This window comes from Rhipicephalus microplus, chromosome 4 (genome assembly GCF_043290135.1).
Source record: "Rhipicephalus microplus isolate Deutch F79 chromosome 4, USDA_Rmic, whole genome shotgun sequence".
NCBI classification, from domain to species: Eukaryota; Metazoa; Arthropoda; class Arachnida; order Ixodida; family Ixodidae; genus Rhipicephalus; species Rhipicephalus microplus.
In genome coordinates this window covers 109399841-109688198 of record NC_134703.1, presented here as the reverse complement: position 1 = coordinate 109688198, position 288358 = coordinate 109399841, and the positions used below count along the sequence as shown (strand labels likewise).

At 45.8% G+C, this 288358-nt stretch overlaps 4 protein-coding genes across 4 annotated transcripts; 2 read left to right on the top strand and 2 right to left on the bottom strand.

The window, feature by feature from the left end:
* The first annotated feature begins 70396 nt into the window (after window positions 1–70396).
* Window positions 70397–136929, top strand: LOC119184081 (disintegrin and metalloproteinase domain-containing protein 10). The gene is made up of 13 exons (XM_075893150.1): window positions 70397–70616; window positions 109421–109628; window positions 115135–115256; window positions 119940–120196; window positions 122915–123313; window positions 125060–125246; window positions 125648–125835; window positions 126636–126825; window positions 129811–129967; window positions 131709–131807; window positions 132365–132558; window positions 135264–135469; window positions 136879–136929. Exons 1-13 carry the CDS (start codon window positions 70397–70399, stop codon window positions 136927–136929), a joined length of 2478 nt encoding a protein of 825 aa, XP_075749265.1.
* Window positions 136930–153356: 16427 nt separating this feature from the next.
* On the bottom strand, window positions 153357–164139 carry LOC142813978 (disintegrin and metalloproteinase domain-containing protein 10 homolog). The gene is made up of 4 exons (XM_075891943.1): window positions 163958–164139; window positions 162441–162643; window positions 154484–154615; window positions 153357–153491 (listed from the first exon to the last, which is right to left on the bottom strand). The coding sequence occupies exons 1-4, from the start codon at window positions 164028–164030 to the stop codon at window positions 153474–153476; spliced, it is 426 nt and encodes a 141-aa protein (XP_075748058.1). The 5' UTR covers window positions 164031–164139; the 3' UTR covers window positions 153357–153473.
* A 9358-nt stretch (window positions 164140–173497) lies between these two features.
* LOC119172818 (disintegrin and metalloproteinase domain-containing protein 10) lies at window positions 173498–231347 on the bottom strand. The gene is made up of 10 exons (XM_075893149.1): window positions 231218–231347; window positions 187979–188129; window positions 184873–184994; window positions 183610–183791; window positions 180973–181305; window positions 179582–179762; window positions 177572–177759; window positions 175479–175668; window positions 174580–174736; window positions 173498–173531 (listed from the first exon to the last, which is right to left on the bottom strand). The coding sequence occupies exons 1-10, from the start codon at window positions 231345–231347 to the stop codon at window positions 173498–173500; spliced, it is 1668 nt and encodes a 555-aa protein (XP_075749264.1).
* Window positions 231348–232951: 1604 nt separating this feature from the next.
* Window positions 232952–286630, top strand: LOC142814405 (disintegrin and metalloproteinase domain-containing protein 10-like). The gene is made up of 9 exons (XM_075893148.1): window positions 232952–233096; window positions 269990–270152; window positions 273107–273228; window positions 276656–276912; window positions 282583–282981; window positions 284716–284902; window positions 285305–285492; window positions 286287–286476; window positions 286572–286630. The coding sequence occupies exons 1-9, from the start codon at window positions 232952–232954 to the stop codon at window positions 286628–286630; spliced, it is 1710 nt and encodes a 569-aa protein (XP_075749263.1).
* The last annotated feature ends 1728 nt before the right edge of the window (window positions 286631–288358 follow it).

The window sequence follows — 288358 nt, the reverse complement described above, 5'->3', positions numbered from 1 at the left end:
TTTTTTCAGACAACTACTGACTTTTTCAATTTTACTTAGTAGTGAAATTTATTCAAATTTTGTTGGATTTACGACGAGGATAGTTTTCTGGTAGACAACAAAGCACATATATATGTACACGTTTTTTGCTGGTGGCGGTAAAATTTTATTAGAAAAAAAATTGATCTTGTAGAACGTTTAGATGCAGTGGGCATCTGCCACGTCGGGTAAGAGAGCTCGAAGCTTTCCGCCACCTCGCGGGCCTCCTGGCCAGCACGAAGTTGGTCTAGTCAAGAACGTCTTAGCATTTTGGCCCACTGTTCTTTCAGCCTTATGCGTACAAATCAATTACGTCTACCTGAAGCAGCTTCGCTATTCAAAAACATACACTAATACTGCTTTCATTTTCGTGCAGCACCGATGCGAAGTTTTTTAACTCGCGTGATATGTGCATCATTTTTATTTATAGTGTGCGCACAGTTGTAACACTAATTTTTGTATGAAGTAAGAGCGCATGGTATTCACAAATTGAACATCCCAGCCCTTATGAACTTGACATATGTTTCTACGTATGTCCTGCTCTGTGTATCTCTAAATATCACTGAATTTTGTATACGATTACATATACTTTTTCGAATAGCCTCCTATACTTCTTGCACCTGGGCTTACAGCTACATTCTGAAGTGGTCCCTTAGACTCTATGCTTACAATTTGTATTTTAGCCCAAGCAGCTGACATTACAGCGATTGTTTTTTTTTCATTTTGAAAGCCTTGAAGCGCAATCAAATATAGCGTTGTTTTTTGTTTTTTCTTTTATTTTTGTGATAATATTCTATTCTCCTTACAATTATTTGGCACACGATATAGACATCCTAGTGTAGTGGCACTGAACGAAATTGGCGGCAAACTAACGCCAGGGAAAATGTGACAATTCTCTCACAAACTTTGCACTGTTCATGGTTGGCACAATCTGGAAGCGGCAGCAAGGGGAAAGATTGAGGGGGCTAATATACTCCCGGAAATTTTTTACGCGAAGAGCTAGTCTTGCAGAAAGTTTGCAATCGGTGTCGGCGTCAGCGTCGGCACCGAGGCCAGGCGTCAAAAGATGTGAATGGAGCAATGAGGGGGTGTTTTAAAGGTCCCCCCATAAGAAAGCGCACAACAATATTTATTCCACCACGGTATTAGCCCCTACCAGGAGAAAGGACGAAGTCTTGACGTACCTTAGGCTAACGGGCGGTACTTGTTTGTCTACAGCGCGACGCGTTCAAGAAGTCGTTCCACGGTGAAGGTGTGCATACTTAGAACAGCTGTTTTGGCAGCGGCATACTTATTAGCAGTCTCCAGGGCTACAATCCTCGTGACGATCACTGCTTTATGTATGCTCATCAATTCTGGTGTTGCCAATATTTATGTTGCCATTGGCATCGTTGCTAAAGTGCAAACAACAGTTTATACAAACTTGTGCGACTACTTAAAATATGTCTATGCGTGCAACATTTGTACATATACTTAGCGTGATTTCATGACGTGTCGCTCAGTAAGACATTATAACCTGGTCACCTTTCTTCCGCATGCTTCGGTAACGTCGATTCCCAAGGTACGTGGGATCTACCGAGTTTTTTCATTATAATTAAGGTTGGCATTACAGCTGTTCATACACTAGCCATATAATAGGATGTTCAGTATTTATTTTATGTTTTATATCTACACTATTTTCATTTTGTTTTCTCTTTCTGCATCTTAACAGTCCATTGCTCTTTGGACAAATAACAAGACCTTATTGGGTGGGTGACAATGATGAAAAGATACAAATTGTAGTCAACGTTATTTTATAATTATTCTAACATAATGCCGATGTGTATTTCGTCTTGGTTCATGTTCTCTCACAAAAGTGGGAGGCTGATGAACCAGGCGGTACCATTTTTACAAGGTGTTCCTCACCATGTAAAATATTGGCTCTAAACGACTTCAGCAGGTCAATAGAAGACATCTTTATGGTGTTTGAAAGGTATGGCGATATGCTCCTGTTTTCTTTTTTCAGCCGTACATAAAGACACCCAGGAGTCACTAAGTCACTAAGTCACACCCAGGAGTCACTTGACTCACTAAGTCACACAATAAACGGAAACTGTGCTCTGCGAGAAGAGCGCCACAAAGTGTTACTGACGGCCATGTTCACCTTAGGGCACCTTAGGTAGTAAAAGGCAATCACGTTTCTGGCTTTCTGCACAAAATATTTGGCATTTTCATAAAAAAATATTTTACATTAATTTTGCGATGTTGAAAGATTCAGTGTTCTTACCTGCTTATAATTGGCACCTACAATGCGCTTTTTAAAGCCTAATACACTTCCTCCAGAAATAAACACTTATTATTCAGGTAACTCTATATTTATATATTTACACGTCTGTCTAGGTATTTACTTATTTATTAAGTGTAACGGTAGAGTACCTATGCTGTACTTCACAAATTTTTAATTCTATCGTGATTCCTTTCCTTCATCTTTTGACAATGCAGCTCCCGTGACCACATTTTCGATAGAGGCAGGCATGAAGTCGATTACCTCTATGGAGACAAAAATGCTTTAGGCCTATGTCATTCGATTTAGGCGCAGGTTAAAAAATCTCAGGTGCTCGTCATTTCAGAAGCTCGTATATATACGGCGCCTCTTATATTCGTTTCGAGATTTAAGATTGTTATCCAACAAGAATTGTATTCCAATTACAATATTAGCCATCGACCCTTGCTTCAGTAGTAGCAGTCAGTCAGGGAGTTTTTCAATGGAATAGAATGGAATAAAAAACTTTATTTCCTTTTTTTATAGGCAGGTGTAGTTTCTTCGGGAATCATCTTTACCTTCAGGATTAACGCCGTCATCGTCGTCGTTGGAGTCCTTCATCATCGAGTGGCGCAGCACTTTCGCATCTTGATTTTTTTTAGTGCTCGCGGTTCACGAGGGCAGATAACCCGCCCTCACGAGGACTGCCAGGAGCCATCGGGAGCGAGCCATTTTTCCCAATCGAGGATCTCGAAACCGTCGGTTAAAAACGCCCCTTCGACAAGATCGGCGGTGATGCCGCATTCCACAACCGCTGTTTGGCGTTCGCTAAACACCAAGAGTGGATGGCCGCCCCACTTGGGACTTCGCCGGGAAGATTTGTACGCTCCGCAAGCAATGTCCACGGTCGGGGCCTTCTGCCGTGACTTCCTGGGACAGCAGTCCTGCAGCCTTCAAAGAACCTGCTCGAGCACCACTGCTGCCAAGGCCAGTACTTTCTTTCGGTCCCTGCTGCCTTCCGAACAATGACTGATTTTCTTCTTGACAACAATGAGATGGCTTCGGAGTTCTCAGCGTGCCGCAACAACACCGAGCACGAGGCAACTTCGGAAGAGCCGCTCGCAGCGCTCGCCATCTTACCACTGTGCCCACTGCTACTGCGGCCCGGTGAAAGCGCGGCGTCCTGGCGTCCGTTTCCATGAGCTGCGCGACACATGATGTCCGTATGTCTGCGTGCTGCGTGACCCGGTTCGAGGTGTTGCACGCCGCGGAAAATGCTTACGTGGCAAGATCATGTGCCGGCAACACGACAGATACGGCACGCCAACGTGGTCTCTGCGGTTGAAGCAAGCGGCACCACACTTCGCCGGCATTAAACGGCAGATAATTGCGGGCGTAGAACGCTGATATATACGGATTCTCGTATAGCCCACAAAGCTTATTATGAATAAACGCCATTCAGCGTCACCCTCTGGTTCTCATTTTCCTAAACAAACGAGTCATGCGATTAGGTACATTATGATCGAATGAGCACTTTCGTCGAGTGCATGTTAGACGACTAGTCGAAATATTGTTCATGTCGTTTTATGCTTGCGTTGTACCTTTCGCCGCCAATTGCTCTTTCGCACTTTTGGTTCTAGTTGAACTATATGCAGTCGGACGAGAGATGGTGTATGGGCCATCTGTTGCATCCGGGTCGTCTTCTCACCGCGTTCTTGTTTTGTCGCCTAGGAGATCTTGGCTCATACCCACAAGGGGGATCGGCTACACCACGTTCGCTTTACTGTAACTTGTTTGGCTAACTGTTGCTTTTTTTCACTTTTAGTGGACAAGCCATGTGTAGGGAGTATTCTGTCTGGCTCATGTTCGTTTAATGCTATAATAGTCTTTCGGCAGGCTGCGCTGACCTCAAGCACATTTTCTGATATCCTGCTAAAATTACCACTACCTTAACCAGCTTCTTTGTTAAAAGATACACTCAGGATATTTTCACCCTTGGCTTTCTTGCTTTACATTATAATGCAACAGAGAGCCCAAGTAACGTACACGCGCGATTTGGCCGTGTTTCGCTTTCAATCTACGCGCACACATTATAGCGCAGATTTTTCAAATAAGAGTGCATGATAGTCATAAATTTAGCCGAAAATTCCTTATGACCTTTCCACACGTTTGCACGAACGCCAAATTTTGGTTATCGCGAAAGGTCACTGAACTTTGAACATGATTTTGCATGCTTTTTCAAACAGCTTCTTTGACTTGCTGCATCACGGATTCTAGGTACATTAGTGATTGTTCCTGGTGTACCCTCAAATTCAGAGCGCCTACGTTCTTCCAAGAATCTGACCTTATTGCAAGCGTACTCCTGTGTTCAGTGCTCAAATAAAGGTAAAATTTGCTCCTTGATATTTTGTTCTTCTTTTGCGAGGTCTTTTAATCCCGGCTGCCAATTACTCTGTTCCACCCCTGACTGCAGAAATCGCTGCTCTACTTGCCTCACTACCACGTGCCTTTTTGGATAATTTGCACAGCTTCGCAATAATGAGCCTCCAAGCCACCTTTCCCAATACGAAGAACGAGGTGCTTTTTTGTCTTCGAAACACAATTTGTGACACCAGCAGTTTGTTCACCCTACATCAGGATGTAATTATAATAAGTTGAGACCGGGTGTTAAATGCTTATTATCATCGTGCCTTCCTATTGTGCCACTTTGATTTATGACGAGTAATTAGAGGTTGGAAAGGGTTTTTCTAGTGGCTTTGTAGCGCCTAGTTTTGCCTATTTTCATCGTTTGTGCCTACACTACTGGAAGTGCCTAAATAAGCCTATTTTCAAGATTGGTAGCTAACTTAATACTATTCGAGCTCAAATTTTGTTCTCTAGTGTGGCATATAACCGTTATCGACATAACAGGGCAACACTGACATTTCTGAATTCAATAAGGTTCAAACGAAATCCTCTAGTTTCTCCGACGTCCTGTAAACAACACCTATCAGCAGTAAAGTGGGACGCGGCGGCAACCATACCCCATCTCGCTCCCATGGCGCGAGCTTCTCGAGGAGGAGAGAACACGCTCTTTCTGCATCCCTTAATCGGAACACATCTCAGCGTCTGCAGGGTAATGTGGAGACAAGAGCAATGAGTGGTGAAGAAGAGAAAATGGTGTTCATGGCCGAGTACTGATTGACTGTAAAACATTTATTGATAGACTGACGCGGAGGGCGACAAACACTATGCGGGTTCCCTGTTAGAAAAGCCAATTGGCTTCGACCGCGGCCTTTATTTAGATACTGGGTTTGTGCCATTCCTCAAGGAATCATCATGACGATCATCATCAACGCTGTCATCGTAGTCGTTCATCAAGTAGCACGCAGCTTTCTCATCTTTAATTTTTTCTCAACTGTTCACGGTGCACGAGGGCAGGTTACTCGCGCTCACGAGAACTACCACGAGCGATCATAAGCGAGCCGTCGTCCCCAATCGAGGATCTCGAAACCGTCGCTAGAAAACGCTCATTCGACAAGACCAGTGGTGGTACCACATTGCGCAACCAGTCTTTGGCGATCACCAAGAGCCAAGAGCGGATGGCCACCCAACTTGGACCTGCACCGGGTGGAAGCCACGTTCATGATCGGCGCCCTCTGCTGCGTCTTCTTGGGCAAGCGGTACTGCAGCCTTCGATGAACTTCCTGGAGCACCACTGCTGCCAGTGCCAGTACTTCCATTCCATCATAGAACATCTACTGTGTTCATGTGAACGTTTTGCGAGCGAACGCAATTTGCTACGCGAAACGTTGGAGACACTAGACAGTAGACCTCTTTCCGAAGAGAAGATACTTGGCTCATGGCTCTACGCGTCGCTGGCCAGCAAAGCGACGCGGGCACTGCTAAGTTTTCTGAAGACGACCGGACTACGCGACCGCTTATAAGCGTGCAATGGACAAGGTCCCACCAACATACACGTTGCCCTTCACTTCTCTCTCTCTTCTCCTTTAATCCCCTCACCCCTTCCCCCAGTGCAGGGTAGCAAACCGGACGTGCGTCTGGTTGACCTCCCTGCCTTTCATTTCTTCCCTTCCTCCTCCTCCTCCTCCTCCCATCCGAGCTGATCACGGGCAACGATTGACTTTCTTCTTGACAACCATGGCGTGGCTTTTCCCAGCGTGTCGCAAGAACACCGAGCCAGATGTGAGCTCGAACGAGCAGCTGGTTGCACTCGCCACCTAAGAAGCATGACTGCTGCTAGTAATGAGCGCTGGGAGGGTAGGCCCATGATTTCCCTCTGATGTCCGCATGTCTGCGTGCTGCGTGACCCAATTCGAGGGGTTGAACACAGCGAAGAACTCCTGCATGGTGGGGCCACGCAGCCACATCCTCGCTGACATGACACGTTCGCGAGGTTTCAGTGGTTCAAGTGAGCGCCGCTGCACTTCGCGGACATGCCAGTGACAATGAATTGCGGCCATGGAATCACCCGATCAATGGACGCTTGTATAGCCTATACGGGTTATTTCGAATAAACGCCTATCAGTGTCATGCCTTGCATCTCACTTTCCTCACCAAGAGCGCCGTGAGACTGGCAACATTTAGACCATAGAAGTATTTTCGTCATGCATGTTTCACGCATTTGGTCGAAAGCTGCTTTACGCTGGTTTGACGTTTGCGTTATACTTTTTGTTCGAAATAGCTATACGCACTGGCGGACCGAGTTAAAGCCCAGACAACCACCGACACGAGATGTATTTCCAAACGCCAGAACAAGCTCGCGCTGTAACCAATCGCACGCACCCATGATATATATGTACGGACGCGTCGTCGTTGGCGTATAAGCCGTGCATCGTTTCGGGGATTTCGTTTCGCCGCCTTCGCTTCGCACTCATTTGTTTGTTCTTGTTTGTCTAATAACTGTAGGCAACTGTAGGCACACCCACTGTCGGCAACTTATCGTGAGTAGAGGTTTTTTATTAGGCAGTATGAAGGTTTAAAAAAACGGAAGTGATATATGTAAATATCACAGAACAGATAAGAAATTATTTATTTATTTAATTATTTATTTATTTATTTATTTGTTTATTTATTTATTTATTTATTTATTTATTTATTTATTTATTTATTTATTTATTTATTTATTTATTTATTTATTTATTTATTTGAGAAGTGCTGCCAGCCTCACACATGAGGCCTTAGACAGGTGTGGGTGATACAAAAAAATGGCAGCATATCCACGGAGTGGATGATGGAGAGTGGGGCGAAGCATTCGTCCGTCCATGCGTCCGTCTGTGTGACCGTCCATGCGTCTGTTTGTGCGCCCGTCCCTGCGTTCTTTCGTGCATCCGCCCCTGCGTCCGTTCATGCGTCCATCCATGCATCTGTTTGTGTGTCCGTTCGTTAATCTATTCAACACTCCAAGTCCCACCATCTCGCATCTTTTTATCATATATTCCCCATATAGAAGCACCGCCATCCAGCGGACATTCCAAGGACTAAACGAGAGGTGGCACACGCACACTTTCTTACGGCCTGCGCTTTGGGTCCACTTCCCACCTTTAACCACCTCGAGTTCATGGTATAATCTAGTTCACTGTATTCATGGCACTGCGACCAAACGCTCGCTAAACCTTTCGAAAACCAAGGAGGTAACGCCCAGCGAGTATAACGTAGCAACCTTTCCCTGTCAGATAGGGCTCAATTTACATGCCAATGGCTGCTAATGAGAAATGAGAGACAGGAGAATTCGGCTTTTACTTTCTTACGGCTTGCGCTTCGTATCTACTTCTCATTTTTAACCACCTTGAGTTCATTCATGGTATATACAAGTTCATTGTATTCATGGCACTGCGGCTCAACGCTCGCTAAACCTTTCTAAAGCTAAGGAGTTTACACCCAGCGAGTATAATGTAGCATCCCCTTCTTGTCCGATAGTGCTCAATGTACATGCCAATGGCTGCTAATTGGGATCGCAGCGTGCGCGTTGACTAAAAGCCGAATGCTCATGTCTCTCATTCCCCAGTAGCAGCCATTGGCATGTACGTTGAGCACTATTTTTTATAGTTAAACAACGCACAGAAGAAATCTCTCACTGCCACCACCTTGGAGGTCAAGTGTTATACCTATTTCGGGTATGTGCCACTGGTGGTTACATACGAGGGACGCCCAAGCCACGCCATCAGGAGCTTCGCTTCTAAAAAGCGAACAAATATGAAGACACAACAGGAAAGGAAACACGTCACGCAGAGCTACACTATCAAGAATTGGTGCATCAAAGTAAAACGCCAGTACTTACGCAATTGTAGTGGTTTACACGTACACGTACAGAAAAAAAAGAAAAGAAGAAAACATGAAAAAAACTATGCAAATCAATATCTGTTCGTACACAACTAAAAACAAACATCATATAACGGTTAAAAAATCGGTACCATTTCGAATATACAACGCATTGATAAGAAAAAAGTGATAGAATGTGAAACATAAATGGAAGCCTCTTCAGTATGCGCGGTGGAATAATAGAGGACGAAGCGCAAAGAAAGATCAACGTTAAGAGGGTTGAGGGTGTCTAAGTTTCCCCATGAACGACTGAACGGTTTCGCAGTTCACGAGATCGGCAGAAAGAGCATTTCAATTAGTGACAGTGTTCGGAAAAAGTGAGTTTTTAAAGTCTTTTGTTTTACAGGAATATTCCTTCGGTTTTTTTTTTTTGATGTTCAGAATGAGTTGATCAGCGGTAAACAAATCGAATTATAGTATTCAAACTAATTTATACGTCTAATAAAACAAATAGCTCTCAGTATTTTCGGGCTATTTTTTGTCTCCTTGAGTTTTAGTAAACAAGCAGTGAGTAGTGGGGCTTATCGAGTTTTCCTTTTCTGGATATACCCATTTAGGTCGAGGATACTTTTATTGTAGGCCAGAAGGGCACATACCCAGTTTCTGGTAATGTCCACAAATGAGGGAGCTCAAACAGCTTCGCTGCTAAAGAAACATACAGTAGTGCTACTCTCACTCTTTGCCTTCGTGCTCGGCATTGTCGTGGAGAACTGATGTCAGGTATTATACAAACCGAATGTGCTCACCATTTTCCTTCGATGTAGGCACACAGTTATAGCACTTATTCTTTAAAGGAAAAGTTCATACAAAACGAAGAACTCTATCTGATGATCCGTAGATGTACCACCTCTTAGGGTTACACCCTAGGCTGCTTTCACGTGACACAGTTAAACTGACCGCCACATTTTGACTGCCAAATATTTGTTGTAATATGACCGCGTTTGGTGCCGCTTTCACCAATCTCTTTTTTTGTATCTTTCTTTTGCTTTCGTAGCCCAGGAAATCTGGTTCATACACGCGATGGGGATTGGCCACACAACAGTCAATAACGTAAATGCCCGAATGAATGAAAGAGGCAAAACTAAGCACTCAATGACACAAAAAGAAATTTATTGATATGTGGGGTGTAACGTCCCAAAACCATCATATGATTATGAGAGACGCCGTAGTGGAGGGCTCCGGAAATTCCGACAACCTAGGGTTCTTCAACGAGCACCCAAATCTACACAAAAAGAAAGTATGAGTGGTATTGCCAATAAACACTATATAGTTGTTTCAAGTAAAAGAAAAAAATATTCAATCTAATGTTCTCTAAAAGTTTTCTTTTAATTTTTATCTCTTTTAGTGCACTTAAATTCATTAAAAATAGCAGATCGCGCACACAGTGGGAATCAATGATATTCGAAGCACAAATGAGGAATGTTGATTTGTTACTTTAAATTCAGCACAACGTTACAGGGTAGACGTAAATTATGCCGTGCATGACGGCCATGTCTTGCTTATCATGTCTGGACATGTCATTTACCTTCGTCGTCTATTGGCCTCAAGGGACACCCAGATTAGTATATGTGGAGCTAGCAAAACGACCACGAGCACGCTAGGAGCGTAGCATCTAGTCATGTTTTACATAAGACGCATGTCATGATTAATATGTATGGACGTGTCATTACCTTCGTCGTCCGCTTGCGTCATGTAATACCAAATTTGGTATATGCAAATATAGTGAAACGACCGCCACCACACCATAGGCGTGGCGTGTAGTCACGACTTCCATGGCATGCATGTCAAGATTTCCCCGTTAGGGTCCTTCACTTATGTTCGCCATGCAGTTATGTCATAACATACCAGTTTCGCAAGATGTCATGTGCGCAAAGTTACCAGAAAAGTATCAAGACTAAGAAATGTAATATTATGACAGTGGCAAGTCACTGATGCTTCTCATACAGTCATGATATGTGATACTAAATTTGGTTTTGATACCATCATCGAAACGCCCAGGAAAGCTATGTAGATAGATAGATAGATAGATAGATAGATAGATAGATAGATAGATAGATAGATAGATAGATAGATAGATAGATAGATAGATAGATAGATAGATAGATAGATAGATAGATAGATAGATAGATATGCTCAAAATCACCGAAGTTTGCTAAAAATGCTTCGCATATAAAAAGAAAAGATGTCGATGTTATGTCAAAGATTGTTGCCATAATTGTTAAGAAGCATCGCCCGAGTTGGATTTTCGTTGTTTGCTGTTGCTTCTTTTCTGATTTGCTGGTGCCATTTCCCCTTTTTCTTGTCCCGGTAGCACGATAGCATCGCTTGCTTCCAGCAAGCTCACATCGAAGCTTATAAACAAGTGAGCGCGTGTTCGTCAGGTGATGTGCATTCATCGAGCAACTAGAAACGAAGACAGTGGCGCATCGGGAAATATTTTATCTCACGCGCATACAATTACCGAGTATTCGTGTGCAAGTGATGTCATCAGTGGAAGTGGGACTCTAATCGCTATGACTGCCTTGAAAGTGACGCTGGAGACCTGATGATGATGATGATACCTTTCTTTAGTTATAAAAAGGGAAAAAGGAGACCAGAATGTCAAGGGTGGTTTCCCCAATTCCAGGACACCTGTGGCCGCTGCAGCTTGACCGACCTGATCCAGGACCGCTGTGGGTCTTCAGGTCAGGTCGGACGAGGACGGCTTCCCAAAGCTCCCCCAGTAGCGTGAGTATCAGAGGCGACTGAACCTCCATAGGCTTGTTGCAGCCGTCCCATTTGACGTGTTGCAACGTCGCTCGTGACTCGCACCACGGACATTGGTTTAATTATGAATTGGGGTTTATGTGAAGCCACCTTTCCAAATCTGGATAGATGTTAACCTGAATTTGTCTTAGCTGGCGAGCTTCGTCAACTTTAAGCGATTAGTACTGTGGGGCGTACCGCTGTCTAGTATTCCGATGAGGCTCGAGTTTATCACGTGCCATGCATGGTTCATGTTGATTATCGGTGTCATTGCTCACTCGGTTTCTCAGATCACGAGCGGAACTGTGCGCCAGCGCCTTACTCGAGATACCCTCATGGCTTGGGCAACAAATTATAGCATGGCCCTGTATCAGCCTATCACCTAGTATTTTCAAGGCGACTTTCTCTAGTGCTTCACGGAGAAACATTCTGCCGGCTTCCTGGGAATCAGGCATGACTAATCCGGAGGCGTTCTCTGCCTCTTTAGTTCGAATAGCTAGCGCAATCGCTGCCGCCTTCGCCGTCGCTGTACAGGTTTTTTTTAATTGACGCTGCGACAGTTTTAGCGGTATGCGGCATTGGTTGAACTGCTACTATAACTCAGCTCTCGTTTGATTTAGTGGCATCGGTGTATACTACTTTTTCGCTTTCGCCAAACTGTCTTTGAAGCTGGCGAGCTCTATCTAGCTTGTTTTCTCGCCCTATGCTACAACTTACTCAAGTTTTGCGGAATGGGGACGACGGTTATGTGTTGGCGTGTTTCCCTAACCATGGTAGTAATGTTCTCCCGGCAGTATTGTGGTCTAGTAGGGTACCCCAAGCGAGTCAGGGTTTCTCTGCCTATCTTTGTCAGGCATAGTCGTTCCTTCTGCGACACAAGTGTTGCTGCCGCAAGCTCTTCGAAAGTGTTGTACACACCAAGAGCTTCCACTTTGTCATTGATTGTATTAAGGGATATACCTAAGGCAGCTTTGTATGCTCCCCGTATTATCAAGTCAATCTTTTTTTCATTGGTGTGAGCTCCTGATATGGTAGTCCATATGTGACTCCATATGTGACCAAGCGTAGAGTTTCTCCTTTGTTTACCCTTTGCCATTTCTCGTTATTCTGTGAATCACTCGTGCGATGTTTCTCAGTGTACATTTCAGCCTTATGATTGAATAGCTTCCTCTCTTGTTGCTTTGCAGCCATCAACCTAATGTTCTCATCGTTTGTCCCTCCGGCAGCATTTTATCTCCTATGCTTGGTTGTAGGCTGATTTGTTTCTATAATTTCTGCCATGAACACGGATAAATTCTGATTTATGTGGTGCACATGTCACGCCATTATCTTCAGCAAACGCCAGAACGGTGTCGATCGCTTCTTGCAAAGTTCCTCCTTCTTTCCCAGTGAGCCTTTGTTGACCCACAGAGTGATATGATCGGCGTAGAGGGCGAATCGGAGGTTAGGGTTTCGCTCCAGCTGCTTTACTAGTCGATGCATCGGTATATTATAGAGGAGTGGTGAAAGGACTGCGCCTTGCAGTGTGCGTCTATTTGGCATAGGAAATTTTTGGGAGCGTAAGTTCACCATGCCAATGATTGCTGTGTGGTTGGAAAGAAATGATTTTATATAGCAAAATGTTCGATCACCACAATTCAATGATTGAAGTTCTTCCAGTACAAGTCTATGAGAGATTGTGTCAAATGCCTCCCTAAAATCCAGCGCTGCGACTACGTTCTTGCCTCCACTGGTTACATTCTTAATCACTTCATCTTTTATTCGCAGTAACATATCCTGCGTATCAAATGCTGTCCGAATCCATACATGTTGTGAGACAGGTAATTCTCTCTTTCTATATATTCAAAAGCCTGGTGTGCACAACCATCTCAAAAAGCTTGATTAGGCATGATGCCAACAATATAGGCCCAAGGTTGTGGAAAATTTTACCCTTTCCAGGTTTTGAAATAATAAATATGTTGACCTCCTTCCATTGGCTAGGGATATCTCCCCCTGCCCAGACTTTTTCGTAAAGTATTGGGTAAATTTTCTAAGTAGCTTTTCGCTCAAATTTCTCAATATCGAATTAGTTATTCCATCCTCTCCCGGAGCCGAATTCCTTTCACGTGACATTGCAGCTGGGAAGACCTCTTCCTCACTTATCCGGGAATCTAGGTCCTCATTTTCTAAACCCTTGTATTCTAGATCCTGTATAGTTTCCCCAGCACTCCCAGTGTATTTCTCCCGAAGGATTCGCAGCAAAGCCTCATCATCCCATTTCAATTCTCCTGCTAAAATTCGCAATGTTGTAGTTGTAGTCATTTTAGTGTTCATGGGTTCTAGCATACTTTTCAATATTGCCAACGTTTTTGTCGTAGAGTGCGTTCCCCCCAGGGAATCACAGAAGGCGACTCAATTACTAGCCTGAAGCTCTCGGGCATATTCATTAGCTTTTACGTACAAATCTGCGATTCTGGCATTCAGCTTTCTATTAAATCGCTGCTTTTTCCACCTTTGATGACGCTGCGCCGGCCTTCCCACAAGTGCAGGAGGTGGGGGTCCACTGCTGGAGTTTTTTTTTCATTTATTTTGATGAGCTTGGTATGCAAGCTGTATGCCTTCCTCGTATCGTCCACCCAGTCCTCCAGCGTTTTTAGCTGCTGCTGCGTCACTGGATACTGCCTGTAGGCCTCCCAAGTGGTTATTTTAGCCATCCCATACGACCTTTTGAGCTTCGGAGTAGAAGCAGAAAAACTGATTATGAAGTGATCACTCCCCATATTGTCATCAAGAGTTTTCCACGATCCGCTTTCAATATTGTACGTGAATGTTAGATCTAGTTATGTGTCCATACCAATACTATTGCCTAGTCTAGATCCCGCCTCAGGCATGGTCTCTAATTGGAGATCGTATCTCTCTACTGCCTTCAATAAATCTGCGCCTTTCCTGGTGTTTTTCCGATATCCCAACAAGTATGGGGAGCATTGAAGTCGCCTGCGAAGACTAATCTGTCTTTACGTCCCATGTGCCCAAAAGTCCACTCAAGCATTTCGAGAAAGTTAACGTGACGCTCTCTTGGAGGGTTGTGTGTATCAAGAATTAACGTTTTGGATTTACCCCTTTTGGTGGTATGGTGCTCAATCAGTTGGTGCTCGGTTGGGCACTCAGATTGATGGTATACACTGCTCTCAATACCTTTATGCACCAGTGTGGCGATCCTAGAGAATTTTAAATTCTGAATGGTCTAATAATCTCTTAATTTTATTACACCCTTGCCAAGTTTCTGCAAACATATCACGTCAGATTGCGTAATTGCAGCGTCCATATATGAATGCAGTGCCGCCGCACGCTTTTGGAACGATATGGCAGTTCCAATGCCATATTTCAACGGAGTCACTAATGCGAGCTGTATTACTGGCCATGACTAATCACACTCTCGACAACTGTAGAGTCAGACCCTGCCCCATTTTTATTTTACTTGACATAGGAGCATCGGGATCACTGCAAGCTCTTTTACGCGAGCTTTGCTGTTTATTCAGTTGCACATGCACATTAGCCTTGTGGCTCTGAAGCTCCGCGTACAATTGTTTCTGAAAGTTTTGCAGACCGTGCATCTGTTGCACCAGTTCGCTCATCGTCTTTCCCATACTTTCTAACGTGATGGGCTGAGTGGAGGGTTTATCTACGTGATTAGTTTTGACTAATGCACCCATGGAGTTTCGTAGTTGCATCCTGAGAGCTGCTACTTCTAAATTGAGGTCGCCCAACGACTGCTTTAAATATCGGTTCTTGGAGAGTATTCTCTGATACTCAGGGTGCGATGCTGATTGCGTCACTTTCGCGCTGTCCCCGCCGCCCTGCTCACCTGCTAATGGGTCGAGCTCCCGGCCACTCCAGGCGTCCTGGTTGGGGTAGGGGATCGGGATTGAGGACAGGAGGTAGGTTGCGACTTTGGGGCTCGTTGTTCGCGATGTTTCTTCCTTTTCTCCCGTCATCGTGCCTTGTGCCTTTTTCTTTTCGGCTGGGTCCGCCTGGTTTCCAACCTGTGGTCATACTTCGGTATCTTCAGTGTCTTACGCATGCACCCTTAGTTTTGGCGGCGATAGTAAGTCTCCGTTAGTCGCCCTTTTTTCTGTCGTCCGGTCTGGCACCTTAAGATGCTGCTGCCTTACAGGATGCTTGAAGCACTGTTTGCATTCTTTGGTTCCCGTCAAGTGTCCCTCTCCACACGTGGAACATACATGGTTGCAGGAGTGGTCCGGTTGAGGCTCCTTCATACCACAGTTGGGACAAACGACGATGGTGGGTGTAGGGCAAATAAATTTAAGTGTAATGGGGCCAAAAAACGTGATCATTGCTTTCTTTGTCTTTCCAAACATTCTAGCTCTTGGGATCTCGACTCCTTGTGTCCGTTTGAAGCGGCCTGGGACGAGCAGCTGGTAACACTCTGTCTCCAAATCTACTGCGCTTAACTGCTACTGGTCCAGGATCGTCTGGCGGCATCTTGGCGTGCCTTTTGACCTCGCTTCCTCGTGCTGTGTGACCTCGCTCGAGGAGTTGTTCCTTTGCGTAGGTAACATGAACCACGGGGTCATGCAGCAACGTCACCGCTGAAATACGCCATCCTGGGTGGAGCATCAAGGTCGCGGTGCATCTGTGTATTGTTGCGCTTTGTTAATGAACCTGTCATGTACGGTGGCCAGGGAATGGCAACATCCACTCTTTATTACATAATGTGGGATAAATAAACGCTTATTGACGTTATGTGTTGCCTTCCAGTTTCTTTGATGAGTAATAATCGCTGATTCAGTCAAATACCATCAAACACTGGGATCACCTTCCCGATATGTAGTTAAACTTTATACGCCGCAATGATGCGCCAAAACATTCTCTTCGTGAAGGTGTTTAAGTTCGACTACTCATGACCTACGAAACATACGTCTTCAAGGTGTTTAGCGGTTGCTTTTGTCCTTGAATACTACGCCAGCTTTAAGGCTAGTCTCTCTGATTGGTTTCATTGAATATTTATACACCTCTTGAATGTAATGTCCAGATACTACTATATCAATATGAAAGACACCGTAATGAAGGGCTACGAAAATTTCCACAGCCTGAGGGTCTTAACGTGCACCTAAATCTAAGCACGATATATATATATATATATATATATATATATATATATATATATATATATATATATATATATATATATATATATATATATATATATATATATATATATATATATATTGTTACGCACAAGCAGAATAATGTAAGAATAACTATTCATTGGAGCTAACTTGGGCCCGAAAAGTAAAGGAAAATGTAGCAGAGTTGATAACAGGCGAGTCCGCGAAAAAATGAATCTCCGAAAAGACTCCGAAAAGCTGTGCACCACTTCTTTCTCGTCAAAATCTCGTGCTGAGGAGGCGCGCGCCGTCACTTCCTTTTAAAGGCTATATTCTTTATGGGGGACCTTCGCCGGAAAATATTTGGTCAGACCGTCTGTTTATATAATTGTCTGTTTGTCTGTTCGAACCATACCTAACGGCACCTAACGGACAACCCCATCCGCAGTGCCCACCTATATTACTCAAGGTTTAGCGTTCATAGTTGTCATAGTTGTGCGATTGTCAATTGAAAAAGGTAGATCCCACGGACAGTGGGAATAGATGATATGCGAAGCACGAATGAGAAACGCAGATATGTCACTGTAAAATCAGCACAACGTTACGAGGGGGAGTTAAATGATGCCGTACATGACTTCCGTGTCAGGATTATCATGTTAGAATGTGTCGCTTACCTTCGTCATCTGTTCACGTTAAGTGATACAAATTTAGTATATGTGGAGCTAGCGAAATGTTCGCGAGCACACTATAGGCGTGGTATGTTGTCATGTTCTTACATTACATGCGTGTCAGGATTATATGTTTGCACAAGTCATATACTTCGTCATCTATTGACGTCACGTAACACCAAATATGGCATATGTGGAGCTAGCAAAACCGCCGCGAGCGCATCATGAAGGGCCCTTTATACGCCAATGTACTGGTGATGCGCGCCCACGCTAGGCACAGCGACGCTACGTTGCCAAAACGCGAGCACTTATAGTCTGACGCCAGGCGCGACCAGCGCGACCAGCGTCCATCGGCGCGGCCTGACGGCAACAGGCGCAAAATGCGACATGTTGCATTTCGCGCCGATGCGTCACACAGACAACACTGCTTCTCCCTCTTTACGTGACGAATGGACGTGAGACGCGCTGAAACGCGCATGCTTCAAAGCAACGTAGTGTGGTGCGTGCCTGCGAGTATATGGCAGGACCGACGCCTGGCGTGGCAACGCCGGCGTGACGCGATGAAATGAACTCCGGCGAGCACGCGCACCGCGTCACGTCGAAATGTATTGGTGCCTTGACTGTGGCATGTAGTCATGTTCTCACATGATACGTATCTCATGATTATCATGTTTGCACCAGTCAGATACTTTCGCCATCTATTGTCGTCACGTAACACCGGATTTCGTACATGTGAAGCTAGCGATACAGCTGGAATCGTATCATGAGCGTAACAAGTAGTCATGTGGTTACACGACACGCATCTCATGTTTTTCATGTTTGCACCTGTCACATGCCTTCGTAGTCTATTCACGCACCGTAATACCAAATTTGGTATATATGGCGCTAGAGAAACAGCCGCGAACGCGTCATGAGCGTTGCACGTAGTCATGTTGTTACATGATACCCATCTCATGATTATCAAGTTTTGCACCAGTCACATACCTTAGTCATCCATTCACGTACCATAATACTAAATATGGAATATGTGACGCTAGCGAAACGGCCGCGAGCACATCATGAGTGTGGCATGTAATCATGTTATTAAATGACACGCATATCATAATTTGGCATATTAGGGTCTGTGATTGTGTTTGCAATGCAATCATGTCATACCATACCAGTTTTGCAACATGCCATGGGAACGAAACTACCACAATAACTGCAAGACCATGAAAGGTAAATCATGACATTGATGACACACATGTCATGTTTTTCGTGTTATGACTAGTCACACATGTTCTTCATACTGTCATGTTATGCCATACCAAGTTTGGTATCGATACCATTATCGAAACGGCCAGGAGAGCTAAAAGTCGTAGCCGGCTAGATAGATAGTTATATAGATACGCTCAATGTCACCGAAGCTCGCTAAGAAAAGCTTCGCATTTAAAAAGCGAATATTGCGCATACCTGAGGCGCCATAGCAACATATCTATGTTTTGTATTTCTGCCTTTATACTAGAAGAGGTACACGCAAGTACCTCGAAGGACTGTAGCGTTTAACGCGCTGCGCTGACAGTGCAACGCGATGCTGAAAAAGGTGTTTCCAACGCTTTACTACGACGGCACAGTGGTGGCACCTGCGCGTCGCTTTGCATACTACACCTTATCACCTCCGTGACTGGCGCGCATCTTTCTCCACGGCCGTGCATGGCTTCGTTTTCGAAGATAACTGCCAGATGGCACTCGTGCCTAACGTGCCTAGACACGCTTGTTTGCCTCCGTTAGACGCTCCAGGCACTCTAACCCAGTGCCTTCGAATACGATTCAGCAATTTTCTTGCGCAGAACGTTAAATAAATGTTTTGTTCACTCTCTCCACACGCAAGACTATCGTCTTTCAACGACATTCACAGTGTAACATGTAGATTCGGGCCCATTTTTTCTTGTCTCATTATCGGGTTGCTGGTCTTTTGGGAACGCACGATCTAGCGCGCGTAGTTTGAATACTGTGTCTGTCTTGCGTCGTTATCCCTCCTCCATGAACGCATCGTCCCGATGCGTAGAAGCAGTGTTGCCTACTAAATGCGTGGACTCCTAAGGAGAAATAGGTATTCTTTAAGATCGGGTGTGTATGGTTTGATGTTCATTGCCTGTCATAGTATAGCATCATTGTGATCACATGCACGATTTCTGTGCTCCTTCAGCGCCTTGACGAGCTCACTTGTCCTTCCGGTGACACCTCGCAGTTATGGAGCTGACGCGACGAAGGACTTGGTAAGGGCCGAAATAGCGGCACAGAAGCTTTTTGGAGAAGCCAGGCGTCCGCACAAGAGTTCAAATCCAAACTAAGTCGCCTGGTGCGTAGTCGACTCCTCTCCGCCGAAAGTTGTAGCAGTTTGCATCAATGCGTTGTTGCATCCTTGTGATGTCACGCCAACTGCCGTGCATCTTCGGCTCGCTTAATGAACTCGCTGATTTCAGGCTTGTGCTCTGTATTGTCGCTTACAGGCAGTATCGCATCTTATGGTGTGGTAACTATTCGACCATAGACTACCTGGATTGGCATCACTTTAGTAGTCTCCTGCACATAATTATTATAAGTGAAAGTGGCGTACGGCAGTATCTTGTCCCACGTACGACGCTCCAAGTCGACGTAAATGGACAACGTGTCAGTTAGAGTTCTGTTGACTAGCTGGGTTAGCCCATTCGTTTGGCGGGGGGGGGGGGAGCCGTTGTTTTCCTATGACATGTGCGGGTAAGTTTCTTTGGCGATCTCTACATGTCCTCACGTAATGCTGTACAGCATCCATAACTTTGATCAGTAGTGCTTGGTGCGACTGCGAGCCAATGTTCTACTCAATCCGAGGTGTCCTGCTGCTGGGTCATCGTGGCAGACTTCCAGGATTTTGGGTCGCTAGGTCGAAAGAACGACGAGTAGGAATTTCGTCCTGCTGTGCTTGAAGTTTCTCTTGTATAAAAAGTTGTTTCTCATCAGGTACGACGGCACTCTCCGGACGAAAACTCGAAGAACACGCACGGGTCGCCCTTCCTGAAGCAAGCTGAAGCAATTCCGCGTCAGATCGTTGATATTCAGTCATATCTGCGGTGCTGACGGCTCCAAAAAACGCAAAGTCGTCTCCCTCTTCCACAGGTGCAGATTCTACTGGTGCGCGTGACAGGCAATCAGTATGACTGTGCTCGCGACCCGACTTGTATACGACTGTTATGGCGTATTCTTGTAACCTGAGACTCCATCTAGCAATACGCCCAGATGGGTCCTTTTGGACTGCGAGCAAGCAAAATGATGATGGTCGCTCACTGCTCTAAATGGTCTACAATATAAGTACGGTCAGAATTTTCGCAAGGCCCATATTACCGCCAGGCATTCTTTTTCCGTCACCGAATAATTCATTTTAGCTCTCGAAAGAGTGCGACTAGCATATGCGACCACTCGTTCCTTTCCGTCTTGCAGCTGCACGATGACGGCGCCTAGTCCCAAATTGCTTGAGTTCATGTCAATCTCTGTTTCGGCTTCTTCGTGGAAATGTACAAGGACGGGGTGGTTAAGGAATCACTGTCATAGCTCATTGAACGGGCTTCGTGCTCGCTTGTCCAGGTGAAAGGCGTGTCTTCTTTCGTCTGTTGGGTTAGTGGTTCCGTAATCTTTGAAAAATCTTTGATGAATCTTCTGTAATAGGCACAAAGTCTTAAGAATCGCCTCACAGCCCTCCTGTCCGTTGGTCTAGGAAACTTTTCTACAGCTACTGTCTTTTCAGGGTCAGGAAGAATGTCTTCAGAGCTAAACAAATGACCGAGAAAACGCACTTCATGAAAACCAAAATGACACTTTTGGGGCTTTATCGTCATCCCTGCTGAGCTAATCGCTTCGAGCACAGTCCGTAGTCGTTCCACGTCTGATCAAAGTTGGCCAAAAAGATCACGACATCATCGAGATAAACAAGGCAGGACTGCCATTTTAACCCAGCCAGCACAAAGTCCATCATCCGCTGAAATGTTGGGGGTGTGGAACACAGGCCAAATGGGAGTACCTTGAACTCGTATAACCCATCTGGGGTGACGAAAGCAGGAGACAGCCGGAGGAAGTCTATGCTCTGGTGGCAGGAAAATTCCAGCGGCTCACCACGTAGATGACGGCTGGCGCGCTGATTAACTGGCGCGGGCTCGGTTGATTCGACTTGTCGTGGTTCCGGGCTGCTTCCTCGAAATCCATCTGGGTTAGGGATCATTACCCGGCTCCTCCACCAGAATTGTTACGCACAATCCAGATGGTGTTAGAATAACTATTTATTGACGCTAACTTGTGCCCGAAAAGTAAAAATTATGTACCAGCGTTTCTAACAGGCGATCCACAAAAGAAATCAATCTTCGAGAAGACCTCGCACGGTGCACCACTTTGTTCTCATCAAAATGCCGTGCTGATGAGGCGCGCGCCGTCAAGGCCTTTTCTTGTCTCGTCATCGGGCCGTTTGTCTTTTGGGGGGGGGGCGCAGGAACTAGCACAAGTATTTTGAATACTGCGTCTGTCTTGCCTCAATATAGATATAAACATTATATAAGTAAATATTGTGAAGGATCGAGCCATAGGTCAGGCATATAGGTAAGATTTATTACATGGCGTAACTTCTATGACACGTTTTTTTTGTGTGTGTGTGTGTCCTGCTGCATTGTGCAAAGGGGGTGACCTGTACTCATGATGTTTTCGGAGGCGCGCTGAGCTAGCCGTTCTTCCAAGCATCATATCTAGAAGCTGTCTGGAGGAAGGCACTCATAGGGGACGCGCACACCTTGCACGACAACTTAAGCAATCCAGGAGCACCTCAGTGGATTTTAAAAGAATCAAACTGCGCCATATAGTCTCTTCAAGACCTACTCATCCTTCTCCTGAAGCCTAAAGAATGAGCCTGCAACTTCTAGTAAGCATAGGGATGTGCTGTTTGCTCAGGAAGTACGTCCATTCGATTCCTGAAGTATCGCCACCGACGACTGCCGCTTTTCCAGAATACTTGTGCAATGGCTTCGAATTCGTCAGAATGAAGCAGCCCCGCCGCGGTGGTCTAGTGGCTAAGGTACTCGGCTGCTGACCCGCAGGTCGCGGGTTCAAATCCCGGCTGTGGCGGCTGCATTTCCGATGGAGGCGGAAATGTTGTAGGCCCGTGTACTCAGATTTGGGTGCACGTTAAAGAACCCCAGGTGGTCAAAATTACCGGAGCCCTCCACTACGGCGTCTCTCATAATCCTATGGTGGTTTTGGGACATAAACCACACAAATCTAATCAGAATGAAGCAGCAGAAAGCGCTCGCGAGAGACGGCCTAGGAGGGGCGGCGTAGGATTATCTCAGTATCACTTCGCGGTACACCGCTTCTGCTCTCGGCAGGCATGGCGTGGTCGTCTTGGAATGGTATCTGTTGTTTCCTGGCGACATGCCTGGGGCGTCTGCGTGCAGCATGATCCCCCCAACAAACTGTAATGCCCCGAATGTGAGATGGAATGCGGGATCATGCCACACAACTTGTTGGACCTTTTCTTGTTAACTTGTTCTCGGTAAGAGATAATGCTGTAAGCGTAATTAAACGCCTCCAGCAGTGTTCAGGGGAGTCAGTCAGGGGGTAGAAGCTAAGTTCTACAATCTACGGATCATACAATACACTGCCGCATTGAATACACGTGCTTCTGCGCCTTGCGCTAATGCACCCTATTTCTTTCTTTCGTGTCCTTGCTGAAAAAAAAAATTTCATTATAGTGTACACATGTGCATGGCTGTGTCACTACGGGTGCATGTGAACGACATATGAATGTGTATAATTATGTGGATGAGTGTTCCTCGTAGATTACGTGTCATGTTCCCGCCAAAGAACTCGTATGTCAGCTAGCCACATGGCATGCCTGCCTAAGTTTAGCCATGTATAGTGCTACTAGTAAGCTTAGCATCACTGGTGAGAGCTTGGATACGACCGAAACATATATCAACGAAGAACATTAGCTTCGCTTATAGCTCCAAAGCGCCGCTTGTGCGAACTGCGTGTTTTAGCTAAAGAGCTCACTGCCAGGTGAGAATTTGGCTTTTAGCGTTTTCACTAAATTGGTAGGAAGTACCCCTTCTTTCTGGTCTTTTACTAGTAGGACGGTTTGCTTCTGCTGAGTTTTTTTCAGCCATGCCAAAGACACCCAAGAGAGCGTTCATTCGACTGTGCACGTTTCACTCACTAAGCTACACATCCAAGGCAGCAATCGCACTCTGCGAGCCATGTGGGACAAACTACAACTACATAGCTCTGGGCAACTGTTGGTGCCTTTGCGTCATAATAAACAATAGCATTTTCTACGTGAAACAATTTGCATTTCTGAAAAAAATGTATTGTACCTATAATCACGAAGTTCCAGGCCGGAAAAGCTGTTCTGCCTGCCTATATTCAGTGCCTCTTCGCGCTTTCTAAGCCTATATTATACAATGATTATATATATTATTTATATTGCGATATATTGATAATTTGTTATTTGTGAATTTATTTATTTCTTTATTAGCGGAATAATCATTACATTAAAGTGCACACAATTTTATTTGTTTTATTATGTTGACAATTTTCATAAGTTGACAATGCGGCTGCCACAGCTGCATTTTCATTAGAGGCAGCGTTGTTTGAGGCCTCCATTTGCTGCATCATACCAGTGGTCAAAATTTTCGCAGCTCTCTAATAAACGCCGCACTTTAATGTTTTCGCGGTTTTGAGATGTTAATTCATAACAATTACATTACTGTTACAACACCATTTTTTAACAATGCTTGGGTAATAAGTTCAAATACTGCGCTTATTTCGAGAATGGTTTTCTGCAAGTACTCAAGGAATCATCACTGTCGTCGTAAAATTCTCATTATTCATCGCCTGGCACACCGCTGTCAAATTACTGGTTAGTTACACTTATCTGATTACTCGTTTCTTGGGCAATCACCCAGATTAGGTGAGAGTCATGCCTTTCGGTAATTATCACCACATATATCATCATCAAAGCGCTTACTCATATTTCTCTTTTTTTTCTTTTTGAAATGTTCACGGTGCACGAGGGCAGGTAACCCGCGCTCACGAGAACTACCACGAGCGATCGTGAGCGAGCCATCGTCCCCAACCGAGATCTCGAAACGGTCGCTAGAAAACGCTCATTCGACAAGACCAGCGGTGGTAACACGTTACGCATCTGGTCTTTGGCGATGACCAACCACGAAGAACAGATGGCCACCCAAAATGGACCGGCACCGGGTGGAAGCCACGTTCACGATCGGCGCTCTCTGTCGCGGCTTGCTTGGACAGCGCTACTGCAGCCTTCAAGGGACCTCTTGGAGCACCACTTCTGCTAAGGCCAGTACTTCCGTTCGATCCAAGCTGTATTCTGGGAAAGAATTGATTTTCTTCTTGACAACCATGGGGTGGCTCTTCCCAGCGTGTCGCAAGAACACCGAGCGCGAAATCACCTCGGACGAGCAGCTGGCTGCACTCGCCACCTCAGCAGCCTAACTGCTGCAACTAATGAGCACTGGGAAGGCGGTGCCTTGAATCTCTTCTGATGTCCGCAAGTCTGCGTGCTGCGTGACCGGGTTCGAAAAGTTCTACACAGCGAAGAACACCTGTATGGTGAGGCCACGCAGCCACGACTTCACCGACACGACACGCCCGCGAGGTTTCAGTGGTTGAAGCGAGCGTCGCTGCACTTCGCAGACATGCAAGTGACAATTATTCGCGGGCGTGGAACCACCGAATGCACAGACCATAGTATCGCTTATGATGGTTATTTCGAATAAACGCTCATCAGCGTCATGAGTTGCCTCTTATTTTCCTCACTAAACGCACCGTGAGACAATAGGTACATTTGACCATAGAAGCATATTTGTCATGCATGTTTAACGCATTTACTCGACAGCTGTGTTACGCTGATTGACGTTTGCGTAGTAGTTTTTGCTGGAATTAGCTATAACGCACTGGTGGTTCGAGTTAAAGCCCAGAAAGCCACCGACACGACATTTATTCACAAACGCCAGAAACAAGCTCGCGCTGCAACCAAGCGCTCGCACCTATTATATATAATTTAATGCACAGTTCAATGAACACTTTTAATAAACTGACGTAGACAGGGCGAACATGTGCCCGAGAATGACAACACAGCTAGAACGGAATCTCCTAGCAGCCCCGACAATGATGATGATGATGATGATGATGATTCCACAGACATGGCTCGTACCCACTCAGGGGGATCGGCCAAGAATCGATGACTTAATCAAGTAAGATTTTTTTTAATATTGAAACCACCCACCAGAAAAAGAAAGAAAAAAGAAAAGACACCCTAGTCAGAATGAAAGGAGTGCAATAGTTGCTTATTGCTCAGGTCCTTCGTCAGCTAGTCAGCTAGCCCCGACGATTCATTTCTGCTTCTTTTTCCACGTTCTTCTTTTTTTTCTACTCGGGTCGCGCGGAGATGGGCACCCGCAGGCTTGTGCGCCACACACCATCCTGAGGGCATAAGTATCGGCTAGCGCGAGTAACCTGATGTCACATTGTATCAATATGTACGCGTGCTTCGCCGCTGTGTATAAGCCTTCCATTGTTTCGGGGTCTTCGATTCGCCGCCATCGCTTCGCAGGTGTTTGTTGGTTCTCGTTCGCCTATTAATTGTGGCGCACACCCACTGTAGGCGACTTGCCAACAGTTGAGTATTTCTCCATTAGGCAGTGTGAAGGTTTAGAATAACAGAGATCATATATATTGAGTTGACAGAATACATAGGAAATTGGAGTATTTGATCTAATATATACATTTACTACAAACAAATAAAACGAATATATATATCTCTCTTATCGGGCTAACTTTTGTCTCCTTGAGTTTTAGTGAACAAGAAGTGAGTAGTGGAGCTTATGGAGTTTCTTTTTTGCATATACCAATTTAGGTCGAGGATAGTGTTACTGTAGGCCACAGTAGGATGTATCCATCATGTGGATGATCACAAATTAGGGCTAGCTCAAAGAGCTTCACTACTAAAGAAACATATAATAGTGCTACTTGCACTCTTGACTTTGGTGCTCAGTATTAACGTGGAGCAATGATGTCGAGTATTAGGCACCCCGAATGTTCCCGTGATTTTCCTTCGATGTAGGTGATAAAAACTGAACAGTGTGCTGGGAAGGCACAACGCCGTGCTGGCTCGTATACTGCTTGACACTGGCAGCCAAAGGACATTTATAGTACGTGACGTGTCCACGAGACGCGATATACCTTCCGTCGGTACAAAAGAGCTGTCTTTGCTAACGCTTGGCATTTCCAGAAGTTCACGCAATTACCTATACTCAGCCATGCAAATCAAGCTGCAGGGTCGCTACGATGCACACGAAATCATGTTCTGGAGGTGCCAGAAGTATGTAGGGTGAACAGCGAGCAATCGGGCAAGACCTTCTGATCCAGTCGCACGAACGCAAAATGAATGTGTCTGATGAACCACAACTCGGAGATTGAATAACCTAGTTTGGTGCCGTGAAACTCAGGAGAAGACTGACGTCTGGCAGCGAAGATGGACCACGTGCGACGCAGCAGAGACAAAGTGAGTCCTTCTGTTACTATTTTTTTATTTCAGTAAGCATCAATTTCAAGACGAATTTCATTGGTATTCGCCTCTGTAAGTTAGTTCATCAGAGACAACTATCGTTTTATGTGTGAATTACGTGCGTGGGTTTCCTCTTCTATTCAAAATAGTGTGCGCGTGCCGCTCTTCTAGTTTGGCCTTTGTGGCGGCTACATACTACAACGACGACGACTACTACCACATACATCGCGGACGCACGGCGCTCGGCTTAAGGAGCTTCGCCCCTAAAAAAGAAGGAACAGAAGGACGCACTTTGAGCACTATCTGACCATAAAAGTTGCCACGTGAAACTCGCTAGGCGTAACCTTCTTGGTTATAGAAAGGTTTAGCGAGGGTTGAGTCGAAGTGCCATGAACTAGTGGTGGTGAAAAGTGGGAACTAGACAAGAAGCGCAGGCCACAAAAGAGTGCGGCCGTGTCACGTCTTGTTTAGTCCTTGTCTTCCGAGCCATGTGACACCCATATGACCATGTCTTCAACATACAGCAGGTGCTGCGTTCGATTTTCGCCAGATGAGTGGGTACTCTGCGCATTCTCAGATTTATTAGGAGAGGTGAGAGAGCGATGCCCACAGAGTCCTTTTTCTGCCTTATTGGTGAGGGCCATGTTCAGTGTCTTGAACACCAATGTGTTAGTGTGTATCAGTGAGAAATTTCTTAATATATTTTACGGTGTTTTGGCCGCAGTGTACTTGTATAAAGTGTGTAAGAATAAAAACAAAGGTCATGTTCTCAAGGCACTCTTCCGTTTTTAAGCGAGCGCAACTTTTTAATTTTCGGAATGCGCGATCGATTTGAGGATCTGACGATGGAACTAAAGCAAGACATCCTGTGAGGCCTAAATCCGAAGGCGGTGTCTTCATACGTATTTTCGGTATTCAGAAACTCGGATAATCTGTCGTCCACCATTGTCTCCGCTAATTCCCCTCCCCCAAGAAGTAAGATATGCAATTAATTCTCCGATGGAGGCGGAAATGTTGTAGGCCCGTGTGCTCAGATTTGGGTGCACGTTAAGGAACCCCAGGTGGTCAAAATTTCCGGAGCCCTCCACTACGGCGTCTCTCATAAGCATATGGTGGTTTTGGGACGTTAAACCCCACATATCAATCCATCAATCAATTAATTCATCAATTTGTCTATTTATTATTATCCTTATCTCTTTCATCATCATCATCATCATCATCATCATCATCAGCCTGACTACGTCCACTGAAGCACAAAGGCCTCTCACACGTTCCGCCAGTTAACCCGGTCCTGTGCTTGCTGCTTCCAATTTATACCCGCAAACTTCTTAATCTCATCTGCCCACCTAACCTTCTGTCTCCCCCTAACCCGCCTGCCTTCTCTGGGAATCCAGTTAGTTACCCTTAATTACCAGCGGTTATCCTGTCTACGCGCTACATGCTCGGCCCATGTCCATTTCTTCTTCTTGATTTCAGCTATGATATCCTTAACACCCGTTTGTTCCCTAATCCACTCTGCTCTCTTCTTGTCTCTTAAGGTTACACCTGGGGGGGGGTTAGAAAAAGGGGGTAACGATTTAGAGCACAGCGTACTCTACTATGGGAGAGCTTAAAGCCGTCCCGACAGGGGGGGGGGTTAGAAAAAGGGGGCACCTACCATTTTTCTTTCCATTTCTCGCTGCGTCGTCCTCAATTTAAGCTGAACCCTCTTTGTAAGTCTATAGGTTTCTGCTCCGTAACTAAGTACTGGCAAGGTACAGCTGTTATATACCTTCCTCTTGAGGAATAGTGGCAATCTACCTCTCATAATTTGAGAGTGCTTGCCAAATGTGCTCCACTCAATTCTTATTCTTCTTGTTACTTCTGTCTCGTGGTAAGGCTCCACGGTTATTACCTGCCCTAAGTAGACATAATCTTCTACAACTTGAAGTGCACTATCACCTATCTCGAAGCGCTGCTCTTTTCCGAGGTTGTTGTACATTACTTTCGTTCTCTGCAGATTAATTTTAAGACCCACCTTTCTGCTCTCCTTGTCCAACTCCGTAATCATGAGTTGAAGTTCGTCCCCTGAATTACTCAGCAATGCAATGTCATTGGCGACGCGCAGGTTATTTATGTACTTACCATTAACTCTTATCTTTAACTGTTCCCATTCTAGGCTTCTGAAAACCTCCTGTAAGCACGCGGTAGATAGCACTGGAGAAATCGTGTCCCCCTGCCTTACACCCTTCTTGATTGGTGTTCTGTTGCTTTCTTTATGAAGCACTATAGTAGCATATGATCCCCTGTAGATTTCTTCCAGGATGTTTATATATGCTTCATGGACACCCTGATTCCGCAGTGTCTGCATGACGGCTGATATTTCTACTGAATCAAACGCTTCTCGTAATCTATGAAGACTATATATAGTGGTTGGTTATATTCTGAGCATTTCGCTATTACCTGAATGATAGTATGAATGTGGTCGATTGTTGAGTAGCCTGTTCAAAATCCTGCTTGTTCCTTTGGTTGATTGAATTCTAATGTTTTCTTTACTCTGATAGCATTTACCTTTGTAAATAGCTTGTATACCACAGAGACCAAGCTGATCGACCTGTAATTATTCAAGGCCTTGTCATCGCCTTTTTTATGTATTAAGATGATGTTAACGTTCTTCCAAGACTCTGGCACTCTTCCCGTCAGGAGACACCTCGTAAACAGGGTGGCTAGTTTTTCTAACACAATATCTCCTCCATCTTTCAGCAGATCTGATGTTACCTGATCCTCACAAGCAGCTTAGCCCCTTTGCATGCTCTCCAAAGCTTTTCTGACTTCTTCTATCATTACTGGTGGGTTGTCATCTGGGTTACTGCTAGTTCTTATAGTATTAAAGTCGTGGTTGTCCCGGCTACTGTACAGATCTCTGTAGAACTCTTCCGCTATTTTAATTATCTCTTTATTTCATGATTATTTACTGATGACGTACAGGTTATACTGCAGTGTACAGGATTTTAATTGTTAACTGACCCCTTTCCTACACGTTAAAATGCGGCTAGAACCGTCGCGTTTTCGTTAGAGGCCAGAATGGTTGAGGCCCATGTACTTCCATTAGATGCACGTTAAAAACCAGGTGGTGGAAATTTTCGGAGGTTTCCACTGTAGGACGCCTTTCATAATAATTTGGTGGTTTTCAGACGTTTAGCCTCACTATTAAAATCTTAGGTGCAAACATTTGCTTTAGTACTTGCAATCAAATAATGCCTTTATATAAATCAAAGGTTTGGCTAATTTCTTAAGAAATCATCATCACCGTCATCCATCATTCATCATCGCGTATCACGGTGCTTTCATATCTTCATTTTTTTGTCATTTTTCATGGTGCACGAGGGCAGGTAACCCCCGCTCACGAGGACTTCCACGAGCGATCATGAGTGAGGCGTCGTTCCGAATAGAGGTCCTCGGAACCGTCGCTAGAAAGCGTTCATTTGACAAGACCAGTGGTGCTACCACATTGCACGACCGGTCTTTGGCCATCATGAAGCATGAAGAGCGGATGACCACTCAACTTATAAGTGCATGGGGTGGATTTCTATGCTCCACAATCAACGTCCATGATCGTCGACCTCTGCCATGGCTTGCTGGGACAGCGGTACTGCAACCTTCAATGAACCCCTTGGAGCACCACTGTGGCGAGGGTCAGTACTTCCATTTTATTCGTGCTGCATTCCAGGCACGGATTGATTTTCAGCTAGACAACTATGGGGTGGCTTTTCCCAGCGTGTCGCAAGAACACCAAGAACGAAGTCACCTTGGACGAGCAGCTGGCTGCACTCGCTATCACAGCAGAATTCCCGCTGCTACTCATGAGCGCTGAGAAGGCGGTGCCTTGGATGCCTTTTGAAGTCCGCAGGTCTGCGTGCTGCGTGACCCGGTTCAAGGAATTCTACAGTGCGAGGAACGCCTGCATGGCGGGGCCACGTAGGCACAACTTGGTGGACATGAAAGACCCGCGTGGCTTCAGTGGTTTAAGCGAGCTCCACTGCACTTCACCGACATGCAAGTGGCAGTGAGTTGGGAGCGTGCAACTACGAGATGTACGGACGATAGAATAGCCTATAAGAGTTAATTTAAATATACCTGTATGAGCGTCATGCATTACCTCTCATTATTTTTACTGTGCGCGTCGTGGAACTGCATACATAGAAGCGTATTCTTCATACAAGTTTCTTGCGTTTAGTCGGAAGCTCGTCTACGCTGTTTGGCGTTCACGTTGTAATTTTCGCTGGAAATTGCTAGAGCGCACTGGTGGGTCGAGTAAGCCCCGAAAGCCACAGACGCGAGGTGAATGACAAAACAGAGGCAAACTCGAGCGGTAACCAAGAGCTCGCACCCGTGATATGTCTACGGGCATTTTGTCATTGGCGTAAGCCTTTCACCGTGTCGGGGTCTTCGGTTCGCCGCCGTCACTTCGAAGCCATTTGTGGGTTGTCGTTGTTCGCCAATCAACTGCAGTGCAGACACACTGTGGTCGACTTACAAAGAATTGAGCGTTTTCATTAATGTAGAATCAATGTTTAGAGTAATGGAGGTTTTGTATTATAAATTTCACACACGGCGTGAGAAATTACGGTATTCAATCGAATTTATATATCTATTTAAAACCCAAAAAGTTTTCTCTGTCTTTTTTCAGACAACTACTGACTTTTTCAATTTTACTTAGTAGTGAAATTTATTCAAATTTTGTTGGATTTACGACGAGGATAGTTTTCTGGTAGACAACAAAGCACATATATATGTACACGTTTTTTGCTGGTGGCGGTAAAATTTTATTAGAAAAAAAATTGATCTTGTAGAACGTTTAGATGCAGTGGGCATCTGCCACGTCGGGTAAGAGAGCTCGAAGCTTTCCGCCACCTCGCGGGCCTCCTGGCCAGCACGAAGTTGGTCTAGTCAAGAAATTCTTCGCATTTTGGTCCACTGTTTTTTCAGCCTAATGCGTACAAATCAATTACGTCTACCTGAAGCAGCTTCGCTATTCAAAAACATACACTAATACTGCTTTCATTTTCGTGCAGCACCGATGCGAAGTTTTTTAACTCGCCTGATATGTGCATCATTTTTTTTATAGTATGCGCACAGTTGTAACACTAATTTTTGTATGAAGTAAGAGCGCATGGTATTCACAAATTGAACATCGCAGCCCTTATGAACTTGACATACGTTTCTACGTATGTCCTGCTCTGTGTATCTCTAAATATCACTGAATTTTGTATACGATTACAAATACTTTTTCGAATAGCCTCCTAGACTTCTTGCACCTGGGCTTACAGCTACATTCTGAAGTGGTCCCTTAGACTCTATGCTTACAATTTGTATTTTAGCCCAAGCAGCTGACATTACAGCGATTGTTTTTTTTTTCATTTTGAAAGCCTTGAAGCGCAATCAAATATAGCGTTGTTTTTTCTTTTTTCTTTTATTTTTGTGATAATATTCTATTCTCCTTACAATTATTTGGCACACGATATAGACATCCTAGTGTAGTGGCACTGAACGAAATTGGCGGCAAACTAACGCCAGGGAAAATGTGACAATTCTCTCACAAACTTTGCACTGTTCATGGTTGGCACAATCTGGAAGCGGCAGCAAGGGGAAAGATTGAGGGGGCTAATATACTCCCGGAAATTTTTTACGCGAAGAGCTAGTCTTGCAGAAAGTTTGCAATCGGTGTCGGCGTCAGCGTCGGCACCGAGGCCAGGCGTCAAAAGATGTGAATAGAGCAATGAGGGGGTGTTTTAAAGGTCCCCCCATAAGAAAGCGCACAACAATATTTATTCCACCGCGGTATTAGCCCCTACCAAGAGAAAGGACGAAGTCTTGACGTACCTTAGGCTAACGGGCGGTACTTGTTTGTCTACAGCGCGACGCGTTCAAGAAGTCGTTCCACGGTGAAGGTGTGCATACTTAGAACAGCTGTTTTGGCAGCGGCATACTTATTAGCAGTCTCCAGGGCTACAATCCTCGTGACGATCACTGCTTTATGTATGCTCATCAATTCTGGTGTTGCCAATATTTATGTTGCCATTGGCATCGTTGCTAAAGTGCAAACAACAGTTTATACAAACTTGTGCGACTACTTAAAATATGTCTATGCGTGCAACATTTGTACATATACTTAGCGTGATTTCATGACGTGTCGCTCAGTAAGACATTATAACCTGGTCACCTTTCTTCCGCATGCTTCGGTAACGTCGATTCCCAAGGTACGTGGGATCTACCGAGTTTTTTCATTATAATTAAGGTTGGCATTACAGCTGTTCATACACTAGCCATATAATAGGATGTTCAGTATTTATTTTATGTTTTATATCTACACTATTTTCATTTTGTTTTCTCTTTCTGCATCTTAATAGTCCATTGCTCTTTGGACAAATAACAAGACCTTAGTGGGTGGGTGACAATGATGAAAAGATACAAATTGTAGTCAACGTTATTTTATAATTATTCTAACATAATGCCGATGTGTATTTCGTCTTGGTTCATGTTCTCTCACAAAAGTGGGGGCTGATGAACCAGGCGGTACCATTTTTACAAGGTGTTCCTCACCATGTAAAATATTGGCTCTAAACGACTTCAGCAGGCCAATAGAAGACATCTTTCTTTATGGTGTTTGAAAGGTATGGCGATATGCTCCTGTTTTCTTTTTTCAGCCGTACATAAAGACACCCAGGAGACACTAAGTCACTAAGTCACACCCAGGAGTCACTTGACTCACTAAGTCACACAATAAACGGAAACTGTGCTCTGCGAGAAGAGCGCCACAAAGTGTTACTGTCGGCCATGTTCACCTTAAGGCACCTTAGGTAGTAAAATGCAATCACGTTTCTGGCTTTCTGCACAAAATATTTGGCATTTTCATAAAAAAATATTTTACACTAATTTTGCGATGTTGAAAGATTCAGTGTTCTTACCTGCTTATAATTGGCACCTACAATGCGCTTTTTAAAGCCTAATACACTTCCTCCAGAAATAAACACTTATTATTCAGGTAACTCTATATTTATATATTTACACGTCTGTCTAGGTATTTACTTATTCATTAAGTGTAACGGTAGAGTACCTATGCTGTACTTCACAAATTTTTAATTCTATCGTGATTCCTTTCCTTCATCTTTTGACAATGCAGCTCCCGTGGCCACATTTTCGATAGACGCAGGCATGAAGTCGATTACCTCTATGGAGACAAAAATGCTTTAGGCCTATGTCATTCGATTTAGGCGCAGGTTAAAAAATCTCAGGTGCTCGTCATTTCAGAAGCTCGTATATATACGGCGCATCTTATATTCGTTTCGAGATTTAAGATTGGTATCCAACAAGAATTGTATTCCAAATACAATATTAGCCATCGACCCTTGCTTCAGTAGTAGCAATCAGTCAGGGAGTTTTTCAATGGAATAGAATGGAATAAAAAACTTTATTTCCTTTTTTTATAGGCAGGTGTAGTTTCTTCGGGAATCATTTTTACCTTCAGGATTAACGCCGTCATCGTCGTCGTTGGAGTCCTTCATCATCGAGTGGCGCAGCACTTTCGCATCTTGATTTTTTTTAGTGCTCGCGGTTCACGAGGGCAGATAACCCGCCCTCACGAGGACTGCCAGGAGCCATCGGGAGCGAGCCATTTTTCCCAATCGAGGATCTCGAAACCGTCGGTTAAAAACGCCCCTTCGACAAGATCGGCGGTGATACCGCATTCCACAACCGCTGTTTGGCGTTCGCTAAACACCAAGAGTGGATGGCCGCCCCACTTGGGACTTCGCCGGGAAGATTTATACGCTCCGCAAGCAATGTCCACGGTTGGGGCCTTCTGCCGTGACTTCCTGGGACAGCAGTCCTGCAGCCTTCAAAGAACCTGCTCGAGCACCACTGCTGCCAAGGCCAGTACTTTCTTTCGGTCCATGCTGCCTTCCGAACAATGACTGATTTTCTTCTTGACAACAATGAGATGGCTTCGGAGTTCTCAGCGTGCCGCAACAACACCGAGCACGAGGCAACTTCGGAAGAGCCGCTCGCAGCGCTCGCCATCTTACCACTGTGCCTACTGTTACTGCGGCCCGGTGAAAGCGCGGCGTCCTGGCGTCCGTTTCCATGAGCTGCGCGACACATGATGTCCGTATGTCTGCGTGCTGCGTGACCCGGTTCGAGGTGTTGCACGCCGCGGAAAATGCTTACGTGGCAAGATCATGTGCCGGCAACACGACAGATACGGCACGCCAACGTGGTGTCTGCGGTTGAAGCAAGCGGCACCACACTTCGCCGGCATTAAACGGCAGATAATTGCGGGCGTAGAACGCTGATATATACGGATTCTCGTATAGCCCACAAAGCTTATTATGAATAAACGCCATTCAGCGTCACCCTCTGGTTCTCATTTTCCTAAACAAACGAGCCATGCGATTAGGTACATTATGATCGAATGAGCACTTTCGTCGAGTGCATGTTAGACGACTAGTCGAAATATTGTTCATGTCGTTTTATGCTTGCGTTGTACCTTTCGCCGCCAATTGCTCTTTCGCACTTTTGGTTCTAGTTGAACTATATGCAGTCGGACGAGAGATGGTGTATGGGCCATCTGTTGCATCCGGGTCGTCTTCTCACCGCGTTCTTGTTTTGTCGCCTAGGAGATCTTGGCTCATACCCACAAGGGGGATCGGCTACACCACGTTCGCTTTACTGTAACTTGTTTGGCTAACTGTTGCTTTTTTTCACTTTTAGTGGACAAGCCATGTGTAGGGAGTATTCTGTCTGGCTCATGTTCGTTTAATGCTATAATAGTCTTTCGGCAGGCTGCGCTGACCTCAAGCACATTTTCTGATATCCTGCTAAAATTACCACTACCTTAACCAGCTTCTTTGTTAAAAGATACACTCAGGATATTTTCACCCTTGGCTTTCTTGCTTTACATTATAATGCAACAGACAGCCCAAGTAACGTACACGCGCGATTTGGCCGTGTTTCGCTTTCAATCTACGCGCACACATTATAGCGCTGATTTTTCAAATAAGAGTGCATGATAGTCATAAATTTAGCCGAAAATTCCTTATGACCTTTCCACACGTTTGCACGAACGCCAAATTTTGGTTATCGCGAAAGGTCACTGAACTTTGAACATGATTTTGCATGCTTTTTCAAACAGCTTCTTTGACTTGCTGCATCACGGCTTCTAGGTACATTAGTGCTTGTTCCTGGTGTACCCTCAAATTCAGAGCGCCTACGTTCTTCCAAGAATCTGACCTTATTGCAAGCGTACTCCTGTGTTCAGTGCTCAAATAAAGGTGACATTTGCTCCTTGATATTTTGTTCTTCTTTTGCGAGGTCTTTTAATCCCGGCTGCCAATTACTCTGTTCCACTCCTGACTGCAGAAATCGCTGCTCTACTTGCCTCACTATCACGTGCCTTTTTTGATAATTTGCACAGCTTCGCAATAATGAGCCTCCAAGCCACCTTTCCCAATACGAAGAACGAGGTGCTTTTTTTGTCTTCGAAACACAATTTGTGACACCAGCAGTTTGTTCACCCTACATGTAATGTAGTTATAATATGTAATTATAATAAGTTGTAATTATAATAAGTTGAGACCGGGTGTTAAATGCTTATTATCATCGTGCCTTCCTATTGTGCCACTTTGATTTATGACGAGTAATTAGAGGTTGGAAAGGGTTTTTCTAGTGGCTTTGTAGCGCCTAGTTTTGCCTATTTTCATCGTTTGTGCCTACACTACTGGAAGTGCCTAAATAAGCCTATTTTCAAGATTGGTAGCTAACTTAATACTATTCGAGCTCAAATTTTGTTCTCTAGTGTGGCATATAACCGTTATCGGCATAACAGGGCAACACTGACATTTCTGAATTCAATAAGGTTCAAACGAAATCCTCTAGTTTCTCCGACGTCCTGTAAACAACACCTATCAGCAGTAAAGTGGGACGCGGCGGCAACCATACCCCATCTCGCTCCCATGGCGCGAGCTTCTCGAGGAGGAGAGAACACGCTCTTTCTGCATCCCTTAATCGGAACACATCTCAGCGTCTGCAGGGTAATGTGGAGACAAGAGCAATGAGTGGTGAAGAAGAGAAAATGGTGTTCATGGCCGAGTACTGATTGACTGTAAAACATTTATTGATAGACTGACGCGGAGGGCGACAAACACTATGCGGGTTCCCTGTTACAAAAGCCAATTGGCTTCGACCGCGGCCTTTATTTAGATACTGGGTTTGTGCCGTTCTTCAAGGAATCATCATGACGATCATCATCAACGCTGTCATCGTAGTCGTTCATCAAGTAGCACGCAGCTTTCTCATCTTTAATTTTTTTCTCAACTGTTCACGGTGCACGAGGGCAGGTTACTCGCGCTCACGAGAACTACCACGAGCGATCATAAGCGAGCCGTCGTCCCCAATCGAGGATCTCGAAACCGTCGCTAGAAAACGCTCATTCGACAAGACCAGTGGTGGTACCACATTGCGCAACCAGTCTTTGGCGATCACCAACGACCAAGAGTGCATGGCCACCCAACTTGGATCTGCAACGGGTGGAAGCCACGTTCACGATCAGCGCTCTCTGCCCTGGCTTCCTGGGACAGCGGTACTGGAGCCTTCGATGACCTCCTGGAGCACCACTGCTCCCAGGGCCAATACTTCTATTCGATCCGAGCTGCATCCCTGGCAAGAATTGATTTTCTTCTTGACAACCATGGGGTTGCTTTTCCCAGCGTGTCGCAAGAACAGCGAGCCCGATGTGACCTCGGTCGAGCAGCTGGTTGCACTCGCCACCTCAGAAGCATGACTGCCGCTACTAATCAGCGCTGCGAAGATAGTCCCATGATTTCCTTCTGATGTTCGCATGTCTGCGTGCTGCGTGACCCAATTCGAGGGGTTGAACACAGCGAAGAACTCCTGCATGGTGGGGCCACGCAGCCACATCCTCGCTGACATGACACGTCCGCGAGGTTTCAGTGGTTCAAGTGAGCGCCGCTGCACTTCGCGGACATGCCAGTGACAATGAATTGCGGCCATGGAATCACCCGATCAATGGACGCTTGTATAGCCTATACGGGTTATTTCGAATAAACGCCTATCAGTGTCATGCCTTGCATCTCACTTTCCTCACCAAGAGCGCCGTGAGACTGGCAACATTTAGACCATAGAAGTATTTTCGTCATGCTTGTTTCACGCATTTGGTCGAAAGCTGCTTTACGCTGGTTTGACGTTTGCGTTATCCTTTTTGTTCGAAATAGCTATACGCACTGGCGGGTCGAGTTAAAGCCCAGACAGCCACCGACACGAGATGTATTCCCAAACGCCAGGAACAAGTCCGCGGTGTAACCAATCGCACGCACCCATGATATATATGTACGGACGCGTCGTCGTTGGCGTATAAGCCGTGCATCGTTTCGGGGATTTCGTTTCGCCGCCTTCGCTTCGCACTCATTTGTTTGTTCTTGTTTGTCTAATAACTGTAGGCAACTGTAGGCACACCCACTGTCGGCAACTTATCGTGAGTAGAGTTTTTTTATTAGGCAGTATGAAGGTTTAAAATAACGGAAGTGATATATGTAAATATCACAGAACAGATAAGAAATTATTTATTTATTTATTTATTTATTTATTTTTTTTTTTTTGTTTATTTATTTATTTATTTATTTATTTATTTATTTATTTATTTATTTATTTGAGAAGTGCTGCCAGCCTCACACATGAGGCCTTAGACAGGTGTGGGTGATACAAAAAAATGGCAGCATATCCACGGAGTGGATGATGGAGAGTGGGGCGAAGCATTCGTCCGTCCATGCGTCCGTCTGTGTGACCGTCCATGCGTCTGTTTGTGCACCCGTCCCTGCGTTCTTTCGTGCATCCGCCCCTGCGTCCGTTCATGCGTCCATCCATGCATCTGTTTGTGTGTCCGTTCGTTCATCTATTCAACACTCCAAGTCCCACCATCTCGCATCTTTTTATCATATATTCCCCATATAGAAGCACCGCCATCCAGCGGACATTCCAAGGACTAAACGAGAGGTGGCACACGCACACTTTCTTACGGCCTGCGCTTTGGGTCCACTTCCCACCTTTAACCACCTCGAGTTCATGGTATAATCTAGTTCACTGTATTCATGGCACTGCGACCAAACGCTCGCTAAACCTTTCGAAAACCAAGGAGGTTACGCCCAGCGAGTATAACGTAGCAACCTTTCCCTGTCAGATAGGGCTCAATTTACATGCCAATGGCTGCTAATGAGAAATGAGAGACAGGAGAATTCTGCTTTTACTTTCTTACGGCTTGCGCTTCGTATCTACTTCTCATTTTTAACCACCTTGAGTTCATTCATGGTATATACAAGTTCATTGTATTCATGGCACTGCGGCTCAACGCTCGCTAAACCTTTCTAAAGCTAAGGAGTTTACACCCAGCGAGTATAATGTAGCATCCCTTTCTTGTCCGATAGTGCTCAATGTACATGCCAATGGCTGCTAATGGGGATCGCAGCGTGCGCGTTGACTAAAAGCCGAATGCTCATGTCTCTCATTCCCCAGTAGCAGCCATTGGCATGTACATTGAGCACTATTTTTTATAGTTAAACAACGCACAGAAGAAATCTCTCACTGGCACCACCTTGGAGGTCAAGTGTTATACCTATTTCGGGTATGTGCCACTGGTGGTTACATACGAGGGACGCCCAAGCCACGCCATAAGGAGCTTCGCTCCTAAAAAGCGAACAAATATGAAGACACAACAGGAAAGGAAACACGTCACGCAGAGCTACACTATCAAGAATTGGTGCATCAAAGTAAAACGCCAGTACTTACGCAATTGTAGTGATTTACACGTACAGAAAAAAAAGAAAAAAAGAAAACATGAAAAAAACTATGCAAATCAATATCTGTTCGTACACAACTAAAAACAAACATCATATAACGGTTAAAAAATTGGTACCATTTCGAAAATACAAAGCATTGATAAGAAAAAAGTGATAGAATGTGGAACATAAATGGAAGCCTCTTCAATATGCACGGTGGAATAATAGAGGACGAAGCGCAAAGAAAGATCAAAGTTAAGAGGGTTGAGGGTGTCTAAGTTTCCCCATGAACGACTGAACGGTTTCGCAGTTCACGAGATCGGCAGAAAGAGCATTTCAATTAGTGACAGTGTTCGGAAAAAGTGAGTTTTTAAAGTCTTTTGTTTTACAGGAATATTCCTTCGGTTTTTTTTTTTGATGTTCAGAATGAGTTGATCAGCGGTAAACAAATCGAATTATAGTATTCAAACTAATTTATACGTCTAATAAAACAAATAGCTCTCAGTATTTTCGGGCTATTTTTTGTCTCCTTGAGTTTTAGTAAACAAGCAGTGAGTAGTGGGGCTTATCGAGTTTTCCTTTTCTGGATATACCCATTTAGGTCGAGGATACTTTTATTGTAGGCCAGAAGGGCACATACCCAGTTTCTGGTAATGCCCACAAATGAGGGAGCTCAAACAGCTTCGCTGCTAAAGAAACATACAGTAGTGCTACTCTCACTCTTTGCCTTCGTGCTCGGCATTGTCGTGGAGAACTGATGTCAGGTATTATACAAACCGGATGTGCCCACCATTTTCCTTCGATGTAGGCACACAGTTATAGCACTTATTCTTTAAAGGAAAAGTTCATAGAAAACGAAGAACTCTATCTGATGATCCGTAGATGTACCACCTTTTAGGGTTACACCCTAGGCTGCTTTCACGTGACACAGTTAAACTGACCGCCACATTTTGACTGCCAAATATTTGTTGTAATATGACCGCGTTTGGTGCCGCTTTCACCAATCTCTTTTTTTGTATCTTTCTTTTGCTTTCGTAGCCCAGGAAATCTGGTTCATACACGCGATGGGGATTGGCCACACAACAGTCAATAACGTAAATGCCCGAATGAATGAAAGAAGCAAAACTAAGCACCAATGACACAAAAAGAAATTTATTGATATGTGGGGTGTAACGTCCCAAAACCATCATATGATTATGAGAGACGCCGTAGTGGAGGGCTTCGGAAATTCCGACAACCTAGGGTTCTTCAACGAGCACCCAAATCTACACAAAAAGAAAGTATGAGTGGTATTGCCAATCAACACTATATAGTTGTTTGAAGTAAAAGAAAAAAATATTCAATCTAATGTTCTATAAAAGTTTTCTTTTAATTTTTATCTCTTTTAGTGCACTTAAATTCATAAAAAATAGCAGATCGCGCACACAGTGGGAATCAATGATATTCGAAGCACAAATGAGGAATGTTGATTTGTTACATTAAATTCAGCACAACGTTACAGGGTAGACGTAAATTATGCCGTGCATGACGTCCATGTCTTGCTTATCATGTCTGGACATGTCATTTACCTTCGTCGTCTATTGGCCTCAAGGGACACCCAGATTAGTATATGTGGAGATAGCAAAACGACCACGAGCACGCTAGGAGCGTAGCATCTAGTCATGTTTTACATAAGACGCATGTCATGATTAATATGTATGGACGTGTCATTACCTTCGTCGTCCGCTTGCGTCATGTAATACCAAATTTGGTATATGCAAATATAGTGAAACGACCGCCACCACACCATAGGCGTGGCGTGTAGTCACGACTTCCATTGCATGCATGTCAAGATTTCCCCGTTAGGGTCCTTCACTTATGTTCGCCATGCAGCTATGTCATAACATACCAGTTTCGCAAGATGTCATGTGAGCAAAGTAACCACAAAAGTATCAAGACTAAGAAATGTAATATTATGACAGTGACAAGTCACTGATGCTTCTCATACAGTCATGATATGTGATACTAAATTTGGTTTTGATACCATCATCGAAACGGCCAGGAAAGCTATGTAGATTGATAGATAGATAGATAGATAGATAGATAGATAGATAGATAGATAGATAGATAAATAGATAGATAGATAGATAGATAGATAGATAGATAGATAGATAGATAGATAGATAGATAGATAGATAGATAGATAGATAGATAGATAGATAGATAGATATGCTCAAAATCACCGAAGTTTGCTAAAATGCTTTGCATATAAAAAGAAAAGATGTCAATGTTATGTCAAAGATTGTTGCCATAATTGTTAAGAAGCATCGCCCGAGTTGGATTTTCGTTGTTTGCTGTTGCTTCTTTTCTGATTTTCTGGTGCCATTTCCCCTTTTTCTTGTCCCGGTAGCACGATAGCATCGCTTGCTTCCAGCAAGCTCACATCGAAGCTTATAAAGAAGTGAGCGCGTGTTCGTCAGGTGATGTGCATTCATCGAGCAACTAGAAACGAAGACAGTGGCGCTTCGGGAAATATTTTATCTCACGCGCATACAATTACCGAGTATTCGTGTGCAAGTGATGTCATCAGTCGAAGTGGGACTCTAATCGCTATGACTGCCTTGAAAGTGACGCTGGAGACCTGATGATGATGATTATACCTTTCTTTAGTTATAAAAAGGGAAAAAGGAGACCAGAATGTCAAGGGTGGTTTCCCAATTCCAGGACACTAGTGGCCGCTGCAGCTTGACCGACCTGATCCAGGACCGCTTTGGGTCTTCAGGTCAGGTCGGACGAGGACGGCTTCCCAAAGCTCCCCCAGTAGCGTGAGTATCAGAGGCGACTGAACCTCCATAGGCTTGTTGCAGCCGTCCCATTTGACGTGTTGCAACGTCGCTCGTGACTCGCACCACGGACATTGGTTTAATTATGAATTGGGGTTTATGTGAAGCCACCTTTCCAAATCTGGATATATGTTAACCTGAATTTGTCTTAGCTGGCGAGCTTCATCAACTTTAAGCGATTAGTACTGTGGGGCGTACCGCTGTCTTGTATTCCGATGAGGCTCGAGTTTATCACGTGCCGTGCATGGTTCATGTTGATTATCGGTATCATTGCTCACTCGGTTTCTCAGATCACGAGCGGAACTGTGCGCCAGCGCCTTACTCGAGATACCCTCATGGCCTGGGCAACAAATTATAGCATGGCCCTGTATCAGCCTATTACCTAGTATTTTCAAGGCGACGTTCTCTAGTGCTTCACGGAGAAACATTCTGCCGGCTTCCTGGGAATCAGGCATGACTAATCCGGAGGCGTTCTCTGCCTCTTTAGTTCGAATAGCTAGCGCAATCGCTGCCGCCTTCGCCGTCGCTGTACAGGATTTTTTTAATTGACGCTGCGACAGTTTTAGCGGTATGCGGCATTGGTTGAACTGCTACTATAACTCAGCTCTCGTTTGATTTAGTGGCATCGGTGTATACTACTTTTTCGCTTTCGCCAAACTGTCTTTGAAGCTGGCGAGCTCTATCTAGCTCGTTTTCTCACCCTATGCTACAACTTACTCAAGTTTTGCGGAATGGGGACGACGGTTATGTGTTGGCGTGTTTCCCTAACCATGGTAGTAATGTTCTCCCGGCAGTATTGTGGTCTAGTAGGGTACCCCAAGCGAGTCAGGGTTTCTCTACCTATCTTTGTCAGGCATAGTCGTTCCTTCTGCGACACAAGTGTTGCTGCCGCAAGCTCTTCGAAAGTGTTGTACACACCAAGAGCTTCCACTTTGTCATTGATTGTATTAAGGGGTATACCTAAGGCAGCTTTGTATGCTCCCCGTATTATCAAGTCAATCTTTTTTTCATTGGTGTGAGCTCCTGATATGGCAGTCCATATGTGACTCCATATGTGACCAAGCGTAGAGTTTCTCCTTTGTTTACCCTTTGCCATTTCTCGTTATTCTGTGAATCACTCGTGCGATGTTTCTCAGTGTACATTTCAGCCTTATGATTGAATAGCTTCCTCTCTTGTTGCTTTGCAGCCATCAACCTAATGTTCTCATCGTTTGTCCCTCCGGCAGCATTTTATCTCCTATGCTTGGTTGTAGGCTGATTTGTTTCTATAATTTCTGCCATGAACACGGATAAATTCTGATTTATGTGGTGCACATGTCACGCCATTATCTTCAGCAAACGCCAGAACGGTGTCGATCGCTTCTTGCAAAGTTGCTCCTTCTTTCCCAGTGAGCCTTTGTTGACCCACAGAGTGATATGATCGGCGTAGAGCGCGAATCGGAGGTTAGGGTTTCGCTCCAGCTGCTTTACTAGTCGATTCATCGGTATATTATAGAGGAGTGGTGAAAGGACTGCGCCTTGCAGTGTGCCTCTATTTGGCATAGGAAATTTTTGGGAGCGTATGTTCACCATGCCAATGATTGCTGTGTGGTTGGAAAGAAATGATTTTATATAGCAAAATGTTCGATCACCACAATTCCTTGATTGAAGTTCTTCCAGTACAAGTCTATGAGAGATTGTATCAAATGCCTCCCTAAAATCTAGCGCTGCGACTACGTTCTTGCCTCCACTGGTTACATTCTTAATCACTTCATCTTTTATTCGCAGTAACATATCCTGCGTATCAAATGCTGTCCGAATCCATACATGTTGTGAGACAGGTAATTCTCTCTTTCTATATATTCAAAAGCCTGGTGTGCACAACCATCTCAAAAAGCTTGATTAGACATGATGCCAACAATATAGGCCCAAGGTTGTGGAAAATTTTACCCTTTCCAGGTTTTCAAATAATAAATATGTTGACCTCCTTCCATTGGCTAGGGATATCTCCCCCTGCCCAGACTTTTTCGTAAAGTATTGGGTAAATTTTCTAAACAGCTTTTCGCTCAAATTTCTCAATATCGAATTAGTTATTCCATCCTCTCCCGGAGCCGAATTCCTTTCACGTGACATTGCATCTGAGAAGACCTCTTCCTCACTTATCCGGGAATCTAGGTCCTCATTTTCTAAACCCTTGTATTCTAGATCCTGTATAGTTTCCCCAGCACTCCCAGTGTATTTCTCCCGAAGGATTCGCAGCAAAGCCTCATCATCCCATTTCAATTCTCCCGCTAAAATTCGCAATGTTGTAGTTGTAGTCATTTTAGTGTTCATGGGTTCTAGCATACTTTTCAATATTGCCAACTTTTTTGTCGTAGAGTGCGTTCCCCCCAGGGAATCACAGAAGGCGACTCAATTACTAGCCTGAAGCTCTCGGGCATATTCATTAGCTTTTACGTACAAATCTGCGATTCTGGCATTCAGCTTTCTATTAAATCGCTGCTTTTTCCACCTTTGATGACGCTGCGCCGGCCTTCCCACAAGTGCAGGAGGTGGGGGTCCACTGCTGGAGTATTTTTTTTCATTTATTTTGATGAGCTTGGTATGCAAGCTGTATGCCTTCCTCGTATCGTCCACCCAGTCCTCCAGCGTTTTTAGCTGCTGCTGCGTCACTGGATACTGCCTGTAGGCCTCCCAAGTGGTTATTTTAGCCATCCCATACGACCTTTTGAGCTTCGGAGTAGAAGCAGAAAAACTGATTATGAAGTGATCACTCCCCATATTGTCATCAAGAGTTTTCCACGATCCGCTTTTAATATTGTACGTGAATGTTAGATCTAGATATGTGTCCATACCAATACTATTGCCTAGTCTAGATCCCGCCTCAGGCATGGTCTCTAATTGGAGATCGTATCTCTCTACTGCCTTCAATAAATCTGCGCCTTTTCTGGTGTTTTTCCGATATCCCAACAAGTATGGGGAGCATTGAAGTCGCCTGCGAAGACTAATCTGTCTTTACGTCCCATAGGCCCAAAAGTCCACTCAAGCATTTCGAGAAAGTTGACGTGACGCTCTCTTGGAGGGTTGTGTGTATCAAGAATTAACGTTTTGGATTTACCCCTTTTGGTGGTATGGTGCTCAATCAGTTGGTGCTCGGTTGGGCACTCAGATTGATGGTATACACTGCTCTCAATACCTTTATGCACCAGTGTGGCGATCCTAGAGAATTTTAAATTCTGAATGGTCTAATAATCTCTTAATTTTATTACACCCTTGCCAAGTTTCTGCAAACATATCACGTCAGATTGCGTAATTGCAGCGTCCATATATGATTGCAGTGCCGCCGCACGCTTTTGGAACGATATGGCAGTTCCAATGCCATATTTCAACGGAGTCACTAATGCGAGCTGTATTACTGGCCATGACTAATCACACTCTCGACAACTGTAGAGTCAGACCCTGCCCCATTTTTATTTTACTTGACATAGGAGCATCGGGATCACTGCAAGCTCTTTTACGCGAGCTTTGCTGTTTATTCAGTTGCACATGCACATTAGCCTTGTGGCTCTGAAGCTCCGCGTACAATTGTTTCTGAAAGTTTTGCAGACCGTGCATCTGTTGCACCAGTTCGCTCATCGTTTTTCCAATACTTTCTAACGTGATGGGCTGAGTGGAGGGTTTATCTACGTGATTAGTTTTGACTAATGCACCCATGGAGTTTCGTAGTTGCATCCTGAGAGCTGCTACTTCTAAATTGAGGTCGCCCAACGACTGCTTTAAATATCGGTTCTTGGAGAGTATTCTCTGATACTCAGGGTGCGATGCTGATTGCGTCACTTTCGCGCTGTCCCCGCCGCCCTGCTCACCTGCTAATGGGTCGAGCTCCCGGCCACTCCAGGCGTCCTGGTTGGGGTAGGGGATCGGGATTGAGGACAGGAGGTAGGTTGCGACTTTGGGGCTCGTTGTTCGTGATGTTTCTTCCTTTTCTCCCGTCATCGTGCCTTGTGCCTTTTATTTTCGGTTGGGTCCGCCTGGTTTCCAACCTGTGGTCATACTTCGGTATCTTCAGTGTCTTCCGATGCATACCACCTTGGTTTTGGCGGCGATAGTAAGGCTCCGTTAGTCGCCCTTTTGTCTGTCGTCCGGTCAGGCACCTTAAGATGCTGCGGCCTTACTGGATGCTTGAAGCGCTGTTTGCATTCTTTCGTTCCCGTCAAGTGTCCCTCTCCACACGTGGAACATACAGGGTGGCAGGAGTGGTCCGGTCCGGCTCCTTCATATCACAGTTGGGACAAACGGCGATGGTGGGTGTCGGGCAAAGGTCTGTTCTGCGTCCCGTTTCCTTGCAGGCATAGAAGAATTGTATAAAATTCTTGAATGAAAAAACAGGGGACCTCGCCGCGCATACAGTACACAAACCTTGGTGTAATGGGGCTAAAAAACGTGACCACTGCTTTCTTTGTCTTTCCAAGCATTCTGGCTCTAGAGATTTCGACTCCTTGTGTCCGTTTGCGTAGATTTGCCAGGAGAGTTTCTGGGCTTATGTTGGGAGTCAAACCATGAATGACTCCTTTTCGTGTGTCGTTTCCCACTGCTGCATAGGCAGTGACATAATACAATCTTCCGTTGAGAGTGAGGCTTGTGATTTTTCTGGTGATATCAGCCACGTTCTGGTTGGGAGTGGAGATGATGAATATGTTGGATCCTGGCTTCAGCCGGAGCAAAAATTGGCTGCCGCTTTTTGTACCTTGACACACGTTCGCAGCTGCTTCTGCAATTTGTGGTGCCGTTAGTTCTCTTATGGGTAGTACTTGGGATGGTCTTACGATGATGATGCAGTCTTCTTTGGGGAGAGGTGGTAGCTTGCCCTTCTGTGGTCAGCTTTGCGATGTAGGTTGCGAAAGTGACTTGAATGTAGGACTCATGATGTCATAGTCTCCCTCCGTTGTCCTGAGTTTCTTTCCCGCTTTCGCGAGAGCTTTGTTTTTATGAACAGTAAGGACCATCTGCCAGCTTCCATTGTCGTCGCGTTCCTTGCCTCCAGGCGTACCGTCAGTTCCTTCGTTGTCTTGGGGGGTGATGCCATCACCCGCAACGCTCTCCTGGCATTTCATTTCAGCCTGGTCCAAGGCCGACGTATCGGGCTCTGCCTTCTGGTCTGTCTTGGGACCTATTGTCTATTTAGGTGGTGTCTTAGTCGCTTTCAACCGGGCATGAGACGCCGCAGGCGTTCTCATAAGAGCCAACGAAGTTTTCGCCATCAGACGGTACCGCGCCGTCAACGCTTGACGCGTCTCAGGCGTAGGCGTCTCGCCGCGGCATCGTTGCTCGCTCGGTCACAGTGGGCATGTCGTCGACCGAAAATAGATTCGAAAAGGCTGCTCACCGAGAAACTTTTGTCTGCCACGGCTAGCCCTGATGTTCCTGAGCACAGTGTGACAGCACAGACCAGAAAAGACACAACAAAGTGACATAAAATTAGCAAAACCCGTGGGGCTCATGTGAGCGGTGCTTCATTCGTCGGCGCCACCTAGCGGTTTCGCCGGAGAGCTCACAGTCTTCAGCAAAACCAGTTCCTTCGAAGAAAGAGTGCGATTGAAAACTGTACGCAAAACCAGTGACCCTTTTCCGAAATTGCGTTGCATACGTGGTTCATTTTAGGGGCGAAGCTCCTTATAGCGGCACCCGTTCGTCCCCCGTAGTATGTAACAAGTATAACATTTTGACCTTCAAGGTGGTGCCGGTGAGAGACTTCTTCTGTGCGTTGTTAAACAATAAAAAATAGTGCTCAATGTACATGTCAATGGCTGCTAATGGGGAAAGAGAGACAGGAGCATTCGGCTTTTAGTTAACGCGCAGGCTGCGATCACCATTAGCAGCAATTGGCATGTACAATGAGCACTATCTGACAAGTAAAAGTTGCTACGTTATACTCACTGGGTGTAACCTCCTTTGCTTTAGAAAGGTTTAGCGAGCGTTCGGCCGCAGTGCCATGAATACAGTGAACTAGTATATACCATGAACTCGAGGTGGTTAAAGGTGGGAAGTGGACCCCAAGCGCAAGCCGTAAGAAAGTGTGTGTGTGCCACCTCTCGTTTAGTCCTTGGAATGTCCGCTGGATGGCGGTGCTTCTATATGAAGAATATATGATAAGAAGATGCGAGATGGTGGTACTTGGAGTGTTGAATAGATGGACGAACGGACACATAGACAGATGCATGGATGGACGCATGAACGGACGCAGGGGCGGCTGCATGGACGAACACAGGGACGGACTCACGAACAGACGCACGCACGGACGGGCTGATGGACGCCTGGATGGTCACACTGACGGACGCATGGACGCACGGAAGCAAGAACGAATGGACGAACGCATTCTTCGCCCCACTCTCCATCATTCACTCCGTGGATATGCTGCCATTTTGTTATCTGCCTAATATTGTTGATACGATAATTCTGAATATAACGTAGCGTCACACCACTCCCGTGTGTGTCTACAGAGGTAGTCGTTCATTGCAAATTGCCTGCGTAAAAGACGCGTTCGTGTGTATTATTCTGTTGACTGAAAAAAAAACAGCGTTCTTGGGCGAGTAAAGATTGCGTTCCACCAACTTCAACTTACGAACGTCAGACGTCACTCATAACCGACCAGTGTCAAGATTATTGTTTCTCGTCGCTGATTTTGCGTTTTTTAAAAAAAATAACGTGCGACATCAGCACGTACTTGCGTCCCTAAAGGAAGGAAAACAATGATGCGGACTAAGTATGCACAGCAATTCAGGAAAATATTTTTTTCGGCCTTGCGTTGTTGCAATTGCCCAGTACCTGCTCAGGCGTATCTTTCTTTTTTCTGAAATAAATCGCAATGCTCGAAGAAGGTTCTTGTTTTTAACAATTCATTGCATGGTGGTCGTGCGAAAAAGTTCATGTTGGATGCGCTTGCAGATTACTCTGCGTAGTAGTAAAACAGACTACTTGGCATAGTAACATAAGTTCAGAAGCTCCGCCCATGTAGCTTTGGCTGTGCTGCCACAGATATTTGTCACCGGGTATAGTCCACATGAAGCCCCATCATGATAGATCGTCGGAAAACGAGCGAGAGTGCACGTGCACCCTTTCACGTTCTCAAGCATCGGGACGATGCATCTGAGGAGGGTGATAGTGTCGCGACAGGGTGGCAACATTCAAGTAGCCCACCGCGACCATCGTGGCACGAGCACCAGGCCAGGCCCTGCTGGCATGCGCCACGTGCTCCTGCGCTCTGGCTACGAAAAAGTGGAAGACAGTTGGATCTGAAGAATTCGACTACTCGGACTTCAACGACCATAGCCGTTAGACTCGTGGGCACAAGTTTGCTAAAATAAGTACGCTTGTTTTAGTAGACTGTCTGCTTCCACATGGCTACAGTATCTTCAGCAGTCCCTGTTTTCACTCTGCGCTATCTGGTTTTCGGTTTCGTTGTTTTTTTCTTCTACTTTTTGACGTCTAAATTGCCCGAGAGCAGGCGACACGTGTCCACGTGCTCCAGCGCGAGCGAGCTTAGCGAGCCGCCATTCTAATTTGTGAAGCGTTCGCAAAAACAAGTCCCTGAGAGAAGACGTGCTGTGTTCCCGCCTGCCTCGTACAACGTCTCATCAGCGGCGCCCCAGTGCATGGTATGGATGGCCACACAAGACCGAACAGGACCGGGCGTGACTCGACGCTCTACAACTGGTGATCACCACCGAGGCCACGTTGTTGTACCGCCAAAATTACTTCGCACGGCGGGACTGCCACCTCCGGTGGAGACCATGGTGCGCTGCTTCCGCGGCCAGTACTCCCATTCCATCCTTACTGCGCTTGCAACTACAGCTGAGCCTGTTCGGAAACACGACATGATACTTTCAAAGCTACCAAGATTCCGCTACAGCATCGATTGTGAAGCGGCATGGGACGAGCAGCTGGGGACACTGTCTCCCAACCCACTGCGTTTAACTGCTACTGGTCCAGGATCGTCTGGCGGCATCTTGGCGTGCCTTTTGACGTTACTTCCTCGTGCTGTGTCACCTCACTCGAGGAGTTGTTACTTTACGTAGGTAAAATGAACCGGGGGGTCATGCAGCAACGTCACCGCTCAAATACGCCAGCCTGGCTGGAGCAGCAAGGTCCCGGTGCATCTGTGTGTTGTTGCGCTTAGTGAACGAACCTGTCGTGTACGGTGGCCAGGGAATGGCAACATCCACTCTTTATTATTGAACGTATGATAAATAAATTGTTACTGACGTTATGTGCTACCTTCCAGTTTTTTTGATGAGTAATAATCGCCGATTCAGTCAAATACCATTAAACACTGGGATCATCTTCCAGATATCTAGTTGTTGAACTTTATACGCCGCAATGCTGCGCCAACACATTCTCTTCATGAAGGTGTTTAGGTTCGACTACTCATGACCTATGAAACCTACGTCTTCAAAGTGTTTAGTGGTTGCTTTTGTCCTTGAATACTACGCCAGCTTTAAAGCTGGTCTCTTTGATTGGTTTTATTGAAAATTTATATACCTCTTGAATGTAGTGTCTCGATACTACAATTATGAATGTGAAAGACGCCGTAATGAAGGGCTACGAAAATTTCCGCCACCTGGGGGTCTTTACGTGCATATATATATATATATATATATATATATATATATATATATATATATATATATATATATATATATAATGTTACGCGCAATCAGGATGATCTAAGAATAACTATTCATTGGAGCTAACTTGTGCCACTAAAAGTAAAGGAAACTGTAGCAGAGTTCATAACAGGCGATTCCGAAAAAAAAAATGATTCTCCAAGAAGACTTCGAGCGGTGCAACAATTCTTTCTCGTCAAAATCCCGTGCTGAGGAGGAGCGCACAGTCACTTCCTTTTAAAGGCGATAGTCTTTCTTGTGGACCTTCGCCGGAAAAAGTTTGGTCGGTCTGTCTGTTTATACAATTGTCTGTTTGTCTGTTCAAACGATACCTCAAAGGGCACCAATCAGACAACGCCATCCGCAGTATCCACCAATATGGCTCAAGATTTAGCATTCATTGTTTTGCGATTGTCAATTAAATAAGGCAGATCCCACGGACATTGGGAATCGATGATATGCGAAGCACGAATGAGAAAGGTTGATATGTCACATTAAAATCAGCACAACGTTTCGAGGTGGAAATAGATGATGCCGTACATGGCTTCCGTGACAGGATTATCATGTTTGAATGTGTCGCTTACCTTGGTCATCTGTTCACGTTATGTGATACCAAATTTAGTATACGAGGAGCCAGCGAAATGGTTGCGAGCACGCTATAAGCGTGGTATGTTGTCATTATGTTACATTACATGCGTGTCAGGATTATATGTTTGCACAAATCATGTACTTTGTCATCCATTGACGTCACGTAACATCAAATATGGCATATGTGGAGCTAGCAAAACCGCCGCGAACGCATCATGAAGGGCCCATTATACGCCAATGTAGTGTTGACGTGCACCAACGCTGGGCACAGCGACGCTACGTTGGCAAAACGCGAGCACTTATAGCCTGACGCCAGGCGCGACCAGCGCGATCAGCGTCCACCGGTGCGGCCTGACAGCAACCGGCGCGAAATGCGACATGCTGCCTTTCGCGCCGATGCGTCACACAGACAACACTGCTTCTCTCTCTTTACGTGACGAATGGACGTGAGACGCGCTGAAACGCGCATGCTTCAAGGCAACGTAGTGTGGCGCGTGCCTGCGAGTATATGGCAGGACCGACGCCTGGCGTGGCAACGCCGGCGTGACGCGACGTATTGAGCTCCGGCGAGCACGCGCACCGCGTCACGTCGAAATGTATTGGTGCCTTGACTGTGGCATGTAGTCATGTTCTCACATGATACGCACCTCATGATTATCATGTTTGCACCAGTCATGTACTTTTGTCATCCATTGACGTCACGGAATACCGGATTTGGTACATGTGAAGCTAGCGAAACGGCCGGGAGCGCATCATGAGCGTAACATGTAGTCATGTTGTTACACAACACGCATGTCATGTTTATCATGTTTGCACCAGTATCATACCTTTGTCATCCATTCAAAACCCGTAATACCAGATTTGGTACAAGTGAAGCTAGCGATACTGCCGCCAGCGCATCAGGAGCATGGCATGTAAACATGTTGTTACATGACATGCATCTCATGGTTATCATGTTTGCACCTGTCACATGCCTTTGTCATCCATTCACGCACCGTAATACCGAATTTGGTATATGTGGCGCTAGAGAAACGGCCGCGAACGTGTCATGAGCGTGGCACGTAGTCATGTTGTTACATGACACGCATCTCATGACTATCAAGTTTTGCACCAGTCACATACCTTAGTTATTCATTCACGTACCGTAATATTAAATTTGGTATATGTGACATTAGCGAAATGGCCGGGAGCGCATCATGAGCATGGCATGTAATCATGTTGTTACATGACACGCATGTCATAAATTTTTATGTTAGGGCCTGTGATTGTGTTTGATATGCAATCATGTCATACCATACCAGTTTTGCAACATGCCATGTAAACGAAACCACCGCAATAAGTGCAGGACCATGAAATGTAAATCATGACATTTATGACATAAATGTCATGATTTTCATGTTATGACTAGTCACATATGTTCTTCATACAGTCATGATATGCCATACCGAGTTTGGTATTGATACCATTATCGAAACAGCCAGGAGAGCTAGAAGTCGTAGCCGGCTAGATTGATAGATAGATACGCTCAGTCACCGAAGCTCGCTGAAAAATGCTTCGCATTTAAAAAGCAAATATTGCGCATATCTGAGGCGCCATAACAACATATCTATGTTTTGTATGTCTGTCTTTATACTAGAAGAGGCACACACAGGTGCCTCTAAGTACTGTAGCGTTTAAAGCACTGCGCTGACAGTGCAACGCGATGCTGAAGAACGTGTTTCCAACGCTTTACCACGACGGCACGGTGGTGGCACCTGCGCGTCGCTTTGCATACTACACCTTATCAACTCCGTGACTGGCGCGCATCTTTCTCCGTGGGCGTGCCTGGCTTCGTTTTCGAAGATAACTGCCAGATGGCACTCGTGCCTAACGTGCATTAGGGAGCCTACATGAACGGCCGTTTTTAGGGTGATGTTTTAGGGTTTTTAGGGTGTTTGACCCACTACATGCCGCCAATGCACCGCCGCCCACCAAAACACAAAGTTGCCAGACAGCAACGCCGCGCTGTCACCCCATCTTGGTGCCCGCACTGCGTCTACGCCCGGTTGCGTTTAGTTCTCAATAATACGGCGTCGAACGTTGCGGTAGCGTGTTAAACGCTGCTGGTGAAGCCTTAGAATGCCTGGATGCTGCGTACCGCTCTGCACTAACCACAACAGAAAGGGGGTGCGAATGTTCCGCTTCCCAGCGAGCCCTGGCCGACGACAACTATGGCTGGCTCAAGTGAAGCGAGACGGCTGGGAGCCCACCAGTGCGTCTCGTATTTGCTCTGTGAGTACTGCGTATTTCGTTCACTGTTTTTTCCTACGGCACACGTATATGTGTTTCGCGGTGTTCGCGAATGAGTAGATAACCGAAGTTTTCGTTGCTGCGTCCACGCATTGAGAGTAGGAAGCCCACAAACGGGACGCGTCCGCGCGTTCGTACGGAGACGCGCTCGCTAGTCTGAGCTGTTGCCACGCTTGCGTTCGTGTCAGCGTAACCTCAGTATTATGTCGCAAGTGTTTGTGTGTGGGCTGCGAATTTCTTGGTGCGCTCACTTTGAGAACTGGGTCGCTCACATGACCTTGAGAACCGCCACTGTCAAAAGCCCAGGTGTTGTGTGTTGTTACAAGGGCTGGGCACCGACCAAAATGGCGGCGCACAGAAAACTATGCTGAATTTGGTGGAAGCTGGCAACAGCGTGCCCCGTGTCCCGCTGGTTTTGGCTGAGTTTTTTGAAGGCACTTATAAAGATGTCTCCACTCTAAAAACGGCCGTTCATGTAGGCTCCCTGACGTGCCTCGACGCGCTTGTTCGCCTCCGTTAGACGCTTCAGGCACTCTAACGCAGCGCCTTCAGAATACCATTCACCGATTTTCTTGCGCAGAATGTCAAAAAAATGTTTTGTTCACTCTCTCCAGACTCAAGACTATCGTCTTTTGACGACATTTACAGTGTAACATGTAGAATCGGGCCAATATTTTCTTGTCTGATCATCGGGCCGCTGGTCTATTGGAGGGGGGGGGGGCGCACGATCAAGCGCGCGTAGTTTGATTACTGCGTATGTCTTGCTTCATTATCACTCCTCCATGAACGCATCGTCCCGATGCATAAAAGCAAAGTTGCGTACTGAATGCGTGGACTACAATGGAGGAATAGGTATTATTTAGGATTGGGTGTGTATAGTTTGATGTTCATTCCCTGTCATAGTATGGCTTCATTCTGACCACATGCATGAATTTTGGTCCTTCAGCGCCTTGATGAGCTCACTTCTCCTTCCGGTGACATCTCGTAGTTCAAGGAGCTGACGCGACGAAGGACTTGGTAAGGGCCGGAATAGCAGCGCAGAAGCTTTTCGGAGAGGCCAGGCGTCCGCACAGGAGTCCAAATCTAAACTCGGTCGCTTGGAACGTAGTCGACTCCTCTTCGCGGAAGGTTGTAACGGTTTGCATCAATGCGTTGTTGATTTTTCTGATGCCGCGCCCACTGCCAAGCTTCTTCGGCTCGCTGAATCGACTCGCATATGTCAGGCTTGTGTTCTGCATTGTCGCTTACATGCAGCATCGCATCTAATGGTGTGGTAACATTCGAGCATAGACTAGCTGGAATGGCGTCAGTTTAGTAGGCTCCTGCTCAGCAGTACTATAAGCGAAAATGGCGTACGGCAGTATCTTGTCCCACGTACGACCTTCAAGTCAACGTAAACGGACAACTTATCACTTAGAGTTCTGTTGACTAGCTCGGTTAGCCCATTCGCTGGGGGGGGGGAGGGAGCCGTTGTTTTCCTATGACATGTGTCGGTAAGTTTCATAATAGACTGTGTCAGATCGGCTGTGAATGCTGTTCATCGACCCGTGATAACCACTTTTGGGGCACCATGCGATAGTACAATATTAGGGAATAAAAATTCAGCGACTTCTATAGCCGTGCATCTAGTGAGAGAGGCTGTCTCGGCACACCGGGTTAAGTAGTCTGTCGCCACTACTATCCATCGGTTTCCTAATGATGGCTTAGGAAATGAACAGAGTAGATCCATTCCTACTTATTCAAATGGTTATTCAGGGGGTTATCTTGGTTTATAGGTTTTAATGGAGGCGTTTTGCCTCTTTGGCGATCTCCACATGTCTTCACACAATGCTGTACAGCATCCAGTAACTTTGGCCAGCAATGCTTAGTGCGGTTGCTAGCCTATGCTCTACTCACTCCGAGGTGTCCTGCTGCTGGGTCATCGTGGCAGACATCCATGATTTTGGGTCGCTAGGCCGAAGGAACGACGAGTAGAAATTTCTCCCTGCCGTGAAAAAGTTTCTCTTATATAAAAAGTTGTTTCTCATCAGGTACAACGACACTCTCCTGACAAAAATTCGAGGAACACGCACGGGTCGCCCTTCCTGATGCTTGGTCAGTTGAATTAATTCCGCGTCAGATCGTTGATATTCAGTCATGTCTGCGGTTCTGATGGCTCCAAGAAACGGAAAGTCGTCTCCCTCTTCCACAGGTGCAGATTCCACTGGTGCGCGTGGCAGGCAATCAGTATCACTGTGGTCGCGACCCGACTTCTATACGACTGTTATGGCGTATTCTTGCAACCTGAGGCTCCATCTAGCAAGTCGCCCAGACGGGTCCTTTTGGACTGCGAGCCAGCACAGTGAGTGATGGTCGCTCGCTGCTCGAAATGGTCTACCGTATAAGTACGCACAGAATTTTCGTATGGCTCATATTACCGCCAGGCATTCTTTTTCCGTCACCGAATAATTCATTTCAACTCTCGAAATAGTGCCACTAGCATATGCGACCATTCGTTCCTTTCCGTCTTGCAGCTCCACGAGGACGGCGCCTAGTCCCAAATTGCTTGCGTCCGTGTCAATCTCTGTTTCGGCTTCGTGGAAATTTGTGGGGACGGGTTGGTTTAGGAGTCACTATCATAGCTCATGGAATGCGTCTTCGTGCTCGCTTGTCCAGGTGAAAGGCGTGTCTTCTTTCGTCAGTCGGGTTAGTGGTTCCGCTATCTTCAAGAAATATTTGATGAATCTTCAGTAATAGGCAGGAAGTCTTAAGAATCGTCTCACAGCCCTCTTATCCGTTGGTCTAGGAAACTTTTCTACAGCTGCTGTTTTTTCAGGGTCAGGTAGAATTCCTTCAGAGCTGGCCAAATGACCGAGGAAAAGCACTTCATGAAAACCAAAATGACACTTTTGGGCCTTTATCGTCATCCCTGCTGAACTAATTGCTTCGAGCACAGTCCGTCGTCGTTCCACGTCTGATCGAAGTTGGCCACAAAGATCACGACGTCGTCGATATAAACAAGGCAGGACTGCCGTTTAAACCCAGACAGCACAGTGTCCATCATCCGGTGAAATGTGGCGTGTGTAGAACACAGGCCGAAAGGGAGTACCTTGAGCTCGTATAACCCATCTGGGGTGACGAAAGCAGGAGACAGCCGGAGAAACTCTATGCTCTGGTGGCAGGGAAATTCCGGCGGCTCCCCACGTAGACGACGGCTGGTGCGCTGATTAACTGGCGCGGGCTCAGTTGTTTCATGGTTCCGGGCTGCTTCCTCGAAGTCCATCTGGGTTAGGGATCATTATCCGGCTCCCTCACCAGAAATGTTACGCACAATCCAGATGGTGTTAGAATAACTTTTAGATGCGGAGCATCTAATACTCGAGGCTTGTAGTGCGGCGCCGTCCGCAAGCTTCCTCCTCCTTCTTCCACCATCTGTGCATCCCTTCCTCCTCTACACACCGCGCGCGCTTCACTCCTCCACCATCTGTGCACCCTTCCTCCTCTAAACACCGCGTGCGCTTCTCCTCTTCACGAACATTCGCTAGCTGTATATTATAGTGCGCATGCGCCGTCACGCTTCGAGAACATCGGCAGCTGACGCGCGCGCATGCGCCATCGCGCTTCGAGAACATCGGCAGCTGACGCGCGCGCATGCGCCGTTGCGCTTCTATCCCTTCTCGAACATTCGACAGCTGACAGTGCATGCGCCGTCGCGCTGTATATATACTCAAGGTCGGCACTCGCTCGCTCAGTTGCCACTCGTCGGTTGGTTTGTACGGCGCGTCGACGTCCAAGGTCGCGGTGAAATGAATTCCAACGAATCCACAAACACAATGATCGACGTCCCTTCGACCAGCGCCGCCCTTTCGCATACGTGTGTACGTGTTCACTCATTTAACACCCCCTCTTACAACCACGTTAACCAATTTAGCCATCGACCCAAGTAAGTCGCAATTTAAAACCCCATTTCACAACCACGTTAACCAATTTAGTCATCGACCCAAGTAAGTCGCACTTTAACACCCCGTTAACCAATTATATGCTCCGCATCCTCCTCAGTGTTCCCCCGAGGGAAGCTGCGGGCAATTTTTTTATTGGGGCTAACTTGTCGCCGAAAAGTAAAGGAAAATGTAGCAACGTTTCTAAAAGGCGATCCGCAAAAGAAATCAATCTCCGAGAAGACCTTGCGTGGTGCACCACTTCGTTCTCGTCAAAATGCCGTGCTGAAGAGGCACGCGCCGTTACGGCCTTTTCTTGTCTCATCCTCGGGCCGCTGGTCTCTTGGGGGGCGCACGAACTATAGCGCGCGAAGTTTGAATACTGCGTCTGTCTGCCTCAATATATATATAAATATTGTATAATAAAAATTGTGAACGAGCAATAGGTCAGGCATTTAGGTAAGATTTATTACATAGCGTAACTTTCATGTCACCGTTTGTTTTGTGTGTGTGTGTGTCCTTGCTGCATTATGAATGATGATGGACTCATGATGTTTTCGGAGGCGCGCTGAGCTAGCCGTTGTTCCAAGAATCTTATCTCGAAGCTGTCTGGAGGAAGGCATTCGTAGGGGACGCGCACACCTTGCACGACGTCTTAAGCAATCCAGTAGCACCTGAGTGGAATTTAAAAGAATCAAACTGCGCCATAGAGTCTCTTCTTCACCTGCTCATCCTTCTCCTTAAGCCTAAAGAATGGGCCTGCAACTTCTAGTAAGCATAGGGATGTGCTGTTTGCTCAGTAAGTACGTCCATTCTATTACTGCAGTATCGCCGCGAACGACTGCCGCTTTTCCAGAACACATGTGCGATGGCTTCGAATTCGTCAGAATGAAGCAGCAGAAAGCGCGCGAGAGAGACGCCCTAGGAATGGCGGCGTAGAATCATCTCAGTATCACTTCGCGGTGCACCAATTCTGCTCTCGGCAGGCATGGCGTGGTCGCCTTCATATGCTGGTCTTTGTGGCTTCCTGGCGACATGCCGGGGGTGTCAGCGTGCAGCATGATCCCTCCAACAAACTGTAATGCCCCGAACGTGAGCTGGAATGCGGGATCATGCCACACAACTTGCAGAACCTTTTCTTGATGACTTGGTCTTGGTAACAGATAATGCTGTAAGCGTATTTAAACGCCTTCAGCAGTGTTCAGGGGAGTCAGTCAGGGGGTAGAAGCTGCATTCTACAATCTACGGATCATTCAATACACTGCCGCATGAAATACACGTGCTTCTGCGCCTTGCGCTAATGCACCCTATTTCTTTCTTTCGTGTCCTTAGTGAAAAAAATTTCATTATAGTGTACACATGTGCATGGCTGTGTTACTACGGGTGCATGTGAACGACATAAGAATGTGTATAATTATGTGCATGAGTGTTCCACGTAGATTGCGTATCATGTTGCCGCCAAAAAACACGTATGTCTGCTAGCCACATGGCATGCCTGCCTAAGTATAGCCATTTATAGTGCTACTAGTAAGCTTAGCATCACTGGCGAGAGCTTGGATACGACCGAAACATATATCTACGAAGAACATTAGCTCCGCTTATAGCTCCAAAGTGCCGCTAGTGCGAACTGCGTGCTTTTAGATAAACAGCTCACTGCCAGGTGAAAATTCGGCTTTTAGCGATTTCACTAAGCTAGTAGGACGTATACCCCTTCTTTCTGGTCTTTTACTTGTCGGACGATATGCTTCTGCTGAGTTTTTTTAAGCCATGCCAAATACGCCCAAGAGAGCGTTCATTCGACTGTGCACTTTTCACTGACTAAGCTACGCATACAAGGCAGCAATCGCACTCTGCGAACCGTGTGGGACAAAGTACAACTACATAGCTCTGGGCAACTGGTGATGCCTTTGCATCATTACATACAATAGCATTTTCTACGTGAAACAATTTGCATTTATGAAAAAATGTATTGTACCTATAATGACAATGTTGGTGGCCGTAAAAGCTGTCCTGCCTGCCTATAATGAGTGCCTATACGCGCTATGTATGCCTATATTATACAATGGTCATATATGTTAATTTTATTGCGATATGTTAATAATTTGTTATTTGTGAATTTATTTATTTCTTTATTATCGGAGTAATCATTGCATCAAAGTGCACACAAATATATTTGTTTTGTTAGGTTAGGTTAGGTTCTGTGTGTTTTGTTGTGTTAGGTTATCCGTAGATTGCCGGTGCCTCCATCCCTCTCCTTCCTCATTTATTCCTCTTTGTTAGGTTGACAATTTTCATATGTTGACAATGCGGCTGCCACGGCTGCATTTTCATTAGAGGCAGCGTTGCTTGAGGCCTCCATTTGCTGCATCATACCAGTGGTCAAAATTTTCGCAGCTCTCCAAGAAACGCCGCATTTTAGTGTTTTCGCGGTTTTGAGATGTTAATTGATAACAATTACATTACTGTTACAGCACTATTCTTTAACAATGCTTGGGTATTAACTTCCGTTACTGCGCCTATTTTGTGAATGGTTTTGTGCCATTACTCAAGGAATCATCATTGTCGTTGTTAAATTCTCATTTATCATTGACTGGCACACCACTCTCAAATCACTCGTTAGTTACGCTTATCTGATTACTCGTTTCTTGGGCAATCACCCAGAGTAGGTGAGAACCATGCCTTTAGGCCATCATAATCATATACATCATCATCAAAACGCTTACGCATATTTCTCTTTTTTTTAATGATCACGGTGCACGAGGGCAGGTAACCCGCGCTCACGAGAACTACCACGAGCGATCGTGAGTGAGCCGTCGTCCCCAATCGACGATCTCAAAACGGTCGCTAGAAAACGCTCATTGGGCAAGACCAGCGGTGGTACCACATTACGCAGCTTGTCTTTGGCGATCACCAACCACCAAGAACAGATGGCCACCCAACATGGACCTGCACCGGGGGGAAGCCACGTTCACGATCGGCGCTCTCTGTCGCGGCTTGCTTGGACAGCGCAACTGCAGCCTTCGAGGAACCTCTTGGAGCACCACTTCTGCCAAGGTCAGTACTTCCGTTCGATCCAAGCTGTATTCTGGGAAAGAATTGATTTTCTTCTTGACAACCATGGGGTGGCTTTTCCCAGCATGTCGCAAGAACACCGAGCCCGATGTGACCTCGGACGAGCAGCTGGCTGCACTCGCCACCTCAGCAGCCTAACTGCTGCAACTAATGAGCACTGGGAAGGCGGTGCCTTGAATCTCTTCTGATGTCCGCAAGTCTGCGTGCTGTGTGACCCGGTTCGAAAAGTTCTACACAGCGAAGAACACCTGTATCGTGAGGCAACGCAGCCACAACTTCACCGACACGACACGCCCGCGAGGTTTCAGTGGTTGAAGCGAGCGTCCCTGCACTTCGCGGACACGCAAGTGACAATTATTCGCGGGCGTGGAACCACCGAATGTACAGACCATAGCATCGCTTATGATGGTTATTTCGAATAAACGCTCCTCAGCGTCATGCGTTGCCTCTTATTTTCCTCACTAAACGCACCGAGACAATAGGTACATTTGACCATTGAAGCATAATTGTCATGCATGTTTAACGCATTTAGTCGAAAGCTGTGTTATGCTGCTTGAAGTTTGCGTTGTACTTTTTACTAGAATTAGCTATAACGCACTGACGGTCCGAGGTAAAGCCGAGATGGCCACCGACACGAGATGTATTTCTAAACGCCAGGAACAAGCTCGCGCTGCAACCAAGCGCTCACACCTCTTATATATACTTTAACGCACAGTTCAGTGAACACTTTTAATAAACTGACGTAGGCAGGGTGAACATGTGCCCGAGAATAATAACACAGCTAGAACAGACTCTCCTAGCAGCCCCGACGATTAATTTCTGCTTCTTTTTCCACGTTCTTCTTTTTTTTCTACTAAGGTCGCGCGGAGCTGGGCATCCGCAGGCTTGTGCGCCGCACACCACCCTGAGGGCATAAATATCGGCTAGCGCGGGTAACCTGAAGCCTTATTGTAACAATATGTACGGGCGCGTCATCGCTGTCGTGTAAGCCTTCCATCGTTTCGGGGTCTTCGGTTCGCCGCCGTCGCTTCGCAGGTATCTGTTTGTTCTCGTTCGTCTATTAACTGTGGCACACACCCACTGTGGGCGACTTGCCAACAGATGAGAGTTTTTCCAGTAGGCAGTGTGAAGGTTTAGAATAACGGAGATCATATATATAGAGTTGACAGAATACATAAGAAATTGGAGTATTTGATCTAATATATACATTTATTACAAACAAATAACACGAAAATAGATATCTCTCTTATCAGGCTAACTTTTATCTCCTTGAGTTTTAGTGAACAAGTAGTGAGTAGTGGGGCTTATGGAGTTTCTTTTTTGCATATACCAATTTAGGTCGAGGATAGTTTTTCTGTAGGCCACAGTGAGATGTATCCATCATGTGGCAATGAACACAAGTTAGGGCTGGCTCAAAGAGCTTCGCTGCTAAAGAAACACATAATAGTGCTACTTGCACTCTTGGCTTTGGTGCTAAGTATTAACGTGGAGCACTGATGTCGAGTATTAGACACCCCGGATGTTCCCGTATTTTCCTTCAATGTAGGTGATAAAAACTGAACAGTGTGCTGGGAAGGCACAATTCCGTGCTGGCTCGTATACTGCTTGACACTGGCAGCCAAGGGACATTTATACCACGTGACGTGTCCACGAGACTCGATATACCTTCCGTCGGTACAGAAGAGCTGTCTTTGCTAACGTGTGGCATTTCCAAAAGTTCACGCAACTACCTATACTCAGCCATGCCAATCAAGCTGCAGGGTCGGTACGATGCACACAAACTCATGTTCTGGAGGTGCCAGAAGTATGTACGGTATACAGCGTGCAATCAGGCAAGATCTTGTGATGCAGTCGCACGAACGCAAGATGATTGTGTCTGATGAACCACAACTAGGACATTGAATAACCTAGTTTGGTGCCGTGAATCTCAGGAGAAGACTGACGTCTGGCAGCGAAGATGGACCACGTGCGACGCAGCAGAGACAAAGTGAGTCCTTCTGTTACTATATTTTTTTATTTTAGTAAGCATCAAGTTCAAGACAAATTTCATTGGTATTCATCTCTGTAAGTTAGTTTATCAGAGGCAACTATCGTTTTATGTGTGAACAACGTGCGTTTGTTTCCTCCTCTATTCAAAAGAGTGTGCGCGTGCCGCTCTTCTAGTTTGGCCATTGAGGTGGCTACATACTACTACGACGACGGCTACTACGACATACATCGCGGAGGCACGGCACACGGCTTAAGGAGCTTCGCCCCTAAATAAGTAGGAACGGAAGGACGCACTTTGAGCACTATCTGACCATAAAAGTTGCCACGTTAAACTCGCTGGGCGTAATCTTCTTGGTTATAGAAAAGTTTAGCGAGGGTTGGGTTGAAGTGCCGTGAACTAGTGGCGGTGAAAAGTGGGAACTAGACAAGATGCGCAGGCCACAAAAGAGTGCGGCCGTGTCACGTCTCCTTTAGTCCTTGTCTTCCGAGCCGTGTGACACCCATATGACCTTGTCTTCAGCATACGGCAGATGCTGTATGCCTTCCATTTTCGCCAGCTGAGTGGGTACTCTGAGCATTCTCATATTTATTAGGAGAGGTGAGAGAGCGATCCCCACAAAGTCCCTTTTCTGCCAAATTGTTGAGGGCCATGTTCAGTGTTCTGAACAACAATGTATGAGTGTGTATCAGTGAGAAATTTCTTAATATATTTTACGGTGTTTTGGCCGCAATGTACTTGTATAAAGTGTGTAAGAATACAGAAAGGGTCACGTAATCAAGGCACCCTTCCAATTTAGAACGAGCGCAACTTTGTAATTTTTGGAATGCGCGATCGAGTTGAGGATCTCACGATGGAACTAAAGCAAGACATCCAGTGAGGCCTAAACCCAAAGGCGGTGTCTTCATAAGTATTTTCGGTATTCAGAAACTCGGACAATCTGTCGTTCACCATTGTCTCCATTTATTCCCCTCCCCCCAGAAGTAAGATATTGTCACGGGGTCGTGACGTGGCCGAAGACAGGAGACTTCGTGGTGGGATTTAACTGTTTATTTGGGCGACCCTGTGCCCGGTAAACGGAAAGTCCAATTACAGCAGCAGTCTTGCACAGATAGCAGTCTAGGACTGATAGCGGCGCACGGAGCGTCGGCCTTCGATCAAGAACTGACAAGCGGCAAAGCGCGTCGGCATTTACACTCTTGCCGTCGAATGTTCTAGCGTTATCGCTGGCGGTGGCCTAGGTTCCAGAATAATCTCTACCGTTCGCAGAGTGAGCGTGATCTTATCGAAATGATCTACTACAGTCCGGAAGCTTCTCGAAAACTGCAGGTGCGGTTTGCGCTGAGAATCGTGTAGTGTTTTGGGACGATAACAAAACTTGGGAAATGGAACGTGGCATTGCCCCCCACTGAAAAAGGCATCGTCCCGATGCTTTAACTAAAGATGAAGGTACAACAATAATGCAAGAAAGTACAATGAATAATTACGATACAACAATAATACAAAAAACACTGTTTCAGTTTTTTAACGCGCATGAAACGGCTTGAGGCGCGCGACATGGACGACTTCAGGTCGCGATCGGCGTCGTTGAGAGTTCGTGATGCCGTCGGGGACAACCTCCTAATCAATTGGGCCGAGACGTCGAACCACCCCGTAGGGTACGAAGTACCGTCGCAGAAGCTTTTCACTTAGTCTACGTCGGCGTATCGGCGTCCACACCCAAACACGTTCACCGGGCTGGTATTCCACGAAGCGTCGTCGAAGGTTGTAACGGTGGCTGTCGGTCGTCTCTTGATTCTTGATATGGAGACGCGCGAGTTGTCGGGCTTCTTCGGCGCGTTGAAGGTACTCACTAACATCGAGGTCTTCTTCGTCGGTGCCGTTGGGTTATACGGCATCGAGCGTCGTTGCCATGCTCCTTCCGTAGACCAATTTGTATGGAGATATCTGCGTAGTCTCTTGCACCGCCATGTCGTATGCGAAGGTCAAGTACGGAAGAATTGCGTCCCATGTCTTGTGTTCGACATCGACGTACATTGACAGCATGTCGGCGATCGTCTTGTTAACCGGCTCGGTGAGGCCGTTGGTCTGTTGGTGGTACGCTGTCGTCCGGCGGTGGTTTGTCTGGCTGTATGCCAAGATCGCTTGAGTTAAGTCGGCAGTGAATGCCGTTCCTCTGTCGGTGATAAGGACCTCCGGGGCGCCGTGACGTAAGACGATATTTTCGACGAAGAACTTAGCTACCTCGAATGCACTGCCGTTTGGCAGGGCTTTTGTCTCGGCGTAGCGGGTGAGGTAGTCGGTAGCTACCACGATCCACTTGTTTCCGAAAGCCGACGTCGGGAACGACCCCAGTAGGTCCATACCAATCTGCTAGAAAGGTCGGCAAGATTGTTCAATTGGCTGCAGAAGTCCCACTGGCCTTGTCGGCGGTGACTTGCGTCGCTGACAGTCCCGGCATGTCCTCACATAACGAGTGACGTCAGTGGTAAGACGTGGCAAGTAGTACCTTTTTGTATCCTCGCGAGCGTGAGAGAAACACCGAGGTGCCCTGCCGTCCGATCGTCATGCAGGACCTGCAGGAGTTCTGGTCGCAGAGCTGAAGGCACCACAAGGAGGTACTTAGCTCGAAGCGGTGAAATCTTTTTCTTTTGTAGAAGACCGTTTCTTAGAAAGAACGACGCAAGTGCGCGCTTGAATACCTTGGGGACTGCGGCGGTCCTGCCTTCGAGCTATTCTATTAGAGCCTTAAGATCCGGGTCGGCCCGCTGTCGTTCAGCGAAGTCGTCGGTAGTTATCGTTCCCAAGAAGTAGTCGTCATCCGGGTCGTCGGGTTGGTCGACAGGCGCACGAGAGAGACAGTCGGCGTCAGAGTGTTTTTTTTTTTTGCCGGACTTGTAAATGACAGTAATGTGATATTCTTGAAGTTTCAGGCTCCATCGTGCGAGGTGACCTGAAGGGTCCTTCAAGGTGGCTAGCCAACACAAGGCGTGGTGGTCGCTCACAACTTTGAAGGGTCTGCCGAAAAGGTAAGGGCGAAATTTCGACGTAGCCCAGATGATGGCGAGGCACTCCTTTTCTGTTGCGGAATAATTTGCTTCTGCTTTGGATAGTGATCGGCTGGCGTAACTAATAACCCTTTCAATCCGTCAGCCCTCTGCACAAGAACAGCGCCAAGACCTACGCTGCTTGCGTCAGTGTGTATTTCTCTCTCGGCGAATTCGTCGAAATGGGCAAATAACGGAGGCGTCTGGAGGCGATGTTTAAGCTCCTGGAAAGCGTGTTCCTGCGGCGTTTCCCACTTGAACTCCACGTCGGCCTTGGTAAGGTTAGTGAGAGGATCGGCCATGCGGGCGAAGTTTTTCACGACCCGCCTATATTAGGCGCACAGGCCCCGAAATCGGCGCACCGCCTTCTTGTCAGTGGGGGACGGGAAGTCGGCGATGGCGGCTGTTTTCTGTGGATCGGGACGAACTCCATACTTGCTAATAACGTGCCCCAGAAACAAGAGCTCCTCGTACGCGATTCTGCACTTTTCTGGCTTCAGTATGAGTCCGTACGTCTTGATGGCTTCAAGCACAGCTTCAAGGCGTTGAAGATGCTCGTCAAAACTCAAAGAAAACACGACGACGTTCTCCAAGTACACAAGGCAAGTCTGCCACTTCAATCCTGCCAGTACTGTATCGATAACGCGTTGAAAAGTTGCAGGCGCTGAGCAAAAGCCGAAGGGCATCAACCTAAACTCAAAGAGGCCGTCCGGTGTTATAAACGCCGTCTTCTCTTGGTCTCTTTCGTCGACTTCGATTTGCCAATAGCCAGTCTTGAGGTCCGTTGACGAAAAGTACTTGGCGTTATGAAGCCGGTCAAGTGCGTCGTCTATTCATGGGAGAGGATACACGGTCTTTCTTGTGATTTTGTTCAGGCGGCGATAATCGACGCAGAAACGTAGGGTCCCATCCTTTTTCTTCACTAACACCACGGGGGATGCCCATGGACTCTTGGACGCCTAGATAATGTCCTCCCGCAGCATTTCATCAACTTGTCTCTTCATGGCCTCACGTTCTCGCGTCGAAACCCTGTACGTGCTATGACGGAGTGGTCTGGCATTTTATTCGGTTATGATGCGATGTTTCGTGATTGGGGTCTGCCGAATTTTCGATGATGACGAAAAGCAATCTTCGTATTGCAGGAGCAGGGCTTTGGGATTTCTTGCTTATCGTTCGGAAGTCTGGGATTGACGTTGAAAGCTATGGGAGGGGCCTGGTTCCTCTGAGCAGGTTCCGAAGAATCGGCGAGGGCGAAAGCACTGGTGGCTTCGACAATTTCTTCGACGTATGCGACCGTTGTTCCTTTGTTCACATGTTTGTACTCATTGCTGAAATTCGTGAGCATAACCGTTGCTTTGCCTCCCCGCCGCTCTGCAATTCCTCTTGCGACGCAAATATTTCGGGCGACCAACAGATGCAGACTGCCTTCAACGACGCCTTCCAAGTCAGGTGATTTAGGAGCGCCGACTGAAATAATGACGCTTGAGCGAGGCGGAATGATGACTTGTTCTTCCAGCACATTCAAGGCATGGTTTCCTGACGGCGTGCGCAGCGGTAGTGCTGCTTCTGTGCATAACGTTATCGACTTTGTTTTTAGGTTCATGACAGCACCATGGAGGCATAAGAAGTCCATGCCAAGGATGACATCTCTCGAGCAACGCTGTAGGACTACGAAGTCTGTAGGATAAATACGGCCGTTAATGGTGACTCTCGCTGTGCAGACTCCTGCAGGCGTTACGAGATGACCTCCGGCTGTGCGGATTTCAGGGCTTTTCCAAGCTGTCCTAATATTCTTTAACTTCGCGGCGAACGACCCACTGATGACGGAATAGTCGGCTCCAGTATCGACGAGAGCGGTCACACTGTGGCCGTCGATAAGAACGTGGAGGTCGCTAGTTCGCCGTCTCGCATTACAGTTAGGCCAAGCGTCGGGTCACGGCTGCTTCGGCTTGTTCTGCTGCTTCCATGTTGCGTCGTCCGGCCACCTTCCGTAAGTGAGCTTTCGCCATCAGGGCTTTGCCTGGTTGGCGTTGTGTTCGGAAAGCTCCGCCGTGGCGTCGTCGTCGGAGGAGGATCTTCGGTAGTTCGTCGCACAGCAACCGCACCTCCATCGGTTGCTGCCCTTAGTTTGCCGGATACGGGCTAGGAGACCGGCCCCGCGTTGGGCCAGAGTACGGCCGGAGGTGCGGTGACATGTGACGGTTGTGCGACGGTGAACGGGAAGGACTTCGTGGTGTCCATTGAGTTCCTGTCAGGTAGTCGGCGATGTCACGTGGCCGTTCCCCTGGCTGCGGACGTGGTGCATCGACGGCGAAGCCACGCAGTCCCATCTGTCGGTACTGGCAATGGCGGTAAGTGTGCCCGGCTTTGCCGCAGTGGTAGCACAGTGGGCGGTGGTCAGAGGTGCACCAAACGTCAGTTTTCCTCGGTGCACTGCGTTAGCCCGCTGGCGAATGGTAGGTCGTTGGTGGGGGTGGTGGTGGCGGTGGCGTCTGGCGACGGAAGTGTGATGGAGTGGCGTGTTTGCGTGCGCGTGGAGGAGGGGCGTGGCGGCGTGCAGCAGCAGCATAGCTCATGACTTGCAGTTGCGGGTCTTGAGGCTGAGGAACGCCCAGCGGCTGCTGGATCTCCTGGCGTACGACGTCCGCGATGGATTCCACGTGAGGCTGCGCTGAAGGAAGTAATTTTCGCAGCTCCTCTTGCACGATCGCTCGGATCGTGTCACGCAAGTCAGTGGTTCCTAGCGCTTGAATGCCGGCGTAGCTTGTAGACGAGAAGCTATGGTTATATTGCCGCGTGCGCATCTCGAGCGTCTTCTCTATCGTAGATGCTTCTGAAATGAATTCAGTGACCGTCTTAGGCGGGTTTCTGATCAGCCCGCCGAAGAGTTCCTGCTTCACTCCTCGCATAAGTAGACGGTCCTTCTTCTCCTCGCACATGTTGGAGTCAGCGTGGCAGAAGAGTTCAATCATATCTTCCGTGATATCTCTTCAATCATATCTTCTTCGGCCACGTCACGATCCCGTGACATCTGGTGGAGGTGCTGTTTCTTCCATGTACCGGACTCCTCCGTAAAGCCGTGAACCCAGCCCACGCCGTGAAGACACCGACGCCAGCAACGAGCAGCGAGTTAGCCGCAAGCAACAAAATCTGCCACCGGAGTACGGGCTTTTACTGGACAAGGCTCAGAAAACCAAGACGTTGACGTCGACCACGGCGACCATGTCAACGCCGGTTCTACCCAGCACCTCCACCAGATGTCACGGGGTCGTGACGTGGCCGAAGACAGGAGACTTCGTGGTGGAATTAACTGTTTATTTGGGCGAACCTGTGCCTGGTAAACTGAAAGTCCAATTACAGCAGCAGTCTTGCACAAATAGCAGTCTTGGACTGATAGCGGCGAACGGAGCGTCGGCCTTCGATCAACAACTGATAAGCGGCGAAGCGCGTCGGTATTTATACTCTATCCGTCGAATGTTCTAGCGTTATCGCTGGCGGTGGTGTAGGTTCCAGAATAATCTGTACCGTTCGCAGAGCGGGCGTGATCTTATCGAAATGATCTACTACAGTCCAGAAGCTTCTCGAAAACTGCCGGCGCGGTTTGCGCTGAGAACCGTGTCATGTTTTGGGACGATAACAAAACTTGGGAAATGGAACGTGGCAATATGCAATTAATTCATCAATTTGTCTATTTATTACCATTGTTATCTCTCTATTTTATTATTATTTACTGACGAAGTACAGGTTATACTGCAGTGCACATCATTTTATTTGTTTAATGACCCCTTTTCTACATGTTAAAGTGCGGCTACGGCAGTTGCGTTTTCGATAGATGCCAGAATGGTTGAGGTGCACGTTAAACCATTATTTCGGTGCACGTTAAACCCCAAGTGGTGAAAATTTCCGAAGGTTTCCACTGTACGGCGCCTCTCATAATCATTTGGTGGTTTTCAGACGTTAAACCCCAATAATAAAATCTTAGTTGCGAACATTCGTTTTAGTAGTTGCAATCAAATAATGCCTTTTTTAAATCAAAGGTTTGGGTAATTTTTTAATAAATCATCATCACCCTGATCCATCATTCATCATCAAGTGGCTCGGTGCTTTCATATCTTTCTCTTTTTGTCATTTTTCACGATGCACGAGGGCACGTAACCCCCGCTCACGAGGACTTCCACGAGCGATCATGAGGGAGGCGTTGTTGCAAATAGAGGATCTCGGAACCGTCGCTAGAAAGCGTTCATTTGACAAGACCAGCATTGGTACCCCATTGCACGACCGGTCTTTGGCCATCACGAAGCATCAAGAGTGGATTACCATTCAATTTATAACTGCACGGGGTGGATTTCCACGCTCCCCAATCAACGTCCATCATCGGCGACCTCTGCCATGGCTTGCTGGGACAGCGGTGCTGCAGCCTTCAATGCACCTCTTGGAGCACCACTGTGGCCAGGGTCAGTACTTCCATTTCATTCGTGCTGCATTCCAGGCACGGATTGATTTTCGGCTAGACAACCATGGGGTGGCTTTTCCCAGCGTGTCGCAAGAAGACTGAGAACGAAGTCACCTCGGACGAGCAGCTGGCTGCACTCGCCATCACAGCAGAATTTCCACTGCTACTCATGAGCGCTGAGACGCCGGTGCCTTGGACGCCTTTTGAGGTCCGCATGTCTGCGTGGTGCGTGACCCGGTTAAAAAAATTCTACAGTGCGAGGAACGCCTGCATGGCGGGGCCACGTAGGCACAACTTGGCGGACATGAAAGACCCGCGTGGCTTCAGTGGTTTAAGCGAGCTCCGCTGCGCTTCACCGACATGCAAGTGGCAGTGAGTTGGGAGCGTGGAGCTACGAGATGTACGGACGATATAATAGCCCATAATAGTTAATTTTAATAAATCTGTATGAGCGTCATGCATTGCCTCTCATTTTTTTTACAATGCGCGTCATGGAACTGCGTGCACAGTACCATAGAAGCGTATTCTTCATACATGCTTCATGCGTTTAGTCGGAAGCTCGTCTACGCTGTTTGGCGTTCACGTTGTAATTTTCGCTGGAAATTCCTAGAACGCACTGGTGGTTCGAGCAAGCCCCGACAGCCACAGACGCGAGGTGAATGTTAAAACAGGGGCAAACTCGAGCTGTAACAAAGAGCTCGCACCCGTGATATGTCTACGGGCATGTCGTCATTGGCGTAAGTCTTTCACCGTGTCGGGGTCTTCGGTTCGCCGCCGTCACTTCGCAGCCATTTGTGGGTTGTTGTTGTTCGCCAATCAACTGCAGTGCAGACACACTGTAGGCGACTTACAAAAAATTGAGTGTTTTCAATAAGGTAGTATTAATGTTTAGAGTAAGGGAGGTTTTGTATTATAAATTTTACACACGGCGTGAGAAATTATGGTACTCAATCGAATTTATATGTCTATTTAGAACCCAAAAAATGTTCTCAAATTTTGTTGGATTTACAACGAGGATAGTTATCTGGTAGACAACAAAGCACATATATATTTACACAATTTTTGGTGGTGGCGGTGAAATTTTATTAGAAAAAAATAATCTTGTAGAACGTTTAGATGCAGTGGGCATCTGCCACGTCGGGTAAGAGAGCTCGAAGCTTTCCGCCACCTCGCGGGCCTCCTGGCCAGCACGAAGTTGGTCTAGTCAAGAAATTCTTCGCATTTTGGTCCACTGTTTTTTCAGCCTAATGCGTACAAATCAAATACGTCTACCTGAAGCAGCTTCGCTATTAAAAAACATACACTAATGCTGCTTTCATTTTCGTGCAGCACCGATGCCAAGTTTTTAACAACCGTGATATGTGCGTCATTTTATTTATATTGTGCGCACAGTTGTAACACTAATTTTTATATGAAGTAAGAGCGCATGGTATTCACAAATTGAACATCCCACCCCTTAAAAAATTGACATGTTTCTACGTATGTCTTCCTCTGGGTATATCTAAATATCACTGAATTTTGCATACGATTACATATCCTTTTTTGAATAGCCTCCTAGACTTCTTGCACCTGGGCTTACAGCTACATTCTGAAGTGGTCCCGTAGTCTCTATGCTTACAATTTGTATTTTAGCCCAAGAAGCTGACATTACAGCGATTGTTTTTTTTTTCATTTTGAAAGCCTTGAAACGTAATCAAATATAGCGTTGTATTTTTTTTATGTTTGTGATAATATTCTATTCTCCTTACAATAATTTGGCACACGATATAGACATCCTAGTGTAGTGGCACTGAACGAAATTGGCGGGAAACTAACGCCAGCGAAAATGTGACAATTCTCTCACAAACTTTGCACTGTTCATGGTTGGCACAATATGGAAGCGGCAGCAAGGGGAAAGATTGAGGTGGCTAATATACTCCCGGAAATTTTTTACGCGAAGACCTCGTCTTGCAGAAAGTTTGGAATCTGTGTCGGCGTCAGCGTCGGCACCGATACCAAGCGTCAAAAGATGTGAATGGAGCAATGAGTGGGTATTTTAAAGGTCCGCCCCATAAGAAAGCGCACCATTACATTTATTCCACCACGGTATTATCCCCTACCAGGAGAAAGGACGAAGTCTTGGCGTACCTTCGGCTAACGGGCGGTACTTGTTTGTCTACAGCGCGACGCATTCAAGAAGTCACTCCACGGTGAAGGTGTGCATACCTAGAACGGCCGTTTAAGCAGCGGCATACTTATTAGCAGTGTCCAAGGCTACCATCCTCGCGACGATCACTGCTTTATGTATGCTTATCAATTCTGGTGTTGCAAAAGAATTATGTTGCTATTGGCATCGTTGCTAAAGTGCAAACAGCTGTTTATATCAACTTGTGCGACTACTTAATGTATGTCTATGCGTGCAACATTTGTACATATACGTAGCGTGATTTCATAACGTGTCGCTCAGTAAAACATTATAACCTGGTCACCTTTCTTCCGCATGCTTCGGGTAACGTCGATTCCCAAGGTATACGTGGGGTCTGCGAGTTTTTTTATTACAATTCAGGCTGACATTTTAGCTGTTCATACACTAGCCATATAATAGGATGTTCGGTATTTAGTTTACGTTTTATATCTACACTATTTTCGTTTTGTTTTCTCTTTCTGCATCTTAATAGTCCGTTGCTCTTTTGACAAATAACAAGACCTTAATGGGTGGGTGACAATGATGAAAAGATACAAATTGTAGTCAACGTTATTTTATAATTATTTTAACATGATTCCGATGTGTATTTCGTCTTGGTTCATGTTCTCTCACAAACGTGGGAGGTCGATGAACCAGGCGGTACCATTTTTACAAGGTGTTCCTCACCATGTAAAATATTGGCTCTAAACGACTACAGCAGGCCAATAGGAGACATCTTTCCTTATGGTGTTTGAAAGGTATGGTGATATGCTTCTGTTTTCCTTTTTCAGCCGTACATAAAGACACCCAGGAGTCTGTAGCACACTTGACTCACGAAGTCACACAATAAACGGAAAATTTGCTCTGCGAGACGAGCGCCACAAAGTGTTACTGACGGCCATATTCACATGTGGGCACCTTAGGTAGTAACAGGCAATCACGTTTTTGGCTTTCTGCACAAAATATTTGGCAATTTCATAAGAAAAGATTTTACACTTATTTTGCGATGTTGAAAGATTCAGTGTTCTTACCTGCTTATAATTGGCACCTACAATGCGCTTTTTAAAGCCTACTACACTTCCTGCAGAAATAAACATTTATTATTCAGGTAACTCTATATTTATATAGTTACACGTATTTTTAGGAATTTACTTATTTATTAAGTGTAACGGTATAGTACCTATAATGTACTTCACAAATTTTTTATTCTATCGTGATTCCTTTCCTTCATCTTTTGACAATGCAGCTCCCGTAGCCGCATTTTCGATAGAGGCAGGCATGAAGTTAATTAACTCTATGGAGACAAAAATGCTTTAGGCCTATGTCATTCGATTTAGGCGCAGGTTAAAAAATCTCAGGTGCTCGTCATTTCAGAAGCTTGTATATATACGGCGCCTCTTGTATTCGTTTCGAGACTTGAGGTCGTTATACACCAAGAATGCGATTTCAACTACAATATTAGTCATCGATCCTTGCTTCAGTAGTAGCAATCAGTTAAGGAGTTTTAATGGAATGGAATGGAATAAAAAAATTTTGTTCCTTTTTTTAATGGGTAGGTGTAGTTTCTTCGGGAATCATCTTTACCTTCAGGATTAACGTCGTCATCGTCTTCGTTAGAGTCCTTCATCATCGAGTGGCGCAGCGCTCTCGCATCTTGATTTTTTTTAGTGCTCACGGTTCACGAGGGCAGATAACCCGCTCTCACGAGGACTGCCAGGAGCCATCGTGAGCGAGCCATTGTTCCAAATCGAGGATCTCGAAACCGTCGGTAAAAAGCGCCCCTTCGACAAAACCGGCGGTGGTACCGCGTTCCACAACCGCTGTTTGGCGGTCGCTAAACCCCAAGAGTGGATGGCCGCCCCACTAGGGACTTCGCCGGGAAGATTTTTACGCTCCGCAAGCAATGTCCACGGTCGTAGCCTTCTGCTATGGCTTCCTAGGACAGCAGTCCTGCAGCCTTCAAAGAACCTCCTCGAGCACCACTGCTGCCAAGGCCAGTACTTTCTTTCGGTCCATGCTGCCTTTCGAACAATGACTGATTTTCTTCTTGACAACCGTGAGATGGCTTCGCAGTTCTCAGCGTGCCGCAACAACACCGAGCACGAGGCAACCTCGGAAGAGCCGCTCGCAGCGCTCGCCATCTTACCACTGTGCCTACTGTTACTTCGGCCCAGTGAAAACGCGGCGTCCTGGCGTCCGTGTCCATGAGCTGCGTGACACGTGATGGCCGCATGTCTGCGTGCTGCGTGACCCGGTTCGAGGTGTTGCACGCCGCGGAAAATGCTTACGTGGCAAGATCATGTGCCGGCAACACGACCGATATGGCACGCCCACGTGGTCTCTGCGGTTGAAGCAAGAGGTGCCGCACTTCGCCGACATGCAAGTGGCAGAGAATTGCGGGCGTATGGCCCCGATATGTACGGATTTTCGTATAGCCCACAAGGCTTATTTTGAATAAACGCTTCTAAGCGTCATCCCCTGACTCTCATTTTTTCTAACAAGTGAGCTTTGTTAATTATGATAGAAGGAGCATTTTCGTCGAGTTCACTTCAGACGTTTAGTCGAGAGATGGATCATGTCGTTTTGTGTTTGCGTTGTACCTTTCGCTGGCAATTGCGCTTACGCACATGTGGTTGTAGTTGAACCATACACAGTCAGACGAGAGATTGTGTATGAGCCATCTGTCACATCCGGGTCGTCTTCTCACTGCGTTCACTTTTCTGCCACTTGTTTGGCTAACTCTTGTTTTTTTACTGTTAGTGGACAGGTCATGTGTAGTGAGTATTTTGTCTGGCTCATGTACACTTATTACTTTAATAGTCTTTCGGCAGGCCGCACTGACCTCACACACGTTTTCTGATGACCTCTTAAAATTACCACTAGCTGATCCGGCTTCTGTGTTAAAAGATACACATAAGATATTTTCGCCCTTGGCTTTCTTGCTTTACATTATACTGCAACACAGAGCCCAAGTAACGTACACGCGCAATATGGCCGTCTTTCTCTTTCAATCTACGCGCAAGCATTATAGCGCTGATTTTTTAAATAAGAGTGCACGATAGTCATAAATTGAGCCGAAAATTCCTTATGACCTTTCCACACGTTTGCACGAACGCCAAATTCTGGTTATCGCGATAGGTCACTGAACTTTCAACACGATTGTGCATGTAATTTCAAACAGCCTCTTATATTTACTGCCCCACGGCTTCTAGGTACATTCATGATTGTACCTGGTGTACCCTAAAACTTATAGCACGTATTTTCTTCCAAGAAGCTGACCTTATTGCAAGCGTATTGGTGTGTCCAGTGGCTCAAATAGTGGTAGCAATTGCAGTTTGGTTTTTCGTCCTACTTTTGCGAGGACTTTTAATCCCGGCTGCCAATTATTCTGTTCGACCCCTGACTGCAGAATTTGCTGCTCTACTTGCCTCTCTACCACGTGCTTTTTATGATAATTTGCACAGCTTCGCAATAATAGGCCTCTAAGCCACCTTTCCCACTACGAAGAACGCGGTGCTTTTTGTCTTTGAAACACAATTTGTGACACCAGAAGTTTGTTCCCCGAACATCAGGATGTAATTATAAGTCAAGACCGGGTGTTAAATGCTTCTTTTCATTATGCCTTTCTATTGTGCCACTTTAATTTATGAGCTGTAATTAGAGATTGGAAAGAACTTTTCTAGTGTCTTTGTAGCACCTAGTCTTGCCTCTTTTAACCGTTCGTGTCTAAATTACTGTGAGTCCCTAAATAAACCTATATTCAAGATTGTTAGCTAACTGAATACTATTTGAGCTAAAATTTTGTTCTCTAGTGTGGCCTAAAACTGTTATTTACATCACAGTGCAACATTGACATTTCTGACTTCAATGAGGTTCAAACGATGTCCTCGAGTTTCTTTGACGTCCTGTAACACCTATCAGCAGTAAAGTGGGACGCGGCGGCAACCAAACCCCATATCGCACCCATGGCGCGAGCTTCATGAGAAGGAGAGAACACAATCTTTGTGCATCCCTTAATCGGAAGACATCTCAGCGTCAGCAGGGTATTGTGGAGAAAAGAGTAATGATTGGTGAAGAGGAGAAAAATGGCGTTCATTGCCGAGTACCGATTGACTGTAAAACATTTATTGATAGATTGACGTGGAGATGAAAAACACTACGTGGGTTCTCTCTTAAAAAGTAATTGGCTTTGACCGTGGCCTTTATTTAGATACTGGGATTGTGTCATTCCTCAAGGAATCATCATGACAATCATCATCTACGCTGTCATCGTAGTCGCTCATCGAGTGGCACCCCGCTTTCGAATCTTTATTTTTTCTCAACTATTCACGGTGCACGAGGGCAGGTTATCCGCGCTCACGAGAACTACCACGAGCGATTGTGAGCTAGCCGTCGTTCCCGATCGAGGATCTCGAAACCGTCGCTAGAAAACGCTCATTCGACAAGACCAGCGGTGGTACCACATTGCGCAACCAGTCTTTGGCGATCACCAACCAACAAGAGTGGATGGCCACCCAACTTAGACCTGCACCGGGTGGAAGCCACGTTCATGATCGGCGACCTCTGCCACGGCTCGCTGGGCCAGCGGTACTGCAGCCTTCGATGAACCTCCTGGAGCACCACTGCTGCCAGTGCCAGTTCTTTCATTCGATCCGAGCTGCATCCCGAGCAACGATTGACTTTCTTCTTGACAACCATGGGGTGGCTATTTCCAGCATGTCGCAAGAACACCGAACCCGATGTGACCTCGCATGAGCAGCTGGCTGCACGCGCCACCTCAGAAGCATGACTGCTGCTAGTAATGAGCGCTGGGAGGGTAGGCCCAATGTTTCCTTCTGATGTCCGCATGTCTGCGTGCTGCGTGACCCAATTAAAGGGGTTGAACACAGCGAAGAACTCCTGCATGGTGGGGCCATGCAGCCACAACCTCTCTGATATGACACACCCGCGAGGTTTGAGTGGTTGAAGCGAGCGTCGCTGCACTTCGCGGAGAAGCAAGTGACAATTATTCGCGGGCGTGGAACCACCGATTGAAATGACCATAGCATAGCTTATAAAATATATTTCAAGTAAACGCCTATCAGCGTCATGCATTGCCTCTTGTTTTCTTCACTAAACGCACCATGAGACAATAGGTACATTTGACAATAGAAGCATTTTCGTCATGCATGTTTAACGCATTTAGTCGAAAGCTGTGTTATGCTGTTTGAAGTTGGCATAGTACGTTTTGCCGGAATTAGCTATAACGCACTGGCGGTTCGAGTTAAAGCCCAGACAGCCACCGCCACGAGATGTATTCTCAAACGCCAGGAACAAGCTCGCACTGTCACCAAGCGCTCGCACCTAATATTTATATTGTAACGCAAAGTTCAATGAACACTTTTAAGAGACTAACGTAGGCAGGGCGAAATTGTGCCCGAGAATAATCACACAGCTTGATCGGAATCTCCTAGCAGTCCAGACGATTCATTTCTGCTTCTTTCTCCACGTTCTTTTTTTGTTTTCAACACGTGCCGCACACAGCTGGGCCCCGCAGGCTCGTGCGCCGCACACCATCCGGAGGGCAAAAGTATCGGCTAGCGCGAGTAACCTGAAGTCAAAATGTATCAATATGTACGGGCCCATCGTCGCTGTCGTATAAGCCTTCCATCATTTCGGGGTCCTCGGTTCGCCGCCGTTGCTTCGTAGGCATTTGTTGGTTCTCGTTCGTCTATTTACTGTGGCACACACCCACTGTGGGCGACTTGCCAACAGTTGAGCGTTCTTTTATTAGGCAGTGTGAAGGTTTAGAATAATGGAGATCATGTATTTAGAGTTCACAGAATACATAACAAGTTCTAGTATATGATCTAATATGTACGTTTATTACACTTTTGTCTCCTTGAGTTTAGTGAACAAGTAGAGAGTAATGGGGTTTATGGAGTTTCTTTTTTGCATATACCAACTCAGGTCGAGGATAGTTTTCCCCCCTATAGGCTACAGTGGCACGTATCCATTATGTGGCAATGCACACAAATTAGAGCTAGCTAAAAGTGCTTCGCTGCTAAAGAAACATATATTTGTGATACTTGCACCCTTGGCTTTCGTGGTCAGCATTATCGTGGAGCACTGATCTTGAGTATAAGACACGCCACATATTCCCGTCATTTTCCTTAAATGTAGGTGATAAAAACTGAAAAGGATGCTGGGAAGGTACAATGCCATGCTGGTTCGTATGCTGCTTGACACTGGCAGCCAAAGCACATTTATACGACGTGACGGGTCTATGAGACTGGATATACCTTCCGCCGGCACAGACGAGTTGTCTTTGCAAATGTTTCGCATTTCCAAAAGTTCTCACAACTACCTTTACTGAGACGTGCAAATCAAGCTGCAGAGTCGCTATGATGCAAACGAAATCATGTTGGATATTCTGGAGGTGCCAGATGTGTAGGGTGATCACGCCAGCAATCGGGCAAGATCTTCTGATGCAGTTGCACGAACGCAAGATGATTGTGTCTGATGAACCACAACTCGGATATCGACTAACATATTTTGGTGCCGTGAAACCCAGGAGAAGGCTGACGTCTTTCACCGAAGATGGACCGCCTTCGACGCAGCAGAGGCAAAGTGCGTCCTTGTGTTATTATTTTTTTTTCAGTAAGCATCAAATTCAAGGCAAATTTTATTGGTGATAAAGCCACCTATATTCGCTTCCGTAGGTTATTTTATAAGAGAACTATCTTTTTATTTGTGATGAACGTGCACGGCTTTCCTCCTTTATTCAAAAAATTGCGCGCGTGCTGCTCCTCTAGACCGGCCGTGGAGGTGGCTACCTACTACTACGACGACGACTACTACTACACACAACGCGGACGCATGACGCACGGCTTAAGGAGTTCGCCCCTAAACACTAGGCACACAAGGACGCACTTTGAGCACTATCTGAGCAGAAAAGGTTCCCACGTTAAACTCGCTAGGAGTAACCTTCTTGGTTATGGCAAGGTTTAGCGAGGGTTGGGGTGAAGTGCCATGAACTAGTGGCCGTGTTACGCCTAGGAGCAGTGGCGCCTTCAAGACCGTGTTAGCGTCTCGCCTTCGTAACAGTGGTGAAAAGTGGGAACTATACAAGAAGCGCAAGCTGTAAAAGAGTGCGGCAGTGTCACGTCTCGTTTAGTCCTTGCCTGCCGAGCCCTATCACACCCCTATGACCATGTGTTCAGCATACAGTGAATGATGTTTTTCTTCAATTTTCACCAGCTGAGTGGGTACTCTTAACATTCTCAGATTTATTAGGAGGTGTGAGAGGATGGTCCCCACAGAGTCCTTTTTCGGCCTATTTTATGAGGGCCAAGTTCAGCGTCCTGATTACCAATGTATGAGTGTCTATCTGTGAGAAATTGCATAATATAGTTTGCGACGTTTTGCCGCAATGTACTTGTGCAAAGTGTGTAAAAATATTGTAATGGGTCACGTAATCAAGGCCCCCTTTTGGTTCAAAGCGAGCACAACTTTGTAATTTTTAGGATATGCGATCGGGTCAAGGATCTCACGATGGAACTAAAGCAAGACTTCCTGTGAGGGCAAACCCCTTAGGTGGTGTCTGCATATGCATTTTCGGTATTCAGAAACTCGAACAATCTGTCGTGCCCCATCGTCTCCATTATTTTTCTCACCAAAAAAGATAGATATACAATTAAATAATTAATTTATATTTATTATCAATTTTATTTATTTATTTTACTATTAACTTACTGAAGAAGTGCAGGTTACACTGCAGTGCACGTGATTTTAATTGTTAAATGACCGCTTTCCTACACGTTAAAATGTGGCTACGGCAGTCATGTTGTCGATAGAGTTCAGAATGGTTGAAACCCGTGTAACTCCATTAGGTGCACGTTAAAAGCCAGGTGGTGAAAATTTCCGGAGGTTTCTAGAGTAGAGCGCTTCTCATAATCCTTTCGTGGTTTTGAGACGTTAAACCCCAATATTAAAATTCTAGTTGCAAACATTTGCTTTAGTTATTGCAATCAAATAATGTCTTTATTTAAATCAAAGATTTGGGTCGTTTCTTAAGGACTCATCACCACAGTCATCCATCATTCATAATCGAGTGGCGCGGAGCTTTCATATCTTCGTTTTCTTCTCAATTTTTCACGGTGCACGAGGACAGGTAACCTGCGGTCACGAGGACTTCCACGAGCGATCGTGAGCGAGGCGTCGTTCCAAATCGAGGCTCTCGAAACTGTCGCTAGAAAGCGTTCATTCGACAAGACCAGTGGTGGTACCACATTGCACGACCAGTCTTTAGACATCACCAAGCATCAAGAGCGGATGGCCACACAATTTGGAACTGCACGGGGTGAATTTCTATGCTCCACAATCCACGTCCATGATCGGCGACCTGTGCCGTGCCTTGCTGGGACAACGGTACTGCAGCCTTTAATGGACTTCTTGGAGAACCACTGCTGCCAGGGCCAGTACCTCTTTCCGATCCGCGCTGCATTCTTGACAACCATTGGGTAGCTTTTCCCAGCGTGTCACAAGAACACCGAGCGCGAAGTCACCTCGAACGAGCAGCTGCCTGCACTCGGCATCACAGCGGAATGCCTGCTGCTACTCATGGGTGCTGGGAAGGCGCTGCCTTGGAAGTCTTCTGAAGTCCGCATGTCTGCGTGCTGCGTGACCCGGTTACAGTAAATCCACACCGTGAAGAAAACATACATTATGGAGCCACGCAGCGAAACCGTGACCGACATGACACACTTGCGTCGTCTCAGTGGTTTAAGCGATCTCCACTGTAATTCACCGACATGCAAGTTGCAGTGAGTTGAGGGCGCGGATCTACGAATTGTACGGACATTAAAATAGCCTATTCAAGTTAATTTGAATAAACGCGTATCAGCGTCATGCATTGCTTCTTATTTTCCTTACCATGCACGTCGTCGGACTGCGTACATTGTGACCATAGAAGCGTATTTTTCATGCATGTTTCGCGCGTTTAGTCGGAAGGTGGTTTACACTTTTTGGTGTTCACGTTGTAATTTTTACTGGAAATAGCTATAATGCACTGGTGGTTCGAGTAGGCCCTGACAGCCAGAGACGCGAGGTGAATGACAAAACAGAGGCAAACTTGTGCTGTAACCAAGCACTCGCACCCGTGATATATCTACGGGCATGTCGTCATTGGCGTAAGCCTTTCCTCGTTTCGGGGTCTTCGGTTCGCCGCTGTCTTTTCGCAGCCATTTTCGGGTTCTTGTTGTTCGTCAATTAACTCCAGTGCAGACACACAGTGGGCAACTTACCAAGATTTGCGTGTTTTAAATTAGGTATTATGAAGGTTTAGAGTAATGGAGGTTAAATATTAAAAATTATAAACATGGCGTGAGATATTGTGGTACTCAATCGAATTTATATATCTATTTAAAACCCAAAACATGTTCTCTGTCTTTTTTTTAGATAACTGTTGACTTCTTCATTTTTACTGAGTAGCAGAATTCGTTCGAATTTTGTTGAATATACTACGAGGATAGTTTTTCGGTAGACAACAGAGGCACATAGATACACCCATTCTTTGGTGGTTCTTCGAGAACGCTTTGCTAAGCGCCAGATGCAGTGGACATCTGCCACGTCGGGTAAGAGAGCCCGAAGCTTTTCACTGCCTCGCGGACCTTCTGGGCAGCCTGAAGTTCGTCTAGTGAAGAACTTCTTAGCACTTTGGTCCACTGTTCTTTCAGCCTAATGCGTAAAAATCAGTTACGTCTAGCTGAAGCAGCTTCCCTATTAAAAAACATACATTAATGCTACTTTCATTTTCATGCAGCACTAATGACAAGTATTTATTACGCGGGGTACGTGCGTCATCTTCATTTAGTGTATGCGCACAGTTGTAGCACTAATTTTTTTATTAAGGAAGAGCTCATGATATTACCAAACTAAAGATGCCACCTGTGATGAAATTTTCAAATGTTTAAACGTATGTCCTGTTCTGGTTATATATAAAAGGTCAATGAACTTTGTATACGATTGCAAATACTCTTTCGAACAGCCTCCAAGACTTCTTACCTCTGGCCTTATGGCTACATTCTGACGTGGTTCAGTAGTACTCTGTGCTTACAATTTGTATGTTAGCCCAAGAAACTTACTTTACAGCGAGTGTATTTTTTTCTTTTTTCGACGTTGTGAAACGTATTCAAATATTTCCTTATATTTTGTTCTTTCTTTTCTTTTATTGATCATATTCTATCCTCCCTACAAATATTTAGTGCGTGATATAGACATCCTGGTGTATAGTGGCGCTGAATGATATTGATGGGAGACTAACACCATGGAAAATGGGACAATTATCTCACAAACTTTCCGCTGCCTGTTGGTGGCACAAGCTCAAAACGGCAGCAAGGGGAAAGAGTAGGGGGTGTTATACTCCCTGAAACTTTTTACGGGAAGAGCTCTTCTCGCAGAAAGTTTGGGATCGGTGTCGGCCTCAGCTTCGGCACCGATAACAGGCGTCAAAAGATGTGAATGTAACAATGACTGGGTGTTTTGAAGGTCCCCCAATTAGAAAGCGCACAGTTATATTCATCCCACCACTGTACCAGCGCCTACTGCTGCCAGGTGAAATGACGGACCCTTGGCGTACTTTTGGCTGACAAGCTGTACTTGTTTGTGTACACCGCGATTCGTTCAAGAAGTCGTTCCGCGGTGAAGATGCGCCTAGAACGGGCGTTTGGATCGCAGCAGACACATTAGCAGTATCCAGGCCTACCATCATCGCGAGCACCAGTGCTTCATGTCAGCTTATCGCTTCTGGTGTTGCTAATACTTATGTTGCTATTTGCATCGTTGCGCCTGTGCGAACAACTGCTTATATAAACTTGTGCGGCTACTTAAAATATGTTTGTGCATGCAGCATATACACATATATTTAGTGGGACTTCATAACGTTTCACTAAATAAAAAACTACAACACGGTCTCCTTGCTCCCACATGCTTCGCGTAACGTCGATTTTAAAATACGTGTGGTCTGTAAAATTTTTCATTACAATTTAAAGTGTCTTTCAAAGCTCTTCATACACTACGTGATAATATAGGATGTTCGGTATACAATTTTTGTTTCATCTCTACTCTATATTTATTTTTTTCTCTTTCTGCTTCTAAATATTCGATTGCACTTTGGAAGATTGACAAGAATGTAGTTGGTGGGTGACAGTGATATAAACATCAGAATCGTAGTCAACGTTATTTCATAATTATCCTAACCTCATGCTGAAGTGTATTTCTTCGGGGTTAATGCTCCCTCACAAAGGTGAAAGGGCGATGAACAGGGCTGTCGCAATTTTTCGAAAGTATTCCTTGCCATGTCAAAAATTGGCTCTAAGCAATTTCACCAGGCTAATAGGAGGCATCCTTTCCCCATGGTCTTTTAAACGTCTGGCAATATGCCAATATGCTCATGTTCGTTCTTTTTTCAGCCGTACTACAAAACCCCCAGGAGGCTATTCATTTGGCAGTGCACACTTCACTCACAAAGTCGCACAATAAACGGAGACCGGGCTCTGTGAGAAGTATCAGACAAATTATAACTGCATCGCTGTGTCCACCGGTGGACACCCAAGGTCGTCATTGACAATCACATTTCTAGGTTGCTGCCGAAAATTTTTGGCATCTTGGCAAAAAATTATTTTACATTTATTTACCTTGTTGGAGGCATCAGTGTTCTACCAGCCTATATTTGGCACCTGCAATGCCCATAATAAACTGCCTCCAGAAATAAACATTTATTATTTAGTTAATTCTATGTTTATACATTTACACGTCTCTTTCGGTATTTATTCATTTATTAAGTGTAACGGTATAGTATCAATATTGTAGTTCACAAATTTTTCATTTTATCATGATCCCTTTCTTTGATTCTTTTGAAATTGTGGCTGCCGTGGCTGCATTTCAGATAGAGGGAGAATGCTTGAGGCCCATGTACTTCGATTTAGGTGCAGGTTAAAAATCCAGATGCTCGTCATTTCCGGAGCTTTCATATATACGGCGCCTCTTATAATCATTTCGTCGTCTTAGGACGTTATACCCCAAGAACAGTATTTCAATTATCATACTAGTTATCGACCTTTCTTCAGTAGCAGCAGTCAGCTGTAGGGGCCTTTCTTTCGAAAATGGGTTGGTGTCATTTGTTATCGAATCATCATCGCCATCATCATTAACACCGTCATCGTTGTCGTTAAAGAGTCATTCATCATCGAGCGGCGCGGCGCGTTCGCATCTTCTTTTTTCTTCGATTACTCACGAGGGCCTATAACCCACGCTTACTAGGACTACCAGGAGCCATCGTGAGTGAGCCATCGTTCCAAATCGAGGATCCCGAAACCGTCGGTAGAAAACGCCCCTTCGACAAGACCGGCGGTGGTACCGTATTCAGCAACCCGTATTTGGCGATCAGTAAGCACCAAGAGTTGATGGCCGCCGAACTTGGAACTTCGTCGGGAGGATTTTTACGCTCCGCAAGCCATGTCCACGGTCGGGGCCTTCTGCCGTGGCTTCCTGGGAGAGCAGTCCGGCAGCCTTCAATGAACCTGCTCGAGCACCACTGCTGCCAGGGCCGGTACTTTCTTTCGATCCATGCTGCCTTTCGAACAATGACTGATTTTCTTCTTGACAACCGTGACATAGCTTCGGAGTTCTCAGCGTGCCGCAACAACACCGAGCACGTAGGGAGCCTACATGAACGGCCGTTTTTAGGGTGGAGACATCTTAATAAGTGCCTTCAAGAAACTCAGCCAAAACCAGCGGGCAATGGGGCACGCTGTTGCCAGCTTCCACCAAATTCAGCATAGTTTTCTGTGCGCCGCCATTTTGGTTGGTGTCCAGCCCTTGTAACAACACACAACACCTGGGCTTTTGACAGAGGCGGTTCTCAGGGTCGTGTAAGCGACCCAGTTCTCAAAGTGAGCGCACGAAGAAATTCGCAGCCCACACACAAACACTTGCGACATAATACTGAGGTTACGCTGACACGAAAGTAAGCGTGGCAACAGCTCAGACTAGCGAGCGCGTCTCCGTACGAACGCGCGGACGCGTCCCGTTTGTGGGCTTCCTACTCGCAATGCGTGGACGCAGCAACGACAACTTCGGTTATCTACTCATTCGCGAACACCGCGAAACACATATACGTGTGCCGCAGGAAAAAACAGTGAACGAAATACGCAGTACTCACAGAGCAAATACGAGACGCACTGGTGGGCTCCCAGCCGTCTCGCTTCACTTGAGCCAGCCATAATTGTCGTCGGCCAGGGCTCGCTGGGAAGCGGAACATTCGCACCCCCTTTCTGTTGTGGTTAGTGCAGAGCGGTACGCAGCATCCAGGCATTCTAAGGCTTCACCGGCAGCGTTTAACACGCTACCGCAACGTTCCACGCCATATTATTGAGAACTAAACGCAACCGGGCGTAGACGCAGTGCGGGCACCAAAATGGGGCGACAGCGCGGCGTTGCTGTCTGGCAACATTGTCTTTTGGTGGGCGGCGGTGCGTTGGCGGCATGTAGTGGGTCAAAGGCTGACATCACCCTAAAAACGGCCGTTCATGTAGGCTCCCTAGAGCACGAGGCGACCTCGGAAGAGCCGCTCGCAGCGCTCGCCATCTTACCACTGTGCCTACTGTAACTGTGACCCAGTGAAAACGCGGCGTCCTGGCATCTGTGTCTGCGTGCTGCGTGACCCGCGATGTCCGCATGTCTGCGTGCTGCGTGACCCGGTTCGAGGTGTTGCACGCCGCGGAGAACACTTACGTGACGGCGTCACGCGCCGGCAACCTGACCCATACGGCACGCCCGCGTGGTCCCTGCGGTTGAAGCAAGCATCGCTGCACTTCGCCGACATGCAAGTGGCAGATAATTGTGGGCGTGAATCCTCTATATGTACGAATTGTAGTATAGCCCACAAGGCTTATTTTGAATAAAAGCCTGTAAGCGTCATTCCCTGGCTCTCATTTTCCCCAACAAGCAAGCCATGCGACTGTGTAAAGTATAATCAATAGAGCATTTTCGTCGAGTTCGTTTTAGACGTTAAGTCAAAATCTGGGTCATGTCATTTTCTGTCTGCGTTGTACCTTTCGCTGGCAATTCCTCTTACGCTTTTGTGGTTCTAGTTTAACCATAGACAGTCAGACGCGAGGCCTTCCATCGCATCGGGGTCGTCTTACCGCGTTCGCTTTGCTACCACTTCTTTGGCGAACTGTTGCTTTTTTTAGATGCGGAGCATCTAATACTCGAGGCTTGTAGTGCGGCGCCGTCCGCAAGCTTCCTCCTCCTTTTTCCACCATCTGTGCATCCCTTCCTCCTCTACACACCGCGCGCGCTTCACTCCTCCGCCATCTGTGCACCCTTCCTCCTCTACACACCCAAGGAGGATTAAAAAAATTGCTGGAGTGGAAATGATTGCGCAGATGTGAAGCCGTTCCTCTGGCAAGATGACGGCTGTGGCGGCCATCTTACTAGGGGCATGATAAAGTGTCGCCGTTCAGCGATCGAAAACGAAGCGTTTCCCTCGCACGCCCAACGAGTTTAATGCAACCAACATTTTTGGGGCCTCATAGTGCTCCAAGTGCGTCTTAAAGTCACTAGTTTTCCGTAGTGAGCCTCTAATTGGAGGCAAAGTTCTTTGAAGATTCAGTCATCCATATTTGTTGCTGAGTGTTATTTCGTCAGGAACAACCATCCTTTAATATAGAACTACCGTAGTATTTACATAACGTATCAAAGCCACTTGATCTTTAAGCGGGCACTATCAGAAAAGAACATGTTTCCGCCATCTTGGCAGTGGCAATAAGTGGCTTCACTTCTGCTGGCAAGGCATCGCAGGAGCTTCCACTCCAGCAACTTTTCTTTAATTCTCCTTGTACACACCGCGTGCGCTTCTCCTCTTCACGAACATTCGCTAGCTGTATAATAATAATAATGGTTTATTTCCACCAATACACAGTTGATGGAGGGGGTGAGAATAAAAGCGACTATCCGCTTGACTAAGTTCTCACCCCCCTAATGTAGCGCGCATGCGCCGTCACGCTTCCAGAACATCGGCAGCTGACGCGCGCGCATGCGCCGTCGCGCTTCGAGAACATCGGCAGCTGACGCGCGCGCATGCGCCGTTGCGCTTCTCCCCCTTCTCGAACATTCGACAGCTGACAGTGCATGCGCCGTCGCGCTGTATATATACTCAAGGTCGGCGCTCGCTCGCTCAGTTGCCGCTCGTCGGTTGGTTTGTACGGCGCGTCGACGTCCAAGGTCGCGGTGAAATGAATTCCAACGAATTCACAAACACAATGATCGACGTCCCTTCGACCAGCGCCGCCCTTTCGCATACGTGTGTACGTGTTCACTCATTTAACACCCCCTCCTACAACCACGTTAACCAATTTAGCCATCGACCCAAGTAAGTCGCAATTTAACACCCCATTTCACAACCACGTTAACCAATTTAGCCATCGACCCAAGTAAGTCGCACTTTAACACCCCGTTAACCAATTATATGCTCCGCATCCTCCTCAGTGTTCCCCCGAGGGAAGCTGCGGGCAATTTTTTTCACTTTCAGTGCAAGAGTCGTGAGTAGTGAGTAGTTTGTCTGGTTCTTACCCGTTTATTACTACTATAGTCTACGGCCACACAAAACCACTCTTCAGCGATCCGCGAGCTTCCGGGTGTGTATTACGCAGCTTGGAACTATTCCGAACAAGTCTCTGCATCTCACAACCCACATCCATCTTCCGGAGGCGCTCAGCCTTATGCCAAAATTCCATTGAGAAACGGGCCTATAGTCTTTGATGGTGCTTGGAGAACACGATATCCATGATCAACACTCTCTTCGAACCGCCCAGCACTTCCGACGACGATGACGCCTTTTGTTGAAAAAGGCGACATGGCATTCAAATTCCCGGCGTTCATCATTCAGTGAGAAGATACCTTGGACGAGCTGGTGGCTGCATTTGCCGTGCTATCATACAACCAGCCCCTACTTCCCCGCCGCGGTGGTCTAGTGGCTAAGGTCGCAGGTCCGTGTGCTCAGGCCCATGTGCTCAGATTAAGGTGCACGTTAAAGAACCCCAGGTGGTCGAAATTTCCGGAGCCCTCCACTACGGCGTCTCTCATAATCATATGGTGGCTTTGGGACGTTAAACCCCACATATCAATCAAACCAGTCCCTACTGAAGCCAGGTGGGAGGGCGGAGTCGCATCGTATCTTTAGCTAACGGGCTGTAGTCGTCTGCGTGTTGCGTGACCCATTCAAGGAGTTGTTCTATGCCGAAGGGGCACCTATACTGGATAATTGGCCAGCAGCATCTACTTTTCCGCGAAGGGGATCCGTCATTGGATCCATGTGTTGTCTTACGGCGTCTTTCAAGCACCCGAGGTGTTGTGGAGAAGGAAGGATTTGATTAACTCTCAAGAAAACACAAGCCACACAGTCTACGAATGCCACCCAGGCTACTAAACGCAACACAGGCCACACTGCACGAATGTCTCTCCTCCACGTCAGCGTCTTTCTTCACTGTCCATGGAAGGTCACGTGCATTTCCAACATTCGGCCATCCTGCAACGCTTAACGTCCTCGTTAAGACTGTCCCGAGAATTTTCTTGCCTGACTTCACATACAGTCGTTCAGTCGTCCTCCTATATTAAATGCTTGATAAATGGCCCACGAAGGAAACAAGATAAAAAAGAAGCAGAAACAACACAAGAAAGCAGCTACACCTACATACTGGAAGGTCAACTTCCTCATGGCACGCAGCACTTCGCCCGTTCATATCCTGAAACATTCAAGGAAATGTTGGACTTTTTGGCCATCTTGACTATCTTGACTTGAGGAAAGCCACAACATGCACAATGTCAGTGTCCTCTTTTCCAGACTTCAGCTTCGATGCTCGGTTGGCTTGCTCAGCATCCGGCTTTTGACCCGTCTGCGGTGAATCTTTCTTCGAATTTGCTCCGGCATTTGCGAACTCCTCGGTGTCGCATGGTTCTCTTGACTTCAGCTCGTCATCTTTCTTCAGCATGGTCCGGGGCTCTTTGTTCTCCTTTCATTCTGTCTGTTGGCCCCATATCTGCATGTTCCTCTGCAAATGTCGTCGAAATACGACAGTTTTGCATCTGGAGAAAGTGAACAAAACGTTTACTTGATGTTCTTCGCGAGCAAATCGGTGAATTGTATTCTGGGGGCGCTGCGTTAGAGAGTATCAATCCGTGCAGCGATGCCCGTGTGCTCAGATTTGGGTGCCCGTTAAAGAACCCCAGGTGGTCTAAATTTCCGGAGCCCTCCACTACGGCGTCTCTCATAATCATAGAGTGGTTTTGGGACGTTAAACCCCACATATGAATCAATCAATCAATCCGTGCAGCGAAAGCGAACGAGCGCATTGATGCACGTTAGACACCAGGGATATCTGGCAGTTTTCTTCGAAAACGAAGGAAGGCGTGCGCGCCTGTCTCGCAGGCGATAAGGTGTAGAACTCAAAGCAACGTAAATGTGCCACAACAGTGTCCTCTTAGCAAATCGTTGGAAACACTTGCCTTTTTGAGCGTAGCGTTGCGTTGTCAGCGCAGTGTGATAAACGCTACCGAATTATGTATACCTTGCGTTCACGAAGGAAACACAGAGTTCCCTCTGTGACCATACACGAAAGGAGTTGACCTATCTAGGTTTTGCATGACGTGCGTGCTTTTCTGGTGTTGCCAAGGTATTGTTGATTTGGCTCCTCGTGCCTTTTCTCCGCCCCTTTGCTCTGCCTTGCTTTTTATTTTTTTCCTATATATATTGTCTTGGCCTTGCAATAAGCCTTTAGGTGATAGTCTGCGCTTGTCTGTCCTTTTTCTCTACTTCGTGTTTCCGTCTCGTTTTTTTGTGCAATACACTAATTAATCAGTTTCAACTTGCCCAACTAGCCATTATTCTGATGTATGCCGTCCCTAGTACAAACACACATATACAAAATATTGAAGTGTTGTTATGGTTCCTCAGATATGCGCAATAATTGATATTTAACTCACAATATCACACAAGTATCAAAGCTTAAACTTTGAGCATTATTGGTGGGTGCTGCGGATGGGGTTGGCCGTTTGGGATATCGTTCACAGCCGGTATTGTTACGGCAGACAAACAGACTGATGTACAGACAGACAGACAGACAGACAGACAGACAGACAGACAGACAGACAGACAGACAGACAGACAGACAGACAGACAGACAGACAGACAGACTGACAGGAGTACCCCAATAAAGACAATCGCCTTTAAATCATACGATGGTTTAGCCCCGTCAGCGGAAATGAAACCAAAACGATGTCACGAAGATGTCAACGACCGCGCTGTGACGCCTCCATGTACTCGGTGAGTGTCCCGTTTGCTTCAGCGCCACCAGTGCTATCAGCAACAGTGTGAACACGTCGGCGCCGACAGCTAGCAGATGTATGTTTCAACGTGCTCCGCGTAGGTGGTCAAATCGCAAGGCTCGCCTCGCTTATCTCGCCCAGAACACCGATCGATCGGTGCGCCGCACCAGGCAGTGTAGCAGTGCCGCAGACGCTGTCTAAAAAACAGGGTTGTTTTTTCATCCAGCGGCCGTGACCACGCTCAGGTGCGCTTTCGGTCTAGCATTTCTTTATTTAATTTTTTATGACGTAGAGCAATATGTGCGGGCAGTATTCGCGGCGCTCGGCTGACGTTGACCAACAAACTTCGTGAAAAAGGCAAGAAAAGATAGCGAAAAAAACTTCCTGGAAAAAACATGCGGGCTTACACCCTGGTGATGCATCTGATTTTCCGAGAAAAAGAAAATCACTAAAAATTGTTCCTTGCGGAACGCACTCGCTCCACGAAGCGGGCATTTGCATGTTCATCTACTGTCAAGGTGCTTCAAGCGAGTCTTTTAGGGGCACAGCCCTTTGCGCCGTGGGTCGTAAGTCCCGCGTCGCCGTATAGTAGCCAACTGCATTGAATTGCATGTCAATAAAAACATGGTCACAGCATATACACGGAGTAAATGATGATGGGTGGGGCGATGCATCCGTCAGTCCATCTGCACTTCCGTGGGGACGTAATATCGATATTACCCACAGTAATATCGATGATTTTACGTGCCAAAACCAAGATGCGATTTTCGGGCACGCCATGTTGGACAGCCGTAGAAATTTAGACAGCCCGATGCCCTCTATGATGTAGTGGTATCGCCTAGTACATGCGTGGGTGTCTAACAGTTTGTCTTCATGAAAATGCGACCGCCGTGGCCGGAATGCAATCAGCGACTTTCGGTTCAGCAGCCTAGCACCGTAACGACTGAACCATCAAGGCGAATAGCCATTGTACCATTGCTTTATAGCTCAGGTGACAAAACACTTAACTGTAAATCTTAGAACCATTTTCACGCTTCGTATGATTCGCGCAGTGCAACGTCTGAACCACTCCGTCACGTGGCACACAAAAAAAAACCAAACTAAGTTTATGCACAGCTCGCATCACTATTTGTACATGCCTGCTTCGTGCATTGCGCGTTGCAAAGTACTAATAAATGTCTGCAGATCACTGCGTAATTCGAGCCAAATTTCAGTTGCATCAACAGCTGGGACATTATAACACAGCCTAGTTTCTCCTTCAGGTTACGCTATGTATGTTTGCTGCGTGTATTATTTACTTGAATACAAATTCCCCAAAACACCCATCGTGTTTTTGTAATAAAAAATAAATTGCGAAACGACTACGATAAAACAACATGAGATATCATGACGAATGAAGCATCTCTGGCTATAAACCATGCATGCTTCGTAATAGCGCGATACATAGGTGTAAGTATATACTCAACAACGCAAGGCGGTGACCGTTGAACACCTGCAAGAAGACTGTCAATAAATTAGGCTTATCAATTATTACAAAACAAGTAACGTCGTACTTACGAGGATGTGATACGTGTTAAATTATATGAACAATTTCGCTCCAGTTAAGAAGGGTCACGGCACATCACTATAACAACGTTGGTTCAAGGAAATTTTCTGGACATAAAGAATGACAAATAAATACAACTTATAGCTCGCATTGAAACCCATCTTTCAAGGTCCCATTGAAGCCAATATCTACACTGTGTCTTCTACACTGTGCTATGAGGGGGCACTGAAGAAATAAAGCCCATCCGCACTGCGTATAACTGTTAGACAGTTTCCGCTGCCACACTCTAAGCGCACTGATTGATTGATTGGTTGATTGATTGATTGATTGCTTGATTGATTGATTGATTGATTGATTGATTGATTGATTGATTGATTGATATGTGGGGTTAACGTCCCAAAACCACCATATGACTATGAGAGACGCCGTAGTGGAGCGCTCCGCAAATTTTGACCACCTGAGGTTCTTTAACGTGCGCCCAAATCTGAGCACATGGGCCTACAGCATTTCCGCCTCCATCGGAAACGCAGCCACCGCAGCCGGAATTCGATCCCGCGACCTGCGGGTCAGCCGCCGAGTACCTTAGCCACTATACCACCACGGCGGGGCGCTCTAAGCGCACTCGAGGGCAGCCTTTTACACTGTGGCTATATCTAACAGTCACGTGCTCAACATGGCTACATTCAAAAATGTCAATATTAACTATGGCATAAACATCAAATGTTACAAATGTGGTCATTTATTCTTTTTAGAACGTATGCTATGGCGCCGCCCTGTGTAACACATGGACTGCACCAAAGAACGTGGTACTAACAGACGCTACACAACGATTCCCTTCAAGATAAAATCAGAGCTGTCTAGAGGGCACACGATGTGGCAGCCAGGCTTAGCCTATACCTGTCCCAGAGTGGGAGCGGCCGCATGAGCCCTTGGCAGAGCTTCAGGACCCAATAAAGTTTTGCCATGTCATACCGTACCATGACATACCATTCCATACCATAACATAACATAACACGACATAATCTACGATGTCGTTATTGGAATATCAAGGCAAATAATTTAAGTGATTCTTTAGAGAAACGCTGTGTTTTGAAAGAATATAGTGGGGAGAAAGTGACCCAGCAGTGACGTTGAGATGCTATTTCTGCACCTGTAAGTAGATAAGCTATAGATAAGCATCCAGCCATGTGGATTGTGAGGTTTTTTTACACTCGTATTTCACTTTCCTCTCTCCCTCTTATTGCTTCTTACTCTCCTCACATGTAGGGTAGCAGTCCGGGCATAGTTTAACTGATCTTCTTGCTTTTGTTGTGCCCCTCTCTTTATCTGCTCACACTATTGCATGTTTTTTTTCTTGTTCGTTGGTCCGTTTTCCCAACCCTATCATAGCTTTACGACGTAATACCCCAGATATTATTAATTCCCAACTCTATAACTCACAGACTGTCATTCCTGGAATTTCGAGCCTTCACTTTTGGTAAATGTCATCTATACATAACCAACGCAATCGATCATTTTTGCTTAATCTGGGTGTCTAATTTATATATCGCTCTGGGCATTTACTGCCCTGAAGGCGACTACGTATGCTTTGGTGTGTTCTTTCATTTTCGTACAGACTCTTGCAAATACACGTAAGTACAACCCTTCTTCTGTTTCTGATCGTAAATGAAATTCACGACAGCAGTCTCCTAGCTCAATTCAATCCGGCATCGCTCTCGTCGCAACCACCATCTTCGAAACACCAACGTTTTCCGAAATAAGAATACACGGTCACCAAAAAAATTCCGCCATTGCTTCTATTTAAAAGTCCGACACACCGATGGTACCCCCTCCGAAAAACGGGAACATATATCGAAGAGTAGACTTTTTCTGGGCACATGCTCAATAGCTGCGAACGTGGAGAAGGAAGCCCGTAATATTTGTGCCGCGTTAGTACGCGATTATGATAACGTATAAGACTCTATCATCTGAATTATAAGCTTTCGATGTCTCATATGTTTATGCACCTGGTCAAAAACAAGTAGCGTGGTATCTTTGCACATTTTTATTCATTGTCAAAAAATTACAAGCGCGAGGAAGAATTGTATAAAAGTTTTCACAACATTTCAATATTACAGCTGTTTATTTGTCGTGTTATGGGCTTGAGTTGCGCTTTCTACGCACTAGTTAAAACTAGTCAGAATTCGGTGTCGTCTGCCCAAGAACTCAGGTTTATGCTCCCTGGGTAGATGGCGACATATTTTTGCTAGGCATACTTACCGTAGTGGACGTTTTGTACAATGAAATTCTACTGGTAACAGCACAGGCGGCTAAGCGGCTACCATTCAGATGCATACAGAGTAAATAAGCGTGAATTCGTGCTTGACGCACTTCTGTCAAGAAAATAATTACAATTGCACCGACTCACTCACTGACCCACTCACTAACTCACTCGCAGGAAGAGTCATCTACCCAATATTAGCCTTCTCACTTTGACGCACGTACTCATACTAAGTTCAAAAGAGGAGGCCAGATTTTTCTCGAGGGAAGTTCATGGTTACGAGTACCAACAAAGCACGCAACGTTCACGTAAAGTACGTAGATGCAGAGCATCTGAATCAAACAGCGTTCAGGTGCTGTCTCGAGGCCTGCGAAACACTGTGATAACGTCGTCGGCCCATTTAAATTGATACCACTGCTCACACGGTTTATAGGGCTTGGAGTGAGTTCAATACAAGCGATGCCAACTCAAGAGATTGGACTCATATTTTTAGCACGATGAAGTACTTGTTTTCCTCTTGATCAACACTTGCATACGTCTACATTGACGATCACCAGAGAATCGGGACGGGTGCGCAAAGCAATATTGAATAGCCAAACCCACGAAATTTAGGTGGGTAGGAAAAACTCTACGCTTACTACACGCTCGTAGATGGAATCAAATACGCAACAAAATTAGGCAAAAGGAAAAAGGCAAAAGAATTGATTATGAATAATAAAACATACCAAAGTATTCTAAAATTCAAGCCTGCATTGCGACGTAAACCCTCATGATAGCGTACGAGAACGTTTTCAGGCAACGTAATTAGGAAAAAACCTAAGAGAGCTGGAAAAACTCGACTGCACACAAGATAAGTGAATTGTCTCATTGTGTAGCTGTGATGCGGGTTCTTGTTGCTGATTTGTTTCTCCTGGTTGAGCCCCGGAGAGTTTTTCTAATAAGGACAAAGCCGTTTGCTTAACAAACAACACCTAAACATTTACTGCATAACTGAAGCAAAACTCAAACACAAACTACAAGAAATGAGTAGCTGGCTAAAAGCGGGATTTAGAAGGAAAACAAACATCTAAAGTCCCGAAACTGTCGACGGAAAGTCACAGCTACATGATGCAGTTCTGACGCGGTGATTCGGCGGTGCAGGGAAGAGAGCAAGTTCGATCTCACCAAAACGTTGCTGCTGTAATGGTGGCGACGGCGTGTACCGATGCTCACTGGCGGCGACGATGGAACGGGGCTCGCTCGGTGATGCCTGTGGCGGCCCAGATTCGCCCGATGAGGTGGCTGGTTGCAAGGCTCAGGCCCGTGACCCGAACTGCCGTTGCTGCACCCGCACCGGAATCTGCAGGCCTTGGTCTCGACCGTTGAGGCAGCTCGCCGTCCTTGGAAGGCGCTGTCCGGAGGTCCAGACCGGGTGAGGTCCAGAAGGCTCAGGTCTGCCACCCGACTGCCTGTCTTCAGCTCCCAGCTGTGTCCTTCCTCTTGCCTCGTTCACCTCGAACTCCTAGCTCTCTTGCCCTTCAGGATTGGCTTCCTCTGGGGCACACTTGTCTCGTCCCGATTGGCCTTTCAAAACTCCGTGGTGATCAGCCATTGGCCCTTGTTTGCTTTATGGTCTTGGATGCTTGCGCTCCACGCTCTCACGTGTACCGGTCCTCGGCGTCGTCGTTGTTCAGGCGACCCAGCACGTGCACTCGGTCATCCTTTAATTTCGCGCACTTTTCAATCATTCACAATTACGCGCACCAGTCGCATCACCATCGCATCACAATGGCCCCCTTTCGAAGAAGTTTTTCCGGTTGAAAAACTGTCGTTCGATGCGCACCACACAAGCTATCACAACACACCTATGGCACCACACTGCTTCTTCGTTGACCTGTCTCACGTCGAAACACCGAGTCCACAGAACGTAACATTCAACCAACAACAATAAGAAAAGTTTTTGGCAGCAACTAAGAACAGTACAAATACAGTCATTAACTCCAGTAACAGTCCACCACACAAGCATAACCTTGTAATAATAACACACAGAACATATTTACTGCAACCTACTCATGTAGTCGGCTCCAACATTCTCGGATCCCTTTATATGTTCTACGTGAAAGTTGTACTCTTGCAGTACTAAACTCCACCGCAGAACTCTGCTGTTGAGGTGTTTTGCTCGAGATAAGTACTGCAACGGTTGGTGATCTGTTTGAACCGTGAAATATGTCCCATATAAAAATATGTGGAACTTTTCCACTGCCCACACCAACGCGAGACACTCCCGCTCGATTGTTGAGTAGTTCTGTTCTCGAGGCAGTAGCTGACGACTGGCGTATTTTACCGGGTGTAAAACACCGTCGTGCTCTTGCATAAGGACTGCACCGATGCAAGAATCGGAGGCGTCACTGCGGAGTACAAATCCACGTTTGAGATCCGGAACCTTTAAAATAGGTCCAGACGCCAGAGCTTGCTTTAGTGTTTCGAAAGCTGTCTGCCCTTCACTATTCCAATTGATCTTGTTACTCTCCCTTTTCTTTGTCATCTCTGTCAGAGGCAGTGCCTTCTCAGCGTAGTGAGGGATTAGATCACGATAATATCCTGCCAAGCCAAGAAACGAACGTAGTTGTTTCTTCGTAGTGGGTAATGGGGCTTTGGCGATTTTTATGATCGTGTCCTCTACCGGCTGAATTGTTCCATCTCCCAGTCGATGACCCAGGAACACAATCGACGTCATTCCAATCTCCGATTTCTGGGGCTTAATTTTGAGTCCTGCTTCTCGAATCCTATTCATCAGTTCACTCAGAGTCTGCATGTGTTCCTCCCAGGTTGTCGTAGCGACGAGAACATCATCGATATAATGAACGACGTTCGGGATGCCCTGAAGGAGACGTCTCATTAGCCGGGTAAACACTGCGGACGCTGTTTTGATACCGAATGGCATATAGAGGAAATGGTAGTGTCCCGATTGGGTGGAGAATGCCGTTTTTAGCCGGGATTCTTTGTCCAAGGGCACCTGCCAGTATCCTTTCGTAAGGTCAAACTTGGAGAAGAATTTCCTAGTGCCGATCTCTGTAAACAATACATCCGTTCTCGGAATTGGTTCTGCGTCGGAGACCAACACATCATTGATGCGACGGAAGTCGATGCAAGTACGGTAACTCTTATCGGGCTTCTTCACCAGCACCAATGGCGAGTTGTAAGGTGAGTCGGACCTTTCAATCACTCCGAGTCGCAGCATTTCTCCGACTTCTTTCTCAACTACCTCTTTCATTGCGAATGGTAACGGATATTGTGGAGTGTTGATAGGCTCGGACGTTGTCAGTTTAAGACGACACTCCAACAAGTTTGTCTTGCCAGGGACTTCGGAAAAGACGTCTTTATGGGTGGCTAGGAGCTCGTCAATTTCTTCCCTTTGTCTATTCCTGAGGTTAGGACCAAGCTTGATAGCTTCAGTACCGAAGCCCTCAGTAGCTTTAAAGGTAGGCACTGGCGTGTCTGTCTCTTCCTCTTCCACTACAATGAAAGATGCGGACTGGGGTGATATTTCTGGAGGACGCTCTTCGTAGCGTTTTAACATGTTTATATGGAACAGCTTGGTAGTATGTCCCATATCCAGCCAGTAGTCAGAGTCACCCTTCTTTCCTGTGACCCTGAAAGGTCCTTTCCAATGCATCATAAGCTTGTTTTCCGTCGTGGGAAGTAGTACGAGGGCGCGGTCTCCAACCTTTAGCCGACGCATCCGACTTCCCCGGTCATAGTATTTCTTCTGCGTTGTTTTAGCTCGTGACAGGTTTTCTTGTGCCAACTGCAATGTTTTTTCTAGGCGATCTCTGAGATCCAGGACATACCCATATGTTGTCTTCACTTCCTCGCTTTGATTGTCTCCGGTCCATAATTCTTTAAGTAGACTGAGAGGTCCTCGAACATTTCTACCGTAGATCAGCTCAAAAGGCGAAAATCCCAAGCTGGCTTGCGGGACTTCCCGGTACGCAAACAGGAGTGGGGCTAATAGTCGGTCCCATGTCTTGGGTTCCTCTTGGCACAATTTACGCAACATTTGCTTTAGTGTGCCATTAAATCTCTCCACTAAGCCATTACACATGGGATGATAGGGTGTGGAGCTGAGATGCTTGATCGCCAACAAGTTATTGACCTCTCTCATTAGCTCCGATGTAAAGCATGATGCCTGATCACAAAGTACCTCACGCGGGAACCCGATTCGAGAAAACATCTCTACCAGTGCCTCGGCTACTGTGGCTGAATCGATGGATGGCAGGGCTATTGCATCTGGGTATCTAGTAGCGAAGTCCACTAGTGTTAGTATATATCGATTACCCATGTGTGATATTGGCTTTAAAGGCCCGATAATGTCCACTGCCACTCTTTCGAATGGGGTGTCTATCAAAGGCATTCGACCTAGTGGTGCCTTACCAACTCTGCTCTTGGGGTAGGTTCGTTGGCATGCGTCACAAGAGCGCACGTATCTCCTCACTGCCTCTTGAACTCCTGGCCAGTAAAATGATTGTAGAACACGATCAATCGTTCTTTTTATTCCTTGATGCCCCGACATCAGGGTTTCGTGCGCCAAAGTAAGCACTTGGCTGCGCAATCTTTGGGGCACTACTACTTGTTGAATCACCTTACCAGATGGTAGGTGATAATAGCGGTATAGCAGCCCCTTTTCTATCTCGAACGAATAGGACTTTGATCCTCCCTGTAGCCCTTGACCTACTTTACTCCTGCAAGAATCTAGGGTCTTGTCCTGTTTTTGAGCGGCACTAAGATCCTTTCGGGTCGTCTTCAAGGTGGGTACATCGATTTCAGATGAGATTGACCGTTGCTCTCGGATTTTGATACCAACCACTGAAGACTTCAGGGTACCATCCTCTCTATCTGCTCCTTTTCCACTCGCTATATAGTTGGGGTAGGTTTTTACCGGAATCCTTTCCTCCCACTTGGTATCGGGGTCATGGACTTCACGTGAACCTGGTACATTTCCGACGATAAGGTCGTAGAGTGGGTTTGTCATGCATTTGACAATAAATGTACCAGAAAAATAAGGTGAATGAATTTCCACCTCCGCCTCAGGAACGGTGATGCTACTGCCATCGGCTAAGAATAGCGTAGCGGTAGTACCTATGAGGGCTTCATCGGGTACCAGAGAACGACGCACCACCAGCGTATTGCTACCCGTATCCCGCAACACTGAGACGGTTCGGCCAAAGATTCTGCCCTGTAACACGGGCATTTTGTGTGTGGCAAACTTCGGGTGAGTATTCACGGCGCCCGCCATGTCCTCTTCTTTGTCCGGTGAAAGCTTCACTTCCGTTGAGTGCTCCTCTGGCGACAAAAGACATGACGTCTTGTTGGCTGAACCGTTCTTCTTTGAGCAAGTTTTGGAATCATGCCCCGTCTTCTGACAATATCCACAGAAAGGTTGTTTTGGCCTTGATCGGCACTCCGATGCCCTGTGACCCATTTTGCCACATACAAAACAACGTACTGCTCCTCTCTCCGAGTAACTACCACTTTTTTCCGTATTGCTTTTAGATTCCACTTTTTCTCGGAAAACTAACAGGTTGACTTGCCTCTGAGCTTCTAAAAAGTTATCTGAGGCCTCGGCCATGTCCTCTAGCTTGTTGAAGTTCTTTTCTCGCAGGAAAAGTGCCAAACGGTGATGACAGTTTCTTAAAAACTGTTCTGTAACTATCAAGTTACGAAGAGCCGAATATTCTTTTCCGGTCCTCGACATTTCGACCCAACGATCGAAAAAACTCAGTAGCCTAGTTGCGTACTGCTTGCCTGTTTCGCCGTCCTGTGGCTTGCTTTGTCGGAACTTTTCCCGATACCCTTCGGCCGTAAAACGGAAACGCTGGAGCAACGCCAACTTGGCTTTATCATAATCGAGTGAATCCTCCGGCGAAAGTCTTCCAAACACCTTTAAGGCTTCTCCGCTCAAACATAAACTTAAAGCTGTGGCCCATTTGTCCCTAGGCCATTCTTGACCGATGGCGACTCTCTCGAACCTTTTTAAATAGGCGTCCAAGTCGTCCCGGCTTTCATTAAACCCCGGTATCAAATTATGAGGATTCACGCTGCATGAAACACTCCTTTCTTGTGCTGAGCCTGGTGCTGAGTCAACAGTTCTTGTCTCTACACGGCTATTCTCAGCTTCGGCAAGTCTAAGACGCAGTTGCAGGTTTTGGTTCTCTAATTCCAGCTGCTCCTTCTTTGCGCGTGTCTCCAGTTCGAGCTGTTTTTCTTTTTCGCGCGTCTCGAGCTCAAGCTGCTCCTTCTTGGCCTGCGTCTCCCGTTCCAACTGTTCCTTTCGAGCTTCTCGTTCCGCAGCCCGTTCCTCTCGTGCTCGTGTCTCCTTCTCCTCGTACCATGCTTTAAAATCCGCCCCATCAATTCCCATGCGATCCGCCAAGGCCATTAGCTCTCGCATATTCGACATGATGTCAACCGCGTCAATAAATGAAGGTGTCAAACCAACGGCTTCGTCCTGTCGCTGCGGACGCCAGTTTGTGATGCGGGTTCTTGTTGCTGATTTGTTTCTCCTGGTTGAGCCCCGGAGAGTTTTTCTAATAAGGACAAAGCCGTTTGCTTAACAAACAACACCTAAACATTTACTGCATAACTGAAGCAAAACTCAAACACAAACTACAAGAAATGAGTAGCTGGCTAAAAGCGGGATTTAGAAGGAAAACAAACATCTAAAGTCCCGAAACTGTCGACGGAAAGTCACAGCTACATGATGCAGTTCTGACGCGGTGATTCGGCGGTGCAGGGAAGAGAGCAAGTTCGATCTCACCAAAACGTTGCTGCTGTAATGGTGGCGACGGCGTGTACCGATGCTCACTGGCGGCGACGATGGAACGGGGCTCGCTCGGTGATGCCTGTGGCGGCCCAGACTCGCCCGATGAGGTGGCTGGTTGCAAGGCTCAGGCCCGTGACCCGAACTGCCGTTGCTGCACCCGCACCGGAATCTGCAGGCCTTGGTCTCGACCGTTGAGGCAGCTCGCCGTCCTTGGAAGGCGCTGTCCGGAGGTCCAGACCGGGTGAGGTCCAGAAGGCTCAGGTCTGCCACCCGACTGCCTGTCTTCAGCTCCCAGCTGTGTCCTTCCTCTTGCCTCGTTCACCTCGAACTCCTAGCTCTCTTGCCCTTCAGGATTGGCTTCCTCTGGGGCACACTTGTCTCGTCCCGATTGGCCTTTCAAAACTCCGTGGTGATCAGCCATTGGCCCTTGTTTGCTTTATGGTCTTGGATGCTTGCGCTCCACGCTCTCACGTGTACCGGTCCTCGGCGTCGTCGTTGTTCAGGCGACCCAGCACGTGCACTCGGTCATCCTTTAATTTCGCGCACTTTTCAATCATTCACAATTACGCGCACCAGTCGCATCACCATCGCATCACAGTAGCCTATTACCTGTTACTATATACCGGTCGCACTTAGAATATGAATCAATCTTCCCACCAGTGCGGTGAAGACTGGGGAAGCAGCGTAGATAATTGTCTTGCCATCCTCCAGTTTCCCATCTTTCCTTTCGCTTCTTTTTTCGTCTCCTTACTGTACTCTACAGCACAACAGATGCTATGGTTATCCTCTCCCCTTCTTATTTTCCTTGTCTTCATCCTCACTTCACTTTTGCAGAAACAGGGCGCGAGCTCGTGCCGAACGTAAAACCTAAAAGTGTTTATGTGTTTATATACGTGATGCACCCCTCCATTTGTCAAGCAGGGTCTCTCCCCCTCTCTCTCCCCTCCTCAGCTCGGGAAGTGAACTATAGCACTGTCGATCCTATTCGAGGAGCGCTGGTGTTGACTTTTCCAGCAGTAAGGCATATTCCGGGCAGATGATCACCCTCGAATTTACTGGATAATGATGTATTCACAGTTATTACGTTGACCTAGCTTATTGTGGGGATTAACTTTACTCATTTCCTGTCGTAACTTGTGGTCCTACTCAGCTTAAGATGTCCGCTTAGTAGTTATGAAAAGTAGTTATGAAAGCTGCATATAAATATATCATTTTAATTAATTCACAGTAATTCCGGAGAGCTTTCTTGAAACAACCTTTATACTTAATAGGCTACCATAGCATGTCTGTTCAATTTCCTGTGTTCTCAGAGAACCTTTCGCCTCTCATATTTCACATACAGTGAAAGTCAGTAGTAGTGGGAGTAGTACTAGTAGTAGTAGTAGTAGTAATAGTAATAGTAGTAGTAGTAGTAGTAGTAGTAGTAGTAGTAGTAGTAGTAGTATGGGAACAAAGAAAAAAGATGCTCTCTTCTTTTTTCCGCATATTTCATCACACTAGCCGAGTACACAAGAGAACAAACAGACGATTGCGAACAATATTCCATAAATCCACTCAAATCTTAGGCATTTCCTACTCCCCACCTCTCACTGGGTATGCATCATACTTTACTAGCGTACGAAGAGAAGAGCGTCCTATAACGGTCTCTGCACTCCGCTCATCCAGCTCGACTGTGAGGCTCGACTGTGAAGAAGCTGGCCGGGCTCAGGATCGCGCGGCAGTATCCTTATTGTTCTTTGAGAGTTCGTTATTTTCCGGTAATTGTATTGGTCTTTCTCAGCTTAAGCGAGTCATTCGATCTAGATGTCATTTTTCCCCCGGCCAAGGGCACTCCCCTTGGTTAGCTTCCACTCCCGCCAAGGATTGGCCGATAGACTATTTGTTACGCAGTGGAGCAAGAAGTGCCCCTGTGGCACTTGTACCTACAGATGGGGGCAGTATTCCGATGGAGAACCCAAAGACGATTCAAGTGGAGCTTCTAAAAGCCACTTCGCATTTCCAGGAGATCACTGAGGTCCGCCAGTTTGGTCGCGGAGGCATCCTGTGCTGTTTCGCAGACCAGGAATGCATTTGTGAGCTCCTGCAATGTTCCGAATTCGCAGCGCATCCGGTAAGCCCATTTATTCCGGCACACTCGCATGCTTGAAAGGATTAGTCCGTGGTGTAGACACAAGCCTGACACCTGCATAAGTGCTCGATTTGTTTTCGTGGTGGGTGTTTTTCAGTGTACAGGTGTACCCGTACAATTGACAACATAAAATCCCCAACGGAATCGGTGATAGTGACCTTTTTAGGAACAGTCCGACCTTCCGAATTTAAGGCAAGGCCACTGATGTATAGGGTAGAGCCACTTTCCCCCAAACCCCTGCAGTGTTTGAAATGTTGGTGATATAGACATTGCGTCAGAGGTTGTCGATCAGTTCTTAGGTGCCGTCAGTGTGGTGAAAATCATGACAGCCGCAAGTGCAGCTCTGAGAAAGAGAGGTGCTGTTTATGTAATGGCGCGCACCCTGCAGGCTCCGCAGACAGTGCGGCAAAAGAAAGGGAGATTGCCATATTGGATATTGTAGAACGCAAGCGGTGCTGTCGGAGAGAAGCCGTTGCAGAAATGCAGGAGAGATCCAAAGGATATGCAGGTGTTGCAGCACGTAATATTACCGTCATGAATGCATCTCTCGCAACGTCTATCGCAGAGGCCACAGAGAAGGCTACAGAAAAAGCAGTGAAACGCCTGGCAAAAACCCTTGTTGAAAGCTTGGCGCAATTGCTTTGAAATCAACTGTCCCAGATTCTTGGTATAGCATGTACGTACGATCGGGATCCTCAGACACCAGTGGTATCACAGCTTACGCGGTTAGACAGTGCGACAACACGTCAGCGAGCGGTTTCTCCTGAGGCAGGGACTTCCAAAACAACGGAAGACGGTGATCTTGCGGATGATTCGGAAGCATGTGCAGATATGGATATGGACTCTCATAAGGCTCTGAAGCGAACCCGATCTCCCCAATCAAAAAACTCTTCGCATAATTCGAAATTTAAGAAGTATCTATCCAAAAAAGAATTCTTTGAGAACATGTCTAAGAAAGACTTTTTGCGAAAGGACATTTTGGACCAAGCAGTTTCTGTGACGGTTCTGTCATCAAAATATGTTCTCTAACCATATTACAGTGAAATTGCAGATCTATAGTTTCCGCAGCCACAGACCTATCACACATTTCTTCACAACTTTCCCCGGATATTATATCTCTGCAAGAAAGCTGGCTTTCAACCAGCCAGAAGTTTTACCTAAAAAAATTATTTTGATTGGACCGACCTACCAGAGGTGGTGGGCTTGCTGTCTTGATGGCAACTAAGTTTAGTCACAAAGCTACGATCTCTTATCATTGTGTGACTCCAGATCGTGAAATTTTGATAGTAGACATAATATTACCAGACGCTTCTCCCTTGTCGTTTGTAAATGCGTATTTCCCAGCCGAGATGCAAGACACACGAAGTCTAGATGTTATGTTCTCTGCCTGCAGAAAGAATATATTAATCACTGGAGACTTCAATTCACATAATGTGGCCCGGGGTTTTAAAACAGATTTAAGCGAAAAACGCTTGTGGGAATGGACTTTTGACAAGAATTTATCTTTTTAAATTCGCAATCTGCTACTTTTGTCCGAGGTCTCTCTAAATCTGTAATTGACTTGACATTTTCAAGCTCATCTCTAAATATATGTTCTTGGCAAACTTTAGACTGTGCTACTAACAGTGACCACTTGCTTATTAGTTTTGTACTGAAATTTCCAAGAATACATGTCGCCGAAAAGGCCCGCTCATTCCTCAACTATAGAAAATTAGAAAAAGACTTGAGGGCTACTTTTGATCACCGCAAGGGCATTATAGGTGACATTAGGGCTATGAGTCCGTGTGCAGTGTTAAAAAGATCAGTAAAAGACGCAACTTTTAAATTAGACTCGGCAACAAGAGGTTCTTTTAGTCCATGGTGGACTGAAGAGTGCATGAAAAGCTATAGAAAACGGAAAGCTGCATGGAAACAACTGCTGGTCAACCGATGTCCAAAAAATTGGTGTGATTATAAATTCGCAGCAGCAGACTTCAAACGCACAGTAATTATCTTTCTAGGGCTAGAAACAAAACAGCGCTCTTCAGATTTTTAAGATCTCAAAAGATGTTACCACCGTTACCACTCGCTGAAAATATTGGCTCTTCTGTTCTTTCCCCCCGTGAGCTCTCTCATTTAGTAGAAAATATTGCGAAAGGGCTCCAAGATAGATTTATGTTAACTATACCACTGCACATTGTGAGCCCAATGGCAGGCGAGGATTTCGAAGAGGTTACTTCAGATGAGCTGGCAGAAATAATAAGGCACTTACCTCCTTCGGCATCTGGACCAGACGGGGTAACAAATCAATGATAAAAGTAATATTCGAGATTTGGCCAACTGAAGTACTTAATTTGGTGAATTTTTCTTTGACAAAAGCTTGGATACCTGCGGAATTGAAGCTATCAAAGTGATTCCAATTCTTAAAAAGCAGGAAAAAGGATTCGCCTTGGACATTGTAAGGCCGTTATCACTCACGTCAAATCTGGTTAAGCTAATTGAAAGAGTTTTGAATGCCCGGGTAATGAAATATATGAACAATAACGCAATATTAAACCCCAGTCAAATTGGTTTTAGATCCGGTTGCTCAATATGGTGTGCGCATGTTGATTTAGAGAGCCGAATACAACTGGCTCGGCGTCGGCGCCAATACTGTGCTTTAGTTACTCTAGATTTGGCTGAAGCGTACGATAGGGTTGAGCATTCAACTTTATTAAACAGATTGAATATCGCCACTTTCCCAACATATCACTGCGTGGGTGTCGGAGTTTTAAGAGGGAGAGAATATTACTGCTATAAAGATGGGTACTCGTCGAATAGACATAAGCAGACACGTGGCGTACCGCAGGGGGCTGTCCTGTCGCCAGTTTTATTTAACATTTTCTTAAGCTCCATTCCATCAACTAAGGATATTGAGTTATATGTGTACGCGGACGATATTGCTTTTTTTGCAAGTAATACCAACCTTCAATTCCTATACCAGAGTCTACAAAATTATCTCAGTATGATAGACAGAGGTCTTAAAAATATTCATATGACCCTGACCGTAAAGAAAAGTGTGCTTCTTGCATTTTCTTTTCTGCAGCCTATCAACATCTCGTTAATGTGCAGTAATGAGCTCATTCCGCAGGCGAATTCCCTTAAATATTTGGGCATCTTATATAATGACACATTAAATTGGAGAAGTCACATTGATGATGTGTACTCCAAGGCAACACGGGCCATGGGGTGGCTACGGAAGCTCGCAAACCGTAAAGCGGGTTTAAGAAGAGATGTGCTAATAATGATATATAAACCTTATGTGCAGCAAATCATGGAATTCGGATGTGTATTATTTTCTGGCAGCGCAGCTTATAAAATGCGACCCGTAATACTGCTGGAAAGAGAAGCGTGGTGTTTGTGTCTGGGTCTACCAAAGTTTGTTGCAAATAACGTGTCGTATATGGAAGCTCGCCTACCTTCCCTGCTAAATAGGTTTAAAATCCTTACTGTGCAAGCATTCTTAAAAATATACAGTTCACACCAAAGACTCTCATTTTACGCTTTCATTCAAGAACCGGCTTTATTTTTCGAAACCCATTGGTCACGACTACACGCCCCGCAAATAGTATTTACACTAGCGCTACTAAAGCAACTGAATGTAAAACTTAGACATATTGGTCCAATACACAACCTAAAGTCAATTCTTAGCATACAATTAAATTATATATTTCCTCATAACGCGAAACAATTGGCATATAGGTATTTAAATGACCAGTTAACAGATTATCTAGCTCACCTAGAGATAAGCAATATCATTGCGACTTATGCATCTGTGTCAAAAGAAAAGGCTGGGGTTGGCATTTTCTCTCCTTCTTTGGACTGGTCCTTTTCGATTCGACTCCCAGATTATACCCCTGTATTCATTGCAGAATTATTGGCCATTGTTCTTGCCCTACGCAAATCGCCCTCAAGCGAATCATTAGCAGTTATCATTACAGATTCGTTATCAGTTTGTAATGCAATTTCTGCCGCAGTAAATGCAGAGCTGATGAATACGTTTCGGCAATTAGTACTGAAAAACGTAAAAAAACTGCATTTGCTATGGGTACCAGGCCACCGCGGATTATATTTAAACGAAATGGCGGACTCTTTAGCAGCAGTATCCCTGGGTGGGCCCACCATCCCTGTTTTGCCAGATACGGCTTACGTGACAGCGCTAAGATTCCGAAATGCTTGCCTGCAATGGGGAAAAGGTAATTTGAATAAATTCAAAGATTTCGAGCATTTGAGCTATTGCTGGAATAAACAGTGGTGTGTATCTCGTCAGTTAGAGGTCAGTTACACCAGATTGCGCTGTGCAGTTCCACAACTAAATTATTACCTTAACAAAGCTCGGATCAAGGCGTCACCGCTATGCATTTGGTGCAACGAAATTGAAACAATTGAGCATTTCTTTTTATTCTGTCACCTTTATTCTTATCAGAGAAAAAGATATTTAGTAGCCCCATTACAAAAGCTAATAATACAAGTAAATCTACCAGTAAATTTATCACCTTGCGGAACTTCATTTGGTTACTGCCACAGGGATGTATGCTCCACTGTGTTTGATTACATCAACGCAACTAAAAGATTACCGTGCTAGTGAACCCATACCTTTTCAGATCTTTAGTTTATAATTCGTAGTTATGTCTATCAAAAACAAGAGATGGTTTCACCGCTTGCTCAGCAAACATTTTTCTTTTTTGGTAGTATTATTTTTAAACTACTTTTTCAGATTGGCTTCATTTTCATTTTAGTTTCATTTAAGTATCCTGCCACCCGGTTCTTGGCCCATCCCCCTCTGTGGGTAAGCGCCATCCATCAGACGTCATCAGCATCAGCATCAGCGTGACTCGTGCGAACGCGTGCACGCGCAAGGTCATTGCCAGAAGCTCCCGTGTTCCGTGCTTTCTGCCAGTCCTACAATCTGCAAGATGACGTGCTGGCATCTTTCAGTGCTTCTACTAATGTTCTGCAGCTTCTCGCAGACTGCTAGCGGTGGTACGTGTATGACATAGTCATCTCTATGTTTATTAATTTTCGTAGTTGTTTTGCTGACGGTCTTTTTCGATTGCCAGGTCACTTCATTCGATATGCCAAGGTCACTGGGCGCGTTTTTTCTGTCTATAGGCTGTAAAATTTTGCGTAGGTCCCTCGTTGTCGTGTGTTTAAAGATGTAGTACGTTTTTTCTGTCTATAGGCTGTAAACTTTTGCGTAGTTCCCTCGTTGTCGTGTGTTTAGAGATGTAGTACTCCAAGTTTCAGTGAGCCGTGTACATCAGTACACATCAGTACACATCAGTACACATCAGTACACATCAGTACACATCAGTACACATCAGTACGCATCAGTACACATCTGAGGCGTCTAAGAAGTGCTTCCATGACCTTCACTTCTGCAGCAATTTGTGCAGAGTTGCGTGCAATTACGTGCATCCAGCATTGTGAAGTGCGTGTGTGTGGGCCTTATTTACAATTTGGCGCGTATTTATCTTCTCATTATGCTACTAGGCATTTATTTATTTATTATAGTATAATGCTGCTCCCCTACTTTCTCAAAAACATACATCCAAGGGCCACCGGAGCGCGAATAATTCCAGTCTTCGCCAAAAGTCTACTCTTCGCTATCATCTCTTTCGGGGCGATCATCTCAACGACCGCCATGTTGGATGTATAGTCACGCCACCAATAGGTCGTGTAAGTTGCGAATTGCAAGCATTGCTCACGCCTCCATGTGTAGCTTGAATGTCTCTCTTAATAACGTACAATAGTAGCGCACTGCATTCATAGCTCACATGTTGCTTTGTCATGGTGTACCGCAGAACATGACTTGGTTCTTTTGCTCACCGAATCCCGCATGCGCGCAGCCCGCCGTCTAAACCGTTTCGTGCGCCACTTCGAGCCCCTGTCGTACGAGCCACGAACGGTGCACCGAGGCCACGTACGCGTGCGGCGATCACTTGGCGGCATCCAGCCACAGCTGCAACAGCAGAACCACCACGTCTACGTCCGCTTCCAGGGCTTCAATAGGCAAGTCTTTCACTGCAAGAAACTGGAGTATACATAGTAGTCCATTTCTGTCAGTTCAAGCAGTTGCGTAACTGGGCGGATTGTTTGCGCCTACTGTGCGTACTCTAAGGCTGCGAAACTATGAGCAACTTGCTTTTACTCATTCATTGCCTGTGTTTCTTCGGACATAGAAATATGGTGGTAGTTTGTATAGCTTCTCTAACAAAATATATATATGTCAAGCAAGCAAGGAAATCATAATACTTGCCTAAATTTGATTTTTTTTACCTGAAATGGCATGGCGGTTATAAAGCAAGCGCTTTAAGATTGAACTGTTGCATTATTTATTTATTTATTTATTTATTTATTTATTTATTTATTTGTCGTACTGTTAACCCTCACTTGAGGGTCATTACAGGGAGGGTGAAGAAGTGAGTTGCACAAAATTAAATATTTGAAAAATCGTAAGATGATCTCTGTAACATAAAGCATAATTATATGAGAAACACAGTTACATGCTTTTTCACTCAATATATTTACAACATGATCTCTATGACCAATGAAACATTTCTAAGGAAACACATACATGAACACTGATAACTATGCATTCTCAACAAAATGCCTATCAAGAGCAACCTCAAAATCACTCAAAGTTATTCTTTGCACCATATCGTTCGGTAATTCATTCGACATAATAATATCATCGGGAAATAAGGAAAATCGGAAGATATCTGTTCGAGCATGTATTGGTTGTATGAATGTCGTGCATTTTGTTCTTGGAAACCTTTTGTAAGAATGCTTCAAATAATCATCTCTGTTTATTTTCACCCCGGCATGCAGGCTCTGAAAAATAAGTTTCAACTTTTGTTTCCGCCTTCTTAATTCTAGCGATTCTAATTTACAATCTTTTAACATTTCAGTAACAGAATCCCTTCTTCGATATTTGGAGCAGACAAAGCGAGCTAACATTCTCTGAATGCGTTCTAATTCATTTTTAAGACCTTTTGGTGTGGGCTCCACACAGCGCTAGCGTATTCTAATCTCGGACGCACATACGCTTTGTAGGCAAGCAGCTTGACATCTTTTGTGGCTCGGCCTAACTTCCTTCGTAGGAAGCACAATTTTTGACATGCTGATTGACAGATGTTATCGACATGAGGACACCAGCTCAACTTATCTGTTATAGTTACACCCAAGTATTTAAAATTACAGACTTTCACTAGCATATTATCATCAATGTTATATGCAAACGAAAGCATTTCCTTTTTTTGTAATGTGTGTGTAAGTGGATTTTTTATGTTAATTTTCATACCTCTTTAGCACACCATAAATTTGGGGTTTAAAAGCACCGATTGATATTCACTTGATCTTCTCTGCAGGATACCAGACAATAGATTAGGCAGTCATCTGCGAATAGCTTAATTTTTACTAGTGGTTGGACAACTGATGATATATCATCTATGTATAAAAGAAAGAGTAGGGGCCCAAATACAGATCCTTGAGGCACTCCCGAATACACCTCCCGATTTCCCGACATAGCATCTCCCACTCTAACTGCTTGTTGTCGATTGCTTAGATAAGCTCTGATCCAACTGAGAACATTCTTACTAATACCGACATTGCGAAGCTTGAATAGCAGCTTACGGTGTGAAACTCTGTCAAAGTCCTTTGAAAAATCGATACATACAATATCGGTTTGCATACAGGCATCTACAGCTATACACAAGTCATGTATAGTTTCAACGAGTTGTGTGACTGTTGAAAGGCCACCGCGAAATTATGCTGAAAGAGACATACTAGTTCATTTTGTTCTAAATATTGCCGAATATTTTTTGCCACTATATGTTCAAATATTTTACAACATACCGAAGTGAGTGAGACAGGCCTATAATATCAGTGCTGCAGCTCATATTTATATTACATCTGCGTGTGCACCAATCGCACTGTTTGGCCGAGAAAAATTACATGTCTATGGCAATTAACAACAGCGACTAATGACATCTAAAGGTGTTTCAGGCACAAACCTCAACTGATCAGCCATATAGCGTCAGAGGTTACTCAAATATTATCTAAAAAACAGAATGTCGAAGTATATAAAAGCATGTCCCGATGATTTGCGATTGTTCTTTTGTTTGTGGTTGCTGTTGCGTCGCAACGTATCCCCTACGAGTACGAATGGTGGACTCACTTGTAAGATTACCTAACGAATATGAAGCGTGCATATTTGAGCAAATTGGCAGGACTGAATATTAACAACAGTGGAACAGACAAAAGGCTGATGCTATTCTCCCATTCAATTATTGAATATAAAAGCCATTTTCGCATGACTTCACACGGTATGGGCGTGTTATGAAATTAACAACTTTGTGGCTGCATGGATGACATCCCTAGGGGACTCAAATGCAGTGGCGTAAGTTGAAAAAAAAACACCAGGAGGGACACACACATGGTCATGGCGGCCATATTGTTTTTCTTGCCATTTATGTAAAAAATACCACCTGTCATACACAAACATGGGTTTTTGTTTTTAACTCATGTACTTGCATTGTGCTATTCGGTCTTCTCTGAAACCGATCAAGTGGTAGTAGTAATTTCAGTAATCCCACCCAGCTTAATTAAGGCTTTTTAACACCGGTACATGCTATAAGAAAAAGAGGCACTGAAAAATCTGAACGCGCTAGACCTAACTGTCAAGCCATTCAGTTACATTTCACGTAAGTAACTTGCAAATGTTGTCACCTTACCCCAGGCTAAGCGCAGGGAGGGGGGGGTAGAACTTTTTTGACTTACCCATGATTCACGTCACTGCTGAAATACCGCAAATCTAATCACAAACCCCCGCTATAGTGGCGGAGGCAGAGATTTTTTATGGCTATACGCAAAAGAGGTTTAGGCGAAAATTGCTCGAGTGGAATCTTTCACAGCTTCTCGGAAGCAGTGTTTAATTGGCATTTGCCTGAAGCTTTTCTTAAAAACACAGCTTTTAAAAGTGATCCCTGATTAGAGATATGGCTCTCCTCTTCTGCTAATGTAGATGCTAGCCTATTCAGTGAAAGTGCTTTATTAGTATCGCTTCCGCCGAAAGTGTTTTATCAGGACGGGTATTAGTAACACGACCTCGAATAAGTTTGCCAAGGCTTTCGATTTCTTCAGGGGACCAAGGAAAGAAGATTACATATAGAGTAGGTCAAATAACAATTTACGTCAGAGTGAAAGCTCAATATATGGCAACCTCTAAAACGACAACATTATTACCAACAGTTCTCTACTTACAGTGAAATCAAGGTAAATGCACAAAAAATTGCAGCATATATCCACGGAGTGAATGATGGAGAGTGGGGCGAAGCATTTGTCCGTCCATGCGTCCGTCTGTGTGACCGTCCATGCGTCTGTTCGTGCGCCCGTCCCTGCGTTCGTTCATGCATCCGCCCCTGCGTCCGTTCATGCGTCCATCCATGCATCTGTCTGTGTGTCCGTTTGTCCATCTATTCAACACTCCAAGTCCCACCATCTCGCATCTTTTTATCATATATTCCCCATATAGAAGCACCGCCATTCAGTGGACATTCCAAGTACTAAGCGAGAGGTGGCACACGCACACTTTCTTACGGCTTGCGCTTCGGTTCTACTTCCCACCTTCAACCACCTTGAGTTCATGGTATATACTAGTTCACTGTATTCATGGCACTGCCGCCCAATGCTCGCTAAACCTTTCTAAAACCAAGGAGGTTACGCCCAGCGAGTATAACGTAGCAACCCTTTCCTGTCAGATAGTGCTCAATGTACATGCCAGTGGCTGCTAATGTGAAATGAGAGACAGGAGGATTCAGCTTTTAATTTCTTACGGCTTGCGCTTCGTATCTGCTTCCCCCCTTTAACCACCTCGAATTCATTCATGGTATATACTAGTTCATTGTATTCATGGCCCTGCGGCTCAACGCTCGCTAAACCTTTCTAAGACTAAGGAGGTTACACTCAGCGAGTATAATGTAGCAACCCTTTCTTGTCCGATAGTGCTCAATGTACATGCCAATGGCTGCTAATAGGGATCGCAGCGTGCGCGTTGACTAAAAGCCGAATGCTCCTGTCTTTCAATCCCCATTAGCAGCCATTGGCATGTACGTTGAGCACTATTTTTTTTATTGTTAAACAACGCACACAAGAAATCTCTCACCGGCACCCCCTTGGAGGTCAAAATGTTATACTTGGCACCACCTTGCAGGTCAAAGCGTAAGACTGGTTACATACTACGACGGGACGCGGGACGAATGGGTGCCGCTATAAAGAGCTTCGCCCCTAAAACACATGTACCACAGTAGTACATTCTCAAAATTATTCTGATGATAGCAGACCAGCGTTTGCTTACGGATTGTAGCTATGATAGCGAGTGTGGAACGCTTTTCTCTGCCTGTTTAGCGTCACGTAGCACGTGAATTTATTACAATCGTTCTTTTTTTTTTCGTGGTCACTTTAAGGTTTTATCATGCCTTTTAAAATATGGCGGAGACCTGTCTTCACTTTCTTGACGTAATTTCCACTCAAACGAACTCTTTTTGAACTTCCTTGATTTTTACTGCATATCGTTACTCATTACCATCAGACTCGGTGTGCGTCTCCTGAGGCGGCTGAGCAATCAGGAACGCAACGTCCTTTATTGTTTGTTGCCTCTAATTACGTCTGTCTTGACAGTCAAATGCTACAGGAATATGGTGCCATTGTAATTATAACGATAGTTATGATACCACTGTATTTAGGTTGTAGAAGTGCAAAAACAAATGGTAGTTATTACCTAGAGGACATCCGGTTAGCAGTCTTCGTGTTGATTTTCAGTATGCGCTAAGAGTGGTGCCTGACCCTGGCTACAAGTACAGCAGGCCACATACTTAATGATTTGCACTGAAGATAGAGCTCAGAAGTTGCGTATTAACTGTCTATTATGATTGTATCTGTTCAGCAGACGCACCCTTAATAAAGTTTTTACTCGGTTGAACAAGTAATCAAGTCAACAGCGTATAATAGCGATCAAGGCAATATATAAGCGGAATGGGCAGTTTCATTCCATAGTTCCACATAAAACAGAGTCACCACTCAGATCATTGTTATCAATTTTGTAGGTGAACAACATCTGCGTTTATTGAGAAATAATTAGGGTTCGGCAACTAATGTACCACGCAACTCACTTGGACATGCAATGCATGTCGCTAGCTTTTACGGAGATATCTCCGACAGTTGTGACCGCGACAGCTCCACGTATAGATGCGCCATGGTGGGGTACTCAGTTGTACCAATCGTTTTACTTATTTTTTTCTAAATTGAGCGCCTTTCATTTGGGCGAGACAAATAAACTTAATACCAACCCTGATAATGCACAAAGAAGTCGAAGAAACTTCTTGTTTTCGAAAGCCAAATACACATTTTTATAAATGTGTTCTTTATTATATCACTGCTCGCTGTGATCATACTGCGCGTTGATTAAGGTTCATTCTGTAACATTATCGGTCTTTGATCAAACAGCCTATCTTTGCAGGTTATTCCACCTGAAGTTGAGACCAGACACGGCCGTATTTGACAAGGACCTCGTCGTTGAAACTGCGACGTTCGGCAGGGTGAAGCCAGACATTGGTCACATCTACAGCGGCGAAGTCGTCGGTAAAATATTTCGTCTGTTTACATTACTGACAATTGATGTAGCTGACATATCTTTAACACCTTCTAAAAGACGTCACTTTCTTCATTTTGGGTAGTCCGAACGTGCCGCGTATTTGACTCTCTGTAGAGGTAATAAGCGTAAACTTAAGGGTTTTTTTTAGGCACAACATTATTGAGAATTAGAGGACAGTCGTGCATGCCAAGGAAAGTGTTGGGGGTATTATTGAATGTAATTTTAGTGAATCTGAAGCTAGAAACACGGACAAAAAGATAACTTGCCCCCAGCAGGGACCGAACCAGCGACCTTCGAATAAAACCTCTAAAGCTCTCATCCCTCCGTCCACCGAAGCACGTCTAAACGTGGGAGCGTCAGTCAGCCACTGCCTTCAGTATATGGATTACGGCGAGTATGAAGCACTTTTTTGCCTTTTGGCGACACGTAGCATGTGATCTTATTACGAGCTTGCCACTGACCAATAATCCCTCGCATGCTACCTGAAGGCAGTGGCAAAGCCATGGGGGAGAGACCCACACCGGTGTCACAAGTCCCGTTAATTCGGGAGGCGATCGCCGGGCTAATTCCAAGGGCCGAAGTATCGGCCCCCCGGACCACACCACAAAAGTGTGGACAATTTAGAAGTGGTCCTTTTTGGTGCGCCAGCGGACGCCGGCTGTGGCCCAAAGAACAAGTCAGAGCCGAGAGTCCATAAACAAAACAAAATTATATTCTCAATAATGGCAGATCAAAACAATACACAAGTATGCACACTCCACAATAGTCGAATACAATATGTCACCAATCAAACAACGTCCTACACAGTACAATCCTCCACACTCGAAACAACGGACACAGACAACAATACACACTACATTGCAGTCGCATGCATCGAACAACCAAGACACCTAAAGATTAAAGAGTTAGAAAACGTATTCAGTCCAAAGTTCTTGGAAAAAAAGTCTGAATGATACTCTTCCGAGAATCACTCACTCAAAGTCAAGCTTTGTTGTCGTTCCGCTGCCCCAGAAGTTTCTCTTCCAGGAAACCTCGCGTCTTCAATTGGCCGCTCTCCAGGCTCCAAACTTCTTCGCCGGAAACACGTCGGCTTCCCACATGCAGCAGTTGCCACGCATCTTCGCTCGATAGCGGTAGACAACCACTCTTGCCTGTAGCTCGGGTCTTCACCCCTCAGGTGGAAATCCTCTTCTTCTCCACTTCCTTCTTCTCCTCCTTTGTCACGGAAGACAAAAGGCTTCGCCCACAAGGCGGTACACTCTACGCACTCTGGCGCATACTTTCTTCTTCTCCTGCTTTGTCACTAAGGAGAAAACCTTCACCGACAGACGCGGCGGGATACCCTACGCACTCTGGCGTTTACTTCCTTCTTCTGCTGATCTCTCATCTCAGCGGCTCGATTAAATACCTTCCGCGCGAGATTCCAGAAAGTTCTCATCATTTCGTCGGCGCGATACGCAGCGAAGGCTGGGGGAAAGCGCGAGACAGTACGAGGGCCGTCCGCGACGGATGACGCAACCCGGCATCACCACGCCCCTTTCCATCGAGAAATTTCCAGGGCTTGCTTGGCCGCCAATGTTGGGTGAGGAGGTTCGTCGGCAAACCGAGGGGAGAGGGACGCGTGCCCGGGGAGTCTTTGGATGCTTGTTTTCTTTTTTTTATCGTTGACCTCGCGGCGTCACTCCGGCGTTTCGTCGCGAGAATTTGGCGGCGCGCCCGTTTTTGAGCGCTCGTTTTGTGACAACCGGGTCCGTGCAGCATCCACTGTGAAATTCGCTTTCACTGTGGCCTACATAGCTAAAATGATCATTTCAAGGAGCCCCCGCCCCCACCAAAAAAATGAGGGAGATTGCACACTCTCCAATAAATAGTTATGCCTGTGCCCCTGCCTGAAGGCGGCAAGCCTGCCTTAACAGGACCTTGACTGTGTATGAAGGAAAGAGTGTAAATTCAACAGCTCGTATTTTTTATACACAATGATAATGAGAACTAACAGGCAACGCAGCAAAGAAAGTACGAGGATGTTATTAGTACTAATTCTAATGTTAATTTTTACAGAGGGTCATCCACTCTATTTTGCAATAATTATACCTACTGCTAATGTTCGTGGGGCTACACCGGATAGTAAGATTATGAACATCACACTGATGGGAACCCTGATGGAATATAAAGCAGCAGATGTGCGCACGGCGTTGACATGGTTGAAACGGGCGTCGACGCGGGTGCTGGAAGAACAGTTTGAAGCGAAACTCGGTGTAGCGTTTACTCGAGTAAACGTTTCATTGAAACGGAAAGACACCGGAAGCGATTTAGGTTTCGTGTAAGTTTGATTGCATATAAACGAGCCCAAAGAGTGTTTCCACACGACGTGCTGGCGAGTGTTGCGGGTGGTGGAGAGGGGAAGCGAGTGGTAAGTGTGTTGCGAGCACGAGGAGTGAGTGAGCGATTCTTGAAGGAAGATGAAAAGTAACCTAATTTCTGTCTGCCTCATGGGCGGCACTGCGCAGTGCCTTGTAGGGGGTGGGATAGGGAGATAAAAAGACCAGTAGAAAAACAAAGCTATGAAAGACAGAACATTCTATGCATACGAGCGAAGAAAGAGGAGTGAAGAGATAAGAGAGATGGGGACATGGTCGAAGGAGTCTGAGGACGCGGCACCACTCGGCGAGAGATACATGACGCTGGGAGACTGTAGACGGCAGGACGATCAACGAGAGCTACGCTGGCGTCGGAGATCACAGGTGGCACAACCGTTCAGCACGGACTCTAGCGAGCAAGTCCACAAGGAGGAGCCGGCAGCTGCGGGCGCTGCGGGCGCTGCGGCGAGCGTGCAGCGGGTGAGGAAGAGAGTGACGTCAGCGCGTACATGCGATGGCAGCATGACGTCAACGTGCAACTGCGGTGTGACCTACTTGGCACCGCTCCAACACCTGCGGCAAGAGGAACGCGTTGCGGCACGTTCATACGGATGCACGTACGTACGGCGTTACCCACGTGAGTGAAACAGCTGCATGGCATCTAATAATACCTGCTGTTTAAAGACGATAGTCTTTCTTGGGGACCTTCTACGCAAAACTTTTGGTCTGCCTGTCTGTCCTTTTGTCTGTTTGTCCACGTTTAACGGTACCGCACTTTGACCGACACCAGCGGACACCCCAAACGGACGACCCCATCCAGAGCGCCCACCAATGTTGCTCAAGATTCAGCGTTTATACTTGTGCGATTGTCAATTAAAAAGCAATTATTGAGCATGTCTGGGGCATCATTACAACACGTATATATTCTGAATGTGCGTCTCTTACTAGAAAAGGCAGACATAAGTTATTCTAAGGACCATAGCGTTTATCACGCGGCGCTGACCATGCAACGCTTGCACGAAAAGGGAAGTGTTTCCAACGCTTTGCTAAGACGACATGGTGGTGGCACCTGCCCGTCACCTTGTGTTCTTCTCCTTATCACCTCTGAGACAGGCGCGCACGCCCGTCTCAAAGCCGTGCGTTTCGTTTTACAAGGTTAAGTGCCAGATAGCGCTCATGTATCACGTGCGACGTGACCTGATGTACTCGTTCGCCCCCACTTCACGCTCGAGGCACTCTAAACAAAGCGCCTCCAGAATACCAGTCACCGATTTTCTTGCGCAGAACATCAAATAAACGTTTTGTTCCATCTCTCCAGACGCAAGACTATCGTCTTTCGACGACATTTGCAGATGACATTTGCAGAAACGGGGCCAGTTTTTCACGACCCAAAACCACAATTTCAGTAAAAGGCTCGGTAGTTGCAGGTCTGAGTAAATTTTGACCATATCCGGCTCTGTACCCTTTTGCCCCCGTCGAGATTCGTCCCCCACGGCCTGAATCAAGCCCGTGACCTTCGGGTCAGCAGCCAAGCAACTTAACATCACGGTGGCGGACAACCCTCAACAAACTCAACGTGCCTATTTTATGATATTCGTATACGTGGCACGTCAGGAATACCCGAAAGGACTCACTTTACACGCTTTTTTTTCTTTGAATTAAATGTGAGGTAATTATAGCATCAACACAAGAGACACAATGAAAGAAAACTACAACGTAGGGGCTACGTGTCGTCAATTTTTTGCTTTGTTCTGTGTGTTAGCGTCTAGTTTTAGCGACACTACTTCATACCAGGTATCATGCTTGTTATGTTTACGTCAAATAAAATGCTTTACGGGACCTGAATATATAGTTACGATAAGGTCTATTTCATTCGAGCGTGAATGCCAGTATATTCCTGCTTTTTATTGTACACATGTCCAATGTACAATGTTTTTTGCGTAAAAATATATATGAGTGTGTGTGTAAAGAGTTTCTTGTGGAATGTCTTGTGAATCCAGTACTGCCATTTAAGGGAGCCTGCGTCTTCGACAGACTTTTTTCTATGTGCGCCTTTCCTTACTATTTATTTATTTATTTATTTATTTATTTATTTATTTATTTATTTATTTATTTATTTATTTATTTATTTGCTTTCATTTCTTGTATGCTGATTCGCACCACTACAGAGTTTCTCCAATTTAACTTCGCGTTTTGTGAAGCGTCTGAGACTTTCGCCTTAAAGATCCCGCTCACCTCGTATGAACAATAGTGCACACTAATACAAATCCTGATGGCTACAAGCAAAGCTCGGTCGCTTATTTCATCTTGCAGGCGATCCCTCCAGTCTGGTGTACGGCGGCCTCCACAAAGGTGTCTTCGAAGGCTCCATTCAGTCCCGCTGGGGTCGCTTCTACGTCGAAGGGGCACGCAAGTTCTTCGCTCGCCGGATGCCTTTTCATTCGGTGATGTACGCCGCCGAAGACGCCGGCATCCCCCAGCAAGGGTGGTGTGGCGTCAACGGCGAGACCACGCGATGGATGCAGCAGCTGGCCTTTGCCTCAGAACGGGCACGTAACACCGAGTTTAAGGTTTGGATTACTGATATGTATATTAGGGCCGAAGCATCTACGGTTAATAAAACGTCCGACCGTTGTCGTCGAGGCTGACGTCACCACTCTTCCTACTCGAAGCGCAGGGGAGAAATGTTAATGGGCCTCGAAGACATACTGGGGCGCCACTTACGTGATGACGTCACTCATAAGATGCCTGGCTGTGTTGTCTACTGAAACACCGCATTTTCTGAGCTTTTGCTGCGGACACCGTGCGTGCTTCCTTTTGTTTTGAAGCTCCGTGCTTGAAGAAGCGGTTAGACCTGATAATACGGGCAAGCAAACTACCAATCAGTGCCCCCGGTTACCCTCTCGTGTCTATTTTTCAACGCGAAATTCCTATTAAAAGCGGGTGAAGTCATGGGTGACGATCCAAGTGCACCCCTGGGGGACGATGCAAGTAAGCCGAGTGCACGCATCCTATCTGTGACGTCAGAACGATCGCAGTGCTGGCCTCTCTAGTGGAGGCCTCCGCGGCCAATACTGTCCACTGAGCCATGGCCGGGCTAGAGGAGCGGCTCTCTTACCCGGCTTTGACTGAGCGTACATAGCGCGCTCAGTCAAAAAAAGTAAAATACCACACTCAACGAATGTTCACAACAAAATTAAAGGCTTTCTGCCAGAACCAAACAGAAGGCGACAACGCATTAAAAGCGAAAAGGTGGCAACACCAACAAAATTTGAACAAAACGGAACATCTCTGAATGACGAAAGGTCATGAAAAAGTGGTAACCCATCAATCAAACCATATCACCGAACAAGAGATGAACGATAACAAAATAACAAACCACAATATGGTGAAAACACCCTCATTTAACCACTCATCCATCGAAGCATGTTACAGAAGAAAATGTTAACGATAAAAAAAATTACACATCATCTTCCCCTACAGGAAATCATGATGGGATGCGAAAGCACCGTAGGGGGGGGGGGTGCGTGCGCATCGAGTCTCCGTTTTTCTAAGGCGACTTACGTGACGGTGGTTGTCAAAGCGTTTTAATTACTGCTTGCCGACGCTTACGTTTACGTTCGGCTTTCCGAACCTTCCCTTGCTCTGTGGCGGTGAGGCTGCAACTATAGCGCCGACTTTCGCAAGCGCAGTATGATTGCGGACGCCGCTTAACGGACACTGCCACGAGCATAAGATGCTTCCGCATCTAAAGAAGGCCACAACACCGTAAAAACTCCGACGAAGCGTATTTCGGAACAAATAAAAGGTTGTTAATCAGAACAAAAAAGAAGGCCGTGATTCGCGGACCGATGTCCACTGGTTCGTTCGATTATCAGCATTCACTTTGTAATCTGCAGCAATTCTTGAACAGCGTAGCTATTTAACCATGATGTCAGGGTAGCCGTCGTTTGGAGAAAAGAATTTGGTCTAGGAATAACAGCAAGAAGGAAACAGTTGGGAGTGTATAGTGAACTAGTACTTAACTGGGACGGAGAATTGCGCAAAAAACAAAAGAAATAAAAAACTTTGTCTCCACATTCAGGCTGCAGGAAACTGTATACACAAGCTAAACTCTGTTGCGGATCTTCAATATTTGTCTGCGGTAGGCTGCGATAGGGACAGCGTAGCGCTCTTCCACAGTAGAGAATTCAGAGTCTCGACTTTGCCGAAGAAAACCATGAAAGTGGTTCTGAGTGCGGTGCCAGTGCCATATGCTTCCCTTGTACGCCGATTCAAGTGTGTATGCCGGTGTATACTTTGTGCAGACGGAACTCGTCCGCATGAACTCCTGCACGAATTAATCATATTATGCACGTGCTTCCCATCGCTGCAAAAAGTGATAGCCGCGGGGCATAATAAGCGTTGCATACAATAAAGCTGTCTCGTGGACCTCGTGACACTTGATGCGACCTTCGGTGCTTCAGGGAGATGTGTTTATAAAAACTGTGTAACGATTGAGAGTACTCGGTACTCTACAATGGGAGAGCATAAAGCCGTAATAACCGAACAAAAGAAGAAACTTTTTCTACAAAAAAGCAGTGTTGCTAAAGTACCCTGAAACGTACACATATGAGCCCTCAGTGGTGAACTGGTCGCATGCGTATTTGTATGCGTGGTTTTTTAACAAAACCTCCCTGCCTTTTCTCTCTATTTATCTCTCTCTCTCTTAACAAAACTGGCCCTCTCTTGACCATAGGTTTGCTGGCAATGAGCCGTTTCTGATATGAAAATATGATCTACGTTACCACACTTTGTTGTCACAATTCACTGTTCTATTTCAGTGGCTCACGCATGAGCGTCATCGTTACACCCGTTAAGGAGGAAGAAAAAAATTACGGGGAGCCATTGCGCAATGTGACAGGCAGAGAGGAAAAATTCGCTTGCCCCTCATTTTTACTATCAGGAAAGGGCTCCTAACTTTTTATTTTTTTAGTTTTTGTTTATATTGAGTTTAAGGAATATCCGGCGTCTCTGGCACCTCGAGACCGTTTAGAAGGTTAAACGCACTGAACGAATCTTTTGTGTTCATGATCTTATTGTACGCCTCTTCTTGTGCGGTGGCAAGCTTCCCGATTGATTAATTGGCTAGATTTGATTGATTGATTGACTAGGTTTAATTGATTGATTCATTGATTGATTGATTGATTGATTGATTGATTGATTGATTGATTGATTGCTTGATTGATTGATTGATTGATTGATCGATTGATTGATTGATTGATTGATTGATTGATTGAAACTCGCAGTCTTCGAAAGCGAAACGCCACAGTGGTGACCACCTAGAGCGCTGGATCGGCCGGCGCCCCCTAGAGCTCCAAGAACAGTCCGAGGGCTCTTACTACGATGGCGATGTCTACGACGATGTTGACGTCAACGACATGCAAGCGGGGAAAGGCTACATGGACCGGAGGCGCCAGTCGAAAGCTGGCGGACGGCCACGGCGAACGTATCGCGTGTGTGGTCTCTACGTCCACATTGACCACCTGCTGTACCGCCAGTTCGCCAAGATCGACAACGACGCTGTGCGCACGCGCGAGCGCCTTTCTACCCTCATCGCCGGTCTCACGGCAAGAGCTTCTGACATCTTCCGGCACACGGACTTCAGCGGTGTCGAGGACGTCAGGTTCAGCGTGCACAAGATCAAGGCGAGTGAATGGGACGATGCCTAAGAGAAAAGAACTTTTGTTTTCACTCAAATTTGTGAAACAGTTGTCCACAGTACTATAACCATCACGCTTGACTCGCTTAGTAAGCGAGAGAACGCGCAAAAAGGAAATGCAGGTGATGACGCCCCCTTCAAGTTCCCGCACCAAATGTTCCAACGTCATAGATTTTGACAGCATTTCTAGGTCCTACGTAATTTCTAAGGGGTAAAACTGAACTCATGCTGACCTTTTGGTGACTCATAGACAAAGCATACTAAGTTTCAGGAAGTTTTGTCGAACCACTGTTTCCAAAATACAATAAATACTCTTTGAACTACACAACACAGCGTGCAGCGATATCGGCACGAAATTTCAAAATATATCAACGTTTATTCTCTTCTGTAATAATAAACCAGTGACAGTGAAAGTAGCGACTTTAGAGGTCTTAGAGTACAATTTTACAAGCGGAATCACTGTTTCAGTCAAGTTTCCCTTTAAAGCACGTTGCTCCAAAGGTGTGGTCAAACTGCTGTTATGCGCAAGTTTGCCCTTTAGATTGCCACCAGAAGAGGCTGAGGAAGACATTTCAATAAAGACTAATTGTAAAAGCACTCGTGTGCTCACAATGAAATGCAGGTGAGATCGGGGGTTGTCGAAAAGCAGTTAGAATCCGTTATCCGTTCTCCTCGGTGATCCTGACTGCACGGCTTCACGTCTTTGAACTCCGTGAACCAATAAAGTGACTTCGCCCCTCCACCGTGGCCTATTGGCTAAGGTACTTGGCTGATGACCCGCAGGTCGTGGGATGGAGTCGCAACTGCAGCGACTGCATTTTCGGTGGCGGCGAAAATGCTGTGGGCGCGTGTGCTCAGATTTGTGTGCACGTTAAAGAACCCCACGTGGTCGAAATTTCCGGAGCCTTCCGCTACAGCGTCCCTCATAATCATATGGTGGTTTTGGGACATTAAACCTCACATATCATCATTTGTGTACCCACTCGCTATTCTTCGCCTTTTAGGAAATACCAGACTTTTCACTGGGCTATGCGAGACAGTCGCACGTAATGATTCTCGTGTAGGGTGCACGTTACTTTGCAAGTCCCGCGTACTCGAACATGTTTCTTGTTCTTCCCGATGACTTACGCAGCATGATAACGGAAGAAGCTCAGTGGCGGACAAGGTATAATTTCCTCTTTATAATGTTAACGCATCCGAACGCCACGCTGCAGCGTGGGAGCGTCGGTATCTCCCGAGAAGTTGTATAGTTTATTGTAGGTGAGATCTTAGAACGCGTTACAGGAAGCACTCGATGCTGTCAAGCCGCTACTCTCCTTAAGTGAATGACTTTTAAGGGGAAAAGAAGGAGGGGGGCGTTCTCTATGCCAACTTGCGAAACATTCTCACCAAAACTACTTTGCAGAAAGGAGGAAAGCTTACAGGATAGAGCGCAGCTGTATGTTGCTTATTTCCACGGCGCCAATACTAAAAGAAGTGGTGGTTTCCGTGCACACCGTCATGGCACTGTGACAAGAATATATAACACAATCTCGAACTCAAGATAAACAAGTGGTAGTCTACGCTTTGTCATGTCTCCCTTCTTCCTGGTCACGCACAAAGGCTAGATTGTTTCCACTTCTAGCAGGAACGCCATCCAGCGAGACATGACCGTGCAAACTACTCACATTGTCAATATTTAGCACAAAGCGTAGCAACATATAAGCCTCAAAACGGGACGTTTTTTGCGCAGATCAACGATACGACCAGTTGCCCCAGCAGAAAGAACCCATTCTGCCTGGACAAAATGGACCCATCCTTATTCCTTCTGACGGCGGCCAAGTCCGCCAACTACGACGAGTACTGCCTAGCATATACGTGGACATACCGCGACTTCGATTCGGGCGTTCTCGGCCTCGCCTACGTGGGAAATTCGACAAGTGAGTGATGCCTTCCATCGAAGTGAACGCTGCTTTGCGACGATATTAGTGACTTCCCTTTGTTTCTTTCGTTGTTGGAGTGCGACTGCAGCTTTAGAACGCAAATCCTACTGTCTAAAAAAGCAATAATGTACCTCCCTGCATGAAAACGTGATGAGCGTCTCCTTCTCTGCATGAGTGCATGGATGGATTTTGGCAGGCCACAAGGGGGATGGGTGCGCGTGTCTGTTTTCTGCGTGCCACTAGAGGCCAATGTCCACTAACTTGGGCAAGCCAGTGCGAGCAACACAGCTCCCTCTGGTCAGTGAACGGCGCCTATTGAGTGAATTGCGAAACCAAGTGTGTGAGTACCCGATGCTATGATAGACAAGATCGAAAGCGTGCCACGTCTCGCCGCGCAGCGCACTCTCTGGGCGTCTGCGACAAGAACAGACTGTTACCGGAGGATCCGACGCAGCCCCAGCTGGGCCTGACGCGCCTAAGCCTGAACACCGGCATGATCACGTTTCTGAACTACAACGCCTATGTGGCCCAGGCGGTCAGCGAGATCACGTTCGCTCACGAGATAGGTCACAACTTCGGATCGCCCGTGAGTACATTCGCGTCACTCGATCGCTGAAGCCAAGAGGTCATGCCATGGCTGAGCTTCTGCGTGTCGCAATCGCTAACGTAATTTTCCAAGCTTTACGCAATATGTCCACCGCTAGGTAAAACCACCTGTACAGTAAGACCCGTGAATGACTTCACAATGATTCCCACAATAATAAACGTTTATTACCAGCAGTAATTCCTTAAGAAGCCTTATTCCTCAGTCTGCCCATTTCCTCAAAAAAATGTAAGCGATGCTGTCTTCATGTAGTTCTGAAATGTTCCACAAGCACCATACGAGGGTATGGTGCCATACGATGGTATGGAGGAATTGTCAAATTCGCTCAACAGCCGTCACCGCAGACGGCTCAAAGACCCGTGTGCTCAGATTTTGGTGCACGTTAAAGAACCCCAGATGGTCGAAATTTCCAGAGCCCTCCACTACGGCATTTCTCATACTCATATGGTGGCTTTGGGACGTTAAACCCCAAGTATCAAATCAATCATCCGTTCGATTTTTTCTCTGAACACTGATACAGAGACTATGCGTTGTAAACCTATAAAAACATCGTGCTATAGCACTAGCACATGTTGTACGTTATTTGTTTAAATGTTTCATTGGCCAGAAGTTGTTTTGAGATTGAACATACGTTGTAAACACCCTGCATCAAAAGGGAGGTGGTCATGTATGTCTGCGTAAAACGCATAAACCACTTTACAAAAGTTTTTTTTTTTTCTTTTTTGACGCTGAGTGTCATTGCGTAAGAGAGGTGATCGGGTGTTCCTTCGCATTATGCGCAGCACGACACGCCGGATGGAAGCCCTTGCGCTCCGGGAAATAAAAAGAACGGCAACTATATCATGTACTTCATGGCGAGTTCCGGCCTCGAACCCAACAACCGCTTGTTTTCCACCTGCAGCAGGGGCAACATATCCGAAGTCATCAAGCCTATGGTCGAGGGCAAGTCGCCGCGCGAGAATTGCTTTCAAGGCAAGCTTTGTCATTCAAACGTCTTCAAACGTCTCAAACAAGCTTCCTCCTAGGGGCCCATTTTAGGAGCAGTGATTTTTTCCTCCTATTATAAAAACTTACAATATCGAACGCAGAGCGTGGAACTCCTACACTGAGAAGTCACTCGGATAGCGAGAAAACATGGGAAAAAAAGCGCATGTGGCGACGCTGCACTGATTTTCTCGCACCAACTCAGCATGACGTCATAGTTTTACGGCGTCTGCTGTAGCGATTGCGTAATAGTTTGAGGCTTAATACGACCTCAATTCTCATCTCGGACACACGGTGTCTTACTTGATAAGTTTCAGAAAATTTTAATACACCAATGTGGACAAAATTCGCAGAATGAGCCGTGCCTATACATTGCTTTCGTGGCGCAAGGCTAAAAGCGTACTGGAGCTTATCGGTTCCTCGCTAATTCTTGCCATTCGGCACTGGTCCTTCCCTTTCGTGTTCATCTGAAAGAGACGCGTGAAGCTTGTGTTCTGGCCTGCCAAGTTTTGGTAGGCTGATATCTGTTAAGTACCGGCAGAAAAGCCACCTATACATGCAAAATGTAAATATTCGCGTTGCGTTCTCAATGCGCTTTTTTTTTTGTTCCGTTGTAACGTACATATGTATACATCTCTTTTTAGGACATATTTCTGCGGGCGTACATGTTCTGTTGAAATGTTACTGATGTCTACCGTCTGTCATATAAATTTATTTAAACACCGTGATTATGCCAAGCTGTATGAAGTGGTTCTAAGTGATGCTAAGTTATAGACCTATAAAGGGGATAGTTTTTTTTTGGCCACCTTCGAAGGAAAAATGTTGGTCTGTCTGTCTGTCTGTCTGTCTGTCTGTCTGTCTGTCTGTACATTCGTCTGTTTGTACGCCATTACCGATACCTCAAACGGCACATAACGACCGACCCCATCCGCAGCAACCACCAATATTGCTCAAGGTTCAGCGTTCATACTTGTGCGATGGTTAATTAAAATGTAATTATTGCGCATATCTGAGGTACCATAAAAACACGTCGAAGTTTTTTATGTGTGGCTTTATACTAGAGAAGGCACACACAAGTAATTCTAAGGATCGTAGTGTACATCACGCTGCGCTGACAGTGCAACGCGACGCTCGAAAAGGTAAGTGCTTCCAACGCTTTGCTGAGACGACACGGTGGCGGCGCCTGCCCGTCGCTTTGCGTTCTACACCTTATGAACTCCGAGACAAGCGCGCATCTTTCTCCGCGGGTGCGCACGCCTTCCTTCGTTTTCAAACTGCCAGATGGCACTAGTATCTAACATGCCTCGATGTGCTCGTTCGCCTCCGCTACACGCTCGAGGCTAGGGAGCCTACATGAACGGCCGTTTTTAGGGTGGAGAATTCTTAATAAGTGCCTTCAAGAAACTCAGCCAAAACCAGCGGATAACGGGGCACGCTGTTGCCAGCTTCCACCAAATTAAGCGTAGTTTTCTGTGCGCCGCCATTTTGGAGCCAGCCAACACACAACTCCTGGGCTTTTGACAGCGGCAGTTCTCAGGGTCGTGTAAGCGACCCAGTTCTCAAAGTGAGCGCACGAAGAAATTCGCAGCCCACACACAAACACTTGCGACATAATACTGAGGTTACGCTGACACGAACGGAAGCGTGGCAACAGCTCAGACTAGCGAGCGCGTCTCCGTACGAACGCGCGGACGCGTCCCGTTTGTGGGCTTCCTACTCGCAATGCGTGGACGCAGCAATGACAACTTCGGTTATCTGCTCATTCGCGAACACCGCGAAACACATATACGTGTGCCGCAGGAAAAAAACAGTGAACGTAATACGCAGTACTCACAGAACAAATACGAGACGCACTGGTGGGCTCCCTGCCGTCTCGCTTCACTTGAGCCAGCCATAGTTGTCGTCGGCAAGGGCTCGCTGGGAAGCGGAACATTCGCACCCCCTTTCTGTTGTGGTTAGTACAGAGCGGTACGCAGCATCTGGGCATTCTAAGGCTTCACCGGCAGCGTTTAACACGCTACCACAACGTTCGACGTGGTATTATTGAGAACTAAACGCAACCGGGCGTAGACGCAGTGCGGGCACCAAGATGGGGCGACAGCGCGGCGTTGCTGTCTGACAACATTGTGTTTTGGGGGGCGGCGGTGCGTTGGCGGCAAGTAGTGGGTCAAAGGCTGACATCACCCTAAAAACGGCCGTTCATGTAGGCTCCCTACTCGAGGCACTAACGCGGCGCCTCCAGAATACCATTCAACAATTTTCTTGCACAGAACATCAAATAAATATTTTGTTCGCTCTCTCCAGACGCGAGACTGTCGTCTTTTGACGACATATGCAGTGTAACATGCCGATTCGGGGCCAATTTTTCATATGTTTGGAACCGTTTTACACGCACCGTCGACACAGGGACGTACTTGTAGCGATGCTGCAATGTCGCTACAAGCACCTCAGTATGTCGACAGCACCTACCGCTGTTGCCGTTGCCGTTTTGGCCATAATAAGCTGCGGTCTACTTCAAGCGATAGCAATCCAGCAATCTCGCTTAGCAGTGCGCCGTGATTCCCGATAAGCGACGTCCTGACGGGCAGCGCGAGTGGCCTTCGGTCTCCCCATGTCGGTGTCTTCGCATTCGAAAGATTAGCGGCCGGCTCAAACAGTTTCACTGAAAAAAAATTGTGTTGTCACACCGGCGTTCACGGGCTGAAATTTCAGCACGATATTGACACATCATACTGAGCTGCTCAATAATGTAACTACACAACTTTACATCAGTCGAACCTGTAAGCCAAACGGTTGCATAGCGGTATATACATGTACCGAATAGGCCCAGCAACCTGGCACGCCTTTTCATATTTGCCCCGAACGACGCAAGACACTCACAAAAGTGTATTGCTGGCTGCCAGTCCCTTTCAATTGACCTCTGATGCTGCCTATAGAGAAATTGACCATGCTAATTATCGCCGACCTGTGCAGAGGAGAGCGGGCCAGTCTGCGGCAACGGAATCGTCGAGGGTGTTGAGGAATGCGACTGCGGCTACAGCGAAGCCGAGTGCCACGATCCATGCTGCTACGCGCGCCGCAACAGCGTCAACGCCAAGGGGTGCACGCTAAGGCCCGGCAAACAGTGCAGGTGAGAGGTCGGACTTCGGGATGGACCACTCCGAATTGTGGTACACATTTGGCGCCGAAGCTTTCCAGATTTAATGGGTCTACCGCGCTAGCGTGCAAAACTCGGCGGATGGCGGAAAGAGGGACGTGATGCGCGTTCATTGTAACTCTAGGAATTGATTAGCACAAGAGAAAGAGTTTCTATAGTTCTATGTTTTTCATATCGCGTTCGTTCCGCGGCACTCTGACGTGTTCGCGGTCTCAATAAAAAAAACGTGAATTTCGCTACTGTTGAGCTTGCGAAAGTTCGGCCTGTAATAGTAATCGCACGAGCTATGAAGCATACGTTGTCAGTATAATTGTCAGAGGGGCTCGTTTTTTGTGTTACGAGCAACTAATGGAACCAACAATAGGAGGTACAATTGGGGGGGGGGGGGGGGGGGTCTATGTTCAGTGTAGCGATTTTCAATTTGGTTAAGAGATATTACAGTGTAAGAAAAATTACCCTTTTTATCTGTAGAGTCCGAACCCACAAGTTTCGAATTACGCGTTCAGTTGGTCGGCCACCACCGCCTCTTGCAAAGAGGACAAGCCATGTGACTCCTGGCAAGAAAAAAGAAAAAGAAAAAAGACAAGGATATCCCACACTCGACACCTGGAGTTTGAATGGCGCTGATTCATACTCCCAGGTATTAAAGGGACACTAAATTCAAATAACAATTTACGTCAGAGTGAAACCTTCATGTATGACAACATCTAAAACGACAATATTATCAAAAACAGTGCCCCACTTACCGAGAAATTAAAGTAAACTCACAAGAACACAAGCGCCGCAGTAGGACTTTTTCAAAATCATCTTGATGACATCAGACGGACTGCCAACAATTATACACTAGTAATCGATCTAACTGCACTAAATAAAGAATCTTTTATACATGAAGAGACTCAACAAAATGCTGCTTGTTCGTTTCTGTTTGATTCATGAAAAAAAAGAACCACCCAACTTTACTATGGGGAATGGCACGAGTGGTTCGAAAATTCAATTTTCACGTGGTTACACAGGACAGTTAATGTCATCTAGAGGGGCGCAGTTGAAACAAAAACGTCTGCAATCTCGAAGCCATTGGCGAGGAATTGATCCATGGCCGTCGTTGCTGCTGTGGCTCCCGCTGCTTTCGGTCTGCTGCTACTAGCGCAGTAAAGCCAGGCAACGTTGTGCACGGCAACAGTAACGTGAATTGGTCCGGTCCATCCGTTTCCTGATGCGGGTAATTTGAAGTGCGCTAACCAAGTGCGGACTACCAAAACGGGATTTTATTTCAAAATAGTCCCTCCCATGGCACAAAAGTAACACTACGAGGTTTCTGGACCACTATTTCAACAATCAACGTTGACTTAATAATTGTATTTAGTGTCGTTTTAAGCAGACATGAATACTACGAGGGTAGGACCTTCATTGTAGCACAAAATAGAGCATTGGACGGGTACTTCGAAATTTATGTGGTCTATCGCACCGAGAAGGGTATATTTTCGTCGACCATTGTTTTTTCAACTTAAGTGAGCGCCATGAGCCTCTTACAATACAGATAAGAAGCCTAAAAGAGTGATCCTGTGCTTTTTTCGGCTTCATCATTTGTATGTTTCTTTAGTTGTTTAGAAATGGTAGGTTAACTTAGGATAAGCCATCTTATTTTATAACTAGAGCTCATAGCTACAGCTAACCTTCTTTGTATTTTCGTTTGCCCACGTGTTCTTCTTTGTAGCCCTACTACCGGGCCCTGTTGCGACAAGGATTGCAAGCTGGTACCGACGACGACGATGTGCGCACCCGAGACGGAGTGCCGCGAGAAGGCCATGTGCACGTATCCTCTTTGTGGACTGGCGCCGCTTAAGTTCCCTCACGTGATACTTCTGTCTAACTTACTGAATGTGGTGTAACACCCGCTCTGACAATTCAGCTGTTAAAGTACCACGCTTGTAAGATCGAGTCTGCAATTCTACTTATCACGGCAGCCACATTTTCAATGCGTGTCGTATGCAAAAGCCAGCGTGTGCATGGTCAATTTTTCTGAAAGGGAACACGCGAGCGCGTTGTCTGCGTGCTCTGGAGTCTGCTTGCAGTGCGTTCAAACGGCAGCGAGAGCAACTAAAACCTCTATTCGCGTCATCTAGTGGAGAGAAAAAACCCCTACCGGTCCTCCTTGGTGATATAGAACCGGTGGCAAGATTGCGACCCCTTTCACAGCAATTACGCAAGCCCGGCCACTTGCGATATCGGGATCGCTGGTGGGGTGACTCTGGAGAACGCAATTTCAAAGGCCTGTGGGTGTTTTAAATTGTCATACTTGGTACGGGAATCGAGCAGATAGCTAGCCCACGATGAAGTGCGTACTGTTACCAGCCTTGACGTGACATGCAGAAGCAACAACGCCAGCTGTCCACCTGGGAAGCCCAAAAGCAACAACACCGTCTGCCACAAGGGTTCTCAAGTGTGCGTCAGTGGCGAGTGCACCGGCTCAGTGTGTATCAAGTACGGCTTGAAGGGTTGCACCCTCGTCGGATCACGATACAGCGCTGACCAGAAGTGCTTGGTGGCCTGTGAAACGGAAGATGGTAGGCCTGTATGCATACTGTATATATATTCCAGTGTATGTATTTATTTATTTACTTATTTATTTATTTATTTATTTATTTTTATTTATTTATTAACGCCAGTTGTATCGTGAATCAGACACGACGCATGTGTTGTCTTCGGCCTCGTGATAAAAAAATAATTGTTTCCTGACACATAATACAACACACACCACACAGGCTACACTCAAACACCACACAAGCTACTAAACGCCACACAGACCAAACTGCTCGAATATCTCTCCTCAACGTCGCCGTCTTTCTTCGCTGTCCACAGAAGGGCACGCGCATTTCAACATACGGAGAACCAAGGGGCCCGAAGAGCCGGCAGGGAAGAAGGCTGTGCTACTTCCTTCTTCTTCTCAGCCCACGATTCGGGCGCCGGGCCTCGCGTTCTCCGTGCGTCGAATCCAACGCACGATACAACTAGAGTTAAAGGGCTCGTTTCGCTGAAACTACGGCATCGCTGGTCGTGAGTGAAAAATCATCATCTTACGCGTTTCAGAAAAATGAAGAACAATGCAAATAAAATATAATTTTAAAAATGGCAGCATATCCACGGGGTAAACGATGGAAAGTGGGGCGAAGCTGAACCCGCACGCCGCTGCCGCGCCGCTTGGGCCTCCCGTTCTCGTACGCCGGGATCTTGTCGGCGCTGCCGCGCAGCTTCACGGCACGCTTCTGCCTTGCGCGCTCGCACATCGGGGTTCCGTCTTCAAGCGCGAGCTGCCGCCGCCTTGCGTGCACGCCGCTCTGTAGCCTTGTCCGTCCGCCGACTTTCGAAAGGCGCGCGCGCGCCAGAACGGCTTTTATTTTACTACACTGCGCCCACTGACGTAAGGCGCCGCCGACAAACACGCGATTTCCAACGTCTTCGTGCGACGTCATTCCTATTTTCCCGCGCGCTCGCACATCGGGGTTCCGTCCTCGAGCGCGAGCCGCCGCCACCTTGCGAGTATCACACTTTTTATCGGCAAACCGTAAATCATTCGAAGTAACACAAGAGCGGGAGGGCGGAAACCCGACTTTGTTGTTGTTGATAGCACGAAAACCACGTCGCAGCAAAAATACTTTTATGTGTGCTCAGAGTACCCCCCCCCTCAATCATTCTAATTGGTGATAGGAGATGAATAACAAGCACTGAAGAGAGGGGTGTGCTGACACAGGCTTTAGGTGGAGGGGGCGCTTGTTTCCATCACCTCTCTTCTGGATTCCTTCAGGACCACGTAGTGGGAGCATAGCAAGTTCGAAAAGGTTCCATGCACTATGTTTTAAGTACGAACTAGGAACAGGATATCGCTATTGCGTTCAACTCCTAAAGGCGAAGCTTTAGGGTCTCCTAATTTTTTTGATAAGTGTAGCGATGACACGACATCCCATGACAACACCCATCTCCCTCCTCCTCCATCTACCAACTTATGTTGCGAATGCAGTTTAGGGACACTCCAGGCGAAAATTTAATGATGTCGTAGTGGTGTTCCGTAAAAGGATTAAGTGGGAGGGGATCTCAACGCTCCATGCAAGTGGCCCGCCGTGGAATCGAGAAAATGCATGCTGGCGTAGTATTGTGTTAACGTATAGCTGGAATAAGCTTCGGGAGGAGCCTCCCTGGTGTACGTGGAAAGTTCCTGCGCTGTGCACGGAGGCAGTTTTGAAGCTGCCGTGCGAGTTGGCATGTGATCGTAAAGAGCGGGGGCGAGCGTTTGACTGGGCGGAGCCCACAATTGCTCCGCAAAAAAGCTTCACGTTGCTCGCGATTCGGCGTAGGCCTTGCTTTGACATCATTCAGAGGGTGCTAAGCTGGCCTCAATACAGGCGGCACTGCTGATTTCTGTTACAGTCTTGAGCTGCGCGACTCCACTGGTGCCCCATCACTTGTCAGAAAATTCATAATGCTCGAGCTTTACGCTGAACTTGTTACGATATCGACACTGTTTTTTTGTTTTTTGCCACATCACCTTGACGGCAATCTAACAATTCCGAGCAGTCTTGTTGCTTCTGTTATGACTGCAAATCTGAGCTCACTATACTATAAACACGTGCTCGAGTATAAACAGATTTTCTTATTGTTTTCAAAGTAGAAAAATTGATCACGTTATTGTACATTTGTCAAATAAAAGGAGCACAATATAAAGACTTCAGAGTTGTAAAATACAACAGTGACAACACATGAGTGTCCACCGTGGTGGTACTGCTGTTGCAGCGCCCAGATGGTGATCTGAAGGTTGCAGGTTCAAACGCGGTCTTGGCGGTGGTGTTTAGATGTTAGAGCACGTTAAAGAACACCACATGATCGAAAATTTTTCGAGCCCTCTGCTTAGGCATGCCTCATAATCTTTTTGTGCTTGTGACTCATTTTAAATCTACAGATACTTTTACAACGCAAGAGCTTAAGTTTTGTATTTACGCTATCCAGTCTTTGGCCTTATTTCGCACTAGTTACCAGCACGTGATATTAAGATTAGACATCTATTGAGGTCTACCACGGCAGTGATTTCAACTGTGTTTTTCAGGAACATGCTAATTGCGTTGGCTGAGAGCAGTTTACGCTACATGGAACTTATTATATCTACAGGTCGGGCATGTGGCCTGTACTGCGACAACTGCGTAGCCTTAATGCATGAATTAATACCCGCATTCTTAAAACGGAGCTGCCCTTTTAATCGAGCTGCAAATTGCATCCACAGGAAACTGCAGGGAGGCGTGCCGACACGCCAAAATGAAAGCGGTCTGCGGCGTCAAGATGTTGCCAGGTGCCATCTGCGACGGCACCCGTGGTTTCTGCGACGTCTTCCAGAAGTGTCGCCGCTCCGACGAGCAAGGGCCGCTCACAAGGCTGGAGCAGGCGCTATTTGGTGGCAAGACAATCAATACTGTCACGGGCTACATAAATGTGAGTAAAACTGCGCGTAAATTTCGACTCGCATTCGTTAGAAACACAGACGATAGAATTCACAACACTTAATTCCATGAGCTGATTCACCTTCTCAACATAACATTCTGTTGGCTAAGGCGAATAGCGAAGAACACTTGCAGACAAAATATAGAATTCGTAATGCTTTTATTTCGTATTCTTCGACATCGATGGGTCGCTGTCGCTTATGTATGTAGCAGTGTCGTGATCACACTCTAAGAAAAAAAGTGGGTGTGTCTCTCTTTGAATAGTCCGGATATTCACGTAAATGAAACTCTTTAAAGAAGCATGTCAACGCTACTGTAGGACACATGACTCTCAGCACACAGTATAATGGCCCCGAAAGAGAGTGACTCTTTAAAGAGAGTAATATACGTAGCAAGCTAGAACACTCAAGAAATAGCCAGAGTGCTATTTATTTATTTTCAGAGTGTAGTTGAAACTCTCGTTTTCGAAGATTGTTATCGTAAAAGCTTCGTAAAAACTGCAGTTCGTTTCTTGCCGTCGTGGTCACGCTGACCCCGCGCTTCGCTTGTATGAATGTTCCATTACATCCATTCGGCCCTCGCACGTCGTTCGTGGTGGCCGCATGGCAAGCGCGCCGTATACAAAACACTATACAGTGTCGGAGGAGATGGCGAGATTATAAGCGTATCAGGGGAAGCAAGTGAGCGCGCTTCTCCTTCAAGACTTGCATAATGACACGGGAGTGCTATTATGTATGCACCAACTCACCTGGAAGACTATCAAACAGTGCGACACGACACAATTAAGAAAATTCTCGTACCGAGTAGTTCTGTTCTTTAGTATTGCCCTACCGCGGTGATCTAGTGGCTAAGGTACTCGGCTGCTGACCCGCTGGTCGCGAGATCGAATCCCTGCTGTGGCGGCTGCATTTCCGATGGAGGCGGAAATGTTTTAGGCCCGTGTGCTCAGATTTGGGTGCACGTTAAATAACCTCAGGTGGTCGAAATTTACGGAGTCCTCCACTACGGCATCTTTCATAATCATATGGTGGTTTTGGGACGTTAAACTCCACATATCATGTTCTTCAGTATTAAGAAGTAACATCAATGCCGATGAACACGATGTTAAAACGGGCTTTCGCTGTGGGCGATACGTGCGATCGACTGATTTCACAGCGTTCAGACCACTTTGGAGCGCGCAAACGATTGTAACGACAGCCCGCCAAAAAGTGCGAAGCTCTTTCAGAAGTGTCGCTTATTGGCCCACCGCTTTGTAATGGATTATTCACGCCCCTTCTGAAGAAATAAGAAGTGAGGGGGGAAAATAGGATGCGCAGGCAGGGCATCGAGGGTGCGGGAAAAAGACTCGGAATCGTCTGGCGCAGACCCATAGCATAGAATTTTTGTTTTGTTTTGTTTTAGGGGAAAGGGGTCGAACGCGTTATTCGAAGGGGAAAGGGTGGCACTTGCTGAAGGCCATCATTATTTGAGAAAAATAACCGTTTCTTTATTGAAGTTACGGTACACCTCCTTCATAAAAAATTCAAAAGGAGGGAGGGGGGGGGGGGAATGGGGCCACCCCATTCCTTGGCCTGGCGTAGGAATTCTTCGAAAAAATCGGGAGCCCCTACTCCGTAGAAAATAAGGGGCCAGTGATCCTTGGCGCCTGCGGCTTACGTTTTTTCTTTCCTTTGTCTTTCCTTTCTTTATTTTATTTTCTTCTGTCGCATTGAGCCACGCGCTCTACTGTTTCCTTCCTGCATATCGGTAATAGCACATTCATGCGCGTGCTTAGCAGCGGAACACTTCAGTCGTTACAGGCAAAAATGACGGCTATGCGTTGCCTGAATGCGTGAATTAACATCCGCATTCTTAAAAAGGAGCTGCCCTCTTAATCGAGCTGCAAATTACATCCGCGGGAAAGTGCAGAGAGGTGTGCCGACACGCTAAAATGAAGGCGGTCTGCGGCGTCGAGATGTTGCCAGGTGCCATCTGCGGCGACGGCATCTGGCAACACGAAACTGTAACCTGCCTCAACTTGAAATGACAAGTCGCCTTGTAAAATATTTGTATTATCAAACGGCTCATAGCTCATGATGAAGTAGGCGTCAAGTATTGGAATATACCGCGTATAAGTCGAGTCGAGTGTGATCTGAAGTTCACCTCGCTACACAACATAGTGGCACGTCCTGGACGTTTCTGTCGAGGAGAAAGAAGCATCAGGTTATAGTTTCACTTAGCCTCCTAGCTGTTCCTTTGCTGCCATCACTCCCGAGTGAGATAGGTGCATATTTATTTGTTAGTCGTCCCTAAAACATCGTGATATATTTTGTGCTACTTATAGGAAGCCGTTGGAACGAAGTAGGGCCAAGCCGCAGCTTGTCTGTGTAGATAAAAGCCAAGAAAAAATACGCTTGATCAGAACTAATGGAAAGCCTTAAACAGAAAAAAAATTTGGCAGATCCCATGTACAATACGAATCGAGGTTAGGCGAAGCATGCGGAGAGAAGGTAACCGTGTTTTAATTTTTTATTGAGCGACACGGTTATGAAATGACGCGAAATATACGTACAAATGTTGCACGCAAAGACATACGCTGAACAGTTGCAGATATTCATGCAACCATTTTGCACTGGCGCAACAATTCCATCAGGAATCAGCATTAGCAACACCAGAACCGATAAGCTTGTAGGAAGCGGAAGTGCTTGTGAGAATGGTAGCCCTGGACGCTGCCACATGAATCAATTTCAACGAACGCCACCTAACTAAAATTGACGATAACCCCTCGTGGCGGCTGTATCATAGAAGTACATATGTAATTTTTATAAAGTATGATAGCCAGCACTGCAACACCAAGTCACGTTTCACGAACATTGTTGTCTATTTGAAAAGTTGTTACGAGAACTGGCGCGGCTCAGTGGGAATACTTGATAGCCACGCATAATGCTGGGGGTTTGGTTCCTTTTTGGCCCATCACGTTTATTTTTTGCATTCGTCGGGTCCATGCTGCCATTTTCAGCTCTTTAATAAAGCACCACTCACCAGGCTCTCAAAATGCAGAAAAAAAATTGCCCGCAGCTTCCCTCGGGGGAACACTGAGGAGGATGCGGAGCATATAATTGGTTAACGGGGTGTTAAAGTGCGACTTACTTGGGTCGATGGCTAAATTGGTTAACGTGGTTGTGAAATGGGGTATTAAATTGCGACTTACTTGGGTCGATGGCCAAATTGGTTAACGTGGTTGTAGGAGGGGGTGTTAAATGAGTGAACACGTACACACGTATGCGAAAGGACGGCGCTGGTCGAAGGGACATCGATCATTGTGTTTGTGGATTCGTTGGAATTCATTTCACCGCGACCTTGGACGTCGACGCGCTGTACAAACCAACCGACGAGCGGCAACTGAGCGAGCGAGCGCCGACCTTGAGTATATATACAGCGCGACGGCGCATGCACTGTCAGCTGTTGAATGTTCTCGAAGGAGAAGCGCGCGCGCGGCACAGATGGCGACGGCGCATGCGCTGTCAGCTGTCGAATGTTCTCGAAGGAGAAGCGCGCGCGGCACAGATGGTGGGCGACGGCGCGACGGCGCATGCGTGCGCGTCAGCTGTCGAATGTTCGAGAAGCGGTGCGGACGGCGCGGACGGCGCGGACGGCGCACTACAAGGCGCGAGTATAAGATGCTTCCGCATCTAAAAAACGAGCGGGAATTTCTCTCCTGATATTTTTTTACTTCTTGTGCACTTCTGTAGCGCAAACAGTAGTTCGCGCAACGTCGATAGCGTAAATATTCTCGATTGTTTCATCTACGCTAACTGCCAAAAGTGTTTTATCTTCTGCACTGTTTTGCCATGCATGTTGCCCATCCGTTCTTCCTTGTCACGCGAGAATATTGTAGTGGTATTACAGGGTGGTCAGCAGGCCTTTAACACCGACACTTTGATTATCCATGCGTGTTCTCGCCGTTCCTAGAACACTCACCTAAGGCACATACCCGCATACCAGTGGAACACACGCACCCGCCGGATTGTGCCACTGTCAGGCGGAAAGCGTTTGACGTCGTACAAGACTTTATTGTGACATCATTCATGTCTTGACCAGCGCTTCATGTTCATCAAACCATCTTACCCAGCCATACTATTTCGGTTCACGCCAAGTTAAGGGGGTGACCACGAAAGCACAAAGAGATAAGCGGCTAGATATACAGATACGCATATAGACAGCAAAAGTGCTTGCAGTACGCAAAGAGATGCTTCGCATTTAAAAATGGTGCAGAGTTCGTCGTAGGGTTTATTAAAGTTGCATAAAACAGCCAACAAGGACGAGAAGAATACGCAATCTTGACTTGTTATATTCAGAAACGTTGCCTGTAAAACCCTGGGAAGCTATAGGTCGGTCAACGCTTGCGCCATAACTTTCAAATCGAACTCACCTGCACGTCTGTGACTGGCGTTCCTTCGATGGCCGCATTTGTTTGTGTTCGTGGGTACCAGGATTTCGTGTTTGTTTGCATTTTTTTGTACGACGACTTAAGTGTGAGCTTTTAGGTTCAGTGTTTCCCCTCCTCCTTACCTTCACTCACGTCCGTCCTGCGCAGGCGCATCCATTCCTGTCGATAGTGTACTTTCTCATGGTCGTGGCATTCATGGTGCTGTTCTTCCGGTGCTTCTCGGTTCACACGCCGAGCAACAACCCGCACAAGCCGAGCAGGAAGTTCAGGGAGACGCTGCGGAACCCGAGGAGTTTCTTCGTAAGTAAACTTTGGTAGGCAGTATTGCAGGTTAAAGGCGAGCGCTCCGGGACAGTACTGTACACGCATAGTTTAACACCATGCGCATGGCAGCAACGCTGCGATGATAACGAGAGACAACGAAACTTTACGTAGCGAGGTGGCTACATGACAGCGTTGTTCTCTTCAAGTAATGCCGAAACTTGTAAAAACAGTGCGTACTCGTGTATACAGAAAGATTTGCCAGGGAGTCCTAGTAATCATAGCCAGTTGTAGGTCACTAGTAACGTGTTTTAGGACGCAACCAACTCGCCCTTAATTGGTGACTTATTACTAAATGCGTAAGTAAATAAGGTCTTACAGACAACCATGCCAAGGAAAGTATAGGCGATGTTATGAGAAGGTATTGTAACGTATATGTAAAGAAAGAAAAGTCTACAAAAAAATTAATTGCCGCGGGCAAGGACCAAACCAACGACCTCCGAATAACGCGTCCGATGCTCTACCAACTGAGCTACCACGGCGGTTAACACCCCACCACATTAAGCGGTAATAAACGGTAGCTATCTTCCCATCGACTTTATGGGGTTTTGTAACTCTATAAAGTGAACAGGGGGTTAGCCACCGTGGCAGCTCAGTTGGTAGAGCACCGGGCGCGTTATTCGAAGCTCGCAGGTTTCTTCTTTTCTCACGGCTCGTCATCTTTTTTTCCTCTTTCCTTGACGTTTACATTACAATAATCTCTAATAACATCCCCTATACATACTTAGTGTGATTGTCTGATATTACTAATATTGTGTCTAACAAAAAAACGAGCCCTTGAATGTACACATCCTTCTTGAATGCGTAATTTATCATACGTGACACAACTATAAAGAACAATCTTTTTCGTTTGTTCCATTTTCTCGACCAGCGAGTCGGTAATTGGAATGCACAACCTTAACTCTCAAGATATTGTACTCTTCCAGACCAGGGAGTGTCTTTAAGCAAAGAACCGCCAACTCTATTTGGAGCATGAGAGCATGCTTTATTGCGGCTGTTTCATTCTTGTTCGTTACATTTTTTTTGTTATTTTAGCACAGCGTTTTTGTTATTAATATTTTGAATGGTAGTGTAGCAATCCTGCCAAAATCCCAGCGATACCTTTTTGCTACGCAGTTTCTTACGAAAACGCCAGCAGGTTGCTTTCGCCCAACGAATTTCGGGAACAAATGTTACTCGCTGCAGAGCTTAGACTGCCACATTTTGTTGCTTCACGTGAGCTCACAGGCTTCAGATTCTTATTATGACGTCAAGGGCTTTATGGCGCATGGAGAACCCCAAAAAGCCGTAATTTATCAGAGGTTCTTTGACTATGGCTTACAATTCTGCCACTTTCCCACATATCGCTGCGTATAGTGGAAGTCGTCATGCACTGTCAGGGCAATGATGCGTCAGATTACTGGGGTGATTGATCAAAAACGAGTGTGGGAAGATTTCTGCCTCTACTTGCAGTTACCGAAAGTTTTCTACATGCCTCAAATTGAACCTCAACGACGACTTAGGTAAGATATTTGTTTTTCAAGATGGCATGCTTTTTGGACTTTCCATATCTCTCGCAGATGAAACCATGAAGTTACTCAGCGTGGAAGCCCTTCCGCGTCCATGGACTACTGCCACACGTATGGCTACCTGGCGGTGCAATCTGTGTCGCGTCGCCTTTGGCTGTGACGCCCCATTTTTTATTGTCTGCTTCGAAAAAACATATACGTTTGTTATACTTATTTCAATTAATCGTCAAATACATGTCTTAGGAGCATTACTTGCGCGGTGTCAGTCTGCTGACGGCATTTCGTGGTGATTTTCGCTTGCGTCAAACATTGACCTTCTTAATATCTTGTGTGCGTTATTGTCTACGTAAATTCTACTGACTGGACGCCTCGGATAAGCTGAGCTTTTGTAATAAGTTCAAGGTAGCTTTGCATCGATGCCTGAAGTACCGCGTTACCATGTCGGTTAGAATCTATGCGCAAACTGATGGGGATTGCTTACAAATTTTTCACGCTCTTTTACGCGCAGATATATACATATATATATATATATATATATATATATATATATATATATATATATATATATATATATAATATATCAGCGGAGCGGAGAGAAAGTAACCGGAAAGAAAGTAACCGTGTTGTAATTTTTTATTGAGCAGCATGGTTTTGAAATGACGCTTAATATATGTACAAATGTTGCATATATATATATATATATATATATATATATATATATATATATATATATATATATATATATCCACACGGCTGAGCTTTGATTGAGGCCTGCCCAACACGATGTTCTAAGACTATGTTGTGTCGTTATGCTTTCAGGGCATTGCACGCTCAACTATGTAGTCATGCGTCTATGCGGGACGGGCACCGCTTGCCGATGTTTTTAAAGACCATAGTCTTTTTTTGGGGGGACCTTCGACGGAAAAATTTTGGTCAGTCTCTGTCTGTTTGTCCACTCTTAACACTAACCGGGCATTCTCAGCGACACCAGCCGATACCCCAAACGGTCGACCCCATTCGCAACGCTCACCAATGTTGCTCAAGGTTCAGCGTTCATTCTTGTGTGATTGTCAATTAAAAAGCAAATATTACGCATATCTGAGGCACCATAACAACACGTATATATTCTGCATGTACGTCTTTTAATAGAGAAGACATACATAGTTAATTCTAAGGACCGTAGCATTTATCACGCTGCGCTGACCATGCAATGCTTGCACGAAAAGGTGAGTGCTTCCAACGTTTTGCTAAGATGACACGGTGGTGGCACCTACCCATCGCCTTGCGTTCTACACCTTATTACCTCTGAGACGCCCGTCTAAGGGCCACGCGCTTCTTTTTCAAAAAAAGAAAAACTTCCAGATGGCGCTCATGTCTCACGTGTGACGTGACTTGATGTGCTCGTTCGCCTCCGCTGCACACTCGAGGCACTCTAACGCAGCGCCTCTAGAATACCATTCACCAATTTTCTTGCGAGAACATCAAATGAATGTTTTGTTCACTCCCTCCACGCGCAAGACTATCATCTTTCGACGACATTTGCAGATTGACATGCAGGTGCGAGGCCAATTTTTTTATTTATTTGCGTGAGTCTGCCTTACTACTCAGTCAGCGTTGGTTTCAAGATGTGTTAAAAAAAGTTTGTATAGTAAGCTCAAGCACGTCCGTACTGATGTTTTTTGTTATATAAAATGAACCAATGTAGAGACAGAGGGAGGTCGAAAGAACGAGGAAACCATCATGCCACTGATTCGAATACTAAGCACGAGCAGGAAGTGGCACAAAAGAAGCAGCTATAAAGATTAAGAAAGAGAGAAAGAAAAAAATGACCCCGTATCTCCATGTATTCTGCAAATGTCGTCGAAAGACGATAGTTTTGCGTGTGGAGAGAGTAAACAAGACATTTATTTCATGTTCTGCGCAAGAATATCGGTGAATGGTATTTCGGAAGCGCTGCGTTAGAGTGCCTCGACCGTGCAGCAGAGGAGAACGAGTGCATCAAGTCACGTCACTCGTGAGACATGAGCGCCATTTGGCAGTTTCTTTTTTTTTGGGGTGGGGGGGGTGCGGGGGATAAAGCGCGTGTCTCTGAGACAGGCATGAGCGCTTGTCACGGAAGTGATAAGGTGTAGAACGCAAGGTGACGGGTAGGGGCCACCACCATGTCTTCATGGCGAAGTGTTGGAAACACTCGCCTTTCCGTGCAAGTGTTGCATGGTCAGCGCAGCACGATAAGCGCTACGGTCCTTAGAATTACTTATGTGTGCCTTTTCTAGTAAAAGACGAACATGTTGAATATATACGTGTTGTTATGATGCCTCAGATATGCGCAATATTTTTTTATTTGACAATCGCACACATATGAACGCTGAACCCTGAGCAACATTGGTGGGCGCTGCGGATGAGGTCGGCTGTTAAAGGTATCGTCTGGTGCTGTTCAGAGTACCCGGCTCTTGGTAACAGCGAACAAACAGACAATAGTACAGACAGACAGACATGAACGGTAAGGACTACATTGATTAATTGATTTGTTGGGTTTAACGTCCCAAAACCACCATTTGATTATGAGAGACGCCGTAGTGGAGGGCTCCGGAAGTTTTGACCACCTGGTGTTCTTTAACGTGCACCGAAATCTGAGTACACGGGCCTACAACATTTCCGCCTCCATCGGAAATGCAGCCGCTGCAGCCGGGAATCGAACCCGCGACCTGCGGGTCAGCAGCCGAGTACCACTAGACCACCGCGGCGGGGCGGTAAGGACTACATAGCATCAGGCATTGAATTTGCTGAAGGCTAATGGGCAAAGTGCACGAGAAACTACACCCGCATATATGTAGAGGGTGATAAAGTTGCTGAAGAAAGTGATGTGCATGAGATAATGCTGTCTGATAGGGCTGTTTAGAGTACCCGGTCCACGGTAACAGCGGACAAACAGACAATATTACAGACAGACAGACAGACAGACAGACACACACACAGACAGACAGACACACAGACAGACACACAGACAGACACACAGACAGACAGACAGACAGACAGACAGACAGACAGACAGACAGACAGACAGACAGACAGACAGACAGACAGACAGACAGACAGACAGACAGACAGAAGTTTTTGCGTCGAAGGTCCCCAGGAAATACTATCGGCTTTAAAATAGAGAATCAAGGAAGGTTGCCCATATCTGTGGTCACTTCAGGTTTGGCACCACAAGTGTGAAGCTGCTTTTTTTAACGCGATAGCAATTAAAGAGCTCGTTTAGCAGATATTTCGGTGTCGGCGTTGGTATCGGCGGTGGCGTCGTTGCTTGTGAGGGAAAAATCATCTTATGCATAACCAAATCTAGACCAATTCAAACAAAATGTTTTAGAAAATCCTAGGTCAGAGTGCGGATCGAAGCCCACTTTGCGTGGCAAGCGGGCGTTTTCCCACAAAGCAACGTGTCTGCTTGGAACTGCAGTGAAATAACTTCCTCTGCTTGTAAATGCAGTAAAAGTAACATAACCATGCACAAGCATCCTGTACACATGTTTCACAATACAACATGTAATATCGCAGTAATAATGCGTGGTACCCGCGTATATTGCAATCAGGCGCCAACATACCTTAATATGATGACTTCATGGTTTAAAGTGTGCCACCCACTACAAACTTGAAGTCCACGTAGTGGGTGCATAGCAAGCTCGAAAAGATTTAACGCGCAGCATTGCCCATGGTTTAAAGCATGTTAACCATTACACGAAATGCAGCCGTATGCGAAATCTTTACTGACAGAAGCTATTTGAACGCAGTACACACTATAGGATATCGCTATCGCGATATCCTCTTGAAGGCGAAGTTTTAGGGTCTGCCGATTTTTTTTCTCTTCTTATTGAACATTTCCACGTACAAATTTTGTCTTCATCTGACCCTCATGATTAAAGCTCGTTCTACATTGGCCTAGTTTAAAATGTGAACAATGTACACGGTAAGAACTACATAGCGCCAGGCACTGAATTTGCTGAAGACTGGTCGGCAAAGTGTACGAGAAACTGCACCGGCATATAAGTAGAGGGTGATGAAGTTGCTGAAGAAAGTGATGTGCTTGAGATAATGCTAGAGTAGCAGGCAATAATTACCGAGTTATTACGTGGACGCTTTCTGTAGCAACAAAGGAGAAAAAACGCTAAAACATATGACGCCAGGGTTGTGTAATATTACTGAGCAGAAGTGTAAAATCGCCAGCCGCAACATTATTGTACTAATTACCGAGTGGGTATCTGACCACCCTTTACAAAGGGCTATTTAATAGTTCATTATAATACCACCGGGTCCACAATAGACAGCTGCTTGGGTGCACACATTGCCAAGTGGTTGCCCTCTGCGAGGAGGGTACTTCGCGTCGTCGTGAAGTGGTGATGAGTTATGATGTATTCTGCACTTTGCGGCTGTGTTTGCACTAAGCATAAAGTTGACAGCGGGCTCTCAGGCCTCTCCTCTAACTTACGCTGTAACTGTGCTGCGTGTTCCGCGCAGCCCTGGCAATTTACGGTGTGTTTGGAAATTTCAAGACTATGATAAATTGTCTTGAGTAAAGCTTGAACGAATAAATGATAGGTGAAATCTATATCCAATGTCCGTTTTATGCGTGCAAAAAAGCGCCAAAGGGATGCGACATGCCCCCAATGCTCGACGCTGGCCAACTGAATATCAGTAAGTACTCCATGGACAAAAAACGCGAGTGCTGAGATAATGGGCCACAACCCATTACTCACCTCTGGTTCAATAAACCTGAGGAATGGAGAGCGTGGACGGCAAACGCCAAAGGAGATTTCTATACAAGCGTAGCCAACAACTCACACACTTCGGCAATAACTCAATTGACAAACACCCAGGACGAACGCTTCTGCTTCGCCTGGTAACCATGTGTACGGAAAACTTTGAGGGTGATTATTATTATTATTATTATTATTATTATTATTATTATTATTATTATTATTATTATTATTATTATTATTATTATTATTATTATTATTATTATTATTATTATTATTATTTGCTCTGTGAACGAACCAAACAGCTGCCCTAAGTGTAACCTACTTGGGGCAGCCCCACTCCTTTCACTGCATACCGTGATACACAGAGTTCCCTATACACCCATGCCGCGATAGAAGTCTCCCACATCAACTACCCGAGTCATCGCCACTTCCCACGGCAGGTGTCTTCCTTGCTGTCACGGTGTCTTACGCCGTGCTTGCTGTACTAACACAATCATCATCATCAGCAGCAGCAGCAGCAAAAGAATGGGGCTCTCGAGGGTAATTCACCGCGTGCTCTCGAGACAGAAGAAGAACTGAATCGAGCGGTTCGAGATGAACGTCCGTCTCGCGTCTGCTTCTGGTGGCAAAGGAGCCAGTCGTGGATACAAGAGTGGACTCACCTTCTCTGGTAAGCGCCATGTAATACGCATTCACTGGCGAGAGATGCCTTGCGGGGTAACTGTGGTGTCGTGGTTTAAGTACCGGTTTCGGAAGCGGTTGGCTGGCCCCTAGAGGGCATTGTACTTATGTATATATAGCGATGCTTGTGTCATATAAAGAGTGTTCCCCGCCCGGGTCTCGGCTGTGCCACATTCTCCTCCTTCCCGGCCCGCGCTTCGGGCGCCGGGCCTCGCGTCCTCCATGCGTCTCGTCCGACGCACGATACAACAGCAACCTTAATCCTCAACTATAGGGTATCTGTTGGTGGCAATCGTGGGTCAGCGCTCTTGTGCATTAGTGTAAACATGTGTCTTGTGCATATATAAGTGCTCTAGCGCCTTAGTGCATAGCTAATGTAAAGATGCGTTTCGTCGTTCTGACGCTGCGAGTGTCAGAGGCCACGTAGAAAGAAACGTGTTATTGAGATCTGCTCCGCCAGGTGCCGTAAGGACAAGTGTTCATCTTAAAGCTGAACATTTTGACAGAGGTGCTTACCTGCATGGTTGGAATAATTGGCTTAACGGGAACTTCAACAAAAAAAAGTGTGGGGAAAGGGAGGAGTCATTTTTTGACCCTTCGGAATCATCTCTATTCCTTCTTCGGGAAGGTGTAAAGGTGTAGAGTGAACCTTTAACTTCTTTTACAACAGATGAAGATAAGTATCATCTCAAATACAGGATAACCCGTCTTGTGCACAAGAAAAAAAAAGTGATAACCTAGACTGTCTTTGTCTAATGTCGTATAAGCGCTATCTAGTATTCCAGTATTCAATAGTATGAACCAACTAACTTGCATTTACGTAGGGCTGACACAGTATGTCACCATGGCTCCTTTTGTGGCTTTAAAAATACAACCAAATTCACGTTGGGGCTAGCTCTTATTACGTTAGAGTAGCGCGAGTCCCTTAAAATGCTCAATGCGTGCCCTTAAACTGTTCTATTATGAGCTTTTGTGCCATTCGCTACGCGCAAAGAACAAATTACCTGAACGCATTGCATTCTGGAATGCATTACGCTGCATGGACTTCAAAAGATTGTGATATATCATAGAATTATTGGTACAATCTGTCGCTCACAGGAGCGTGCCTTGGTATTAGTACGTGCCTAAGTAGGTGTCAAAATTTACATCAGGTATTTCGCACTATGTGCATTCCCATGACAACGCAATGCATTTTGTAGCTAACGGGAATCAGCAGAAGTGCTCTACTTTATTGGTTGATTTTGGTGTAGATTGTTGCAGTTTTCCTGATTGGCACTGTTGACTGCGCGGCAGTATGAAGTCAGTTGCCCATCAAGGCAAAACTGTACGGTGCCACATGAACGGACATTGCTAAAAACGTGCGCATGATTTGAAAAATTGCTGTGGAGCTGCTAAAAAATCCAATTATTATACATGGCACTATTGTATTTTATCTTGCACGACTGTTTCTTTCCATAATGCTCAAACAGTGCCATGTTTCATTACATACTGACCAGGAGGAAAATCGATAGTAACGTCGAATAACACCTCTGTGCAGGCCTTTTCAGCAGTGCGCAAGATACCGTCGAAGATTCGACGTGGAAGCCAATACTGTGCTTGGGCATCACGTTCCTGCTTGTAGGTATAACCATCGTCGTCATGCTGTTAACGGGAGAAAAGTCCTTGGAGACGCTTCGTCACTGCAAGCGCCTGATGTGCACGGACCCGTACGAAGCTCTGGAAAGCCTTCTGAACTACACCGTAAAACCTTGCGATGACATGTACGCCCACGTGTGCAGCCGGTGGACCGGCCACACCGAGCACGTTGGCTTCCTCCAGGAGTCCTTCGACCTTTACCTCACCAAGATGCACGCCATATTCGAGACCTCGGACGTCAATGTCATTGGCGAAGGGCTCAGTGACGGCTTGCGGATCGGCGGCGCCTTATTCACTCAGTGTCTCGCTGCCATAAAAGGAAAGAAAGTGATTCGGAAGGACGACATGGATTACATTACGCGGACTATCCTCCTGACCCGAATAATTGACAGCAAGACGACGCAGGATGCCTTAAGGGAGGGCACGGAAATCTCGTTCACATACGGCCTAAACGGCTTGCTTACGCTGCGTCCTCAGCGCCTGGACAACGACGCGGTGATGTACGCGTTCCCGGGAAGCACAGTGAAGACGTACTTACCAGCGAGCGCTGACGTCAAGCAGTGCGTCAGCCATCTACTCGCCTCCATGACCATTGTGACGGACGTGCAGACGCTCACGACTACGGTATTGTCCCTGGATCGTGCCGTCGCAGCTCATTTTCATCGTGCAAGATCCTTGCACAAGAAAATACCCGCTAAGCGACTTCGGGAAGAGTCCCCCACCCTGGAGGCATTAGTCGCGAATCCCATGGAACGTCTGATCAAGATGTGCAGCTTGAGCAAAGGGTATCTGCTCGTCCGCGACTACGAAAACCTAATGACATTCCTTCATATTCTCACTCAGTCTTCTGGCTTGGACATCTCCTGGTACCTCGTGGTCCAAATGCTGGTGGACCTGCTGCTTTTCGACTACGTGGCGAGATACAAGCTGAGCGACAAGTGGCAGGCATTGCGCACCTGCTCCTTAGCCGTGAACAAGGCCGTGTCCAACGTCTGGTCATCACTGAGCAGGCAGCTGATGTTGAACAAGACGAACCACGGCCCTATCGCCAACCTCTTAGACAGCGTAAGGATGGAGCTGGCCGCCAACAGCAGCTACATGCACGAGTACCTGAGCGGCAAAGCCTTTTTAGCATTGCAGGAAGTCGTCAGAAATATTTCGTTTGTCTCTAATAGCGAGCTGCTCCAACTGCAACGCAAGCTAGTCCTGGGCACCGCTTTGTTGATGCCGTCCAATCATAGCTTCGTGCGCTCCTACGTAGACGTTAAACAACAAACGCGCACCGCATCGCTGACGTGGCCGCCTGGCGTCGTCTGGGACATCGCCGCACTTCTGGAGATGGAAATGACTCCGCTGTACAGGGAGGAAACGAACTCCGTGTTCCTGTCTACTGCCCTCGAAATGCCTCATGTCTTCTACGCCGATGATATGGATCACCTGTTAAACTACGGCGTGCTAAGGGCTGCGCTGGTGAGAGAGCTGGTTCTAGCCGTCGCTCCGGGATCGCAGCTGGACACGGCTGACCTGCTTTGGTCGTCAGAGGCGGCCGGGCAACTCCTCGAACGATTAGCGTGCTACGCGGATCCAAGCGTACACCATCACGAGCCTAACACGACTGACATTAGGATGGAACTCTTTCCTTGGGTGGCGAGCGTCAAAGTTGCGTACGGTGCTCTAAAGAGAAACTTCGGGATTGCGCTTCTCGGCGATTTAACGTGGAAAATGATTCAGAGGCAGTTCTTCAATCGCTTTTGCCTGGCGGCTTGCCATTCGCCGAGTGCTGCGGTGCTAAGTGCTCGCCACAAGTGCATTTGGCCTCTCTCCGGGAATGCCGCGTTTATGGAAGCATTCGACTGCCCAGACTCGTCACCAATGTCACGTCACCCATGTCAAGCAGCCATACCGTCACCTTGGTGACCAATCGTCATCTCTTACGCTTGCTTTGTTTTATCTGCATTCTATATTTTTTTCTTCATATTGTTGTTCTACCCGATAGGCTTGAATGACCAACTAGCAATTCTATTTTTCGAACTTAATACACCTGAACGTTTTTAATCTCAGACATTAATTTGCGCCTGGAGGCGCTTAAATGTATTTTAATACCAGCCTAAATGTCTGCATACATGTGATCTCCCTTGCGGCAGAAGACGCAAAGCAAGAAGCATGCAGCATGTAATTGCGTTGTTTCGCGTAAAACTTAGAGCAGTCTATATATAGTATGTGTATTTCCTAACCAACATGTTTATAGTAATCGCCGGAAAAGCACGCGTACGCCGTACGTTGATATCCAATGAGCGACCATAGCACCTCTGTAGCGGCGTTGTTGGGGAACTGCTGTGGTTGCACGTGCTGCTTGACTCTCGTTGTGGTAGGGCTTGCAGACAGAGTAGAAATATATATATTTGTGAGGAGACGTCTATGTGTATACATGACCTCAAGATACGATGTATTTCTCAAACACATTGGAGACAGCACTATGTGCTTATCAATGTGCTGCAAGCACATTTCGTAGCCTGCTTTTTTTCTGAATCCGTTTGGCTGTAGGACCTAAGAAGAATGACGATTACTGAGTATGTACCGTCAAATTGACTAACTCCTAAACAAGAAGCTGAGACTAGTAATATTATCTTGAGGACCCCTTGTCCCATACTCGGTACTAATCAAACTAGATTAATTATCTTTGCTGTTATAATATAGAACGGAGACGGTCACAATAGTTACTATTGTGACCTTGAAAGGAAAATTGCGAAGCTATTGCAATTCAAACCTCAAAGGAGAAAACAAACGAGGCCGTGGAGAAAGCCTAGAAGTACAGAAGTGCACTTGTTTTCCTCTGAGCATGGCATAAATGAAATGCAGGGGTTCGCCTGAGTAGCGAGTGAAACTCTTTACAGCGAAAGCTGCTATGAGATCACAACTCGGGTCACGCCCAGCGCCGTAGTTGTCCGCTGCCTCCGCCAGGCGCCGCCGCCGGTGTCCGTAACCTAATACCAATGGCCCAGTGGGGCTCGAATCCGGGTCCACTGTGTACCAGCGCAGTATTCTATCACTGAGCCACGCCGCTGCTTGGGACTTGTTGGCAAACTTGCCTTATGCGGGCTTCATGTCGGGAAAACAATCTCGTTAATACGACTTAAAAAGCGTTTTAAAATGGCGAGAGAACAAGCAGTCATCGCACAATGCGAATAGCGTAACGAGTGGCTCTTTCAATGTTCCAACCCATTACAAAAGCTTGTTTTTTGTTCTGCTATTAGTTAGCTGTGGCGCATACCTACTTCAGCCATGTTTCCTCATCGTCGTCATCCACCGCAGAAACAATGGCACAAAATTGCTCGCAATAGTTTAGTGGATACCCCGCTTCTCAGAAGAATGATGAAAATAGCATAGCGAATGCTGGCCTACTACCCTCGAATTTCTATAATTACTGCCGTAGTGTGCATCAAGCAAGTCTGCTTGCAGCGGTTACCCAATGAGTGTTTAGAAAAGGCTCCAAAAGGCCACTTTTCTAGCTTTCGCTGTGGCTGTTCTGCGCCTTCCACGCAGGCATGGCGTTTTTTTTTATTATCATTTTTGGTAATCGAACATTACTAGATGGTATACATGATTGGTATACTGATTTGCTGTGCCAGTTATCAGTAATAATCGGAAGAAAGTTGCTGAGCCCCCGCTCCCTTTTTTTAGTGTGTGTTTGGCATAACATAACACCAACGAACAATGAAGCTGGGTAAAATGGAGGGCACATTACGTTTCACTGTAGCACTATATTAGCATTTTACAGATGCAAGTGGACTTTTTCATTATTAAAGCGGATGAAAAATCAACTTTACTATTTAGGCAATATTCGGCAGATATACACCTTCGGAATCAATGTTCAGCGAAGCATGCGGATGGATAATGAGTGTGTTTTATTTTTCTTTTATTGAGCGAGACGTCATGAAGATAGAGTAAAAAAATATATTTGTGGAGAGACGTCTACCTGAATACATGACCCCCCTTTTTATGTATTAATCCACGTACATGCATATATGCTAAACAGCCACATAGTTTTTGAATGCGAATATTTTCTTAGCGAACTTAGCGAGCGAACTTGGCGAGCGTTACTTCCGGCTACGCAACTGGTTTCAAACTATCGTACAGTGTGTACTGCAAGTGCAATTGCAAAGGGGCTGCTACACCTCCATTAGTTTAATTACGGTATTTTTATTCTAGTTTTTGTTATGGCATGAAGTCGCGTTGTTTTGCTGTTTTCTTGTGATAGCAATTATATGGACACTCTCAGCTTACTTTACCGCCTGCGTCACCGTCATTCACCGTATATGTATACGTATTTGTATATATGAAAACGCAAGAAAAAAAATTCACAGCTTTGCCGCAAAGGCGAAGCAATGAATGGTGACTTTTATGTGATACCCAACAGTGGAATATTTACGTATGCTCACATGCAAGCTTCCAGATCGTGGTTTGAACAGTTCAACCAATAACGCTTCAATAGTACGTATCTTTATTACAACATTCGCAATCCGAAACCGACACGTAGACCTCCGAAAACACAGCGCGTGGTAGTAATGTTTGCGAATATTCTGTCGCCAGCGATTGTCGGCCGGCATCACTGCTCCGGGGGGTACGATTCCGTGGTTCTGAGCACCGACCTGGCCCGTCCGCGTCTCACATTCGTCGCGGACTCTGCAAGATGTAGGCAAGCACGTGAGAGGACGCGATGTTGAGGTGGCGCACTGAGTGTTGCACACGTTCACGCGCATTGCTGTCAGCAGGTGTTTTTTTTAGTTTTTATGAACAAGTGCGTGCATTCTGAGGAAGAAAAAAAAACCGATTTATTATGTGCAGACGCGTCACTGCGGATGTTTCTACTGCTTTCAACATAAGTGTTTTCCCTGAACGTTCGAATACCTCACCTGATCTTTATAGATTACATTGGGACAAAACTTGTCATATAACACAGTTTTGGCTTAATCTCCATAAAGTTTGAAGACAGCATCCCCGAGCGTTCATCAGGTTCTAATTGAGCAGTTGGGCATGATGACGCAAAAGGATAGCCGCACTAAAACATAATGAAAAGATTCGGCTTGTTTGAGTGATTACACGGCTATATACACAGGTATGGACACAAACAGGGCAGTGAAAGAAGGGTCGGATGTCCCTTCCCCCCTCCTGAAGGGGGTGCTATGTTTGCTCCTTTCTACTCATTCGGGCCTATACTGACATTGTTCATAGTGCAAGGTTATAGTGACGCAGGTTATTGGAAACAATGGCAGCCGAGAACCCTCCCCGCTGCATAACGAAAGCTGCGTACTTCCCGACTTTAACCCAGTAAAGTATAATTCAAAGAACAGGTCTTTGTAGCAAGAACGTTACTGCTTCATTTTTTATTATTCTGCTTCTACTGCGAAGCTTTCTTTCTTCATGACTCTACGCTTCCCGTCTACGATTTTAGCTCCCTGTATAAGGTCAGTTTCCTCCATAGTTCGACTTGCCGAAGGGTAACATATACTCGGCGCTTCATGCAACTTTAACCAAACTTTAAAATTAAAGAGGCGTAACAGTAACAAACGAAACAAATAAGCGTCACTTATACACCTGTAATGGTTTTCAGGAATTTAGAGAGCACAGTGCGGAGTGGTTATCCTGTGATGACAATATATAAAATGTAGGCTTACGAAGGCTTTCAGACGGTTGGCCTGTGGTCTCAGCGGGTGGCTGCTCGGCGTGTGCACGGCGAAGCAGTGGAAGAACAGCGCCATGAGGGCCACGAACAGGAGCAGGTACACTACAGACATGAACGGGTGCGACTGCGAGGCAAAACGAAGCAGCAGCTGGTATCGTCTCACAGTCCTGCAATCACCTGCAACGTACACTGCACAGCACCTTATTATTCAATTAGGCGAGAGCATACAGACCCATTCCATGTTTGTAAACAGCGGTAGGTGCCGTCGACATACTGAGGCACTTGTAGTAACGTCGCGGAGCGCAGACTCCGCCCATCCTGAAGCTCGACACCGCCCTAACGATCATGTGACAACTGGCACAGCAGCTAAAAAGCTGCCTCTGAGCACAACGAGTCGAAGAGCCTCTACCTGAACACGCGGGACGTGCGACAAGCTCCCCTCATGCAGTTGTAGGGTGCGTTAAAAACACCAGACAGTCGAAATTTTCAAAGCCAGAAGCCCACCACTACGACGTCTCTCATAATCGTATCGTGGTTGTGGGTCATCAAACCAGTGATATTAATATTAACGTTTTGTGCATCACGACTCTCTGACGAGAATATACAGACCTCCTAAATAATTTCGCATGTCTTCTTACAGGGAGTCATATGTAAAAGGCAGTCATATTTCGCAAAAGAAAGAGTCAAATGATTTTTTGTTTTAGACTGCACGTGAGCAGTATTGACATAGACTCAAGTCACTCTCGGTCCATCGCCACGCATCTGCGAGTAACCTGCACACCTGTACAAAACAGCCACCCGCCGCAGGCGAAATACCGGAAGTCGCAACCTTCACAGATCAGCTTTGTTGTTGTCCGGAGCCAACACAGTCCGTTGCGAGTTGCTTTCGTGGACATTACTAGTGGTCATCTGCCACCAAAACTACTAGATTTGACGTGCTGAATGTTCGAAAAGTATGCCACGAAACATTCTTTGAAGAATGAACCAAGAGTTCCAGCCTCTGATGAACATAGATGTTTAGCAAATATCTCACCATCGCGATAGACCCAATAGCCTAGCAGAAGTAGCAAGTCGGCAGAATTCATTTGTAGAACAAAGTTTACACATCAAATTTATTATGCAACTGCGCGTAATCCATGCAATGCAGAAGAACGCTGGTGATTGGTCCACCAAGGTTCGATCTATACGAGCTTTACAGGATAACACTTTGTCGCGAATAATTGAGAAATGATAAACTATGAGCAGTCTGCTTGCTGTATGAACACGCCGATGGAAGTGCTCCTTGTTCCGCAGCACCAGAACAAGAAACCAAACGCTATAGGTAATAAATTCGCAAACGTCGCTCATGAAAAGACTACGCATGTTGACAGCGAGTGACCAAGAACCATCGAACGCCAACTGGACAGATTGACAAGAACTCGTGGACTCGGGGATTAGCACGCGCTTTATCGTTTGCCCAGATCCGTTATCAGAGCGGCATGGGCTGTCTGCTTACGGCGCATGCCCGATTCGCTACGTCACTGGCCACGATGTCGTCAAAAACGAGTGCCCCAGATAAATTTTCGCCGGTTACTGCAAGAGTGCCCGACCTTAAGGAGAGGAAGCTGTAGGCTGGGTGTGTATGAGGCCGTCATTTTGAATTGAGCTTAACTAGTATTTATTCACCATGTTTTGCGTAAGTGTGTCCACAATTACGTGCTTGACAACCTCGTCGTCTATGAATTCAGCCATGTCAGCTCGTGTTCGACGGATACGACGCTTCATATGGTACGTGGCCGGTGAGTCTAGATCGACATACCGCCACCACTTTTTTCTTCTCTGGTTCTTCTGAGGCACGCGATTATTGACGTTTTCTCGCTCATCGAAACTCCCATATTGCCCGCTCGAGCGCTGCCGGAAACCTCGTCGAATTCTCATTTTTTTATTAACAGAGAATCACCACAAAAACGCGCATTAGGGTTTAGTTGCAATACGAATAATATCGGGGGTTTTACGTCCCAAAACCACGATACGATTATGCGACACGCCGTAGTGGAGGGCTCCGGAGATTCTGACCATCTGATTTTTTTATTATTTTTTTTCATGTGTGCCCCGCCGCGGTGGCTTTGTGGCTAGGATACTCGGCTGCTGACCCGCAGGTCACGGTATCAAATCCCGGCTGCGGCGGCTGCGTTTTCAATGGAGGCGGAAACGCTGTAGACTTGTGTTCTCAGATTCGGGTGCACGTTAAAGAACCCAGTTGGTCGAAATATCCGGAGCCGTCCACTACGGCGCCTCTCATAATCATATGGTGGTTTAGGGAAATTAAACCCCAGATATAATTATCATTTCTTTACGTGCACTGCCATCGCAAATTACATGGGCCTCTTTTAAAAGCATGGTGTCCTAACAGTTGAAAATATCTTTAATAAAATGTTGGCGACTGTTATGTACTGTTATGTATGTACGGTTTGAGCGCCGATATATTTAGGAATGTTTATATCATAGAAAACAATAAACGTAAGCTTTTCGAAGAACCACCTACTACAGTAACAAAATTTGGACCAGCTACACAAGATAAAAACCAGCACAGCTCATTTTTTTGTTTTTAAATTCAAACAGCGCGGCCACCACCATAGTGAATGAAAGTTCATCATCAGCAATTTTTTTAATGTATGCTCAACTACTCGGGCTTCGAATATGATACGGCTATTCTTTTTTTTATTCTTCTGCATAGTTTTTGTGCATGTCTTAAAAATGCACATGTCTTAAATTCTTTAAATCCAGACATGGTCATGTTAAAAAATTTTAACTGCTGTTCAACAGCCGTATTTGCATTTAAATGCTTTTTTGTACGTGTCTTAAGAGTGTCTTTACAAGTGTTTATTTCTTTTTTCCCCGCTCTTTTTGTTGTATATCTGTGCTTATTATACTTTCGCTGAATTGAATTTATGAATTTATGCTCTACATAGATGGCCCACCATGTTGGTCTAGTGGCTAAGGTACTCCGCTGCTGACCCGCAGGTAGCGGGATCGAATCCCGGCTGCGGCGGCTGCATTTTTGATGGAGGTGGAAATGTTGTAGGCCCGTGTGCTCAGATTTGGGTGCACGTCAAAGAACCCCAGGTGGTCGAAATTTCCGGATCCCTCCACTACGGCGTCTCTCACATAAATATGAGGGTTTTGGGACGGTAAACCTCACATATCAATCAATCAATTATGCTCTACATAGATGTACATACATACTGGATGTTGCGCACTATTGCGGGCAGGGCAGAAGTCTGCGCGCTGTCAGGCATTCAGTTGCCTTTTCACCACCCCTTTACAATCAACGGCTGTATAGGTGATGTATGTTATCAGTCATGAATAAACTTTAAACTTTATATACCAGTACGCCTCATTGAAATGTGACTGCAGCGGCCGGCATCTAAACCGCGACCTTCGTTTCAGCAGGCGAGCTCCATAAGCGCTGATACACCGCGGCGGACAGTCGTAAAACGAAGCATGCCGTCGCTGTTCTGAGACCACAATGGCCACATTTCGCTCAACTGGCTCGATCCTAGTTGGCACATGGATGAAATCCAGATTGAGCCAACTCTGCCGGCTGATTCTGTGTCTTACTGCTGTGAATTTTCCTGGTATGAGCATTTTACGGTGTGGTAGAAATGTTCCCGCCGAGTAACTGGGCAACTGCTTATAAGAGCTAGCTATGAACTCTGGCCACAGCTACTGCTACAGCGTCCACACGATTTTAGGGGCGAGGCACTTTGTGGTTACACAATGTCCGGTCGTTGTTGTTGAGGCTTACCTCACCATTGTTCCTAGTTGAAGCGCAAGTGCGAAACATCTGTGTGCAAAAGCGTAGATCTCTATGATCTTCGCTTCAGCCTTTTTTTGACTACCTTTATTCCGGACACTTAAAAGCAAGCCTTAATATATCAAATTATGTACAGACTTACTTGTATGGTATCCTAACTATACTATCTAATATAAATATTTATTTTAGTTTTTTCTTTCACTTTTGTATAGTTGTGTAAAGTTTGCTCATTATTTTTTTAAATCTGTATTTCTGTATAGTACTTAGTCTTCCGTCAAAAAATTCTCATGGTATCAGTTTTTTACACGTATTTTATCTTACTATGGGAGAATTGGTGTTGACGTTAACGTGTTATGTTAAAGTATGTGTCAATATCTGCTATATTTTTAAATTTGAATTTTGTGTCCTACTTTCTCTAAAAAGAAGTAAATATGTATCTTTTTGTTCCACTGTATCTGAGTGAATGTATGAATGAAGGGACTTTAGTCAGATAGAGGTAATCTGCCTTTACTCTCTTCAACCTAGGCAATCTTCTTTTTTTGTCTGAATAAACATTGAATGAATGAATCAATTAAAAATTATTATTTATTAATGAACACCATTTACTGTAGTTTTTTAAAAAGATAGAAGACCACATCACCGTAAAAACACCAACATTCCACCACCCATCAGCCAAACCATAAAGCGAAAGGTTAAGAGGAATAGGAAGCCAGAAGGGAATAGAAGAATAAATAAAATCAGAACAAGATAAAGAGCCACAACATCATCAAAGCGGCAAAGTGGCGGCGTCAACATGTCAACAAACTGAAATATCTGCGAACAAGAAATTACCAAACGGTGGCAAACCAGAAAAAAAACTAAATAAAGGTCACAACGTCGTAAAGTCACCTGCATTGAACCACACATCATTTAAAGCAAATGACAAAACAGGTCGTTAACAAGAATAAATAAAAGGTCGTTGACTAGCACCCAATGCAAGGCCACGATTCAAGATCCCATGCGCAATGCTTGGCTTACCACCACATAAGTAAACCCTTTTCTCTTCTACCTTAGGACGGCTTGATTGCGACAAATGTTACTGCCTTCGTCATTCGGTATTTTTCATCATCAGCGTCGTAGAACGGGACGGCTTTAAGCTCTCCTATAGTAAAGTGCTTATAGTACTCTAAATCATCACCCACTTTTTCTAAACATACGGCTTGAGGCCCTTCAATAGTATAGTATGCCGTACTCTAAATTGTTTACTGTTTTGTCTAACCACAATGGCTTTATGCTCTCCCATAGTAGAGCGCCATGTACTCTAAATCATGAAACACTTTTAAATGCGAAGCATTCTTAGCGAACTTCGGCGACTTCGAGCGTATCTATCTATCTAGCCGCCTACGACCTATAGCTCTCCTGGCCGTTCCGATAATGATATCGATACTAGGACGATATTATGACGGTATGACCAGCATGAGTGACTAGTGATAACATGAAAATCATGACATCTATATCATAATTTTTATGATTTGCATTCAGTGGTCTTGCTGCTTTTCCGGTGGTTTCGTTCACATGACATGCTACAAATCTTGTATGGTATGAGATGGCTGCATGGCGAACACAAGTGACAAACCCTAACGTGTAAATTATGACATGCATGTAATGAAAGCCATGAGTCATGACTACACGCCACGCTCATGGTGCGCGTGCGGTCGTTTCACTAGCTTCACATATACTGAATTAGGTAATACGTGACGTGAATGCACGGCGAACGTATATGACTGGTGCAAACATGATAATCATGAGATGCGTGCCATTTTAGTACATGACAGCATACCACGCTCATGAAGCGCTCGCGGCCGTGTCGCTAGCCTCACAAATACCAAATTTGGTACTACGTGACGTGAATGAATGACGAAGGTAAATTACATGTCCAAGCATTATAATCACGATATGCATGTCATGTGAAACATGACTACATGCTACGATCATGGCACATTCGTGGCCGTTTCTCTAGCTCTACATATAGCAAATTTGGTGTCCCGTGACGGTAATAGACGACGAAGGCAAAAAACACGTCCAAACATGATAGTCATGATAGGGAAGTCAATTATGGCTTAATTTACGTCTGCCTCGTAACGTTCCGCAGATTTAAAAGTGGCATATCAACCTTCCTCAATCGTGCTTCACATATAATTGATTCCGACAGTACGTGGGATCTGCAATTTTTTTCTAAACAGACAGACTGGAACGGCTTTCGGCTCTCCCATAGTAGAGTACCTGTAATGTTCTGAATTGTCAAACAGTGCTTCTGTACAGACTTCAACGCAATTCAACCAACGGCGCTCCTATATCACACCACTCATACGAAGCCGGTACGCGAATTGCTCAGGAACGCACTCACAGCTTTCAATTGACGTGGCGCACAGAGATCCTTAAACTACCAACGCAACGTAGCAGGAGATGAGGCGGCGAGATTGCTTTTGTGTGCAACCTGCTACAATGCGATAAAAGGTGTTCGAAATGTTACTGGGGTCTGTGCCAGAGGTAAGACAGAACCTGCGCGCAATGTACAGACGTTATTGCCACGGCGTCATGAACCCGGATTTCGCGCTTGCTGGCGCCACAACACCGTGGTGCTCTAGTTCCGTTCTGGTCATCTGATAGACGCCAGAGCGAGCGTTTTATGTGCGAATTCGACCCTGCCTTCCAGGTAACATTAAAGCAATGTTGTGAGATTCAACGTGGGGCCATTTCGAACCATTCTGTCATTATCATGGCGAGCCGTAAATCACATGGCACATAGCCGTTCTCTATCAGCAAACAGTCAATTCTAGGAGCGCATGAGGAAGGTTTCGCTTCGTACATTTTTCTTCGTCTTAGCATAATACTAGCAAATGTGGCCTATTTAAGCACAATAGTCATTCCCGCGCTTTATATGATTGTGCACGTTGAGAGGAACAAAACTTGATTTTGAGCGAAGGGGCATAAAAGGGGGCACTCCGGAGTAAGTTGGTTGGGACCCTTGAGTCCAGGGCCCCGCTGGCTTGAGCCGTTCGTTTAACTTTACTCAGAAGTGATCTAGGGCCAAGCTGGCGATTTGTGCCTCCCACTGGTCTGAATTTCCTACAATAGTGTTCAGGCTATAAAAGAGGAGTTCAAATTCTACGTGTGATATAAAGTTGGCAAACCACCACACCACCGACAAGAAACAACAAGAGCTTAATTTGGGCGAGTTGGTTCAGCGTGGTTATGCTCCAGTAACAGCGCTACAACTTCAGGAAGGGAGTTCAGCCCTCTTTTCTGTGCCTTTTTTGTCTCTTCCTGAATTTTTCGCGCTTTTACTAGAACATAACCACTGACAAGAAGTTGTGGTACTTGATCATGGCGTGCATCCGAAATCTGAGCGTATTATTATATATGAGCATGAAACTAAGTGCCCAATAATTAGGCTCAATATCCAGAACACTCACAGAGTGCCTTAAGCATTCGCATATGGTGACTCGACGGCAAGCGCCGTCTTCCTCTTCTCATCAGTGGATTGTATTGATTCCCCTTGCCCCCCTTCGAAAACGTCCTGCACTCAAGACTCCAGGAATGAGGGCATTCTTAGCTTTTTGCATCTCACCTGGTTTGGCATTGCCTCCGTGATCAGCACACCTTTGTTCAAGTGATTTATATGTGGTGTTTAACGTCCCAAAACCACCGTATGATTACGAGAGACGCCGTAAAAGAGGGCTCCGGAAATTTCAACCGCCTGGGGTTCTTTAACGTGCCTTTGTTCAAGAGATTAGATGATAATGAGGTGACGTATTTTGGCGATCTGTGACATATTGTGCTGTCACGTGACGGCTTCATCACGGGATCACGTTATTTGCACCACTATATTGTTTGCGCGGGCACCAAGGGACACCGGCGGGGAGTTCCCACATTTGAAGAGACACCAACGGTTTCTGCCTTAAAAGTTTAACTACGTATTCATTCTTCGTGCTTCGTGTACATATACTTCATGGGCCAAACACGCTCAATCACAAATTTTAAATGTTCACTGATCGTCGGCATACAGAGGTTTCATCATTAATGATCCGCGCGATTTCGCGCTGTTATAGAATAGCCCGAGGCATGTGAACACATAGCATACATAACTTAACAAGCACAAAAGCTGGCTCACCCTAATATATTCTTCGACAGACTTATAGGTTTTAGGCGCAAACAGCGCATCCTCAAGTTTCGTCAGCGATCCGAGCTCGTCCGAGTAGCGACACTTCTGGAAGATGTCGCAGTAGCCATGTCCATCACAAACGGAGCCCGGTGGCATCTTGGCCCCGCAAAGCGACTTCATGGCGGGATAGTGGCAAGCGTCGTTACACTTTCCTACAGACAGCGCAGAGACACATTGCATCAACATTGTGTACAACGAAACCTGCATGCACAGTTCTGTTACAATGCATGAAAGTAAACGTCGGGTAGATTCTCACTAAGGGCGCGAAAACCGAATTGTTCGTTCACCCTGGCCTAAATAATTTGAATTACTTTTAAATGCCAAGCATTTCTTAGCGAACGTCGGTGACTTTGAGCGTATCTATCTATCTATCTATCTATCTATCTATCTATCTATCTATCTATCTATCTGCTATCTATCTATCTATCTATCTATCTATCTATCTATCTAGCCGCCTACGACTTTAGCTCTTCTGGCCGTTTCTATGACGATATGGATATTAAAATTGGTATGACATAACATGACTGTATGACGACCATAAGGGACAAGTCATAACATGAAAATTATGACATGTATGTCATAAATGTCATGATTTACATTGCATGGTCTTGCTGCTCTTGTGGTGGTTTCGTTCACATGACATATTGCAAGACTGATATGGTATGACCATAAGGTATGATATGGTATGACCATATGGTATGATATGGTATGACCACTGCATGGCGAACAGACCCTAACGTGGAAATCATGACATGCATGTCATGTAAGTCATGACTACAGGCCACGCTCATGGCGCGCTCGTAGTCATTTTGCTAGCTTCAAATATACCAAATTTGGTTTACGGGACGTGAATGGATTACGAAGGCGTATGACTGGTGCAAAGATAATCACGAGATGCGTGTCATGTAAGAACATGACTACATGCCACGCTCACGATGCGCTCACAGCTGTTTAATTTGCTTCACATATACCAAATTTGGCATTACGGAACGCGAAGGAACGACGAAGGTAAATGACACGTCCAAACACTATAATTATGACATGCGTGTAATGTCAAACATGACTTCCTGCTACGCTCATAGTGCGCTCGTGGTCGTTTCGCTAGCTCCACATATACCGAATTCGGTATGAGTAGATGTGAATAGACGACGAAGGTAAATGGCATGCCCAAACATAATTATCGTGACATGCGTGTCACGTAAAACATGACTACATGTCACGCTCTTAGCGTGCTCGCAGCCGCTTTGCTAGTTCCATAATACCGAATTTGGTATTACTGGACGCGAATAGACGACAAAGGTAAATTGCACGTCTAAACATGATAATTATGACATGAAAGTCATGTATGGCATAATTTACAGCCGCCTTCCTTATCCATGCTTCACATATTATCGATTCCCACTGTACGTGAGGTCCGCCGATTTTTCATCATAGAAAGCAAGAAATGAGTCATTTCTTTGCCGTACCTTCGTACTCGCAGGCGATGCGGCACTTCTCGTCGACCGTGTACTGATTTCCCGTAAGGAAGCACGGCCACATGCCGTATTTGAGGCAAATCGAGCCGACACATTCGCCTGCGATGCACACCCGCGTGCCGCTGTTGCAAACGGTGTTGTTAGGCTTCGCTTTCCCCTCGGGGCAGGAGGCATTGAGGCCACTGACCATCTTGTGAAGGATCGTAGCTCCGTAATGACCCGCGGGCTTTTTAAATGCGTAGCAGCTATCAAAGCTCAATCTGGTGTGCGTACCCACCTTTACTGCGCACGCACAACAGTCGCCCTAAGTATTGCCAGAACATTCTCACGCGCTAGCGCGTTCTGGTGTGCGTAAGCGCCTTTTCTGTGCATGCACAACAGCTGGCCTATAAGCATTGCCAGAACTTCCTCACGCGCTACCGCGTTCTGGTGTGTGTAAGTGCCCTTTCCACGCACGCACAACAGTCGGCCTAAGTATTGCCAGAACATGCTCACGCGCTAGCGCGTTCTGGTGTGCGTAAGCGCCTTTTCTGTGCATGCACAACAGCTGGCCTATAAGCATTGCCAGAACTTCCTCACGTGCTACCGCGTTCTGGTGTGTGTAAGTGCCATTTCCACGCACGCACAACAGTCGGTCTAAGTATTGCCAGAACATGCTCACGCGCTAGCGCGTTCTGGTGTGCGTAAGCGCCTTTTCTGTGCATGCACAACAGCTGGCCTATAAGCATTGCCAGAACTTCCTCACGCGCTACCGCATTCTGGTGTGTGTAAGTGCCCTTTCCATGCACGCACAACAGTCGGCCAAAGCATTTCCAGAACAAACTCACGTGCTAGCGCGTTCTGGAGTGTGTAACTGCCCTTTATGTGCACGCACAACAGTCAGCCTAAGCATCGCCAGAACTAACGTTCTAACGCGTTCTGATGTGAGTAAGTGCCTTTTCTGCGCATGCACAACAGCTGGCCTAAGCATATTCAGAACGTACTCACGCGTAAGCGTATTCCCGCCTACGTGAGGGGCTGAGTAAGACGTTGTGGCCTCTCCCCTTACACTATCTCAGCAATCATACGATTGCGACGGGGAACGAGCTTCTGCAGACGCGCGATGAACCAACGCGTCGTTTGCACGCGCTAGCGTGTTTAGGTCTGCGTAAGTGGCTGCTTGAGAAGTCGTAGTCTCTCCATCTTACACTCGCCGCAATCACATGGTGTGGTAAGGGAACGAATTGGGGCAGACATGCGATCAACGCACGCGCTCCCGCGTCGCGTGGAGATGAACCCGCCTGGCGTGCTTCAGCAAGAGTTCAAGACGAGTGACAGCAACTCAAACTACAGTGAATACATGGTGTTCTCCTCTTGCGATGACGCGTTAATACCGCGCTATGTACCCGTGGTTAGAGTGTACTAGAATGGGGGAGTGGGTCCACTGTGGCCGGCGGCAAGCGGTGCGGGTGAAGCAAAAACGGCGGAAAATTTGGTGGCGCTGCAGTAGCCTTCTCCTGAAGTGACGTCAGTTTCGGCGGGAGCGTGCGAGTCGTGCGGCGGTTCGGGCCGCACGACGCGCTGGCGGGGACGCTGAGCGCTCGATGTTGTCGTCTGCTCGACGCGCCGTCGTCTGTTCGATGCACCGTCGTTCGTGCGCTGTTTTCACAATTTGTCTCCTGGTTCTTTTTTTACACATTATTAGAGACAAAAACAAGTGACATGAAATAAAATGTATGCTTTTTTTCGTGAACGCGTAGGTTTGTATTTCCCTTTGAGCAAAGCCGTCTGGACAAAGAATACGCGGCAGACGGCACGTTTGCGTGCGCAGATATGTGTCTGCTGGTTGCATAACGGAGCGTTCCAAGCTGCTTCAAAAGATTAGAGGATGAGCACGTCTAGGCGTAGAAATTACTGTTGTGTCGTAGGCTGCCAAACCGGATACAGCAGAGTTAAAAACCAGCCCAAGCTCTCACTCTTTGGAGTACCTCAAGACGAAGAAAGACGCCGGCTATGGGACCAGAATCTCAACCGCGCTGATCGGCCCTTGCAAGTCACCGATGCCATTTGCGAGCTGCACTTCGAGCAAAAATACATACTAAGGCAATATGTACATATTATCGAAGGCCGAGAAGTATATATAGAGCGGGGAAAGCCGGAACTTCGCAGTGATGCTGTACCCATAATTATACCTCATCTCCTGAAGTGTCCTGACGAGCAGCCCACACCGGAGCAGTCAACGAAGAAGAGAGCGGCTTCACCACCAACCTGTGAAGACCAGCCGTCAAAAAGAACTGCGCTGCAATCAGTTGAGCCGCAACTGAGATTTGAAGATTGCGAAAGTGCGAGGCAAAGCGACAACGCATTTGAACTTGAAGACGTTGTCCGGCCAAACGACCACTGGGCAATGCACAAGTTTCGTCATTATGACGGAATTGCTTATGTTTCGGCCTCCCTAAGTCGTGAACTCGTAAGCATCGAAAAGACTGTGCTCATGAATTACGGTACCGACCGGAGTGAAGTGATTTGTCGGACATATGTTCGGAAGACGCTGATCTCCGAAAAGGTCGCCTATAACCTTGAAGATGCCAAACAAGTCCTGGACTGCGCAGAATCTCTTCACCCTTGCAGAGGAGCAGGTAGGGCGAAGGACTTCACCTATGACGTTCTTACGAAGAAACTGGAGCAGCAAATCTCTCATTCCGACGGCCTTGTCTTCAGTGTCACGTGCAAAGGAGCGGTTAAACAACAAGGTGAGTGCGGCAAACGTTTATTGAGACGTCACTTGTAATTGTACAATTAATCAATCAGTAACCTGTTTAATGCTAGAACATTTGTGTGGCCCCTAATTTTTGTAGTACTCATTAACATTTACGAAAGAATAGTTTGCCTACAGAAAGTGAAAGTGCATAAATTGCGTTTCAAACATGCATGGTAAAAAACTGGAAGCTCTTCATAATTTTTTTCTCGTATACTTCCAGGTTCTTCATGCATTTCATGCAAGTACGTGAGGAAAGTAATACTCACCAGAAAAAGCTACCTAAAACGAAAAGAGCGAAGAAACTCAGTCTCCACCAAACTGCGGGTCCTGAGTCAGAGAAACAAGCGGATGGCGACAAGGCTGTTGGACATTGCTGGTCGTCTCGAAGAGATGAGGGCAAACAATGCGAATGTCGCGGATAAAATACTAGAGGATAAAATATCGTCACTACCGCGAAAGCAGCAGGCAAGTGTTCGCGCTTGCTTTCAAGCTGCCAAACAAACCAGCAAGCAGGGCATGCGCTACAATCAGGAGTGGATCCTCGAGTGTTTACTCATGAAACTAAAGAGTCCCCGGCTTTATCAGCACATCAGAAAGAACGAAATTCTCATGATGCCCAGCAACACTACTTTGAAAAGATACTTGAGGTCATACGAGTCGGCCTTCGGTTTTAATCAAGCAGTAATGAACACTCTAAAGAAAAAAACCGCGAGCATGTCAGACCTCGAAAGACACGGCGGACTATTGGTGGACGAAATGAAATTGTCAGAACATTTCAATGTGACGGCGTCTGGCCAGATTCAAGGCTTCGTGGACCTTGGAGAATTTACGAAGCCCGAAGACAAGTACCAGCAATGTGATCACGGCATGGTCATCATGTTTGTGCCTTTCGCTGGAAAATGGAGCCAAATTGTGGGCGTTTTTGCGACAAAAGGAAATGTGAGAGGAGACATTTTATTGAAAATTCTCATGGAAGCTATCATCCTCGTGGAACAGGCGGGCTTGTTCGTCGACCACATCACTTGTGACGGAGCCCCCTGGAATCGAAAAATGTGGAAGCTAGCGGGGGTGTCGGCGTCATCGAAGAAAATAAATGGCGCCATACAGCATCCTGTCGACGAGATGAGGAAATTGCACTTTATCTCCGATTTCCCGCATCTGCTAAAATGCCTCAGGAATGGTCTTCTCCAGAAAGGCTTTGCAACACCAGACGGATTGGTACGTATAGATTCATGGTTGACATTTTACAAAGATTGTGTTTTTTGCATACATTGCATTACCTCAACCTATATTTCTAGGTGTCTGTGCATCCGGTTCGGGAGGCGTACCTTCTAGACAGAAGTGTTAGGACACTGAAAGTTATGCCCAATTTGACCGAGACGCATCTGGAACCAAACTCATTTGAGAAGATGAGAACCCCTTTCGCCTTCCAACTATTCGGTCCATATGTCCTACGGGGCCTGGCCTTCTACAAGGAGGACATCGAGAGAAGGTGTGGCAGCATCGAGGCAACTCAGCTGTTCTTCTCGTGAGTTGCGCCTACGTTCCAAATGAATTAAGTGTAATCGTAAACATCTCAAACGCATGATGAGCGCTCTTCTGACATACATTCTTTTTGTTTATTTTGCAGGAAGATCCAACGACTGATCACCGTGATGACTTCCAGGTTTCGGGCCGAAGCGCTGAGACCAGCTTCTACAGACGCGGCATTCCTGTCCAATTTTCTGGACTTCCTGAATGACTGGGAATCATTCAGTGACAACAAGCGGCACTTTCTCAGCGAGTCCACTGCCATAGGTTTTAGGGTCACTATAGCAAATACCCTTTCATTGCTGAAGTACCTGACAGAGAGCGTTGGATTCAAATATCTCATGACATCTCGACTTAGCACCGATCCCGTGGAACATTTCTTCGGCATCGTTCGCCAGTCAAGTGGCTGCAACGCGCACCCCTCTCCGGATGAGTTTCTAATAACCGTCAACTGCTTGTCCTTTTATAACTTGGCGCACAGTGTGGACAGCGCAAACGCAAACCCTGACATGATAAACGCTCTTGTCACTGTGCATGACAGACAGGGTCTAAAGGTCACGCACAAAAAAATTGATGATCTTATATCACAGGGAAAACTTGGCGAGGTCGAAAGCACGATTGCCACGATGCCAGAAAAGTTTGCTGACCACATCGATGTGACTTTGGAGAAGAGTGACTCGAGACTCATTTACTACACAGCAGGGTACGTGGCCAGAAAGTGTGTATTGAAGTTGGCATGCGTACAATGCAAAGAAGTGCTTCTGTTTGAGAAAGCTGTCGCGGTTGCTGAACAGCTCCCTTCGCAATTCACGGAGCAATGCGACTGGGGTGGACTTCTGTACCCCTCACGACAGCTGTATGATTTCATTGCCTCACTTGAAAACTTGTTTACTGAATGTTTCAGTGTTTCCATGTTGCACACAGATAGCATCTCTGACATCCTTTCATTGGTGAAAACTAATTTTCTGAACTCGAAAGCGGTCGGCTGTCCAGACCACAAAGATGCAGTGAGCACAAAGCTCGTTTCGTTCTACGTGCTCACTCGCCTTCACTTCTTAGTGAAGGGAATGAACAGGGAAAACGCTTCGAAACGAGCGAGAGCAAAACACTTAAAGCTTAGCAGGACAACATAGAGCCTGACGTTCCTTGAGCGACGGTGTCGAAGTCTTTCGATGATATTTATTTTGTTTTTTATATTTATGCGAAAAGCTTGCGCAGTCAATTTAAAATAAAATATTTTGCGCATATCACTTCTTTATTGGTGTCTTTCAGACTTCCTATCTATAGGTGAAAACACGTTCATGTTTCGAACAAATGTTTGCATGGACACGTACCGCAGGCACGAAGAGAAAAGGTAAAATATAACATATTTCATTAATACCTACAACGTATACCAGCACTAGATGCCGAACAAAAACTCATCATAAAACCACCGCGACGGACGTGCGTCCGCCCTATAAGTCATTTCCTACGAATAGCACAGTTGCCGTCCGATGTGACTAAACTTCCTTTGCCAACACCCTCACGTAATCGCAACAGGACTGGTTCAGTTTTTCAATAATATCACGCGTCCCTAACGAATAGCTGCAAATTTGCAGAAGGGTTCGCATACTTTAGCTTTAATTCTCGTGATAACAGCTGGTAACTTTAGTCTTGCATCATATTCAATTTGCTGCCGTGAGTCTAAATTTGCACCAAACGCAAACTTACTTATATATCCCAGTTATATTGACATTTTTAAAAGCATCGCAGTTAATGCTCATATTACACTTTCGATGCGTACGTTTTCGCAAAAGCCAAATTCAACTTACGCTCTTGATTGTAAACAATTACCGTGGAAATCACGGTACTTGCGTGCGTGACTACCTATACGAGCAGGGCGTTTCGCAATATAAACATTTAGATTTTGTTGAACTGGCGCGGAAGCACGGTGCGACGCCGTTCACGGCCACGCACGCACGAACGAAGCAACAACGCTGCGAGACTGCGCCAGACGCGCGAGCAGCACGCGAACCGCGCGAACTATCAGACTACCCACCCGTCGCGAACCGCGTGGCAAAGGGGACTTGTAACCATGGCAACCACGGCTAAGTCTTCAGGTGAAGGCGATGGTAGCGCCACCTGGATTTTCCGAAAAAAACGCCTCAGCGTGGAGCCTTCAGTGGACCCACTCCCCCATTCTAGTACACTCTACCCGTGGTGAACGTAACTTCAAAGGGACACTAAAGGCAAATGTTAAGTCAACGTTGATTGTTGAAATGGCGGTCCAAAAACCTCGCAGTGTTACTTTTGTGCCAAGAAAGTGCTTATTCTGAATTAAAATCACGTTTTAGTAGTCCGCATCGGAATAGCGAACTTTCACTTACTCGCCCAAACGGAACGTCTCACGTCACTGTTGCCATGCGCGACGTTGTCCGGATTTACAGCCTGGCCACCGACGCTAGTAACAGCAAAGCGAAAATAATGGGAGCCACAGCAGCGACAACGGTCATTGAACAATGGTCTCTCGAGGTACAGCGGTGTGGCGAAAAGCTTGTGCACTCGTCTCGCACTTGCCGCTCAATCACAAGTTAATGTTCCCGGACCTTTCATAAAATTTACTGCTTCAACTTTGCGATTGGAATGTGTAGACAGCGCAGTGTCTATGCCCGTAGTACGGTTTCGTGCGTTAATCATCAACTACGAAAACGTACGTTTAGCGCAGAACAAAAGATTAACAGAAGCAACCATTGGCCAGAATGTGTCGTGCTAGACGTTTTCGGTGGTGGATGTACTCGTTATTTCGCGTGTTTTTGTCCGTTTGTTGAACTGTTTCATTCAAACGCCCCTAATACCTCCATAAGACGTGTATAAATTAACTTAAGACGTTACTGCAATACTTTTAATCTTATTAGGTCTTGCATGGAAGTATTTAGATTTTGGTCACGCTGCTTCTCTGTCCTTTTTTTCATTTTGCGTGTTCTACATATTCATGAACACGTAGCCATGCTCCAATGGAACACCCAATTTCAGCGGAGTGTTTTCACAACGAACAATGCAATTGGCTATGCACGTTAAGAAATTTAAATGAGGTAGTAGGTGAAGGTACTTAAATGCATGTAAATGCATTGTGGCTGTACCGGTTGCATAAATTATTGCATTCAAAAGTGTACAGCAGGTTTTGGCGTTCCAGTGGTACAAGGAGTGTAACATCTCGGCGGAATTGATATGCACACATAATAAAGGATACGAGCACAACGCCTTTGCTCGGCATTCCGTTGCAGGATGACAGGGCGTGATGGAGGTATGCAGGTTGCAGTGGTTGTCGCAGCATGGTCCCTGCGATGGACTGTGAGGCAGAAAGCGTGCATTGAAAAAAATGACGTTGACAAATCACACCGCGGTGACCACAGCGATGGATTTGTTCGCGCGTGCTCACGCATGCGTATGTGCACCGGTTTCCGACAGCTCCCTCCCTCCCTCTCTCTTCTCTCTCTCTCTCAATATATATATATATATATATATATATATATATATATATATATATATATATATATATGTATATATATATATATTCTCTTGAAATTAGGCGCAAGTTGAGTTTAGTATACGGTGTCTGCAGCCAGTTTTCCGTTGGTTTACGCATATGCAACGTAATATCTGAACCTCTTTCACAAGATAATGTTGTATAGTTTATTCTGCCCTATTATTTTTCAAATACGACATTTAAAATTGCATGGGCGTTAGAATGAAGTACGCAACAGAAGCACTAATAGAGACGAGGTTTCGTATCTGGCAATTGAAAACATATATCTCGGACCCACTTCATGTGCCGTTTCAAGGACGTCCTTTGACTGGTGGAATAGGGCAAATATAAAAATATAATGTCGCCTGAAATTTTTGAAGCTTTTGAGAACAACATGCAGGCCTGAAGATTGTATGGAATTTGTGACCCTGTACGGATTTTCAAGTTGGCATTATATTTTACTGAGTTATGTCTTGTCGCTGCCAATTCGCAGTGATGAACACGTTAGTGAATGATTAGAAATCAGTGTTGTACGCGTGGGGTTCATTGAGGCACTGCGGCATCAATCTGTGGTGTATAAGTTGGTAACTCTGCGAAAATTTTCTTTCTTACAAATGAGCTTCTTGTGCTTCGAATGGCAGTCTGCGCAATAACATTTCTGGCAGCTACACTATGCCGCCATGAAACGCACATCAGCAGAGCAATTAGCTCGAGCACTATATGTGTCAAATGAAGTGTGAGCAGCGGACTGAGCGCATGGTCAGTACAATTCATCTGCTGCCGCCATCTGATATGGGCGGACGAAACCGGTCGTTCATAGTTTGGCGTTTGTTCCCTTTTTATTTGACTCCTGGAGCGCCTCCTCTGTGGTTTTCACCAAGATGCATCGCGCTGTTTTCCTGGCTAATGCGGCTGTCACCCGCGTGCAGGAAGTGAGTCACTCGTAGCTTCTCGACAAGAACTTTCAGGTGCTTTTCACCAAGGAAACGCGGTTCAACTTCAACTTTCACGTCGATTGTCTTGAAGTGTTTCTTGTGCGGGCGCCAAATGCGGTCGAGCAACTCGACCTACAGACAGCGAATCTATGACCTTGGCCGATTGCCTCTGCTTACGCACAAAGCACTTGCATCGGAATCCTGCTGTGCCAACGTTAGATCCGTCACCTCGGGACAATTTTATTGAAGTATACAAGTACGTTTCGTAGATGTGCTTTCGTTCGCGTTTACCTTGAACGCACAACAAGCGCAAGCAATGCCTTCTACGCCTGCAACGTTAGCAGCTATGCGAGCAAAGGGCGGATAAAATGGCTATGCTCCAATGTCCATGCATGGAAGTTACCCCCGGCTGTATCGCAATTTATCCGTCTGAGTCCATTTTGCCCCGGAACACACCGGATTGTGCGCGCTTGCTTTTTCGTTAATACAGCAGTCATAGCCGCTCCCGTGACCAAGTCATTTAGAAAATTCACGTCCTCGGTGCTGTCGACAGCTATTTCAGAGCTGATTGACATCTAAGAAACTAAAGCATAGGCCCGCATTCCATACTTATCGGGCAGAGTCAATTACTTTTTCTTTTTTTCTTCTTCCTTGCTTCTTCCCTTACTTATACCTTTTAATTCCACTACCCATCCTCTAGTCGATCTGTTGAGGTGTCACCGTAAGGATAGACAATTACGGGTGGCACTTCTCTCTTCCTTTTCTTTACATAGTCGCATAGTAATATTTATCGGTCAGAAAGTATTATCTACAATTGCCTATCATTGCTCAAGGGCATTTTTTGACGGCCCGGAACTGCAAGTGAAATGGCATTATGCAACAAGTTTTTTATAGATTGTGAAAGCTGATGTCCAGAAGAATAAGTGGGGAGAGCTCAAGAAATATTAAAAATGTTTTTAATCGCCATCAGAAGTTTCTTTTGCATGCTCTGAAAGTTGGCGCAATCATATATTTTTATTGAAGAGTGTTAATAATATAAGCTTTGGCAGTTTTATAAGGAAGCATGCTGAGAAACTAGTGCGGAAAATAACTGACGTTAAGCACACATACGCCTATATTGTTGATTTACTGTGCTTCGAAAAACATATTAGAGCAAAACTAGCAGAAACTAATTGTGGATATCTTCTTTCCACTCATCAGGCAGCAGTATACAAAAATCTGAAAGAAATTCAAGAGGTCGACCAGTCATGCTTTGTTCGATCTTTACGTGGAATCGCCCTATAATTGGTTGGTTGTCACTTCCTTTATTACATGGTTTATGCGACGAATAGCACTCGTCGTCTCGTTGCCACTTTCTCACTCTTCCTGGCTACGCAATCGCTACATTTGTTCGCTGCGTCTTTGCATGTCGGTGACCTGTCATGGCTTCACGTGACCGTCTACCTGACCTGCAGCATCCGTACATGCAGTGCGCGATGTCCGGGCATCACTCAAGCGGCCTTCGCGAGCTTTTTACATGCGTATGGGAATGGGTTGGTGGCAAAAACAATGACATGCTTGTTTTGCGAGTTCCTACGCTGCCATTATTAAATTACGTGGTTGCCTTTGAGTATCCCAGCATTGCAATCGAAGGACCCGATCGAAGGACCCACGAATCACTCCTCGATTTTACGAGCTTCCCTATTTTGTGAACAATCCGCACATGGTCATCAATATGTTAAATTGTGTAGTTTCTGGTTGCCCAGCTTCACCGTCTTGTCGTTTCCGATTGGCGCAACGATGTGCACATGTTAGCACCGATGGTGCCTTACGGTCAGACAAATACGGGTATGTTCCTTTCCACATGGGCAACCGACTGGAAAAGCACTGACGGTAGCAACATCGTTCTCCGACGTGTTCATACCTGCAAGCAGCTCCTGGCTTGAGGGTGCACCCTCGAGCCTTGACGCTGTTTTTGCGAGCGTAGCAGCACTTTTCTTGGCACTGGGACTCGGTGTAGCCGCAATCACACTGCTCCTCCCCTTCGACCAAGTTGTTGCCGCAGATCGGTCCACTGTCAGCTGTGCGAGAATTGAGATGGAATGTAGGAGAAAGTTTACGAGGAGTCTCTCTAGCTTTATTCTTTTGTGCTACGAGAGTAGCACTCACTTCACAGCTATCCATTGGTTATCAGCTGTGACCTGCATGTCGACGACACCATTGACTTTCCTAAAAATCAACTACGAGAGACTCTGGCACTGCAGTCGGTGATCTACAGTGTGAATAATGTGCAGTACGCAAATTTGAGTAGTCTTCATGTTTGCGACTTCGAACACACTTGTGACCTTGTTTATTGCTGCGATATGGACCGTAGGGAACTTCATGACCATATTTGAATTGGTGAGCTTAAATGGTTAAGGTGGTGAAGTGCAACTGCTGAACATTTGCCGATTTTCGCCTTTTGACAAAGCGGCTCCGGATAACGAGAAGCCAAACGGAGTCAAAGGAACTACGATTATACAATTTCGTGTACTGCCCATCATTCCCATGCTGTCTAATGCACCATGCGTTGCAGCTCCCGTAGACAGCAGCCGCCACAGTTCTCTCTAGTGTATTTATAAATAACACTATGGACGATATCTTAAAACTGCCCTGAGTTTCAATACGAATTCGATATTTGGAACGGGTTGTACAACAGTGGGTCTGTTCAATCCGGGCGTAAGGCACAATTATTGTACTGAAAAAAACGCGCAGAATGATGACATTTTTGATCCGCCGAAACTATGACATCGTCTAGGGCGAGGTGATCTTTGAGAGCCTTGCCTTCGAAGCAGTTCTCCCGTTTGCTGGTTCCCTGCAGCATGGGCTTGATGACGTTGCTGATGTTTGAGATGCTGCACGGCGAGAAGTGGTGGTTGTTGGGAAGGGTGCCTTTCGTGGTCTGCCAGTACATGATGTAGGTACCAGCGTTCTTGTCCTTTGGAACGCACGGACTGCTATCTGGTTCGTCGTGCTGTGGGGCAAGCACATTCGGCAACGAACGAAGATCGCTCTGTACGTGTTTTGCGATTCGAACAGTTATTAAGGTGGAGCCCTTAGATGCCTCATCAAAGGTGAAAAGTGGCCGTCGGTGCCCTGCACCATCGGCGTCAACACAAGTAATGCAAAAAGAAATTATCATCATGTGGCGACATCACCGTGTGACGTCGTCATGATGTCAGAGATTGCGAAAATTTGTGAACTCATCGTAACGTCACAATGGCATCATATAACGTCACGTCGCATGATGACGTCTTCACATGACATCACCGGTTGGTCAGAGGTAGGCCAATCACAAAGGCAGTACAATACCAGGGGATATACAGAAAACTTGCAGTTCCTGGGATCCTGGAGGAGGTGCAAAAGTACGTTACGCGCAGAAAGCTATGAGATTGGTGAGTGAAAAAGAAGGGACTTTCGTATTAGAATTGTTCCAATGAGCGAATAAATAAGGAAATCTGTGCAGTTTTTTGTAGGTCAATGTTTTGAAGACAGTACGTCACCACTGGCACGAACGAGCCAAAACGTAGCGCGCTTGCCTTTGCATTCGGAGAGTAGCGGGTTGCATTGGTCTCCGAACGTCAGCTATTTCAGCTGACCAAGACGTGGGTTGTCGCGCGAGTGGTTTGTGAGTGTTTGATGATCTAAATGCTTTGGTATAGAGCTTTGAAAGGACAGCCCTATTCTACTGCTGCATCTGCTGGATATTACATATCGTGCTTGACTCGGCATAGTAAAGCATAATGCGTGGTGTGTAGCTGCCTTCTATAGCAATATGGACCTTGCTTTACTGTACAGTAACGCACCATCTCTCTTTATTGAGCGAAGCATCGTGGTATTTGCCAGTGCTGCGTAACATACTTAGCAAACGCTTATATATAGTACTATGCAAGACTACGTTAGATTGATTCTTGTACTACGTGAATCTCAACAACAGTGAGCATTGGCATTTGGGCGCGTTGCTGGACAGACGCACGTAAGATACAGCACTAATTCACCCGTTAGCCCAAAGACAGCATGCTGAACGGCACTCACATAGCGGCAAAGCTAGTGTGTGCACAATTGCATTCCCCATCCGTGAAAAGTTGCAGATTTTAAACAATCGGAATGTTTCGTTCCAATTTATTGAGATTTTTTGTGTGTGTGCGTTTGCCTTCGAGCACAGCTTGAGACAAAAAAATCAGATATCCAAGAAAGCGGATGCAGTAAGAACGACAGAAGACAGAGCCTTCAGCATATATATTAGAAGTGCGTGTGTTTGTGGGCGGGGGGGGGGGGGGGGGGGTAGCGGTGCTACACTTATTTTACCACGCGAAGGAAGGCGAAAAGTTTGCCCCATGCTTTCACTGAGTTTAACGTGTCCCGTGACTACTTAAAAAATTCGGATTATGGCCACGCAGAGTTCTGGCCATAATGACGGCCAAAGGCATCCGATTACGCAAGCCAAGAACCGCTTACTCATACATTTACTCCCAGAAAGTCAGGGTCCAACGGCAAGCCGCTGCGAGAAGCACACCATCGTTTTATTTTCATTTAGTTTTTTTTCTAATATATATTCTTTACGAGAGAAGTTGTCTTTTGGACTCGACCAACGTCGCAGGGGCAGCGGCGCACTGTGATGGACGTTCACGACAACCTATACCGTGCGCACGCCTGTGTTTATTTAAAAGATGCTCGAAAACGCAGATGTGAACTAAAACAAAGTGAAACGTAAAAGTAAAGTATTGATAATCATCAGACCAGGTGTCAAACAGGAGCACGTACCCTACGCACACGCTGCGTTTATATTGTCGGGGGAAAAAAGGGGGTGACAATCATCAACTCTTTGCCATGCGTGAAACATGAATATCCCTCGCCATTCAATGCGGCGCACTCACGGGGGATCCGAAATTGTGTCCCATCTCGTGGCAGAAGGCGGTTTCGCTCACTACGCGGGCCACGTGGTCGCCGTAGTTGAGGAACGTGATGATGCCCGTGTTGAGGCTGAGCCTGGACAGCCCGAACTTTGTACCCGACTTGTCCCTCGGCACCAGTCGGTTCTTGTCGCACACGCCCATGGTGCTGGCTGTGGAAGAGAGTGCACTAACTTCACAGTTGAGGTCATCACGTACCGTAGCTGCATAACACGACTTTCGCATTTCATACACTACTTAGTATACTTTTAACGCTACGACAGATTGTGGGGAAAAAAAGAACCTCTGCGAAGACAGCGAGGTCCAATTTTCTCAATACTGATCAATGATATCGTTCCAGCTGTATTCGCAAGTGCTTGAGAATGCATACACAGTTAACTCTGTGACACGTACATGATATAAACGCGTCGTCTATGTCTTGTTCTGCTAAGTTCAGTCTATGCATGCCTCTTAACTAGTGCCCTAATATAGTCTGCAGTACAGCAAATATTGCGATTCGCACAAACAAGCAAGTAACGCACTGTCCCCTTCTGGTTGTTGGCTTTGACGTAGCATAAAATTTCATCAAAAGAAGCTTGCTCATCATGCATTCGTTTAGCTGTATTTATTATTACGTGCAGCGCATGTTCCACTTTCCGCTGTCCCTGTAAAGGTTCGAGATGCCAGAGTCTGCAGGTGAGAGGAAGTCGAAAGCTTTGAAAACTAGAAATTTAATGGTGTTGCGTGAGTTTCACCACTCCCTCGGTGTATTTGGGCCCTGGAAATAAATAGATTGTAAAGGTCGGGTGACCGCTCTCTAATTCTTTCTATTAGTGCCTCCAGAGGGATATACTAATGATGGAAGGAATTATTTCAGCTATAGTACGAGCAGCCGACCTTTCTCAAAGTGGTTACATAAATGTGTTGCTTCTCGATATACTCTGAGTAAATTCTGTCCTTACGCTTCTAATTTTCTAACTCAATAAATGGTATACACAATGATTGAAATTTTCCTCAAGTAGCATGCTTTTGTATTATTACTTGAAACGTCATTACTTTGTTACTGTTGGTTTGCACATATGCATATACACGTCGGTAGAACTCGTTGTTGGTCTAGCGCGTGATACCAACGCTAATGAAAAGAAGCGTTAGTGATCCCTCCATTAGTGTACACAGTGGAGAGAAAGCGTTCTTTGGCTGCGCACGTGTAATCACGAATTTCAATCTTGCCTCATACACATTGTTTCTTGTTTTCTGCAATTTATTTAGTAATTCTGCCTATGATTAAACGGTACGTGTTTGCACGAATCCGCGTACTCTTCCTTATGAGCATTCTTTTCTGTATTTGTTGTTGTTTCACATTATATTTCTTTCAGGTGTATAGCTTTGCGCTCTGTTTTCGATAATAATGGACATGAAACTAAACCATAGTTTTTCCTGAATGTTTACACCCTTGAAGGAACACTGCAGAGAAAGACATGATTTTTCTACAATTGGCGTATTACTCCCTCACGATACCGAAAACTCCACGCTGGACGCAGGTAAACGCGCGAAAAGAAAAAGCGGGTAACGACGCAATCTTCATGTTTCCGCGCCGGTTACCCAGACGTTATAAATTTTCACGTTGTATATAATAGGGCATACGTAGTTCCTTATCAGTAAACATTAAGTACATTGATCTCGGAGAGGGCCACCACCTTCTCTATACTATACAGGCACCGGCTTAACATAGAAATTTTCGGGAAGCTTCTTAGTCAGTGTGGCCAAAGCGTGAAGAAACACTTTAAAACTCTTGGCGTCACCATCGGAGATCTCGGCAAAAGTTTAACAGTGATACTTTCAATAGTAATTTTCTCATCTGGTAATAAGCCTATGGTGGTGACTTCAACGACACTAGAGTTTAATTTATTAGTCGTACCTAATTATTGTTTTACTTTGGTGTCCCTTTAAACGCAATTCCATTTGTTGTAATGGCGCGGGATAACAAGGACTGACCGGTCGCATTGGCCACGTAGGCCAGACCGAGGACGCCATTGGCGAAGTCTCGATAGGTCCACGTGAACGCCAGGCAGTAGTCGTCGTAGTTGGCGGTCCGCGCTGTGGTGAGCAGCAGCAGGGCCGCGTCCATGTTCTCCTGACAGAAATCGGTGGCCTTGTTCGCACAGCTATCGTTGATCTGCGGCAGTCATGGCGGCCATTTTAGTGGAGTTGACCAGTACCCAAATACCCGTAAATAATTACCGATGGGACAAATCAATAATAAGTTTGCAGACTTGCTGAGGAGGTGGCAAATCTCTGTTTGGCTAGTTGATGCTTTTGTGGTTTTTGGTATGTTCGCATATATAAGTGGTAATTACTCGTATGCCACAACATTAATTATTGATATCGGGGCTATAGAGAAGGACGCAGAAAGAAAATGGACAAGGACATTCTTTCTGCGTCATGGTCAAGACACATGAAGTCACACTCAGAAAAAGCAATTTTCTCATTTGTTCATTTTTCAGTTCTTTTTTTTTTGTTAACATTTGTCTCTGTTCATGCACTGTCAGTTGAACTAGTGTGTCAGCCATGGGGTGCCCCTCTTTTTTTTTGCGTGTGCAGCCTGAATATATATTTGTTGAGATCTAATCATACAACTGAGATCTAATCGCACCACAGAGTATGTCCTACCAATGCAATGCACTGAACGGTTCATTGAATTAAAAGTGCGCTGCTGCATTATAAGACTATATTTATAACATGAAAGAATTCTTTTGAGTTATATCGTCTTACGCAGCCACGTCTTTGAGAGAAAAGCCCTGCAACACTTTTTCAGCATGAACGGGAAAAGCTGCCGATCGGTAGCCTATATAGGCTCAAAAAAAAAAAACGTGAGCCAAACAATATAGCGCGGCGTGCAGCCTGAAATTTACAAACATTTATTAAAGCAAGCTAGAAATTGCTCCCTTTTATCTCCACAAATGATGCCGCAAACTCAAAGTCCATGGCCATAGGCTGCTTTAAGCATCCTGCGCTTTAAGCAACAGCACAACCACCGAGGTATGTCTGCACGTGACTCGGCAGTGGTATCGAAGTAAAAAAATAAAAAAATGTGAAAGTAATTAAGGTCACGACACGCGCTAACGAACGAGCGTAGTTCTGGTCATGTGTCATCCCCCCCTCCCCTGCGTAGCTTTCAGCGATCTCGCTATCACGTTGAGAAAAGGCGCTTCAAGCGTGTGGCAAATCCTTGTAGACCCTCTCGTCCTGACCAATTTTGATTTTTTTTGCTGCTCTCAATTCGTGAGACAATAAGTTCTTTTAATGAACGCATTCGAAGATTAATTGGAAACGTCTGGCCGGGCCCTTTTAACGTGCTACATAGACACATACAGAGGGCGCGGTACCTGGACTTTGTGCACGACGAAACTGACGTCGTGAATGCCGTGGAAGTCCGTGCGTCGGTAGAGCTCGGAAGCGCGAGCCACGTGACCCGCGATCAGCGTGGAGATGCGCTCGCGCGTGCGCACATCGTCGCCGTCCAGTTCCAGGTACTTCTTGTACAGCAGATGGTCTATGGCGATGTGCAGGCCGCAGACTCGCAATGTTGGCGCGCTGTCCTTCGCAAGGCTGGCCACGCTGCCAACGTTTTCCGTGTCGGGGTACAGCTCCTCAGATTGGTGTTCTTCTAAAAGTTTCCTATTCGTCCAATGCTCACTCCTGGAGCTGCGCTGCATTTCCTGGATGTTAACGTGGGAAAGACATCATGCGATCGACAGTGCTTCCGAAAATTGGAGGACATTTCGTAAAGTTCAAAGCGTATTAGGCGAAAGCATATGACCATCCGACTGAATATGCGGTATTTTTTTTACTCCCTCTCAGCAATCATGTGATATCATATCGGCACATGGCAATAGTTGCACCACTACAGCTGTGGCCTCTACCCCTTACACTATCTCATATGTAAGGAGTATACAGGTCACAGATGTTGCTATACGCCGCTGTGTCATCACGTGATTGCTGAAAGAGTGTGAGAGGGAGAGGCTAAAGCAGACTCCGTTCCAGGGCCCGAACGGACGGACGCGAGTATGAGATATGAAAGGCTTCCGCCTTAGTACGTTACGCTGGCACAAACATCCACAATCTCATTCGAATATATAGCATATGCTTCTTGTTTGCTATTTATCACCACACATCTTTCCACCCTTGCATCCCCTTTGTTTGTTTGTTTGTTTGTTTGTTTGTTTGTTTGTTTGTTTGTTTGTTTGCTTGTTTTCAGCTTGCCCCTCGTGTATTGTAGCTCATTAATAACAGATCTCGAGTCATTCGCCTGATTATTGAAAGCGATGCGTCGCACACTTCACAAGGATACGGACACTTCACAAGGAGCGAAGGTGTGTTCAAGAACCAAAACGTGGCTGCCGATTCAAGCCTCACTCAAGTTAGCTACACCGACCATGCCGGAAAGGCGCTGGTCGTGGGTTCAATTCCGGGGCCAGGACGAATTTATCTTGTCGGGGTGGGTTTATCTTAAGAGCGGATGCACAGTTAATCTGTGCATCCGCTCTTAAGCAGGAAACACCGCGTACGTCTAAAGTTGTAACCGATTATAGTTAATCCTCTTATGTAACAGATCTGCTGCGACGCCAAGAGTTGCTGACGTAACTGTCGGCAACTGGCAAGTTGTGAGCAGACTCAGTGGCTTTCCTTTCGGAGAAATCTGAATAGATTTCCATGCGGCTTCACAAACGGGTAGTTGTCATTCATCCCTTTCATATCCCTTCCGCCACCTATTATTATTCCGCCGCAATATTAACTTCTAATATCCTCGTTTAGCTTGTGAAATTTCACATAGAATGTGCGTCTAGAAATAACAGATGTGCAATAGCAAGGCAGTAGGTAATTACATACACTCTAACTCACATTGGTGCAAAATGTATTTGAAATCTAAGGCAGCAGCAACCAGCGCAAGAATGCTTAAAACACAGTTGTCACACAGTGACTGCTAAAGCTGATAATGTAAGTGAAGTCCGTGACATCACCACATCGTGGGAAAGGCGCGCTCGCACTCTTTTCCAATCTGGCCGTGATACCGCCTCCTAAAGTATTGGTTGTGGGGATTTCCATTGTTACCACGACTTCAATGGTTACCGTGGATACAAGTTAAAAAGTGCGCAGATCATCTCTGGCTAAACAAAAAAGATTGTCTCACTGGTGCACTCGGCAATGTTTTCTGATGGTGAAATCAGCGGCCACCTGGCTCGTGACATCAGTCTGGAGAACGCACTTCATTAGTGCAGGCTTGTGTGCATCCGCTCTTAAGCAGGAAACACCACGTACGTCTAAAGTTGTAACCGATTATAGTTAATCTTCTTATGTAACAGATCTGCTGCGACGCCAAGAGTTGCTGACGTAACTGTCGGCAACTGGCATGTTGTCAGCAGACTTTCTAAAGTTGTAAACGGCCACAGTTGCTCCTAACAGGGCCACTAGGAAGGAAGCTGTTTCCATGGCTGATTTCTGGAGGACTCGAGAAGCATCGACACTGATTAGCTGAATGAATAAAATCTGATCTGAATGCCTATTCTGAAATGTAGGGCTTTTGTTTCACTCTTTTGTTTCAACAGATAATGACCGCATGGGTCGCTTCATGAAAGGACACAGACACCATGGACATATTCAGTGGACGAATACACTCCTGCGCTGTGCGGGTCAATAGCGAACAGTAATTTATCTCAGAAGTAACCGCTTACTGTTCTCCCATAGTTGAGTACCAAGTACTAGAAATCTTTAAACATTTTTTACTAAACAACCAAATACGTAGCTTTTCTTTGTTCAGACGTGTCAGGACGGCTTTATGCCCTCCCATAGTAGAGTACCAAGTACTTTAAATTGTAAAACACTTCTCCTAAACTCAAAAATTAACGCGCGAATGAATAGCGATGTTTCACAGTACATATATCTTGTACCCTTGATGACGGCATTTCGGCTAGCTTAGTAGAAGCCGCAAGCTCCTGCATCCAACGCGTGGTTTCGCTGTTTACGCCACACCATCCTGTGTCGGGCATTCTAGCGTCTTTGGCGGCGTACATCACGGAGTGGAAGGGCGTGCGCCGTGCGAAGAACTTGTGCACCCCTTCGACGTAGAAGCGACCCCAGCGGGACTGAATGGAACCTTCGAAGACGCCGTCGTGCAGGCCACCGTATACCCGACTGGAGGGATCGCCTGCAAATCCAAGGAGAGAACTGAAGGCGCGTCACGTATCTCCGGAGCTTCCGTTGTAAGTCTAAACATTGCATGCAATACACAAAGAAACCAACATGATTACATGTTTTTCACATTAGATTGTAGTTTGACGTGTACATTACGGTAATAATGATTCACATAAAAACAGCGCCAATAACGAGGGACAAAGTTGCTCGTTATTGGCGCTGTTTTTTATGTGAATCATGTCGTACCAACTCGCCCAAGCAACCACAATAGGTAATAATGAGCCACATGATCAGGCAAAGCCATTGGGAGAAAATTTTGAACCAAGTGAATCTATACGTCGTGGTGTTCACCCCTTCGCATTATGTGAATTCTTTCCTGTCGGTGAAGTTTATTAAACGCGAATTCTTGTTTTGCTAACCAAGTTCGTCGATTCCTTGTTGTAGTACACCTACGGTTTGCATTCTTAAACAACTCTATTTTTTCTTTTACTGAGTGCTGTTTACTGGTTTCCTTTATCGTATTCATGTAAGCCCCCAAGTTTTTGCTATTTTTAAGTATGTTGTGTTAAAATTCTAACCCACTCTCTTCTATTGTGCCTTGGGGCCGGAGGGTACGGAAATAACTAAATATATAAATACACAAATAAATTAATAAATAAATAAAAAAGGCACTTGGGCTGTTTCTGACTATATAACTACCTACATCTTGATGCTCTCGTACAGTCACCCCCCTTGTGGTACAGCCTATATACCGGAATTGGCATAGGAGGGCGTGTGTCAAGATGAACTGCTGTCAGCCTTCACCCCCTTCTACTGGGAAACCTTGCGCAAACCTATATGCATGTCAATTTTTCTTTACAATTGAAGTGAATGCAAAATGCATAAGTGCATTATTCAAGGCAAGCTTACAAGCACAATATTCAATTAGCAAAATTTGTATCTTAGGTGTTGTAACCTAAGTCAACGGAATAAAAAAGGAGAAAGTGTGCGTTTAGCTTGCGTAGTTGTCAGCCGCATGACAAGCAGTGAAACGGTACCGACCTGTAAGAGACGAACGAACGTCGATAATAAAGACCGCGGTTGGGTTTTTATACCGATCAGTTCACCGCTGTAGATGTGACCTATGTCCGGCTTCACTCGACCGCGGCTCGAAGTTTCGACCACGAGGTCCTTGTGAAAGGCGGACGCATCTGGCCTCAGCTTCACATGAAACAACCTGCGAAATGAAGATATTTCTTCACAAAACAACGCTTCCCCGTGAAGCATTGCTGAACCGAGTCCAGCGATCAAGATGTCCCACAAAACACGCATCGCATCTTCACGTCGAAGGCGAGTCTGTTATGAGGGCAACGGCTTAAAAGCGAGAAATGACCCTGGGTGGTGGCGCCCCGCCGCGGTGGTGTATAGTGGCTAAGGTACTCGTCCGCTGACCCGCAGGTCGCGGGATCGAATCTCGGCTGCGGTGGCTACATTTTCTATTACGGCGAAAATTTTGTACGTTCATGTGCCGAGATATGGGTGCACGTTAAAGAAACCCAGGTGATCAAAATTTCCGGATCTCTCCACTGCGACGTCTCTCATAAGTATGTGGTGGTTTTGGGACGTTAAACCCCACATATCAATCAATAAACCATGGACGGAGGCGTTGACACGAGTGATGCAAAATGTCATCGCGTGATGGCATCACACTATGACGTCGTCATAATGTCACGCGTACCGACATTCGTGATCTCATCGTGACATCGTCGTGCCGTCCCTGTGTCATTACATGACATGGTCACTTGGTCAAACATGGGCTGATAACGGAGGCAACTGCAAAACCACGCGAGATGGATAAGCTTCCAATCGCTCCCATGTCGGAAGCAGGGATAAAAGACGTTGTGTGGGGAAGCTTTCAGGTGGGACAACAGTCGAGTCAGATGAAAAATAAGAAAATGGCTATCGGTAAACGGGAAGGTGGGCCACAGCGGCGTAGTTCATTGTTTCTGACTGTGGCGGCGACAGTCGACCAACTCCTACAGTGACTACTGAATCTCATCGCGGCGACATCGGAAATAGAAGCCAATACTGAGGTTTCGGCGAACGGAATAACTTCACCTCCTCCAAGGCGACTGCCTAGGTTGTCTCGCACGGGTGGCTAGTGTCTTAGGCTTGAGTAGCTTTCTAGTGTGGCGCAACTATACACTCAAAGCTGTTAGCAAACACTTAGCGTAACACTTCAAGAATGCAGTGGCAATGTCTTCAAAGCTGAGTGTCAAAACATATAGTCAACGTCAAAGTTAAAAGCTGCCGATGGAACTCAAACAATATTAACACGGATTTTATAGGAGACGACTTAGGTGCCTGCTCCTGATAAATAGTTGCTCAGAAATATTCGACATAAGAGCGTATTTATCCGAAGGTCACACGTTGTGTCACTGCCAGTGGGAAGTTGCATTTCCATCACTTCACTTTCTTCAAATGTGCACGCCGATTATTACAATGCATTTAGATCAGTACAATTAACGTGTCATACACCTTCCTTGACTTCATGGTCCGCTGGTTTTTGTCAATTTTCGGTAAAAAGAAAGAGTCAAGCCCTCTGAATTGCCTTCCTTCATTTATTTATCAGTATATTGTGTTCGAAAGAAGAATACGTTTCCTGGAATCAAACCCGTGACATTTTTTCTAAGGATTATCGACACAGCCACTTCTTCACATTCATGGTATGTAAAAAAATATGGCTGATCCTCCTATATATAAGTCGGTATAACACGAAAGTTAAACGTGTATTTACAGAACATTTATTGTGCTCTGTTTCAGCAATAGCAACAAATTTCAAGGCATATCTTTAACAAAATATATTTTTCAACGTCACTTCCGTGGCGGAAGTACGTCCGCGGAGTCAGGGGTCACCCCAGCATAAAACGTTTTCGTGTTAAAGAACAGCTAAACAACCAAAATTAATGTTTTTGTATTGAAGCTCTAGTGACGGCCTTTATACGCACCAGCTTCAAGTAAATCCGCTAACTTGTGCAAAAAATACGTAGAAATTGACGCCTTTCTTCGAAACACTCGTCAATGATGCAAGTATTTTTACTTAGTGCTTTCAGACAGTATTGCACTTGCCTCGCCACGGTGGTTTGGGGGCTAAGGCACTCGGCTGCTGACCCGCAGGTCATGGGTTCTAATCCCGACTGTGGCGGCTGCATTTCCGATGGAGGCGAAAATGCTTCAGGCCCGTGTGCTCGGATTTGGGTGCACGTTCAAGAACCCCAGGTGGTCGAAATTTCATATGGCCTCCACTACGGCGTCTCTCGTAATCATATGGTGGTTTTGAGACGTTCAACCTCAACAATTTTAATTAGACTGCATTGCACCGTAATTAACGCTTTCTTCCCGAGCGTTTTGTACAACCGACATCATCATTGATTGGCATGTGCAGCCAGTAATGAATTTACTATACTGACATAAATGCAATGTTGCAACTCCTTCTGCATCAGAACTGAACATCGCGGCCAAGTTTTTTTTTCATTTACTGTTTGGCTTTTACCACCATAACTATTTCGTTGACAGTGCTTCTCGATGCAATCTCAAATTTGTTATATAGCGCAGGACTCGACAACCTTTTTAGGCGAAAGGCCAAGATGCAGGGAGTTGACACAGCGGCGGGCTTCACAGCAAATTCAGGAGGGTTGGAGGCTTTTCAAATGAACAGAAAATTTAGACGAATGTACTATAACAAACAACACTGGATTAATTTCATGTTTATTTTCATAAAGCATACGTTCCAATCAAACAGAGGTTACAAGCGAAAACATCATGTTAGGTCAAAAGTGCTATGTCAGCTTTTAAAAGAAGTTACGGTCCTGAGCTGTAACGTGCAACTCCTTCCCCGCTGTTTTCGCGCTGATGTATAACACACACCAACTGGCCCTTCAAGGTACCCTTGAATATACCGTTTACTGACCCTCGTATTCTAGAACGTCCCTCCACTCAATGCTTCACCTTCACTTGAGAAGGCTGATGGGAGCGCCGTCTCTAGGCAGGGAAAGTCACTGCATATCAGCGATAATCTGCGGCGATTCTTGAAGCGCGTAGCGCCACTTCCAGCCGCGCAGCGGCGCAGTGCTCAACTCTCTCGAGTGAAGGGTGAGAGTCGAGTCGAGGAGCGTTTGTGAATACGGGGGTGAGTCTTCGCGTTCCGTTCTATCTCCTTGCCTGTCGAATCCTTGGAAGCGGAAGTAAACGATGCCGTGCTGCGAGCTGCTGCCACCCAGGGATCTCCTGACGCGAACGTGTTCCCTGTGCACCCGCCGAGGCTCGTACGACAGGGGCTCGAAGTGGCGCACGTAACGGTTCAGGCGACGCGCTGCAAATGCACACAAGTCCGCGCTTGTCAACCTCACTTCGGTCTGATTCTTTTTTACAGCGAAAGATCACAACAAGGGTTACATGCGGCGCCGTATGTACGCCACCGCTGGTGCCCGTAACCACTATTGCACGAAATAAGAAAAAAAAAAACATCGCGAATAAAAACACCAAGGACACAGCAGGATTCGAACCCGGGTCCCCTGCGTGCCTGCCTAGTATTCTACCACAGAACCAGGCCGTTGCAAACTTTACTTAGGCAGGCTTGATGTCGGGAAAGGAATCGCGTTAGTGTGAATAATAAAGCGCTTTAGAACAGTAAAGGAACAACCAGGCGTCAAACAATGCGAATTGCGTAACGAGTTGGTCGTCCAATCATTACAAGCCAAAAAAATAAAATAAGGAATGAAAACAAAGTGGAAGCATTTCCCTTTAGAGGATTCAACGATCCCTCCCCCTTCCCTCGTTAATGTTTTTTTGGGAAAAGTGTTATTGCTTTCGGAGCCTAAATTATATGGCACTTAGGGTTTATGTGGCCCCCTCCGATAATGATGTGCCATGTGTAGCACTGTCATGTATGAGCCTCAAAGAAAGGCATACTTCTTTCAGAGTTTCGTCAATCTGGAAGTACAAGGCAGCTTCGAAAGGGAGTCAAACGGGACACACAGATCACCCCCGCATGTTGTATTTTTTACAGCACAGCATATATTTTTTGCTTTAGATTACAGATTGAAACAGACTGATACCAATACTGTGTTCCAACCAAACTCGCATGGGGCCTCATTCATACGCCTAAGACAACTCACTTGTACAAGCCATCTTATATATCTTTTCGGGCGATGTATTTATTGATCCGCATACATGTGTCCGTGCAAGTGTTTTGCTTTTTTTTTCACTTTGTTAGTTTTTTTACTTTCTTAATTTCCGGAAAACATCCTAATTTCTGTTCTACGTAACACACTCTTCAAACTACAATGCGACTGCATAGTTCTTCGACCTCCATCAGCTACGGCAAGGCCTATATTGTTCTAAATTTTCAAATAAAAAATAAAAAAGGGTCTCTAGATGCATTAGACAGCTTCCGTCTCTGTCGTGCCTTAGCCGGGTTTTTACAGCTCCGCTCACAACGGCTTTGTGAACTCTTGCTAACCGTCAGACGCGCAATATCAGAATACATGATGCGGTATTTACCACCACAGAAAAAAAAAATTCAATTCCTAATGAAAGATACCGCTGGAGCAGCTAAACGTCCACGCGTCGACGTGACCAAAGTTCAAGCAACGATTAAGCAATGTCGCACTGTAATGCTAAATGAAGCAATTAAAGTCGACCTCGGCCTCATCGCAAATCATCTTAATTCCTCCACATCGCTGAATCGTTCTGTTCAAATATTTAGCTACACTTTGTTTATCTTTTTTTTTCTTTCTGTCATTCCGTTTCTCAATTTGCGCTTTCCTTATCATTTTCAATAAAACATAGGTTCGAGATGCAATTTCATAAAAGACAGACTATAATTATCGTTTTGTGAGTTCTTGTTCCCATACTTCTTATATACGCACAGCTACTAGCCCTGCGTAGAACAGTGCTGTAACTGTCCAAGCACCAAGTTAACGTTCCTGTTCATTTTCAACGTTGTCTTAATATTATGTAAATCATATAGATAAAATACAATCGCACGCGCCAATAATGCGCGCTGGGGAAATTCTGATTTCCTTAGGTAAGACTTGCACCGACCTCATTTCTATGTAACTCTACCAGACCTACGCTACGTATCGCCTATGTAAGCCGGATCAAGAACGTTCGAGTTCTAATATCTGTATGTTTGGATTAAATGTAAAACTTTTGTGTGCCACAAGAAACGAACGATGCGTGCTTCGTTTAGTACAGCTCACAGTATATCAGATTGAGGCCGTGTCAAACGATGTTTACGACGCGAATGGCGCCGCACTTAAATTTCAGGGCTAATTAAAAAAATTCCGCCATATCCACAAAGTGAATGATGATGAGTGGGCGAAGCTCCGGAGGTAAACCTGGTAAACCATGAATCCTCTGTACATTTTGCCCACTCGATTTTATTACATCGCTCCCCCTAGCGTACGTCGCCGCACTAAATCGAACGATTGCCTTCAACTAATGACACGCGCCATATGTGACATCATTCCTATTTTATAAGATCTCGCGTCTTTCATCAACTACAAGTACCGCTTTCTAGTTTATAACATCTTGCATCTTTTCATCATCAGCTACAAGTACCACCATCTAGTAAACACTACAAGAACTAAACGAGAGGTGGCTACATACAGGAGACGGTACCACCATCTAGTGAACACTGCAAGAACTAAACTAGAGGTGGCTACATACAGGGGACGGTACCGCCATCTAGTGGACACTGCAAGAACTAAACTAGAGGTGGCTACATACAGGCTACAGGGGACGCACAGCCCACGCCCTAAGGAGCTTCGCCCCTAAAAAACTAATCTTAGTTCTACAAATTGTGAAATCTGCAGAAACAGCTCAGCTACGATTCTCCTGCTTTTCCCTTGCAATTTTTTTGCGATTCTCTTTGATTTTTTGTAATTCCGTACGGGTACCTACGATTAAAGTATTTGTAGAGTTGATATGCACCGAAAATAACGTGTGGCAGCCCCTGCTACATCCAACTTTTTCAGTGACTTCAGGCCCTATATCTACGCTTTAGCCACTCTTGCCCGTTTTGAGTGTGCGGCTACCGCTTCATCTGCAACCTAAAAACCCTAGATGAAATAAGTTACTGCAACCAAAGGGGTTTTGAAAAAAATTGCTGGAGTGGAAGCTCCCGCAATGCTCTCCCAGCTTTTGCCCTCCAAAGATCTCGGAAACATGCTGTTTTCTAGTAAAACCCCCTTAGATATCAAGTGGCTTTGATTTGTTGGTCTAAATGCTACGTTAATTATAGTAGAAAATATAGTTGCTTCCGAAGAAATAATCCGCATAGACTATAGTATCGGTGACTTAATCTCCAATAAATTTGCTATATATTTGACGTTTACGAAAGAAACTAGTAACACAAGGACGCACTTTGAGCACTATCTTACCCTAAAAGGTTGTCACGTTCAAACTCGTTGGGCGTGTGAGACAAGAGGCCTTCCTTCGACGATGGCACACAGGTTTCTTTAAAGCAAGAGAGGGACAGTAGAGGTTTCCACTTGTCCCCTACTAGCCATGCACCCACTCTAGTACGCATGCATAAGCGTTATCCTGTAAAATGTGATTAACTTGATTCATTTTAATTTTCCTTTGACTTGTAACATTTGGATACCCAGTGATTAATTAGATTTTGGTGCTCATTTGTAAGATGTATACACTGTATTTGCTTGTTTTCGATGTTTTGTTTGTGTACGTACAAGTTAAGTGTACAATAAACTTCCCTTTCTCAATCGCCAAACGTCAACTGCTCATCATGCCCCTAGTAAGATGGATGCCACAGCCGCCATCAAATGGTTGGCATGGCTTCAACTGTAGGCAAGAATATCCACTCCAGCAATTTTTTTAAACCTCCTTGGACGGACGGACGGACGGATGGATGGATGGAGGGATGGATGGATGGGTGGATAGATGGATGGATGGATGGATGGATGGATGGGTGGATGGATGGATGGATGGATGGATGGATGGATGGATGGATGGACGGACGGACGGACGGATGGATGAATGGATGTGGCTATACCCTTTAGATCGGGCGGTGGCTAGCGCCACTAAGCCGTAATACTTAATCAACCAAAAACTAGATTTATTTTTTTAAAGTGAGTTTGAGGATTCGTAATTATCGGTGAAGGGTTTAATTTTCACTCGTGCCTTGACTTTAGCCACCAATCAGGTAACCTCCTTCTAGTTAAGTCTACCCGCTTAAAGTCTATTTTGCCCTCCCGGTCCCTAAACCCCAGTGCTTTGAAAAACTCTGCGCCATCATCCTGAACTATAGATGAAGCCCTTTACAGAACATTATCAAGTGTTCGGCAGTTTCTTCTTCCTCTCCACACGCACTGCATACTGTGTCTACCCCTTCGTATTTGGCCCGATATGTCTTGGTTCGCGGTACTCCCGTCCTGGCCTCAAACAATGGAGAACTACCCCGAGTATTATCATAGACCCTTTCCTTGGCAATTTCCTGCTTAAAAGTTCGATAGATCTCTAGTGCGGACTTCTTAATCATGCCCATTCTCCACATGTCAGTCTCCGTTTCCTTCACTTTCTTCTTAACCGATAGTTCTTTTTGGTTTGGCCACCTGCTGTTTTCTACGTACTTACCAGTCTATTTCCTGGTTCGCTTCCTCCATTTTGTATCGACATTCTTCATGTACAAGTAGCTGAAAACCTTCCTAGCCCAAGGCTCCTCCCCCATTTCTCTCAATCGCTTCTCAAATTTTATCTTGCTGCTAGCTTCGCTGCCCTCAAATGATGTCCATCCCATATCACCTTGTACTCCCTGATTTTGTGTATTCCCGTGAGCTCCTAAAGCAAGCCTACCTATTCTACGTTGCTTAATTTCTAATCTTGCTTGAACTTCTGATCTCATGCACAAGACCGCATTGCCGAACGTCAGCCCAGGAACCATGACCCCTTTCCATATTCCTCTCACAACATCATACCTATTGTAATTCCACAGTGCCCTATTTTTCATCACTGCTGCATTCCTGTTACCTTTAGTCGTTACGTATGTTTCGTGTTCCCTCAGGTACTCGGTCCCATTGCTTATCCATACGACCAGATATTTGTGTTTATCTGTTATCTCTAGCGTGACCTCCTGTATTCTAAGCTCACTACCGTCGTTGTCATTGAAAAGCATGACTGCTGATTTTTCCTTGCTGAATCTAAAATCTAACCTATCTCCCTCATTACCGCAGATGTCCATAAATCTCTGCAAATCTTTCTTGTTGTTGGCCATTAGCACTATATCATCTGCGTACATTAATGCTGGTAGTGCCTGATCAACGAGTTTTCCTTGTTTGACTAAAGAGAGGTTGAAGCCCAGTCCACTTCCCTCTAATTTGGCCTCTAATTCTTGTAGGTACATCATGAATAATAAGGGTGACTGGGGACACCCCTGCCTAAGCCCCCGTTTTACCTCTGCAGGCTTGGATACCTGTTTTTCCCACTTTATAACTACCTTGTTACCTTTAGAGATATCCTTTAAAAGATTATTGACTACATGTTCCACGCCTAGTGTGTCCAGTATTCCCCACAATGCCTCTTGAACCACGCTATCGTACGCTCCCTTGATATCCAAAAATGAGTTGAGAAGTTTGAGCCACAGGGGCCTGTGTTTCCTTTTCTGCTATTTCGATGCACTGCATCAGTGAGAACAGATTGTCTTCCAACCTCCTGTGTTTCCGAAACCCATTCTGCAGTTCCCCCAGCACCCCCTCATCCTCTATCCATGTCTGCAGTCTTTCCTTTATAATCTGCATCGCCAGCCTGTAGACCACTAATGTCACTGTTATAGGACGGTAGTTGTTTATGTCAGCTTTGTCCCCCTTTCCTTTATAGATCATGCTCATCCTGCTAAGTTTCTATCCATCGGGAACTTCACCATCGATTATTATTTTGCTGCAACCTAGGAAATTACGCCATCTATGGGCTTATCTGGGAACCATAGCGTGACATGCGTAGCGCACACCTGTCTGCCGTCAGGCCCAGCTCTAGAGCAGCTCCGCAGTGAAAAAAGTAATATTTCGTCTTTTAAAGCGCTTATCGTGCATTGCCGTCCCACATACCGTTAACAAAGCCCTGGGAACAGGTCAGTAGAAGCAGCAGCAGAAGCAGTCTACCACAAGGTGCGGCCGCCATCTTGTTCTTCGCACGCTCCACGCTGCACCTTTTCTTCGTTGGTCCTGTGTTGGGGGCACATATATATCCACTATTGGAGATGGGCCAAAGAAAGCATATAGTCCTAACTAGAGAGGTGACAAATGTGAAATATTCGTAGAGCCAGTGCAGAATTGCAGAACCAAATGCTTATATCTGTTGACCCTCTTGGCCTCTTTGTACGAGTACATCTGTTTCACAGAACCTAAAAAAAAAATTCCCACAATCTCCTTGAGGTGAATGATCAAGGAGAAGCTTGCTTGGAACGTAGATGACTGAATAATTATTTTTTTTTCGAATTTGAATTTTTTTCTTCATTACATTAACGACCGATTTAATGGCCACTTGGTGGTTGCTATCCACAACATATAGGTACAAACAGGCAAGCAAGAAACCGATTGGAAAAACCTGTGAATCCTCCTTACTAGTCCTTCACCATCATATAAAGACGTGATATGTCGTTATGATGGTGATTGCACATACGCATATATACACAAGATGTCATCATTTACATATCGATGCAACTGTATACAAAGATTACGTTACTAATTACAAACCTGTGTGACGTGTTTTTTCTTTGAAGATTACAATTGTGGGGTCGGTGAAGTATGTGGCGCGGGTATCTTGAATTAGATATTGCAGTTGAAGTTGGAGAGGGATGTGTCAACGCATGTTCCAAGGCGAGGTTCTCCTGCCGCCTCTGCTTTGTGGGCTGTCACTTTAGGGTCCGTCTGTTGGTGCGCCTTCTTCGCAGCACAAAGTGCACATAATGCTTTAAATATGCATAGTGGGTACCTCGCTACGCAACAGAATGAAGAATGGCATAGTTACAGTGTGCTTCCCTACTTCATTAACGTTACGATGGGCGTGTAGTTGGTACACTGCGCTGTCGCATGTCTAACCTACATGCCCAGGGACATTCCCCCGAGCCTAAGAAGCTTGGCGAGCAAGCTCTCAAAATCTCTTTAATTGCTTTTATATGCTTTATATCTCCTTGATAGAAATATAAGTTGTTCGACAGTTGTTCGATAGCTTCCCCGTTACAGCATCCAAGAAAGGCTTTCTTTCATTTTACCATATTAAGGTTAAAGAGCTCGTTTCACAGAAATTGCGGCATCCGCGTTGGAGTCGTTTGTTGCGAGCGAAAAATCATCTTGTGCGTGACAGAAAAAAATTAAAAAGCTGCTAAAAATAATATATATTTTCAGGTCAAAGTGCGGATCAAATTCTGGCTGACTGCGTGGAAAGCAAGTGTTCTATTACAAAGACATAGTACTTGTTTAAACCGTTTAACAAAGGTTCTTCGCAGCGCACGCCCTCCTTATTATGTCAGTGCATGCGTCTGACTTCGCACCCCTTCCCTATTATGTCAATGCTTGGGGCTGTGTTTGCGCACCCCCCATAGCAGGTGACTATGGGAGCGACCGCCCCCTTAACCCAGAGCCGTATATTCCCTTTGGTCTTAGCCCCCTCCCGTGCACACGCCTATTATTGAGAGGTGAGTCACCTTCGGAGGCCTCCACCACGTACAGACGCGTCCACTGTTCAAGAGAACACCTGCGTACACCGCATGTTTAGATTTCCGTATCTTACAGAAGCACAGTGGCTTTTACTTGCATAAGATTATTGGTGGTTTAGAGTTCTGGCTCCTCATGACAGATTAGTAAAGTGCTTGAAGGCTGTTTCCTTAGCCATTTGCTGTTACAGGGCTGAAAATATTGTCGCGGGTTATAAAATGCGTGGGGTTTATTTAGGAACACGGAGAGTAGAACTCGTTGAGATGCTCTCAAAAGAGGGTCGCTAAGATTGTCGTCTTCTTCCCTCGCCTGCGCTGCGCCTCTGTCACACTGGCACAGGATGCAATATCCCAGCAGGTTTGACAGGTGCTACCAGCTGACAATCAATGCATGTTCGGGCGTAATGTTTCACCTCTGCTGCGATTCTTGACCAGTAGTATTTTTCTTCGACGCGTGTCAGTGTTCTTGTGAAACCGAGGTGACCTGCAGTGGCTTCGTCATGGCAGGCTTGTAAAATTTCGCTGCGGAGAGTTTCAGGAACTACCAGCAGATAGCTTCTACCTGTTGGTGAGAAATTCTTTTTGTGGAGAAATCCTTCCCGTAAACAGAATGATAAGTTCATCGAAAACAATTTCGGTGCATTGGCGGTTCGTCCGTTATAGAATTCTATAAGCCAGTTGAGCTCCCGATCATTTTGTTGTTGCCGAGAAATGATAGCCGCATCAACGACTTCTAAAAAACCTCTGCATTTGTCATCCTCTGTAGCCGGGGATTCAATCGGTGACCTTGATAAGCAGTCAGCGTCTAAGTGTTTCCTTCCGGACTTGTAAACTACGGCCATGTCGTACTCTTTGAGCCGTAAGCTCTATCGTGCCAAACGTCCAGTTGGGTCTTTCATGTTGGTCAACCAACAAAGAGAGTGGTGGTCGCTTAAGACTTGGAAAGCGTCGTCGCTATGTCACAGCTAGACGCAGCTTCTCGCGGCAATATTGATGGTGCTCATTCGAGTGCTCCATGACCCATATTTCACGTACCAGCGAAGAATAGCGGCTGCTACACATTTGTTTTGAAGGTGCTTGTGCAGCACATGTGTGTGAGAAAGCCAACGAGAGCAGATGATCAGCACGACGTGCGTCACAGCCTTGTGTGACCACGTGAGCAAGCTACACTGTTACGTCGCCACCCGATCCGGCGCCCAGAAACCGAAAACTGTCGACATAGAAAAGGCGTTATTAATTTATTTGGCGAGAATAAATTAGTCTTGGTTGCTCGTCTCATGCTTCCTGGACATATAAGAAATGTCTTCAGAAACGAACACGCAAGCCATAAAAATGGTGGCACTTCTCCTTGAAGTAAGCAACGAGGAGGCGTTTTAAAGGTACACCTATCACAAAGCGCTCCGACATACTGAATCATCAGCTGCGGAACCATTATCAAAGTGAGCAGCTTCGTAGGTTCACGTGTTGCCCTACGAACGTACAGTGGGCCCTTCGCTCATTCCCAAAATTGGTTAATTATGGCTATAGTGAACTAGAAGGAACACCTGTGCTTGCAGTAGGTACTCAATGATATTTTGAAATGGTCTATTTTACGATCGCAATCAATCGTTTTCTTACGACACGGTTGGCATGCACCGTGAATCGAAGCAGGCTAGCACTAGGTTCAGAAGGCGATGCGCATCATTGCCGATTGCGCCATCGCAATCTGCTCTTGAAGGCGAAGCATCATCTAATGTTTCTTTATGTTTTTTTTACATGCCATTGGTACGTGGCTTGTGTTTATAGCTAGTGATTCTGCGAGAACTATCGCCTAGAGCAGTTGTGCATGTCTGGAAGCCGTTGTGGGCACACACATGTTGAAGAATTATTGACAGCATTCATTAGCCTTTCCAAAGATCTTTACAATATATAATACGGCTTAGTAAAAATAAAATAATAATTTGAATCCAATTTTGCAAAGAATGAGACGAAATAAAATGATGTATCGTTAACGACTTAGCAGATGGGGAAAAAGTCACAACTTTGCCGCAAAGACGAAGCAATGAACGCGATAGCAGCCAATTGGAAGGCCACGCGCAGAATTGCCAGCAGATCGAAACGTGCCCCACGTTTTTCCCGCACAAATGACGCATGAAACCTACTCTCAGGTACAGATGAACGCGAATAAGGGACTCAGTTGTTACTTCACTGTGTCTGAAAAGCGCGCTTTTTTTCGCAAACAGGGAAACGATTGCAGTGATACTTGTGCGCCCTGTAAATGAAGCAGAATCGTAGCTGAAGGCCAGCCAAAGATATTCACCACCGTGAGATAAGGGCGCGAGAGTGAGCGTCGACCACCTGCTTTTCGTGGGGCAAAGTGCACGTGGGAGATGGTAGCGTGCGCCCCCGCGTCGTGACGATGTTGCTACGCGCGCTAATTGCGCCATCTTGCTGGTAATGCTGAAAGCACGATAGTTCCCCCTACCCGAGATGCCCGTCAGCAGCGGTAAATGGTATATATAAACAGCTTGCCATTGGAACGTTGAAGGACGTGCTCCTCGGTGGCTCAGTGGTTAACGCCTTGCACGCACAATTCAGAGGTCCCAAGTTGGATTCGGTGTGCCGGAGTCTTTTTCTGGATTTTTTTCTTCCTTGCATTTTCATATTGTTACACGACGTCGGCAACGAAAGAGCATCATAGACGACGAAGACGATGAAAGCGACCGTGCTCGTGTTGTTGCTGTTGGGCCTCCATCTTGGCTGCAGCTGCCTCTGACTTTCCCTGTATATTTTGTAAATATATTTATTTCATTCATTCTCTCACCCCCATGACAATATATACAGATACATATACGGTGAGTGAGGGTGACGCCCACACCGACGCCTGCGGTAAAATCCAGTCGAGAGTGTTCATATAATTGCTATCGCAATAATATGTAAAAGTGTGCTTTGAATTATATTTCACGATCTGTAACTCCTGTAGCTGTGTCCATTGGTCTAGCCTTGTATTCGTACGTAATATACTAATTATCAAAATGTGACCAATTTCCGCCCCACAAAAATTAATTATATGCCTTTGACATGAGAAATATTGGATAGGCCACCAAGCAATCACATTATGCGATCGCGGCTTTCCGTGCTTATGTTGGCGCCGTGCAAAGAACAACAGTTTCATCACATCACACATGTGCTATAATATGCATTCGCTACTATATGGCAAGCTTTTGAGCTGATACACAACAAACAAGAATGTAAGATATGAAGACGAAAAAGCGCTTGTTTCATTACCTCACGTCTTTGTTTTCTGCGAGCGCATTCCGAAGCTTTCCATAATGAATTCCAACCAACTCGCTCAGTTTGTACGCTTCTGCATTTTAAATATCTTCACTTCTCACGGTATTAAGAAAATGCATATCCAACATTTAGTGAGCGACCGCTATCTGCCGATCATGAAATGTGACGAATGGAAGTTCGTGGCGTCAACGTTCACGAAATGCAGTTTTCTTCTGTCCTTTCTCTACAGCTGCGGAACTGTTCGCGTACGATGAAAATTTGGTTATTTCACGAAAGATTTTGTTTTCCACTGATTTATTGTGGAGCGCGGTGCATTGCACTTAGCGCATGACGCAGCGTTGTTCCAACTTTGCAGTCCAGCTGGTCGTTATATAAAATATTGCACAGGTATTGGTTAAAGCTGAGGTCTGGATCTGACTGCATACCATTAGTTAATTAGAGAGAGGGAACACTCTGAGGAAACATCTGTGGCGCAAAAGTACAAAGGCTGATGCATGCTGACGTCACTGCCTCCGCAGTGTACATATTAACAGTGGAGCCCTTAAATCTCGACGTTGGGTATAATGTGTTCCAGTATTCTCGTTCACTATAATGCTAGGGCATGCACAAAGAACAGAAACTGTCATTATAGTCCTCTAACATTTTTTGTGTTACTCAGCTGGGGCACGCCCTTCGTCCTCTGCCTAAGGCCTTGCTAAATAAGGTTAATTTCAATTAGGAACACCTTAAAAAAGCACTCACTAGTTATGACCAAGCTAATTTATCATTCACACAGTCATGACAACGTTGGGACAATGAATATAGTTCGACAATCCACATATAGCTTGCAATGCCCAGCCGAACCCATCAACAGCTTTGTCGTTGCTAGGTTTGGCGGTGTTAGTGGGTTCGCGTTCTTGCATGCATGCATGCGTGTGTGAATGAGGAAATGCCAAGTTGTGCCAAGTTCCAACAGAAGCTAGGTTGGCCACACAGTCCGCTGTTAGTCTAGCCTTGCATCACTATTCCAAAGCGACTCCCACATTTTTGGGAGGTGATTGAGGACTCACTAGTAGTTATCCCAGCTTAGATGACGATGGTGGCACCCAAATAGTCGTCATTGAAAAGGTGTCGGTGTTTGCAAAAATTAGCATCCAACTGTATCCCAATGTTAGGCTATCTACCATCAAACACTTCTACTTTACCATTCACTGGCAACACTCCCCTTGACTGGAGTGGCTAGAATATACTGGCCTGTATATTCAAAGCCCATAACTTCGGCAAATAAGGTCCTCAATGAGATGTGACACAACACGTGCAGCTTGCAAAACTCTGAATTTGTCACAGTGTATTTATCTCACTTTGCCTGTTTCTCTGGTTATAGCAGGTGCAATAGGTACTTTATCGGAAATGTTTACAGCTTTTCATAATTTCTTGTAATGGGTGCACAGTTGCCTCGTGCTAAATTATGCCTGCCAAACTGCACATTGCACAATGATGACAAAACATGGAGTTCAGATAGCTGTATGAGGAACAAAAAAAAACATACAACATTTCTGTCTTCTTAAAGCCTTCCGTTGCAATAATGTTAAAACAAGGTGGATTCCCTTCATCTTGGCAGCTCTGACAAGTTCAAGAAAGAACAGGCTTCGTTCTCAACCCATTGTTACATCACATTTCCTTTGCTCCATTGCTGTTGATTGCCTCAAATCCACACCTTCCTGCAATCTCTCTAGTTAGGACTTATGACTTCTGCCAATTACATTAAATTGATTATGAAATCACTAAATCAGTAGCAAATAATGCTGAAGAAATCTTCACCTCATTACAAATGTGGTTTCAAAATAAAATTTGCATTTTCATCTAAATTTCTTTGTTTTCCCATATCTAACAAAGTTTCTGCAATAATCAGTAATAAATAACATTGACCACTAGATGAGATTCCCAATTTCAAGTCAACTGGCCTAGCTTAAAAAAACCAATGATGGCAACTCTTAGAAAAGTGCAGGAGACACTGACCGGCCATTATCTTGACAACTTCCAGTATTCTTTTATTAGTTTATGCTTGCCAAAGAGCACATCATTGCTGCCTTCAGCAACTAGTAATTTATGGGATGAAAAAGCCAGGTGCCACAAAAGACAACTAAAAGGAAGCTGACAACCACACAAGTGAAGACCAGGAAAATTATAGACACAACAGTGAACAGATAGAATGCTTGGGAGAATTATTTTGATATTTATTGTGAGCAAAATGGGTCTTATGACGTGTGAGACAAACAAATTGTAGTCTATTGAATCAGTTGAGAAGGAAAATGAACATAATTGAAGTTGCGGATGGGTAGACATACAACTTTCTAGCAAGCAGTGTTTTGAGCCCCTTTGACAAAGTGACTTGTCACCAGAACGAAGAACCGCAAGTTTCATTACTGCCTGCATTAGGCCAACTGCTTTGACAGAATAAGACCAAGTCTTCCAGAAATGATTAGCTTTAGAGATATTTCCTTGAACAATAGTAGATGACTTTGTCTTTATTTATCTGTCAATAACTTTCTCATTTAAATTCACATGTGTTTGATACCGTACAAGGACACGTAAGGCCAACCTACATGGAGCAAACATTACTGGCACACTTTTGGCCAGGTACCTTTGTCATACTGCACATATATGCCATAAAATAGGCAGGAGTCTCCAAAATTTCACTTTTTTTATGGCTGTAAGTCATATATATGCATTGCGTCCTGATTAGGACATCCCACCCGCTTGCATTTGCCACTTTGGGTGGGCAGCTAGAAATATCAGGACCAGCTTGATCAGCAGAGAACAGCTTTATCTCAGCTGCCAGCCTCCAGGCTAATGCTTTTTGCCAGAAACATGTGCCAAGTGGGTCTGCCTTTTGAGGTCACTTCTGGCTTGATTATGATGACAAACTTTGATGTTGCACAAAGAATGCCTTTATTATTCTATTTAGAACATGTGCGACTTACAGTCTGCTTTCATTAGAGGGGGGGCTTTCGCATGGCAATGACCCATACAATAATTGTGTTTAGTATGGTTACAGTGTAGTGAAGACCTGCCCCTCCTCTCCCCCGATTTTTCAAAGCCCTGAGAACACTACAGTGGCATGTTCTTTTCCACACTACTTGATTCAGTTTCTTTCAAGCTAAACAACCAGCACAATGAGAGGGCTTAAGAGTCCTTACATGGTGATTTACTTCACTGATTGAGCTCACTCTTACGTGTTCTGGGCACATAGGCGACAGGTCTTTCCACACCTCTTAGAAAAATGAAAAAGATGCCGATGCCAGATGTGCCATCATGAAAGCTGGACTAAGTTTGATCTACCTAATGAATACACACTGTCCAGTGGGCATTATTCTCAAGGTATACCTAAGTTTTGTCAGCTTCGAACAGGAAAATTGGTTGCTGAACAGGAAAACCAGCACTAGCCAATTGAGATATTGCACAATTATTTGAAAAACCAAGATTTAAACAAATGACAAGACCATACTGGGTGGGTGATAATGATGAAAAGATCAGAATTGTAGTCAACGTTATTTTATATTTATTCTAACATGATGCCGATGTGTATTTCGTCTTGGTTCATGCTCTCTCGCAAAAGTGGGAGGCCGATGAACCAGGCGGTACCATCTTTAGAAGGTGTTCCTCACCATGTAAAATATTGGCTCTTAGCGACTTCAGCAGGTCAATAGGAGACATTCTTTCCTTATGGTCTTTTAAAGGTATGGCGATATGCTCCTGTTTTCTTTTTTCAGCCGTACATAAAGACACTCAGGAGTCTGTAGCACACTTGACTCACTAAGTCACAGAATAAACGGAGACTGTGCTCTGCGAGCCTAGCGGGACAAAGTATTACTGCACGGCTGTGTTGACCTGTGGACACCTTATGTCGTAACAGACTATCACGTTTCTGGCTTCCTGCACAAAATTATTGGCATCTTTGTAATAAACTTATTTTACATTTATTTTGCGATGTTGAAGGATTCAGTGTTCTTACCTGCTTATATTTGGCACCTACATTACGCTTTTTAAAGCCTAATACAGTGCTTCAAGAAATAAATATTTATTTTTCAGGTGATTCTATATTTATATATTCACACGTCTGTTTTGGTGTTTAACTATTTATTAAGTGCAACGGTATAGTAACGATACTATTGTATACAGATTTTTATTTCTATCGTCATTCCTTTCTTTCATCTTCTGAAAATGCGGCTCCCGTGGCCGCATTTTCGTTAGAGGCAGGCATAGAGTTAATTAACTTTACAGAAACAGAAATGTTTGATGCCTATGTGCTTCGATTTAGGCGCAGGTTAAAAAATCTTAGGTGCTCGTCATTTCAGAAGCTCCTATATATAAGGCGCCTCTTATAGTCTTTTCGTGATTTTAGGTTATTATACCCCAATAATTGTATTTTCATTGCAATATCAGTCATCGAACTTTGCTTCAGTAGTAGCAATAAGTTAGTGCCTTTTTTAATGGGTAGGTGTCATTTCTTGAGGAATCATCGTCACCACCATCATTAACGCCGCTATCGTCTTCGTTAGAGTCTTTCATCATCGAGTGGCGCAGCGCTTCGTATCTTGACTTTTTTTAGTGCTCGCGGTTCACGAGGGAAGATAACCCGCGCTCACGAGGACTGCCAGGAGCCATCATGAGCAAGCCATTGTTCCAAATCGAGGATCTAGAAACCGTCGGTAGAAAACGCCCCTTCGACAAGATCAGCGTTGGTACCGCATTCCACAACCGGTGTTTGGCGATCACTAAACCCCAAGAGTGGATGACCGCCCAGCTTGGAACTTCGCCGGGAAGATTTTTACGCTCCGCAAGCAATGTCCACGGTCGCGGCCTTCTGCCATGGCTTCCTGGAGCAGCAGTCCTGCAGCCTTCAAAGAACCTCCTCGAGCACCACTTCTGCCAAGGCCAGTACTTTCTTTCGGTCCACGCTACCTTCCGAACAATGACTGATTTTCTTGTTGACAACCATGGGATGGCTTCGGAGTTCTCAGTGTGCTGCAACAACAACGAGCACGAGGCAACCTAAGAAGAGCCGCTCGCAGCGCTCGCCATCTTACCACTGTGCCCACTGTTACTGCGACCCAGTGAAAACGCGGCGTCCTGGTGTCCGTGTCTGCGGGCTGCGTGACCCGCGATGTCCGCATCTCTGCGTGCTGCGTGACCCGGTTCGAGGTGTTGCACGCCGCGGAGAACACTTACGTGATGGCGTCATGCACCGGCAACCTGACCGATACGGCACGTCAGCGTGGTCTCTGCGGTTGAAGCAAGCAGCGCCGCACTTTGCCGACATGCACGTGGCAGAGAATTGCGGGCGTAGAACGCTTATATATGCGGATTTTCGTATAGCCCATAGGGCTTATTATGAATAAATGCTCTTCAGCGTCATCCTTTGGCTTTCGTTTTCCTAAAAAAACGAGTCATGTGATTAGGAACATTATGATCGAATGAGCATTTTTGTAGAGTGCATTTTAGAAGTTTAGGCGAAATGTTGTACATGTCGTTTTGTGTTTGCGTTGTTCCTTTAGCCGGCAATTGCTCTTACGCTCTTGGGGTTCTAGTTGAACCATGGACAGTCAGACGAGAGATGGTGTATGAGCCATTTGTCGCATCCGGGTCGTCTTCTCACCGCATTCACTTTGGTGCCACTTGTTTGGCTAACTGTTTTTTTTTTCACTTTCAGTGGACAAGTCATGTGTAGTGATTATTTTGTCTGGCTCTTGTACACTTATTACTTTAATAGTGTTTCGGCAGGCCGCACTAACCTCAAGCACGTTTTCTGATAACGTATTAAAATTACCACTAGCTGAACCAGCTTCTGTGTTCAAAAATACCCTTATTATAATTTCACAATTTGCTTTCTTGATTCACATTATAATGCAACAGAAGGGCCAAATAACGTGCACGCGCGATCTGGCCGTCTTTCTATTCCAACCGATGCACACACATTATAGCGCTGATTTTTCAAATAAGAGGGCATTATAGTCATAAATTGAGCCGAGAATTCCTTATGAAAATTCTAAAATTTCGCACGAACGCCAAATTCTGGTTATCGCGAAAGGTTACTGAACTGTGAACACGTTTGTGCATGCCATTTCAACAGCCTGTTATATTTACTGCCCTATGGCTTCTAGGTACATTCGGGATTGTACCTGGTGTACCCTAAAACTTATAGCGCGTAATTTCTTCCAAGAAGCTGACCTTATTGCAAACGTAATCCTGTGTCCAGTGGCTCAAATAGTGGTAACATTTCCTCCTTGGTATTTAATCCTACTTTTGCGAGGTCTTTTAACACCGGCTGCCAACCCCTGTTTGACCCCTGACTGCAGAAGTTGCTGGTCTACTTGCCTCACTACCACGTGCTTTTTTTGATAATTTGCACAGCTTCGCAATAATAGGCCTCTAAGCCACCTTTCCCAATACGAAGAACGTGGTGCTTTTGTCTTCGAAACACAATTTGTGACACCAGGAGTTTGTTCCCCGAACATAAGGATGTAATTAAGGTTGAGACCGGGTGTTAAATGCTTATTTTCACCGTGCCTTCCTATTGTGCCATTTCGCTTTATGACCAGTAATGAAAGGTTGGAAAGGGTTTTTCTATTGTCTTTATAGTGCCTAGTTTTGCCTATTTTCACCGTTCGCGCCTGAACTACTGTAAGTGCCTAAAGAAGCCTCTTTTCAAGATGCTTAGCTAACTGAATACTATTCGAGCTCAAATTTTGTTCTCTAGTGTGGCTTAAAAACGTTATCAACATCACAGGGCAAAAATGACATTTCTGAGTTCAATGAGGTTCAAACGATGTCTTCTAGTTTCCCCGACGTCCTGTAAACAACACTTATCAGCAGTAAATTGGGACGCGGCGGCAACCATATTTTATATCGCTCCCATGGCGCGAGCTTCTCGAGGAGGATAGAACACGCTCTTTCTGCATCCCTTAATCGGAAAACATCTCAGCGTCTGCAGGGTAATGTGGAGAAAAGAGTGATGATTGGTGAAGGAGAGAAAAATGGCGTTCATGGGCGAGTACCGATTCACTGTGAAACATTTATTTATAGACTGACGCGGAGGGCGACAAACACTACGCGGGTTCCCTGTTACAAAAGCCAATTGGCTTTGACCGCAGCCCTTATTTAGATACTGGGTTTGTGCCGTTCCTCAAGGAATCATCATGACGATCATCATCAACGCTGTGATCGTAGTCGTTCATCGAGTGACACGCCGCTTTCTCATCTTTACTTTTTTCTCAACTGTTCACGGTGCACGAGGGCAGCTTACCCGCGCTCACGAGAACTACCACGAACAATCGTGAGCGAGCCGTCGTCCCCAATCAAGGATCTCGAAACCGTCGCTAGAAAACGTTCATTCGGCAAGACCAACGGTGGTACCACATTGCGCAACCAGTCTTTGGCGATCACCAACCACCAAGAGTGGATGGCCACCCAACTTGGACCTGCACCGGGTGGAAGCCAAGTTCATCATAGGCACCCTCTGCTGCGGCTTGCTGGGCCAGCGGTACTGCATCCTTCGATGAACCTCCTGGAGCACCACTGCTGCCAGTGCCAGTACTTTCATTCGATCCGAGCTGCATCCCGGGCAACGATTGACTTTCTTCTTGACAACCGTGGGGTGGCTTTTCCCAGCTAGTCGCAAGAACACCGAGCCCGATGTGACCTCGGACGAGCAGCTGGTTGCACTCGCCACCTAAGAAGCATGACTGCTGCTACTAATGAGCGCTGGGAAGGTAGTCCCATGATTTCCTTCAGATGTCCGCATGTCTGCGTGCTGCATGACCCAATTCGAGGGGTTGAACACAGCGAAGAACTCCTGCATGGTGGGGCCACGCAGCCACAACCTCGCTGACATGACACGCCCGCAAAGTTTCAGTGGTTCAAGTGAGCGCCGCTGCACTTCGCGGACATGCCAGTGGCAATGAATTGTGGGCGTGGAATCACCTACTCTATGGACGATAGTATAGCATATAAGGGTTATTTCAAATAAACGCCTGTCAGCGTCATGCCTTGCATCTCACTTTCCTCACCAAGAGCGCCGTGAGACTGGCAACATTGAGACCATAGAAGCATTTTCGTCATGCATGTTTCACGCATTTAGTCGAAAGCTGTTTAACGCTGGTTTGACGTTTGCGTTATCCTTTTTGCTCGAAATAGCTATACGTACTGGCGGGTCGAGTTAAAGCCAAGACAGCCACCGACACGAGATGTATTCCTAAACGCCAGGAACAAGTCCGCGGTGTAACCAATCGCACGCACCCATGATATATATGTACGGAGGCGTCGTCGTTGGCGTATAAGCCGTGCATCGCTTCGGGGTTTTCGGTTCGCCGCCTTCACTTCGCACTCATTTGTTTCTTCTTGTTTGTCTAATAACTGTAGGGCACACCCACTGTCGGCAAATAATCATGAATATAGTTTTTTTATATTAGACAGTATGAAGGTTTAAAATAACGGAGGTCATATGTGTAAATATCACAGAATAGATAAGAATTTATTTATTTAATTATTTATTTATTTTTTTTTATTTTATTCATTTATTTATTTATTTCAGAAGTACTGCCAGCCTCACACATGAGGCCTTAGACGGGTGTGGGTGATACAAAAAAGGAAACAAATATGAAGATACAACAGGAAAGGAAACACGTTACGCAGAGCTACACTATCAAGAACTAGAGCATCAAAGTAAAACACCAGTACCTACGCAATTGTAGTGGTTTACACGTACACGTACAGAAAAAAGAAAAGAAGAAAACATAAAAAACTATGACAATCAATATCTGTTCATACACAACTAAAGAACAAACATCACGTAACGGTTTAAAAATCAGTAACATTTCGAAAATGAAACGCATATGTGAAAACGTTATAGAAAGTGGAACATAAATGGAAGCCTCTTCAGGATGCGCGGTGGAATAATAGAGGGCGAAGCGCAAACAAAGATCAAAGTCAAGTGGGTTGCTGGTGTTTAAGGTTCCCCATGAACGACTGAAAGGTTTCGCAGTTCACCAGATCGGCAGAAAGAGCATTCCAATTAGTGACAGTGCGGGGAACAAGTGAGTTTTTAAAGGCTCTTGTCTTACAGGAATATTCCTTCAGTTTGTTTGGATGTTCGGAATGAGTTGATCAGCGGTGAGCCGATTGAATTATAGTATTCAATCTAATTTATACGTCTAATAAAACAAATACATCAAAACTATCTCTCAGTGTTTTTGGGCTATTTTTGGCCTTCTTGAGTTTTAGTAAACAAGCAGTGAGTTGTGGGGCTTATCGAGTTTTCCTTTTCTGTATATACCCATTTAGGTTGAGGATACCTTAACTGTAGGCCACAGCGGCACATACCCAGTTTCTGGTAATTACCACAAATGAGGGAGCTCAAACAGCTTCGCTGCTAAACAAACATACAGTAGTGCTACTCTCACTCTTTGCCTTCGTGCTCGGCATTATCGTGGAGCACTGATGCAATGTATTAGACACGCCGGATGTGCCCATCATTTTCCTTCGGTATAAGCACACAGTTATAGCACTTATTCTTTAAAGGAAAAGTTCATACCAAACGAACAACTCTATTTGATGATCCCAAGTTGTACCACTTTTAGGGTGACACCCTGGGCTGCTTTCATGGGGGGACAGTTAAACTGGCCAAACCGCCACATCGCAGGCTCTTGTGGTATTCATAAACTGTAGATCCGCCACTTCATGAACTTGCCTTATGTTTGTACTTAACCAGTTCTGGTCGCCTCTAGAGGTAACGGAACTTTGTATACGATTGCACATACTATTTTGAACATCCTCATGGATTTTGATGCACTTTGGCGTACATTTTGTAATCTCGAAGCGGCACCAAGGGGAAGTTAGGGGGTTGTTATACTCCCCGAAATGTTTTACACGAAAAGCTCGTTGCACAGACATTTACGCGTTGGTGACGGAATCAACACGTCCGTAGTTGCTTTAAATTTAAGATTATGATCTTTTCTGTGACCAAATAATCAGAGAAAAACGCAAACAATATAAACAACAAAAAGCACGCAATCATATTTAATTGCTGTCAGAAGCCGAACCATCAACAAGGTAAGGAGGTGCGCAGGTTCGCGTGTTGAACTTTTGGCACCGATTGGGCCCTTCGCGATTTGTAAAACGACTAATTGGGGCACTGTGAGGACTTAACAACTGAGATTGCAATAGGCATTCAATGTACTTTGAAACTTCCAATGCTACGCGTGCCATTGATCGTTTCTTTGCGGTGCACACTTGAAGCTTGCACCGGCAAGAGGAACAGCCTGGCAGCTCAGAAGGCATTGCGCCCACGGCCCGATTACGCTATCACGATCTATTTTTGAAGGCGAATCTTAAGCGTCCTCAAGTTTTTCCATGCTTTAACGTTTGGGTGACATGAAAGCATTTACAAGCCTCAAAATCGACCACCAGTTGCCAAAGTGAGCCGCTCTACACACGAACACCCCCAGGAAAAAAATTGTTAGGTACGGCCTTCAAAAAATATGTGCCCAAGCAATCTATTGCTCAAGACATTATACAGCCGAAGTCATTCTGATAATTATGTTTCTCGTGGACTGATTTAATTCGCCACCATCGAAATACTACCGCCACAACCAGAATCAAACCCGCAATCTTTGGGTGAGTAGCCGAGAACTGTAGCTGCTATTCCGCCGAGGCGCATTGTTCTAATATTTGAATATCTGTGACATAAGAGAAAAAAAATGTAATAAATTACTAATCTTCCCCAGAGTTCGCAGAATGGCAAACTTTATAGACCAGCCCTATGTAAGTATTAGTTAAATTCTGCTTCTTTTGTGATTCTTTTCAATTTTCTTTTTTTTGTTGCTGTCATGTCCGCCAATTATTTGTAGTAATACGACCACGTTTGGTGCCGATTTCACCAATCTCTTTCTTTGTATCTTTTTGTTGTTTTTGTAGTCCAGGAAATCTGGCTTATACACGCGAGGGGGATTTGCCACACAACAGTCAATAACGTAAAGGCCCGAATGAATGAGAGAGAAGCAAAACTAAGCACTCAATGACACAAAAAGAAATTGAGTGATATGTGGGGTTTAACGTCCCAAAACAACCATATGATTATGAGACACGCCGTAATGAAGGGCTCCGGAAATTTTGACAACCGAGGGTTCTTTAACGAGCACCCAAATCTACACAAAAAGAAAGTATGAGTGGTATTGCCAATAACCACCTTATAGTTATTCCAGGTGAAAGACAAAAATATTCAATGTAATGTTCTATAAAAGGTTTCTTTCAACTTTTATCTCTTTGAGTGCACTTAAGTTCATGAAAAATTGGCAGATCCCGCGTACAGTGGGAATCGATGATATTCAAAGCACGAATGAGGAATGATGATTTGTTACTTCAAATTCAACACAACGTTATAAGGCAGACGTAAATTATGCCATGCAAGACGTACATGTCTTGATTATCTTGTTTGGACATGTCAATTACCTTAGTTGTCTATTGGCATCAAGTGACACCCAGATTAATATATGTGGAGCTAGCAAAACAACCGCGAGCACGCTGTTAGCGTAGTATGAAGTCATGTTTTACATGAGACGCATGTCATGAATATTATATTTGTAGGTTAGTTACTTTCGTCGTCCTCTTTGCGTCGTGTAATACCAAATTTGGTATATGCAAAGCTAGTGATACGACCGCCACGACACCAGTGGACTGAAGTCATGAATTACATGGCATGCATCTCATGATTTCCACGTTAGGGTCCGTCACTCATGTTCACCGTGTAGCTGTGCCATACCATACCAGTTTCGCAAGATGTGATGTGAGCAAACTAACAACAAGAGCATCAAGACCATGAAATGCAAATGTTATGACAGTGGCTATGTTATGACAGTGGCTAGTCATTCATGCTTTTCATACAGGATATGTCATACCAAATTTGGTTTTGATACCATCATCAAAACGGCCAGGAAAGCTAAGTAGATAGATAGATAGATAGATAGATAGATAGATAGATAGATAGATAGATAGATAGATAGATAGATAGATAGATAGATAGATAGATAGATAGATAGATAGATAGATTGATAGATAGATAGATAGATAGATAGATAGATAGATAGATAGATAGATAGATAGATAGATAGATAGATAGATAGATAGATAGATAGATAGATAGATAGACAGATAGACAGACAGACAGACAGACAGACAGACTGACAGACAGACGGACGGACGGACGGACGGACGGACGGACGGACGGACGGACGGACGGACGGACGGATGGATGGATGGATGGATGGATAGATGGATAGATAGATACGTTCAAAGTCTCCAAAGTTCATTCATCATCAAGCGGCGCGGTGCTCTCATATCTTGATTTTTTTTTTTTTTTTTTTTAAGTGGGGCGTCTCTCATAATCATATAGTGGTTTTGGGACGTTAAACCCCACATATCAATCATCAATTTTTAAAGTGCACGAGGGCAGGTAACACGCGCTTACGAGGACTTCCACGAGCGATCGTGAGCGAGGCGTCGCTCCAAATCGAGTATCTTGAAACCGTCGCTAGAAAGCGCTGATTCGACAAGACCAGTGGTGGTGCCACACTGCATGACCGGTCTTTAGACATCACCAAGCATCAAGAGCGGATGGCCACTCAATTCGGAACTGCACGGGGTGCATTTTTACGCTCCACAATCCACGCCCATGATCGGCGACCTCTGCCGTGGCTTGCTGGGACAGCGGTTCTGCAGCTTTCAATGAACCTCTTGGAATACTAATGCTGCCAGGGCCGGTACTTACATTTGATCCACGCTGCATTCTGGGCAACGATCGAGTTTCTTCTTTACAACCTTGGGGTGGCTTTTTCCAGCGTGTCGCAAGAGCACCGAGCGCGAAGTAACCTCTGAAGAGCAGCTGATCGCACTCGGCATCACACCAGAATGCCTGTTGCTACTCATGAGCGCTGGGAAAGCAGTGCCTTGAATGCCTTCTGACGTCCGCAGGTCTGCGTGCTGCGTGACCCGGTTCAAGCAGTTCCACACAGTGAAGAACACCTGCATTGCGGGGCCACGTAGGCATTACCTGGCGGACATGACGCCCGCGTGGTCTCAGTGGTTTAAGCGAGCTGCCCTGCACTTGACAGACATGCCAGTGGCACTGAGTTCAGGGCGTGGAACTACGAGATGTACGCACAATAAAATAGCCCATTACAGTTGATTTGAATAAACGCTTATAAGCGTCCTCCTTTGCCTCTCATTTTCTTCAGTAAGCGCGTCATGGCACTGCGTACATTGTGACCATTGAAGCGCATTCGTCATGCATGTTTCGCGCGTTTAGTCAGAAGCTGGTTTACGCTGTTTGGAGTTCACGTTGTAATATTCACTGGAAATAGCTATAACGCAATGGCGGTTCGAGTAAGCCCCGACAGGCACATACGGTAAGTGAATGGCAAAACGGAGGCAAGCTCGCGCTGTAACCAAGTGTTCGCACCCGTGATATGTCTGAGGGCATGTCGTCATTGGCGTAAGCCTCTCATCGTGCCGCGGTCTTCGATTCGTCACCGTCGTTTTGCAGCCATTTATGGGTTGTTGTTCGCCAATCAACTGCAGTGCAGACACACTGTGGGCGACATTTATTCAATTTTGTTGTATTTACGACGAAGATAGTTATCTGGTAAACAACAGAGTCCCATATATATATATCCGTTTCTTTTGGTGGTGGTGATGAAATTTTATTACCCAAAAATTAATCTTGCAGAACGCTTAGATGTAGTGTGCATCTGCAGTGAGCCCCAAGCTTTCCGCCACTTCGAGACCCTCCTGGGCAGCATGAAGAAGGTCTGCTGAAGAACGTCTTAGCACTTTGGTCCACTGTTCTTTCATCCTAATGCGTACAAATCAATTACGTCTAGCTGAAGCAGCTTCGCTATTAAATACCATACACTAACGCTGCTTGCATTTCTGTGCAGCACTGATGCCAAGTAATAAACACGCGGGATATGTGCGTCATTTTCATTTATGGTATGGGCACAATTGTTGATCTAATGTTCTAATAATTAGAAGCGCATAATAGTCACAAGTTGAGGATCCTGCCCCTTATGAAATTGACATCTTTTATTTTTTATTTTTATTTATTTACAGATACTGCAATCACCTTTGGTGATTTTAGCAGGGTGGTACATGAAGTTAGTCATGAACAAATGGCAAGTACAATGACATATAATATATACAGGTTATACAATGTTTATAGAGCAAATACAAACTTCAACTGGCAATATCACACAATAAAAAAATAGAAGACTACAATTATACAAGCATGTACAGTGGTATGTAATACGATTCAACAATTCAACTGGTTAGTGCACTTTCTAATTTCGAGGAAAACAATGCCAATGAGGGTGCTGAAACAATTGCATTAGTTAGTTTGTTCCACTCGACTATGTTTCTAAGTACGTCCTGTTCTGGGTGTATTTAAAGGTCACTGAATTTTGTATACGTATACGCATACTCTTTCGAACAGCCTCTTATACTACTTGCCCCTGGCCTTACAGGTACATTCTGACGTGGTCCCGTAGTACTTTACGTTTACACTTTGTATTTTAGCCCAAAAAGCTGACATTACAGTGAGTTTGTTTTTATTTTTGAGGCCGTGAAACGTAATGAAATATTTCGTTATATTTAGTTTTTCTTTAATTTTCATGATAATAATATATTCTCCCTATAATTATTTGGTGCACGATATAGACATCCTAGTGTAGTGGCACTGAACGAAATTGATGGGAGACTAACGCCAGGGAAAATGAGACAATTATCTTGCAACCTTTGCACTGTCCATTGTTGGCACAATCTGGAAGCGGCAGCAAGGAAAAAGTTGAGGGGGCTAACAAACACACCGACACTTCTTACGCCAAGAGCTCGTCTCGCAGAAAGCTTGGGATGTGTGTCGGCGTCAGCACGGGCACCGATTCCAGGCGTCAGAAGATGTGAATGGAGCAATGATTGGGTGTTTTAAAGTTCCCCCCAATAGAAAGCGGACAGTTATATTTATTCCTTCACGTTACTAGCCCCTTCATCTGCCAGGTGAAAGGACGGAGTCTTGGCACACCTTCGGCTATAGGGTTGTACTTGTTTGTGTGAAGCGCAACCCCTTCAAGAAGTCGTTCCACGGTGAAGGCGTGCATGCCTTGAACGGCCGTTTCGGCAGCAGCGTAGTCTTATTTAGCGGTGTCCGGGACTACCATCTTCGCGAGCACCACTGCTTTATATCTACTTATTGATTCTGGTGTTGCTAATATTTATGCTGCAAATGGCATCCTTGCGACAGTGAAAGCAACTGTTTATACGAACTTGTGCGACTACACAAAATATGTTGGTGCGTGTAACATTTGTACATATAAATAGCATGTTTTCTTAACGTGTCGCTCAGTAAAAAAAAACTACAACCGCGTCACCTTTATTCCGCATGCTTCGCGTAACGTCGATTTCCAAGGTACGTAAGATCAGCCAACTTTTTTCAATACAATTCAGGCTGGCATTACAGTTCTTCATACAATAGCCATATTACAGGATGTTCGGTATAAATTTTACATTTTAACTCTACTCTATTTAAATTTTGTTTTCTCTTTCTGCATCTAAATATTTTGTTGCACTTTGGACAAATAATGACAATGTCGTGACAATGATGTTGTGACAATGATGAAAAGGTCAGAATTGTAGTCAACATTATTTTACAATTATTCTGACAGGATGCCGATGTGTATTTCGTCTTGGTTCTTGCCCCCTCACAAAATTGGGATGCCGATGAACCGGGCGGTACCATATTTAGAAGGTGTTCCTCGCCACGTAAAATGTTGGCTCCAAACGAATTCAGCAGGCCAATAGGAGACCTCCATTCCTTATTGTCTTTTAAAGGTATGGCGATATCCCCCTGTTCTTTCTTTTTCAAGCCGTACCAAAAAGACACCCAGGAGTCTGTATCACACTTAACTCACTAAGTCACACAATAAATGGAGACTGCGCTCTGCTAGCCAAGTGGGACAAAGTATTACTGCACGGCTGTGTTCACCCGTGGACATCTTATGTCGTAGCAGACAATCACACGTCTGGCTTCCAGCACAAAATATTGGCATTTTTCTAAAAAATTATTTTACATTAATTTACGATGTTGGAGGCTTCAATGTTCTACCTGCTCATACTTGGCACCTACAATGCGCTTTTGAATGCCTAATACACTGCCTGCAGAAATAAATATTTATTATTCAGGTAATTGTATATTTATATATTTACACGTTTGTTTCGGTGCTTACCTATTTAATAAGTGTAACGGTAAAGTAACCATACTGTAGTTCACAAATTTTTTATTCTATCATGATTCCTTTCTTTCATCTTTTGAAAAAGCGGCTCCCGTGGCCGCATTTTGATGGAGGCAGGCATAGAGTTAATTAACTTTATGGAAACAGAAATGCTTGAGGCCTATGTGCTTCGATTTAGGTGCAGGTTAAAAAATCTCAGGTGCTCGTCATTTCAGAAGCTCTTATATATAGAGCGCCTCTTATATTCATTTCGTGATTTTAGGTTGCTATACCTCAACAATTGTATTTCAATTACGATATTAGTCGTCGACCTTTGCTTTAGTAGTAGCAATCAGTTAGGGCCTTTTTAATGGAACAGAATGGAATGAAAAATTTTGTTTCCTTTTTTAATGGGTAGGTGTAATTTCTTGAGGAATCATCGTCACCACCAGCATTACCGCCGTCATCGTCTTCGTTAAAGTCTTTCATCATCGAGTGGCACAGTGCTTTCGCATCTTGATTTTTTTTAGCGCTCGCGGTTCACGAGGGAGATAACCCGCGCTCACGAGGACTGCCAGGGGCCATCGTGAGCGAGCATTGTTCCAAATCGAGGATCTTGTAACCGTTGGTAGAAAATGCCCCTTCGACAAGGGCAGCGATGGTACCGCATTCCACAACCGGTGTTTGGCGGTCACTAAACCCCAAGAGTGGATAGCCGCCCCCCTTGGAACTTCGCCGGGAAGATTTTTACGCTCCGCAAGCAATGTCCACGGTCGGGGCCTTCTGCTGTGGCTTCCTGGGACAGCAGTCCTGCAGCCTTCAAAGAATCTCCTCGAGCACCACTGCTGCCAAGGCCACTACTTTCTTTCAGTCCATGCTGCCTTCCGAACAATGACTGATTTTCTTCTTTACAACCGTGAGATGGCTTCGGAGTTCGCAGCGTGCCGCAACAACACCGAGCACGAGGCAACCTCGGAAGAGCCACTCGCAGCGCTCGCCATCTTACCACTGTGCCCACTGCTACTGTGGCCCAGTGAAAACGCGGCGTCCTGGCGTCCGTGTCCATGGGCTGCGTGACACGTGATGGCCGCATGTCTGCGTGTTGCGTGACGGCGTCACGCGCCGGCAACCTGACCGATACGGCACGCCCACGTGGTCTCTGCGGTTGAAGCAAGCAGCGCCACACTTTGCCGACATGCAAGTGGCAGATAATCGCGGGCGTAGAACGCTGATACAGACGGATTTTCGTATAGCCCACTAGGCTTATTTTGAATAAATGCCTTTGAGCGTCATCTCCCGACTTTCATTTTTCCTAACAAGTGAGCCATGCGATTGCGTAAGTTATGATAGAACGAGCATTTTCGTCGAGTGAATTTTAAATGTTTGGTCGAATTATTGTTCGTGCCGTTTTGTGCTTACGGTGTACCTTTCGCCGGCCATTTCTCTAACGCACTTGTGGTTGTTGTTGTTGTTGTTGTTGTTGTTTTCCTTGTGCAAATGGCTCGTACCCAAAGATGGGGATTGGCCGATTATAAGGTGAATTTGCCCTAAACTTTCAGCATTGCGTCATTCCTACAATTTTTTTGTAACTTAATTTTGATTTGAAATACCGGTATCAAGTTTGCAGAAAAAAAGAAGAAAAATAGTGAGACAGCAATTTAGCAAGAGAATCGTTTAGTCGCAGTGATGTATTCTTGAACGGCGAATAAAACATCCCTGTGGCTGAAACCCAGTGTAGAGGCCCCAAATGAAAGAAGATCAGGTTGTGATAGTTGCAAGCCCAGTCTTTGAAGAGGTGGTCTTAGTATGCTTTGCCTGAATAAATCGAAACGGCGACAATGTAATAAAAAATGACTGATCGTTTCCTCTTGATTACAGTAAATGCACATAGGGGAATTCAATATGCCTGATCTATGCAAGTAAAAATTGAGGGAGGTAACGCGGCAACGAAATTTCGTGATGACTACTTCCATCATCCTTGAATTAGTCAGTTCACTGCGCCAGGGAAATAACAAGTGTTTGTACTCTGGAGAAGCTGTCAGTGCAGGGTCAGATAAATTTTGCCTGATTTTAAGTGTGCGAAATCGCGCCACTGTAATGTATACTGTATGAGGGAAAATAGGAATAATTGGTGTCAAAAGGGATGCCTTCGCAAGAGAATCAGCTATTTCGTTTAACAACAAACCTTTGTGCCCTGGTGTCCAGATTAAATGAATACTTTGGAGATGACAGGGGATCAACGATTTAAAAAGTTTCACTATAGGTGAGTGACCAGATGCGGACAGAGAAGAGCACACTGATAATGAATCAGTTATGACTGCTACGACTGGAATGGAAATATTTACCTTTCGCAGAGCTAACATTATTGCCATGAATTCAGCCAGAAAGACAGGAAGAAAGTCCGGTAAGCGAAGTGAAAATGACCAATCAAGTACGGGGCAATATATTCCAACGCCTGATTTTTCATGTGATTGAGATGCGTCCGTTGCTATAATGACATTTGTTGGCAGAGTACTCAAATGGTCCTGCAATAAACCATTTAAAATGCCTGTAGGTAATAGCTTAGCGTGAGTTGGGAAGATATCATGGTAAACAATTTCTGGTGAATTTTGTTGCTCAGTTAAAGGAATCAGATCACGAACGTGTACATTTAGGGGCTCAAGTAACGATTGAACAAATACTATTTGTGGTTTGGTAAATCTGGGCCAATGCACGGAGAAGAATAGGTCGGGATTGGAAATAAAAATAATTTGTTCAGGGTTAAACGGTGCTTCATATAGTCGTAAAAAGGTCTGCACAGTAAGAATATTAAAGCGACATAATAAGGTTGGTATTCGTGCTTCAAGGTATAACACTGCATTTGCAGTATACTTTGGAAGTCCTAAGCAGAGCCGTAAAGCCTCTCTTTCCAACAGAACGAGCGGCCGAAGTTTGTAGGCTGGCGCACCAGAAAAAAGAATGCAGCCAAACTCCAACATAGGTCGAACATACATTTTATATATAATCAAAAGTGCCTTTCTTCTCATACCTGATCTACAATTGCTCAACCTCCGCAATACGCCCATCGCACGTACTGCTTTTGTCGCGATGTAATCAATGTGAGGGCGCCAATTTAGATGTTCATTATACATAACTCCAAGATATTTCAATGATTGTACTTGTGGGATATCTTGAAGCTTGTAATTAATAGATATGTGAACGGGATCTTTGATTGGAAAAACTAGAATAGCACATTTACCGGTATTCAGGTTCAACATCAATCCATCCAGCCAATGTTCTATTTTATTAAGATATGCTTGCAAGATAGTGTAGAGACAGTGGAAGTCATGTGCCATAGCAAAAAAAGCAATGTCATCGGCATAAACATAGGTTTTCACATCTGGATGAACGGGGATGGTACTAAGCAATATGTTGAATAAAACCGGGGAAAGTACTGACCCCTGAGGTACACCTCGGGTTTGCTTGTGCTTACAGGAAGAGAAACCGCCTTGATAACAATAGAATTCTCTTCTACTTAAAAATTCCGTCACCCATGCTACTATATAAGGTGGAAGTCCATGACTCCATAACTGATTAGTCAAGATAGAATACTCTACACTATCATATGCTTTACATATGTCTAACGTTACTAAAGCCGCAAAGTGCTTTTTGTGACGGGCAATATGGATACGACTTTCCAGATCTACATGTGCATGCCATATGGAATATCCAGATCTAAAGCCAATTTGGGAAGAACTCAACAGTTGTTTCTCGTTAATAAACCTAATTATACGACCATGAAGTACCCTTTCAATAAGTTTCACTACATTAGATGTTAAGGCTATCAGTCGTATGTTGTCTAAATTATAGCCTGCCCCCTGTTTCTTAAGCAATGGTATAATTTTCGCAATCTTCCATTCAGGAGGGATCCATGCTCTTTTAAGGGAATAATTGACGAGACTTAACAGATCATTCGGATATTCCCTGTGAAGTATTTTTAGCATTGTATTTGTTATTCCATCGGGGCCTGGTGCTGCATTTGGCAATCTTTCCATGGCCTGATTTAATTCGGAAGTCGATATTTCTGTGTAGTCATAGATGGTTGTTGTGAAAGCCGAATTAGGAAGATGCGTGGAGAACCTGTTTTCTAATTCTTTAGCCAACTGATTCAATGATTCCTGTAGTTCCTGTGATGTGTAAACTACTGAGTCAACGTTTCCTGGTATAGGGGTATTCTTCCTACCACGAAGGAAGTTCAATAAAGCACGTTTGTTATTTGATTTAGACAGGTATTCGAAATGTTCTTGGTCATATTGCTCTTTCGCTCGCGATACAGTGCGTTTAAATGTTGCCGCAATGAACTGATAATCCTTCCAATTTTTTGGACTCTGATTACATATAAGTCTTTTCCATGCAGCTTTTCTTCTTCTATAATCTCGTGTGCACTCATCATTCCACCATTTACTAGGTTGGGCACTTTTCGATGACGACGAAGCAATTACAAATTCTGAAGTGTTCTTGGAGATTTTTAAAGCAGGACAGAGATTTCTGCCGAGGTCTTCATTTTGACCACTGGACACTGCCCTAATGTTGGAACGCAAGCAGTCTTTAAATTTTTTTTGTAATTGATTAATGTTTTCTCTGCCCTTTCAATAGATTTCACAGCACATGAGATTTCAAAGTATACAGGAAGATGGTCACCGTTTGAAGAGAAATCAATTGTTTTCCAAGACTTTATTGAAACATTTGGGCTGCAAAACGTGAGATCTAATACCGATCGTGTCCGCCCGCGAATAAATGTAGGCTGTCAATCATTTAGGCAGGTAAGATTTTTATTAATCATCCAATCCCACAGAAGAGTACCAGAAGGATCTGTTCGAAATCCCCATGAAACATGATGTGAGTTGAAATCACCAGTCATTCTTGCAATTAGCTAAGGCAGTATCTAATTGTTGAGTATTATGCAAACCCGTTGGAAAATATGCGTTTATAAGTGAAAAAGGGTGGTGCCCTGGCAGACAGAGGTCTATTGTGGTTGTAGTTGAACCATAGACAGTCACACGAGAGATGGTGTATGGGCCATCTGTCGCACCCGGGTCGTCTTCTCACCGCGTTCACTTTGCTGCCACTTGTGTGGCTAGCTGTTTTTGTTTTGTTTTTTTTTCACTTTCAGTGGGCAAGTCTTGTGTATTGAGTATTTTGTCTGGCTCATGTATGTTTATTACTTTAATAGTCTTTCGGCAGGCCACACTGACCTCAAGCTCGTTTTCTGATAACCTGTTAAATTTACCACAAGCATAATCAGCTTGTTTGTTAAAAGATTCACTCAGGATATTTTCACCCTTGCCTTTCTTGTTTTACGTTTGAATGCAACAGAGAGCCCAAGTAACGTACACGTTTGATCTGGCCGTCTTTCTCTTTCAATCTACGCACACACATTATAGCGCTGAATTTTCAAATCAGAAGGCATGATAGTCATAAATTGAGCCGAAAATTCCTTATGACCTTTCCACACGTTTGCACGAACGCCAAATTCTGGTTATCGCGAAAGGTCACTGAACTTTGAACACAATTGTGCATGCCATTTCAAACAGCCTCTTATATCTACTGCTCCACGGCGTCTATGTACATTCATGATTGTACGTGGTGTACCCTAAAACTTATAGCGCGTACTTTCTTCCAAGAAGCTGAGCTTATTGCAGGCGTATTCCTGTGCCCAATGGCTCAAATCGTGGTAACATTTGCTCCCTGAATTTCGTCCTTCTTTTGCGAGGTCTTTTAACCCCGGCTGCCAATTATTCTGTTCGACCCCTGACTGCAGAAGTTCCTGCTCTACTTGCCTCACTACCACGTGCCTTCTTTTTCATAATTTGCACAGCTTCGTAATAATGAGCCTCTAGGCCACCTTTCCCAATGCGAAGAACGAGGTGCTTTTTGTCTTCGAAACACAATTTACGACACCTGCATTTTGTTCACCCAATTATCAGGATGTAATTATAATTTGAGACCGGGTGTTAAATGCTTAGTTTCATCGTGCCCTCTTATTGTGCCACTTTGTATTATGACGATTAATTAGAGGTTGGAAAGGGCTTTTATGGTGTCTTTGTAGCGCCTAGTTTTGCCTATTTTCACCTTTCGTTCCTAAACTACTGTAAGTGCCTAAATAAGCCTACTTTCAAGATTGGTAGCTAACTGAAAACTATTCGAGCTCAAATTCTGTTCTCTAGTGTGGCGTAAAACCGTTATCGGCATCACAGGGCAACAACGACATTTCTGACTTCAATGAGGTTCAAACGATGTCCTCTAGTTTCTCCGACGTCCTGTAAACAACCACTATCAGCAGTAAAGTGGGACGCGGTGGCAACAATATCCCATATCGCTCCCATGGCGCGAGCTTTTCGAGGAGGAGGAGAGGAGAACACGCTGTTTCTGCATCCCTTAATAGGAAGACATCTCAGCGTCTGCAGGGTAATGTGGAGAGAAGAGTAGTGATTGGTGAAGGAGAGAAAAATGGTGTTCATGGCCGAGTACCGATAGACTGTAAAAGATTTATTGATAGATTAACGCGGAGGAAGACAAACACTGCACGAATTCCCTCTCACAAAAGCCAATTGGCTTCGACCGTGTCCTTTATTTAGATACTGGGTTTGTGCCATCCCTCAAGGAATCATCATGACGATCATCATCAACGCTGTCATCGTTGTCGTTAATCAAGTGGCACGCCGCTTTCTCACCTTTACTTTTTTTCAACTGTTCACGGTGCACGAGGGCAGGTTATCCGTGCTCACGAGAACTACCACGAGCGATCGTGAGCGAGCCGTCGTCCCCAATCTAGGATCTCGAAACCGTCGCCAGAAAACGCTCATTCGACAAGACAAGCGGTGGTACCACATTGCGCGACCGGTCCTTGGTGATCACCAACCACCAAGAGCGGATTGCCACCCAACTTGGACCCTCACCGGGTGGAAGCCACGTTCATGATCGGTGCCCTCTGCTGCGGCTTGCTGGGCCAGTGGGAATGCAGCCTTCGATGAACCTCGTGGAGCACCACTGCTGCCAGTGCCAGTACTTCCATTCAATCCCAGCTGCATCCCAGGCAACGATTTCTTTTCTTCTTGACAACCATGGGGTGGCTTTTCCCATCGTGTCGCAAGAACACCGAGCCCGATGTGACCTCGGACGAGCAGCTGGTTGCACTCGCCACCTCAGAAGCATGGCTACTGCTACTAATCAGCGCTGCGAAGATAGTCCCATGATTTTCTTCTGATATCCACAAGTCTGCGTGCTGCGTGACCTGATTCGAGGGGTTGAACACAGCGAAGAACTTTTGCATGGTGTGGCCACGCAGCCACAATCACGCTGACATGACACGCCCGCGAGATATCAGTGGTTCAAGTGAGCGCCGCTGCACTTCGCGGACATGCCAGTGGCAATGAATTGCGGGCGTCGAATCACCTATTCTATGAACGATAGTATGGCCTATAAGGGTTATTTCGAATAAACGCCTATCAGCGTCATGCCTTGCATCTCACTTTCCTCACCAAGAGCGCCGTGAGACTGGCAACATATAGACCATAGAAGCATTTTCGCCATGCATGTTTCACGCATTTAGTTGAAAGCTGCTTTACGCTGGTTTGACATTTGCGTTATCCTTTTTGTTCTAAATAGCTATAACGCACTGGCGGGTCGAGTTAAAGCCCAGGCAGCTACCGACACGAGATGTATTCCCAAACGCCAGGAACAAGTCCGCGGTGTAACCAATCGCACGCACCCATGATATATATGTATGGACGCGTCGTAGTTGCTGTATAAGCCGTGCATCGTTTCGGGGTTTTTGGTTCGCCGCCTTCGCTTCGCACTTATTTGTTTGTTCTTGTTTGTCTAATAACTCTAGGGCACACCCACTGTCGGACACTTATCATGAATATAGTTTTTTTAATAGGCAGTATGAAGGTTTAAAATAACGGAGGTCATATATGTAAATATTACAGATTAGATAAGAATTTATTTATTTATTTATTTATTTCAGAAGTATTGCCAGCCTCACACATGAGGCCTTAGACAGGTGTGGGTGATACAAAAAAGGAAACAAATATGAAGATACAACAGGAAAGGACGCACGCCACGCAGAGCAACACTATCAAGAACTAGTGCATCAAAGTAAAACGCCAGTACTTACACAATTGTAGTGGTTTAAACGTACACGTACAGAAAAAAAAGAAAAGAAGAAAACAAAACACTATGAAAATCAATATCTGTTCATACACAACTAAAAAAACGAACATCATATACCGGTGCCAAAATCGGTAACATTTCGGAAATACATCGCGTTGATATGAAAAAAGTGATAGAAAGTGAAACATAAATGGATGCCTCTTCAGGATGCTCGGTGGAATAATAGAGGGCGAAGCGCAAAGAAAGATCAAAGTTAAGTGGGTTGCTGGTGTTTAAGTTTCCCCATGAACGACTGAACTGTTTCGCAGTTCACCAGACCGGCAGAAAGAGCATTCTAATTAGTGACAGTGCGCGGAAAAACTGAGTTTTTGAAGGCTTTTGTTCGACGAAAATATTCCTTAAGTTTTTTGGATGCTCGGAACGAGTTGATCAGCGGTAAACCGATTGAATTATAGTATTCAATCTAATTTACACGTGTGATAAAACAAATAAATCAAAACTAGCTCTCAGTATTTCGGGCTAAATTTTTGTCTTCATGAGTTTTAATGAACAAGCTGTGAGTAGTAGGGCTTATCGAGTTTTCCTTTTTTAGATATACCCATTTAGGTCGAGGATACTTTTACTGTAGGCCACAGGGGCACATACCCATTTTCTGGCAATGTCCACAAAGGAGGGAGCTCTAACAGCTTCGCTGCTAAAGAAACATACAGTAGTGCTACTCTCACTCTTTGCCTTCGTGCTCGGCATTATCGTCGAGCACTGATATCGTTTATTAGACACGCCGGATGTGCCCATCATTTTCCTTCGATGTAGGCACACAGTTATAGCACTTATTTTTAAAGAAAATGTTCATACAAACCGAAGAACTCTATTTGATGATCCGAAGATGTACCACCATTTAGGGTTACACCCTGGGCTGCTTTCACGTGGGGAAAGTTAAGCTGGCCAAACCGCCGCATCGCAGGCTCTTGTGGTATTCATAAACTGTAGATCCGACTGTTCACGAACTTGCCTTATGTTTGTACTTAACCAGTTCTGGTCACCTCTAAAGGTCACGGAACTTTGTATACGATTGCACATACTATTTGAACATCCTCCTGGATTTCTTGCACCTACGCGTACATTTTGTAATCTCGAAGCGACACCAAGGGGAAGTTGAGGGGGTTGTTATACTCCCAGAAATGTTTTACGCGAAAACCTCGTTGAACAGACGTTTATGCATTGGTGACGGAATCAACGCGTCCGTAGTTGCTTTAAATTTAAGATTATGATTTTTTCTGTGACCAAATAATCAGAGAAAGACGCAAACAATATAAACAAGAAAAAAGCACGCAGTCGTATTTATTTGCCGTGAAAAGCCGAACCATCAACATAGTAAGGAGGTGCATAGGTTTACGTGTTGACCTTTTGGCGCCTATTGGGCCCTTCGCCAATTTGTAAAACAAATAAGTGGGGCACTGTGAGCACTTAACAACTGAGTTTGCAGTAGACATTCAATGTACTTTGAAACTGTCAATGCTACGCGTGCCATTGATCGTTTCTTTGCGGTGCATTTGAAGCTTGCACCGGGAATAGAAACAGCCTGGCAGCTCAGAAGGCACTGCGCACACGGCCTGATTACGCTATCGCGATCTATTTTTGAAGGCGAATCAAAGCGTCCTCAAATTTTTCCATGCTTTAACTTTTTGGGTGACATCAAAGCATTTACACGCCTTAAAATCGACCACCAACTGCCAAAGTGAGCCGCTCTACACACGAACACCCCCAGAAAGAAAATTATTAGGTACGGCCTTCTAAAAATGTGTGGCTAATATATCTTTGGCACAAGACAATCTATAGCCGAAGTGTTCCTCATAATTATGTTTCTCGTGGGCTGATTTATTTCGCCACCATCGAAATACTACTGCCACAACCAGGATGAAACCCGCAATCTTTGGGTGAGTAGCCGAGAACTGTAGCTACTATTCCGCCGAGGCGCATTGTTCTAATATTTGAATATCTGTGACATAACAGAAAGTAATGTGATAAATTACTAATTTTCCCCAGAGTTTGCAGACTGGCAAACTTTATAGACCAGCCCTATGTAAGTATTATTTCAACTTTGCTTCTTTTGTGATCCTTCTTACTTTTCTATTTTTTGCTGTCACGTCCGCCAAATATTTGTTGTAATACGACCGCGTTTGGTGCCGATTTCACCAATCTCTTTCTTTGTACCTTTCTTTTGCTTTTGTATCCCAGGAAATATGGCTCATACACGCGATGGGGATTGGCAGTCAATAACGTAAATGCCCGAATGAATGAAAGAAGCAAAACTAAGCACTCAATGACACAAAAAGATATTGATTGATATGCGGGGTTTAACGTTCCAAAACCACCATATGATTATGAGAGATGCTGTAGTGGAGGGCTCCGGAAATTTCGACAACCTGGGTTTTTTTACCGAGCACCGAAATCTACACAAATGAAAGTATGAGTGGTATTGCCAATAAACACTATATAGTTAATTCAAGTGAAAGAAAAATTATTCAATCTGATGTTCTATAAAAGTTTTCTTGTAATTTTTATCTCTTTGAGTGCACTTAAATGCATAAGAAAATAGCAGATCCCGCGTACAGTGGGAATCGATGATATTCGAAGCATGAATGAGGAATGTTATTTGTTACTTACTGAATGTTAAACGTTACGGGGCCGACGTAAACCATGCCGTGCATGACGTCCATGTCTTGATTATTATGTTTAACAATGTCATTTACTTTCATGGTCTATTGGTGTCAAGCGACACCCAAATTAGTATATGTGGAGCTAGCAAAACGACCACGAGCACGCTATGAGCGTAGCATGCAGTCATGTTTTACATGAGACTCATGTCATGATTATTATGTTTGGACGTGTCATTACCTTCGTCGTCCGCTTGCGACACGTAATACTAAATTTGATATGTGCAAAGATAGTGAAACGACCGCCACCACACCATGGGCGTGGCGTGTAGTCATGACTTACATGGCATGCATGTAAAAATTTCCACGTTAGGGTCCGTCTCTTATGTTCGCCATGCAGCTATGTCATAACATAACAGTATCGCAAGATCTCATGTGAGCAAGGTAACCACAAAAGCATCAAGACCATGAAATGTAAATTGTGACAATGATGACATACATGTCATGATCTTCGAGTAATGACAATGGAAAGTCACTGATGCTTTTAATACAGTCATGATATGCCATACCAACTTTGTTTTGATACCTTCGTCGAAACGGCCAGGAAAGCTATGTAGATAGATAGATAGATAGATAGATAGATAGATAGATAGATAGATAGATAGATAGATAGATAGATAGATAGATAGATAGATAGATAGATAGATAGATAGATAGATAGATAGATAGATAGATAGATAGATAGATAGATAGATAGATAGATAGATAGATAGATAGATAGATAGATAGATAGATAGATAGATAGATAGATAGATAGATAGATAGATAGATAGATAGATAGATAGATAGATAGATAGATAGATAGATATGCTAACAATCACCGGAATTCGCTAAAAATGATTCGCATATAAAAAGAAAAGATGTCAATATTATGTTAAAGATTGTTGCCATAATTATTAAGAAGCATCACCCAAGTTGGATTTTCGTTGTTTGCTCTGGCTTGTTTTCTGATTTGCTGGTGCTATTTCCCCTTTTTCCTGTCTCGGTAAACAACGATAGCGTTGCTTGCTTCCAGGAAGTTCACTTCGAAGCTTATAAGCGAGTAAGTGCGTGTTCGTCAGGTGATGTGCATTCATCGAGCAACTAGAAACGAAGACTGTGGCACGTCGTGAAATACTTTATCTCCCGCGCATGCAATCACCGAGTATTCGTGTGCAAGGGATATCATCAGTGGAAGTGGGACTCTAATAGCTATAGCAGCTTTGAAAGTGACGCCAGAGACCTGGTGATGATGATGATGATACCTTCTTTAGTTATGAAAAGAATGGGAAAAAAAGGAGGCCAGAATGTCAAGGGTGGTTTCCCCATTCCAGGACACCAGTGGGCGCTGCAGCTCGACCGATCTTATCCAGGTGACCCTTTGGGTCTTCAGGTCAGGTCGGACGAGGACGGCTTCCCAAGGCTCCCCAGTAGTGTGAGTATCAGAGGCAACTGAACCTCCATAGGCTTTATCCGGCAGTCCCATGTGACGTGTTGCAACGTCGGTCGTGACTCGCACCACGTACATTGGTTTACTTATGCAATGGGGTTTATGTGAAGCCACCTTTTCAAATGTGGATAGGTGTTAACCTGAATTTGTCTTAGCTGGTGAGCTTCGTCAACTTCAAGCGATTACTACTGTGGGGCGTACCGCTGTCTTGTATTCCGTTGATGCTCGAGTATATCGCGTGCAGTGCATGGTTCATACTGATTATCGGTGTCATTGCTCACTCGGTTGCTCAAATCACGAGCGAAACTGAGCGTCAGCGCATTACCCGAGATACCCTCATGGCCTGGGCACCAAATTATAGCATGGTCCTGTATCAGCATATCACCTAGTATTTTCGAGGCGACATTCTGCATTGCACCACGGAGAAATATTCTACAGGCTTCCTGGGAATCAGACATGACTAATGCGGAGGCGTTCTCTTCCTCTTTAGTTCGAATACCTAGCGCAATCGCTATCGCCTTCGCCGTTGCTGTACAGGTTGTTTTAATTCACACTGCGACAGTTTAATGGTAGGCGGCATTGGTTGTACTGCTACTATAACACAGCTCTCGTTTGATTTAGTGACATCGGTGTATACTACTTTCTCGCTTTCGCCAAACTGTCTTTGAAGCTGGTGAGCTCTATCTAGCTTGTCTTCTCGCCCCACGCAACAAATTACTCATGTTTTGCGGAATGGGGCAGACGGTGATGTGTTGGCGTGTTTCTCTAACCATGGTAGTAATGTTCTCCCGGCAGTATTGTTGTCTAGTAGGGTATCCCAAGCGAGTCAGGGTTTCTCTGCCTACCTTATTTAGGCATTGTCGTTCCTTCTGCGAGAGAAGTGTTGCTGCCGCAAGCTCTTCGAAGGTGTTGTACACACCAAGCGCTTCCACTTTGTCATTGGGTGCATTCAGTGGTATACCTAAGGCAGCTTTGTATGCTCCCCATGTTATCAAGTCAATCTGTTTTTTTTTTCCATTTGTGTGAGCTCCTGATATGGTAGTCCATATGTGACTCTACTAATGATGAAGGCTTGTACCAAGCATAGAGTTTCTCCTTCGTTTACCCTTTGTGATTTCTCGTTATTCTGTGAATCATTCGAGCGATGTTTTTCAGTGTACATTTCAGCCTTTTGATTGTATAGCTTGCTCTTTTGTTGCTTTGCAGCCATAAACCTAATGTTCTCATCGTTTGTCGCTCCGGCAGCTTTTTATCTCCTATGCTTAGTTGTATGGCTGATTTGTTTCTATAATTTTTGACATGAACGCGAACAAACTCTGATTTATCTGGTGCACATGCCATGCCATTATCTTCAACAAACGCCTGAACGGTGTCGATCGCTTTTTACAAAATTTGTTCCTTCTTTCCTAGTGAGTATTTGTTGACCCACGGACTGATATCATCGGCGCAGAGTGCGAATCGGACGTCAGGGATTCGCTCCCGCTGCTTTGCTAGTCGATTCATCGCTATAATAAAGAGGAGTGGTGAAAGGACTGCGCCTTGCGGTGTGCCTCTATTTGGCATTGGAAATTTTCGGGAGCGTATGTTCTCTGTGCCAATGCTTGCTGTGCGGTCGGAAAGAAATGATTTGATATAGCAAAATGTTCGAATACCACAATTCAATGATTGAAGTTCTTCCAGTACAAGTCTATGAGAGATTGTATCGAATGCCTCTCTCAAATCCAGCGCTGCGACTACGTTCTCGCCTCCAGTGGTTACATTCTGAATCACTTCATCTTTTATTCGCAGGAATATATCCTGCGTAGACAAATGCTGTCTGAATCCATACATGTTGTGAGACAGGTAATTCTCTCTTTCTATATATTCAGAAAGCCTGGTGTGCACAACCAGCTCAAAAAGCTTGCTTAGGCGTGATGCCAACAAGATGGGCCCAAGGTTGTGGAACAATTTATCCTTTCCAGGTTTTGAAATAAGAATTATGTTGGCCTCCTTCCATTGGCTAGGGATTTCTCCCCCTGCCCAGACTTCTTCGTTAAAGTATTGGGTGATTTCTCTAAGTTGCTTATCGCTCATATTTCTAAACATCGCATTAGTCATTCCATCCTCTCCCGGAGCCGAACGCCTTTTACGCGACATTGCAGCCGGGAAGAACTTTTGCTCATTTATCGGGGAATCTAGGTCCTCATTTCCTAAACCCTTGTAATCTAGATCCTGGGTAGTTTCCCCAGCGCTCCCAGTGTATTTCTTCCGAAGGATTTGCAGCAAAGCGTCATCATCCCATTTCAGTTCTCCCGCTAAAGTTCGCAGTGTTGTAGTTGTAGTAGTTTTCGTGTTCATAGGGTCTAGCATACTTTTCAATATAGCCCACGTTTTTGTCGTAGTGCGTTCCCTTTAGGGAAGCAAAGAAGGTGACTCAATAACTAGACTGAAGCTCTCGGGCATTTTTATTAGCTTTTACGTACATGTCTGCGATTCTGGCTTTCAGCTTTCTATTCAATCTCTGCTTTTTCCACCTTTGATGATGCTGCGCCGGCCTTCCTACAAGTGCATTAGGTAGGCGTTTACTCCTGGAGCTTTTTTTTTCATTTATTTTGATGAGTTCGGTATGCAAGCTGTATGCCTTTCTCGTATCGTCCACCCAGTCCTCCAGCGTTTTTAGCGGCTGCTGTGTCACCGGATACTGCCAGTAGGCCTCCCTATTGCTTATTTTAGCAATCCGATACGACCTTTCGAGCTTCGGAGTAGAAGTAGAAAAACTGATTATGAAGTGATCACTCCCAATATTCTCATCAAGATTTTTCCACGATCCGCTTTTAATATTGTACGTGAATGTTATATCTAGATGTGTGTCCATACTAACACTATTGCCTAGCCTAGTGGCCACCTGAGGCATGGTCTCTAATTACAGATCATGTCTCTCTACTGCCTGCAATAAATCTGCGCCTTTCCTGGTGTTTTTCCTGTATCCCCAACAAGTATGGGGAGCATTGAAGTCGCCTGCAAAGACTAATCTGTCTTTACTTCCCATGTGCCCAAAAAAAGTCCACTCAAGCATCTTGAGAAAGTTGACGTGACGCTCTCTTGGAGGGTTGTGTGTATTAAGAATTAACGTTTTGGCTTTACCCCTTTTGGCGGTATGGAGCTCCATCAATTGGTGCTCGGTTGGGCACTCAGATTGATGGTGTCGCAATACCTTTATGCACCAATGTGGCGATCCTAGAGTACTTTTTATTCTGGATGGTCTGATAATCTTTTAATTTATTACGCCCTTGCCAATTTCCTGCAAATATATCACGTCAGGTAGCGTAATTGCAGCATCCATATATGATAGCAGCGTCGCCGCTCGTTTTTGGAATAATATGGCAGTTCCAATGCCTTATCTCAACGGAGTCAGTGGTGCGAGTTGTATTACTGGCCATGACTAATAACACTCTCGACAGCTGTAGACTCAAGACCCTGCCCCATTTTTATTTTACTTGACATAGGAGCATACGGATCACTGCAAGCTCTTTTACGCGAACTTTGCTGTTTATTCAAATGCACATGCACATTAGCCTTGTGGCTCTGGAGCTCCGCATACAATTGTTGCTGAGAGTTTTGCAGGCCGTGCATCTGTTGCACCAGTTGGCTTATCGTTTTTTTTAATAATTTCTAACGTGATGGGCTTAGTGTAGGGTTTATCTGCGTGATTAGTTATGACTAATGCGCCCATGGAGTTTTGTAGTTGCATCCTGAGAGCTGCTACTTCAAATTTGAGTTCGCCCAACGACTGCTTTGAATATCGGTTTTCGGAAAGTATTCTCTGATACTCAGGGTGCGATGTTATTGGGGTCGCTTTCGCGCCGTCCCCGCCACCTTGCTCACCTGCTGCTGGGTCGAGCTCCCGGCCACTCCAGGCGTCCTGGTTGGGGTAGGGGATCGGGACTGAGGACAGAAGGTAGGTTGCGACTTTCGGGCTCGTAGTTCGTGAAGTTTCTCCCTTTTCTCCCGTCATCATGCCTTGTGCCTTTCAGTTTCGGCTTGGTCCACCTGGTTTCCAACCTGTGGCCATTCTTCGTGATCTTCGGTGTATTCCGATGCATACCACCTTGGTTTTGGCGGCGATAGTAAGCCTCCGTTGGTCGCCCTTTTTTCTGTATTCCGGTCTGACACATCAAGATGCTGAGGCCTTAGTGGATGCTTGAAGCGCTGTTTGCATTTTTGGTTCTCGTCAACTGTCCCTCTCCACACGTAGAACATACAGGGTTGCAGGAGTGGTCAGGTTGAGGCTCCTTCATACCGCAGTTGGGACAAACGGCGATGATGGGTGTCGGGCAAACATCTGTTCGCTGGCAGGCATAGCAGAATTGTATAGTATTCTTGAATGGGAAACAGTGGACCTCGCCGCCCGTACAGTACACAAATCTTGTTGTATTGGGGCCAAAAAACGTGATCACCACTTTCTTTGTCTTTCCAGGCATTCTGGCTCTTGGGATCTCGACTGCTTGTGTCCTATGCGTAGATTTTCCAGGAGAGTTTCTGGGCTTATGTTGGGAGTCATTTGGGAGTCAAACTATGTATGATTCCCTTTCGCCTCCCGTCTCCCACTGCTGCATAGGCATTGACAGCATGCAATCTTCCGTTGAGAGGGAGGCTTGTGATTTTTCTGGTGATAACAGACACGTTCTGGTTGGGAGTGGAGATCGTGAATATCTTGGATCCTGGCTTCAGCCGGAGCAAAAATTGGTTGCCGCTCATTGTACCTTGACATGCGTTCGCAATTGCTTCTACAATTCGTGGTGCCGTTAGTTCTCTTATAGGTAGTCCTTGGGATGGTCTTACGATAATGTTGAAGTCCTCCTTGGGGAGATGTGGTAGCTTCCGCTTTTGTGGTCTTCTTCGCGACGTAGGTTACCAAAGTGACTTGATTGATTGATTGATATGTGGGGTTTAACGTCCCAAAACCACCATTTGATTATGAGAGACGCCGTGGTGGAGGGCTCCGGAAATTTGGACCACCTGTGGTTCTTTAACGTGCACCCAAATCTGAGCACATGGGCCTACAACATTTCCGCCTCTATCGGAAATGCAGCCGCCGCAGCCGGGATTTTAACCCGCTACCTGCATGTCAGCAGCCGAGTACCTTAGCCACTAGAGCACCACGGCGGGGCGAAAGTGACTTGGATGTAGGACTCATGATGTCATAGTCTTTCTCTGTTGTCGTGAGTTTCTTTCTTGACTAAGTAGGCACTGCAATTATGGAAATTATTTTTTCCGGCCTTGCGCTGTTGCAATTGCCAAGTACCTGCTCGGGCGTATCTTTCTTTTTTTTAAATAAATCGCAATGCTCAAAGAAGGTTCTTGTTTTTAACGATTCATTGCATGGTGGTCGTGCGAAAAAGTTCATGTTGGATGCGCTTGCAGATTACTTGGCGTAGTAGTAAAACAGACTACTTGGCATAATAACATAAGTTCAGAAGCTCCGCTCATGTAGCTTTGGCTGTGCTGCCACAGATATTTGTCACCGAGTATAGTTCACATGAATCCCTATCATGACAGATCGTCGGAAAACGAGCGAGAGTGCACATGCATTTTTTCACGTTCTCGAGCATTGGGACGATGCATCTGAGGAGGGTGATAGTGTCGCGACAAGGTGGCAACATTCAAATAGCCCGCTGTGACCATCGTGGCATGAGCACCAGGCCAGGCCCTGCTGGCATGCGCCACGTGCTCCTGCGCTCTGGCTACGAAAAAGAGGAAGACAGTTGGATCTGAAGAATTCGACTGCTCGGACTTCAAAGACCATAGCCATTAGACTCGTGGGCACAAGTTTGCTATAATAAATACGCTTGTTTTAGTAGACTGTCTGTTTCTGCATCGCTACAGTATCTTCAGCAGTCCCTGTTTTCAATCTGCGCTATCTTGTTTTCGGTTTCGTTATTTTTTCTTTTACTTTTTGGCGTCTGAATTGCCCGAGAGCAGGCGACACGTGTCCACGTGCTCCAGCGCGAGCGAGCTTAGCGAGCCACCATTCTAACTTGTGAAGCGTTCGGAAAAACAAGTCCGTGAAAGAAGACGTGCTGTGTTTCCACCTGCCTCATAAAACCTCTCCTCAACGGTTCCCGAGTGCGTGGTCTGGATGGCCACACAAGACCGAAAAGGACCGGGCACGACTCGACGCTCTACAACTGGTGACCACCACCGAGGCCACGTTGTCGTACCGCCACCATTACTTCGCACGGCAGGACTGCCACCTCCAGTGGAGGCCATGGTGCGCTGTTTCCGCGGCCAGTACTCCCATTCCATCCTTACTGCGCTTGCAACTACAGCTGAGCCTGTTCAGAAACACGACATGATACTTTCAAAGCTACCAAGATTCCGCTACAGGATCGATTGTGAAGCAACCTGGGACGAGAAGCTAGTGACACTCTGTCTCCCAATCCACTGCGCTTAACTGCTACTGCTCCAGGATCGTCTGGCGGCATCTTGGCATGCCTTTTGACGATACTTCCTCGTGCTGCGTGACCTCGCTTGAGGTGTTGTTCCTTCGCGTAGGTAACATGGACCACGGGATCATGCAGCAACGTCACCGCTCAAATACGCCGTCCTGGCTGGAGCAGCAAGGTCCCAGTGCATCTCTGTGTTGTTGCGCATAGTGAATGAACCTGTCCTGTACGGTGGCCAGGGAATGGCAACATCCACACTTTATTATATAATGTGGGATAAATAAACGCTTATTGATGTTATGTGTTGCCTTCCAGTTTCGTTGATGAGTAATAATCACCGATTCAGTCAAATATCATCAAACACTGGGATCATCTTCCAGATATGTAGTTGTTGAACTTTATACGCCACAGTTATGCGCCAAAACATTCTCTTCATGAAGGTGTTTAGGTTCGACTACTCATGATCTACGAAACATACGTCCTCAAGGTGTTTAGCGGTTGCTTTTTTCCTTAAATACTACGCCAGCTTTAAAGCTGGTCTCTCTGATTGGTTTCAATGAATATTTATACACCTCTTGAATGTAATGTCCCGATACTACTATATGAATATAAAAGACGCCGTAATGAAGGGCTACGAAAATTTCCACATTTCCACCACCTGAGCGTGTTAACGTGCACCTAAATCTAAGCACGATATATATATATATATATATATATATATATATATATATATATATATATATATATATATATATATATATATATATATACGCACAAGCAGGATGGTGTAAGAATAACTATTCATTGGAGCTAACTTGGGCCCGAAAAGTAAAGGAAAATGTAGCAGAGTTGATAACAGGCGACTCCGCAAAGAAATGAATCTCCGAGAAGACCTCGAGCGGTGCACCAATTCTTTCACGTCAAAATCCCGTGCCGAGGAGGCACGTGCTGTCACTTCCTTTTAAAGACGATAGTTTTTCTTGGGGATCTTCGCCGGAAAAATTTTGGTTATTCTGTCTGTTTTTATAATTGTCTGTTTGTCTGTTATAACGATACCTCACACGGCACCTTACGGACAACCCCATCCGCAGTGCCCCCCAATATTGCTCAAAGTTTAGCATTCATAGTTGTCATAGTTGTGCGGTTGTCAATTGAAAAAGGTAGATCCCACGGACAGTAGGAATGGATGATATGCGAAGCGCGAATGAAAAACGCTGATATGTCACTTTAAAATCAGCACAACGTTACGAGGTGGAGTTAAATGATGCCGTACATGACTTCCGTGTCAGGATTATATATGTTAGAATGTGTCGCTTACCTTCGTCATCTGTTCACGTAAGTGATACCAAATTTAGTATATGTGGAGCTAGCGAAATGGTCGCAAGCACATTATAAGCGTGGTATGTTGTCATGCTCTTACATTACATGCGTGTCAGGATTATATGTTTGCACAAGTTATATACTTCGTCATCTATTGACGTCACGTAACACCAAATATGGCATATGTGGAGCTAACAAAACCGCCGCGAGCGCATCATGAAGGGCCCAATATACGCCAATGTAGTGTAGACGCGCGCCCACGCTGGGCACAGCGGCGCTACGTTAGCAAAACGTGAGCACTTATAGTCTGAAGCCAGGCGCGACCAGCGCGACCAGCGTCCATCGGCGCGGCCTGACGGCAACCGGTGCGAAATGCGACAGGCTGCATTTCGAGCTGATGCGTCACCCAGACAACACTGCTTCTGCTTCTTTACGTGACAAATGGACGTGAGACGCGCTGAAACGCGCATGCTTCAAAGCAACGCAGTGCGGCGCGTGCCTGCGAGTATATGGCAGGACCGACGCCTGGCGTGGCAACGCCGGCGTGATGCGACGAAATGAAACTCCGGCGAGCAAGAGTGGAAACTTGGGCTAGTTGGTGCGTAGCCATATTGCAAGATGTTTCAGCGCGCGAACAATGGAAAAAGGACAGGGTAGACAGAAAGAGCGCTGACTTCTAACTAACTTTATTTGACAGAGTGCCAAGAATATATACTGCTAAAAAGGATGATAACAGAGCATGAAGGTAAAGGCACGCCTAATCTACACATCAGTAACAAACACGTGTGACAGGTCCTCTATTGCCTCAAAGCCCAGCTAGATAATCACGTTCAGCCTATGATAAAGCAATCGATGATGTGCTTACACATTTATCTCCTAGCAAGTGCATTTTTTCGGCTTCAATAATTTCTCGGGTAAGCTGATTCCTGTGCCTTGCCAATATTGAGCACTGATCAAAGAGAGGGGTGCACCCACAATCTCGGCAATGAATGCCAAGATGCCCTTGTACCACATTGTGCACATTGTTTCGGTGTTCTCGGAGGCGGTCATTTATGCACCTGCCGGTTTGCGCTACATCCCATGCGCAGTGGGAGTCGTTTACTTGATTCCACTGACGTGTTGGTGCATTTATTTCGGGCAAACCGGCAGGTGCATAAATGACCGCCTCCGAGAACACCGAAACAATGTGCACAATGTGGTACAAGGGCATCTTGGCATTCATTGCCGAGATTGTGGGTGCACCCCTCTCTTTGATCAGTGCTCAATATTGGCAAGGCACAGGGATCAGCTTACCCGAGAAATTATTGAAGCCGAAAAAATGCACTTGCTAGGAGATAAATGTGTAAGCACATCATCGATTGCTTTATCACAGGCTGAACGTGATTACCTAGCTGGGCTTTGAGGCAATAGAGAACCTGTCACACGTGTTTGTTACTGATGTGTAGATTAGGCGTGCCTTTACCTTCATGCTCTGTTATCATCCTTTTTAGCAGTATATATTCTTGGCACTCTGTCAAATAAAGTTAGTTGGAAGTCAGCGCTCTTTCTGTCTACCCTGTCCTTTTTTCATTGTTCGCGCGCTGAAACATCTTGCAATATGTCCGGCGAGCACGCGCACCGCGTCACGTCGAAATGTATTGGTGCCTTGACCGTGGCATGTAGTCATGTTCTCACATGACACGCATCTCATGATTATCATCTTTGACCAGTCAGATACTTTCGTCATCTATTGACGTCACGTAGTACCGGATTTGGTACATGTGAAGCTAGCGAAACGGCTGGGACCACATCATGAGCGTAACATGTATTCAAGTTGTTACATGACACGCATCTCATGTTTATCATGTTTGCACCTGTCACATGCATGCCTTCGTCATCCATTCACGCACCGTAACACCAAATTTGGTATATGTGGCGCTAGATAACGGCCGCGAACGCGTCATGAGCGTTGCACGTAGTCATGTTGTCTCTCATGATTATCCAGTTTTGCACCAGTCACATACCTTAGTCATCCATTCACGTGCCGTAATACTAAATATGGTATATGTGACGCAAGCGAAACGGCCGCGAGCGAATCATGAGTGTGGCATGTAGTCATGGTAATAGATGACACGCATATTATAATTTGTCATGTTAGGGTCTGTGATTGTGTTTGCAATGCAATCATGTCATACCATACCAGTTTTGCAACATGCCATGTGAACGAAACCACCGCAATAACTGCAGGACCATAAAAGTCATGACATTTATGACATACATGTCATGCTTTTCATGTTATGACTGGTCACACATGTTCTTCATACTGTCATGTTATGCCATACCAAGTTTGGTATCGATACCATTATTGAAACGGCCAGGAGAGCTAAAAGTCGTAGCCGGCTAGATAGACAGTTGGATAGATACGCTTAATGTCACCAAAGCTCGCTAAAAAATGCTTCGCATTTAAAAAGCGAATATTGCGCATATCTGAGGCGCCATAGCAACATATCTATGTTTTGCATGTCTGCCTTTATACTAGAAGAGGCACACGCAAGTACCTCGAAGGACTGTAGCGTTTAACGCGCTGCGCTGACAGTGCAACGCGATGCTGAAGAAGGTGTTTCCAACGCTTTACTACGACGGCACAGTGGTGGCACCTGCGCGTCGCTTTGCATACTACACATTATCACCTCCGTGACTGGCGCGCATCTTTCTCCGCGGTCGAGCACGGCTTCGTTTTCGTAGATAACTGCCAGATGGCACTCATGCCTAACGTGCCTAGATGCGTTTGCTCGCCTCCGTTAAACGCTCGAGGCACTCTAACGCAGCGCCTTCGAATACCATTCAGCGATTTTCTTGCGCAGAACGTTAAATAAACGTTTTGTTCACTCTCTCCAGACGCAACACTATCGTCATTCAACGACATTTACAGTGTAACATGTAGATTCGGGCCAATTTTTTCTTGTCTCATCATCGGGCCGCTGTTCTCTTGGGGGGCGCACGATCTAGCGCGCGTAGTTTGAATACTGCGTCTGTCTTGCTTCATTATCCCTCCTCCATGAACGCATCGTCCCGATGCGTAGAAGCAGTGTGGCCTACTGAATGCGTGGACTCCATTAGAGAAATAGGTATTCTTTAAGATTGGGTGTGTATAGTTTGATGTTCATTGCCTGTCATAGTATGGCTTCATTGTGATCACATGCACGATTTCTGTGGTTCTTCGGCGCCTTGATGAGCTCATTTGTCCTTTCGGTGACACCTCGTAGTTCAAGGAGCTGACGCGACGAAGGACTTGGTAAGGGCCGAAATAGCGGCACAGAAGCTTTTCGGAGAGGCCAGGCGTCCGCACAGAAGTCCAAATGTAAACTTGGTCGCCCGGTACGTAGTCGACTCCTCTTCGCGGAAGGTTGTAACGGTTTGCATCAATGCGTTGTTGATTTATGTGATGTCACGCCAACTGCCATGCTTCTTCGGCTAGCTTAATGAACTCGCTGATGTCAGGCTTGTGCTCAGTATTGTCGCTTACAGGCAGCATCGCATCTCTTGGTGTCTAGCTAGCTGGAATGGCGTCTAGCTAGCTGGATTAGACTAGCTGGAATGGCGTCACTTTAGTAGTGTCCTGCTCAGCAGTATTATAAGTGAAAATAGCGTAGGGCAGTATCTTGTCCCACGTACGACGCTCCAAGTCAACGTAAATGAACAACGTATCAGTAAGAGTTCTGTTGACTAACTCGGTTAGCCCATTCGTTTGGGGGGGGGGCGTTGTTTTCCTACGATGTGTGTGGGTAAGTTTCATAATAGACTGTGTCAGATCGGCTGTGAATGCAGTTGCTCGATCCATGATAACCACTTTTGGGGCACCATGGCGTAGTACAATGTTAGGGACAAAAAGTTCAGTGACTTCTATAGCCGTGCACCTAGTGAGAGAGGCTGTCTCGGCATACTGGGTTAAGTAGTCGTGTCGCCACTACTATCCATCGGTTTCCCACTGATGACGTGAGAAATGGACCAACTAGATTCATTCCTACTTGTTCAAACGGATATTCATCGTGTTATCTTGGTTCTGCAGGTTTCAATGGAGGCGTTTTGCGTATTTGGCGATCTCTAGATGTCCTCACATAATGCTGTACAGCATCCAGTAACTTTGGCCAGTAGTGCTTAGTGTGGTTGCGAGCCAATGTTCTACTCACTCCAAGGTGTCCTGCTGCTGGATCATCGTGGCAAGGTTCCAGGATATCGGGTCGCTAGGCCGAAGGAACGACGAGTAGGAATTTCTCCCTGCTGTGCTCGACGTTTCTCTTGCATAAAACGTTGTTTCTCATCATGTACGACGACACTCCCCGGACGAAAACTCGACAAACACGCACGGGTCGCCCTTCCAGATGCATGATCAGCTGAAGCAATGCCGCATCAAATCGTTGATATTGAGTCATGTCTGCGGTGCTGACGGCTCCAAGAAGCGGAAAGTCGTCTCCCTCTACCACAGGTGCAGATTCCACTGGTGCGCGCGACAGGCAATCAGTATCACTGTGCTCGTCACCCGACTTGTATACGACTGTTATGGTGTATTCTTGCAACCTGAAGCTCCATGTAGCAAGTCGCCCAGACGGGTCCTTTTGTACTCCGAGCCAGCACAGTGAGTGATGGTCGCTCACTGCTCTAAGTGGCCTACCGTATAAGTACGGTCGGAATTTTCGTATGGCCCATATTACCACCAGGCACTCTTTTTTCCTCACCGAATAATTCATTTCAGCTCTCGAAATAGTGCGACTAGCATATGCGACCATTCGTTCCTTTCCTTCTTGCAGCTGCACGAGGACGGCGCCTAGTCCGAAATTGCTTGCGTCCGTGTGCATCTCTGTTTCGGCTTCTTCGTGGAAATGTGAGGGGACGGGGTTGTTTAGGAATCACTGTCATAGCTCATTGACCGCGTCTTCGTGTTCGCTTGTCCAGGTGAAAGGCGTGTCTTCTTTCGTCAGTCGGGTTAGCGGTTCCTCAATCTTCAAAAGATCTTTGATGAATCTTCTGTAATAGGCACAAAGCCTTAAGAATTGTCTCACAGCCCTCTTATCCGTTGGTCTAGGAAACGTTTCTACAGCTGCTGTCTTTTCAGGGTCAGGTAGAATGCCTTCAGAGCTAACCAAATGACCGAGGAAAAGCAGTTCATGAAAACCAAAATGACACTTTTGGGGCTTCATCGTCATCCCTGCTGAACTAATCGCTTCGAGCACAGTCCGTAGTCGTTCCACGTCTGATCGAAGTAGGCCAAAAAATCACGACGTCACCGAGATAAACAAGGATAGCACTACCAAATTAACCCCGACAGCACAGTGTCCATCATCCGCTGAAATGTGGCGGGTGTGGAACACAGGCCGAATGGGAGTACCTTGAGCTCGTATAACCCATCAGGGGTGACGAAAGCAGGAGACAGCCGGAGAAACTCTATGCTCTGGTGGCAGGGAAATTCCAGCCGCTCCCCACGTAGACGACAGCTGGTGCGCTGATTAACTGGCGCGGGCTTGGTTTGTTCGACCGGTCGTGGTTCCGGGCTGCTTCCTCAAAGTCCATCTGGGTTGGGGATTATTACCCGGCTCCCCTACCAGAATTGTTATGCACAATCCAGATTGTGTTACAATAAATATTTATTGGGGCTAACTTGTGCCCACAAAGGGAAGGAAAATGTAGCAGCGTTTCTAACAGGTGATCCACAAAAGAAATTATGATGATGATGATGATGATGATGATGATCGTTGATACTTTGGCACACACCCACAAAGTGGCATCGGCCAAGAACCGGGCGGCAGGATCTTAACTAAAAGGCTACTGGTTTTTCAAACACAGCGTAATTTCGGGCTGAAAAAAATACAGAAAGAAAAGCCGAAAATCGAAAAAAGAGTATATCTGAGCAGGGAGCGATGCAGGCTATCAGATGCAATTTGAGACAGAGGTAATGGTGGGTCTACAATGATAAAGAAATCAATCTCCCAGAAGACCTCGCGCGGTGCACCACTTTCTTCTCGTCAAAATGCCGTGCTGAGGAGGCGCGCGCCATAACGGCCTTTTCTTGTCTCATCATCGGGCCGCTGGTCTCATGGAGGGTGCACGAACTAGCGCGCGTAGTGTGAAAGCTGCGTCTATCTTGCCTATATGTATAAAAATACATTCTATAAGTAAAAATTGTGAACAAGCAATAGTTCATGCATTTAGCTAAGATTTAATACATAGCGTAACATTCATGTCGCGAGTTTTTTTTTGTGTGTGTGTATCCTTGCATCATTGTGGATAGTGGGTGACCTGTACTCATGATGTTTTCGGAGGCGCACTGAGCTAGCCGTTGTTCCAAGTATCATATCTCGAAGCTGTCTGGAGGAAGGCATTCATAGGGGACGCGCACACCTTGGATGACAACTTAAGCAATCCAGGAGCACCTGAGTGGATTTTAAAAGAAGTGAGTGAGTGAAACAACTTTATTGACAATCCGGCATAAAGGGGGAAGGGGTAGGGGTATTAAAGCGAGACACTAGCGTGCTCGGACGTCCCAGAGCAGCAACCTACTCGCGTCAAATCCGTCGAGGCGCCGCTTTCGGCAACTGGCGTTCCAGGATGCTAAGCACGTGCTGGACCACGTCTCTTTGGTTGCCTGGCTCTTGGCTGATAATTTTGCTGCTTATGGCAGTTGGCATTACTTCTTGGTTACCCGGCGTTGGTGCACAGTCCCAGAGGAGGTGTCTCTGGGTGGCTCGTGCCTGCCGAGAGCAGAAGCGGTGTACCGCGAAGTGATGAGATAATCCTACACCGCCCCTCCTAGGCCGTCTACCGCGCGCGCTTTTTGCTGCTTCATTCTGACGAATTCTAAGCCATCGCACATGTGTTCTGGAACAGCGGCAGTCGTTGACGGAGATACTTTTAAAAGAAACAAACTGCGCCATATAGTCTCCTTATGACCTACTCATCCTTCTCCTAAAGCCTAAAGAATGGGCCCGCAACTTCTAGTAAGCATAGGATGTGCTGTTTGCTCAGGAAGTACGTCCATTCGATTCCTGCAGTATCGCCGTCAACGACTGCTGCTTTTCCAGAACACATGTGCGATGGCTTTGAATTCGTCAGAATGAAGCAGCAAAAAGCGCGCGCGGGAGACGGCCAAGGAGGGGCGGTGTAGGATTATCTCAGTATCACTTCGCGGTACACCGCTTCTGCTCTCGGCAGGCACGGCGTGGGCACCTTGGAATGCTGGTATATGTTGCTTCCTGGTGACATGCCGGGGCTGTTTGCGTGCAGCATGATCCCTCCAACAAACTATAAAGCCCCGAATGTGAGCTGGAATGCGAGATCATGCCGCAGAACTTGCAGAACCTCTTCTTGTTGTCTTGTTTTCGGTAAGAGATAACGCTGTAACGTATTTAAACGCCTCCAGCAGTGTTCAGGGCCGTCAGAAAGGGGGTAGAAGCTGAGTTCTACAATCTACGGATCATACAATACACTGCCGCAGGGAATACACGTGCTTCAGCGCCTTGCGATAATGCACTCAATTTCTTTCGTTCGTGTTTTTACTGAAAAAAAATTTATTATAGTATACACATGTGCATGGCTGTGTCACGACGGGTGTAGGTGAACGACATATGAATGTGTATAATTATGTGGATAAGTCTTCCACGTAGATTACGTGCCATGTTCCCGCCAAAAAACACGTATATCAGCTAGCCACATGGAAAGCCTGCCTAAGTATAGCCATGTATAGTGCTACTACTAAGCTTAGCATCACTGGCAAAAGCTTGGATACGACCGAAACATATATCTACGAAGAACATTAGCTCCGCTTATAGCTCCAAAGCGCCTGCGTGCTTTTAGATAAAGACTGCATGCTTTTAGATAAAGAACTCACTGCCAGGTGAGAATTTAGCTTTTAGCGATTTCACAAAGCTGGTAGGAGGTATACCCCTTTTTTCTGGTCTTTTACTAGTCGGACGTTGTGCTTCTGCTGAGTTTTTTTCAGCCATGCCAAAGACACACAAGAAAGCTTTCATTCGACTGTGCACTTTTCACTCACTAAGCTACACATACAAGGCAGAAATCGCACTCTGCTAACCATGTGGGACAAAGTACAACTACATAGCTCTGGGCAACTGTTTACGCCTTTGCGTCATAATAAACAATAGCATTTCCTACGTGAAACAATTTGCATTTATGAGAAAATGTATAGTACCTATAATGACGATGTTGCTGGCCGGAAAAGCTGTTGTGCCTGCCTATATTCAGTGCGTTTTCGCGCTTTGTATGCCTCTAATATACAATGCTTATATATATTATTTATGTTGCGCTAAAATAATAATTTGTTAAATGTGAATTTATTTCTTTATTTATTTATTAGCGGAGTAATCATTGCATTGAAGTGCACACAATTTTATTAGTTTTATCAGGTTGACAATTTTTATATGTTGACAATGCGGCTGCCACAGCCGCACTTTCATTAGAGGCAGCATTGTTTGAGGCCTCCATTTGCTGCATCATACCAGTGGTCATAATATTTGCAGCTCCCCAATAAACGCCGCATTTTAATGTTTTCGCGGTTTCGAGATGTTAATTCATAACAATTACATTACTGTTACAACACCATTTTCTAACAATGCTTGGGTATTAAGTTCAAATACTGCGCTTATTTCGAGAATGGTTTTGTGCAAGTACTCAAGGAATCATCACTGTCGTCGTAAAATTCTCATTATTCGCCGCCTGGCACACCGCTCTCAAATTACTCGTGAGTTACGCTTATCTGATTACTCGTTTCTTGGGCAATCACCCAGATTAGGTGAGAGTCATGCCTTTCGGTCATCATCACCACATACATCATCATCAAAGCGCTTACGCATATTTCTTTTTTTTTTGGAATGTTCACGGTGCTCGAGGGCAGCTAACCCGCGCTCACGAGAACTACCACGAGCGATCGTGAGCGAGCCATCGTCCCCAATCGAGGACCCCAGTTTCATTATCTAAACATGTCCACATAATTATATACGTATAAAATCAGATTAGTGGTCTATTCTAAGAATAAATTTGTTTATGTAAATATTTGTATGCATTACATTAAGCACCACACTTGCCTATAGGCTATCGGTAATCTTTCTGTTATACCTCCATCATTCTAAATCTGAACAGTAAATTTTAAAGCCACTCGATTCTTGGCCAATCCCCCACAGTGGGTATGCGCCACTAACAATAGGAGAACAAAAACAACAACAACATCTCAAAACGGTCGCTAGAAAACGCTCATTCGACAAGACCAGTGGTGGTACCACCATACGCAACTGGTCTTTGGCAATCATCAAGCACCAAGAACAGATGGCCACCCAACATGGACCTGCACCGGGTGGAAGCCACGCTCTCGATCGGCGTTCTCTGTCACGGCTTTCTTGGACAGCTCTACTGCAGCCTTCAAGGGACCTCTTGAAGCACCACGGCTGCCAGAGCCAGTACTTCCATACGATCCAAGCTGTATTTCTGGCAAGAATTGGTTTCCTTCTTGACAACCATGAGGTGGCTTTTACCAGCATGTCGCAAGAACATCGAGCCCCTCGGACGAGCAGATGGCTGCACTCGCCACCTCAGCAGCCTGCCTGCTGCTAGCAATGAGCGCTGGAAAGACTGTGCATTGAATTCCTTTTGATGTCCGCATGTCTGCGTGCTGCGTGACCCGATTCGGGGGGTTGTACACAGCGAAGAACTCCTGCATGGTGGGGCCACGCAGCCACAACCTCGCTGACATGACACGCCCGCAAAGGTTCAGTGGTTGAAGCGAGCGCTACTGCACTTCGCGGACATGCAAGTGACCATTATTCGCGGGCGTGGAACCACCGAATGTATGGGCCATAGTATGGCTTATGATGGTTATTTCGAATAAACGCTGATCAGCGTCATGCGTTGCCTCTTATTTTCCTCACTAAACGCGTCGTGAGAAAATAGGTACATTTGACCATAGAAGCATATTTGTCATGCATGTTTAACGCATTTAGTCGAAAGCTGTGTTATGCTGCTTAAAGTTTCCGCTGTACTCTTTACTGGAATTAGCTATAACGCACTGGCGATTTGAGTTAAAGCCCAGATGGCCACCGACACGAGATGTATTCCTAAACGCCAGGAACAAGCTCGCGCTGTAACCAAGCGCTCACACCTATTATATATATTGTAACGCACAGTTCAATGAACACTTTTAATAAACTGACGTAGGCAGGGTGAACATGTGCCCGAGAATAATAACACAGCTAGAACAGAATCTCCTAGCAGTCCCGACGATTCATTTCTGCTTCTTTTTCCACGTTCTTCTTTTTTTTCTACATGGGTCGCGCGCAGCTAGGCCACGCAGGCTCGTGTGCCGCAAACCGTCCGGAGGGCATAAATATCGGCTAGTGCGAGTAACCTGAAGTCACATTGTATCAATATGTACGGGCCCGTCGTCACTGTCGTATAAGCCGTCCATCATTTCGGGGTCTTTGGTTCGCAGGTATTTGTTGGTTCTCGTTCGTCCATAAACTGTTGGGGACATGCCAATAGTTTAGTGTTTTTTAGGCAGTGTGGAGGTTTAAAATAATGGAGATCTTATATTTCGAGTTCACAGAATACATAAGAAATTTTAGTATTTGATCTAATATATACGTTTAGTACAAACAAATAAAACGAAAATAGCTTTCTGTCTTATCGAGCAAACTTTTGTCTCCTTGAGTTTTAGTGAACAAGTAGTGAGTAGTGGTGCTTATGGAGTTACTTTTTTGCATATACCGATTCAAGTCGAGGATAGTTTTTCTGTAGGCCACAGTTGCATGTATCCACCATGTAGCAATGCACACAAATTAGGGCTAGCTTAAAGAGCTTCGCTGCTAAAGAAACATACAGTAGTGCTACTTGCACTCTTGGCTTTCGTTCTCAGCATTATCGTGGAGCACTTATGTCGAGTATTAAACACGCCGGATGTTCCCTTCATTTTCCTTCAATATAGGTGATAAAAACTGAATAGGATGCCGGGAAGGCACAATGCCGTGCTGGTTCATATACTGCTTGACACTGGCAGCCAAAGAAATTTATACAACATGATGTGTCCACGAGATTCGGTATACTTTCCGACGGCACAGATGAACTGTCTTTGCAAAAGTTTGGCATTTCCAAAAGTTGCCATTTCTACCTATACTGAGACATGCAAATCAAGCTCCAGAATCGCTACGATGAACACGAAATCATGTTGGATATTCCAGAAGTGCCAGATATGTAGAGTGATCACGCCAGCAATCGGGCAAGATCTTCTGATGCAGTTGCACGAACGCAAGATGACTGTGTCTGATGAACCACAACTCGGATATCGAATAACATATTTTGGTGCCGTGAAATTCAGAAGAAGACTGACGTATTGCACCGAAGATGGACCACCTGCGACGCAGCAGAGGCAAAGTGCGTCCTTCTGTTACTATTTTTTTATTTTCAGTAAGCACCAAATTCAAGGCAAATTTCATTGGTGAATAAGGCACCGATATTTGTCTCTGTAGGTTAGTTCATCAGAGACAACTGTCTTTTTATTTGTGATTAACGTGCGTGGGTATCCACCTTTAGTCAAAAAAGTGCGCGCGTGCTGCTCCTCTAGACCGGCCGTGGAGGTGGCTACCTACTACTACGACGACGACTACTACTGCACACATCGCGGACGCACGACGCACGGCTTAACGAGTTCGCCCCTAAACACTAGGAACACAAGGACGCACTTTGAGCACTATCTGAGCAGAAAAGGTTCCCACGTTAAACTGGCTAGGCGCAACCTTCTTGGTTATAGCAAGGTTTAGCGAGGGTTCGGGCGAAGTGCCATGAACTAGTGGCAGTGTTACGCCTAGGAGCAGTGGCGCCTTCGAGACCGTGTTGGCGTCTCGCCTTCGTAACAGCGGTGAAAAGTTGGAACTATACAAGAAGCGCACGCTGTAAAAGAGTGCGGCAGTGTCACGTCTCGTTTAGTCCTTGTCTGCCGAGCCGTATGACACCCCTATGACCATGTGTTCAGCATACAGTGGATGAGGTTTTCCTTCAATTTTCACCAGCTGAGTGGGTACTCTTAACATTCTCAGATTTATTAGGAGGTGTGAGAGGACGGTCCCCACAGAGTCCTTTTTGGGCCTAATTTAGGAGGGTCATGTTCAGCGTCCTGATTACCAATGTATGAGTGTCTATCAGTGAGAAATTGCATAGTGTATTTTACGACGTTTTAGCCGCAATGTACTTGTGTAAAGTGTGTAAAAATATTGTAATGGGTCACGTAATCAAGGCCCATTTTTGGTTCAAAGCGAGCACAACTTTGTAATTTTTGGGATGTGCGATCGGGTCGAGGATCTCACGATGGAACTAAAGCAAGACATCAAGTGAGGGCAAAACCCAAAGGTGGTGTCTGCATATGCATTTTCGGTATTCAGAAACTCGAACAATCTGTCGTGCACCATCGTCTCCATTATTTTTCCCACCCAAAAAGATAGATATACAATTAATTAATTATATTGATGTTTATTATTAATTTATTTGTTTCACTATTAACTTACTGACGAAGTGCAGGTTATACTGCAGTGCACGTGATTTTATTTGTGAAATGATCTCTTTACTACATGGTAAAATTCGGCTACGGCAGCCATGTTGTCGATAGAGTTCAGAATGGTTGAAGCCCGTGTTTTCCATTAGGTGCACGTTAAACCCAGGTGGTGGAAATTTCCGGAGGTTTCTACAGTAGGGCGCTTCTCATAATCCTTTCGTGGTTTTGAGACGTTGAACCCCAATATTAAAATTCTAGTTGCAAACATTTGCTTCAGTAATTGCAATCAAATAATGTCTTTATTTAAATCAAAGGTTTGGGTCATTTCTTAAGGAATCATCACCACAGTCATCCATCATTCATAATCGAGTGGCGCGAGCATTCATATCTTCGTCTTCTTCTCAATTTTTCACGGTGCACGAGGACAGGTAACCTGCGGTCACGAGGACTTCCACGAGCGATCGTGAGCGAGGCGTCGTTCCAAATCGAGGTTCTCGAAACCGTCGCTAGAAAGCGTTCATTCGACAAGACCAGTGGTGGTACCACATTGCACGACCGGTCTTTAGACATCACCAAGCATCAAGAGCAGATGGCCACCCAATTTGGAACTGCACGGGGTGGATTTCTACGCTCCACAATCCACGTCCATGATCGGCGACCTGTGCCGTGGCTTGCTGGGACAACGGTATTGCAGCCTTTAATGGACCTCTTGGAGCACCACTGCTGCCAGGGCCAGTACTTCTTTTCGATCCGCGCTGCATTCCAGGCAACGGTTGATGTTCTTCTTAACAACCATGGGGTAGCTTTTCCCAGCGTGTCACAAGAACACCGAGCGCGAAGTCACCTCGAACGAGCAGTTGCCTGCACTCGGCATCACAGCGGAATGCCTGCTGCTACTCATGGGTGCTGGGAAGGTGGTGCCTTGGAAGTCTTCTGAAGTCCTCATGTCTGCGTGCTGCGTGACCCGGTTACAGTAATTCCACACCGTGAAGAACACATACATGATGAATCCACGCAGCGAAACCGTGACCGACATGACACACTTGCGTCATCTCAGTGGTTTAAGCGATCTCCACTGTAATTCACCGACATGCAAGTTGCAGTAACTTGAGGGCGCGGATCTACGAAATGTACGGACATTAAAATAGCCTATTCAAGTTAATATGAATAAACGCGTATCAGCGTCATGCATTGCTTCTCTATTTCCTTACCATGCACGTCGTCGGACTGCGTACATTGTGACCATAGAAGCGTATTTTTCATGCATGTTTCGCGCGTTTAGTCGGAAGGTGGTTTACACTTTTTGGTGTTCACGTTGTAATTTTCAATGGAAATAGCTATAATGCACTGGGGGTTCGAGTAGGCCCTGACAGCCACACACGCATGGTGAATGACAAAACAGAGGCAAACTTGTGCTGTAACCAAGCGCTCGCACCCGTGTTATATCTACGTGCATGTCGTCATTGGCGTAGGTCTTTCATCGTTTCGGGGTGTTCGGTTCGCCGCCGTCTTTTCGCAGCCATTTTCGGGTCCTTGTTCATCAATTAACTCCAATGCAGACACACAGTAGGCAACTTACCAAGATTTGCGTGTTTTCAATTAGGTATTATGAAGGTTTAGAGTAATGAAGGTTAAATATTATAAATTTTAAACATGGCGTGAGATATTGTGGTACTCAATCGAATTCATATATCTATTTAAAACCCAAAACATGTTCTCTGTCTTTTTTGAGATAACTGTTGACTTCTTTATTTTCACTGAGTAGTGGAATTCGTTCAAATTTTGTTGGATATGCGACGAGGATAGTTTTTCGGTAGACAACAGAGGCACATATATACACCCGTTCTTTGTTGGTTCTTCGAGGACGCTTTGCTAAGCGCCAGATGCAGTGGACATCTGCCACGTTGGGTAAGAGAGCCCGAAGCTTTTCACTGCCTCATGGGCCTTCTAGGCAGCCTGAAGTTCATCTAGTGAAGAACTTCTTAGCACTTTGGTCCACTGTCCTTTCAGCCTAATGCGTAAAAATCAATTACGTCTAGCTGAAGCAGCTTCGCTATTAAAAAACATACACTAATGCTACTTTCATTTTCATGCAGCACTAATGACGACTATTTATTACGCGGGGTATGTGCGTCATCTTCATTAAATATAGGCGCACAGTTGCAGCATTATTTTTTTATTAAGGAAGAGCTCATGATATTCAAAAACTGAAGATGCCACCTGTGATGAAATTTTCAAATGTTTGTACGTATGTCCTGTTCTGGTTATATATAAAAGGTCAATGAACTTTGTATACGATTGCAAATACTCTTTCGAACAGCCTCCAAGACTTCTTACCCCTGGGTTTACGGCTAAATTCTGACGTGGTCCAGTAGTACTCTACGCTTACAATTTGTATTTTAGCCCAAGAAGAAGCTTACTTTAGAGCGAGTGTATTTTTTTTCTTTTTTCGACGCCGTGAAACGTAATCAAATATTTCGTTATATTTTGTTCTTTCTTTTCTTTTCTTGATCATATTCTATCCTCCCTACAAATATTTAGTAATGTAGTTGGTGAGTGACAGTGATATAAACATCAGAATCGTAGTCAACGTTATTTTATAATTATCCTAACCTGATGCTGATGTGTATTTCTTCGGGGTTCATGCTCCCTCACAAAGGTGAAAGGCCGATGAACAGGGTTGTCGCAATTTTTTGAACGTGTTCCTTGCCATGTCAAAAATTGGCTCTAAGCAATTTCACCGGGCTAATAGGAGGCATCCTTTTCCTGTGGTCTTTTAAATGTCTGGCAATATGCCAATATGCTCATGTTCGTTCTTTTTTCAGCCGTACTACCAAACCCCCAGGAGGCTGGTCATTTGGCAGTGCACACTTCACTCACAAAGTCGCACAATAAACGGAGACCGGGCTCTGTGAGAAGTATCAGACAAATTATAACTGCATCGCTGTGTTCACCGGTGGACACCCAAGGTTGTAATAGACAATCACATTTCTGGGTTGCTGCCCAAAATTTTTGGCATCTAGGCAAAAAATTATTTTACATTTATTCACGATGTTGGAGGCATCAGTGTTCTACCCGTCTATATTTGGCACCTGCAATGCTCTTTTTAATGCCTAATACACTGAATCCAAAAATAAACATTTATGATTTAGTTAATTCTATCTTTATACATTTACACGTCTTTTTCGGTATTTATTCATTTATTAAGTGTAACGGTGTAGTAACAATATTGTCGTTCACAAATTTTTCATTTTATCATGATCCCTTTCTTTGATTTTTTGAAATTGTGGCTCCCGTGGCTGCATTTTAGATAGAGGAGGAATGCTCGAGGCCCATGTACTTCGATTTAGGTGCAGGTTAAAAATCCAGATGCTCGTCATTTCCGAAGCTCTTATATATACGGCGCCTCTTATAATCACTTCGTCATCTTAGGACGTTATACCCCAAGAAAAGTATTTCAATTATCATACTAGTTATTGACCTTTCTTCAGTAGCAGCAGTCAGCTGTAGAGACCTTTTCTTTCGGAATTGGGTTGGTGTCATTTCTTATCGAATCATCTTCGCCATCATCATTAACGCCGTCATCGTTTTGTTAAAGAGTCATTCATCATCGAGCGGCGCGGCGCTTTCGCATCTTCATTTTTCTTCGATTACTCACGAGGGCCGATAACCCACGCTCACTAGGACTACTAGGAGCCATCGTGAGCGAGCCATCGTTCTTAATCGAGGATCCCGACACCGTCGGTAGAAAACGCCCCTTCAACAAGACCGGCGGTGGTACCACATTCAGCAACCGGTATTTGGCGATCACTAAGCACCAAGAGCTGATGGCCTCCCAACTTGGAACTTCGCCGGGAAGATTTTTACGCTCCACAAGTCATGTCCACGATCGAAGCCTTCTTCCGTGGCTTCCTTGGACAGAAGTCCTCGAGCCTTCAATGGACCACCACTGCTGCCTGGGCCAGTATTTACATTCGATCCATGCTGCCTTCCGAGCAATGACTGGTTTTCTTCTTGACAACCGTGAGATGGTTTCGGAGTTCTCAGCGTGCCGCAACAACACCGAGCACGAGGCGACCTCAAAAGAGCCGCTCGCATCGCTCGCAATCTTACCACTGTGTCCGCTGTTACTGCGGCCCGCTGAAAACGCGGCGTCCTGGCGTCCGTGTCTGCGGACTGCGTGACCTGTGATGTTCACATGTCTGCGTGCTGCGTGACCTGGTTGGAGGTGTTGCACGCCGCGGATAACACTTACGTGGCGACGTCACGCGCCGGCAACCTGACCGATACAGCACGCTCGCGTGGTCTCTGCGGTTGAAGCAAGCGCCGCCGCACTTCGCCGACATGCAAGTGGCAAATATTTGCGGGCGTAGATCCTCTATATGTACGGATTGTAGTATAACCCACAAGGCTTATTTTGAATAAAAGCCTGTAAGCGTCATCCCCTGGCTCTCATTTTTTTCCAACAAGCAAGCCATGCGACTGTGTAAAGTATAATCGATAGAGCATTTTCGTCGAGTGCGTTTTAGACGTTTAGTCAAAATCTGGTTCATGTCATTTTGTGTCTGCGTTGTACCTTTCGCCAGCAATCCCGCTTACGCTCTTGTGGTTCTAGTTTAACCATAGACAGTCAGACGCGAGGCCTTCCATCGCATCGGGGTCGTCTTACCGCGTTCGCTTTGCTATACCACTTCTTTGGCGAACTGTTGCTTTTTTTTCACTTTCAGTGCAAGAGTGGTGAGTAGTGAGTAGTTTGTCTGGTTCATATGCGTTTATTATTACTATAGTCTACGGTCACACAAAATCACTCTTCAGCGATCCCCAAGCTTCCGAGTGTGTAATTAGGCAACTTGGAACTATTCCGAACAAGTCTTTGCATCTCACAACCCACATCCACCTTCCGGATGCGCTCAGCCTTATGCCAAGATTCCATTGAGAAGCGAGCCTATAGTCTTTGATGGCGCTCGGAGAACACGATATCCATGATCAACACTCTCTTTCGAACCGCCCAGCACATCCAACGTCGTTGACGACTTTTGTTGAAAAAGGCGGCAAGGCATTGAAATTCCCGGCGTTCATCATTCAGCGAGAAGCTACCTTGGACGAGCTGGTGGCCGCATTTGCCGTGCAATCATACAACCAGCCCCTACTGCCCCGCCGCGGTGATCTAGTGGCTAAGGTGGCGGGTTCAAATCCCGGCTGCGGCGGCTGCATTTCTGATGGAGCCAGAAAAGTTCTAGGCCCGTGTGCTCAGATTAAGGTGCACGTTAAAGAACACCAGGTGGTCGAAATCTCCGGAGCCCTCCACCAAGGCGTCTCTCATAATCATATGGTGGCTTTGAGACGTTAAACCCCATATATCAATCAAACCAGCCCCTACTGAAGCCAGGTGGGAGGGCGGAGTCCCATCGTATCTTTAGCTAACGGGCTGTAGTCGTCTGCGTGTTGCGTGACCCATTCAAGGAGTTGTTCTATTCCGAAGGTGCACCTAGACTGGATAATTGGCCAGCAGCATCTACTTTTCCGCAACAGGGATCCGTCATTGGATCCATGTGTTGTCTTACGGCGTCTTTCAAGCACCCGAGGCGTTGTGGAAAAGGAAGGATTTGATTATCTCTCAAGAAAACCCAAGCCACACAGGCTACGAACACCACCCAGGCTACTAAACGCACCACAAGCCACACTGCACGAATGTCTCTCCTCAACGACGGCGTCTTCCTTCACCGTCCATGGAAGATCACGCGCATTTCCAACATTCGGCCATCCTGCAACGCTTAACGTCCTCGTTAAGACTGTCCCGAGAATTTTCTTGCCTGACTTCACATACAGTCGTTCAGTCATCCTCCTATATTAAATGCTTGATAAATGACCCACGAAGGAAACGAGATAAAAAAGAAGCAGAAACAACACAAGAAAGCAGCTACACCTACATACTCGAAGGTCAACTTCCTCATGGCACGCAGAACTTCGCCCGTTCATATCCTGAAACATTCAAGGAAATGTTGGACTTCTCGGCCATCTTGACTATCTTGACTTGAGGAAAACCGCAACATGCACGATGTCAGTGTCCTCTTTTCCAGACTTCAGTTTCGATGCTTGGTTGGCTGGGTCGGGCTTCGGCTTTTGACCCGTCTGCGGTGAATCTTTCTTCGGATTTGCTCCGGCATTTGCCAGCTCCTCGGTGTCGCATGGTTCTCTTGACTTCAGCTCGTTATCTTGTCCGAGCTCTTTGTTCTCCTTTCATTCTGTCTGTTGGCCCCATATCTGCATGTTCCACTGCAAATGTCGTCGAAATATGACAGTTTTGCGTCTGTAGAAAGTGAACAAAACGTTTACTTCATGTTCTTCACGAGCAAATCGGTGCATTGTATTCTGGAGGCGCTGCGTTAGAGAGTATCAATCCGTGCAGCGAAAGCGAACGAGCGCATCGATGCACGTTAGACACCAGCGATATCTGGCAGTTTTCTTCGAAAACGAAGGAAGGCGTGCGCGCCTGTCTCGCAGGCGATAAGGTGTAGAACGCAAAGCAACGGAAATGTGCCACAACAGTGTCCTCTTAGCAAATCGTTGGAAACACTTGCCTTTTTGAGCGTAGCGTTGCCTTGTCAGCCCAGTGTGATAAACGCTACCGAATTACTTATGTATACCTTGCGTTCACGGAGGAAACACAGAGTTCTCTCTGTGACCATACACGAAAGGAGTTGACCTATCTAGGTTTTGCATGACGTGCGTGCTTTCCTGGTGTTGCCAAGGTATTGTTGATTTGGCGTTTCATGCCTTTTTCTCCACCCCCTTTGCTCTGCCTTGCTTTTTATTCTTTCCTGTATATATTGTCTCGGTATTGCAATAAGCCTTTAGTTTATAGTCTGCGCTTGTCTGTCCTTTTGGGGGCGAAGCTCCTTATAGCGGCACCCGTTCGTCCCTCGTAGTCTGTAAAAAGTATAACATTTTGACCTCCAAGGTGGTGCCGGTCAGAGACTTCTTCTGTGCGTTGTTGAACAATAAAAAATAGTGCTCAATGTACATGTCAATGGCTGCTCATGGGGAATGAGAGACAGGAGCATTCGGCTTTTAGTTAACGCGCAGGCTGCGATCACCATTAGCAGGCATTGGCATGTACATTGAGCACTATCTGACAAGAAAGTGTTGCTACGTTATACTCGCTGGGTGTAACCTTTTTAGCTTTAGAAAGGTTTAGCGAGCGTTGAGCCGCAGTGCCATGAATACAATGAACTTGTATGTACCATGAATGAACTCGAGGTGGTGAAAAATGGGAAGTAGATACGAAGGGCAAGCCGTAAGAAAGTAAAAGCCGAATTCTCCGCCTCTCATTTCCCAATAGCAGCCATTGGCATGTACATTGAGCACTATCTGACTGAAAAAGTTTGCTACGTCATACTCGCTGGGCGTAACCTCCTTGGTTTTCGAAAGGTTTAGCGAGCGTTCGGCCGCAGTGGCATGAATACAGTGAACTAGTATATACCAAGAACTCGAGGTGGTTAAAGGTGGGAAGTGGGCCCGAAGCGCAAGCCGTAAGAAAGTGTGCATGTGCCACCTCTCGTTTAGTCCTTGGAATGTCCGCTGGATGGCGGTGCTTCTATATGGGGAATATATGATGAAAAGATGCGAGATGGTGGTACTTAGAGTGTTGAATAGATGGACGAACGGACACATAGACAGATGCATAGGTGGACGCATGAACGGACGCAGGGGCGGCTGCATGGACGAACGCAGGGACGGACGTACGAACAGACGCACGCACGGACGGGCTGATGGACGCATGGACGGTCACACTGACGGACACATGGACGGACGGAAGCAAGAACGAATGGACGGACGAATTCTTCACCCCACTCTCCATCATTCACTCCGTGGATATGCTGCCATTTTTTTTCTACTTCGTGTTTCCGTCTCGTTTTTTGCGCAGTACACTAATGAATCAGTTTCGACTTGCCCAACTAGCCATTCTTCTGATGTATGCCTTCCCTAGTACAAACACACATATACAGGATATTGAAGTGTGGTTATGGTGCCTCAGATATGCGCAATAATTGATATTTACCACACAATATCACACAAGTATCAAAGCTTAAACTTTGAGCATTATTGGTGGGTGCTGCGGATGGGGTTGGCTGTTTGGGATATCGTTCACAGCCGGTATTGTTACGGCAGACAAACAGACTACTGTACAGGCAGGCAGGCAGGCAGGCAGGCAGACGCCTCCGCCGACTCATTATTATTCACTTTGTAGATATGCGACAGACAGACAGACAGACAGACAGACAGACAGACAGACAGACAGACAGACAGACAGACAGACAGACAGACAGACAGACAGACAGACAGACAGACAGATAGGACTACCCCAAGAAGGACAATCCTCTTTAAATCATACGATGATTAAGCCCCTTCAGCGGAACTGAAACCAAAACGATGTCACGAAGATGTCAACGACCGCGTTGGGACGTCTCCATGTACTCGGTGAGTGTCCCGTTCGCTTCAGCGCCACCAGTGCTATCAGCAACAGTGTGGACACGTCGGCGCCCACAGCTAGCAGATGTATGTTTCAACGTGCTCCGCGTAGGTGGTCAAATCGCAAGGCTCGCCTCGCTTATCTCGCCCAGAACACCGATCGATCGGTGCGCCACACTAGGCAGTGTAGCAGTGCCGCAGCCGCTGGCTAAAAAACAAGGTTGTTTTTTTTCATTCAGCGGCCATGGCCGCGCTCAGGTGCGCTTATGGTCAATAATTTCTTTATTTACTTTTTTCTGACGTAGAGCGATACGTGCGGGCAGTATTCGCGGCGCTCGGCTGACGTTGACCAGCAAACTTCGTGAAAAAGGCAAGAAAAGATAGCGAAAAAAGATTCCTGGAAAAAGCATGTGGGCTTACACCTCGTGGGCTTACACCATGTGGGCGCACACCAAAAAGCCAAAAAGAAAATCACTAAAAATTGTTTCTTGCGGAACGCACTCGCTCCACAAAGCAGTAGATGAACATGTGCATGTTCATCTACTGTCAAGGTGCTTCAAGCGAGTCTTTTAGGGGCACAGCTCTTTACGCCGTGGGTCGTATGTCCCGCGTCGCCGTATAGTAGGAAATTGCATTGAATTGCATGTCAATAAAAACATGGTCACAGCATATACAAGAGTAAATGATGATGGGTGGGGCGAAGAATCCGTCAGTCCATCTGCACTTCCGTGGGGACGTTCGTCCACCCATCTGTCCATGCATCCGTCCATTCGTCCGTGCATACGTCCATCTCTCCATGCGTGCGTCCGTACGTCCGCTTCGCCCCTCTTGTCATCATTCACCTCGTGTACATGCTGTGTTTTTTTTCATTAATTTAGAATTTAGAATCTCCACTGGTCACCAAGCATACCGATGTGGACGAAAATTGTATTGCGAATTTTTGTGGTTAAGGCACCGGAAAGCCTGTTTTTCAATGCTAAATCGCTTCTCTATTACAAAATGAAGAAATTGTACCGCTAAGGTGGAAACTCTTTAAGCAAAATAGTGATATAACAAGAACTTTTTTGCTGCGTTGTGTGACAGTTCACAGGCACTTGAATTATGTCCGTTAACAAACAACCTCGGCCAATACTACCTGATACTAGCACTGATCAGTTAGCTATAGCCATCTTTTAAACATATATTTACCCAGCTCTAGACGACATTAGCTGTTATTTAGTCAATAGTACAGCCAGCGTTACCATTCGCCCAATAATAATCACTGATAACTATCACTGAGCTAGCACTAGCGCTAATTAGCCACTATTTAGCCACCATTAGCGAGCACTGCTCACCAACCCTAACCGCAGTAAGCCGTAATTCAGCCAATGCAAGTCGACAGGGGCGGTGATTTACGCAATGTTACTCGAAATTACACGCTCATGCATTTCCGTGGACATTAAGTTAGCTGGCAGCAGCCTTCGTTTTCGCAACACCACGAGATATTAACCAGCGCTAACTTCAGCTGGAAGAATTTAAGCCGATTCTCTATAGACCGTATGGTATAAGTACGCAATTTATTACTGTAAACTATAAAGCTGTAAGAGTTCTCCACGATGCGCTATTTTCAGGATCAGCCCATTTATTTTAACACGCAAGGCATTACATCACAGGTGAACTACGAAGGAAGGCATGTCAGTGGCCCGGGAACGGTTAGGCATTGAAGTCTCAAAACCACGTAATCGACGAGGCTTAATCGACGAGGACAGCATTTAGTTAACTGTCCTCAAACTGTGTGCACGTGATCCAGGAAGGCTCACACACAAACTAACAAAAAAGGTACAGTCAGTACAAGAAAAGTGAAACAAAAATGAGTATTTTACTGTCTTACAACCATGAATTTCTATAACCGTACAGTTTTCGTGAGTTGAAACGCGTCATTTTTTTCTTCATCTCGCGGTTACCCCTGATGGTTTCTTGAGATAACTGTGACATGTCGCTAAAAATCTGTCCACTAAAAATAATGTTTGCTCGATTGTAAGTTCTCGAGTCAAATTTATAATTACACGACAAGAAGTGATCTTTCTGGAAACAAATATACATGTACTAATTAGTTCTCAGTTTTTTTCGCTTTACACCGTGAGTACAGTATAGAAAAACACGATCAAACAAGGCATAGATAAATGTATAGAAGAGTAAACAACAGCAAAAGTACGAGCAAGGCGTTCCTCTCAGCGTGTTAAAGGAGCACCGCACGCGCCGTCTCTTATCGTAATGTTATCTCGGCGCAAATGCATGCACCGCAAGCGTGCTTACAGGAACCCAAGAGCAGCATTGTTTGATATATATTGTCACGTTAAAAAGACAGGAGACGTTTTTAAGGCGTCCTCACAAAAGTCCGAAGAGCGGTCGGCTCAGCGCAGCCAAAAAAACAGAACAATGGCACGAGGGGAACTGCCACTTCGTCTGCCTCTTTTGCGCTGGCAGATCAAGCGCGCGGCACTGCCCCTCCTCCCTGAAGAGCATCGCCTCGATGCTAAACGAAGCGTGTATCGTAAAAAAAAAAAGACATTGTCACAGTGTGTGGTACGGTTTTAACCGCACCACGTGCACAATCTCGGGTCGTAGCTGTCGGCGTCGGGGTGGTTGGCTTCCGTCCGGAAGGACTTCGTAATTGACGTCGCTCACTTGTCGTAGCACTTTGTACGGGCCAAAATACCGACTGAGAAGCTTCTCAGAGAGACCTTTGCAGCGCACAGGGGTCCAAACTAACACCTGGTCACCTGGTTTATAATCGACTTGTCTGTGGCAGCGGTTGTAGCGCTGTGCATCGACGCCTTGTTGTTTCTTGATGTTTACGCGGGCTAGTTGACGTGCTTCCTCGGCTCGTTGCACGAAACACTCAGCATCTTCGTCGAGATCCTCGATGTTGTCAATGTCGCATGGGAGCATTGCGTCCAACATCGTCTGAACATCCCGACCGTATAGAAGACGAAACGGAGTGAATCGTGTGGTCTCTTGCGTAGCGGTATTATACGCGAATGTTACGTAAGGCAGTATTTCATCCCACGTCTTGTGCTGTACGTCTATGTACATAGACAGCATATCAGTCATCATTTTGTTAAACCGCTCGGTCAGTCCATTTGTCTGAGGGTGATACGCTGTTGTCTTGCGATGCGTGGAGTAACTTAACTGAAAAACTTGTTCAAGGAGCCTTGCTGTAAACGCTGTTCCTCGGTCTGTGATGACACAGGATGGAGCACCGTGGCGTAATACAATTCTCTCGATGAAAAACTGAGCAACTTCACAAGCCGTGCTTTTAGGAAGCGCCTTAGTTTCAGCATAGCGGGTTAAATAATCTGTAGCGACGATTATCCACTTGTTGCCGGAAGATGACAAGGGAAACGGACCCAGGAGGTCCATGCCGACTTGATCGAAGGGTGTTCTGGGTGGCTCGATAGGGTGAAGTAATCCCGCAGGCTTAACAGATGGGGATTTTCGGCGCTGGCATTCGCGGCAGGCTTGAACGTACTGTTTAACGCAAGCGGCAAGTTTCGGCCAGTAGTAAGACTTTCGTACCCTAGCGATGGTTCGGGTGATGCCCAGATGGCCCGATGGAGGCTCGTTGTGGCAGGCAAATAGAATTTCCTCACGCAGCTCTGCGGGGACGACCAACAGGTAAGTTTTGTTGCTGGCGGCTGCGTTCTTCTTGTACAACACGCCCTGTCGTAAGCAGAAGGATGACAATCCGCGAGTTATATGCTGGGGCAGTGATACGTTGCGGCCCTCTAGATGTTCAATGATAGGTCGCAATTGAGCATCTGCTCGCTGCCGTAAAGCCAAGTCTGTTACGCTTACGGAGCCAAGGAAAGGGCAGTCCTCTTCGAAGCTCTGAGCGGCAGGCTCAACTGGCGCGCGTGACAACGTGTCCGCATCTTCGTGTGCACGACCGGACTTGTACACGATAGTGACGTCGTACTCCTGCAGACGTAGGCTCCACCTTGCCAGTCGTCCGGAGGGGTCTCTGAGGTTCGCAAGCCAGCACAGCGAGTGATGATCCGTCACTACTCTGAATGGACGGCCGTAAAGGTAAGGTCGAAACTTAGCAATTGCCCACACGACAGCAAGGCACTCCTTCTCCGTGGTACTGTAGTTTGACTCCGGGCGTGTTAGGGTTCGGCTTGCGTAGGCGATAACCTTTTCAATTCCCTCCTGCCGTTGGACGAGTACCGCGCCCAGACCGACGTTACTGGCGTCGGTATGAATTTCTGTTTCGGCTTCCTCGTCGAAATGTCCAAGAACAGGTGGTGATGCCAGGCGAAGCCGAAGCTCTGTGAATGCTGATTCTTGTTCAGCACTCCAAACGAACGGCGTATCGTCTCTAGTGAGTCTAGTTAATGGTTCGGCAATTTTCGAAAAATTGCCTATAAAGCGCCGGTAGTACGCGCATAGACCAAGAAACCGCCGCACACTTTTCTTATCGGCAGGAGTCGGGAAGGCTGCGACAGCGGCGGCTTTCTCAGGGTCAGGACGGACGCCTTCTGCGCTTACGACATGTCCAAGGAACTTTAGTTCTTCGTAACCGAAATGGCATTTTTGCGGCTTTAACGTAAGGTTAGCCGTCCGAATCGCCTCAAGTACCTGTCGTAGTCGCTTCAGATGTTCGGAGAAGCTGGTTGAAAACACGACCACATCATCCAAGTACACAAGGCAGCTTTGCCATTTTAGGTCAGTCAACACAGTGTCCATCATGCGTTGGAAGGTAGCTGGCGCAGAGCAGAGTCCGAACGGTAGCACCCGAAATTCGTAGAGGCCATCCGGCGTGACAAAGGCGGTTTTTTCACGGTCGCGCTCATCAACCTCAATTTGCCAGTAGCCACTCTTTAAATCCAGGGAAGAAAAATACTTCGCTCGTCGTAGTCGGTCAAGCGAGTCATCAATACGCGGCAGCGGATAAACATCTTTTTTTGTGACGTTGTTGAGCTTTCTGTAATCTACACAGAAGCGAAGCGTACCGTCCTTCTTCTTAACCAGAACGACCGGTGAGGACCAGGGACTGTTCGAAGGCTGGATAACGCCGTCGTCGATCATTTCTTTCACTTGCTGCTTGATAGCTGCGCGTTCTGTCGGCGAGACGCGGTATGGCTGTTGGTGAATAGGTCTTGCGTCGTCGTAAGTGATTATCCTGTGCTGTGTAATTGGCGTCTGACTCACTTTAGACGACTGAGCAAAGCACGCCCTGAATTCAAACAATAGCTCTCGCAAGGCCCTCTGGTTCTCTTCCGGCAGTGCACTGTTCATGTCAACATCTATTACGGTTTGACCATCGCGGCTACTGTCTTCACAGGCAAAACACTCAATGACGTCCTCCAAGGCTTCAGCGTAGGCGACCGCAGTGCCCCGGAAAAGGTGACGATGCTCATTGGTGAAATTTGTAATCATGACCTCGGCTGTACCGTTCCGAATGTCAATGATGCCTCGTGCCACAGAAATTCCAAGCGCCAGCAGCAGGGAGACGTTGCACTCTGCCACTGTTTCACCGTCACTGGTTCCTTCGGAAGTCACCTGAATTAGGATACTTGCACGAGGTGGTATTGTGACACTGTCGTCGGAAACACGGAGGGCGGTTGTACGGCGGTTGGAGTCCCTTGACGTAGCGTTGACTGTCGAAAAGGAAATGCAGCGTCGCCGTAGGTCGATTACGGCGCCATATTCCCGAAGAAAATCGAGGCCGAGAATTAATTCGCGGGAGCAGTCACGTAGCACGATGGAGCTGACCAAAAACGTGCAGCCTCGTATTTGTAGCCTGGACGTGCACAAACCAACCGGCGTCACAACATGTCCGCCAGCTGTACGTACATGCGATCCTGTCCAAGGCATTATCACTTTCTTCAAGGTACGTGCCAATTGTCCGCTAATAATCGAGTAGTCAGCACCAGTGTCTATTAAGGCAGTTAAATTGCGACCGTCGAGCATCACAGGTATGTCCATTGAAAAGTCGCTCAGCTGGGATACAGGCGCCGGCGTAGTCGAATTTCCGTTGGTCCGATGTCGCGTCGATTGGAGGGCGAGGTCTTCATCACGTCGAGAATCAGCGGCCTCGCCTCGAAAGGTCGCTGGCGTTAGTTTTCCAGGCGGGGGCTCGGAGACCGTCCTTGCGGCCTTCGATTTCCGTTGCCTGAATAAGACGACGACCGCGGTGACGGTGAACGCGACTGACGCCTGAGTGGGACGTTCTGCCGAGCGATAAAATCTTCAATTTCTGGTGGTCTCTGTCCAAACCGGGGGCGGGGTGAATTGGCAGGAAAACCCTGCAGCCCAAGTCGGCGGTACTGGCAGTCTCGGTAGAGGTGACCCGCTTCACCGCAGTGGTAGCAAAGCGGTCGTCGGTCGGGCATGCGCCATATGTCGGATTTACGCATGACGGGTCGAGTGTCTGCAAAATAAGGGACCACCTGTGCGGACTGCAGTGTGGCGTACGGGGTTGCGGCTGGTAGTGGGACTGGTGCAGGTGCGTTGTGTTCGAACGTGTCGGTATAAGTGGTGCGCTGGAAACCACTCACTGGGGATGGTGTCGTGGACGACGGAACGGTGCGTCTCAATACGTCTGCGTAGGTCACCCCTAGAGGTTCACTTGAAGTTGCGAACGCCTGAAGTGGTGCAGCAACCTGCGTTGGTGTCTCGCGACGAGGTGTGCCGAGCGCATGCTGAACTTCGTCACGTATGATGGTGGCGATGCAATTCGTGGAAGGCTGCTGCTGCGCCTGGTTCAGCTGTTGCAGCTGTTGCAGCTCGTCGCGAACCACCGAACGTATCAGCTCGCGAAGCGCTCCCACGTCGGTCGGGAACGAGCCTAGCCCGGTGGTATAGGTAGCATTCACTTGCCGATCGTACTGGTTCCGCTGCTGCAGCGCCTTTTCCATGGCGACGGCTTCAGTGAGGAACTCCGCAACCGTTCTAGGCGGACTACGAATGAGTCCAGCGAAGAGCTGCTCTTTCACACCTCGCATCAAGTGTCGCAGCTTCTTGTCTTCCGGCATGGTTGGATCGGCGCGAGTGAACAGATGAACCATATCCTCCACGTATGCAGCCACACCTTCATTAGGCATCTGCATGCGGGACTGGAGGGCCCTTTCAGCGCGCTCTCGACGATCGAGACTCGAGTACGTTTCGCGGAGCCTGTGACAGAACTCATGCCACGACGTTAGGAGGCCCTTGCGGTTCTGGAACCATGTGCGAGCACCATCCAGAAGACTAAAGTACACATTCTTGAGCTTCGCTACTTCGTCCCACCCGTTGAAATCCGCTACGTACTCGTACTCAGCCAGCCAATCTTCCACATCTTCATAGAGGCCACCACGGAAGGGACTCGGAACACGTGGTTTTTGCAGCGTGTAATGAGTGGGTGCAGCTGCGGGTGTAGCGGTTGGAGCAGCGGCGGCTCCAGCGGCAGGGGAAGCGGTGACAGCAACAGTATTCTCCATACCAGTCGACGTACTTGTACTGTGAGGCACAAACTCGGGGGACAGTCCTCGAATCCTCCGACTGAAACGGTGTACCGGCGTAAGCTCTGGGTTTTGGGTCACGTTCCGGCTGCTAGAAGGAGTCTGTTGCATAGGTGAGGTTACCCAGCACCTCCACCATTAAAATGTCACGTTAAAAAGACAGGAGACGTTTTTAAGGCGTCCTCACAAAAGTCCGAAGAGCGGTCGGCTCAGCGCAGCCAAAAAAACAGAACAATGGCACGAGGGGAACTGCCACTTCGTCTGCCTCTTTTGCGCTGGCAGATCAAGCGCGCGGCAATATAATCTATTATAATAACTGACAGTTGTCTATACGTCGAAAGAATGAATAGCGTTAACTTTGTACACGAGGCAACCAAAGAAAATAATATGATAAACTAGATAAACTTCTGCACAAGTGGATTATATACGGCACACGCAGTCTCTTATCGTAATCTCGTTATCGTGAGAAAGAAAGTCCAGCTGCTTATCTGCACGAACGGTACAGCAAAACACCACACACAGGTTGTCCAACAGAGCCTTCCTCTGCCTCAATAATTCAACAAACAAGATGGTTCTGCACTTTTTGTCAAGTACATAACACGCCTTATTCAGCCGTTTGACTCCCTATAACCACTAAAATATTGATGGTTTTACGTGCCAAAACCAAAATGTTATTGTGAGGCATGCCGTGTTCGACAGCTGTAGAAGTTTAGACAGCCCGATTCCCTCTATCGTGTAGTGGTATCGCCTAGTACATGCGTGGGTCTCTAACAGTTTGTCTTCATGAAAATGCGACCGCCGTGGCCGCAATGCAATCTGCGACTTTCGGTTCAGCAGCCGAGCACCGTAACAACTGGACCATCAAGGCAAATAGCCATAGAACCAGTGCTTTATAGCTCACGTGACAAAACACATAACTGTAAATCTCATAACCATTCTCACGCTTCGTATGATTTGCGCAGTGCAACGTCTGAACCACTCCGTCATGTGGCACGAAAAAAGCAAACTTAGTTTATGCACAGCTCGCATCACTATTTGTACATGCCTGCTTCGTGCATTGCGTGTTGCAAAGTACTAATAAATGTCTGCAGAGCACTGCGTAAGTAGAGCCAATTTTCAGTTGCATCGACAGCTGGGACAATATAGCACAGCCTAGTTTCTCCTTGAGGTCGCGCTAGGTGTGTTTGCTGCGTGTATTATTTACTTGAATAAAAATTCTCCAGCACATCCATCATGGTTTTCGTAATAAAAAACAAATAGCGAAGCGATCACGATAAAACAACCTCAGATATCATGATGAATGAAGCATACCTGGCTATAAACCATGCTTTGTAATAGCACGATACATAGGTGTAAGTATATAGTAAACAACGCAAGGTGGCGACCTGTAACACCAGCAAGAAGACATGAGTCAATAAATTAAGTTTGTCAATTATTACAAAACAGGTAAGGTCACACATACGAGGATGAGATACGTGTTAAATCATATGAACAATGTCGCTCTGATTGAGAAGGGTTACGGCATATCACCATAACAACATTAGCTCAAGGAAATTTTCTGCACATGAAGAATGGCAAATAAACACAACTTATAGCTCGCATTGAAGCCCATCTTTCAAGAACCAATTGAAGCTAATATCTACAATGTGTTATCTACACTGTGCTATGAGTGGGTGCTCAAGAAATAAAACCCATCCGCACTGCGTGTAACTGTTAGGCAGTTTACGCTGTCGCACCCTAAGCGCACTCGAGGGCAGCCTTTTACACTGCGGCTATATCTAACAGTCACGTGTTCAACATGGCTACATTCAAAAAGATCAATATCAACTATGACATAAACATGAAATGTTACAAATGTGATCACTTAATCTCTTTAGGACGTATGCTATGGCGCTGCCCCGTGTAACAGATGGACAGTATCAAAGAAAGAATGAGGTACTAACAGACGCTACACAATGATTCACTTCGATATGAACTCAGATATGTGTAGACGGCCCACAATGTGGCAGCAAGGCTTAACCTATACCTGTCCCAGAGTGGCAGCGGCCGCATGAGCCCTTGGCAGAGGTTCAGGACCCAATAAAGTTTTGTCATGTCATACCATAACATGACATATCATTTCATACCATAACATCACATTACATAATCTACGATGCCATTTATTGGAATTTGAAGGCAACTAATTTAAGTGATTCTTTACAGAAATGCTGTGTTTTGAAAGTATATTGTGTAGAGAAAGTGACGCAGCAGTGACGATGAGATGATATTTCTGCAGCTACAAGTGAATGCATGGTTCAGCGTCCAGCCATGTGAATTCTCAGGGTTTTTTTTTTACTCGTATTTCACTTTCCTCTCTCCTTCTTACTGCTTCATATCCTTCTCACATGTAGGGTAGCGGCCCGGGCATAGTTTAGCTGATCTTCTTGCTTTTGTGTGCTCCTCTCTTTATCTTCTCACATTATTGCTTGTTTTTTTTAAAAACGATAGTCTTTCTTTGGGTCCTTGGACGCAAAACTTTGTCTGTCTGTCTGTCTGTCTGTCTGTCTGTCTGTCTGTCTGTCTGTCTGTCTGTCTGTCTGTCTGTACATTTGTCTTTTCGTCCACACTTTACTGTATTGGGTACTTGAAACGGCAGACCTCATCCACAGCGCCCACCAATAATGCTTAAGGTTGAGCGTTCATGCTTGTGCAATTGTCAATTAAAAAAGCAATTATTGCGCACGTCTGGGGCACCTTAACAACACGTATATATTCTGCATGTGCGCCTTTTACTAGAGAAGGCATACCTAAGTAATTTTAAAGACCGTAGCGCTTATCGCGCTGCACTGACCATGCAACGCTTGCACAGAACGGGGAGTGTTTCCAACGATTTGCTAAGACGAGACGGTGGTGGCACCTACCGTTACTTTAGTTCTACACCTTATCACCTCTGAGATGGGCGCGCACGCCCGTTTTAAAGCTGCGTGTGTCGTTTTCCAAGATAAGCGCCAGATAGCACTCATGTCTCGCGCGTGACGTGACTTGGTGCGCTCGTTCACCTCCGCTGCACGCTCGAGGCACTCTAAGGCAGCACCTCGAGAATACCACTCACCGATTTTCTTGCGCAGAACATCAATTAAATGTCTTGTTCACTCTCTCCACACGGAAGACTATCGTCTGTAGACGACATTCGCAGAAACATGCAGATATGGGGCCATTTTTTTTCTAGTTCGTTCATCTGTTTCCGTGTGCATCCGTGTTCGTGTGCGTGCGTGTGTATGTAACGAAACATATGAAGAAGTATGCACTTAGTGGTTGAAGGGTGCACTAGGGGCTGAATTTCGCTATTGTGTTCAACTCTTAAAGGCAAAACTTAAGGGTCCCCCAATTTTTTTTCTAGGCATACTCACCATAGTGTACGTTTTGTACAAATAAATTCTACTGGTAACAGCACAGGCGGCTCCGCGACTACCATTCCGATGAATGGCCCCGCCGCGGTGGTCTAGTGGCTAAGGCACTCGGCTGCTGACCCGCAGGGCGCGGGTTCGAATCCCGGCTGCGGCGGCTGCATTTCCGATGGAGGCGGAAATGTTGTAGGCCCGTGTGCTCAGATTTGGGTGCACGTAAAAGAACCCCAGGTGGTCTAAATTTCCGGAGCCCTCCACTACGGCGTCTCTCATAATCATAGAGTGGTTTTGGGACGTTAAACCCCACATATCAATCAATCAATCATTCCGATGAATGCAGAGTAAATAAGCGTGAATCCGTGCCTGACGCACTTTTAACTGCCAGAAAAAAATTACAATTACACTGACACACCCACTGACCCACTCACTCACTCACTCGCTGAAACAGTCATCTATCTACCCCAGCCGTCTCACTTAGACGCGCGTACTCATACTAAGTTGAAAAGAGGACGCCAGATTTTTCTCGAGGAAAGTTCATGGTCAGACAGAGCGCGTAAAGGACCGCGTAAAGGCCACGTAAAGTACGTAGATGCATCTGAATCAAACGGCGTCCACGGCGCCCTCTCGAGGCCTGCAAAACACTGTGATAACGTCGGCCCAAAATGATGCCACTGCTCACCCGGTTCATAGGGCTTGGAGTGAGTTCAATACAGGCGATGCCCACTCAAGAAACTGGACTCATATTTTCACCACGATGAAGTACTTGTTTTTCTCCTGAGCAACACTTGCATACGTCCACATTGACGATCCCCAGAAAATCTGGACGGGTGCGCAACGCGATATCGCATGTCCAAACCCACGAAATTTAGGTGGGTAGGAAAAACTCTACGCTTACTACACGCTCGTAGATGGAAGCAAATACGCAACAAAATCCGGCAAAAGAACGAAGGCAAAAGAATTGATTATGAATAATAAAACATACCAAAGTATTCTAAAATTCAAGCCTGTATTGCGACGTAAACCCTCATAATAGCGTGCGAGCACGTTTGCAGGCAACGTAATTAGGAAAAAACCTAAGAGAGCTGGAAAAACTCGACTGCACACAAGATAAGTGAATTGTCTCACAGTGTAGCTTATTACCTGGTACTATATACCGGTCTCACTTAGAATATAAATCAATCTTCCCACCAGTGCGGTGAAGACTGGGGAAGCAGCGTAGATAATGGCCTTCCCATCCTCCGTTTTCCCATCTTCTCTTTCGCTTCTTTTTTCGTCTCTTTACTGTACTATACAGCACAACGCATGCTATGGTTATCCTCTCCCCTTCTGATTTTCCTTCTTTTCCTCCTCACTTCACTTTTGCAGAAACAGGACGCGAGCTCGTGCCGAACGTAAAACCTAAAAGTGTTTATGTGTTTATATACGTGATGCACCCCTCCATTTGTCAAGCAGGGTCTCTCCCCCTCTCTCTCCCCTCCTTAGCTCGGCAAGTGAACTGTAGCACTGCCGATCCCATTCTAGGAGCGCTGGTGTTGACTTTTCCAGCAGTGAGGCATATTCTGGGCGAATTATCACCCTCGAATTTACTGGATAATGCTGTATTCACAGTTATTGCGTTGACCTAGCTTATTGTGGGGATTAACTTTACACATTTCCTGTCGTAACTTGTGGTCTTGCTCAGCTTAAGATGTCCGCTTAGTAGTTATGAAAAGTAGTTATGAAAGCTGCATATAAATATATCACTTTAATTAATTTACAGTATTTCCGGAGAGCTTTCTTGAAACAACCTTTACACTTAATAGGCTACCATAGCATGGCTGTTCATTTTCCTGTGTTCTCAGAGAACCTTTCGCTTCACATGTTTCACCTACAGTGAAAGTTAGTAGTAGTGGGAGTAGTAGTAGTAGTAGTAGTAGTAGTAGTAGTAGTCATAGTAGTAGTAGCAGTAGTAGTATGTGAACAAAGAAAAAAGATGCTCTCTTCTTTTTCCGCATATTTCGTCACACTAGCCGAGTACACACGAGAACAAACAGACCATTGCGAACAATATTTCATAAGTCCACTCAATTCTGAGCCATTTCCTACCCCCACCCCTCAGTGGGTATGCACCATACTTTACTGGCGCACAAAGAGAAGAGCGTGACTCGTGGGAACGCGTGTCACGCGCAAGGTCATTGCCAGAAGCTCCCGTGTTCCGTGCTTTCTGCCAGTCCTACATTTTGAGAGATGACGTGCTGGCGTCTTTCAGTGCTTCTACTAATGTTCGGCAGCTTCTCGCAGACTGCTACCGGTGGTACGTGTATGACATAGTGATCTCTATGTTTATTAATTTCCGTAATTGTTTTGCTGACGGTCTTATCACTTCATTCGATAAGCCAAGGTCACTGGGCGCGTTTTTTTCTGTCTATAGGCTGTAAACTTTTGCGTAGGTCCCTTGTTTTTGTGTATTTACAGATGTAGTATTCCAAGTTTCAGTGAGCCGTGTACATCAGTGCACATCAGTACACATCAGTACACATCTGAGGCGTCTGTGAAGTGCTTCCATGACCTCACTTCTGCAGTAATTTGTGCAGGGTTGCGTGCGATTACGTGCATCCAGCATTGTGAAGTGCGTGTGTGTGGGCCTCATTTACAATTTGGCGCGTATTTATCTTCTCATCGTGCTACTAGGCATTTATTTATTTATTATAGTGTAATGCTGCTCCCCTACTTTCTCAAAAACATACATCCAAGGGCCACCGGAGCGCGAAGATTTGCAGTCTTCGCCAAAAGTCTACTCTTCGCTATCGTCTCTTTCGGGGCGATCATCTCAACGACCGCCATGTTGGATGTATAATCGCGCCACCAAAAGGTCGTGAAAGTTGAGGATTACTACCAATGCTCGCATCTCCGAGTGTAGCTTGAATGTCTATCTTAATGACGTACATTAGTGGTGCACTGCCGTCATAGCTCACATGTTACTTTGTCATGGCGTGCCGCAGAACCTGACTTGGTTCTTTTGCTCACCGAATGACGCATGCATGCAGCCCGCCGTCTAAACCGTTTCGTGCGCCACTTCGAGCCCCTGTCGTACGAGCCACGAACGGTGCACCGAGGCCACGTGCGCGTGCGGCGATCACTTGGCGGCATCCACCCACAGCTGCAACAGCAAAACCACCACGTCTACGTCCGCTTCCAGGGCTTCAATAGGCAAGTCTTTCACTGCACAGAACTGTAGCATACATAGTAGTTCACTTCTGTCAGTTCAAGCAGTTGTGTAACTGGGCGGATTGTTTGCGCCTACTGTGCATACTCTAAGACTGCGAAACTATGAGCAATTCGCTTTTACTCATTCATTGCCTCTGTTCCTTCGGACATAGAATTATGGTGGTAGTTCGTATGGCTTCTCTAACAAAATATATATGTCAAGCAAGCAAGGAAATCATAATATTTGCCTAAATTTGATTTTTTTACCTGAAATGGCATAGCGGTTATAAAGCAAGCATTTTAAGATTGAACTGTTGCATTATCAGTGCTGCAGCTCGTAATTACATTACATCTGTGTGTGCACCAATTGCACTGTTTGGCCTAGAAAAATTACATATCTCTGGCAATTAACAACAGCGACTAATGACATATAAAGGTGTTTCAGGCACAAACCTCAACTGATGAGCCATATAGCGTCAAAGGTTACTCATGTATCATCTAAAAAAATTGCCGAGGTATATAAAAGCATGTCCCGATGATTTATGCTTGTTATTTTGTTTGTTGTTGCTGTTGTGTAGCAACGTATCCCCTACGAGTACGAATGGTGGACTCGCTTGTAAGATTACCTAACGAATATGAAGCGTGCATATTTCGGCAAATTGGCAGGACTGAATATTAACAACAGTGGAACAGACAAAAAGCTGACGCTGCTCTCCCATTCAATTAATGAATATAAAAGCCATTTTCGCATGAAGTCACACGGTATAGGCGTGTTATGAAATTAACAACTTTGTGGCTGCATGGATGACATCCCTAGGGGACTCAAATGCAGTGGCGTAAATTGAAAAAAAAATCACCAGCAGGGACACACACATCGTCATGGCGGCCATATTGTTTTTCTTGCCATTTATGTAAAAATTACCATTTGTCACACACAAACATGGGTTCTTAACTCATGTACTTGCATTGTGCTATTTGGTCTTCTCTGAAACCGATCATGTGGTAGTAGTAATTTCAGTAATCCCACCCAGCTAAATTAAGGCTTTTTAGCACCGGTACATGCTATAAGAAAGAGGCATTGAAAAATCTGACTTCGCTAGACCTAACTGCCAAGCCTTTTAGTTACATTTCACGTAAGTAACTTGCAGATGTTGTCACCTTACCCCAGTCTAAGCACAGGAAGGGGGGGGGGGAGTAGAACTTCCCTGACTTACCCATGATTCACGCCACTGCTGAAATACCGCGAATCTAGTGGCAAACCCCCGCTGTAGTGGCGGAGGCCGACATTTTTTTATGGCTATAAGCAAAAGAGGTTTAGGCGAAAATTGCTCGAGTGAAAGCTTTCACAGCTTCTCGGAAGCAGTGTCAAAGCGGCATTTGTCTAAAGGTTTTCTTAAAAACTCAGCTTTTAAAAGTGACCTCTGATCAGAGATATGGCTCTCCTCTTCTGCTAGTGTAGATGTTAGCTTATTCGGTGAAAATGCTTTGTCAGTATCGCTTCCGCCGAAAGCGTTTTATCAGGACGGGTATTAGTAACACGACCTCGAATAAGTTCGCCAAGGCTTTCGATTTCTTCAGGCGACCAAGGAAAGAAGATTACGTATAAAGGGACAACAAGGTCAAATAACAATTTACGTCAGAGTGAAAGCTCAATATATGACAACCTCTAAAACGACAACTTTATTACCAACAGTTCTTTACTTACAGTGAAATCAACGAAAATGCACAAAAACACATGTACCACAGTAGGACATTCTCAAAATTATCCTGATGATAGCAGACCAGCGTTGGCTTACAGATTGTAGCTATGATGGCGAGTGTGGAACACTTTTTTCTGCCTGTTTAGCGTCCCGTAGCACGTGAATTTATTACAATCGTTCTTTTTTTTTTCGTGGTCACTTTAAGGTTTTATCATGCCTTTTAAAATATGTCGGAGACCTGCCTTCACTTTCTTGACGTAATTTCCACTCCAACGAACTCTTTTTGAACTTTCTTGATTTTTACTGAATATCGTTACTCATTACCATCAGACTCGGTGTGCGTCTTCTGAGGCTGCTGAATAATCAGGAACGCAACATCCTGTATTATTTGTTGCCTCTAATTGCGTCTGTCTTGACAGTCAAATGCTACACGAATATGGTGCCATCTTAATTATAACGATCGTTATGATACCACTGTATTTAGGTTGCAGAAGTACAACAAACGTTGGTTATTACCTAGAGGACATCCGGTTAGCAGTCTTCGTGTTGTTTTTCAGTATGCGTTAAGAGTGGTGCCTGACCCTGGCTACAACTACAGCAGGCCACATACTTAATGATTTGCACTGAAGATAGAGCTCAGAAGATGCGTATTAACTCTCTATTATGATTGTATCTGTTCAGCCAACAGACGCATCCTTAATAAAGTTTTCACTCTATCGAAGAATTAATCAAGTTAACGGCGTATAATAGCGATCAAGGCAATATATAAGCGGAATGGGCTGTTTCATTCCATAGTTCCACATAAACAGAGTCACCACTCAGACCATTGGTATCGATTTCGTAGGTGATCAACATCTGCGTTTAATGAGAAATAATTAGAGTTCGGCAACTAAGGTACCACTCAACTAACTTGGACATCCAATGCATGTCGTTAGCTTTTACGGTGATATTTCCGACAGTTGTGACCGTGACAGCTCCCCGTATAGATCAGCCATGGTGGGGTACTCAGTTATATTAATCGTTTTATTTATTTTTTTCTGAATTGAGCACCTTTCATTTGGGCGAGACAAATAAACTTATTACCAACCCTGAAAATGCACAAAGGAGTCGAAGAAACTTCTTGTTTTCGAAAACCAAATACACATTTTTATAAACGTGTTCTTTATTATATCACTGTTCGCTGTGATCATACTGCGCGTTGATTAAGGTTCATTCTGTAGCATTATCGGTCTTTGATCAAATAGCCTATTTTTGCAGGTTATTCCACCTGAAGTTGAGACCAGACACGGCCGTATTTGACAAGGACCTCGTCGTTGAAACTGCGACGTTCGGCAGGGTGAAGCCAGACATCGGTCACATCTACAGCGGCGAAGTCGTCGGTAAAATATTCCGTCTGTTTACATTACTGACAATTGATGTAGCTGACGTATCTTTAATACCTTCTAAAAAAGTCACTTTCCACATTTCGGGTAGTCCTAACATGCCACGCATGCGTCTCTCTGTAGAGGTAATAAGCGTTAACGTAAGGGTTTTTTTTTAGGCACAACATTATTGAGAATTAGCGGACAGTCGTGCATGCCAATGAAAGTGTTGGCGGTATTACTAAATGTAATTTTAGTGTGAATCTGAAGCAAGAAACGGACGAAAAGATAATTTGCCGCCAGCAAGGTCCGAACCTGCGACCTTCGAATAAAACCTCCAAAGCTCTCATCCATCCGTCCACCGAAGTACGTCTAAACGTGGGAGCGTCAGTCAGCCACTGCCTTCAGTATATGGGTTACGGCGAGTACGAAACACTTTGTTTGCCTGTTGGCGACACGTAGCATGTGATCTTATTACGAGCTGGCCGCTGACCAATTATCCCTCGCATGCTACCTGAAGGCCGTCGCAAAGCCAAGGGGGAAAGACCCACACCGGGTCCGTGCAACATCCACTGCGAAATTTGTTTTCACTGTGGCCTACATAGCTAAAATGATCATTTCAAGGAGCCGCCGCTCCCCACCGAAAAAAATGAGGGAGGGTGCCCACTCCCCGATAAAAAGTTATGCCTGTGCCCCTGCCTGAAGGTGGCAAGCCTGTCTGAACAGGACCTTGACTGTGTATGAAGGAAAGAGTGTAAATTTAACGGCTCGTATTTTTTATACACAATGATAATGAGAACTAACAGGCAACGCAGCAAAGAAAGTACGAGGATGTTATTAGTACTAATTCTAAGGTTGTTTTCTAAAGAGGGCAATCCACTCTATTTTGCAGTAATTATACGTACTGCTAATGGTCGTGGGAGCTACAACGGATAGTAAGATTATGAACCATCACACTGACGGGAACCTCGATTGGATATAAAGCAGCAGATGTGCGCATGGCGTTGACAAGGTTAAAACGGGCGTCGACGCGGGTGCTGGAAGAATAGTTTGAAGCGAAACTAGGCGTAGCGTTTACTCGAGTGAACGTTTCATTGAAACGGAAACACACCGGAAGCGATTTAGGTTTCGGGTAAGTTTCATCGCAGATAAACGAGCCGAAAGAGTGTTTCCACTCGACGTGCTGGCGAGCGTTGCGGGTGGTGGAGAGGGGGAAGCGAGTGGTAAGTGTGTTGCGAGCACGAGGAGTGAGTGATTCTTGAAGGAAGATGAAAAGTAACCTAATTTCTGTCTGCCTTGTGGGCGGCACTGCGCAGTGCCTTGTAGGGGGTGGGATAGGGGGATAAAAAGACCAGCAGAAAAACAAAGCTATGAAAGACAGAACACTCTATGCATACAAGCGAAGAAAGAGGAGTGAAGAGATAAGAGAGATGGGGACATGGTCGAAGGAGTCTGAGGAAGCGGCACCACTCGGCGAGAGATACATGGCACTGGGAGATTGTAGACGGTGGGCCGATCAACGACAGCGGCACTGGCGTCGGAGATCGCAGGCGGCACAACCGTTCAGCCCGGACTCTAGCGAGCAAGTCCACAAGGAGGAGCCGCCAGCTGCGGGCGCTGCGGGCGCTGCGGCGAGCGTGCAGCGGGTGAGGAAGAGAGTGACGTCAGCGCGTACATGCGAGGGCAGCGTGACGTTAACGTGCAACTGCGGTGTGCCCTACTTTGCACCGCTCCAACACCTGCGGCAAGGGGAACGCGTTGCGGCACGTTCGTACGGATGCACGTACCTATGGCGTTACACACGTGAGTGAAACAGCTGCATCGCATTATATAATACCTGCTGTTTAAAGACGATAGTCTTTCTTGGGCACCTTCGACGCAAAAATTTTGGTCTGCATGTCTGTTTTTTGTCTGTTTGTCCACGTTTAATGGTACCGCTTCAAACGGCACCAGCGGACACCCCAAACGGACGACCCCATCCAAAGTGCCCACCAATGTTGCTCAAACTTCAGCGTTTAATCTTGTGCGATTGTCAATTAAAAAGCAATTATTGAGCATGTCTGGGGCACCATAACAACACGTATATATTCTTAATGTGCGTCTCTTACTAGAAAAGGCAGACATAAGTTATTCTAAGGACCGTAGCGTTTATCACGCGGCGCTGACCATGCAACGCTTGCACGAAAAGGAAAGTGTTCCCAACGCTTTGCTAAGACGACATGGTGGTGGCACATACCCGTCACCTTGCGTTCTACGCCTTATCACCTCTGAGACAGGCGCGCACGCCCGTCTCGAAGCCGTGCGTTTCGTTTTGCAAGGTAACTGCCAGATATCGCTCATGTCTCACGTGTGACGTGACTTGATGTACTCGTTCGCCCCCGCTTCACGCTCGAGGCACTCTAACAAAGCTCCTCCAGAATACCAGTCACCGATTTTCTTGCGCAGAACATCAAATAAGCGTTTTGTTCCATCTCTCCAGACGCAAGACTGTCGTCTTTCGACGACATTTGCAGATGACATTTGTAGAAACGGGGCCAATTTTTTACGACCCAAAACCACGATTTCAGTAAAAGGCACGGTAGTTAAAGGTCTGAGTAAATTTTGACCATATCGGGCTCTCTACCCTTTCGCCCCCATCGAGATTCGTCCCCCACGGCCTGAATCAAGCCCGTGACCTTCAGGTCAGCAGCCGAGCAACTTAACATCACGGTGGCGGACAACCCTCAACAAAGTCAACGTGCCTATTATATAATATTCGTATACGTGGCACGTCAGGAATACCCGAAAGGACTCACTTTACACGCCTTTTTTTTTCTTTGAAGTAAATGTGAGGTAATTATAGCATCAACACAAGAGACACAATGAGAAAAAAACTACATCGTAAGGGCTACGGGTCGTCCATTTTTTGCTTCGTTCTGTGTGTTAGCGTCTCGTTTTAGCGACACTACTTCATACCAGGTATCATGTTTGTTATGTTTACGTCAAATAAATGCTTTACGGGACCTCAATATCTAGTTACAATATGGTCTATTTCATTCGAGCGTGAATGCCAGTATAATCCTGCATTTTATTGTACACATGTCCAATGTACAATGATTCTTGCGTAAAAATATATATGAGTGTGTGTGTAAAGAGTTTCTTGTGGAATGTCTTCTGAATCCAGTACTGCCATTTAAGAGAACCTGCATCTTCGACAGACTTTTTTCTATGTGCGCCTTTCCTTATTATTTATTTATTTATTTATTTGTTTATTTATTTATTTGCTTTCATCTCTTGTATGCTGATTCGCACCACTACAGTGTTTCTCCAACTTAACTTTCGCGTTTTGTGAAGCGTCTGAGACTTTCGCCTTAAAAATCCCGCTCACCTCGTATGAACAATAGTGCACACTAATGCAAATCCTGATGACTACAAGCAAAGCTCGGTCGCTTATTTCATCTTGCAGGCGATCCCTCCAGTCGGGTGTATGGTGGCCTCCACAAAGGTGTCTTCGAAGGCTCCATTCAGTCCCGCTGGGGTCGCTTCTACGTCGAAGGGGCACGCAAGTTCTTCGCTCGCCGGATGCCTTTTCATTCGGTGATGTACGCCGCCGAAGACGTCGGCATCCCCCAGCAAGGGTGGTGTGGCGTCAACGGCGAGACCACGCAATGGATGCAGCAGCTGGCCTTTGCCTCAGAACGGGCACGTAACACCGAGTTTAAGGTTTGGATTACTGATATGTATATTAGGGGCGAAGCATCTAAGGTTAGTAAAACGTCCGACCGTTGTCGTCAAGGCTGACGTCACCATTCTTCCTACTCGAAGTGCAGGGGACAAATGTTAATGGGCCTCGAAGACATACCGGGGCGCCACTTACGTGATGACGTCACTCATAAGATGCCGGGCTGTGTTGTCTGCTAGAACACCGCATTTTCTGAGCTTTTGCTGCGGACACCGTGCGTGTTTTCCTTTGTTTTAAAGCTCATTGCCTAAAGAAGTGGTAAGACCTGATAATACGGGCCAGCAAAATACCAATCAGTGCCCCCGGTGACCCTCTCGTGTCTAATTTTCAACGCAAAATTGCTATTAAAGGCGTGTGAAGTCATGCGGGACGATGCAAGTGCACCCCTGGTGGACGATGAAAGTAAGGCGAGCGCACGCATCCTGTCTGTGACGTCAAAACGATCGCAGTTCTGGCCTCTCTATTGGAGGCCTTCGCCGCCAATACTGTCCACTGAGCCATGGTCGGGCTGGAGGAGCGGCTCTCTTACCCGGCCTTGACTGAGCGTACATAGCGCGCTTAGTCAAAAAAAGTAAAAGACCACACTCAACGAATGTTCACAACAAAATTAAAGGCTTTCTGCCAGAACCAAACAGAAGGCGACAACGCATTAAAAGTGGAAAAGTGGCAACGCCAACAAAATTTGAACAAAACGGAACATCTCTGAATGACCAAAGGTCATGAAAAGCTGGTAATCCATCAATCAAATCATATCACCGAACAAAAAAAGATGAACGAGAACAAAATAACAGACCACAATATGGTAAAAACACCCTCATTTAATCCCTCATCCATCAAAGCATGTTACAGAAGAAAATGTTAACGATGAAAAAAATCACACATCATCTTCCCCAACAGGAAACCATGATGGGATGCGAAAGCACCATATGGGGGGGTGCGTGCGCATCGAGTCTCCGTTTTTCTAAGGCGACTTACGTGACGGTGGTTGTCAAAGCGTTTGAATTACTGCTTGCCGACGCTTACGTTTACGTTCGGCTTTCCGAACCTTCCCTTGCTCTGTGGCGGGGAAGCTGCAACTATAGCGAAGACTTTCGCAACGCAGTATAGTTGCGGACGCCGCTTAACGGACACTGCCACGAGCATAAGATGCTTCCGCATCTAAAGAAGGCCACAACACCGTAAAAACACCGACGAAGTGTATTTCAGAACAAAATAAAAGGCTGTTAATCAGAACAAAACAGAAGGCCGTGATTCACGGACTGATGTCCACTGCTTCGTTCAATTATCAGCATTCATTTTGTAGATCTGCAGCAATTCTTAAACAGCGTAGCTATTTAACCATGATGTCAGCGTAGCCGTCGTTTGGAGAAAAGAATTTGGTCCAGGAATAACAGCAAGAAGGAAACAGTTGGGAGTGTATAGTGAACTAGTACTTAACTGGGACGGAGAATTGCGCAAAGAAAAAAGAAATAAAAACTTTGTCTCCACATTCAGGCTGCAGAAAACTGTATACACAAGTTAAACGCTGTTGCGGATCTTCAATATTTCTCTGCGGTAGGCTGCGATAGGGACAGCACAGCACTCTTCCGCAGTAGAGTGTTCGGAGTATCGACTTCGCCAAACAAAACCATGAAAGTGGTTCCGAGTGCGGTGCCAGTGCCATATGCTTCCTTTGTACGCCGATTCAAGTGTGTATGCCGGTGTATACTGTGTGGAGACGCAACTTTCCCGCATGAACTCCTGCACGAATTAATAATATTATGCACGTGATTCCCATCGCTGCAAAAAGTGATAGCTGCGGGGCATAATGAGCGTTGCATACAATTTGCTTTGTCTGTTCTGCTAGTCATTTGTGGGTGAAGTAAGTAGAAAGTTTCTGAGACGAACATAAGGAAAAGCGAATACGTGACCAACGCACATATAGAGTAGACGGAGTTTGAGGTAGCCGTGATAGTGACACGGCCTTCTCACACGGAAAAAAACGCGCAGTGGCAATGTGTCAAGAAAGAAACAAAATATGCTAGCCACGTCTTGTTTTAGAGATCTTCGAGTAGAAAATCAATCAATGTCGTCTTGCATTTTCCCCGAATAAAAGACGGGGACAACTTTTTTTTCAATAGCGGTTGTGTTTATGCAATGTGGTTATGAAACTTTTGCTTTGTTAGCCGGAAAAGTTGCCTGCACTTACGTTCGTCCGCACATTGTCCCCACCAATGTTTGCTTGCCTGTTTTCATATGCAATGCTACGCATTTTTCTCGTGATTTCCCATAAACTGCTTGTAAATTTCTTTGGTCGCTTATTTAAAAAATGTGTTTTATCATTTCTTTTAAAACAAACATTTATACTGAAATTATTCTAACACAGAGACCATGCCAGTGAGATTTTGAAGTATTCTGTGCCCTAAATTTCACCGACAGCCGCAAGTCCACTCAGTAAAACAACGGAGGTTTTTCGAAGTGGCGTTTAAGTATTCAAGAATGTGGAGGTTGGTATGCAACTTCTCCTTACTACATGTAGATTCGCCGGTTCCAGAATGTTTTCCTGCTCAAGGGTACTAACAAGGTCTATTTAAATAGGTCACGAAAACTCGGGCAAAAAGCGGTTTAGAAGCTATTGCCAGCAACATCAGCTTGGTCCTGTAAATAAAGTAGGGGTGGCGGGCACGAGCGCGACCCTGGGGCGCTGGCTCGTTCACTTGTTTCTCTGATCTTCGATGTAGCCAGACTATGTGATCCAAGTCTCCATCTTCGTTTTCTGACACATCGTTCTGGTGCCGAAACCCGGGAAGAGATGCGGAAGAGGCTTCACGAAGAGAAGCTATGTTTTCGCTGCGGCAAACTCAACCATTTCGCCAATGATTCCCGCACCGCCAGAACCCTGCAATGCCGCCGATGCACGGGACAACACCTGACATCTCTGTACGACATTAACAATGGCGTGCCAACAACACGTCGGTGTGACAAGATTCCGCACAAGCGTCCACAACCACTCCTTCTCGGGTGACGTCCGTCTCAACTATCGGCGCTACTTTGACGCAATACTGCGGCAGACTGGCAAAGCGTGGGCTATAGCGCCGGCGAAAACAGTTCTGGTTCAGCTCCTGCTCAACACAGGAAGCCAGCGTTCGTTCACTCGGCAAGACATTGCTCGAGATTTGAAATTTCCTGTTCCGGGCACTGAGCGCCTCACCTTGTTTACCTTCGGGCAAATGAAACTGCCCGCGACTTTCACCTGTGAACGCATGGCGTTGACGTTGCGGAGCAAACACGGCAGCAACGAGAACACAATAGAAGCTCTGGTAATACCAGAAACTAGCCCGTGACAAGTCCGCCAGCTGACGGTGAAATCGTAACCATGATGACACGGAAAGAGGTACTCCCCGCCGGTGCACGTCCAGACACGATGACGTTCCGCGAGGACGACGACGTGAGTGTACTAGTAGGATTGAGCCTCTCCTGGGACGTTGCAACCGGATATATAACAGGCCTGACCCCTCAGATAACGGCGTTGGAAACTCTTCTCGGATGGACCACTCAGGGTTATCTACACAACCAAACCCAAGGATCGGGCACGCGTGCAACCTCCCGCATTATTGCTATCAAAGATGCCTCTGAACGCGATGCTGCCTTGGAGGCGGGTATCACCAACTTCTGGCTACTCGACTCTCTCGGCAATCAGGATGACCCTGATGGCAGCCAAGGCAACAGCGTGGCCCGCGGACTATTCGAAAGGAGAATTTTTAAAATAGGAGAACGCTACAAAGTTCCTCTCCTTATTCATGAGACCAGTTTAGACAATGCGCAGAACAACTATATTCTTGACAAAAGAGGTTCCTGACGCAGCTACGCCGCTTTTGACAGCAACCAGATCTTTTGGCTTGTTATGACGACACCATCAAGCCATACTTTAACGACTATCATGGGTAAAGAGTCCCGGACGAAGATCTCATACCCAAGCCCAACACATACCACATGTCTAATCATGAAGTAATTCGTTGAGATGCCGTCACCGCCAAGCTGTGGGTCGTCTTCGATGCGTCATCTCACGCTCCCGATCAACCATCCCTGAAAAACGTGCTCATGAAGGGGCCTAAGATGACGCCGACTTACTTAAGCTGCTCCTCAGCTTCAAAATGCATCCAATCATCATTGCGGCTGACATCAAAAAGGCCTACCTTAAAATTAGCGTTCGCCTAGACGACAGGGATGCACTGCGCTTCCTATGGGTCGATTATCTTCCGACCAAACATGACCCGTTCCCACCAATCGTCCACAGGCGAATGAACCACGTGCCCTTCGTCGCCAAATCCAGTCCTTTTCTGCTCGCAGCGACGTTGCATCACCATTTCCGATGCTCCGAAAATCGATTTCCCGAAACAGTGGAGTGTCTCAGACAGTCGTTCCACGTCGAGAATTTAGAGGTTGGGGTGGACAACCTGTAGATTGCCCAACAAATTCACTCAGAAGCAAAGACCATCCTAGCAGACGCCGGTATGGAGATTCGTAAGTGGGCATCAAACACCTCCTGCTAAGAGAACACTTCCGAACAGTTCCGAACCAGCTGTCCTAATGTACATCTGAGTTTGTGAGCTCGTCGACAGAGCTCGACGTTTGGAATCATGTTTAGAAAAAAAATGATGATTTAGAGCATGGTGAACTCTATGATGGGAGAGTTGCTCTTCAGATATGTGTTCATAAAACATTTTTAGTGATTTAGAGTACAATCTACTCTACTGTGAGAGAGCATAAAGCCGTCTCTTGGACCTCGTAACACTTGATGCGACCTTGGGTGCTTCAGGGTGATGTGTTTATAAAAAGTGTATAACGATTGAGAGTACTCGGTACTCTACAACAGGAGAGCATAAAGCCGTAATAACTGAACAAAAGAAGAAACTTTTCCTACAAAACAGCAGTGTTGCAAAGGTGCCCTGGAACGTACACATATATGCCCTCAGTGGTGAACTGGTCACATGGGTATTTGTATGCGCGGTTTTTTAACAAAACTGGCCCTGTCTTGACCGTAGGTTTGCTGGCGATGAGCCGTTTCTTATATGAAAATATGATCTACGTTGCCACACTTTGTTGTCACAATTGACTGTTGTATTTCAGTGTCTCACGCATGAGCGTCATCGTTACACTCGTCAAGGAGGAAAAAAAATTACGAGGAGCCATTGTTCAATGTGACAGGCAGAGAGGAAGAATTCGCTTGCCCCCCCATTTTTTCTATCAGGAAAGGGCTCCTAACTTTTTTAGTTTTTCTATTTTTGTTTATATTGAGTTTAAGGCATATCCGGCGTCTCTGGCACCTCGAGACCGTTTAGAAAGTTAAACGCACTGAACGAATATTTTGTGTTCATGGTATTATTGTACGCCTCTTCTTGTACGGTGGCAAGCTTCCCGATTGATTATTTGACTAGGTTTGATTGATTGATTGAGTGAGTTAGGTTTGGTTGGTTAATTAATTATTAATTGTTTAATAATAATAAATAATTATTTTTAATTATAAATATAAGAATTTATCAATTCTTTAAATAAATATTTAATTATTGACCTATTCATTTATTTGTTGATTGACTGCTTGGTTCGTTGATTGATTGATTGATTGATTGATTGATTGATTGATTGATTGATTGATTGGTTGAAACTCGCAGTCTTCGAAAGCGAAACGCCACAGCGGTGACTACCTAGAGCGCTGGATCGGCCGGCGTCCCCTAGAGCACCAAGAACAGTCCGAGGGCTCTTACTACGATGGCAATGTCTACGACGACGGTGACGTCGACGACATGCAAGCGGGGAAAGGCTACACAGACCGGAGGCGCCAGTCGAAAGCTGGCGGACGGCCACGGCGAACGTACCGCGTGTGTGGTCTCTACGTCCACATTGACCACCTGCTGTACCGCCAGTTCGCCAAGATCGACAACGACGCTGTGCGCACGCGCGAGCGCCTTTCGACCCTCATCGCCGGTCTCACGGCAAGAGCTTCTGACATCTTCCGGCACACGGACTTCAGCGGTGTCGAGGACGTCAGGTTCAGCGTGCACAAGATCAAGGCGAGTGAAAGGGACGATGCCTCAGAGAAAAGAACTCTTTTTTCTCAAATTAGTGAAACAGTTGTCCACAGTACTATAACCATCACGCTTGACTCGCTTAGTAAGCAAGAGAACGCGCAAAAAGGAAATGCAGGTGATGACGCCCCCTTCAAGTTCCCGCACCAAATGTTCCGACGTCATAGATTTTGACAGCATTTCCTAGGTCCTACGTAATTTCTAAGGGGTAAAACTGAACGCATGCTGACCTTTTCGTGACTCACAGACAAAGCATACTAAGATTCAGGAAGTTTTGTCGAACCAGTGTTTCCAAAATACAATACTCTTTGAACTACACAACACGGCGTGCAGCGATATCGGCGTGAAATTTCAATATATTTCAACCTTTATTCCCTTCTGTAATAATAAACCAGTGACGGTGATAGTAGCGACTTTAGAGGTCTTAGAGTACAATTTTACAAGCGGAATCGCTGTTTCAGTCAAGTTTCTCTTTAAAGCACGTTGCTCCAAAGCTGTGGTCAAACTGCTGTTATGCGTGAGTTTGCCCATTAGATTGCCACCAGAAGAGGCTGAAGAAGACATTTCAATAAAGACTAATTGTAAAAGCACTCGTCTGCTTACAATGAAATCCAGGTGAGATCGGGGGTTGTCAAAAAGCAGTTAGAATCCGTTCTCCTCGGTGATCTTGACTGCACGGCTTCACGTCTTTGAACTCCGTGAACCAATAAAGTGACTTCGCCCCGCAACCGCGGCCTATTGGCTAAGGTACTTGGCTGATTACCCGCAGGTCGTGGGATGGAGTCGCAACTGCAGCGACTGCATTTTCGGTGGCGGCGAAAATGCTGTGGGCACGTGTGCTCAGATTTGGGTGCACGTTAAAGAACCCTACGTGGTCGAAATTTCCGGAGCCTTCCACTACAGCGTCCCTCATAATCATATGGTGGTTTTGGGACGTTAAACCCCTCATATTATCATTTGTGTGCCCGCTCGCTATTCTTCGCCTTTTCGGAAATACCAGACTTTTCACTGGGCTATGCGAGACCGTCGCACTTAATGATTCTCGTGTAGGGTGCACGTTACTTTGCAAGTCCCGCGTACTCGAACATGTTTCTTGTGCTTCCCAATGACTTACGCAGCATGATAACGGAAGAAGCTCTGCGGCTGGCAAGGCATAATTTCCTCTTTATAATGTTAACGCATCCGAACGCCACGCTGCAGCGTGTGAGCGTCGGTATCTCCCAAGAAGTTGTATAGTTTATTGTAGGTGAGATCTTAGAACGCGGTACCGGAAGCACTCGATGCTGTCAAGCCACTACTCTCCTTAAGTGAATGACTTTTAAGGGAAAAAGGAGGGGGGGGGGGCGTTCTCTATGCCAACTTGCGAAACATTCTCACCAAAACTACTTTGCAGAAAGGAGGAAGGCTTACAGGGTAGAGCGCAGCTTTATGGTGCTTATTTCCACGGCGCCAATATTGAAAGAAATGGTGGTTTCCATGCACACCGTCATGGCACTGTGACAAGAATATATAACAAGATGTCGAACTCAACATAAACAAGTGGTAGTCTACGCTTTGTCATGTCTCCCTTCTTCCTGGTCACGCACAAAGGCTAGATTGTTTCCACTTCCAGCAGGAACGGCCTCCAGCGAGACATGACCGTACAAACTACTGACATTGTCAATATTTAGCACAAAGCGCAGCAACATATAAGCCTCAAAACGGGACGTTTTCGCGCAGATCAACGATACGACCAGTTGCCCCAGCAGAAAGAACCCATTCTGCCTGGACAAAATGGACCCATCCTTATTCCTGCTGACGGCAGCCAAGTCCGCCAACTACGACGAGTACTGCCTAGCATATACGTGGACATACCGCGACTTCGATTCGGGCGTTCTCGGCCTCGCCTACGTGGGAAATTCGACAAGTGAGTGATGCCTTCCATCGAAGTAAACGCTGCTTTGCGACGATATTAGTGAGTTCCCTTTGTTTCTTTCGTTGTTGGAGTGCGACTGCAGCTTGAGAACGCAAATCCTAGGGTCTAAAAAAGCAATAATGTACCTTCCTGCATGAAAACGTGATGAGCGTCTCCTTCTCTGCATGAGTGCATGGATGGATTGTGGCAGGCCACAAGGGAGATGGGTGCGCGTGTCTGTTTTTCTGCGTGCCACTAGAGGCCAATGTCCACTAACTTGGGCAAACCAGTGCGAGCAACACAGCTCCCCCTGGTCTGGGAACGGCGCCTATTGAGTGAATTGCGAAACCAAGTGTGTTAGTGCCCGATGCTATGATAGACAAGATCGAAAGCGTGCCACGTCTCGCCGCGCAGCGCACTCTCTGGGCGTCTGCGACAAGAACAGACTGTTACCGGAGGATCCGACGCAGCCCCAGCTGGGCCTGACGCGCCTAAGCCTGAACACCGGCATGATCACGTTTCTGAACTACAACGCCTATGTGGCCCAGGCGGTCAGCGAGATCACGTTCGCTCACGAGATAGGTCACAACTTCGGATCGCCCGTGAGTACATTCGCGTCACTCGATCGCTGAAGCCAAGAGGTCATGCCTTGGCTGAGCTTCTGCGTGTCGCAATCGCTAACGTAGTTTTCCAAGCTTTACGCAATATGTCCACCACCAGGTAAAACCACCTGCATAGTAAGACCCGTGAATGACTTCACAATGATTCCCACAATAATAAACGTTTATTACCAGCAGTAATTCCTTAAGAAGCCTTATTCTTCAGTCTGCTCATTTCCTCTAAAAATGTAAGCGATGCTGTTTTCATGTAGTTCTGAAATGTTCCACAAGCACCATACGAGGGTATGGTGCCATACGATGGTATGGAGGAATTGTAAAATTCGCTCGACAGCCGTCACCGCAGACGGCTTAAAGACCCTTGTGCTCAGACTTTGGTGCACGTTAAAGAACCCCAGATGGTCGAAATGTCCAGAGCCCTCCACTACGGCATCTCTCATAATCATATGGCGGCTTTGGGACGTTAAACCCCAAGTAACAAATAAATCATCCGTTCAATTTTTCTCTGAACACTGAGACAGAGACCGTGCGTTGTGACCCTATAAAAACATCGTGCTATAGCACTAGCGCATATTGTATGTTATTCGTTTAAATGTTGCATAGGCCAGAAGTTGTTTTGAGATCGAACATACGTTGTAAACGCCCTGCATCAAAAGGGAGGTGGCCATGTATGTCTGCGTAAAACGCATAAACCACTTTGCAAAAGTTTTTTTTCTTTTTTGACGCTGAGTGTCATTGCGTAAGAGAGGTGATCGGGTGTTCCTTCGCATTATGCGCAGCACGACACGCCGGATGGAAGCCCTTGCGCTCCGGGAAATAAAAACAACGGCAACTACATCATGTACTTCATGGCGAGTTCCGGCCTCGAGCCCAACAACCGCTTGTTTTCCACCTGCAGCAGGGGCAACATATCCGAAGTCATCAAGCCTATGGTCGAGGGCAAGTCGCCGCGCGAGAATTGCTTTCAAGGCAAGCTTGTGTCACTCAAACGTCTTCAAACGTCTCAAACAAGCTTCCTCCTAGGGGCCCTTTTTCGGAGCAGTGATTTTTTCCTCTTATTATAGAAACTTACAATATCGAACGCAGAGCGCGGAACTCCTACACTGAGAAGTCACTCGGGTAGCGAGAAAACATGGGAAAAAAAGGCGCATGTGGCGACGCTGCACTGATTTTCTCGCACCAACTCAGCATGACGTCATAGTTTTACGGCGTCTGCTGTAGCGATTGCGTAATAGTTTGAGGCTTAATACGACCTCAGTTCTCATCTCTGACACACGGTATCTTACTTGATAAGTTTCAGAAAATTTTAATACACCAATGTGGACAAAATTCGGAGAATGAGCCGTGCCTATAGATTGCTTTCGTGGCGCAAGGCTAAAGGCATACTGGAGCTTATCGGTTCCACGCTGATTCTTGCCATTCGGCACTGGTCCTGCCCTTTCGTGTTCATCTGAAAGAGACGTTTGAAGCTTGTTTTCTGGCCTGCCCAGTTTTGGTAGGCTGATGACTGTTAAGTACCGGCAGAAAAGCCACGTATACATGCAAAATGTAAATATTCGCGTTGCGTTCTCATCGCGCTTTTTTTGTTCCGTTGTAACGTACATATTGTCACGTCGCTCCAGGGGATGTCGACAAGGTCTATTGATGTCCGAGCAACAGGGCTCTAACCAAGCGCGTCGGTTGGGCTTGTCTTCTAGAGCGGGGGTTCACGCGCACTTCTTTCTTCTTCGTGGTGTGTGCCTTCACCTTGGCATACGACCCACTACTAGAAGCAGGTGGCAATATTCCTCCTCAACAAAAAAAAGAAAGAGCATCGTCCCGATGCTGTAAAGTTATTGAAAAAAAACCAAAACAAAGTAGGTTAAACAATGAAAAAGGGCACCAATAATCAAATGTTAGACGCGATAAGTTCACCAATGATGAGGCAATTGTCGGAGCACAAATAAAAAAAACACAGGAAAAGTGGTCTTTTAGGAACGCGCAAAATAGGGCTTCATGCGCACCACGTGAACTATGTCAGAGGTCGGTTGTTTTCGTTGTGCCCATCGTGACGACGTAGCGTCCGGAACCACTTCGTAGTTTACGTCGCTCACGCGGCGTATTACTTTATACGGACCGAAGTATCTGCTGAGCAACTTTTCGGAGAGGCCACGGCGTCGAACAGGGGTCCAAATCCAAACTTGGTCTCCCGGACTGTAAGATACGTCATTGTGACGCTTATTGTAACGTCGTGCATCGACCTGTTGCTGCTGACCAATGTGTAGCCGGGCGAGCTGGCGAGTTTCCTCGGCACGCTCTGCAAATTCTTCTGCGTCAGTTGTTAATCGATCAGCGCCTTCATAAGGAAGCATCGCATCCAGCATCGTCTGAACTTCGCGGCCGTAGAGAAGGCGAAACGGTGTAAATTGGGTTGTTTCTTGAACGGCGGTGTTATAAGCGAACGTCACATAAGGCAAAATGCGATCCCATGTTTTGTGTTGGACGTCGATGTACATGGAGATCATGTTTGTGACGGTCTTATTTAGTCGCTCGGTTAAGCCGTTGCTCTGCGGATGGTAAGCAGTCGTCGTTCGATGCCTAGTGTTACTTAGCCGAAAAACTTCATCAATAAGTTGTGCAGTGAACGCTGTTCCTCTGTCGGTTATCACTGTAGATGGAGCACCGTGGCGCAGAACAATGTATCACATGAAGAACTGTGCTACCTCAGAAGCCGTGGCTCGTGGTATCGCCTGTGTCTCAGCATAGCGGGTCAAATAGTCAGTTGCAACAATGACCCATTTGTTGCCGTCGGACGATAAAGGAAATGGGCCGAGAATGTCCATGCCGACTTGGTCAAATGGCTTGTGGGGTG

What these genes read in the sequence shown, in the direction of transcription:
- LOC142814405 (XM_075893148.1), top strand. Translation starts at nt 232,952, where the DNA reads ATGCATCTGAGGAGGGTGATAGTGTCGCGACAAGGTGGCAACATTCAA. An exon ending in CTACGAAAAAGAGGAAGACA is followed by an intron (nt 233,097 to 269,989) that starts GTTGGATCTGAA and finishes GCATGCATGCAG; the next exon opens with CCCGCCGTCTAAACCGTTTC. An exon ending in GTCACAACTTCGGATCGCCC is followed by an intron (nt 285,493 to 286,286) that starts GTGAGTACATTC and finishes CATTATGCGCAG; the next exon opens with CACGACACGCCGGATGGAAG.
- LOC119184081 (XM_075893150.1), top strand. Translation starts at nt 70,397, where the DNA reads ATGGGGTGGCTTTTCCCAGCGTGTCGCAAGAAGACTGAGAACGAAGTC. An exon ending in CTACAGCGGCGAAGTCGTCG is followed by an intron (nt 115,257 to 119,939) that starts GTAAAATATTTC and finishes TTCATCTTGCAG; the next exon opens with GCGATCCCTCCAGTCTGGTG. An exon ending in CACGTAACACCGAGTTTAAG is followed by an intron (nt 120,197 to 122,914) that starts GTTTGGATTACT and finishes TGAAACTCGCAG; the next exon opens with TCTTCGAAAGCGAAACGCCA.
- LOC119172818 (XM_075893149.1), bottom strand. Translation starts at nt 231,347, where the DNA reads ATGACGGGAGAAAAGGGAGAAACTTCACGAACTACGAGCCCGAAAGTC. An exon ending in TCGTCGTGCACAAAGTCCAG is followed by an intron (nt 179,763 to 180,972) that starts GTACCGCGCCCT and finishes TGACTGCCGCAG; the next exon opens with ATCAACGATAGCTGTGCGAA. An exon ending in AAGCCAGGAGCTGCTTGCAG is followed by an intron (nt 173,532 to 174,579) that starts GTATGAACACGT and finishes TTTCACTTGCAG; the next exon opens with TTCCGGGCCGTCAAAAAATG.
- LOC142813978 (XM_075891943.1), bottom strand. Translation starts at nt 164,030, where the DNA reads ATGTGGCCGTGCTTCCTTACGGGAAATCAGTACACGGTCGACGAGAAG. An exon ending in CATCGCCTGCGAGTACGAAG is followed by an intron (nt 162,644 to 163,957) that starts GTACGGCAAAGA and finishes CGCTGTCTGTAG; the next exon opens with GAAAGTGTAACGACGCTTGC. An exon ending in CTGTCGAAGAATATATTAGG is followed by an intron (nt 154,616 to 162,440) that starts GTGAGCCAGCTT and finishes TTTGCCTCGCAG; the next exon opens with TCGCACCCGTTCATGTCTGT.